Genomic DNA, 236294 nt, shown 5'->3' with positions numbered 1-236294 from the left:
CGGCAAAGGGGTGGCTCCGATTCCCCATCTGGAAATGATAGGCGTTCACCGATGCACCAGGCGCTGGCTCGAGCGGCCTCATTATCTCCCCACACATGGAAGCCGCGCCACTAACTCACAGGGGCTGCCGTGCCCTGCTCCCAGCCAGCCTGGGGGCTGGGCCGTCCCCCCATATCTGGGCACTTGTTATCCCTGCTGGGTTTGGGGTGTCTGGCCTTCTCCCCCTGCTGGGCACGTGCCACACAGGTGAGGGGTCCCCTATGGGTCCTGTTCTGCCCCCTCCAGACCCCCATCCCCACGTGGATCTCGGGGACGGCCTTCCAGGGGTCCCAGCCTCTATCTACCATCCGTGCTTCACACTAGGGCCCTGGATCTCTCCCTGATGCAGCTCCCAAGCCTGCACGTTGACCTAGCGTGGCACCCTGCCCTGGCCTGGCCCCGCGGCCAGCTGCCTCCCTGGACACTTCTCTTCCCACTGCCCCTGTCCTGCCCCCTCTTGGCCACCACAGCCTCCAGCTGTGCTGTCACACCCCAGCTGGTGTCCTCTCTGGGCCTCGGTGGGACTCTCTGTCCTGTGGTCTCCTTCCTTGTGTCTCCTTGGAGCGCCCAGGAGACCCTAGGACCCACGGGGTGTCTTCAGAAACCATTTGAGAGGGAAACAGGGAGTCAGGGCAAGGTGGGGGCTGAGCGGGGCCCTGGGACCTGGTGCACAGGAGGCGTGTGCAGGGTGGGGCGGGGGTGACAGTCTGCATTTCCCCAGGCGCGAGGCCAGGGCATCACACAGCCTGACTTATTCCCATTGTTCTTGGCAATTTTATTATTACCCCCATTTTAGAGATGGGAAAACTGAGGCCCAAGGTCTCCCAGCTGGTACCTAACAAAGTGGGGGTTCAGTGCAGGCCAGCCTCACCCCAAAGCCCTTGCTTTCCCCTCTACCTGCCCAGGTAGAGGTGCCCACCTGTGCCCGAGGCTGACGGCTGAGGTGTGTTCCTGTCCGAGTCAGCTGTGGCTCAAGAACCAAGTAGCAGGCAGGGGAGCCCGTTAGGAGGAGCACATGTATGGACTGGGACACGAGGGACATTAACCTTGACCCCTTTAGATGGTCCCTCATTCTCACTTGGACCCCAGGCCCAGCTGGGCGGGAGGCGGAGGATGGCGCAGACCCCTGCCCACGCTCTGCCGGCCGGAGAGCTGGTGGCTCAGCCGAGCGGCCTCTGCGCCCTGGTGGGTGTGTCCCATGTTGTGTGTCTCAGTAGCCCCGGGAACTGGCGCCCTGCCGCTGCCCCAGGTGGGCTTCCTGAGACAGATAACTGACAAGCAAATGGGCTGTGAACGGGGCTGGAGCCTCCAGGCGCCTGGTCCTGGAAGCTTCTGGAATCTTCTGCGCATCTGGCCCTGGTCAAGGGGCTTTGCGTCTGGCATGGGAATGCTCTGGCCTGGCTCTGCTCCCGACATCCCCCCACCCTGCAGCCCCTCTGGAATGTTTACAGCTGTGCTGGGAGGGCTGGTGGGGGCAGCGCGAACAGCTGGGTCAGGGCCCTGAGCAGGAGAGGGAGACCCCAGCCCAACAGAGAGGGCGGTGCCGCGTGCTCTGACTCACGCCCCGCAGTCTCTGTCAGGCAGCGGGTGTCTCCTGAAGGGGACACGGGCTCTGCTCCCCTCAGACCCCTTGAGCGCCCATGCGCAGGCGTCCTGAGTGTTCCACCCGCTGAGCCTGCGGGGCGTGGGCTCCCCACTCAGAGACAATGGGGTGTCGGGGTTTCCAGACCAGGGCAGGGTCCTGCAGGGCGCTGCCTGCCCCGGGAAGCCTGAGACAGATGGGGGGGGGGGCGGGGGGTGGAGGCTACGCGCATTCTTCTTTCAAAAAAGATTCGCATCCAACTTCCAGGAAACCCTCATCTCAGGGGCCCCTGGGTACATGTCACCGAGTTTTAAGGATGCGCGTGCAGCTGGGACGCCTGTCACCATGGCCTCCCCGGGTTCTCCTGAGCTCCGTGAGGAAAGCCGCGGCTCATGCCCTTTTGCATCTGGAGGCCTGGACTCCACGCGGTGTCGGCTCGGCTTCGCTCGTGGTGGGGAGGAGCCGAGGCAGCTGGCGTCCAGCTGGGGGAGCGGGAGGGACGCAGTGGACATGACGGTGCGTCCACGGAAGCAGCTCACAGATGAGCGCAGGGCAGCGGGAGCCCCTCCAGCAGAGCGGAGTGAGCAGGAGCCAGGCCGCCAGCCAGCACCCCGCTGTGCGCGAGACTGGGGTACACAGCGCGCTCCCGGCTGCACGTTCATGCACATGTTCAAGGGCACAGGCTAGAGAGGCTGCCATGGGGGAGGGAGAGGAGGGGGCGGGACGGGGGATGAGAAGGAACAACATGGTCCCAGGGAGGCGGTTTGAAGGCAGTAGAGAGAGAGCCCTGGCCTGGAAAATCCCGCCTGCCTCCTGTGTGCACCCCGGGCAGCAGCACACATTTAAGAGAAACAGAAAAAGAAGGAGGAGGAAGAGAGAGAAAGGAGGAAGCGGTGGGGGAGGGAGGATGAGGAGAGGGTGCGGAGGGACAAGGCGTGTTTGCCTAAGAGCTGCGCAGGGCCCTTCAGGCAGCTGTCTGTGCGAGAAGAGCCCACGCGGGGAGCAGCCCAGCGCCCTTTCCCGGTTCAACTTGACAGTTGCCGGGGACACTACTCGGCAATCAAAAGGGCAGCGTAGAAACTGGCCCAGGCTGCGGTCCCGGGGAGGACAGGGCCCCCGGCTGGTGTGGCAGGAACTAACTGGGCCTGAAGACCCGACTCCTGCTCTGACTTGAGGGCTATTTTTTAAGAATATATTTTTATTGATTTCAGAGAGGAAGGAAGCGAGAGAGAAACATCAATGATGAGAGAGACTCATAGATCAGCTGCCTCCTGCACGCCCTCTACTGGGGATCGAGCCCACAACCCGGGCCTGTGGGATCGTCCTGACCGGAAATCGAACTGTGACCTCCTGGTTCATAGGTCAACGCGGAACCACTGAGCCACGCTGGCCGGGCTTGAGAATTATTTCTACTTGTGCATCTGCCTGTGTACGAACCACAGGGAAGAGCTCAAATACCCCCGCTTATGGGGTCTTGGAGCGAGTCTTCACCGCTCAGGGCGCCGTGTTCCTTTCTGTGACATGGGGACACGGAGCTCCTCCCGCGGGCAGTGGCGTCCGTGAGGCCACAAGCTTGTGGTCTTGCCCATGCAGTCCTGGGCCTGGCGCTGAGATCGGGTGCCCTCCCTTAGGGTCCAGGCCACGGGCGTTCATTTCTGCAGCACAGCCGGCACTGCCTCGCGGTGAGGCCCCTCTCTGGGCCTCCGTTTCCTGTCATGTACAATGAGGGGTTGGGCCCTAGCCAGTTTGGCTCAGTGGATAGAGCATCAGCCTGCGGACCACAGGGTCCCAGGTTCGATTCCTGGTCAGGGCACATGCCCGGGTTTTGGGCTCCATCCCCACCCAGTAGGGGGTGTGCAGGAGGCAGCAATCAATGATTCTCTCTCATCATTGAAGTTTCTATCTCTCTCTCTCCCTCTCCCTTCCTCTCTGAAATCAATAAAAATATATTTTAAAACATAAATAAATAAAAGGAGGGGTTGGAAACTTCTGCCCCCGACTTATCCTACCACCTCAGCTCCTTCCTCGGGACGAGGGAGGAGGGACAGCCCCCTTGCCCGCTGGCCCTCAGCCCCTGGCGGGATGGCACCGAGTCCATTTGCCTTGAAGGCCCCGGGGCATGCTGGGCTCTGCGTGGGCGGCCTGGCCAGGGTGGGGGCCTGGTCCCGCTGTCCCGGCCTGGGCGCCTCCCTCGGGCACAATGCGTCCTGTCTTCTCTGCAGATCTGGGTTAGATAAACCGTCTGCTCTTTCCTTTCCCCTTATTTTCTAGGAGTTTCAGCCAATCCCGCCCCAGAGAAAGCTGCCAGGTCAGGGGGACCTGGTCTCTTTCAACAAATTGAGCACAATGTGATGTTCCCCAGGACAAACAGCCCAGGCTGGTTCCAGCACAGCTCACCTCGGCCCACATGCGGGGCAGATGCTCAGCGCTGGGCGCGTGGGGCTGGAGGGGAGGGAGGGGGGATGTCCCTGTGAGACCACGGATGTTCGCTGGTGCTCCGCACAGGCCACTCGACATTCCAGTTCTCCCTCTGTCAATGGCAACGACTAAGAACAGCGCGGGAAGGGCTCCTGTGAGGGTTAGAAGAGAACGTTTAGAAAGAGTCTGGACAAATGTCAGGCGCATGGAGCAATACTGGCTATTAAATATACATATGTCAGCGAGGAAGGGAGAGGGAGAGAGAGAAACATCAACGATGAGAGAGAATCACTGATCGGCTGCCTCCTGCACGCCCCACACTGGGGATGGAGCCCACAACCAGGGCATGTGCCCTTGACCAGGAATCAAACCATGACCTCCTGGTTCATAGGTCGACACTCAACCACTGAGCCACGCCGGCTGGGCAATGTTGGCTATTTTAATACCAATTTATGTGTGTATGTGTGTGCATGGGAGTGTATATATACGTATATAAATACATAATTTGTCTTTCTTTAAAAATAATATTTGCTTAGCAAAGAAGCGTTGTAAAGAGGGAATTCAAAAGCTGTAGAAAGATGTGCTCCCGGCGATAAGCACTGTCACTGTTTTGAGTGACTTCAGGCACTTTTTAGACACTGTTACGTGCATATTTAGAAGCCGAGGTCATGCTGCTTTACCCATGTGTTCTTGACGTTTTAGATGACACAGTCTGTGCCTGCAGTTCTGGGAGGGCCTGGTTGGAAATGGCTGCCTGCTGCCCCCGGTGGGGACCCCCTGAGACTCATGAGAGCAACCCCCCATCCTTGGGCACTGCGCTTGTTTGAGCTCTCCCCACTCTAGAAGTTCAGGCTCGGGACTGAACCCAGGAAAACTGCATTACCCATGATGCCCTCCTATGGGGCCAGGCTTCCACAGCTGTCCATCACCTCTGCCACCCGTGGCTCCGCCTCCATCTCCCTCCAGGGGCCGCCTGCCTGCAGCCACTGGGGAGCCACACATGCCCACTCCTCCCCCATGTGCCTGCCCTGCCTGGATGGAGGGGAGGAGGGGGGAGTTAGGGACAAGGCGAGCGAGGGAAGGTGCCAAGTAAACATGGGCGAAAAGAATGCTATTTGCTGAGAATTTTTTTTTTTTTTTTTTTTTTTTTTTGTCTTTCAGGGTTTGGCCCAGAGCTTCAAAGCCCGGGTTCAGAAGTTTCTCTGTTTTTGTTTGCCCGAGTAGGAGAGGCCCAGTGTCCTGTTTCCGAACCCATTTACTCAGCATCTCAGAAAACGCCGCGAGGGGCCGGGAAGGGCTCAAGGTCCAGGCAGGATGTGTGCTGGACGGAGCCCCTCCCTGCCCTGCAGAGCCTGTCCTGAAACGACTCTCCCCAGTCCAGGTGCTGGAGGAGGTCAAAGCATCCAGCCTCCCCAGGAGCCGCCTCTTCCAGGGCCCCCTCCCAGCTGCCAGAGTGATGGGCCTCACACAGAAACCTGACCACTGCCTGCCCTTTCTTAGGGTCCACACAGTTTTCTTTTTGTCCTCAAAGTCTGACCGAATTCCTGGAGCGTTGGGCCTACTCTGAATGCCTTGTCTCCTGACCCCGGGACACCCCTAACTTCTGGAGCCCTCCCTCCCATCTCTCCTGTCCGTCTTTTCCTCCAGACCTGGCTCATCCTGTCCTCTTGGCCCAGAAGACACATCCCTGATCTTATCTTCTTTCATGAGCCCCTTTACCTGGCTGCCCCCCAAATACTAATCGGGGTGGGCAGTGGGTCAGGTGGTCTGGTTCCAATCCTGGTTTGGCCACTGTTTATCTGTGTGGTATGTGGCCAGTGACTCAACCTCTCTGGGCCTCACTTTTCATAAATTAAAATGAGGCCAATCATTACATCTACCTCAGGGGGTTGCCATGAAGGTTAAGGGAGCTATTACCTGTGAGTTGCTCAGAACAGTGCCCGGGCACCTGGCAAGCGTTCAGTGAGCGTGAGAATATTCCTGGCCTCGGGCAGCCCCTCCGTTGGGAGATCATGAATGGTTGGAGATTCTTTGATAATCTTCTAGTAGAAGGTAGAGTCTATTTCGCTGCCCCTGGAATCTGGACTGGCCTGTCTCTATTTTGACCAAAAGAGTGCAGAAGGCATCACTGTTTGGGGTCTTACCGTTACAAGGATGGGAAGTCTCCTCCTGCAACCGACTGGGAAGGCCCGGAGACCAGGTGGAGAGGCAGCGGTGCCCGCCCAAGCCCAGCCTCCAGCCGCCCGGCAGAGGCACCATCTCGAAGCGGCCGTCCTGGAAGCGGGTGCTCCAGCCCCAGCTGTTCCACCAGCTGCCGTGTGGATCGGAGATGAACCACTCTGCTGAGCCCTTCTCGGGTTCCTGAGCCATGGAATTGTGAGAAAATGAAAATGGTTGTTCCAAGACACTGAATTTGGGGAGGTTTGTTATACAAGAGACACCTGAAGTGCCTCCTCCAGGAAGCTTCTTGGGTTTTCCAAGTCTCGGATTTCTGTTCCCACAAATGGTCACCTCCTGCCACCTTTGCGTTTTTGTTCCCTATTCTGCAACTTGTCCTGGGATGGACTCCCACTTGGGACTCAGCTCTTTCCTTCACACACACACACACACACACACACACACACACGCACGACCTCTGTGTTGGTAAAACTTACCATCAGGCTTGAAGGGTTTGGCAGGAAGTTCACTCACAGTGATACAAACAACTTAAAATGCAATGGAATTCTTCTCCTCTCTCCTCTCACCCGGTCGCCAGCCTCTCTGCCATGTGGCTTGGCCTCTCTCTTCTCCCCTCCCCTCGATTCTAAATTCATCTTTGTTCCCAACACTTCTTGAGCCCTTGTCTCTTATTCATGTGTGCCCTCAAGGTTCCAATATCAACTCAAGCTGCTGACCAGAGTCACTTCCTAAACACACACGTGTGGTGGGCGGTCACCTTCCCGGAGACCCTTCTCCGACCATCAGATCGAACATGGCCCGCCCCCTCCTCTCGGCCCCTTTACCTGCCTTTTGTAACCCACCTAATACTACACACACTGCCCATGTTTATTATTGTCTCTCTCCCCATCAGACTACGCTTGAGAAGTCCAGGGACTCTGTAATCTTTACTATTAAATCCACAAAGACCAAAGAGTGTAGCCACATCGCAGGGGCTCAATGGATATATTTTTTGCACATGTGAGTACATACACGCATTGAAGCAACTATGGTGCCAAATATGAGAACCTTTCAAAAACTTATTCTGCTACATAATGAATGATCGGGGCCTAACTGTTGCTATAACTTGGATGTCCACAGGCCGGGTCTGAAAGATCAATCAGAATGGACACGATCAGGCCAAGATGAGAACTCCAGCAGTACCCTCCCGCCAACCCCTTTCCCACCACTGCCCCAGCTCCACGATGGCGAGATTGATGGCGAGGTTACCTTCCTCCGCCTCCCGCCGCCTTCCTCCTTCAGGGCCTACCCAGGGCCAGGCCCGAGTTGGCTGATAACGGTCTCCTGGCTTTTGCATCTTGAAGAGAGACCATGACCTTAGGCCACTGCACGGAGCTGGAAGAGGGAAGCCCATGGATGATTCATCTTTCCTTCTGGTTCCCGCAGTTTCATGAATGATGATGTCATTAACAGAGCTGAGCAAGACTGGATGATCAGCCTTAGAGGCAAAAAAGCCTTGAGAGCTTATTTGGGATGCAATAGGTGAGAAGCTCATGAGACGGCCTGAGTGGACACATGGAGTGGGCTTGGCGAGGCCGGGGGAGGTGTCTGTCCTGGAGACAAACTTAAATATGAGGCGAGCAGACGGGGCATGGTTTTCTGCAGCCTCTCTGCCCGAGAAAGAAGCTCATCCCACCTTCCTCCCTGGCAGGACCCCCACCTGCCCTGACATCAGAGCTGCCCCCGTTTCTACCTCTACCTCGAGGGTCCTCCTCCGGCACCCTTCATCCGGTCCTGAGGCCTCCCAAAATAAAGTCCCGCAGGCTCGGCCTGCTCACTTCCATTCTACACATCTGTGGCCGACACTAACGGAAGCTGTAGCGTATGGAAAAGAAGGCAAAATGTGTCCGGCTGGTGTGGCTCAGCGGTTGAGCATCAACCTATGAACCAGGAGGTCACAGTTCGATTCCCGGTCAGGGCACATGCCCGGGTTGTGGGCTCGATCCCTAGTGTGGAACATGCAGGAGGCAGCTGATCAACGATTCTCTCTCATCATTGATGTTTCTCTCTCTCTCTCTCTCTCTCTCTCTCTGAAATCAATAAAAACATGTTTTTTTAAAAAAACCTTAATAAAAAAATGTGGTTGTAAAATCCTGAGAACCCTTCCAGAACTTTAAGACCAAAGTCCTATTGTCTCAGGGCGGGTGGAGTGGAGGGAGGGAGAGGAGGAAGTGGTTCTCAGGGCCTGGCACGGGGACCTTAGAGAGGACACCGGTCCAAGTTGGCTTTGCACCCTGTGGGCCAGCCAGGGACTGGGGCCAGCAACATCCCCTGTGGCCACAGATGCCGGTGGGACCAAGAGCCGTGGAGGAAATCCTTTATTTAAAAAATACCCAAGTATCTTGGCATTTTGTTTGGAAATAACGGAGTTGGCTTTTGAACTTTTTAAGGGTCTCTTCTTCGCTTCACTGTGAGCTTGCACACTCCAATGCTATTTTATTTATCTTTTTAAAAATATAGGACTAACAGGCATATAAATCCCATGCCTGCAAGTGTACCCCGGGTCCAAATAAACTTCCACAGAGGTCCCCGTCCTTCACCCCGGGTCCTAGCCAAGCCCCCAGTGCTGGTTCTCCTCATTCCCTCTGCGACAGGCCAGGGAGAAGGCTGCTCTGCCATTGGGAGTGGCAGCGTGGGGAAGGGCAGGGCTCACCAGATTCAAATCCATGTAGAGATAAGTGCAGAGGACGCGTGAGGAGGTCAGACAAGGGAAGGAATGAACACCCCATCTTTCAAAGGCTCCCCAGGAGCTCCTGAGCCCCCAGCCACCCTGTGGGATGGAGACAGGCTACCCCCTTCCCCGTCCCGGACACAGAGGGGTTGAATGACTTGACTTTGTCACATACGAGGTAGAATGAAAACTGATGGTTTCCCTCACCAAATCTAGAGCTGATTCAACTCCAGTGTCCACCCACCCCTTTCTCTGGAGTTGGGAGCCCTGGGGCTGGGTGGCCGGGGTGTTAGTAGGTGAGCCTCCTTCCTGCCGCCGATCTGACCTCCGGGGGCTCAGGTGGGCGGGAGAGGGAGGGGAGACTTGTGTACAGGGAGAGACTTTGAAATCCCCAGGACGAAAATAGCCTCATTTTCCCACCTCCACTCCCACCCCCGTCCAGGGAGAGGGGCGGCCAGGTCTCAGACACGCTGAGTGACTAGAGGCAAAAGCCAAGTTCGCTGGTTGCCGATATTTACATGAGATTGTTCTCATGTTTTCCTTTCCTGTTCTCCGCGCATGAGCTGGCCCCCCCTGGCGTGGACAGCCACCCACGTGAGCACAAGGATGCGTGCCCAGACACACGTGTCTCCCACATGCAGCTCCGTGTGTGTGGGAAGCCATGCCACACACCACAGACCACGGAGGCAGCGGTGCCCTGGGAAAGGGCCTGATCTCCCAGACCCATGCCTTTGTCCTTCCGACAAGGGACCTGCTGCAGCCGGGGGTCCCCCAGAGGCAGCCCCGAGTGGAGAGTTCCAGGGCAGGGATCTATTTGGGGGGTGGCTTGGGAAATGCCACTAAGAGATGGACACGGGAGGCAGGGACATTATCGACCCACGGCGGTGACCCCATTCTGCTGGAAGCTGGGGGCGAATGGGCAGGACACGTCCCCCCCGAGGGGGCAGGACGTGGGAGTACGTGCCGCTCTGCTCCCTTTCCGTCGGGGCTGAGGGCCAGCGTAGGAAGAGGAACTCAGACTTTCTCATGAGCTTGTCTGCCGGGAGGTGGAGGACACAGTCAGGCCGAGGGACTTGCCGTGACGGCACCACAAAGGACTCCCTCCCAGCTCTGCTCCTTCCTTAGCTGATGCCGCAGATAATTCCTTCCCCTCCCTGAGCCTCGGTTTCCCTCACCTGTGAAATGGGAGAATACTCTGTCCCACAAGACTGGAGTGGAGATGAACTACGGACAAACCCAGGACCGTCAGCGCCAACTCTTGCTAAGTTGACTCTTGAAAGAGATTCCTTTTTCGTCTTGCCACCTCAACTTTCTTCCTCCCTTTCCTCCTCTGCTTGGAGGCCCAGGGCCCATTCGCAGGCCGGGACACACCCGGGACACACATGGCGCCAGAAGGCTCTGCGTATCATCTGAAGCAACACGTGGGGCTTCCACATCCTTGTGTCTGCTCTGCCTCCTTCAAACAGACCTGGGACCTGCCCCTCCTCACCTGCCTGCCGTCCGCTGGCCCCGCCCCCTTACCTCGGGCTGGGATCCTGGCAATCGCTTCCCAGCTCTTCTCCCCTGTGGTCCTGTTCCCTTCAGTCTTCTCTTCCCCCCAAAGCCAGAGGGGTCCTCTCCTGACGTTGGTCAGATCACCTCCTCCCCGTCTTCTCACGCCGCCCCTCTCATCTAAAGGGAAAGCCGCAGTGTCCATTGGCTCACGTGAGTGACAGGGCCCCTGAACCCAAATCTCAAATCTCACCTCCTCCCTCTCCCTCTCCCATTTACTCCTCCACAGCGACTCTGATCCCCTCCTATTCCTCCAGCTGTCCAAGCATCCTCTGACCGCAGGGACTTCGCACGTGCTGTTCCCTCTGCCTGGATGCTCCTCCCAGAGACCCACTCGCTCGCTCCTCACCACCGTCAACACTTTGCTCAAATATCACCACCCAGCGAGGTCTCCCTGACACACCCCATTTCCAGTTGCAATGCCCTCCCCTCTCACCTCCTCTCCCTTCCCCATCTTGTTATTCTTCGTAGCACGTACAACCATCTCCTGTGCTGCAAACGTTTGTGTTTATTTTATTTTCGACTCTTTTCAACCCCACCAGGTCATTTCTTTTTGCCTGTTCTAGTCATTGACGAGTTCGAGAGCAACGCCGGGCAAGAGCCAGCGCTGCACCATTTGTAGAATGGATGGGTGAATGAGTGAATGAGTGAAGGAGTGAATGGGGTGGTGTGATTAAGATCCTGACTTTAGGAGTCAGATGCATCGGTTCCGTCCTATTTCCCCAACGTGTTACCTGCTACCTCATACTCATTACGTTACCGTCTCAAGCTCGCTCTCCTGAGCTGTGAAACGGAAGACCAGGTAGCATCTCCCTCCCGCGCTGTTGTGAGGGCGGTGACATCAGGGCTAGTAGCCACGCGGACAGCGCCAGGCGTGTAACCTGCCCTCAAGGAAAAGGAGATGCTTAAAAAGTTCCTCTTTCATCTTGTTCTTTGTGGCTTCACGCATATTTTAGCAGAACAGTCAAAGGGCTCATGACATAGGAGTATGTGTAAGGAGACAGTAAAACAGGAGGCACTGTCTATGCCAGTGAAGGCGAACGTATGACACGTGTGTCAGAGGTGACACGCGAACTCATTTTTTTGGTTGATTTTTCTTTGTTAAATGGCATTTAAATATATAAAATAAATATCAAAAATATAAGTCTTTGTTTTACTATGGTTGCAAATGTCAAAAAATTTCTATATGTGACACGGCACCAGAGTTAAGTTAGGGTTTTTCAAAATGCTGACACGCCGAGCTCAGAAGGTTCGCCATCACTGGTCTATGCCAAGAATGAGCAGATTCTGTACATCCAACATCCCCACACGCAGAGGCAAAGGCCAGGAGGAGACACGGCAAAGGAAATGCGACGGCGATTTCTGGAACATGTGGCAGGATAACGGAGTAACTGTTCGATTTTCATTTATATAATTTTCACATTTCAAAAGCGTCCATAACACACGTGGATATTTCCCCACGGCGTTTACAACTGAAAGTCAGTGAACGCTTCACCAGAGAGAAGAGGGGCCTTGCAACTCTGGGTCCTCGGCCCCGTCGAGGGCGTTTCTGGAGCACGATTGAGTTCTCGTGTGCCGGGAGCTCACACTCGTATTTACAAACCCGCACCCGTCTGCTCCGAAGCCTGCCTTCCCACCAGGCACCACGGAGCAGCTTCTTCTTCTCCAGAAACTTCCATGGGTCACAGAGCAGGGCAGCCAGCAAGGACACCAGCATGCGCTCCAAACCAGATACACCATCACTCGCTGCTTATCAGGTTTCAGCAGAAAGAACAGGGCTGCGGCCAGGGAGCCGGGCGGGGCCAGGCCTACGGGGCCCTGGGCTCTGAGATCCCCATGTGCACAGACCACAGCCTGGAGCCAGCATGTACCGCCGGTGGGTGGCGCTGGGGACACTGGGGGACATGCCCATTCCATGCCCATCAATGCCGTGGCTCTGGGGCAGGTCCCGCAGGCAGTGCTGGCTGGTGGGACAGCAGGGAAGCGGTAGCAGGGCAGTCCGGCCACCAGGACCTGTGGGCGTGGAGGACACTCCAGGACCCCAGGGCGAGGAGGGGAGATCTTTGAACACAGGACAGAAGGCAGAGTGAGCTGTGTTCTGGGCCGAGGACCGGCAGGAGGAGGGGCTGGGGCGATGGGTGTGATCAAGCTTTCTGTGGCCCCTCTGAGCTGTGGGGACGGAACACGGGTCCGAGGAGGCACAGCCTGCTGCGGGGGCAGAGCTGACCGGGTGTGAGACTCGGTCGCCCCTGGCAGCCTGCGGGCTTTCGGAATGAGTCAGGGGCTGGCGGCCCACAGTGATGTTTTCCACCCTGGCCATGTGGGCTGGTTCTGAGCGGCAGAGGAAACCGCTTGGCCCCAGGCAGCCTGAGAAATCTCAGATCATATACAAATTTCTCCCCGTCCCAACCCACCTGGACTCCAGCCCCAGCATCGTCAGCACTGCACACTGCCTCCAGCCAGCACATGTGTCCACACGTGCACACACACACACACACATCCTCCAACCACAGCACGTTGTATCCACACATGTGCATACACACACACAACACACACACATAGATACACACACAGACACAGACACACACCTTCAACCCCAACGTATGAATACACTCCCCACCCCACACACATGAAGAGCTAGGGTCACCGCTCACTCACACTGTGCTTGTGTAAAAGGAAGAAGTCACACAACCCGTGATCAGGGGGCCCCCGGACCTGGCACCTGCGTGGTCAGTAGAGGGGCCCCCCTTGCTGACCCCCCAAGCTCATTGCCTGCGTGAGGAGACAAAGTTCTCCGCCAGCGAGTGCTGGGTTGAGGAGGGGAACGCCTTGGAGGAATTCTGCATCTGGGAAGCCTGGACACTGGGTTAAGGAGGAACAACGTGACTCCCACAAACACAGCCAGTCAGAGCGGCAGGCCCTGCGGTCGTGGGAAGAGAACCCCAATGAGTGAGTCAGGCCCAGGAAGTCGTCCCACACGGCAGCCCGGGCCCAGTTCCCGTTGGGCTCAGCATCCACCTCCCGTCTGTCCCGAGCATGAGCCTACGGGGCCTGCCAGAGGGACCCCTTTTCCTGAGTCACATCAGTGCCCCATGCGGACAAGCAAAGGCCCTGAGGTCTCTGCCTGGAGCAGAGCATGTCCTGGCGCCATGGCGGCCACTCAGAGGTCCGCCGACTCCACTTCCGGAGAAGCGGCTCCATTTCCCCACCTTCTTCTGAAACACGGAGTGACGGTGGGTCAGAGGGCGTCCATGGGATCAGAAAGTGGGTGTCGGATGACGACTCCCAGGAGACACGGGGGATCCGCTTTGTGATGTTGGACAAGTCACTCGCCCTCTCTGAGCCTGAGTCTTCCCATCTGTAAAATGGGTAGTAACCTGTGCTCTGGCTTATGCAGCCGAGTTAGACACATCCACACCCTGTGAACACTCATGACAAGGCAGCATTTGTTCCAAGGAGGCCAGAGGTGGAGACCTGGTGGCTCCATGGGCCACCGACAGACCCTGGGCCAAGCCGCTTGCTGGGGCCACGTTACATCATCCCAGGGTCCCCGCCAGCCCTGCAGGAGGCCCTGATAGCAGGCGGCCCAGCCACTGCTGGGGTCCCGTCCTCTCTCCGAGCCTCAGTTTCCATCTAGAAAATGGCAGAGGGGACAGGCTGATCCCAGATGTCCTTCACGCTCTGACATTCCACAGGACGACGGTTCTGCATAATCCCAGGTCTTGGGGGGGCGGGGGCGCTGTCCGTGCTCCCCAGGGAAGTGTTCGGCAAAGTAGAAACTAAAGTTGCACCCCCTTCTCATTGAACTTGTGACAATCTAACTCTATGCGTGAGGCAAGTGGTAAGAATACGGCAGGGTGAAAATACAGACACTTTAAAAATCATATGCCTATAAATGCAAGCCATCTACTTCTCTTGTGTGACTAAGCAAAGTAACAGAGATGTGCTCCGACATCAGAGGAAAACTGACCGCTAGACTTCACAGGGGGCGCACTGTACGGCTCTGGGATGCTATTGGGGATCCCAAGGGCGAACTGGACTGTCTGTGACCTTTACTCAGGTTATCAGAGTAACCTCCCTCCAACGACGCAAGATTCAGGGCTACAGTAATACGAGAGCAATACTAGTGCTGGCACTGGGGTCAGTACTAGAGCAATAATGCTAGTGCTAGTGCTAGACTCAGTGCTAGAGTGAAAATGCTAGTGCCAGTACTAGAGTAACGAGTAATACGTGTGTTAGTACTAGTAGCAGATTCAGTACTAGAGCCATAATGCTAGTGCCAGTACTAGGGTAACGAGTAATACGTGTGTTAGTACTAGTAGCAGATTCAGTACTAGAGCCATAATGCTAGTGCCAGTACTGGTAACAGCTTCTGTATTAGTGTAATACACTGTCGCTAAAAATGACTCAGAAGAGTAATTAATGACACAGTAAGTGGACACATTGGATTGAGAGGTTTTTCAAAAGGTCAGCTACACACAGCATGCAGCCTGTGGGCGCTTCTGCTTAAACGCCGACGTAACTCTGTGCTTGGGAACATGTTCTAAACCCATAGGAAAGGGCAGACTCCAAGTGCTGCCCGGGCCTGTGGGTATAGGGTGTGGGGTACTTCCTGCCTCTGCTTTTTGCTGGTCTGCTCTCGGTCACGATGGCCACGCCTCTGTAATCTCAGACGCAGCCGGGAAGAGCTCCCGTGGGCGGTTCCAGAAGCACAGTGAGCGAGGCTGCAGCCCACAGTGGCCCGGCTCACTCGCTAACTGCTAACAAATGTTAGAGCTATTTGGGGCCTGTGGCGTCACCGGCGAGCCAGCTGCGGCTGTGGGTATGATGTCATCTGCTGTCTGGCTGGCGGCTCTGTGGCCAGGCAAGTCACCGGGGAGGAGGCGTCCTTGGAGACTCCCTTGTCCCCTGCACGGAGCTGTCCCGCCTGGACCGGGTCCCCAGCGATGTGCCAGGGGAGCTGAGAAGCCAGGGCTGCACAGGGCAGCTGCTGGGCCCGGAGGCGTCGGGGATGGACTGGCCTGAGGCCTATGCTCTCCTGGGGCTGGAAAGCCCAGGCCCTCCATTCCTGCCCAGCCCGCTGACCTCCTGCCCCTGGACCACGAAGGGCCCATAGCAGAACTGTATTGACTGGACTCAGCAGGAGATAGATGGTCAAGGTCGGCTCTGACTGTTCTCCAGCGCCCCCTGCAGGTGGACCCTCACATTGCCCCAAGATGGGCCCTGGGCCAGCAGTAGCCCCTGTGACCCCTGCGTGATGAACATCAGCCCATCTTCAAGGAGCTGCTTGACAGTCCCCTCGTCCTCCGGTTACACAGGGGCTGCCTCGCACGGATGCTCGGGGCTCCAGCCCTAGTGTCAGAGCTCTAGGTCCCGGTCCCCCTTCCAGGCGGTGGCCTCGGCAGGATTCCTCCCTCCTCTGCATTCCGGGGCTGCAAAGCTGCTACTTTTGTGGCATGGGAACCACAACTAAGGATTTTCACCCCTGAAATGACATGAGGACGGTCTGGCTCGGCCGCTGTCGGGGTGTCATTTACTGCGCGACACAGTCCTCCCCTTCGTGTCTCACTGCAGCGGCTCCTCTGGACACTGCTGACCACACTAGCAACGCACATAACCCCCGACTTCACTTCCTCCGCAGGAACAGGCGGGTCCGAGTAATCCTTAAATCGGGGCAGAGACCTCATGTTAACACTGGGAACGAGCTCGCAGCGGCACCTCCAGCCGGCTGCCCTCTGCACACACCCGGGGACCCTTAAGGAAGAGGCCCCTGAACGCGGGCAACTCTCCGTTCCTCCCGGGCCCGGCTGACTGATGGAGCCTGGCAGGTCTCAGTCTAAACCACCAGGAGCCCACACCGTTGACCAGATTCAGCCCCGTGAGCAGGAAGTGGGGTGAGAAAGGAGGACGGGGGCTGCGACCTTCGTGGCGTGGGAAACCACAACTGAAGATTTGCACCTGAGGTCGGGGCATGTCTAAGTTCAAGGTGAAAGGAGCAGCGAGCTCTCTCCCCAGTAAACTTTCCTCCACCTGCTCCCTGTCCCCCGCTGCCCGCCCCTGCACCCCATCTGTGGATATCAACCAGGGGTGAGGGGATGGCATCAGTGGGAAGGATCTTGGAACATCAGTGCAACATGGGGCTCCTGGAATTGGGGTGGGGGTGGCAATCCTGACTTTTGTTGGGAACATTACTGAATTCTTATTGCATGGGATTCCTAATAAAATCCCCCCAGGAGTCTCCCAGTTAAAAGGTCTTGGTCTTCATTTACCCTGCCTGGCACCTGGGGCCTTGATAGCCGCACAGTAGGAGATTTTAAAGGGCAGCGTGACGTTTAAGGAGGTGAGGTAGGTGGGAGCCACTGGCAGGGTGCCTGGCTCTCAGCGGACACCCCCAAAATGTTGGTCAGGGTTGCACTTCCAATGCACTTGGTGAATGTGTATATTAGCCAAGAGCTGGGTGGTTCTGACATCTCCACAACTCGGAGGCTCTGTGAATTGGCTTTCTAGTGCTGGCAGAACAAATGGGCTTATAATAACATCAATGTATTCTCTCAGAGTTCCTATACATCAGAAGTCTGACACGGGTCGTCACATCAGGCTGAAATCAAGGTGCCATCACGGCTGCTTTTCTAACTGGGGCTCTAAGAGAGAATTCACTTCCAAGCTCCTCCAGGCTGTAGGCGGAACCTAGTTCCTTGTGGTTGTAGGACTGAGGTGCCCATTTCCTGGCTGGTTGCTGGTGGGGGGCCAACCGCAGGTCCTAGCGGCCGCTGTCCTTGTCCTCACATCTCGGAGGGAGCAATAGCACACGGAGTCTTCTCACCCTTGGATCTCCACGCCCTCCCCTCCTGCCACATCTCTTTCTGCCTCCAGCAGGAGGAAGTGCCCTGCTTTCAGGGACCATGTGACCACCGTGGGCTCCAACTCGAGGATCCAGAAGCCTTCCTGGACCAAGCCCTCTGGCCTTGATCACACCTGCAAAGTCCGTTTTGTCAGGTAACATCCTCTTCCTGGGGTCCGGGTATCAGGGCCGGGACACCTTTGCAGGGTCACTGTTCAGTTCTGCACTCTCTGCAGTGGGTTCTGTCCCACTGGGGGAACTCCAGCTCAGGGAGACTGAGCTGGGAGAACAGAGCTGTCCTTTCCTTCAAAAAGCGTTCGCTGAGCACTCGCCGTGTGCTGGGGGCTCGCCAAGTACTTGGCATGTAAACTAGAAATGCTGACCTCACTGTCAGGAAAGAGGGGAGGAGGAGACACCGACTATGGAACCTACCATGTATCAGGGGCACTTCATGCATTTTCTCTCATGTCCAAGGGCAACCCATTGTGCAGATGAGCAAACTGAGGCTGTATAACATGCCCAAGGTCACTCAACTTACACTCCTCAGTCAAGATTCACCCCCTCTTTCCTCTCTGGTCTGGGTCACTCAGGATACCCCCAGTCCATGGAGGGCAACACCACACCTTTTGGGACCACGTCCTGGACCCTCCCCCTCAGGGGTCGCTTCCCTCTTCCCCCAGAAGGGGAGGCTGTCTGCGTCTGTGACCTTCCGGAGGGACTTGGGGTTTCCTGAGGCAGCTGGAGGGGGTAGCTGAGTGGCCTGCGGTCCCTGGTCTGGTTGCCCGAGTTCTCTGCAGAACCCAGGGGAGACCGTGGCGACCAGTGGGCCGGCCCCGAGTCTCCTCCGGGGGAATTTACATGTCGCTGGTTGCCCAGGTGTCTCCTTCCTCTTTTCGATGACCCGGTGACCTCACAGACCTTCCCTCAAAGAGATGAGCTGCGGGCTTCAGACCACAGCCTAACGGAGAACCGGGAACAAGGGAGGTGCTGGCAGGCTGCTGAGCAAAGTGAGCAGGGCCGTGGCAAAAGCGCAGACAAATCCAAATAGAAACGCACCCGTCCTAAGGGACGGTCCCTCCAGTTACACGTAGCGAATAGCGTTCTCAGCGACGACACTTGCCTCTGGAAGGGGCTGTGTCCCCGATGCTCTCATGGAGGAGGGAAGTATATTCATTCATTTACTCCTCACAGCCCTCGGCAGCGTAGGGGGCTCAGAGCCAGAGGGAACGCCAGCCGGCCAGGTGCAGAGTCCGGGGTCAAAGGCAGATGCGCTCTCCACCGACTCAGCCAAGCTCCTCCCACCGGGGTCCCCGGAGCCGCAGTGCCCGAGAGCCAGGGACCTCCCATGTCCCTACGACACTCGTGCAGTTGGCTTTCTTCCCTGTCCCACAGGTAAACACGCGGGGCTTCAGCAAGGCCCAAGGGCCTGGAGAAGGCCACGGTCAGGAGCACATGCCCGTCCGTGAAAAGGTGGGAACGGGAAATAGGAGGGATCCGAAGGCCAGGCCACGTGGTCTCTGCCCTGGACCAGCTCTCAGGAAAGTATGGCCCAAGAGACAACACCCAGGACATCTGAGCTGGAGGACACTGGCCCAGCATCGCCATGATGAGGCTGAGAACACAGAGAAGTGCACACCGGGGTCCCCCGCCAGCCCCTGTCACGGGGCTGTGGTCAGAACCCCGGCCACGTCCCCTCGCTGGTGTTCCCTCCTGCATCCTGAGATGCCCTGAAGGCCTATCCCTGTCCAGATGGGACAGGCTGACTCAATGTGTGTGGGGACAGCCGGGAAGACTCATACACTCCCCTCCCCTCCGCCCCCTCCGCCCCCTCCGCCACGGGCAGGAAGGCCAAGTTCACCCAGCAGCAGGGCAAGGGTCGCCGAAAAGTCAGGAGGTGAAAGGGCAGCACATGGTCAGCGTGGCCTCGGCATCAGTGGGGCAGAGACCGAGGCGTTGAGTGAAGATCTTCACGCTGAGCTGCCACTGGTGAGTCACTTCCTCCTGAGCTGGGAGCCACTGGGGGCAGGAGGAGGTGGCAGTAACGCAAGCTGCAAGGTCCTGCTCCTGCCGGGTCCCCGAACACACAGCAGGGTGTCCGGGGCTCAGGGGCGCCTCGGTCCCCACTGGTCCTGCATTAAGAGGGCAGCGCCCCCCCCTAACCCCCCCAGGCCATCAGGCAGCGGTCCCCAGGCAGGTCTGCATGTGTGAAAGTCACCGGAGAAGCTTGTGGGAAACACAGGTTTCCGTTCCCCAGATTTTGAGAATAAATGGTCTAAGGTAGGGTGCCCAAATCTATATTTTCAAAGGAACAAGACCTGTCCTTAAGGAATGGCCCCCTGGGGCCCCCTGCCTGCCATCACCCCTTCTGCAGAAGCCACTTCCTCCAACCGTCTGCTTCTTCACTCGGCGGCCCGTGCCTGCGTGTCTGAGTCTTGCCTCTGTGTGACTGAGCAACTCTACACCTTGATTTCCGGTTCACCTGGTCCCACAGCCTCTCCGCACACCCCAAGGCTGGGCAAGGGCATCGTTCTTGTTTCTTCTGTGGGTTACTGTCAACATTCTAAAGACGGTATTTTTCTTATCCCATCCTCCCCCTAAGCTTGCTGCTTAAACAGCGAGTGTGTGTGCACACCCTTACACCCTCTTCTTCCCTTCTTTTCTTCGGACGTCCATGCTCTCAGATCTCCTTGGTGCTGCAACCTCGCCTACGCCTTCCGTGGGCGCTCCGTGGGGTGACCCCAACCCCTGCACACCAGTTAACTCGTTCCCCGAATCAGACCTTGTCATGTCGCTCCCAGGCCGAGCAGGCACTGGGATTCCGCCCCGTACGCTCCTGGTCCGTGAGACAACCCCGGGTCTTCAGATCAGTCTCTCTTATTACAGCTCATTGGTTGCTTAAAACCGTGATCTATTTCAGATTATAATATTATAGTGGGGCTTCCTGCTTCATCTAGCATTTAGAGTGGCCTTCTCCTCCTCCTTCTCTCTCTCTCTCTCTCTCTCCCTCACCCTCTTTCCTGCTCTTCTCCCTCCCTCCCTCTCTCCCTCCCTTCTTTCCTCCTTCCATTCTTCTCCTCTCTCTTTCCTCTCCCTCTTTTTCCTTTGGACTCTGTGCTTATAACTTCAGGAAATGTATATATTTCTATCTCACCCTAGTGAGTCTCCCCACCTTAAAGGAAGCAAAATATATGCTTTTTCAAGTGAGATGGGACGGGAGCAGGACTTCTGACTCAGCAGCTGCCTGACTGAATGACCCGAGCAACCCCCTGTGCCCCGCCCCCACCCCCGCATCCGGGCGGCACAGGTTTCAGGAGCCAGAAGAGAAAGTAGGCTCCTGACCCCCCATGAGTAGATGCCACCTGTCGGTCTGACTGAGAGGGTGGGGCCACCATGGAAGAGCTGGGAGGATGTTCTGGGTGGAAAAGGAGCAAACAGGCCGTCTAAGGAGAAGCCACCTCCCGCCCTCAGCAGACAGAAGAGCAGGAGCCCAGGGGGCATCGGGGTGACCGCAGACACCAGTCCACGCGTCCGCACCCATGTGGCCTAGAGAAGGACAACCCGGCCAGACCTGCCAGCGCGGTCTCAGGCGCCATTGCTCCCTGTGCTCCTGACCGTGGCCTTTGCCAGGCCCTCGGGCCTTGATGAAGCCCCGCGTGTTTACCTGTGGGACAGGGAAGAAAACCACCTGCACGAGTGTCGTAGGGACACGGGAGGTCCCGGGCTCGCGGGCACTGCGGCCCCGGGGGCCCCGGTGGGAGGAGCTTGGCTGAGAGTCGGTGGAGGGCGCATCTGCCTTTGACCCCAGACTCTGCACTTGGCTGGCTGGCATTCCTTCTGGCTCTGAGCCTCCTACCAGCCTCGTTGGCTTCCTACCTCCTTCCTAGCACCTTCACGAGAGAATCCTTTCTAACACGTAGGTAGGACTCTGGGGCCTGCCCTCCATGGGTCCCCAGATCCTGTGTCACTTCTGTTCGCCTGCCCCCCTCTCCCGAGAGAGGGCAGGGCTCTCACCTCCCCAGCCCCCAGCACAGAGCCTGGCGCACAGAGGATGCTGTGCAACCATTTGATGGGAGGAAACAGCAGCCTGGGATTCAGAACTCAGTTAGACACATAAGATGAGAAGATGAATCCACAGCTCGGCATCTCCCAAGGGCAGTCCTGAAGGAACACTTCAGAGTCACCGCTGTTTCACTGCATGTTGACACTTTATTGAAAGCCAGGGGCGATTCCAGAGAACAAGGAGCCCAGGTGGCAGCCTGGGGACAGGGGGAAGGGTGAGGGAGGGGGGTGGCAGGGTGGGTGGAAGTCTCGGGATTGGTCACTTGCTGTAGCTCTTGGAGCCTGGATCTGGGAGGTCTTCTCTCAGGCCAGAGCCAGCCGGCTGCTCCTCCTCTTCACTCCCTGCTGACAGCCCATCCTTGGCTTCATCTGAAACATGAGGGCAAGGCTGGTTCGATCCTGACCCGACTTCTCCCTCCCTCACTCTTTTTGACCGGAAGAGACCCGGGCTCTGAGGGACATTCCTTCCCCAGGAATGCCCTGCAGGGGGCACTTTCAGATCGCCTGGCAGGAGGGACATGCGATGGGCAGGGCAGGACTCGGGGTCATCACCAGAGAGCCTCTGGGTCTTAGAAGGTAAAAGTGGGATTGAGAGTCTAGAACATGTCGGACGAGGTCACTTCCCTGCTGAACGCTCCACTCTCATTGGACTCCCCATGAAGACCTCCTGTCATTCTGCAAAGCTCAGCCCAGCACCACCTGCCCCTGGGAGGCCCCCTGGCTTCCTGTAGCTCCCAGCATGCACCAGGAAGCTGAAGGACTTCCCCTGGGTCACGTTACTCCCAGAAGCTTTTTAGGGCATCACATTTATCTCGATATTCCTAGCGCCCTTATGACGGATCCTTTTATCGTCTCCGTAACATCTCTTCAACAGGAAGTTCTGTTCAACAGGAAATTCTCTTCTATAGGAAGTTCTCTTGAACAGGAAGTTCTCTTCAACAGGAAGTCCATTGCAACAGAAAGAGGAAGAATGCCTGCCTCTCCCCGGGCCAGAACTCACTCTCTAAGATGTTTGACCAGCCTTCCAAGGGCAGCGAGGCTGAGGGTCCAGGTCCTACCTCCTCTCCCCATTCAACTGTCCCACAGCTCCCCCCCCCCCCCGCCCAGTGTTCTCTCTCTCACTTCCCTCTCCTGTCCCCACGGAACAGGAGGCCTTTGGCAGAGAGGAACCCCCCTCCCCAACCTGTGAGCTCTTAGAGGAGAGAGAGGTGTTGATGGCCTCCCAGTGCCCGTTGGCTCCCGGAGGCTCAAATAGGCCTAATGCACAATGTGCGCACAGTAGGTGCTGTGTATCCACCCTTGCCCGCCCTCCCCTGGCCCTCCAGCTCCACGCTTCCTACCTGCAGGCGCCTTCAGGGACCGGATGTACTTGGACCAGAAGGAGCAGTCGGCCTTTTTCAGGCCCCGTCGATTGGGGAGCTGGGCACTGAACTCCTTGTAGTTCTCCCCGTTGGTGCCAGGGACGAAGTCAGGCCAGGGGACTGCGAATTCAGGCCCTTTCCGTGAGAACTCGTGTGGGTAGTTGGGATTCCTGGGGAAGGAGAAGCAGGACACACGCATGAGGGAGACTCGTCTTTCCTTTCATCCCTTGGATCACTTCCGCTCGCAACTGGTCTCCGAGGACCCACCCACTCACTCATCCTTAGGTGTCTGAGTGGCCTTAATGGCTGCACCCCAAATGCTTACAGGTGGGAAGGCCCCGACTCCACCCAGGCCATTTCTAGGGGAGGGAGATGTGAGCTCAGGACCCAGCAACAGCAGCACAGCCCTTCTGGGGGTCTGGACGCTCAGGAGGCCGCGTGCCCCTCTTTGTGCTGTATCCTTTTATTGGGACCCCCTCGCTAGTCTCTGGGATGCCTTTGTGGGTCTAGGGTCTGGTGGGAGGGGGCCTAGAGCCGGCACATCGGTCTGCCACCTGCAGGTCCATCACGCGCATGGCCCCTGGGTTTGGAGGGGCGGGGTGCACAACAACGGCCCCCGGCCCACTCACCCGGATCGGATGAAGTTGGAGAAGTACTGCATGACTTTCAGCGCCGTGCGTTTCTCCTCCGGAGTGAACTGCCCCCCGTAGGCAGGGTGGAAGGGCAGCCCAAAGGCATACTGGGCGTCGGCCAGCAGTTCCAGGCTGAGGGAGCACGGGGAGGCAGAGAAGCAGGAGTTAAAGGAACAGTTCACTGCTGGAGAAATCCAAGGAGCCCCAACCAGAATCCCTCCCCCATGAAGACAGTGCTCTTGTTATGTTGAGGCTGCCTACGCGGTGCTGAGTACAGCTGATGGACCTTCTGTCCATGGCCCCCCTGGGACAGATCTGTGGCACAGCCATTGGCTACGACCTGAAGGCCATTCTTAGTGCCCAGCGCCCACCATCCACGGTCCCCTTCCTCTGTCCTCAAAGCCACCAACAGTGAGTCACGTCCTCCGCACGCCCCTCTGTCCGGCTTCTCCCTCTGCCACCCCTTCTCCTCTAAAGGACCTGTGTCATTGGGTTGGGCACCTGGACTGTGGGAAACACACAGCCATGCAGCCTGAGGGACGCTGTGCGCTCAGTTTCTGGATGTGAATATAGTTCAGCGGACGGTGGCAAACAGGAGGTCAGGACGAGCCGGTCCGCCAGCCACCCTTGCTGACTGCTTTCTGGGCTGAATGGGTGCTGGGGTAAGAGAGGGAGAAGTTGGCCATGCTGGCATGGGGCTCGTGGTCCAACAGGAAATGCAAAGATGTCAACACAAAAAAATAAAATGCTTGAACTAATGATAGACAGACAGACAGACGTTGAAGGATAGAAATGTTTACAAAGTGCTGACGGTGGAGGAGAAAGTGGTGCCGCTTGTTCTGGGCCAGGACATGGAGGGCAGCTTGTGCCACGTCAGAGAGGAAACCACGTTGGCATGGGCCTTGGGAGAGGACTGGGTGAGCCCGAGGGGGAGAGGGAGGGTGTTTGGGGCCGAGACTCAGCGCGTGTGATGGCGTGGAATGGGCTCTGTGCTTTCTGTGGAGGAGGGGACAGGGGGTGGGACTGGGTGGGGGCGTGGCAGCTGCTGTGACGGGGAACCACGTCCCCGACCCTCTGGGCCTCGTGAATTGTACCGAGAAGTGCTTCACGCTACTGAGTGAGGCTGGGATTTTCCCGGTCCAGGGCAACCCAAAGCGTCAGAACCACAGGGCTACTTGTGGGCTCTGGGCCTGCAGTTCTTCAGGCCCTGGCTCTGTGGAAGGTGTGAGAACTGAGGCCAGAGGCGCCGAGAGCCATGTCTAAGGGGGAGGGGACGCCGGCCGTTTCTAAGCGGCCATTGCAAGCTGCCTTTCCGTGAGGACCGGCCCCGGGCGGTGGCTGCGTGAAGGTCCAAGGTGGCAGGTCCCAGGGCCGCTGAGCTGTCCAGCAGAGAGAGACAGGGGCTGGCTTTTCACCTGACGCCCCCACCTCACCTCTCGGCCATCCCACCACCCTAGATCGCACTGGCGGGGGCTTGCGGGGATGCCCAGCCCCCACTCCAGCAATTCCAGGGCCACGGCCACACTTCAGAGCTGACACAGTCAGTCAGCAGCTCCAGTCCCTTCACTTCCCACACGTGGGACCCTCCTTCACGGACATGGGGCTCATTAGGCAGCACAGTGATGAGACGGCGTCACAGGAGGAAGGCCCCTGACCTTGGCCGACAAGGACCTGAGCTGGGACGGGGGCTGAGCCAGGCCCCAGCGGTGAGGAGAGAGAGTGGGTGAGATCTTCCTTGCATCAGGGAGGTGGCTCCTGTAAGGATGATGGGTTCAAGAGGTTCATGCTGTGGAGGCCCCGCGCTCGGCCCATCTGGTTGGACTGAATTGAGAGCCTGTTGCTCGGAGATTTCTTTCCCTGTTGTTCTGTCCGTGGGAGGAAGTTTGTTGACCTCATCCCCATAAACTATGCTCCCCCTTATCTCTCGCTGGCATCGCTGGATGGCTTCCCCCGGAGGGAACTGGGGAGCAGGAGGAATGAAAACCTGCGCTTCCCACGCTGTTATTTCGAGGGCTGAGGCTTTGCCAGGTCGCTCGCACACAGAGGCTGCGAGTGTGCCTCTCTGGACGCATGTAACTCACACAAGTTCACATTCTGCCCACGGAAGGATGGACAACGGCTTCTGTTCCACAAAAGGATTCATCACCCAATTCTTTAAACAGTGAGCTCCCAGCCCCAGCCAGTTTGGCTCAGTGGATAGAGCGTCAGTCCTCAGACCGAAGGGTCCTGGGTTCGAGTCCACTCAAGGGCATGTATCTTGGAGGTTCCATCTGAGGCCATGGTCAGGGCAAGTGCGGGAGGCAACCAATCTGTGTCTCTCTCTCACATCGATGTTTCTCTGTGTCTCTCCCCCTCCCTTCCACTCACTAAAAATCAAACGAAAAAATATCCTTGGGTGAGGATTAACAACAAAAAATTTTTTTTAAATGAACACCCCAATTCACTTAAAATAACACAATGCCACCCCCGGCACCAAGGGACACACGCGCAGCACTCCCATCGCTCCCTGCGGCCCAGCACAGCCGGTGGCTGACGTCTGGCTGCGCGTGGACGCTCCCGGTGGACTCGCTGGGCCCACCGCGCCTTTCAGTCCCGGCACAAAGCTCAGCAGCTGCTGTCAGAGGGGCTGGGCTCTCCTGGCCCGAAGCACCAACTCGCCCCAGGGAGTTCCGTGTGTACCCAGAGCCCCGTGCTTGCCTCTGACCTGCTTATGCCCGTTGTGTGTTGTGGTCATCACAGAGCTCAATCCCGTAGCCGGCGGAGGCCCCACTTCCAAGAAAGCCCAGCGGCAGTCGTAGAGCCAGCCCCGGGTTTACAACTTCGTGAGCAATTCAAAGGGAGAGCTCCACGCAGCATCGCCGCCTGGCCTTTCACCCTGCGCTGAAACCATGCCGACGGACGCGTGTACAGGCGTAGAATTAAAATGAAATGGGGGCGGCATAGACCTATCTCAGCCACAGACCAGGAGTCCCCATTTTAATTGGATTTTCCAATTAACTAACTGATCATTGCAGGGGAAAACAGGGTTTCTAGTCTGTGTTCTATTTTTTTTTTAAAGTTGGCTTTTAGAGAGCTGTGTTTTGAGTGTGAAAGAAAAGACCAGTGGGCATTCTGAAAACCATGTCTTCTTAAAAAATCTCCAATGCCTTCCCACCATACTCAGATGAAATACTACCTTTTGGCCTGCCACTGTTTACCAACTCCTATGTGAACTGCAAAACCCTGTCTTTTCCCCCCTGAATCTCCAACCACTTTCCTTCTCTTCAGTACGCCCCAGCTCCTGGCCTCCTTCGCCATCCTCAAACATGCCACACCTTTTCCCTTTCCCCTTCCCAGGGCAGTTATCCGAATTTACGCTGCTTTTTTCTGTGTGTGTGTGTGTTGTCTGTTCTTTGCACCCTGTCCCTGGACACTCATCAACCCCACCCCCTGACTACAGTGCTAGTTCCAAGAGGCTTCTGGACTGCTCCATCGCTAGGATCTAGAAGAGGGCCTGGGGCATAGAACACAGAAGGTAACTATTCGACGAATCAGGATCGGAGAGAATGCACACCACAAGCTGTTCTACAGCACGAAACCCGAGTGGTCAGTTTCAGAAAGCGACTCACTTCCGTCTTCACTGGGAAGTAATCCCGTTAATCACAGGACGGAGCCAGAGCAGTGGCCCCAAGTCAAGAATCCAGCCACTAATCCAGCCACCAATTCCAACGAACTCGCCAAGACAGTCAGCTAGAAAGATAATATTTGGAATGTGAAATGTTAAAGCCCCCGGAATGCACAGAGCTGTCTAGAAGGTGGTGTACCGAATGTCTTCAGTCTAGAATTTACGGCTTTGTTTTCCAGGGTTGAGACAACTTATAAAGATGGAACATTGCTGTGTCTTTAGTCATTTTAAGTTTTTTTTTCTCTTCTTCTCAGAACCTTATTTTTCCTAAAGAGAAAATAACCAATAACGAACAGCTACGATGTGCCAGGTGTTTAATGCCCATTGACTTGAAACTTCCCACTGGGAAGCAGGTGTGACTGTACCCATTTCATGGGTAAGGAAGTTGAGGTACAGGAACCTGCTCAAATGAAGAGAACTCCTCAGCGGAAAAGATGGAATTGACCTCAAAAAAAGGTGTTCTTCCACTGTATTGAGCCATTTCTCCCAAACTGAAAGAGTGGTTCCCCATCCTGTATGGAGCCTGGGTAGATTTTTAATCCCAAGAGCCCTACCCATTCAAAAGAGTCAGGTCCTTCCTCACAGAGTTTGTCCCTCAATTTCAGGGACAAAAATCCCATCTATAATGCAGGTGAGCCGTCCCCGAGCCACGCTGGTCTGTGAGAAGACGGTGGGGATTTACCGGGCTTTGTTCACTGGCGATGCCAGGAGAGCTAATGTACGCTCACGGAACAGAGGCACGAGACAGATGGCCGAACATGTAAGGCGCACACATCTATTTTAAGTCTGTAGGTCCGAGCCAGGAACAAATGAGAGGGCCGACGGCTCCAGGGCAGCGAGAGAGAAACGTGCCAACAAATCAGTTTCTGTGATTCATTCATTGATTCAGCGTCTACTACAGAGATGGCAGCCACCAGACGGTGGTGGGGTGAGAAGACGCAGGCGCGAGTGCTATCAGGCATGCGCCCTGGTGGACAAGAATTAACGGGACACGTAGCACTTACAGTTCACCGGGCCCGTCGGCTACACGCATTCATCACCACGGGAACCCTCTGAAGCAGGTGCTCCCACGCCTACCCCCATTTTTCAGATGAAGAAACTGAGTCACCGAGGAGGTTGAGTGACTTGCCTAGGTCACCGAGCTAATAAGACTCAGAGAGGGTTTCTAGCCATGGTGATCGGCCCAGAGGCGCTGCTCTAATCAGGACACTTTGCGCCTCTGTCCGCGACCACCATCTCTGCCTCTTGCCCCCCAAAATGATAGGAAGTGAGAGGTGGACGGCACCTTAAAGGTGACCAAGCGCGCTGCCTTTTACGCGTCTCTAAACGGCATGACCTTGACGTTTCCTCCAGGCTCAGTGTGAGACAGCGAGCCAGGGGCCGGGAGCTCGGACCCTCCACCTCGCTCTCCTCCTCCTGGGCCCTGGGTGCAGGGTCCCGCAGAGCCCAGTGAAGGGTCACTGCACGTGGCCTCTCCCACCCGTCCACTCCCATTTTGCAGATGGCAACACTGAGCCCCAAGGAGCCTTTGAACTAGAATAGACCGGACTCGCACCCCACCTGTCAAATGAGGTGGTTGCCTCACCTGCTGTTTTCAGAGCCATAGACATGTGGGATGAAGGCCTCCTCCCCATCAACAGCTAACACTGCAATTCCAAGGCCTTTCCTGTATCTTTTCTTTGACTTGCCCTTCCTACATTACCGTGAACTAAAGGGGCTGCTGCTCTCATACCCATTTTTCAGATGATGAAACTGAGGCTCACAGAGGTGAAGGGATGAGTCCCCCGTCATTGAGTCAGGACTTGTCGCTCAGTCCCGCCCTCTTTTCTCTGCCGTCAGACCCCCTCCATTTGCCAACACCCGCTGTGGCCACGCAGCCCCCTTACCTGCCGTGGCCGTAGCTCTGGGGAACGTGGTACAGGAACACGTTTCCGCGGGCCCTCCTCGCCCAGTGGCGGGCCATGTCGATCACGGGGCAGGTGATGAAGTAGTCCCTGGAGGAAGGAGGACAGAGGAGGGCCTGGTGACAACTGTGCCGGGCCCAGGCTTCTCCCAGGCACCGTCCCTCGGCCACCAAGCTCCTCGCACAGGCCTGCGGAGAGCACATGGGCCACTTCGCTTTACGGCCGCCGTGATCACACGCTGGTGTCCACGGGGAAGCGTCTTAGGATCAGGAGACTTGTAGACAAACATCTTCTCAGAACATCAGTATCACTTACCGATTTGGAGCAAAACAATTTACAATAAAACAATTACACACAGCAGCCGACGGAGCACAACAGGAAAGCACTGAAAAGCACTGCGCGTTTTAAAGGACAGAGCTCAGCGTGCTTCATGCCCAGGATTCCGTGGACCCGAGGCTCTCGCCATGATACTCCTCCCCCAGGGACATTTGGCAGCGTTTGGGGACTTTTTTGGTGGTCACAGCTGGAGGCGGAAAGGTTTCTACTGGCATCTAGTAGGTCAAGGCCAGGAATGCTGCTAAAGTAAACATCCTCCGATACAGAGGACAGCCCTCCCCAGAAAGAACGTTCTAGTCCAAATGTCAGCGGTGAGGAGGGGGACATGGTTCACACCGGCTCCCCTTTGGGGTGACGGGAATGCATTTCAGAAGCCCGCGCTGGCCACAGCGGGCCCTGCGTGGGGCAGTGCAGGGCTGGGAGCTGGGGAGGGGCTGGCCTGGCTAGAACCGGGCCACCACAGCAGCTGACCTGGGGCCTCCAGGGTTTGAATCCCACCCAGCCCTGCCTGCATGTCTGACTCTCCATCGCCTCAGCTGAGAAATGGGCCCAGGGGCCCACCCTGCAGAGATGCTGTAACAACAGTCTGACACCCATGAGAGTCCCTCGGTGAGGAGGTAACCTCCCCCGCAGCCGGTGTCTGGGCAGCTCCGGTGTTTTCAGGGAAGGGTTTGAGGGAGGGGCCTGGAGTGAGGTTCTGGAAGGGCAGGTGAAGGCCGTGTGCTTCATCCCACGGTCCCCCTGGAAGAGTGGTGGGCGGGACAGAGATGAGAGCCGCGCTGTGGGGAGGCACTGCCAACGAGACCGGAGGCGGGGAGGCCCACGGAGGCCAGTGCCTGAGTCTGGCTGGGAGAGAAGGAAGGTACGAACTAAGGGAAGACCGGAGTCCTCTCTGCTGAGCTGGGCCCGACTCTTTCATTCGCCCCTGGCGGGCAGGCACCCCGGCTGGGGACTGACCGCATGGCGCGAAGGACAGTGCAGCACCGGGTCCCGAACCTCAGTCTCTCTCACGTCCTGGGCATCCCCTGGCGCCAGGGGCCGCAGCGGCAGAAACCATGTGCTCCGGTCTTACCGGGTGGCGTTCTCCAGGGCCCGGGAGAAGGAGGCGTAGTCGTCGGCAGAGTGCTCCAGGGAGTAGTACCACGTGGCGGCGGCCAGCACGCCCGGGTCCGCGTCCTCGCCACCCAGCGAGTTCTGCAGCGCCCGGTAGAAGGCTGTTTTGCTACTGGTCCGGCCTTGACTTTCCTCAAATTGCTGAGAGAGAGAGGGAGAGAGAGAGAGAGAGAGAGAGAGAGAGAGAGAGAGAGAGAGCGCAAAATTCATTCCCTGGTCAGATTCTGCAGGTATTGCTCAGAACCTTGCTCTAGAATTCTCTCTCTGGGAAGCAGGGGGATGTGGCGTCCAGCCCACAGGTGCTGGCTCAGACTGCGGGGTGTGGATCCCAGCTCCGCTCCTTCCAGCTGTGTGATCGCGAGCATCGGGCTGCCCTCCGTGCCTCCTCCCGCACCCGCGATGGGCAGGCGGGGGCCCTCGTGCAGGGGGGTGTGAGGACCACAGGTCAGTGCCGTGGGGCCATCGCTCGGTGCCTGGCCCGCAGGGAGTGAGACTCCATCTCGAGCTGACACAGGCGCACCCCATGCCTCTCCCTCCCGGGGCTGCCCGTGTCGCCTGGGGCCGTGGGAGAGCTAACGCCGGGCTCACCCAAGGCCTCAGTCAGGCGGCAGGACGGCTCCTGTGCTTTCACAGGGACACGGCGGCCCGGCCTCGGAAAACAGGCTCCCCGTGCCCGTGGGCCGCTGTTCCGGTGGGTGGAGACGGAAAATAAGCAAATAACTGCAGCTCAGCAGGGGACAGGCGCAGTGATGAGAAACTGCAGCGTGAGAGCCACAGGGCAGGGCCATTTTACATAGGACGGTCGGGGGAGACAGGTGGCTCTCGGGGGACATGTGTCCACATGGCAATACCCTTCCTCTCCTCCCTTCCTCCCCCCTCCCTCCTTCCCCCCTCTCTCCTGCTCCCTCTCCGTCTCCTTTTGCCCCTCCTCTTTATTTCTGCCTCCTTTCTCGTCCCTCCGGTCTGCACTGGGGGAGCTTGGGGAGAACCACCCCCGCCCCCGGCCCTGCCCTCATTTCTGAAGAGGAGGCGGCAGAACGTCAGGGCATAGCTGTGAGTGTGCGGCCCAGGCCCCTTGGCCCCGTCTGGTCCTGGGATGTGTGTTTACATATTTCCAGGCTTCTGTGTCAACAGCGGAATGCCCTTATCAGGACACGGTGGCATGTGTCAGCTGTGTCTGTGGACATCTCCAAGCGGGCCGGGCTGCGGTTAGAACGGGAGGAGGGGGTGTGATCAGGCTGCAAGCCCCCGGCCCACACTCTCAGCGCATCCTGGTGAGCTGCGGAACACTCACTGCTCCTCCAACTAATGTCTACGGAGTGCGGACGGGTGGTGGGGGACAGCACGGGCTAAGTTCTCTGCCCTTGGGGGCTTTGAGTGGAGCTGGGGATGGACCACGCCCGACACATCTTTGCAGCAGAGAATGTTTGGCGGCGAGAAGGACTCACTAGCCCGTCAGGTGTGGATGGTGCGGGAGGGGATGGCTGGGCGCTGGCGTGGCTTAGGGAGAGGCCAGGAGGAGGGTCCCCCGTGGTTGGCAGCTGCAGGGACAGAGTGTCCCCCAGCACCGGTGGGCGTCTGCGTCCGGGAGGCGATGGCGCAGGGGAGAGAGTGTGGCTCTGGAAGCGCAGGGCCCACCTCCTCGCTCTCGCTGGCCCCGCAGCCCCCTCTGCTCAGCGTCCCTGCCCGTCACTCGGAGGAAATGGCCCTCAGCCAGGCCACGCAGGACCGCACCATCAGGTCCAGCAGCTGATCGCTGTCCTCATCACCCTCCGCTCTCAGTGACATCCGGCGCTTGACCGCGGCTTCCTTTCGGAAGCTTTTCTCCTTGTTTTGGTGACATCGAATTTTCCTGGCTTCCCTCCAGCCCTGTGCCCACAGGCGTTCTCTCCTGGACTCCCAACCCATATGCCCAACGGCCAAGCCAACGTACGCCCCAAATCTGGTTATTTCTCACTGATACCTTGTCTCTCACCCCTGTTTAACATATGCACTCGCTCCTGGGACCTCACGGCGGTGTAATCTGGCATCTATTTCCTTTGTCACTCCTCCAGCGTCAGTTTTCCACAGAGCTGCCAGAATGCTCTTATTTAAAAAGATAAATCAATATAATCACTTCCTGGCTTGCAACATTTCAACATCAAGTAGAATAAAATCACTTTTCTGATGGCCAATGATACGCATCGAACATGTCTCTCAGACACGTCCGACTTCCTCTCCCACCACTGCCTTCATTGTCCTGGGTTTCTAACCCTTGGCCTCCTCTGTCCCCCAAGCAATCCCTGCCCCAGGGCCTTTGCACTGACTCTTCACACAGCTGGCCCCATAGCTGCCCCTCCTCATCATGCAGGCCTCAGAGCACAGTCACCGCCCTGGCTTCCCTGACAAAGGGCTTTCCTCCCTTGCATCACTTCCTCGCCCGTGACTGGTTCATTTTCTTCAGAGCACTTTTCCGAGACCTGACACCCTCCGTGTATTTGCTTACACGGCACTCTTCTCTCCCTGGGACACAAACTCCACAAGTCAGGAGCTTTATCTGCTGGGTGACGACCTTCCCCCAGAGCCCCTGCATGAATGTACACGGGATGCTTGCATGAATTAATGTGTGGCTGACTCCTGTCCCTACTACTTGCTGTGGGTGTTGAGGGACAGGCCCCCTTCTCCATTAGGCACAGTGGGCCCGTGCCTGAGACCCCCCACAACGTTAGGGGCCCATGAAAATATTTTCATTTCTTTTAAAATCAGAACTAAATGAATGAATAAGGACTAGAGTAAAGAATCCAGCCTGTGTTTTCCATAAAAAAGAAGGATCTCTTACCCTTTGGGGCAGCATGGAGGGACCTGGAGAGTATGATGCTAAGCAAAATAAGCCAGAGAAAGACAAGTGTCACAGGGTCTCACTCAGATGTGGAATCTAATGAACAAAATAAACTGATGAACAAAATAGATCCAGAGACATAGAAGCATGGAACAGACTGTGGGATCTCAGAGGGAAGGCGGGGGTGGGGGTGTGAGTGGAGCGTGATTGACTGGGGAACTTATATGCATATACGCATAAGCCATGGACACAGACAATAGGGCGGTGAAGGCCTGGGGAGGGGCTGGTGCGGGGAGGAGGGGGTCAATGGGGGAAAAAAACCAAAGGGGACATCTGTGATACTTTTGACTAAAGATAAATGTTAAAAAAGAACCCATCCTGGCTCACATTCATCTTTTCCCAGTGCCCCCAATGGAAAACATGGCTGAGTAAATAGTAGACATAATCACTGCCCTCATTAAGGCAGCGAATAATAAATACAAGTATGTATTTGGGGGAGAAGCCAATCCCACTGATCCGCAAGGCCATAGGGCTCATTAGGGGAGGGGGCGTGTGGAGGGTCATCTCTGAGGGCCTGGCCGCAGGCTTGTGGTGGGTGTGCTCGCAGAGCCAGAGCCAGGGGCCGGGAAGGGTCGCCCAAGCCCTGGGCACTGTCTCCTGGGCCTGGCGCCCTCTCAGGCTGCGTGGGGATGGGCGGGGCTGGCCGCACTGTGCCCACGTGAAGGATTAGGAACTGCAGTTCTGGCTAGCAGTTTGCCCAAATCCTCTGGCTGAAGGCAGGAACTTAGACCCATTTTCTGACTTAGGGTCCTGGGCTGGGTCAGACTCTGGCCCCGCCCCCGCCCCACACCCTGATGGACGGATTCCGCACATCAGCGCCTCTTTTCAGGACACCTGTGTGCTCCCTGGGCTCCTGCCTGGTCGGCTGCTAGGAGCTGTCACAGAGTCTGGATTCTGCCCTGCTGGGGCCCGTGCCAGCATCGCACGCTGCCAGGTGCCACTCCCCCCACCCCCCACCCCCACCCCCAGGTCTCCTCTCCATCTGCTCCTGGCCCAGCCAAGCTCTGGGTGAGGCAGCCGTTTCGGATTTTTCCTGCCTTCCTTGAAGATGCTGTGCTTGGAGGGGGAGGCGGCACATCGCGTCTTGGAACAAATGTGCTTCTGCTCATGCAAATGAATGGCCGGGCAGCATAGGCAGACTGTCGGTGTCACCGTCAGGGAGGGGGAGAGAGAAGGGGGGAGATAAATCCCACCGGGCGACTGATGAAGACTTCCAACAGGGAGCTGCCACTTCAGGAAACACGCTCACGCGCCCAGGACGGAGCCTCCGGGAGTCTCGGCGGCCCTGACGCTCACGGTATGTGCTTCACGGGGGGGAGGGGGGGTGCGTCATAAGGCTCCTTGGGTGGGTCACCGCCGGGAGGGATGGCAGGTGAGTGTGGGTCCTGAGGGACTTGATGGACGCCCCCCTCACCCGCCCTCTTTGGTCTTTGGAGTTTGGTGGGTCCCTGCTGAGGTGACAGGTGGGTCCCGGGGCTGCACTTGGGGTGGGGGCTCCTGTCCCTCCTGGGACTTCCCCCTGGAATCTGGACCACGTGTGTGTGTGTGGGTTGGGCTCTGATGGTATTGATGCGGGGCTGGCATGAGGAGGAAGCGTGCCCGTGTGTGTGTGGGGTGTGTGTGTGTGTGTGTGTGTGTGTGCATGTGGGGGTGTGTCTGCCACAATTGGGAAATCGGTCTCTGGTCAGGGGAGGTCACTCAGTGATCGGACGCTCTGTGCATGCCTCTTGCTTTCTCTGGATAATTCTCTGGATCTGGGACAATAGTTTTGAACACTAATCATAATAGCACAGTTACAGGATTAAGTGAGCCTGGCCACTGTGGCTCAGCTGGTTGGGCATCGGCCCAGGCACCAGAGGTTGCCGGTTTGATTCCCGGTCAGGGCACATGCCCGGGTTGCAGGCTCAAATCCCAGTAGGGGGCGTGCATGAGGCAGCCAACTGATGTTTCTCACTCATCGATGTTTCTATCTCTCTCTCCCTCTCCCTTCTTCTCTCTCTCTAAAAGAACACAAAAATAATAAAGACCTATTTTAAGTGCAAAAAACTAATATTTATTGAGCACATCCTATTTGCCAGACGCTAGTGCATATCTGAATCCTCTCAATATTGAGGGTATCCACTAGTCATCTCCTCATTTTACAGATCGGGAAACTGAGGCTCGGGCTCTAAGGCAGTGGTTCTCAACCTGTGGGTCGCGACCCCTTTGGTGGTTGAACGACCCTTTCACAGGGGTCGCCTAAGACCGTCGGAAAACACATGTATAATTACATATTATTTTTGTGATTAATTACTATGCTTTAATTATGTTCAATTTGTAACAATGAAATTGGCGGTCACCACAATAGGAGGAACTGCATCAAAGGGTCTCGGCATTAGGAAGGTTGAGAACCGCTGCTCTAAGGGAACGCAAATGCTCCTGATTCCAATCCGAGGACACTCTCCCCCCTCTGCTGACAGGCAGCGTGGGGACAAGGGCCTGGGGGATTCCTCATCACCGTCCCTCGGGCTGGCAGGGCCCTGCGGGCGCAGTGACCCTCTCCCACCACCGTCCTCACCGTCCTGCAGTCGGTCTCACCGCTCCAGACAGTGTGTAAGGAACTATACCGCAGTGACTCCTCCCCCCCTGTTCTGTCTCTCCCCTGACTGGGAGCTCCTTGAGGGCAGATGGCATTTGTATTAATACCCGGGGCCCGGCACGGAGTAAGTGGCCTCGCTGAGTGTTGGGTGATAGGCAAACGGGCCTGGGAGCTGGAAGACAGACTTGACGCCTGTTCCAGGCCGATATGTGACTCTCCGCGGTGCCGACGGCGTGGCTGTGTCTCTCCACGCGATCAACTTTCCACATAATTCACGTGAAGTTACACTCCCGTCTTCACACACAAGGGCCGAGCGGCTGTTTTTAAAATGCGAATGCCGCCTTCATTTCACATTGCTCTACGTTCTCGTTTTTATTGATTTCAGAGAGGAAGGGAGAGGGAGAGAGAGAGAAACATCAATGATGCGAGAGAATCATGGATCAGCCGCCTCCTGCACGCCTCACACCGGGGATCCAGCCCACAAGCAGGGCATGTGCCCTTGATCAGAATGGAACCTGGGACCCTTCACTCTGCAGGCCGACGCTCTATCCACTGAGCCACACAGCTAGGGCTGCGTTCTCAGTCCTTGCTCCCATTGGACACCGCGTCGCAGGCCTTCCTCGGGCCTGTGAGCGGGAGGGAGCTCCTCCTCTCTCCGTCCCCATTAACCTCTCCTGGCTCCTGGCACCTTCGTTTATCCAGCCGTCGCTCTGCTAATGGACACTTGAGCTGCTTCCAATGTTTCGCTGCAATAACTCCCGTGATAGGTGCCCTGTGTGTCTCCCGTCCACGCGGTGCTCCTTCGCTGAAGGCCGACGTCCGGGTGAGACAGCACCCGAGGGAACAGGACAGCGCAAGGGAACGCGAGATCCCGTTTGCTGAAGGATTTTGTGGTTGTTGCTCCTTCCAGTTCTGCTGCCTTATATTCCACAGAGCCAGGCAGACGTGTGTGTCCTCGCTGTGTGCCAGGCACCGGGGTCACCCTCCCAGGGGTGACAGCCCAAGGGCCTGTCCAGAGCAGTGACGAGGAGGGTGGGGTGGGCCGGAGGGTGGGCTTGGTGTCTTGCAGGATGACCCGCATCCTAGTGCGGGGAGCTGAGTCCTGGCCGGGGCAGGAAGTGTGTTCAGGCCGATAAATGAGCTCACAGCTTTCCCCTCTCCGCTGTGTCCACACCGAGCCGCACGAAACCACATTGCCAGGAGCCAGGCACTCACTCTCCTGGCTTTAAAAATACTGGCTTGGAAGGCTGCCTTTGGGGGTTCCCTGCCAGGACTGGGGAACAGCACCCCTTTGTCATCCAGCTGCCTCTCCTCTCCCACTCTCTGCGGGCCAAGCATCCTTCATGGCACAGGGTGTCCGCAGGCTGGGACCTGGAGCTCTGGAGCCCCTGATTGGCCAGTGCTCACCGTTTCCCACGGGGATCCATTCCTGGAGCCATTTGTGGCTGTGGCTGTGGCTGTGGCTGTGGCTGCGTGTGTGCTGCTCACGGTTCTGTGCGTGTCTTGTTTCTGAACCCCAACCCTGTGACCACCCCCCACACTCCTTAGAGAGCCTTTACGCAGAGTAGTCAGCGATTGTTTTGTAAATGAGTGAGTAGGTCAATGATTCTCTATTTTTTTTTGGTTAATCCTCACCCAAGGATATTTTTCCCATTGATTTTTTAGACAGAGTGGGGGGTGGGGGGGAAAAGAGACACATCGATGTGAGAGAGGCACATGGATTGGTTGCCTCCTGCATGCGCCCCGACTCGAGCCTGCAACTGAGATCCATGCCCTTAGTTAGAATCGAACCCAGACCCTTCAGTCCGTGGGCCAACACTCTATCCACTGAGCCAAACTGGCCAGGGTCGGTCAGTGACTCTTGACCAAGGTCAGACCCTGAGGACCAGAGCCAGGGTCACACCCCACAGGGCCCTCTGAGGCCCCCCTCCCCACCCCGCCTACCTTCACGGCCTTCGCCCGGCGGATGAGCCCGTCGTCCTGCGAACTCCCAAGGAGCAGGTCGACCGTGGCCCGCGGCGCCCTCTGCAGCGCTCTGGCCGGAGCCTCTCGCAGGAACTGGCCGTCGAGCACCGGGCCCCAGTAGTGGAAGGGGCCGCTCACGGCCAGGAGCTGGTGGGTGCAGAGGAATGGCGCTGTTTAGACGGAGTTCATTCATTTTAAAGGACACGGGGCTGAAACAACTAGCAGCGCCGCTTTGCTAAACCATCATGGACGTGGCGCTGGCAGCCCATCTGCGGCTTTACCGGGAAATCAGAGTAAAAAGACCAGGGGCCAGTGGCAGGGGCTAGAAGGTGGGTCAGGCTCTGAGCAATGACTCGTCCAGGGGAGCTTCCAGAGGCCCCCTCCGAGGTGACCACACCCCAGGGGGACCGGGTAAGCCTGCGCCCAGGTGTGAGCCGGGCGGAGGAGACAGGGATCGAGGTTGGCCTGGGGTGGGAAGGAGGTCACAGGGAAACGGGTCAGCCTCGGCCACTCTCCAGTGCAGCGGTCGCCAGCCTTTCAGACCTCACGGACCACTAGTGGCCCGAGGACCACCGGCTGGAGACTGCTGATCCAGTGAGCTCCCATCGGGGACCTGAGGCCCCGCCCCAGGGCGGTTGCCAGTCCAGGCGGATTTCCGAAGGGACCAGGCCACCAGCTCAGATGACAGCAGTGGTCCCTGCTGGCGTCCCCTTCACTCACATCAGGGCCAGCAAGAGACGGGGGCCGGGTCCTTGCAGGCAGGAGAAGGGAGCACCCAGCTGTCTGTCTCAGGCACAGGGGCAGGGGCCAGCTCTGTGGCAGCAGCACCATGACCCTCAGCACGGTCCCCGCCCAGGCGAGACCCTCACACAAATCACCTCATCCTCGTTTCCTACCCTTCAAGGCCCACCCGCTACCCCCACTTCGCACACAGGCTCCCAGGCACCCGGAGCTGCTGCCCTCAGCACCCACGCGTGGCTCACCGCACCCTCGTGCGCAGTGCTGGGGGCGGGGAGCGCGTGGCCTCGGGCCGGCCAGGCCTCCTTCCCAAGCCCGGGTTTCCATTTGTAAACATTCGGACAATGTCCCTTCCCACGCGTGCCCACCTTGGTCTGGGCATCGTTGAGGGCGTCGGCGGGCTTCTGGCGGAGGCAGGATGTCATTTCCTGGATGGGTGAGGCGGGGCAGCCGACCTCCTGTGCCAAGGCAGCTGCCTGCTGCTGTGCCCGCTCCGGGCTGATGAGGGCGGCGGGGGAGAGCGCGGAGCCACCCTGGGGAGAGAGCAGACACGGGGCTGAGAGTCTCCATCCCTCCCTCCTCCTGCTCAGCCCGCGACCTCAGGCCACAGTGGGAGGCCAGGACCCTGCCCGGAGGTGCCACAGGCTTTTGGGAGGTCAGGACAGATCAATTGCCATCTACATGCTGTGTGGTCGTGCACAGATGTCTCCCTCCGCCTCAGTTTCCTCATTTGTGAGGTGAGCATGCTGGACCAGGTGGCCCTCCGTCTTCGCTATGAACTAAGGCTGCATGTGGAGGCAAAGCGCTGATGGTGGCTGAACAGGGACCAAGATCCGAGCTGGGGAGGGGAGTCTGCAAAAGTGGCTCCGTGTCCCACCACCACCTCCTGGGGCTCTCTGACGAGCAAGCCCTCCGGCTCAGTGAAGGTGGACTTGGGTGTAAACTAGATGCCCACCGAGGAGACTGGGGGACGCAGTCAGTGTGAAAGAACCGGCCAATCACGGCAAATCTCCTGTAAGCCTCCAGGTGCTGGAGCGCCTCCTCTCTGAGAACGGAGGGTGGGAGCCGGGCTCCAGGAGGAAATCAAGGCACAGAGAGGCGGGCGACTTGCTCAGGGTCACAGGGCAGAGGCAGGACCTGAACAGGTGGCCGGCTCCAAGGCCAAGCCTTGCACGCACACCTGGTGGGTTCTGGATGCGAGGGGGTGGCACTGTGCTCACTGTTATGTCTACTTCTCTGTCAGGTCCAAGGGGGACCTTGTGGCCAGAGTCAGAGGCGAGGCCAGGCCATCGGACCCCAAGCCGAGGGAGCAGGACACATGGGGGTGGACCCTGACGTGGCCGCACCGGGTCCCAGAGCTCTGAGCTGCTCAGACCCGGGCAGGCAGCCTGGTCTACAGACTCCAGACGGGCTGGGCCCTCACATAGTGTCCTGTCCTCAATCCATTCCGATAAGCGGAGGCTCCTGCCGCCGTGAGGTGTGCACAGGCTGCCCATGCTGGGGCCTGCAGTGGGGCTCTGAGCCCAGCATCTGTGAGCGAGGGAGATCACGGGTTCATGGTGGGGACCTGCGAGCAGCAATGGACATAAATGCCCAGCCAGCCCCGGGCCGGGAGGTCAGCAGTGGTGCCCACAAACGGTGGCAGGATGATTGCCCCTGGGTTCAGCTTTCCAACGAGCAGGGGCCGGCTTTTCTGAGCATCACTGCGTGTGCTCTGACTCAAGAGAACACACACACACACACACAAACAGTGTGCGCACACATATGCACACACATGCTCATATATGCACACACACACATACGCACACACACGTGTGTGGTCATGTGCTTAAAGTACTCCAGGTCAAAGCCCCACATTCTAAATTGTGAGCTGACCAGGCAGTCCGCGGCTGGGCTGTGGTGGGGCGCCGAGCAGGCGGGCTTTGAGGCTGTGGACTGGGGATGGGCCTTGTGGTGTTTTCTACACTGTCCCAGCTATAAAAAGCCAGAGTTCCTGATGTGTGAGGAAGTGGTTAGAGGCGGGGGCTCGCGGATACTGCACGGCGGCTCAGAGAACTTTCCTCGCCAAGTGTTTTGTTTTCATTGATCTTTCTGCACAAAACTTCTCTCTTCATGGAAAATCGGTGGTTAAAGAGCCAACAGCGGGCTCAGCCCCCACTTGAAAGCACTTGGTGGAGACAGGGAGCTGGGGGAGGGGTGCTGGGCAGAGTCCCGCCAAGAGCAGGGGCCTGGGGGCAGAAGGACCGGGTTCCAGCCCCGGCCCCGTTCCCCATGGACTAGGGGACCCTGGGCAGGGGTGTGCGGCTGACATCCGGGGGCCTCATCTCCTTATCTGGATGGGAGTGATAACCATGCCTCACAGCTGCCCTGAGGGGCAGGGCGGGCGGGGCGTCCTCAGCCCGGGGGTGGTTGGGGAAGAGTTGGTGCCCTTCAGGCTCACGGGACTCTGTGGGTTCTGAGGAGCAGGTCCTGTCACCCTGCCCAGTCACGCCAGCAGCCTGGCCCTGGGCCGGTACTTTATCTAAATCTGACCTAGCTATTCAGTGGCAATGAGTTTCCGTTCGTTTTGTGTGTTTTCTGAACTTTAAAAATAGTGCAGGGCGAGACCACAATTGCTGAGCACTGCTTTTTCTCCCGGAGCCTCAGCACATGCGTGGGGCCTTGACCTCAGTGAGCCACTGGCTGGGGTGACCTCGGTGAGGCCCCTGTCCGAGCACACACAGACACACACAGACACACACACGCAGTCACAGTCACACAGTCACAGACACACAAAGACACATATATGCAGTCACAGTCACACAGACACTCACACACACAGTCACAAACAGAAGCACATACACAGATGCACACCCAGAAACACAGACACACACACTCAGACACACACAGTCACAGACAGACACACTCACACAGATACACACTCAGGAACACACAATTACAGACAGGAACACACCAGTCACAGGAACACACACACACTCAGACACACTCAGACACACATACTCACAAACAGACACACTCACACAGATACATACTCAGAAACATACAATTATAGACAGGAACACACACACACACACACACACTCAGACACACACACTCACAGACAGACACACTCACACACACACACACACACACACACACTCAGATTTTCTTGAAATGGACACCTCAGAGTTTGCCAGGGGGAGCCACTCACAGGCCTTCCATGCAGAAGTCACTGACCCCAACCCGGACGGGGCAGTTTCTGCGACAAATGTCCAGGCGGGGCCCGGGCCCTTCCTTACCAGTGAGTCTGCAGGCCCAGTGCTGAAACGGGTGTGAACCTGTCTCTTTCCTAACAGCCCCTGGTGAGTGCCACCCGGCTGACACCTGTGAATGTGCTGCTTCCAGTGCCAGCGTGCAATCTGGTGTTTTGGCTGCGAGGGATGGGGCGCAGGCAGGAGCGCCTGCCGGTTGTGGCGGGTGACAGACGGGGGTGCAGACCCCAACTCCGGCTCCTAGCTGTTTGATTTGGGCTCTTCCTTCATCTGTCAGGAGCGTGACAATGCTGACAGCTTCCGCCAAGGCCATTGTCATGAAGAAAGGAGAGGATTCTCATGGCACATGGGGCGCATTCAGAGTGCAAGGGTTCAGAGTGGTAGCCCTTGTTCCTCATGTTCGGATGCTTTAGGCAGCACCGCGATGCACATCTTCACAGGCAAATCTGTCCACATATTCATGCTAATTTCCTGATAGGCCACAGAATCACTGGGTCACAAGGGATACTTTTTCCCTGAGACATAAAAATGTATTGCGTGATCTTTTCCCATAACGTTTTCATGGTTTCCCATGAAAGATATGCATGAAGGAATCTTTCTTGAAGGAACATAGGTTTGTATTATGTAGGTGGCATTTTAAGCTCTGCTTCTGGGCCTCTGCAGTGACCTGTTTGAAAAGGGTCTCATGGAGATATAACTCACGTATCATACAGTTCACTCACTCAAACCACACGCCGATGGGCCGATGGCTTTCAGTTCTAGGCACAGAGCCCTGTCGCCATCACCACGATCTAATTTTAGAACATTTTCATCATCCGCAAAGCAGCCACGTGCCCATTAGCAGTCACTCCCAGCCCCAGGCCATCACTAATCTGTTTCCTGTCTCTGCAGAGTTGCCTTTTCTGAAATTTCATGTAAATGGAGCCACCAATCAGAGGCCTCCTGGGCCTGGCTCCCTCCACTTCACCCAGTGACCGCGCACGTAGGCACTCCATTCCCTTCATAATTAAATACCATCCCATGGCTCCCATATATAATATTTTATCTACTCAGCTGCTGGGCGTCGCTGGTTTCCCCTTTTTGGTGATTATAAATAATGCTCGATGAACAGCCTGGTCCATTGTGTGTGTGTGTGTGGGGGGGGGGTGTATGTTTTCATTTCTCCTGGTTGTATACCTAGGAGTGGAATCGCTGTCTGACCATTTGAGAAGCTGCCAAAATGTTTTCTAAAGCAGTGACACCCTGTTATGAACCCTTAGGCAGTGCCTGCATGTTCCAAGCTCTCCACGCCCCACCAACACGATATCACCCTGTGCATCGCTGTCACAGCCCCCGGGGGTGGGGGGGGGGGGGGCGGCGGGAGCGGAACCTCGCTGTGCGCTGTGCGTGTGATGTGCATCTTCCTAACGGCGGATGGTGGTGCGCACCTTTCCTGGTGCGTACGGGCCCTCTGGCCATCTGCTCTGGGGAATCGTCTGTTCAGGTCCTTAGCCCAACGCTAAGTTGGGCTGTTTGTCTTTCTGTGATTGAGTGGTGAGTGTTCTTTATATGCTCTGGATGCACGTCCCTTCACAGTGGTGTGATCTGTGAACACTGGCTCCCAGTCCATGGGTTGTCTTTTCACTTTCCTGACGGTATCTTTAGTGGCACAATATGATACCGTGAAGTATGGCGCGGCTGGCAGGGTGTGTGGTGAGCAAGAGCCTGGGTTTCAGAATCAGACCAGCCCGGGTGGGACGTCTGAGTCCACAAACATCTCTTACCCCCTCTGTGGGCCTCCGTGTTCTCCACCCGCAGAGTAAAGGGAGGGAACCGGCCCTTCTCGAAGATGCCAGCAAATCGGCCCCTCCGGGGTGCCCCTGCCCCATCTCTTTAGCATTTAACGTTAACAACAAGCAAAGAGAGAGAGACGGGGTGAGGGACTGCTCAACCTCAGGGCCTGGAGTCCAGCTGCATCCTAAATACACGTTTTTAAACCCTTTCCTTTCCCCTCGCTCCAGCCACCTCAGGAAGCGTGCACCTCAGTGTGGTTTTCTTTACAGACTTACATCTCCCCCTCCTTCCCCCACTATCTCCACCTGGAAAGAGAAAGCAGGTGCCAGCAGGTCGAGGGGCCCGCTGTGACCTCACCCTCTGCACAGTGACCCCATCTGTGCTCAGGGAGCCTCTGACCAGGGGCTCCTTTGTGAAAGAGTGACAGCCTCAGAGAGGCTCCGTGCCTGCCCCGTCACCCAGCCCAGCCTCCCCGAGCCGGAGGGACGGGTGGCCATGGCCCTCTGCACTCACCCTCCCTCCCGCGGACACTCTGGCCAGCATGGCTCTCCACGTGGCTTGGCCACACACTGGCCCCCTTAGCTGCGGGCATGCACTGCAGGGACCCGTCCAGGGCACCCTCAGGCACGGATGGAAGAAAGGAGAGGAGCTGGCCCCGGCTCGGCCCCTTCTGAATGGAGCCCGCTCCCCTGTCGTGTTCCCTACAGGGCCTTGCAGCCCCGACCAAATGCCTGTTCCCAGCTGTCACCGACGCTGCCACCCGTCGCCTCCGTCACCCTGGCTGTCAGAAACCATTGATGGGCTTGGCCCCCGAAAAGCGCTGCCTTCCCAGGTGGAGGGACCGCCCTTCACAAGTGACGCTGAGTGACAGCCCGGGCGACGGCCGCCCCATTTCGCAGGGAATTTAAATGCAGGCCCCTGAGCTGTTCCCTCTGTTGCCAACGAGCAGTTCACACACACCCTGGGTATACGCTGCCTTTTAGAAACAAGCCCATGATCATGACCTGTACGTGCCCAGATGTCTCCTTCTGGGTACTTATTCCTGTAGCTTCACTAACGACCCAACGAACGGGCGGGCCAGAGGCCACCATGGACATCTCGCCGGGGCCCCTGAGGACACACTGTCTCTTCCCCCAGCAGATCGGAGCCCTCGGCTCTGGCCTGGCCTGGTGTCTGTGTCCTCGGGCCTGAGCCTCCCCCTTCCCCCAACACACACACACTCACTTGGCTTCCTGTGTTCAGATGGGCTCAGCATTTTCCTCTGTGGTGGCCACTTCTTTCTGAGCTGCAGCTGGTGCAGGTCGAGCCCCACCCCCCTGTAAGGAGGACGTCCCGACAGCCCTGGGCCCACAATCCAAGCAGACCCTCTCCCCAGGGCCTCTGTACGGACACTCCCGGGGGACCCCCGTGGAGGGGCCGGTGTCCCCAGAACTAAACAGACGCATGCTGAGTCCCTGCCCGCCTCGGCTCCCGGAACCCATTCACATCATTCTAACACTACGCCCTTCAGATGTGCCAGCTGACCACAGTGTGAATGGTTACACTTGTAGGAAGAATGGCCAGGACTCGGGCTTTGGGGTTAGATACAGCGTATCCTGCGCTGACAACTGGGCAAATGGCTTTGCTTTCGGGGCCTTGGTGTCCCCATCTGTAAAGTGGGTATATAATGCTGTCTCAGGCTGTGGCATCAAGAGCCTGGGCCTCAGGGCCCTATGGCCTGGGGCCAAGTCCAGCACCCGCTCTTACCCGAGGTGTGTCCTTAGGAAAGCGACTACAGTTCCCCGTGCCTCAGTCTCCTCCGTGTACAATGAGGGGAGAAGAACATGCCCTGAGATGAATTGATGAGATCACGTGGACAGGGCTACACCGGCTAGCTGTCCAACCAGCAGGAGCAATCACTAACATCATAACCGGCCTGTCACAGAGTCCTTGCAAAAACTAGATGAAATAACAGGCTTGAGAAATATACCCTGCAAAGCACTACACAGAGGTCGGTTATTATTGTTCATAATGTTATTGCGACTCAAACTAAACTGAAAAACAGGGACGCATTCTCCCATCTAAGGATCAGGTTGGGGGTGAAATTTTGTTTTGGCCAAGAATTTTCAAAGCAGCTGAGGAGCTGGCCTGTCCTCTCCCGTCCCTCCCCCGAGGCCCGTGCGCTTGGTGTAACTAGCTGTGGTTCTGCGGGTCAAGAAATAAACCCTGGCTGACAATGCCAAGCCCCTCCCGGCATTGTCATTAAGACTGATGTTGAGCGTGGTCTTCTTTATTTTTATTATTTCCTAAAATATTATTTTTTTCTTGATTTCTGAGAGGAAGGGAGAGGGAGAGAGAAATAGAAACACCAATGATGAGAGAGAATCATTGCTCGACTGCCTCCTGCATGCCCCACACTGGGGACTGAGACCGAAACCCTGGCATGTGCCCTGATCGGGAGTCGAACCATGACCTCCTGGTTCCTGGGGCAATGCTCAACCACTGAGCCACGCCAGCGGGGCGAGCGTGGTCTTCTTTAAATAACGACAACAGATTCATGTCAGAAGTGAGGAGGCCTGTCCCCCAGAAGTATTTGGGTGCCAACGGGGAGCTGCTCTGCACCACGCCACGCATTCGATCGCAGCCCTCACCTCCCTTCGTGCTGCTGCAGCCCAGGCAGCAGTGCCGGGTGGGTTTCATCGCTACTGCTTTTGTGAGATGAGGATACCAGGGCTGGGCAGTTTCCAGGCCTGGCTGCGGTCACGGGGGAAGCTCAGTGCTCAGCACAGAGGCCTTATCTCTCTCTGGCCGGCCGCTGTGTTGCTCTCCCGGAGACATCCGAGCCTGCGCTGCTGGGGGCCGCTGGGGAGCAGGGATAATCCAGCGCCTCCTTGACCCCCTCTGCCTGCCAGGTGGGCGGGGAGCCTCAGGGCAGGGAGGGCCTTAAAGCAGTTTGTCATCTACAGGCTTTTTTGTTCTTCCTTTTTATTTTATTCTATTTATTATTTATTCTTATATATTTTTATTGATTTCAGAGAGGAAAGGAGAGGGAGAGAGAGAGAGAAACATCAATGATGAGAGAGAATCACTGATTGGCTCCCTCCTGCACACCCCACACTGGGGATCAAGCCTGCAACCCTGGCATGTGCCCTTGATCTTTCAGTCCACAGGCCGCTGCTCTGTCCACGGAGCCAAACAAGCCAGGGCCTGTTTCTGTTTTACACCTGCTCTCTCTGCGTCTCCCTTCCATTCACCCTTCCTGCCTGGTGAGTCTGTGACGGCCGCTCTGGCCCCTGGAAGGCACTAGCGCTCCTGTCATTCATCGAGGAAATAAGCAGCCCCTGTTCCCGGAGCTTCAGTTTCTGGAACTCAGAGCATAGAGGTGGGGAAGGAGGTGTCAGGAGAGCCCCGTCGTGGGGCGTGGCGCCACCCAGAGCTCTGGCACGGAGTTTCCTGGGTCATGGGCACTGGCTCTTGTCCTGGTTCTCAAGCAGAGTTCATGAGGCTCTCGGTGCCCTTCCCAGAGATTGTGCGTGTGCCTCAGGAAAGATGAGACGGGTGTTTCTGACTCCCTCTGGACATCCTTTAGAAGCACTGCCTGTCTCCTCCCCCATGGTCTCCCCAAGGGGTGCCCGTGGCAATCCATCAGGGCCCAGGGAGAAAATGCTAGAACATTTACTTGTGAGTGTGGAGCAGTCTCATCCTTTACAAACATTTTGACAGCCCGGCCGGCCTGGCTCAGTGGTTGAGCATCGGCCTCTGAACCAGGAGGTCACGGTTCCATTCCCAGTCAGGGCCCATGCCCGGGCTGTGGGCTTGATCTCCAGTGTGGGCTGTGCAGGAGGCAGCTGAGCAATGACTCTCTCTCATCTTTGATGTTTCTATCTCTCTCTCCCTCTCCCTTCCACTCTGAAATCAATAAAAATATGTTTTAAAAAACATTTTTACATTTAGAATGTCCATATTAGTAGAACAATCTGTGCATGAATTAGTGACAATGGGCATATGCAAAGCTTGTTACTGTCGGGTACAGGACCAAGCAGCTGGGGTGTTACCTCAGCAGCAGGAGGAGGCCCCTTTCCCCGTGGGCTGGAGAGAAGAGAGCTGAGCTGGGATGTCACCACGGACCCCCAGTGTCTTCTCTGCTGCTGGGAACCAAAGGGACCAGCAAACTCCATGCCTCTGGGCCAGTGGCAGGCCGCTCTGGCAAAAGGCTAGGCAGCAGCCCTCCCCGCCTCCCCACCAGTGCCACAGGCTACTAGGCAACTGCAGAACCTTGCCTGTGGGCAGAGGGCAAGCCTGGGAGCTTGGCCCCACCTTTTGCGGGGTTAAGGTGCGTGGGGCCACCACCAGACCCTGGCTCGGTGCCGTGAGAGGACCAGAGCCCGAGGGGACCCCGGCAGGACCCTCACTCCTGGTTCTGGCAGATACTAAATGAGGGGAAGGCCGTTCTGGTCCGTGGAACAGCAAAGAGAACCCAGAGGTAAACCCAGCAGCACCTGCCCAGGCACTAGGAGGAAGTGGAAGGTCACTGGGAAGGCCGGGCTGGGCAGCAAGGACCCGCTGAGGAATCTAGGCAAACGCCAAGGACGCGGGGCAGCCAGGACCGAGACGGGGCTGGCCTGAGGAGTCAGTTCACCAGCCTGTCCCGGTGCGTTTGAGAGGAGCAAGGAGGCCACAAGGGGCAAGATAAGAGATGATTGTGGATCACTTCCAAGTCCAGACAAGATGCAACAGAAGTCACCCCAACAAACAAAACACACACACGCACACACAACGAGAAGGCGCAAACTGAACGTCCTGGCCAGCACTGCCAAGCGTCTAGCCTGGACTTGGACTCTGCTCAAGTTCAAGGTTGAGCTGGACATCATCCCTCCCTCACGCTGTGGGGCCACGGCAACCTTGAGAGCCGTTTCCTTTGGCTCCCTCCTCACTGGACACCCCCACAACGCTGCCCTGACTCACAGGTCACCCTGGCCCTGTCCATGGAGCTCTGATGGCAGGACACGTCTCCCAGTCACCCTTGTCCTCCCAGAGCGTGGCCTCCTGCTGGCCTGAGGCATCCCTTTTCCGAATACAAGATTCATTTAAATAAAAGAATGTCGAGTCAGATGTAGGGAAGAAGAGTTTGTCCATGCGTGCATGGAGAAGAAGCTAGGAAGCACGTTGCCAAGTTGCAAAGCTGCAATGGGCCCTGCTCAGCGACCTCCCCCAGCTCCGGGAGGTCCGCTACCCCTCCAGCACTCTCAGGAAGCTGAGCAGCCGGGTGGCCTCCCCGGTGGAGGCAGCGGGTGGGTTGAGCAAGAGGACAGCTCTAGTGCATCAACAAGTTTGTGCAACTCCCCCGGCCGTAATGGACAGTGGAAACGAAGCTTCTACTTCTCCTCCTGAGAACACTCGGGGCCGAGAGGCCTCTCACAGATACACACGAAGGCCCCGGAGACATAAACATGTAGGTTCCGCTCCAGCTGGAGACCTCGGCTCAGCCACACGGACCCCCTTCCCCAGCTTCCGACGTGGTTCCCAAAATACGAATGAACTCCCGTGTCTGGAGAAGCAGTGGGGTCTGATGGCTCCCCGGGGAGGTTCATGGTCAGCCGTTCACCTTCCCCAGGGAAAAGGCAATAGTCACAAAGTGTGGGCTCTTGTTTAGAAGGCAGACCCCTCGCCTTCATTCATTCACTCACTCAGTCATTCACTCGTTCGGTGGCTAATTATGGATCACCTCTTTGGGGCAAGGCTCGGTGCTAGGCTCAGGGGTCATGCGTGAGACGTGTCCCTGTCCCCCCAAGTTTATGCTCCACTTTGAAAGGAAAGTGGGTGGCATCCGTATCCAGTGGACCCCCGCTCTGTGCCTTGCACCATGCTAGCGGGTCTATACACCTTGTCCTGTGGACCCTCCAGATCTGAGAAGGAAAAGGAATAGCAACACCATGCAGACGCACAGAGAGATGCAGAAAGCTTTGCAAGATCACACAGCTTCCAAATGTCTCAACCCCCCTCTTGTTCCAGACTCCAATGCGCATGTCCTGCTCCTGTGGGGCAGGGGAAACTCCCAGGGGGAGCAACTCCCTTTGGCTGGGGATTTCTGGGAGGACAGGGGGACAAGGTGAACTCTAGGTGGGGCACTTCACCAGCAGGGGCTGGGCAGGGGCGAGGTAAAGGGTGCAGAGGTGGGGAGGCTGTCTGCATGCAGGGGGACACGGACATTCCTGTGGTGAGCGGGGCTGGAGGCTTTGAGTGGGGACGTCGTCACGGGAGGAGGGTGAGAGCAAACGGTGATGAGCATCGAATGCCGGGAAAGGGAGGGAGCGGGTTCTGTGGGGAACAGGAGGCTGTGGCAGGTGCTGGAGGAGGATGGCCACAGGACCTGAGTCGGGGAACCGGGGCTGGAATGGGGTGAGGGAAGCCGTGGGGAGGCCCCCTCGCAGGCCCACCCGAGTGTGATGGTGCGCTCACCTCCGGAGGTTCCTGGGCTAGACCTGGGGGTGTCACTCATCAGCTGGGTGACCTAGAGCAAGCAGTTCCACCCTGGGAGCCAGGGTCTCTTCCTGTGAAGTCCAGACACACAGAGTAACTGGGGAGAATCCGTGGGGACCGTAGGCAGCAGCCAAGCATCTTTCCCGGCTCCCCGAATACTAGTTCCCCTTCCTCTTTTCCTCCTTCTTGGGTACCCCAAGCATCTCCGGCCCTGAACCTCTGCACTTGGCATTCGCTTTACCTGATCCTTCTTCCTCTTGGTTTGCTCACTGGTGTCACGTGGGCGCCTTACAAAGCTCTCTTCCCAGGTGAGGCCCGCCTGTCCCCACTCGGCGCAGCCTCTGCACCCGTACGTGCTGGTGTCTCTAACTCGGCACCTGGAGCCGCGCCTCGCACACAGCAGGCGCTCCACGGGTTCCGTGGGATAAACAGTGAGTGAATGAATGAGTCAGTGCGTGTCCAGCTGGGGAAGGGACACACCCTAGGCTCTCGGGGAACTTGTAGGCTAAACGGGATCTCGAAGGTCCCATGGGCTGAGCCCTCTCTGGATTTAAGAATGCCATCAGCGGATTATGGCCCAAGGGCGGTGCCTGGCACGTCAGCCACGCTCACTGCGCCTCCCACTCGCTTCTCTCCACGGAGAGGACTTCACTGGTCCCTGAGGCTACCTTTCCAGCGTCTAGCCATCCCCACAATTACGCTGAAAGCAGGACAGGTACCTTAGGCAGGAGTGGGCATCTGCGAGTACTGGACCCAGCTGCAAACTGTGGGGCTTGCACACGGCACCTGGGCCACGTGATGCCGAGTCCCCTTACCTCCTGGACCCTGGACCCTGAGCCCCTGGGACCTGCGGCCGGAGAAACAGGCTCCCTCGGTGTGGGTTAGGAGACCTGCCCAAGCCCCCGCTGCGGGTGTAACATCAGCTCCCGACCGCGTAAGTGTGCAAAGTTAGTTGTCTACGTGGGGGAATATTGCATTTCAGTAAAGCCGGGACTTCACTGATCAATCTTGACCCCTTCGGGTGTCCTGCTGATCTGCCCGTGGCCATTAGCCCCGGCCCTCCTAGGTAATGAGCTGACACCCCCCTCCCAACACCCCTGCCCCGCCCTGGAAATCCGGTGCTTTCTGCACCCAGGGTCCTGCGAGTCCCCTTGAGTCTGAGCGCAGCCTCCTGACTGGTCGCCGGGCCAGGGCTGACCCCATCCTGACCCTTGAGGGCCTTGCTGGGGGCATCTCTGGCCAAGTTTGGCTCCAACCTCCACACCAGCCCCTCCCTGGGCCCCAGCGCAGGGACATTTCTAGGGGCATTTTCTCGAACTCCCTGGTTCCTGTCAGTTCCCCAGGGCTGAGGGGACACGCTGAAACCTCCAGGCCAGGGCACATGGGCAGCAACACCCCAGGTCACCCCGTTACCCAACAGCGACGGGCAGAGCGGATATTGCAGCCCTGGCCCCCGGGCTCCAAATTCAGAGCTTCTCCCTCTGCAGCTCCGCCTGTCGAACCCCGTCCTTCACTGCACGTCCCTCTGTGGCCCCTGGCCACCTGCCGTCACCTCTGCCATCAGACTCAGGCTTCCTTAGGGCCCACGTGTCTGCCCCCCAGGCCCCCGAAGCCGGCAGTTCTTCCTGCAGGAGCCTCTCAGGTGCAGGCTTGTCCGAGGCAGCTCTGCTTCCTCCCGCAGGGCTCAGCGAGTGCCTCTCCGTAGACAGCCCGTCCCCGGCCGCTGACCGCTGTGGGAAGGAGCGCCTGTGAGCCCGCTGTCTTTTCTTAAATACGTCTATGTTTATTGATGTCAGAGAGGAAGGAGAGGGAGAGAGAGAAACATCCATGATGAGAGAGAACCAGGGACCGGCTGCCTCCTGCACGCCCCACACTGGGGATCGAGCCCACAACCTGGGCATGTGCCCTGACCAGGAATCCAACCGTGACCTCCTGTTTCATAGGTCAATGCTCAAGCGCTGAGCCACCCCTGCAGGAGGGCCCCTCTGTCTTATTAACCATTTCCTGTCCTTCCAGCTGTCACCATCGCCGATAGCTGCCGCATTCCCATCTTTATCCCACGGCTCCCCCCAAAAAAGTAAGCTCCATCCAAGAGAGGCTCTTGCTGTGCACAGCTGCATTCATTGAACAAATGAAGTTTCATTGAACGAATGTTAAATAAAGGTATAAATTTAGTCTAACTCATAGCAGATTCTGGGCAAATGTTTTTGTGTTGTTGTTTTTTTTCAAGTTGCCACAAAGGTCATGCTTTCTGACTATCAGCTCACACCTCCTTTCTGCCTCTGTGTGAATTTTGGGGGAAAACTCCACTTACGCATCTCTCTGCCAGTCCGCTTCCCCTTCTCGGCGAGTGGCCCGCTCCGTCCGTCTTTTGCAACGTTGCCTCTGTACCTTCCCAGGGCCGCCCTGCGCATGTTTCTCAAGTTGTCTGAGGAAGCATCTCTCTAGTACCGAGTGCCTTCTAAATTTAGAAGCGGCCCGCTGTTTTCGATTCACCGTCGACAACTACACCGAGTGAGGTTTCTAAATGACTCTCCCTGGGCGGCCGAGGCGGCCCTGTGGGGCTGGGGCTGCGTGTCACCCGCCAGAGACACCGGCCGGGTTCCGTGCCAGGCCCAGCTGTGTGACTCTGGGCAAGTCACTCTGCTGTCACCTCTGTGAAGCAGCCCCCACATGGTCCCCCGGCGTTCCAGCCCAGGCAGACATTCCCAGGCGGTCCTGCCGGGAGTCAACATCCCGGCAGCTTCCACCTCTGCCACCCACAATCCCTGAGGCCCCAGGTGCCTGGGGTCTCCTGCTTGAGACTCGCCTGTGATGAGTGGGGAGCTACACATTGTTCCTTTTAGAATATGTTCTTACTGATTTTAGAGAGAAAGGCAGGGAAAGGGAGGGAGAAATGTCGATGTGAGAGAGAAACATCAGTCGGTTGCCTCCTGCACGCCCCCGACTGGGGATCCAGCCTGCAACCCAGGACTGTGTCCCGACTGACCGGGAAGCCAACCGGCGGCCTTTCGGGGCGGTGCAGGGGACGATGCTCGACCAGCTGAGCCGCGCTGCCCAGGGCTATCTATGATCACTTTTTAAAAAATTTAAACCCATCGAAACGTTGAAATGCTACAATGCACACAGGCTCTTCACCGAGATTCCTCCAAGAGTACCATTTTGCCACATTTACTGTCTTTCTCTCTTTCTCTTTATTTATTTTTCTCTTTCTTCCTGGACTATTGAAAATTATAGACACCGGCCACCTGGCCTCCTGACACCTCAGCAGGTGTCTGCTAAGAGCCAGCACACTCGCTCACATCCCCACGGCGGCACATCACCCCAGGTGAAGCAGCGTTGACACGGCATCATCGAACCTATGGTTTCTATATTTGAGTGCCACCCACCGACCCATCACAGTCTTTCTGTCTTTCTAGTCCTCTTCCCTTGACCCAGGATCTAGTCAAGCAACACACAGGCAACATGACCTTGTAGGTGTTCGTGGTCAATGTTCACCTACACCCCGTGTTTCCTGACCTTCCCGGTCTCTCGGGGGCAGCACGCCAGGGGGGCTGCCGGCAGCAGCTCTCGGCAGAGGGCCTTCGATGCCTCTATTTTAAGCCTCTGCCCATGAGGACCTGCCCTCCACAGGCTCTGCGCTGGGGCTGGCTTGGCAGCGGCAGGAGGAAGCCGCGATAATTGGGAAACTCAGAAAAGAGAAGCTGCCGCCGCGTGGACCCAGCCAGCTCCAGGGGCCGTGAGCGCAGCCCGGAGCCTCCCCCGCCTTTTAATTAGAGACAAAATGCCTCTGCGAGCCTGAGCGAGGCCTGGCCGCGCGGAGCTGAGCTGCCCATGCTCCCCAGTGCTTTGCACCCGCGTGCACCAGGCCGCTGGCCTCGCATCCTCAGAGAGGAGCCTGCTCGGCGCGCGCTGAAAACAGGAACCTGCCCCTCCGCGGGGCCCGCGCCTCCTCGTTCTCGCAGAGGAAGTGTGTGGCATGTTTAGCAACTGCTGCTCTTCTCGATAGCATGGGCTTGTCTACACCCCGCGGAGGCCCGGCCGCCCGCTCACTCTGCGGGAGCAGCAGCGGCTGACGGAGAGGCCGTGACGGGGACCCTCGCCAGCTACTCCCCGGGGCCACCATGTCCAGCCTTTGAAGGTATCTTGGGGGACGTGGTGGGGGCTGGGTAGGGGGAGGCGTCAGGACCCTTTAGACGTGCAGCTGGCAGGGGGGTGAGATCTTGGAGACGGAGAATCGCTCTGTGGGAACAGGCAGGGCAGTGTCTCCAGGGAGGCCCACCGTCCAGCACGGCGCCCGGAACATCGAGGCTCTCGGGCAGGGTCTGGTGCATAGTTACAGGCGAGATTGGGCCGAGGGCGTGGGCCCGGCACCATCCTCCAGAGGAGAGAGTGCCGCTCAGAACCGCCTGGCACGGGCAGGCCTCCTCCTGCGGACCGCCAGCCTTGCTCCCGGCCTCCCAGCAGCGTGACCCCGGGCAAGTCACTGCAACCACACCAAGCCTTTATTTTCCCCTCCTTAAAGCGAATATCCTGGGGCCAGGTCCCCCGGGCGCTGGGGAGGTGGCATGAGCCGGCATATGCAAAGCGCCCGGCCAGTGTAGACACAGAGTAGGGGCTCGGTAAACGCGGCCAGGGAAGAGCGGTGACGTCTGGGGGTGCACGGAGCCCCGAGAGGCTGAGCGATCCCTCCGCTGCTTCGGGGAGCCTGGCTGTGAGGATCGTCTTTGGGAAAATGCCAGCAAGGCTTGATGATAACAAGCAATGACAATCAAAGGAGGTGGTGAGTGTGTGGGGCGGGGGTGTGGTGAGAAGAGGCTCGGGAGAGCGAGAGTTCGGGAAGGGATGTGGCACGCTCCACATTCTTTGAGGTTCCTAGGTGTCCAGAAATCCTGGTTGTCAGGGAAACGACCATGGCGTTGGGCTCGAATGTTGTGAATTGGGGTCATGCATGGGAGTGGGAAGGGATGGTGTCTGCCATGCTGAGTGGTGGGGAAGGTGCGTTGACGAAAGGTATTTCCTGCAATCCTCAGAGTAATTCTTCAAGATTACAATTATTATTTGCTTTTGACGAATAAGGAAACGAGACCCAGAGAGGTTAAGTGATTCGTCCAAGTCACACAGCAGAGAGGATCACACTCTCGGGACAGAGGGGTGGGGGTGGGCAGAGCCCCGGGGAGAGCGAGTGTGTGAAGGGGAAAGCGTGTCTTTGGAGCAGTGCGCTCCATCTCAGGAGAAACACACCCCACGTTCTGCAAAAAGAAAGTACCCTTCTGTGGTTCGCTGGGCGATGCTGAGCTGCAGCCTCTCACCTGGGCTGTGGTCCTTTTCAGTTTGGAAAGATGAGCCCAAATCAAAGTTCTGGCAAAATCTCTTGTAACTGGTCTTCTCCAGCTAGGAGGATGCTATTCAGGAACGTGCAATGTGTTCTGAAAAGCAGGCTACTGATAGCCCTAAATCCTGTGTAGGCTCCTGCGTCTTAAACAGATCCAGCACCAGGGCAGTGAGACCGCTTCCTGGAAAGCCTCTAAGTCAGCGACCACCCCACATACTCCCCTCCCCCCCAAGCAACATTCTGGCTCAGCCGCCAGTGAGCTGTGTGACTCTGGGCAGGTCACTTTGCCTCTCTGAGCGTCAGTTTCCTTTTCTTAAAAAGACCAGCCTCCTCATGCGCCTGTAACAAGGTTAAGCCATAGGCAGTATGCAGGAGGTGCTAAATGCTAGACTGGCGGAGTGGCTACTAATAGCATTCTTTACCCTGGCCCTTGAAGGACACCCAGGTACGCGGGTGGTTCTGGGCAGTCGAGGGCAACAGCTGTGTTCACCGCACTGGGCCCAACTACATAACTACACGCCTTCTCTGTGTCTCTAACTGCTTGTGTCTACGTGTTTCTCCACCTGTCACGGGCAACCAGGCAGACGTGGGTAGGTTTGCACGGCAGCAAGCACATCAGTTTCCTAACACAGACAACATCTCCCCCTCTGCGTGTTGAGAGCCGCCAACATCATGTCCAGGGGGAGTGCGCTGCTTAGAGACTTAGAAATTCTTCATTCCAGGAAACCCCAGCCAGCTTCCTGCGTTCATAAACGCTGCTGGGTTTTAATCTTTCACTTGACACGCAGCAAGCATTTGCGTCCGCCAGAGAAGCTGGGGCTGAACATTCTTAGGAATTTCCATTGCATCAGGCCAGACCATTTGGTTCTTGTCAGCAACCTGAGGGCCCTGTTAGTACTTTTATCCATCCATCATCCATCCCTCCACTCATCCATCTGTCCCTTCTACTAAGAAATATGCACTGAGGCTATACCATGTGACTGTCTTCCTCCCTCTCTCCTCCCTAAACGTTCCAAGGCAGTAAGTACACTGAGTCCAAACCACTTCCTCTCAGCTGGGAACCAGCAGGGGCGGGGGGCAGGGCAGAGGCGGGGGGGGGGGGGGGGGGCTGATTTCATGATGGTAACTGGAGCCACAGACAGAAACTGTGAGGCCTCAGAGGCTCAGCGGCTCATTTCTGTCGTCAAGCAGCTTTGCAAAGTCACAGTTCCCTCCCTGGCACCTTCCAGGCAGCTGAGGCCGTGGCCAGAGGAGGACTCAGGGGTGTGGGGGCAGCATCTCGCTGTGGTGGGCACACTGACAGGGTGTGTGCAGGCTGCGTGCCCTTGGCAGGTTGCTCGCCCTCTCTGAGCCTTTTCTTGGTAACATGAGGGCATCCAATTGCTATTTTTCAGTCGGTGCTTTCTGACCTCCCAGGATTGGGCTGACGTATCAAGAGGCAGGTGTGCTGGCTCAGCCCCAACCAGCAGTTGCTTTTCTCTATTTTATGTTTGGAGTTTTGGGGGACCTTTCTTAAGGTTTCCAACCAGCAGGTGTGAAATGGCCCGGATGAGCGAATCCCAAGGCCTCCTCCTCCCAAGGCCTGCTGGGCTCTGAGTCTGGCAGGAGGAGGCGGCGGGGGGCGGGGTGGAGGGGGGGGTCCCTGAGCTGGCTGCCTGCTCTCCATCGTCCTGCGCTGCCCAGCAGCCTCCCTGGCAGGACCGGGAAAGGAGAACAGGGCGGGGCGGCGGCAGGCCTGTGGCTGCACCTGCCCAGAGTGAGCAGGGAGCAATGTGGGTCACGGGGCAGGCGCACCTGCTGAGCGAGGTCAGGATGTGGCGGGGTGCCCCCGGAAATCCTGTAAGATCCCTGGCAGGGGAACTGACAGAGGTGGAGCCCCCATCCCAGCGCCTCCTGTGCCTGGTGCAGAGCCCGACGACAGGCAGCACCGGGCGCGTCAGGGCCACAGGGCGGGTACTGGGTACCATCACGGAGGAGCAGGGAGAGCAGAAGCAACACGTTTGCAGCCCAACTCTTCCCCGTCACAGTGAAGGGCCCTGCGGCCCGAGGAGGGGACGGGGTTTGCTCAACTTGCATGGTGAGGCGGCAGACCACCCCGTCTCCCGAGGACTCGGACTTTGGTGACATTTCACCTCTCCTAGCTCACCAAACTCACCTCCGCTCTGGATGTACTCTGTCATTGAAGACCCCGAGCAATCCCGCAGGGCATGTGTTCACGCCTCACATTTATGGGTTTGGGAAATCGAGGCTCAGGGAAGGCAGTCACTGGCCACAGGACACACAGCCAGTGGGGCCGGGCTGGAATCTGAGCTCAGCCTGGCCCTCTCTCCCCACTTTCGAGGCTCCCTTATTCTTGCTACGTTCTGCTCATGATTGTAAGAGCAATTCATACACGCGGGAGAGAATCTGGAGATCCCGGAAAGATGTGAAGAATAAACCAATAAATCCTCTATAAAATCACTACCCAGAGAAGCCTTGGCGGCATCTTGGAAAGAGCTTCCTTGAGTATTTCCTACATTGATGCACGGGAGCTTTATGGAACTGGGACAGTAGAAGCACAGCTAGTTTCTCTTCCACCCCACCCCACCCCCATAGTATTAAGCGTTCTTTAAAATGATGCTATGGCACAGTCCCCATTATCCCCTGCTGCCTTTTAAAATATATATATTTTTTATTGATTTCAGAGAGGAAGAGAGAGGGAGAGAGAGATAGAAACATCAATGATGAGAGAGAATCATGGATCAGCTGCCTCCTGCACGCCCCACACCGGGCGTGGAGCCCGCAACCCAGGCATGTGTCCTGACCAGGAATCGAACCATGATCTCCTGGTTCACAGGTCGATGCTCAGCGACTGAGCCACGCCGGCCGGCCGGGCTCCCTGCTGCCCTGTGAGGACGCAGGCCACCTAAGACCGGCCACGGCGGCTGAGGTCTGAGCGGCCGTCACTGGCCTCTCTGGGCCCTGCTGCTCCCATGGCCCGATCCCAGCCCCCGGTGTCCAACAGGCCCCTGACCGCCAGCAGGCCCCTGGGGACCTCCGTGCCCTCGTCGCAGTTTCACCCAGAAGTTCACAGTCCCCCGAGTCTGCTCTGAGGACCTTTAGAGACCACTTCTGCTGCCTCCTTAGACTAGGCCCGGGGGCAGGAAGGCAGAGTGGACAGAGTCTCAGGGGGGCTGAGGGCACAGGCGGGCCAGGCAGACCTGGTGGGGACCTAGCCTCCCCTCCCCTTGGTCCCACCACCTGGGACAAGGCACTCCATCATCTGGCCTGTGACATGGAGCTGTGGGCGACCCAGTCTGGCAGCGATAGCATGCTGAGGCCGGAGCCCGGCCGGGAGGAAGGGCCCATCGCCAGACGGCGTGGCTCTGGCTGCCTGGGGGCTGCCGGTCTGTGATGGTGATGGTGAATGGTGATCGGGTTTTCCCACTCATGGCATAGCTCCCACCTTAGAAGCGGGTCCTGGGAATGGGCTCGGAGCTCTCACGCTTCGTGGAAGAAATTCTAAGGCTGACGGGAGGGCTGAGTCCCTGAGCAGATTTCCTTATTCTAGCCGTCAGCAAGGTTTCCCACGGTGCCTGGTTCTACTAGAGTCCAGGCCTGCCTCCCCTGGGCTGGGCTCCTCTGCCCCCCACCCCCTTTACACACATGAAGGGGTTCAGACGCCCTCCCATTCCGACAGCGAGGCCTGGCTCTTAGGAGCACAGAGCGGACGCGGCCCGGGAACGAAGGTCCCGAGAAGCCTGACCCGTGTTTACAAGATAACACCGAGCACAGGATGAAAGGCTCCCCAGCGGCTCCCACAGAAACCCAGCGGGGCAGGCGCGTCCCACATTCCTGCCGGCAACTCCTTGCCACAGTGACCTCTCCCTGCCAGCAGTCCCCACCAGTGGCAGCGGCCACTCCCGGGCCAGAGCTCCTCGTGAGCGTGAGCATTCTTCCTCCCCGAGGGGACAGCTCACGGCTGGGGAAAGGGCGTGGGTCCTGAAGTCAGAGAGGTAGGTGTGCCCCCCGCACCCCTGCTCCGCGGGGTCCCAGCTCTGGGAGCCTGGGCTGCTGAGCTGACCTCCGCCCGGGAAGGGAAGATCACGGAGGAACCTTGGCCTCCCGGATGCTGGGAGGTTAAATGCAATGGCATCTGCTGATTGCCCCCACCCCCCCGAAGGCAGGCACAGAGCAGCACGCACGGCTCTCCCTCCATCCCGAGGAGCAGAAGGACGAGGCTAGCATTCTGTCTAGTGGGAAGGCCTAGAGAGCGAGGGGATCTTTCCTCTTATTCATGATTTTCAAAAAGCCACCGAGTCTTGATTGCTGGTTGAATGAAGGGGCTCTCTCTTTGGAGAGCATCTGCCCCCGCCCCCCCCCCCCCCCCGCCACGCATTGTGTAGAGGAGTAAATGGAGGCCCAAGATCACACGCAGAAGAGAGCAGAGCGTGGTCCAAAGACTAGGGTGCCAAGTCAGAGGCAAGTCCCGGTTCTGGTTCTGGCCCTTGGACGGCACCAAGAGGAGGGAGAGAGAATCAGGAACGGCTGGCGCCGATGCTGATGAACTCATTTCTCTCCTGCCCTCTCCTCACTGTTCCTAGAAGCAATTACGGCTCACACCCTCTCCCACCTCCAGCTCCTGCGTAAAACTGCCTGCCACCGATTAAATCAGATGGTGCAGCCATTTCATTAGGGAGACCCAGCGCTCCCTCTCCCCTCTCGGGGCACTTCTCACTCTCCTACAATAAACGCCTCTTTCGGCTGCGTTAACTCCTTCCTGGATGATGGGAAGCTGGTGAGCAGACCGCGACGGGGCTGGGGAAGCCCACGGGTGGGTTTTCTGGACCCGTGTGTGCCGCGGTGGGCATGGAGCCCAGCCCGACCGGCCTGCATGCCCGCCGGCCCAAGGAGACAGGGAGAGGGCGAGAGTCACAGTAGAAGAACCTGGGCGCCGGGGGCCCGCGGCACCCTTCTCACCGCGAGACGCTGGGTATGTTTCTTTGCTTGGAGGGTGCCCAGTTTTCCCATCTGAAAAATGTGAGTTTCAAATCTTTTTAAAAATTTCCTGTACTGGATTCCATGAATCCTCCCCCGCCCGCCCCCCAAAAAAACAGCCCAGGAATGTTTGAGAATGAACGAGCTTATGGGGGTGGGGGGTGCAGTTAGAATTCAGTGACGCAGGTGACCAAGACTTTTCCTGAGCCGCTTGCTGGAGGCGGGATGTGAAGGGAGGGATGGGCTGGATGTGACTCGGAGGAGGACATGGAGCGGGAGGGAAGGGAAGACAGGTGAGGGACGGGCCCTGGGAAGCCTGGGGTGACGGGCAGTGGGAGAGGGTTAAAGGCACAATCCCTGTCTTAGCTGGTCCTGGACCCCGTGTTCGACTGCAGGACACGGCGGGACATTGTCAGGAAAGTGGGTGACAGTGCCGTGCTCTGTGAGGTGGGGATATGAGAGAGTGAAGGGGAGGCCCACACAGGGTTCAGGGTCATCTCTGCATGACTGCCCTGAAGGCACCTTCCCCCCACCCTCAGCAGCCGGTCCTGGAAGCTCCTCCCCTCCTCCCCAAGCTGGTCCTGGGAGCTCCCCCTATCCCCCCCTCCCCCAGCCGGTCCTGGGAGCTCCCTCCAGCAGCCCAATGGCCTTGGCAATGATGGGTGGGAGGCTGGGGGCCTGGGCTGACTGCTCGGCTCCGGGAAGGCACGGGGAACATACGAGGGATCCCACCTCTCCTTCCTCCCCACACAATGAGGAAGTGGTGCAGGCCTCCCTGGCCCTCTGAAGGCCTTGCTCTGAGCGTAGAGAGTGTTCTAGAACCTGCAGGTGTCCTGTGCAGAGAAGGGATTTAAGGCCGGGTGGGGCTGGGTTGGCTGACTTGTGGGCCCTTTCGGACTCCTGAGGCCTTGACCCTGAACTGCGGACAAGGAACAGGATGCAGCACAGGTCGTGGCTGGGCTGCACAGGCGGGGAGCCGCCCCAGTGATTCTCCGCTTTGTCCCCAGGAGACAGGCGAGCTCCGGGGCGGGGTCTCTGCGCTTTGGGCAGCGGGAGGACAGTGTTACTCCGCAGTCATCTCAGTCCCTTCCTAACGCCCGCGGAGGAGGGCCCACAGTGTGAACCTCCTACACCATTAGGACAATCGGGAAAGGCACTCGAAACGGCAGTAACTGGCCTGCATTTCCTGCCGGGCCACGTTCTCCAGTGTTTCACCTGCTTTATCTGCTCATTTTGCAGCACAACCCAAGGTCATTTTACTATTATTCCCCCATCAGGCAGGAAGAGGCCATCAACATGCCCAAGGTCGCCTAGCTTACATGTTCTGAGCCAGAACCCGAACCGTACGGAACAAACCGGAGACTTAGCACGTGGGGTCTAAATCCCAGACCCATGGATCCATGCTGTGTGATCTTAGACAAGTCCCTTACCCTCTCTGAGATTCAGCTTCCTTCACTGAACAATGGGGTTAGGGTGCAGGGACTTTACAAGAAGAAGAAGAAGGAGAAGAAGGAGAAGGAGGAGGAGAAGAAGAAGAAGAAGAAGAAGAAGAAGAAGAAGAAGAAGAGGAGGAGGAGGAGGAGGAGGAGGAGGAGGAGGAGGAGGAGGAGGAGGAGGAAGAAGAAGAAGAAGAAATACAGTGAGATATTTACCGTGAAATCTATGCAATGGAATATTACTCAACCATAAAAAAGAATGAAATATTGCCTTTGCCACAATATGGGTGGACCTAGAGGGTATTATGCTAAGTGAGATAAGTCAGACAGAGAAAGGCAAATAGTGGATGATTTCCCTGATAGGCGGGATCTAAAGAACAAAATGAACAAACAAAACTAAAATGAACTCTTACACACAGAGAACAAACTGATGGCTGCCAGATTTGGGGGGGGGGCTGAAAGGGGGAGGGGATCAACAAATCGCCAGGTATGAAAACATTCCCCTGGGGGTGGGGGGGGGGGGGAGTACCGCGTGGGGAACAGAGTCTATCTTAGTGCAACGACTGTATATGTTACCAGGGCGATCGCTGCGTAAGTGTTATACATGTGTAACCACTATGCTGTGCCCCTGAAACTGACATAACAGTGTATGTCAACTGTAACTGAAAAGTAATTTTTTCAAGAGTCCACGTGTGAAGTTTTCCCTGTTTTCCGTTTGCTGGAGCATGGGACCCCGGTGCCCGGGGTCCAGGGCCAGGGCTCAGGAGAGGAGAGGCCCTGAGGCCACGTGACACCCTCAGCCTCTCACACAAACACGCTGCTGCCACCCGGGGTGCCGGGGAGTGGAAACTTTCGCCACCAACAGCATTTGTAGCAACTTCCCTCTCTGTGGTTTTTCTCTGTCATTCCCTTGATAAAAGAACTCGCGCTGCGTACGCGTAACCAACATTCACGGATCTCGTCGCCACGTAAAAACAGCCACCTTTCAAGAAGCGAGCTGCCTGGCGCGGGAGGCGCGATGTACCCTAAACTGGGTCACTCTCCCCCCGGCGGGCTGGGCGCGTGGCTGACGCTCCGTGTGTCTCTCCTGTGCCGCAGGCTCCGCGCGTCCTCCGCAGCCCGGGCAGCGAGGGAGATGGGGAACAGCATGCGATCCGCCCCAGCACCACCCGAGCCCGAGAGGCCTCTGCCCTGCTCAGACGGTAAGTCCGGCTTCCTGGGTGCGATGCTGAACTCTCTCCCGGGGATGCCTGGGGCGAGGACGGGGTGATGGGAGGGTGCAGGTCGTGGTCGAAACAGGGCACTGGGTCCCTCGGAGTCCCTCACCCCGTCTCTCTCGCTTTGCTTGTTGTTAACGTTAAATGCTAAAGAGATGGGGGGGCACCCCGGAGGGGGCCGATTTGCTGGCATCTTCGAGAAGCGCCGGTTCCCTCCCTTTACTCTGCGGGTGGAGAACACGGAGGCCCACAGAGGGGGTAAGAGATGTTTGTGGACTCAGACGTCCCACCCGGGCTGGTCTGATCTGACCGAGGCCCTTGCTCACCACACACCCTGCCAGCCGCGCTGTGCTCCGTGGGCATCATATCATCAGGGGCACGTGCGTGATCCGTAGTATCGCGCTCTGCCGGGGCTTTCTGGGGTGTGACTTTATGGAGTCAGTGCTGGCTCTGGGGATCTTCCTGAGAGTAAAGGGGTTCTCCTGTCCCATCGGTAGGATCACCGGAGTCAGGCGCTCTCGGGGAGGGGACCGTGTCACAGGCGAACCAGGGATGACAGAAGCCAGCTTTTCCCAGCCCTGCCTGGTGGGGTTGGGCTCCCAGCGCCACGGCTGAGACTAAGGCCAGAGCCCCTGGGCTCACGGTGCCGGGGCCTCCGGCCGCCTGGCTTTGTTCCCCGGGCAGGGCCTGGGGGCACACTGTGTGCGTCCTCTGTAGTTGAGGAGGGGATGGTCAGGAGGCCAGGCGACCCATCATCGACCCCAGGGTCGGTCACTGGAGACTCGGGACACTTCCACCTCCCATTTTCCATCTAAGCACTCAGACCTGGCCTCCCTCTGCCCACAGGGCGGCCACACCTGGTTCCCCGTGCCCGCCTGCATCACGGCGCTGGGCAAAGGCCACAGGCACAGGCGCCCACTGGAGTGTCTGCCAAGCCGCAGCCCAACGTGAGCGTGGACAGAGCCAGGTCCCTGCCCTGCCTCAGCCTCCTGCTCATCCCATGACTTCCGTGGCCCCTTCAAAAGGCAGCCTCCTCACTTCTCCCACGGAGGAGGCACCCACGTTCTACACGGCCCCCTGGCTCCCCAGGCATCCCTGCCCATGGAGACCCTGCTCCCCACTCAGTCAGATGCAGGCCGTTCTGGGGGCCCTCCTTTCTAGCCAGGTGATTGTCCCCCCTGACCGAAGAGGGGAAATGCAACGTCCCTGGGACAAAGCTGGGACCACGTGACAGGGCGGAGCAGAGTGTGTGCACCCGCCGAGCAGCGGGCCTCCCTCCCATGCGGAGCTCAGGGCCAGGCAGGCTGCGGCGTCCACTGCTGCTGGGAAAGCCAGGTTCCTCCTCCTGACTTCTCCAAACAGCGCCGGTCGCGCTTCCTCCCAGGTCACGGCCACTTCCAGAGAACAGCCACTGTCATGCAGGGGCCCCGGCCAGCCCAGGAGGCACCCCTGCCCCATCCATCTGTGGTGTCACCTCGCACCCTGGGGCCAAGGGGCCGCATGCTTGAGCAAACCCCATGAAAACAGGGCCCTCCCAAGACGGGCTCATTTGCCTTCATTTCTGAAATGCAAATCGCCATGAAATCAGTTTCTCTTTTTCCACCGTGTGGGTGGGTGGTCTCCTCCAGAAAGGAGGCGCAGGGGTCTCCCCAGCCTGCCACCCCTGGGTAGAGAATTCCCCAGGTCTTGCCCAGTTTGTAACCCAGGCAACCACATCAAGGGCTGGCGGGTGGCTTTTCCACCCCCCACCCCTGAAAAGTCCCCCAGCGAGCGCCCCGGCTTGATTTCCTCTTTTCTCTGATACCTCCGAGGACGAGGGAGAGGAAGGGGTGCGTGAGGCTGCATTCATTAGTGTTCACCCAGATGAAGCCAAGGGCGCGGGCTTTCATGGAACACGCACCTACTCACACTCAGGCTGACTCATTCGGGGAGTCTCGGGGCCGGAGGGGGCGCGGGGGGCTGCTTCAGCGCCCACACGTCGGGGCTGCCCTGCTGTGAGCCCGAGGGGTGGAGAGTTAAGCACTGAAGACCCCACAGGAGGCCGACCCGTGGGCTTGCAGACAAAGGCGTTTGCTGAGCTTTCAGGCGCTCATGCTCCCCCGAAGCCAGGCTGGCTTTGCCCCTCTGCTTTCTCCTGCCCGAAGCTTCGCAGGCCATTCCCAATTCCCCTGGTTCCCAGAGAGAAAGCCACAGGGTCACAGAGGCAGCAGAACTGATGGAAGTCAGGCCGGTCTTGGAGGCTGATGACCTCGCTGAACTTCTGGCATTGTCTCCCCCACCCCCGACCCCCCACCCCAGGAGCAGCGTGACCTGAGGGGTCCCTCTGCCTCCCACAGGTGGGATCAGCTTTCAGAGATCAGAACCCTCCCCCCCAGCACAGTGCCCAGAGCCTCCTGATGCGTGTGTGTGTGTGGGGGCGGGGGGGGGGGGGGGTCGCTGCTTATAAACTCTGCTTGGGGTTACTGGTTGCACGAGGCTGTGTGGAATGGCCATCCCCCCAAAACTTTTCAAGTGGTAGAACCGGGGAGTCGACGACTTGTTTTCAAATCATGCCACATAGCTCCTCTCCTCCACGATGGTGCCCCTGTTTCCGACCCGGCTCTGGGCCCCGCACAGGCGGTGCAGACTTGACCAAGGCCCAGGCCACGCGGTGCCGAGGGGATAGTGCACGTTGCCACCTTCAGGGAGGACTCAGTCAGGTCGCGGAGGTCTTCTGCCCACCTCATTGCCCTGATCTGAAGGGAGCTCTCACAGACCCCTTCGTGCGAGCGAGGATGGAAACAATGCTAAGCAGCGCATTTACATAGCACCCAGGCCCTGCCCTGGTGGAAAAAGGGGTGGGTGGGGCTCTCGGGGGGAGAGGGGGCAGGAAGTCTCAAGCCCAGCCTGGCACCTCTCAGCGAGGGTCTCCCGCCCACCTGCCGCCCGTCCCTGGGAAGTCATCAAACGCAGCTCCTGGCCCCCCTCCGCCCTCCCCCCCCCAAGACCTGCTCATCAGAAGCCAATGATGGTGGGCGGGAGCAACGCATTTAACTGCTTACAAGCCCCTACCGGCCCCCATCACCCCCGGCATCTTGCACTCAGACCTTGCAGAGCACCGAGCTGGCTTGCAGTCCTGCCTGTACCCAAACACGAGACCAGACGTGAGCTACCTCAGTGGGTCTCGATGGGGTTCCCTGTCCTCATTTGTAAGAGGGAATAATTAGTTAGTTGTGCTTACATTGCCCAACACGATTCCGCATGCTTTACACATATCAAGGCTTCGTTCCCGAGACGGCCTAGCACATAACCAGCATTATCACCTCCGCGTGGAGGAAACCGAAACACAAGGAGGTTCAGCGACAGGCCTGAGGCCATGCAGCTCAGCAGGGGACAGCGGGTGGCTGAGTCCCTCCCTCACCCCAACATCACAGGCCCCAAGAGGACCAGGACTGGCCCGCACGGAGGGGGTGGGTGCTCTCTAGAGTGGGGAAGAGCATGGTCACAGACATGCAAGTGCCCGTGGGAGGGGTGCCCCAGGCAGGAACCTGCATCAGACCTTGGTCAGGATCCACTGCTGGCCCAGAAGACGGGCTGAGGTGGGGCACGAGCACACCCCCTTTGTGGTACCACCCGTGGCTGCCACAGAACAAGATCTAGTCCAGTGATGGCGAACCTATGACACGCGTGTCAGAGGTGACACGCGGACTCATTTTTCTTTGTTAAATGGCATTTAAATATATGAAATAAATATCAAAAATATAAATCTTTGTTTTACTATGGTTGCAAATACCAAAAAATTTCTATATGTGACGCGGCACCAGAGTTAAGTTAGGGTTTTTCAAAATGCTGACATGCCGAGCTCAAAAGGCTCGCCATCACTGATAGTCCATTAGACCCAGGAGTCTGTGTTGCTCAGAATGGGACTAGAGGTTTTCTAGGTGAGTTGACATGAAGAAACAGGGAGTAGCGGGGCAGGTGGTGCTGGGCTGTGACCGAGCTGCGGGAGGAGGCGGAGTGGTTCCCTGCTGGTAGTTACCTGGTTCCAGGCCGGGCACTGAGGCTGTGTGTTCTTCGGGGAGTCTCTCCATGTCGCAGTGGCATCTAAGAGCCGTAAGGGCTCCTCCGTGCCCATGTGCCCCATCGGACAGATAGAGACACCGAGGCCACGGGGATCCACGGGCACCACCTGTGCTCTGTGGTGACCACCGGGACTGGGTGGACCTTCTGTCAGGCCAGTGTGCCCAGCCCTGTCTGATTGGCTAGTTGTATGTATATGTGTTTCCTGTAAAAGATACGAAGAGTAAGGCCAGCTGTGACCCCTCCGGGGGCCATGAGCTTGGGCGTGCCTCAGGATGTATAAGCAGCCCTGGCTGGTGTGGCTCACTGGATAGAGCGTCGGCCTGCAGACTGAAGGGTCCCAGGTTCAATTCCAGTCAAGGGCGCATGCCCTTGTAGGGGGTTCCATTCCCAGTAGGGGACATGCAGGAGGCAGCCGATCCATGATTCTCTCTCGTCATGGATGTTTCTATCTCTCTGCCCCTCTCCCTTCCTCCCTGAAATCAATCTAAATCTATTTTGTAAAGAAAGGATGTCTCAGCAGAAACCGAAACCGCTGGGTTTAGCATCTTGCCCACCAACCACACCGAGCCGCGGTGCCGCCTCAGGAGCCTCATTTTAATAACTTGTCCCAACCTGTTGAGGACCAAGTGATCCCTCGGGGAACCTGGTAATTACCTGCCAAGGAGAGCCAGTGGCCTGCCAGGGCCGTGACCTTAGAAACCGTCCCAATCTCCCCTGGCCGTGTTGCTCCACAACCCCCACCCCCGCTTGGTCCCTCCCGCTTAACATCAGAATACATGTTCCGTATGGAGCGTTCCATGTGATGGGCGCCTGGGTCCCCTCCATGATTATAAAGGAGATCTACTGAAAGGTTTTCAGCATTAAAAACAAAAGTAACGCTACTTTAAGGGAGGATAAGGCAATAAGAAGGAGGCCCTGTCCTCTCTGACCAAGTCATCTCTGTGGCCGCCGAGTCCTGCCTGGGTTTCCTTCCTTCTCTGGATTCATTTCCTATTTTTACACGTTTGCACATGTTGTCCAACCCAACTCGTTTCTGAGCTGGGCTCTCCGCACACATTTGTTCTTTCGAATTTCATCCTCTGTCCTCACCAAGTGGAGTTTGCTTTGGGCAGATTAGAGTATTTTCACATTTACACAGCCCAGTGGCTTTTGAAAACGTGGGATGCTCCTGCCTGGTGGGGGTTTGGGGTCATTGAATGGGAACCCTGTCCTATCGCTGGTATCACATAAAAGTGATCCCGGCTGCCCCGGACTGAGCCGGCTCCCGGGTCCCCCCCCAGTCCGAGAGGCAGTGTTGGTACCTGCCCGCTTTGCCCACAAAGAGATGAGTTAAACCTCTTCCCGGTCTCCGCTCTGAGGGTGGAGGCAAGCCTGAAGGCGGGTCTGGCTGGTTCCCAAGCCCATTTGCGCTTCTGAAAACCCTCCCTGGTTCCTCTCTGCAGGCCCGGCGCAGATTCCGCCACATAATTTGTTTCCTTATCCTACGTCTGCAATGTTCCCTCTGCCTTCCTCAGCACCCCCTTCTCTAGGACACTCCTTAATCTCGTTTAATTTGAACGCTGGGCTCTCCATATAGTCGGGGGGTGGGGGTGGGAGCAGTACCTGACAATACACTTGAACTTCAGGAGCAAAGTTAAATGTCCTAGTTGCACTTATTTCACTGCAGAGCCAGAGCTCAGGGGTGACGTTGGCGGGATCCTGGCATAGGATTGCGTTCGGAACGACCATCCTTTCCTCAGAACTAACCTAACTCCAGCACCTTCTCCAGCGCTGTCCTCGGTTTTTCCGACGCTGGTGATAAGGCGCCAGGGGTGGGCCGAGCTCCTGCAAAGGGCCAGGTGAAGGCCAATGCCTTTAGGCAAAGGGCCAGGGAAAGGTTTCCCGGCCGAGGTTTAGCGGGTGCGGAAATTCCACAGGAAGCTCACCTGGGCTCTTGCGCAATTGAAACTCCCACCTCTGAGCCCGCTTTTCCGGCCTTGAAGCCGATGTTTCTATGACGGGGTTTTGCTTTTGTTTTGGTTTCCACTCGGTTTTGCTTCAAGGCGAGGAAGGAGGGTGGCTCTGTCTCCCAGTCTTAATCAGGACTCAGAGGTCAGAGCCGGGGCCTCGGGGCCGACACAGGCTCTGTCACCCTCCATCACGGCCACAGATAACCGATGCCGCGTCCCCTTGTCAGGAGCCCTGACTCCTTTCGGTGACTCCGGCCGCTGTGACTCACTTTTGGTTCCCTTCTACCACCAGGAGGGGCTTACTCTCTGCAGCTCAGTGTCCTCGAGTAACAGTCCATTTCAAGGAGCTGTTTCCGCATGATGACGTGCTTCTGACTCATTTCTCAGTTGATACACAAGTCAAACCCTCCTTCGTCTTTCATACCCATCCCAGTACCTACGCTGTCCAGGGACTTGGTTGGTCCGGGACTTGTGATTTGGATGCTGTAGGACATATGAGCCATCAGGGCAGCATCTGCAGTCCCAGCGCGGGGGTGTCTGGGTCCGAGAGAGGGGCCTGTTTGGGCCAGCCAGGCTGCCATGCCCGGTGCTAGATCCTCCAGGGTCACCTTACTTGTGTATTCTCTAGAACTGAGCTCCATCAGAGCAGCAAGACTTGGTTTTCTGGGTACCACCATGCTTGGCCACGAAGTCACTCAGTGAATCACTGCTGACCAATGTGTTACCCCGAATTCTGAGTTCTAATGGCCCGCCAGTAGATGGAGGGATAAATGCCACAGCAAACAATTACTGTATTTGCTGATTTGTCAGGCACCACAATATTACCCTGCACCTACAATTAAGACAAATGGCTACAGCCAGTGTGGCTCAGTGGTTGAGCATCGACCTATGATCCAGGAGGTCACAGTTTGATTCCTGGTCAGGGCACGTGCCCGGTTGCCAGCTTGATCCCCAGCAGGGGGCGTGCAGGAGGCAGACAATCAATGATTCTCTCTCATCATTGATGTTTCTATCTCCCTCTCCACTTCCCTTCCTTCCTGAAATCAACAAAAAATATATATTGTTAAGAAATGGCTAAGGCTGTGAAACAAGGATTGTGCTTACTGACAAAAAGCAAATCCCTATCGTATCGCCTCATCTCTCATCCACAGTAAGCTGTCCTCATGTGAGCCAGAACACGTGCTTTCCTTCTCAAATGCCGTCAGAATGACTCTCCACGTACATTGGATGAGAAGGACTTACTTTTTCTCTCCCCCTCCCCCACAGTCTCTATCAGATAGATCCCTATCACAGTGCCTCAGTTTCTCCAAAGAGGAGGTGCTTTATTGAGTTTCAGAATTCGTGTTTCCCGGTTCTGGTGGGTCCTCAGAACTCAAGTAGCGGAACCTCCAACATCACCACGAAAATATCAATGCAGGACCCCCAAGGCCCGGAGAGGGCCCCCGAGGCAATGACAGTAAGACGGGGTGATGTGAGAGCCCTTTTCCTTTACAAGGTGCCGCCACGTGCTCTCATCTGATCTCCTAAGGACCCCGAGGGAGGAAGCATTAGCCATGTTCAAGGTGGGGAAACCGAGTCTAGCAGGCATGCTGGGACTTGCTCGAGATTCCATGAAGCTGTAGACACAGGGGCAGACCCTGAAGGCGGGCCTTATGACCTCAGATGAGAACAGCCGGGCCCAGGCAGGCTTGAGAATGGGGGTGGGCCCTGTCTGACCCTCAGGGTTCCCTCAAGCACCTACGCCACCTCCTGAAGAGAGGAGCGCCAACTAGGTAAATTGCTATTTCAAAATGAGTGAGGTGTCTCCAGCTGAAAAGTCCCCAGGAGGGACTCGTCCTGGCACCCGCGCCTCCCGGGGCCTTGATCTAGCTCCTTGTAAACAAACAAACAAACAAACAAACAAACAAACAAAAAACCCTTTTCCTGTTTCCCAGGACTGGACAGCGACTTCCTGGCTGTGCTGACCGATTACCCATCTCCTGACATCAGCCCCCCAATATTCCGCCGAGGGGAGAAGCTGCGTGTGATTTCTGAGTGAGTTGGCTTTCAAACCTTTACAACAGCCCCCCAAAAAGGATGAACTCGATTGGGGGGCCGTGGTTAGGCTCCAGCTGTAGCTGTGCAATTCCCTGCGGGCCCTGATCCCCTAGTGAAGTGAGCCATTGGCCCACACAGAAGACCTTCATGCTTCACCCCCTTCATGTTGCCGGTGCTCTCAAACCTCCAGTGGCTCCCCATTGCCTCCTGGAGAACAATGTAAACTCCTCAGTGGCTTCTGAGGTCTTTTATTGTATTAGTCTCAGCTCCCCCAACACGGCGCATATGATCACATATGCAAGTGCAGGCCCAGGAAGGAGGCCCCAGGGGCTGGGGAAACTTCTGATGACACGCCCAGTATTGCCTTCTATCCTGTTGTCTCTGCCTGGTTTGAAATAGTCTCCAGAACAGGGATGGGGAACCCTTTTTCTGCTAAGGGCCATTTGGATATTTATAACATCATTTGGGGGCCATACAAATTTGTCAACTTAAGAAACTAGCCTGCTGTATTTGGTCAAACATTTCATTAACTCACCCCTCATGCCTCGGCAGGGCCCGACCACATGATTTCTCAGGCCTCATACGGCCCGTGGGCCGGACGTTCCCCATCCCTGCTATAACAGAAATAGGGGCTCTACTCCCCTATTATTTCAGTCCCGTGGCCACAGAGAGAGGAAGTGTCCTGGTTCTACCCTGGGGCATAAGTCAGGCACGCCCTTACTTGCAAACAGCCTCCAATTGTGGAACCTCCGTGGGAAGATTTCCTAATTAGCTTGGCGTGTGGGGGTGGGGGGACGTACTGAAAAACTAAATTTTCACATGGAGACATTTGGGTCAACGGCCAGTGAAGGATCTTAAAGAACACGGTCGCCACGTGCCCGGGGTTAAATCCGACGTCTCTGTTCATTCATGCGTTTGTTTGGACAATTAGCTTTGACCCTTCCCTCCCTGCTCTTGTTCCTGCAGCGAAGGGGGCTGGTGGAAAGCCATTTCCCTCAGCACCGGGCGTGAGAACTACATCCCCGGGATCTGTGTGGCCAGAGTTTACCATGGGTGAGTGCACGTCGCAGGTAGCGTCCATCCAGCACCATGTTCATGCTAGTGACCTGGAGCGAGCATGGGGAAGGGAGGCACTAGGCTTGGGAAGGCAAGGCCCCTTCTGCTCTCAACCCGGTTCCTAGAGACGGCCCACCGTGGGCTAGCCCCTGTAAGCGGGATGTGACCACGGCTGAATGGAGCTCCCAAGCTCGTCGATGCAAGATCCTTAAAACACTGAACAGCAGGCGAGGCAGTGCCATACGCCGGTTATGAAACCGGATGTCCCAGAAGAACAATTTGAGCTGTGGCCCTAGCTGACATGGAGTGTCTTGGGCGGGTGAATCACTCTGACCCTCAGTACCCTCGTCAGTGAAAGAGAGAGAATACGCCTGTCTTGCGGGGGTGGATGTGAGGATTCGATGTCAAGGGCTTAACATGGTCTGCGGCCCATACTTAGTATTCACACATGGCTGTTGTGATTGGCTTCTCGTCTTCATTTTTATAAGAGGAAGCTCGTGTCAGGACTTGAAGAGTGGATGTTTGTCACATACACTGAGGCAGTGAACATGCTATACGTTGTGCAGAACTGAGGTGAACTATTTGTCCGGGTCTGGCATAAACATAATATATTTTTTAAATATATTTTTGTTGATCTCAGAGAGGAAGGGAGAGGGAGAGAGAGAGAGAAACATCAATAATGAGAATCATTGATTAGCTGCCTCCTGCACGCCCCATACTGGGGAACGAGCCCACAACCCAGGCATGTGCCCTTGACCGGAATTGAACCCGGGATCCTTCAGTTGGCAGGCCGACGCTCTATCCACGGAGCCAAACGGGCTAGGGTTGACATAATCATGATCTTAACAACAAGAGCCCCCTGGAGCCCCAGACATAAACAAATGGCATCGCCGCTCCTTATTTGTAAATAAGTGGCTCCTGAGGACACAGCAGCCAGCTGCTAGCACCGCGTCTCCTTCCGGCCGAGCAGCCCGGCTGCCCTGGGACGAGGAAGGCCCATGCCTGGGGACCCGGCCGCTTTGCTCACAGAACGCCTTCCAGAGACGACCCCGCAGTGCCCTCGCCCAGGGGAGGGGCGCGCTCCACCATTACAACTGCTTTTTTTTATTAAGTGAACGAAGCAAGAACCACATGTAAACCCATAGAGCAATGACACTTGTGCTTAAAATCGGCCGACAAAGAGGAGACGGAGAGGAAATGTGAGGAAAGCGAGGGGGGCTTGTTCAGGTGGCGAGAGAATGCACTCTGTCGTTCTTGCTGCCTGGTGCCCGTTCATTCATTCACAGATACACACAAAACTCGACAACCTGGGCGCAGAAACGAAACCCAAAAGCAAAACCCAAAAACGAAACCCGAGAAGACAGAGTCCCTGCCCTCCCGGGGGGTGAGGGAGGGGCCGGCAGATAGATTCTAAGGGAGACAGACATTAAAGGAACTACCTACCAAACAAGTACCTTACCGAGTTTTAGAAAGCTCATGTCTTACATACTACAGTGTGGACACGGCCCAGGTGGCATCTGAGAAACGGGATAAGAAAGATGTTTTAGCCCGGCCAGTGTGGCTCAGTGGTTGAGCACCAACCTATGAACCAGGAGGTCATGGTTCCATTCCCAGTCAGGGCACATGCCCGGGTTGTGGGCTCGAGCCCCAGTGTGGGGTGTGCAGGAGGCAGCCGATCCATGATTCTCTCTCATCATTGATGTTTCTGTCTCTCTCTCCCTCTCCCTTCCTCTCTGAAATCAATACAAAAAAATTTTTTTTTTAAAAAGAAAGATTTTTTATGCATCTCTGTCCTCATGACCCAATGGCATACCTGGCATGTGGTAGGTACTAAGGAATTTTATTTGAAAAATTAAAAGTATGAAGGAAGGAAGGAAGGAAGGAAGGAAGGAAGGAAGGAAGGAAGGAAGGGAGGAAGAAAGGAAGGAATGAAAAGTCAATCACCCTCGTCTTTCTAATCCCAGCAGTTCTATGTGAACTGGCCCTCGATCTTAACTGCTGAGCCTGCCTGGCTCTGGGAGGGTGCGGGCACTCACGCTGTCATCCCCCACAGCTGGCTGTTCGAAGGGCTGGGCAGAGACAAGGCCGAGGAGCTGCTGCAGCTGCCCGACACGAAGATCGGCTCCTTCATGATCCGGGAGAGCGAGACGAAGAAAGGTGAGCAGCCCCCGACTCACCTTCCCACACTTGGGTCAGGCAAGTAGGTCTGGCTCCTGGCTCACTCATTCATGACCCAGCTCACGAACACGCCAATCAGTCCGAGATGGTGAGCTCCCTGCAGCCCACGCACCGTGGTGAGGCCAGCATAGAAGTCAGGGGCCGAGACACAGGCAGTGGGGGCCTGGCCCCATACCAGGCCCTGGCAACGCCGGCGGGACAATTTCCCATCAACTGAGAGGAAAGGCTGACTCCCGGTGTCGGCAGCACGTGGGCAGAGAGAGCGTGGGCTTTGGGCTGGGCCTGGCCTGTGCTCTCAAGCTCTGAGGCTGGGGCGGGTCACTTCCTTCTCTGAGCTCAGTTTTCTCAGCTGTGAAATGGGAAGAAGCCTCTCCTTGTGAGGTGGCGGAGTGGCTCCAATGTAATGTTTGTGGTGGTCTCACTACACAGGAGACCCCAGGACTAGCTCCCTCTGTGCCCAGCAATGCAATCAGAAATCTGCAAGAAGCAGGACCCACAGATACACACTGCACATACCCTGATCTGATTTGTATAATTTCCTTCCATCCCACGCACTAAGCAATTCAGGGGGAACGACACCGCAGGGCTCTGCGGGGTTCTGAGCAGGGGTCCCCAGTTCTAGTTCCGGCTCTATGGGTGATGAAGGAGCCATGCCCCCTCTCGAAGCCCAGGACCCCTTATCCATCACATGGGATCAGCCGGAGGAACATGCTTCTCACGGTGTCAGGGATGTAATGTACACACTTAAGCAAGCAGACGCCAGACCCCAACCCCTTGGGCCTTCCCAGATAAGAAAGGATGATAATAAGCATTTAAACACAGAAGATACTGGCGGGTTCCCAGCCTGCTCCTGGCACACCTGCTGTCTAAGAGGAGAACACACAGTCTCTGCGAGTATTTTTTGAGAGCAAGATCAAAGCCAAGGAGAGGGGTGTCCCAGTGTCCCCGAGGCAGGGGACCCAGACCCGAGCTCCTGCTGGTGTGGGCGGGCGGGAGAGCCCGGAGGTGCCCACGCTGCTCTAAAAATAAAGAGATCGCCAGGCAGACCTGCAGCTGGCCGGGCATGCCAAGTTCTCACACATTGACACCTGCCCCCTGGACCGGCTCGCCGTGCCTCAGGCCCCGCTGACATTACCGAAAGGCACAGGCTGGGTCGAGTCAGAGGGCGGGCCTGGACCGAGCGAGGGACGCCCCTCCGAAGGCTAATCTCGGGCCTGCTCGGGACCAGGGTCCCGGTCGCCGTTCCAAGCTGCGTACCTCCGGCCGTGTCACGCAGGGGCTCTGAGCCTCAGCTTCCCCAGGCCTTTCTGAGACTGATGGAGATGTTGTTGGGAGATAGCTGAGCCCAGCCCAGCCCATGCCGCCAAGACTTGGAAAAATCTAGTGGCCCCCCTCTCTCTGCCCCATGACACTTTCACCCCTGGGCCCCCAGAACCCAGCACAGGAAGGACTCCGACACGTGGCCCGGGTCTAGTTCTCTATCTTCCCACGTGGGCAAATCAAGGCTGGGAGCGAGGCCAAGGCTCTGCTCGTCCTAACCGTGCGGTGCTGTCACCCTAATGCTGCTCGAGGGGAAAGAGCACAGTTCCTGTGCTTCTTAGGGAGACCCAGAAAAATGTCTTCGCTACCCCTCTCCCCAAGTTTCTGAGAACACCACGCCCAAGTCAGAGGGAGCTGGGATGGGAACACAGGGGCACAACCCTGAGGCCTCTCACATGTGAGGCGCTGGAGGGCACGCGGGCCGAACCCAAGGATGCCCCGGGTCCCAGCCCGTGGCTGCAACCCGACTCAAACCCCTCACGCAGCCCAAGGACCCCGAACGGGATGTGGAAGCTCCCCTCCTGGGAACGTCACGAAGCAGAGACAGGCCTCTCTGAAATCAATAAAAAAGCGTTTTTTAAAGAAAGAGTGAGCCGCGTCCACGCAGGTGGGGTTCCCGTGGCTGCTGCTCCCCACACGAGAGTGTGTGTCTGGATGTCATGGTGGGACAGGCTGAGAAAAGCCCTCGGCCTTAGCTGGGGTGGGCTCGAGCCGGTTGCCCTGGGCTGGGGCCCCCGGGATGCCACTGACTGTCCTCTGTGCCTGCAGGCTTCTACTCGCTCTCGGTGCGGCACCGGCAGGTCAAGCACTACCGCATCTTCCGCCTGCCCAACAACTGGTACTACATCTCACCGCGGCTCACCTTCCAGTGCCTGGAGGACCTGGTCAACCACTACTCCGGTAAGAGCCGCCCGCAGGCCCCGGCCCTGACCCCTCCTTGCCTACTGCCCTTCAGGGCCCCGTCTAGGGCAGCGGTTCTCAACCTGTGGGTCGCGACCCCTTTGGCGGTCGAATGACCCTTTCACGGGGGTCGCCTAAGACCATCCTGCATATCAGATATTTACATGACGATTCATCACAGTAGCAACATTACAGTTATGAAGTAGCAACGAAAATAATTTTATGGTTGGGTCACAACATGAGGAACTGTATTTAAAGGGCCAGAAGGTTGAGAACCACTGGTCTAGGGGACCCGAGGGTCGCTTTGCTCTCTGCCATCCCGCCTTCTCCACGCGCCCTTTCCCTGTTCACGCGGCCTGTAAGGCTGGGGCTGAAACACGGTGCCTGCCAATGCCGCCGAGTGAGTAAAACTTAGCGAATCTCCAGTTCGCCATCCCTGCCTGTAAATGAAAGAGGTCAGTGCCCCGAGTTCACAGCCACGGACGGCTCGCACTTCCTCAAGCCGACCGCACAGCTGCAGGCCTCGGGCTTTGCTCTGTAATGCCACCCATTTCCCCTTTTCTGCATGCAGGCTCCTCCTGGGCTTCCAGCCAATAAGACCCCTTCTTTTTTTTATGCTTAAAAAAAAAATGATTTCAGAGAGAGGAAGAGAGAGGGAGAGACAGACAGAAACATCAGTGATGAGAAAGAACCACCCATCGGCTGCCTCCTACACGCCCCCACACTGGGGATCGAGCCCACAACCCGGGCCTGTGCCCTGACCAGGAATCCAACCGTGACCTCCTGGTTCATGGGTCAATGCTCAACCACTGAGCCATACTGGTCAGGATCCCCTCCTTGACGAAGTGTCAGTAGACTCTGCTCCGACAGACTCCGACAGACTCTGCCCGGTCTCCCCAGAACCCGACTCGCTCTGCCTGTTGGCCGAGTTCACCGTGTTCCGGTCTGCTTCCCCAGGAGCTCTTCGAGACCAGGGCTTGTGCGTCATTCATTCCCATGGCCTCCCTGGACCCAGGAGGGGGTCGGAATGACCCACGCTGACCAGGACGGGGTCATCCGCCGAGGTGGTGGGAATAGAGCGCGGTTTTGATGAGGGTGATGGGACAGGAAAGCTGAGTGAGACTGACAGGCCTGGAGGACGGGTCAGGAGTTGGAACTTTACGGAAAAGGGAGGAAGAGTGAAAAGGTGGCTTCGTTTTTAAGCGTTGGTGTGGAACTGATGCTCGTAGCCCAGACCTTCCGGGCACCTGGGGCTGGTGGTGCGACTCTGGGCTGCTTTTCTTCTCTGTGTATTGAAGATGCTGAGTGTTCCCACCCAGGAGGGTGCCGTGAGATGCCTGGGGCTGGTGCGCACAGTGTGCGGGGAGAGCCTCCTAGCGCATAGCTGCGGCTCTCCCCGCTCCTCGGCCAGGGCCGCCCCTTCCGCCTCCTCCCTGGGCACCAGGGGGAGGAAGAGAGGTGCCTTTCACTTTGCTAGTGTCCTCCCCTTCCTGGTTCAGAAGGCCTGACCTGGAAGGACCTGTAGGTGTGGGGTCTTGAAGGGCATTTCAAGGAGAAAGCGACCACGGGGCCTGGGTCCCCGCACCTGGCCCGTGAGACACACAGTCCTGAAGGAGGTATGGACGCACGAGAGACACAGGCCCAAGCTCGGGTGCTCGAGGGCTCTGTGAGGCCTTGGACAAAACCCTCAGCCTCTGCGGGACCCGGGTCCCTGCTCACAGAAGGTGGATGCGACCCGCCCACGGGGGTATTGATCACTCAACACCATCGAACCCTGAGGCGACGCGGCGTCCCAGCCTGCCGTGCGGCGAGTGCAAAATAAAAGATAACGCAATTATTTCTGTGACACCCGAGAACCTAGCAGCTCGGCTAAAAATGAAAGAGGAAGGGAGTCCTGGAAATGGTGCACTTCTACCGATTATGAGTAAACATCGGTTGTGGTATTGGCTCTTAATAACAATCATACCAGAGGTGCACAGACCAGAAGTTTTGCATAGACAGAGGCAAACATGAGAGGATGCCGCCCCAGCAGGATGTGCACCGCCAGGCTCACCCGGGACCATGCACCTCCAGGCTCACCCAGGACCGTGCACCGCCAGGCTCACCCAGGACTGTACACCGCCAGGCTCACCCAGGACTGTGCACCGCCAGGCTCACCCAGGACTGCACACCGCCAGGCTCACCCAGGACTGTACACCGCCAGGCTCACCCAGGACCATGAACCGCCAGGCTCACCCAGGACCACGCACCGCCAGGCTCACCCAGGATTGCACACCGCCAGGCTCACCCAGGACTGTACACCGCCAGGCTCACCCAGGACCACGCACCACCAGGCTCACCCAGGACTGCACACCGCCAGGCTCACCCAGGACCATGCATCGTCAGGCTCACCCAGGACCACGCACCACCAGGCTCACCCAGGACTGCACACCACCAGGCTCATCCAGGACTGCATACCGCCAGGCTCACCCAGGACTGTACACCGCCAGGCTCACCCAGGACCGTGCACCACCAGGCTCACCCAGGACTGTACACCGCCAGGCTCACCCAGGACTGTACACCGCCAGGCTCACCCAGGACTGTACACCGCCAGGCTCACCCAGGACTGTACACCACCAGGCTCACCCAGGACTGTACACCGCCAGGCTCACCCAGGACCGTACACCGCCAGGCTCACCCAGGACCGTGCACCACCAGGCTCACCCAGGACCATGAACCGCCAGGCTCACCCAGGACCATGAACCGCCAGGCTCACCCAGGACCATGAACCGCCAGGCTCACCCAGGACCATGAACCGCCAGGCTCACCCAGGACCGTGCACCGCCAGGCTCACCCAGGACCGTGCACCGCCAGGCTCACCCAGGACCATGAACCGCCAGGCTCACCCAGGACCGTGAACCGCCAGGCTCACCCAGGACTGCACACCGCCAGGCTCACCCAGGACCACGCACCACCAGGCTCACCCAGGACTGCACACCGCCAGGCTCACCCAGGACCATGAACCGCCAGGCTCACCCAGGACTGCACACCGCCAGGCTCACCCAGGACTGTACACCGCCAGGCTCACCCAGGACCGTGCACCGCCAGGCTCACCCAGGACCATGAACCGCCAGGCTCACCCAGGACTGCACACCGCCAGGCTCACCCAGGACTGTACACCGCCAGGCTCACCCAGGACCACGCACCACCAGGCTCACCCAGGATTGCACACCGCCAGGCTCACCCAGGACCGTGCACCACCAGGCTCACCCAGGACTGCACACCGCCAGGCTCACCCAGGACCGTGCACCGCCAGGCTCACCCAGGACCATGAACCGCCAGGCTCACCCAGAACCGTGCACCGCCAGGCTCACCCAGGACTGTGCACCGCCAGGCTCACCCGGGACCGTGCACTGCCAGGCTCACCAGGGACCTTGCACCGGCACAGAGCAGGACCTTCCCCACCACCTCCTGGGCCTGCACCAGGAGACGGACCGCAGTCTGCTTCGCCCCTGTAGTAACTGAAATGAGACTGAAACCCTGAAATGCTCCCGGCTCCTGGGGACCCCAAGGTTGAAGCAACGTGGCCAGTTTCTCCGCCCGCCAGGCCAGCTTCTCCTCGGGACAGCGTTAGCGTGGTTTTGCCAGGAGGGGTCTGCACAGACGTCTCTGTTGCACAGGTTGCTTGTACTTATTTCCCTGAGGCCCTCAGGCAATTTCCTACCATCTCGAAGCCTCAGTTTCTTCATCTATAAAATGGGGATTTAGCGCCTCTTATAGGATTGTTGCGAGGACCCGGAAATCACCAATGTGAAAAGTCTGGCACCTGAAGTATTCCATGCGCAGTGGTGACTGAGAGAGCAGAGAGCGTAGGACACAAACGAGGTCTAAATTAGGGCCAGAGAGACAAGCGGTGGGGACAGGGGCCCCTTGAGTGTCAAGGTGGAGCTGAGAGGTCTGAGAGCCTGAGGGAGCATTCTAGAGATTTCCACAGACGGGAGGAGGAGAGGAGTGTGTCCAGACCCCAGAGGCAGGAAGGACTTCCCTCTCCTCCACGTCAGGGGCAAGGAGCTGCTCCTAGAACAAGTGCCTGGCTCAGAGCCCATGCCACAGGCTGGGTCACATCTCTGTGACCTTGAGCAAGTGACTTGGCCCAGGTCCCTCAGTCTCCGCGTTCCGAAAACGGGCCCAACAGTGCTGGCGGCTCAAGGGCGTGGCCTCGCTCAGGACTGGGCTCACGGCACCTGCTTTTCTCGTTGCCAAACTTGCCTCCTCACCCTACCTGTTAAGCTCTCGAAGGAAAGACAGATTGTCGCCAAGTCCCCGCCTGGGCTGGGTACCGCCGCCGATTTCTTGTCTGATTTGGTCCCTCACCCCTAGGCACCCCCTCCAGCCCATGACAGGTCATTATTTCAGACCCACATGCAATTAAGCTCCCTCTACCTCAGGGCCCAATCTCGTGTTTCTCGGCGTGGGACAGCGTGGTGGGCATTCAAGTTCAAGGTGAAAGGCAGACTGAGCGCTGGGATGGGCGTCCTCGGCCGCCACCCTCTGAGAGCCTGGGTTTGCTCCTCAGTACAGTTTCCTTTAGTTCTTGGGCAAGGACCCCCCAGGGCTCCACAGATAAGACGGGAGGCAGAGACACCCATGGGTGACGTGGCTCCGCCCGGCCCTTCCAGGGGCCAGAAGCACCTGGCACCCTCGGCCCCGCCATTGCCCCTGTGACATGACCGGCCCGGGTCCTCAACCTGAAGACGCCCCGATTTCCTCCAGCTCTCAGAAGGTCTGAGCGCAGCCAGGCCCCACCTCTGTCGCCAGGACGGGGGCTGGGAGGAGGCCTCCGAGGAGGCGCTGTGTCTGAAGGTCCCGGAGGAGGAGGGCTGGGAGCTCAAACAGCTTACACCAGCCGAGGGGACGGATGGGTTGACTCCGCTTTCATTCTCCTTGTGCATGAGTGTGTAGGGTGAGGGGGAGAGGGGTTCCCCCACCCCCTTTCCTTTGTTCACTTTCTCTCTTTTGCTTTGAATCTATGTATTTCTCCTTTTTATATGCCTTTTATCTTTTTTGAGAACCCTTCCCTGTCTTCTCTCATTGTTTCTTTTGTCTTCCTTTCTCCCTACCCGTGTATCCCACCACCATGCTGCCTTGAATGCTGCTCTGTGAGCTCTGGGGAAGTCAGGGCTGCCCACAGCTCCCTGCCCCCTGCACATGGGCCCTCCTGAGGGGTGAGGGGGCTGTGCCGATGGTTGCTCGGCCCCACGCCTGCGCTGGCTGCAGCATCTCCGTCACTGACCCCCCTGTCTGCTCCGTCCTCAGAGGTGGCCGACGGCCTGTGCTGCGTGCTGACCACACCCTGCCTCACCCAGAGCACCGCTGCCCCGGCCGTGAGGGCCTCCGACTCGCCCGTCACCCTGCGCCAGAAGACCCTGGACTGGAGGAAGATGTCCAGGTGAGGGTCAGGGTGTCTGTCTGTGTGTGAGAGCCCCCGTCCAGTGTGTGAGCCTGGCACATGAACACCGTGGCCAGCTACAGCCGGCCCTGCGGGAACCTGACGGTGGGCACACAGAGCGGGCACACGCCATGGAAACCCCGCTGCCCCCCAGGAGGCAGACCCAGCCTCGGGCCTCACGCAGTGGGGGCCACGACCCTAGCGACTCCCTGGCAGGGCCCCAGCCCCCCCAGTTCTGCAAACATTTCCTGAGCCCCATTCAGTGTGAGCAGAACATTTTCTAGCAGAAAGATACCACCTTCCTTTTCCTAATTGTCAGGATCCCAGAGAGGATCACACAAAGAACTCTTGTATCATTTAATATTCTTTTAAACTCCCTCAGGAAGTTTAAACACACCAGCAAAATCCTAAAGTGGCATAGTTTGTTTGTTTAAGGGAAAAGCATTTCGCACTGATCTGCTTTGAGTGTCTGCTATTGTATTTTAGGGGTATGTGTAGTTGGCGATTGATTGGTGGGTTGCCTTATTAACTAAATACTGATCCAGACATCCCACTGGGGGAAAAAAATCAGAAGTCAGAGTTGACTGGGAGATAAATAAAACTGCTCTTTCTTGTAAATATCATAAGAATACTCATTAAAATTTACAGTTTACAGAGACATATTAGCCATTGAAGGAAATGGTGGTTCAGAGAGGTTAGGTGACTTATCTAAGGCCACACAGCCACCAATATAGGAAGCAGAATCAGAATGATAAGCTAGAGAAATGCTAACAGGGCCTTTTCCCTTCCTCTTATTCTCTTGTCCTCATCCCTCTCTTTTCCCCTCCCTCTGTCCCCTTTGCTCGCACACACAGGCTGCAGGAGGACCCCGAGGGCGCCGGGAACCCCCTGGGCGTGGACGAGTCCCTCTTCAGCTATGGCCTCCGGGAGAGCATCGCCTCCTACCTGTCCCTGGCGGGCGACAGCGGCGCGCCCCTGGACCGCAAGAAGAAGAGCGTCTCCCTGCTGTACAGCGGGAGCAAGAGGAAGAGCGCCTTCTTCTCGTCGTCGCCGCCCTACTTCGAGGACTAGCCCAGGGCGGACGGGCAGCCGCACGGGGTGCCCAGCGGGAACAGGCTCTGGACCGTCACCTGGGGCCCAGCCGAGAGGCTCAGTCGCCTGGTCCCCGGGAACCTTGAGTCTTCCAGACGCCACGAGAAGCTGCCTGAGCTCACGCACCCACCTCCTCTGTCCACAACGTGACGCAGGGACCCTCCCTGGCGTCGGGCCAGTCCTGGACGTCACTGGACGTCGACTCGCGACACGATGGCGCCCTGCTTCGGAAGAGCCTGCTTGTATGTTGGGTGCTCATCGTGTTTGCGGGAAAGACAGCCACTCTCTCCCAGGAAAGGGCGCAGGGCCCACCCCCAACAGCCTGCCCTCTGAGCTCAGAGAGAACGTCTAAGGAGACCGGCCAACAGCCGTGTCCTGGGCACAGGTCCGGGTGTGCACACTGGTCCCCTGCTCGGCACCTTCTCAGCCGCGGACAGAGGCCTCGGTACACACGCACCTCTTCTCGCTAAGCAGCTCAGGGACCCTGATCGCTCACCGTCCTAATTAGCCCGGAAGCTCTCTCTGCCCCTCGGGTCCCAAAGCCGCATGTGCCGCGGTCACACGGCCTCCCCACCTCTGCAGGGGGCGAGGCCCAGGGGAGAGGGAGGCTGCGGGGAGCGGGGCGTGGTGCGGGACGGACTGCATGAGCTCCCACCACATCCCCTCTGCAGCTTCGCAGCGCAGATCTTGAGGCACACCCAGTCTCCCCACATTAACGCACCCAGACTCCCTCCTGACTGGGAAGAGGTTCCATGTCCTCTCCTATGAAAGGCGTCCGGAAAAAAAAAAAAAAAAAAAAAAAAAGGACAGCTGAGCCCCAGGCCCCAGCAGAGGTCCACGGTGTGGACAGAGAGAAAGTGTGTAAACGAAGGTCATGACGGTGGGTGTAAAGGCAGACATCAGCTCCTGCGTGGGACAGGGGTCAGGTGGGCTGACCCAGAGCCCAGGTCTCAGCTGGACCTTCAGAGAGAGGGCATGGCTGGACGGAGGAGGTCAGAATGGCCGGACGTTGATAAGTTCTAGAGCATTCATTTATCCGGTATTTTATTCTACGAAGGGTCTGGCACGCACACGAATAAAAGTGCTGAGCTCCGGGAACGAGGGGGTGAGAGGGGCTCAGTTCTGTCTCCATCACTGAAAGGGACTAGAGAGCCATAGCCAAGGCCTCTCGAGGAGAAGCCTGGGCCCCAGCCGCCCATGGCCCCTGCCCCTGCCCCTGCCCCTGCCCCTGCCCCTGCCCCTGCCCCTGCCAGGAGGGGCTGCCGGGAGCCAGGCCTCCTTTCCCTGCTGGGCAGGGGTCAGGGGAGGGGCAGTGCCTGTACCAGGGTATTTCTCGCTGCCCGATAGGAGCATCTGTCTGTCCGCCACGCGCATTCCGCACGTCTGAGGTCACTGTGCTCGCCGCACGTGTCGACGCGTTTACAAGCTTTTCTGTATCAGCAGAGCCCAGGCTGTTTATACCCAAAGACATCTGGGGTTTCCCCTGCCCCCAAAAGGCTTCAAAGGGGCCGGCCGAGCCTGGGAAGTGACTGCAGCCGGTGCACGCTGCCGCCGACATAAGGCAGGGCCGCCACCCGCCAGATGTCTGCACGGGGTCTCATGTGTTCTTTTCCGTTGTGACTCACATGGTTGGAGCGTGTGGGGAGGACGCGAGGGATTTCTAAGTGGGAAGCATTACATTTTGCTAAATCATGTATTTATTCCTGATTAAAATAAACCTAATGCGTATTTAACCCCCTGGATGGAGGGAGAATTTCCTGGGCGAGCTTGGGGAGCAGGAGTGGGGGCAGTTCGTTCAGAAGCTGCCCTGGGTCCCAAATTCTCAACTCAACGTGCAACTGAACAGAGACGGAGATAAGAAACACCCAGCGAGGCCTCGCTGGCCGGCCGCTCAGCGTCTGGAGGGCGGCCTCAAGCACACACGATTGTGTGACTTGATGGTGTCCCCTCACACTTGAGGGTGGACATGAAGGGTGAGGACAGAAAAACGTCCTGGCCATCGTTACGAAAACCCTGTCTCACCTGGACAACCCCCTCCCCTCCCCCATATTACTTGTGATACTTCTGCCGTTTGTTCTCCCACGAATTTCCTTCTACAGATACTTTTGGGCATCTACCAAATTCCAGACACTGCTCGGGGCTGGGGCTGTGGCAGGAAAAGCAGAGGCTCTGGTGTCATATACACAGACCTCCCTCTGCAGAAAGCACCCGGCCTGGGAGGGTCAGGGTCAGACACGGGAGGAAGGCAGCAAGCATCTGAGGCAGGACAGAGGCCTCCGCACGGCTCCACGGGAGAGTTCCCACCACGGCGGGTCTTCCTGTCTGAGGAGCGGGGAGAGCTGTGAGCCCTGTTGTGGCCGAGCCCTGGGGGGTGGGGGTGACCCTCCAGATGGAGGAGCAGGCCTGCTGATCACAAGCAGTGATGTGAAGACCTAGAGGGAGCCTGGCATTTAAAATATATATATATTTTTATTGATTTCAGAGAGGAAAGGAGAAGGAGAGAGAGGGAGAAACATCAATGATGAGAGCAAATCATGGATCGGCGGCCTCCTGCACGCCCCACACTGAGATCGAGCCCACAACCCGGGCATGTGCCCTGACCGGGAATCGAACCGTGACCTCCTGGTTCATAGGTCGATGCTCAACCACTGAGCCACGCCGGCCGGGCAAGCCTGGCATTTTCTAGGAACAGGGAAACCAGGGAGGCCAGAGCAGGGGCTCAGGTGGGACTGGAGAGGCAACGAGACAGGAAACTTTTGCTCGAGGCCAAGTCGTGAGGTCTGGCGTTCACGCTGAGGACCGCGGAATCGGGGCGGTGGAAACATCGCCTGGGTCCCGAGCATCACAGCCCAGAGGGCAGGGCCTCCTCGGTCTTCCCTGAGAGCCGGCCAGGTGTCAGTCACCGAATGCAGGTGGGCAACATGCCACCCCTCTTCCTCCGACCCGGCCCGGCTGAGGAAATACCCCAGGCCTGCTTCTGTCCGCAGTTGCCTCCGCTGGGCATCGAACGGGGGAAACTGAGGTTTCTCGAGTGCTACAGTGTGCAGGGCATCTGCAAACCTACTGATGCCAACGTCCCGAGCCCCGGGAGGCAGGATTAGCCACGCCCAGTCTATCTCTGAGGAACACGGGGTACAGGGCTCACCCAAGGCCAGGAGCTACTGCGCTCGTCCCACCCTAAACCTGGCCTCTTTGTCTTACACATTGAGTCCCAAGTCCCTGCAGCAGCAGCCTCATCAAATGGGAAACACAGGCTTGGGCTGTCGGTTCGAATCCCCACTCCAGCTCCTTCTTTGCTGCGTGTTCTTTAGCAGGTCACTAAACATCTCTGAGCCAGGGATGTCTGATCTCTAAATGGCTATTGAAAAAACACACCCCTTGTGAATCCATGTGAGGAGTCTCTGAAATAATACTCTGAGAGTTCTTGATGGCCCCAAAGACACCAAATGAATGACTCTGCTAGTAGTTCTCACAGGAGTCTGTCTCGCCTGCTGGGGCAACAGTTCTGGCCCCGAGATTTGCAGAAAGATGAGATTTTAATCAGGAATGTGTCGCCAGCTTGCCTTCGTTCCCCAAGCATCTGCCAGTAACGAACGCATTGAAGAACTGCTAACGGAGAGAAGTATTTCGGTCCCCTGGACCCCGCACAGCCTCACACCCCAAGGCTGCTGGGAGGAGCTGTAAAAGCCGCTCCCAACGACGGAAACAGATGGCGGGTTTATTTTTACACGCGCTCCCATTTGTGAGAACAGATTCCCTTCAGAAATTCCCCAAACACCCAAACTCTCCAGAATTTTCAAGAAGAAGTCTGCCTTCTGCGCCTACGAGAAGGTGTTGGGTGTCTTCTGGGTCCCACTGAGTGTCTGGTTTCTGAGGGGGCCCTGGGGAAATACCTTCAGGACCAATTCAGAGTCAGGAGGTCTCTTTTCAGCCCCAGGGATGGAGAGATGTTTGGGCTCAGACCCCCCCGCCCCCCCCCCCCCCACACACACACACACACAGGGACACAACCCCTACGGAGGGACAGACTGAAGAAAACCCGCACCAAAGGAGAAGAAACACAAGGGACGGGGGAGGAGGAAAACGGGCCATCCCATGGGTCCCCCTTCACCCACTCATCCCTGCCCAGATGCTGATTATGCAGCAGGTACTGTAAGACCAGTTTTGCTGGATGCTTGCCCGCCCGTGGAGAGCCGGGCCCCTCTGGTGGGAATCCTGATCCATGCTGTGGGGAAGCGCGGGCAGCACAGCAATGGGAAGGGGTCTGACTCGGAGCTGCCGAGTCCGGGAGGGTCCCTGAGGATGAACAGGGCAGCCGGGAGCAGGAGGGCAGGACCGAGTCTCACACAGGACAGGGCCTGCAGGGGCAGGATGGGCCGTGGAGTCTGTCCTGAACATGCAGGCGAGGGATGAATTGGCGGTGGCACAGCTTCTTGTGGGACTGCCGGCACAGTCCCACGCAGTCCCTCTCAGTCTCTTGCAATCCCACGCAGTCCCACACAATCCCACACAGTCCCTCAGAGCCCCTCGCAGCCCCTCAGAGTCCCTCACTGTCCCACGCAGTCCCCAGACTTCCTCTCTCCTGAGAAGCATTCTTCCCCACACCCTTCTTCTCCTGCTCTTGGCTGGGGCTCCTCTCTGAACCGCCCAAAGACCCTCTTAAATGTCTGCTTTAATTATCTGCCCTTGCCCCACAGCAACCTCCAAGCTTCCTGAGAACCAGGGCATGGATTATTCAGCACGGAGTCTCCAGCACCTGGCACCCCACCTGCCAACGGCTGGACACACAGTACAATTAGAAGCTAATCAATGACAGAATAGTGTCAGGCCTCATGGTCAATCAGGTTATTACTTCCATCATGATTATTGTCATCATCATCAATATATCATAATCATCATTGTAGCATCACATTATCATCGTCATTACTATTATCATCATTACTATCACCATCATCACCACCATCATCATCATCATCATCACCATCATCAATATATCATAATCATAATTGTAGCATCACATTATCATCATCATTACTATCACCATCATCACCACCATCATCATTGTCCTCACCATCATCACTACCATCACCACCATTGTCATCATCATCACCATCATCAATATCATCATCACCACCATCATCATTATCATCATCACCATCATCATCAATATAGCATAATCATCATTGTAGCATCACATTATCATCATCATTACTATCATCATCACCACCATCATCATCATTATCACCATCATCATCATTCCCTAGCAGGTGCTCAGACCGCCTAGCAGAATCATGAGTGCTGAGTTCTATTCTTTGCCTTCATTCCACAACCGTTGGTCAGGCCTTTGGAGTTCCGTGCCCGCCTGTGGCTGCTGACCCAGCTCCTGCCACTCCTTGAATAGCCATGTGGACAAGCCCCTGGGTCCCCTACTGTCCTCACACCCCAGGTAAGGGAGCATCACTGAGGCGGAAGGGCTTAGAGTCACGCATCACCCAACACTGTCCCACAGTGAAATGCCACCAGGATGGAATCTCAGGGTGGAGGAGGGACGGGACGAGGGCTGCTGAAGAAACCAGGCAGCTTCCGGGGAGATTCGAAATTCAAACCCAGACAGGATCAGGGAAGCCGCATTGGAAAGCAGACGAGAGTTCTGTTGGTTTGATTTCTCTCCTGTTTGGGGGGTGCTTCCAGGTGTCGTCGGCATAGAGTTGGCTAAACTGTACCCCCATCATCACATGCCTCCACCAGAGGCCTTCTCATCCCACATCTCAGCCCTGTGGTGTCTGTGGACAAGGGAGGGAATGCAGAGCTCAGACCAGTAAACCCTAGCAAGGCATTCGCAGGAGTAGAACACGCCGTCGGAACTATGAGCACCTGAGATGTGAGTGGCCAGCCGTCGGGGGGCCCTCAGCACCGGCTCCCGTGTGCATGAGAGACAGCCCTGAGCAGGACACACACTCAGAACACGGATACAGGGACCAAGCAATGGAAGCAGAGGGCCTCAGAGCCAGAGAGGACCCCTCACCTGACTGCACCTGCAGCCAGGTGGACAACGAGCGGCCACTCACCATCAGCACGGCTCTCCGGAAGAGTCTGGAGCCACCAGCCCCAGCGGTGAGAAGGTGGATGCTGGCCACGTCGGCTCCGCCGCGGTCGGCTGCCATGGTCACCCGCCGAGGGTCCCCGCCAAACGCTGCGATGTGGGTCTGCACCCAGGTCAGAGCCGCCGCCTGGTCCAGCAGCCCCCAGTTGCCACTCACCGCACCGGCCCCTTCAGGGAGAGGAGAGCCTTTTACCTTTTGTGATTTTGCAGCTGGAACTTAATTACCCTGGTGCCGTCCAGGCCAGGCACCTGGTGCCTCTGAGGGACCTGACTTCTGTCCCCACAGGTCGGGACTTGGTCACTGTGAGGCCGATGGGAAGAGCATGGGCTCCGGCCTCAGAGCCATCCGGCGCCTCTGGGCTCAGGAATCAGCAGTGCCCACCAATGCCAGCAACTCACCAGCGCTCAGGAAGCCGAAGATGCCCACTCGGTAGCCAGCAGTGACCACGATGAGGTGGCCAGTAGCAGCCAGGAAGGAACCGTCCAGGGCGAGGCTCCCGTCGTCAGCCCCGGCCTCCATGTTGTGGAAGAACAGCAGTACGGACGCGTTGGGGGCCTGTGGGATGGGAGAGATGCGGGGCTAGAGGTTGGCCCATTTCCCCACCAGGCTCCTTTCCCATGAAGGTACCAGATTCTGAGCCTGCACAAACTCTCCCCATCAACTCTGCCCTGTAGGCCCACGCAGCCCCATGTTATGGGTAGAAATGTGTTCCCCAGAACTCACATGCTGAAGCCCTAACCCCTAGACCTCAGAAGGTGACTATTTGTAGATGGGTTCTGTAAAGAGGTAATCAGCCAGCCTGGCCGGTGTGGCTCAGTGGTTGAGCATCAACCTATGAACCAGGAGGTCACAGTTTGATTCCTGGTCACAGTCAGGGCACATGCCCGGGTTGTGGGCTTGGTCCACAGTGCAAGGCTGATCAATGAATCTCATCACTGATGTTTCTATCTTTCTCTCTCCCTCTCTTTTCCTCTCTGAAATCAATAAAAAGAGGTAATTAGCCAGTGCACCCTCATCCAATATGACTGGTGTCCTTACAAAAAGAGGACATTAGGACACACACATCCACCAAGAGAAGACCACGTGGACACACAGAGGGGAGATGACCGTCTACATGCCAAGGAGAGCTGCCTCGGAGGGAACACACCCTGCCCACACCTTGATCTTGGACTCCCGGCCTTTACAATCATAAGAAAGTAAATTTCTGTTGTTTAAGCCTCCACATTTGTGGTACTTTTATCAGAGCAACCCAAGCAAACTAATAAACCCCATTTCACAGATTAGAAAACTGAGGGTCACAAAAAATGAAGACACTTTGCCCACAGTGCAAAGTGAGCACGTGGCCCCAATGGCAGCTGGTGGCGGACTTGGAGCCATGCAGTCACCTAATACCCCAGTTCTGGCCACTAGTTTACTCCTGGAGAATGTTCTGGGTCCGTGGTGAGCCCTTTCCATGTGGCCATGCTAACTGGAACCCCCCATCTTGGTGATGCAGAGCTTAACTCAGACAGCCAGGCACTGTGTGGCCAGGATTTTATTCATTCAGTCCTCACCCAGCTCTGTGAGGTGGCATGTCATTATTATTCCCATTTTACAGATGAGGCAGTAGAGGTTTAGAGGTGTTAGGTGGCTTGTCTAAGGTCACACAGCAGCTACAAGGCAGCAGAACTGGGCTTTGCACTTAAACTGATCCTTTTATATGAGCCTACAATGCTCCATCCGGGGGGTCTGACACCCCACCCCAGGCCAGGGGATAGGCCAGGCTCCGGGGAGCCCATGCCATCCAGGTCTTGCCTCCCTGTGCTGTGATTCCCCACTCCCTGTGCCATGGGCTCCGACACGCAGATGGCCTCCTCACCGCCAGCAAGCCCTGACAGGACCTGCCTACGAGGGTGCTGTGCTGAGTGCCCCACCCACGAGACCTTTTGTGTGTTTGGTGGCCTTGTTACAGAGTTCACTCAGACCAGCCGGCTGCCATCACACCTCCAAAGTGCAGCTGGCTCCCATGGCTAGTGGGCTAGGGGACCAGGAAGTGGCGACATGGTCACATGTGCCAGGAGATGAGTCAATACGGGTCACCAGGAACTCATGTTTCCCGAAGTTCCTCAGTTCCTTTTTCTCTCGTGTGCTCTGACCTTTGCTCCAAAACAGGAAGCTCCAAGACTGAACCTCAGGTTCAGAGCCTCCACTCAGGCGAACGCGGGCTTCAAACCGGGGCATAACCAGAGTCAGGGCCAGAGCCGCGCTCCCCCTCCAGCGCGGCCTGAGACCCGCGTTTCCACGGACGGCTCCGAAGAGATGGCCGAGGGGTCTCTCCAGAGGTCCTCCCAAGGAGAGGGGTCATTTTCTCGTGGGCACACTAACTTGAGTGTGGGTTCCCCTTCCCCATCCTGTGCCCCCACAACCCTTCATCGCTGGCCCTGCTCCACCTGTGCGGCTCACACCCTCCCTCCTGCACGGCCTGCTGGGAGGGCACCACCTGGCCACCACCTCACACCCCGTCACTTGCCGCTTCCTGCTGTGCTGTACTTTGCTTCCATATTTATTTGTCGTTCAGTTGTTTAATATTTCGTTGCTTATTTATTTCTGCCCCTTCCCGCTAAAGTATAACCCCCTCCCCAAGCAGCTGCTGGGTCTTGTGCACAGCTGTGTCTCCCCCAGGAGAGTCCCCGCCCGTCACGGGCCCCGTGTGAACAGTTCCAGGGCACGGCGCACTGTCCCGTGTGCTCGGGGCGAGAGGATGTGGCGAGGAGCAGGCGCAGCCGTGTAGGAGCTGGGAGGACCCTGAGCTTGCTCTCAGCCGTTCAGGCCCAGCGAGGACGGCGCTCGCTGGGGGCATAACCCGAGTGGAGATAAGGGGACGGTGCTGGAAGCTGTGGGGACTAGGGGTTGCCAATGGGCAGCTTTCAGGGCAAACCCAGCAACGGCTCAGACTCACCACGTTCTGAGGGACAAACACGTTGAGATACAAGCAGTCCTCGCTGACCCCGGGCGGTGTGGGCGTCCTGACCCCTGGCTGCCAGCAGCGGGCCCTGCGGATACAGACGGTCTGACTTCCAGGAGAATCAACCGCGGGGACTTGCCCATGTCCCTTCCAGCCCAACACCAGTGGCCAGAGCCCTCTGCCCGCCAGCCTGCCAGCTCTGCAGCATTTCGGCAGCAATCAGGTGACCGGACCACTGCATGGAGCCGAGCACAGTGGCCCTCTATCCCCAAATGGACTTCATAGGAGCAAGGCCATGTTCAGTGGCTGATGTTGGGGAGGGGTTACCTGTTAGAGCACGTAACACCACCTTATCTACACACCCCAGCCCCACGCACCACTCAGGCCCACATGCACCTCCTGCCCTCAGTCTGACGCGGATGGATTAGAAGATGAGTGCATTGCGCTCAACCCTCACCTCGGCTTGGTGGCAGCCCAGGACCCAGTCCAGTTGGAGGGCTCCGGTGCCTGGAAGCGGCCCTCCGCCAGGGGAGGGGCAGCATAGGGCACTCCCAGGAACTGGTCCACTTGCTTCCACGAAGTGCCCACCTGGATGGCCTGGGACCTGCCCAGCAGCTGGCCATGGGGGGTGATGGTCACAGAAGGTGCAGATGTCCCAAAGCCGAGCAGAGGGGTGTCTGTGAGGGTGGGGAGTGGGGAGGAGGGGGAGAGAGCAGTGGGTGCTCTATTCACGGGAATATTCTGATGTGCTTGAGAAGCAAACACTGCTTTTTGCGCTTTAAAAATGTCGGTAACTCCTTCAGACCCCACGAGCTTACACGTAGGGAGGTCTGTGCTCAGGTGAGTAAGAGAAATAAGAGCAAAGACAGCTGGTCTTTCCCAGGCGCTCAGCAGGCAGAGCACAGCTCTAACCCTTCTCTCCAGGGGTCATCTCAGTGGCTCCTCCCAAGAGGCTAACGTGCCCACAGCCCCTTACTCGGCTCCCCGGGCCAGGCGTGCACTGCAATTCAAACTGTCTGGCCTTTTTAAAGAACCGAAGGACGCAGTCAAGCAATGGGCAGTCTCCCTAGGGAGTCTGGAGCAGAGCCCGTCCTCAAACACAAGTATTTCTGCGGTAAAAAGCACGGATGGCTCCTACTAAGAGCGATGAATAAAGAATGTCATTTCTTCAGTCACAACATCCAGCTCAGATTTTGCCACCAAATGAGTTTGCTGCAAACTTACAAAAAAATGTGCGTTCTAACTTGTAGAACTTTCAGATTTCAGAACTGCAGCCAAGGACCCGGGGCCATGTGTGCATTTCAGTGGTGAGGGAACAGGTGTAGGACCCCGGGGTGGGTGGCTGCCTGGGCTTCAAGCTGATGTGGGCTTCAAGGCCTTTCTGAACCCCAACTCTGACCACACTCCATTCACACAGGGCCAAGGGCCAGGTCAGGGCTCCTCTCAGCCCAGCAAGGCCCCCCTCCCACTGTGCATGCCTGAACCCCACCTGGTCTATTAGGTCAAGGCCGTGCCGCCTGCCAGCAGAGCTCTGCGCTCCAAGCCCCTCCATCCCTCCTTGTAATGCTAATCACCAGACACTGGTCAGCCTCTCCGGAGCCCTATCTCATCTCCACTCACTGGTCTTCCATTCACTCATTGATTCAATAAACTGCCAAATGCCATTTCCAGGGACTTGAGACAGGCCTTCCGTGTCTGATTCCCCACAGGGCTTAGGGCCGGGCACAAAACAAAGGACAGACACCGGTGAGGAGATCCTTTCTCTGTGTGAGTGTGAGTGTGTGTGTGTGTGTGAGTGTGTGTGTGTGTGTGTGTGTGTGTACAGATTATTGTTTCCGTCAGGTGTGTTTGCTTTGCTCAGCTTCACTGTGGGCTGATGGAGAGAGAAAGCTTTGCTCTTTCCCCTGCAGCTCCTTCTATTTGTAATTCAGATGTGATGGTTGCTAGGAGCCCGGGCAGGAGACAGAAAGGTCTGTCTATTCCTCAAAAGCTGGCTAAAGGCAGTGGTTCCCCAGAAAGGGGTTTTGCCTCCCAGGGGACATGTGACATCTGGCTACTGGCGTCCAGTAGATGAAGGCTAAGGATCTGCTGAACATCTTACTACAGATGAGCTGAGCCCCCACAACAAAGGGTTACCCAGGGCCCAGGTGTCAGGGTGCTGGGGCTGAGAAACCCTGGGATGCTGTGTGCTCATGACTCCAGGCACTGATGGTAGCATGGAGGTCAGCAAGGTGAGGAGGAACCATGGGTGGGCTGGGGCTCAAGCAGACCTGGGTTTCATGTTACAGACCAGCTACTTTGGAAAACGCCATAATTTTTGGGACCCTCAACTTCCCACCTGATAAACAGAAAGAATAGCAGTCCCGACACCACAAAGGTGTTAGGAATTAGTGACACCAGCGTGTAATGGCCCAAGCCCAGGGCCCGGCAAATGGCAGCTCAACACATGCATGAGTGAATGAATGAATGAATGAATGAGAGATGGGGGAGGAGGAACGGGAGGAAGGAGGGAAACCGACTGAGACCTCCTCAGCTGCGAAGACACTGGAGTGAGAGCTGGTACTCAGGATGGAAGGAAATTGTTGCTGCTTTTAATCTGGCTGCCATGGCAAGTCCTGATTGATCTCACCCCACCACGCCTTCTCCCAGCATTTCCTGTCTCCCTTGTCAATCACAGGGCCTTGGGCACGCATGCAAGGCTGTGGGCACTAAAGTGGCAGAACCTCTGAGGCCAGTTCCTTCCCTCTGCAGGAAACAGCCACATTTCACAAACGTGGCATCATCCGAAGGGGGAGCAAAGACAAGAAATACCAAGGCGAAGAATTTCCAGGGAATGCGAGGCGGCTTTCCCACGGGCAGTGGAATTCCACCCTCCCTCTCAGAGGCTGCCCGAGAGCCCAGGCTGGACGAGGGCCAACGTGGGGGAGATATTGGATGTGCTACTGACTTCTGAACCCTTTTGCAGAAACGGTGGATTCCTTCCAGCACATCCACGTATGTAGGCCATGCAGCATTCCTTCACTACTGGGGTGAAGAAAATTACTGCAGCTCTACAGGTGCCTCAGGTACACACTGACCATGCCTGTCAGATGCGTGTGGGCATCCTCTCCCGCCGGAGGGAGAATTTCACCTGGAACTGGAGCCCCGTGCAATGTCAGTGGTGCTGGGGTGAACAGGGACAGAACCTGATTGAATTTACAGAGCCCAGACTCGGAGTCAAGGCATTTCTCAGCGGGACTGCGACGCAGATTAGCTACAGTGTGGGCACGATGTACTATTGAAATCCAACCTGACTAAATCATAGAAATGTCCAGACAGAGGGAAGACTGGAGATTGAGGGCCTGGGACCTCAGTGTTCCCGGGCCTGGGGGGCACTCCCCTTGGCTGAAGGCTGAGGTGGAGGAGGGGGGGAGGAGAATCATCACTGGGTCAAGACAGTCCTGAAGAGCCATCCATGTTCTAGGATGGGGTGGGGCCAAATCCAACCACTACCGGTTTTATAAATAAAGCTTTATTGGCACACAGCCACGCCAATGGAATTCCCGATGGTATTGTCTGTGGCTGCTTTCCTGCTACAGTGGCAGAGCTGAGTAATTGTAAGAGAGACAATAAATACGGTGGCTGAAGCCCCGCCACGTGGCTCAGTGGTTGAGCATCCACCTGTCAACCAGGAAGTCCCTGTTCGATTTCTGATCAGGGCACAGGCCCAGGTGGTGGGCTCAACCCCCAGTGCAGGTGTGCAGGAGGCAGCAGGTCAATGACTCTTTCTTTCATCATTGATGTTTCTCTCTCTCCCTACCCATCTCCTTCCTCTCTGAAATCAATAAAAATATATTACAAAAAATACTGTGGCTGTAGAGCCTACAATATGTATTATCTGGCCGTTAGCAGAAGTGGGTTGGCCTCGGCCCTTGAAGATAAGACGGCAGACATAGCCAACATTCCTAAAAAGCTATTCATTTCATCCAAGAAGCATGTCTAATTGGGTAGGTGCGTCCCCTGGATGCCCAGCCCCGTGTGTCCTATTACACAGCTCTTCCCAACTTCACTTAGTGACGGATTTGTTTACCTGTTGCTATCCCCCTGCCTGCTTCACCCCAGCACCTAGCAGTGTCTGACACATAACGGCACTGTGTTGATTGTTTTTAAACTGAACTGAGCCGGGAGCGGCTGCCCTTTCTCAGGTGACTGTGAGGCGGTCCGTAGGCGACGTGGTTTTCGGGAGAGGACTGCATCTAGAGGCTGGAGACCCGGCTCCGCGTCCTCTTCTGCCGTCCTTCTCTGTGTGACATCAGAGGAGTGACTTAATGTGTCTGGGCCAGAGTCTCCTGATCTCTAAGGTGGGATGAAACCCTTATCTCACCACCTGCCAGGATTGGTGTGAGGATCCAGTGAGATGGGGCCAGTGAGAGGCCTTCCTGAACTACAAAGCAGTAACACAAGGCGGCCCATCTGACTATTTTACTAAGAAACTCAAAGGCCAATGGCTTCTGTAGCTCAAAGGGATGAATAAGCAAGGATGGTGCAGAGAAGACCTATGTTAGAAGGGGGTTCCACCTTCCTCAGTCCATCCCGGGTGAGAGCCACCTAGCCCAGGACAACTTTTTCATAAGAGTCTCAAAGTCACTGCCCGCAAGTGACCATGTGCTTGGACAGTCCACCTCAGCCATACCAGGCTCCCAGGAACGGCCCCATAGGCACAGGCCTGGACTTACTCAGCTTCCGGTAGATGTGGGTGGGCTCTTCCCGCAGCAGAAGCTGGCAGTGCTGGGCCTGCAGGCTGTGTGTGCAGATCTGGGTATCAGGATAGAACACACACCTCAGAGCACCAGGGCGGGTCTGCAGAGTGGTGACCTGGCAGGCTTGGTGACGGGAACACTCTGAGGAGTAGAGGGACAAGGGTGAGGCTTGGGCCTCAGGGATGCCACGCAATCATGTATTCATGCATTCGTCCATCCCTGCATCCGTGCAACCATTCATCCATGCATCCGTCCATTCTGTATCCATTTAACTATGCCTCCATCCTTCCTGTTTCCATCCAGCTCTGGATCCATCTACCCATGCATCTATCCATATATACATTCATTCATCCATCCATCCTGCATCAATGCAGCAATCCATCCATCCATGCATAAATGCATTCATCCATCCAAAACACATCCATTCATTCATCCATCCATCCATCCCACATCGATGCAGCCACCCACCCAAGCATAAATGCATTCATCCATCCAAAACACATCCATTCATCCATCTATCCATGCAAAAATGCATTCATCCATTCATCTACCCATAAATACATCCATCCATCCATCCATTAATCTATCCATACATCATTGTACCCATATATCCATTAACCCATCTGTCCATGCATTTCGTCCACCCATCCATCCACCCACATATGCAATCCATCCATCACTCATTGCCACCGCTCGCTCACTCATTTGAGTAATTACTATACATCCTCAGCACTGCTGCAGGGGGTGGGAACGAAATGCTGGTGTGGGGGAACTCAACTCTCCCATCCATCTACCTTCCTCACAACAGTCAGCTTTTGGGTTATTTATTCACAAACGTGCTCTTGTCATTCACTTGGCTAAGATATTCCATGGCTCTCCACTGGCCTCAGGATTAAATTTTACCAAATAAGGTTCTCTATACCCCAGCCTTTGCCTCCTTCTTCAGCCCCGCCTGCCTCCCCCTCCCCAACACCCCCGCCATGTTCCACTAGGGGTTCTGTCACCTCCCAGGTGTGCCGCTTCCTATAGCAGACACTTCCCATTATGCCGGGCATTTCAGTCCTAAGGACGGCTCTGAAGAGAGGGCTGTGTTGTTCGCTTGGGCAGCTGTGCGCGGCCTAAGGCCTATTTATACCAGGTCTCCGGGCCGAGGCGCCCCCCGGAGTTCTGCAGTGAGCAACCTGCACCTCTGCGCATGTAGCCCTGTCTGTAAGATGTGCACATCTGCCAACCTTGTGGGCAGAGGAGGCTCATGGACTTTCAGAACTGGAGGAGTGTGAGCATTACCCAATCGCAGGCTCTTAAAGGAGCTAGTCTCTACAGAACACGCCTATCGAGTGGTCACCTTGCTTATACCTCTGATGGCAGGGGCAGAAATACAATGGTGGGGGCCAGCTAGAACTGTAAGAAATGTTACTCCTGCTCCGTTCACCGTGGCTGTTTTCTTCTGATTACAGAAGGCACATCCTAACCTGGCTGGGAGTTACACACACAGGACCTGGGCGCTCACCCGGAAGTTCGGCCCAGCCTCCCCATCGGGAGCTGCCTGTGATCACAGACAGATTAACAACCTTGTTGCAGAAACCAGAGCTCCAGCCCTTTGCGGACCCCCAGGCCTCTGTTTACCTGTTAACTGCCCATTTGGCACGCCCTTTGACTACTTCCCCGTGTAACCTTTGTCCTTCTACGCAATATAAGCAGCTGGCTTAGGGGGGCGCAGAGCAGATTTCTATGGATGACCCGCTGCTCTCCCACGCTGCCGGCAGGACTGGAATAAACGCTCATGTATGATGCAACCCTGTCTCTGCTAAATTGGCTCAAGTAGTGACAGGCGGCCCGGACCCACTGATGGCCCGGTTACACCTCTCCATGAGGTGCGCATGTGGACAGCTTGTCTGTCAGAAAGGCCTTTACATTGCACTGAAAACTGTCTCTTGACATTTGAGGTTTAAGCATAGTCTTAGTTTTGCCCCATGAGCTTGGCTAGAATAAGTATATCTCCTCCTCAGCATGGTGGCCCCGCTCTCCTCAGGATAGCTGTCACAGCTTCCGCTCGCCTCCTCCGCCCAGACTAGCCCCTAGGTCATCCCTCTGGTCCTCCTCCGACCTGGCTCAATGCCACTCACATTCTGTGTGGCATATCTCACGGCGACCTTGACCGTGGCTGACCGCAGAGGAATGAGCACCCTGCAGAGGGGAGCCCACCCAGGTCTTCCCTCCCGGTCAGTCCCTCTCTGCCAGGCACCCCGTGGTATCCTGGGGTCTCCTATATGTTTCTGAGGTCAGAACCTTCAGCAGCACTTGTGTGAAGCCCTGTCCCAAACAACCCCACTATTGGGGGGTGGGGGGGACTCCCCTTACCCAGCAAACAGAGGTCTCGGGCAGCAGAGAAGTCGCCGGCGGCAGCCGTGCTAATGTGGGCGACATCGAAGCTCCTGATGGACGGGTCCACCACTGCTGCGGAGAGGCCCAGGGCCTGCCACGCGTCCAGAGCCCCTAGGAGAGAAAGCAGGGGTGTCGGCCACAGTGTCACCTGGGCATGAAGAGAGCAGAGTGCCACCTGGCGTCCCCAAAGGGCAGCCCCGGCCCCCCTTCTCGGTCTTTGTTGTGGTGTGATCCCTTCCTTTACCCACCTTCCATTCTACAACCACTTACTAGAAGTTGTTCTAACATATTTTTATTGATGTCCAAGAGGAAGGGAGAGGGAGCGAGAGAGAGAAACATCAATGATGAGAGAGAATCATGGACCGGCTGCCTCCTGCACGCCCCACACTGGAGATCGAGCACACAACCTGGACATGTGCCCCAACAGGGAATCGAACCATGACCTCCTGGTTCATAGGTCAACACTCAGCCACTGAGCCACGCTGGCCGGGCTCACTTATTGAAAGTTTTTATGGGCCAAGTTCTGTGCTCAGGCCTAGGAATGCAAAGGTAAAAAACAACAGCAACAACACATACACACACAAACAAGACAAACAGAAGCATGGCTGTTCCTTTAAAGCAGGTCACAGCAAAATGGGGGAGGAGTCGAGAAGACAAAACCAGCACCATCGTGCTGTGTTAGAATGCAGTAATTAGCATGACGCCAGGTAACAATGATAACCACAGCCCATGTGGCGCTGTGGGGAGGTCTACACCGACACGGTACCCCTCAACCCTCCCTCAGCCTTCAGAGGGAGGGAGGGAGAGAAGACCGTCCGCCCATAGTGGACACCCCTGGGTGCTGCCCAAGACGCCTTTGCGGGGGTACCTAGGCTCTCGTTTCCCCAACTGTTGTGAAGTTGGTGGCTAGGGCTCCCAGCTGACCCTCCCCAGGAAGTGCCTTTGGTCTGAGAAGCTGCCTCCCCTCCCAGGATCAGCCTGTGTCCAAAACCAGTCCCTGTGGGAACACAAGGCCCAGCCCCCTTGCCTCCGGGTGGGTCAGCTCCGAGGGCCAGGCCAGCCGGGCGGCAGGGCTCACTTGGGGCGTCTTCAGCACCAGGGGCTGGTCTCTGTGGACTTGGCTCTGGCCGCCCTGCGAGAGGCACTGGGCTTTTCAAGCATCCTTCGCCCGTTGCTATTTTCACGGTCAGGACATGTGGCATTTCTGCAACATGACCAGACTGAGCTGCATATTTTTAGGTGATGCGTGCACTGCAATTTCAGAGGACAGTGATGATGGGGCTCAAGGACCCAGCGTGCCAATTATGGTCTTAAAACAGAGGCCTTGGCCACACTCCGCGTTCAGATTGATGTCTGGGGAAAGCGCGGTAACTGAGGGGTGAATTTCATCTCCCAAGTGGGAGCCAGCTCAGCGGGCGCCATCCCAGGGCCTGGAGCCAGTCTCTGCCACACCCTCCCCCACCCCCAGCCTCCCACCGGCAGGAACCCCCGGGGATGAGTGATTGCTGTCACCTGGAATCCAACATCTGGGGTCCGGGCATCTCAGTAGCATTTCACAAGCTTACTGTTTGCCAAGAGCCCAGCAACACCATTGCACATGGCACCCTCTCTCACCCCTGCTGCGGGCACGGCCACTGTGCACAGCTTACACATGAGGAAACCGACCCGGGGCCACTCTGAGGACCTGGCTGATACGTGGCAATGCCAGGGCTTGTGCCCAACTTCTCTGGGTTTAAAAACCAGGCTTTACAATGCGAGGTCTTCTCTCTGGTGAATGAGGTAGTGACAGCTTTGGGGCTCACCCCAAGGGTGCGCCTGCTCAAAAGCAGGATCTGTGGTTTGTTCATCAGCTTTAGACATATTTTATAAATTGCGATGCCAACATCACTTATTTATTTTTTTTCCGTCTCCTCTTGAATTGGAAATGCCGTATTTCTTATACACTAAGTACTTCTATGGACATGACTTCTGTTTGGTGGCGTTACTATTTTTCATTCATTTTGTTATTTCTGCTTCTGTTCACACACACTGCTTACACTGTAGTCACTTTATAATATAATGACTTCGAAGAACAAGTCTTCCCATATTCTTTTTCTTTTTTTACTTATTAAAAATATGTTTTTATTGATTTCAGAGAGAGGAAGGGAGAGAGAGAAACATTGATCGGCTGCCTCCTGCATGCCCCCTACTGGGAATGGAGTCCACAACCTGGGCATGTGCCCTGACCGAGAATCGAACCCTGACCTTCTGGTTCCTGGGTCAACGCTCAACCACTGAGCCACACCAGCCCTGGGCCCACATTCTTTTTCTTTTCAAAATATTTCTTGGTTATTTTTGGCTATTTATTTATCAGATGACATTCAAACCCACTTTTGTCGAGTTTCAAGAATGCTCCTTTGGGACATGAATTGGAAGCATTAATATGAGAAAGAATGTAAAAATCTGTGTGTTTAATTTCGATGTCATTAAAAATGGAATGGGATTTTTTTCATTACATTTCTAACAGTTATCGCTGACCTGAAGGAAGCCTTATTGCTGTGTATTTCTTGTCTAACAAGACCCTGAACGCAGTCCAGTGTAGCTCACACAATAGCCACTCGGGCTCTTCTCTCTGTGGCTACTTTGAAAATAGGCTCAAACTAGGTCCCAGATTCAGCGAGGACATGCCGTCCAGGCCCTGTGGCTGGTCACTGGCCCTGAGCCTGTCAGAAAGGAGACGTGCTTAGTTAAGCAGCAGGTTCCCTGAGTGCATCCCAGCTCCTCCACTGAACAGCTCTGTGACTTGGGGCAAAACACTCTTCCTCTCTGGGCCTCAGTTTCCTCATCTGTAAAATGGGATGTCACCAGATGCCCTCTCTAGGCTGGTGATCAGGGATAAATGAGTTGCTGTGCGGGGGTGGGAGAACTTCCTGAATACAGCCCCTCGCGTAGTCTCTGGGCCAAGCAGCTGGGTTCCTGCTGCATTTGAATCACTATCTTTTCCAAACTGTGGAGGTCTGAGCCTGACTTACGTACCAGGGTGGACGTCCTCAAAGCGGTACAGGAGCCCATACCATTGCAGTGACATCAACACTTTCTTCCTGACTTCTGCCTGAATTCTGCTTCTCCTCACCCACCAGGCCTTGTCCCTGGGCACCCTTACCTCCCCCCGCCCCTCGTTGGTCACTCCGCCTCCTCAGCCCCTCTGGGAACCGCCCTTTCTTCTCCATCCAGATCCGGCCTCATCAATTTCACTGCCCTTCCTGACACTCCAGTTCCCAAGACCCAGACGGGCTGCCCCACTGCCAGCCTTGCCCTGTCTCACACCATCGTCTTACTGCTGATCGCCTCCCCACCTGATCACACCAATCACTGCTCACCAATCACTCACTCCTCAGGGGACAAGCAAAGCCTGTATAGTCTCTAGCTTCAGCACCCCTCCCACTTACAGGGTGGGCCTGGGTGCACCCCAAACATGTCATATAATCATAAGACGTGGAAAGAGGTATCACTTTACTATGAAATTTGAGTTAGTTATATTGACTCACATCAACCCTCCTCACAGCACGGACATGAGCCACAGGGAGGAAAGGTCACAGGAGAGTTCCCAAGGTCACAGAGGCACTCCCCAAGAACACAGGGTACCATCGAGGTCACAGAGCTGTTCCCCAAGGTCACACAGGCAGTGAGGCAGCATTTGCACTCAGGGCAGCCTCATGGCATTACGTCCCTCTGTGCACCACGGAGTTGCCAAGGGTGACGGGCAGAGGGGAGGGAGGGCTCTGGGGCAGCGTGGCCGGCAGCCTCAGGACGGCAGGCCTCTGGGTGATGTCGAGTACTTCATTCCCTTCCAGGAAGCATGGTGTCCCTTTTAATGTAGGCTACGCTTCTGTGTGTTTTTTAAATCACCAGATGAGAATACATTGGAAAGTTCTACTAATATATGGAAAAGCATGTTTAATTTCCTTTCCTTTCTTCTTTCCTTCCTGCGCCGCACCCCCCCACCCCCCGCCCCCGCCTTCCTGCCATCCTTTCCAGACATCAGTTCAAGGAGAAATGTCTCAGGGCTCACTTAGAGTAATTGCACCATTAAAAACAGCTTTAAAAACTTGAAAACGCACATGCTAATGCCCCAGGGACAGGTCTGCCGCCTGCTGGCGCGGTAAACTGAGGCACGCTCCGGCTCCAGCCCTCGCTTTTCTCATTTGAAACATGGGGAGAAAGTGTTCTCCAGTGTTTTTGAATCAGATCAAAGTGCAGAAATGTTAAACTAGTAGCAAACGCCAACCTTCTCTCCAACACTCTAATCCCAGGCCCATTTTTAAAGGAAAATGGGATTTTCTTAAGCATCACCAAGAATAAAGGTAACAAGGAGTGCACCCTGCAAGGCTTCCCAATGCAGTCAGCATTCTTACTGCTCTTGCGGCCGAGCCAGGAAGAGTCCCTCTTGGTGCTGAATATGGAAAAAGCTTGAGGAAATATTGGAGGTGGTTGCCATGCCCCGCTGGCTGGCTGGGGTGAGATATCAAAGTCAGAAGCCTTTCAAGCAGGAAACGCATCATGGGCACAGCACAGCTCTGTGACCTTGAGCCCACAAGCTGTGACCTTGAGCCCACATGCACTCACTCGCTGCTGGGAAGGTCCCGGCCTGTACGGGGCAGGACCCACACTCAGGCATCCTGACTTCTCAACAGACACCATCTTTCAAGTGAGAAGCACGTCACTCTGGGCTATTTTCCTCCTGGTAACACTCAAATAAAAACCAGATGTCCCTTTAATAACAGAAAGAAGAAGGAAAAAAAGACATCTGTTATTTTGCGATCATTTGAAAGATGATGAGAACCGGACCGGGTCTGCCTGCTGATTTGGCGTTTCTTCGGAGAGAAGTTCCTTCGCTCCTGCACCTCTGATGGCATTCAGAACACTAGGAAGGTACCTAGTGGGGCGTTTGCCTCTGTTCCACCTCGAATTCCATGTGGACACCTTGCCTGGGTCCCTCCTGAGCTGGCCCTCTCCCCTCCTGTGGGAGGGAAGGTGACTGCTTCCTTAGCAAATCAAATTTCTTTCCTCCCAGGAGGTCAGGGAATTCAGCAGAAATCAATACATGAGGACTGTCCAACGAATCATTTAAAAAACCCAACAACTTTGTGTAGCACTAGCCACTTGCAACATAGTATTTCCATTTTTTAAAAAAAATTTATGTCAATCCTCACCCAGGGATATTTTTTCCATTGATTTTTAGAGAAAGTGGAAGGGAGCAGGGAAGGGGAGAGAGACACATTGATCGGTTGCCTCTCGCATGAGCCCTGGCCAAGGCTGGGATTGAACCTGCAACCCAGGCAGGTGCTCTTGACCAGGAATCTAACCCACAACCCTTCAGTGCAAGGGTCAGTGCTCTAACCACTGAGATACGCTGGCCAGGGCCATAGTGTTACCATTTTTAATCAACAGTTAAAATTAGTAAAATCCATAAAAATAAAGGAAATCTGCCTCGGCTGATGGATTGCCTTCAGGGATGGTTTCATTCATCTCCAGCTGCACAGACTGACTGGAAAGGCCCTAGGCAGGTAACCTGCCTGAATTACCTCCCGCAATGCTCGCCCCATGGTTTGACTGCCCTCTCTCAGCTCTGAGATCCCCCTGGTTTACCCACTTGTTAAAATGTCAACACTCTTGGGGGGAAATGTCCTACTTAAAAACAAAACAAAAGTGAGGCCCTACATTGGCATATTTTGTTATTCGATCTTTCTCCCTTAAATTTGACTGAGAAAATCCTTGATGTGCGAGGTACAAGAACCAGCTGCCTGGGGAGGAAGTTTTCAAGGGAAATCCTGTTTTCTCCACCCCTGCGATCTCACCAGGGGCTAAGACGCAATCATCAGCCAACAGTCCTCGGATGCCTCCGGGCACACTGCACAGTCCCCCGGGTGTAGTGGTGCCACTGCTGCACGGCACTCAGGGGGCGACCTGTGCAAGCGACCCTGAGAGCCGGGGTGCCGACCTGATCCAGCTACCCCAACAGTGCCACCCTCGCCAGGCCTCCGGGGTGGCCATTTGTACACAAACTGTCTATGTCAAGCTTGACAACGACCTCTTTGAAACAGACACCATCATCTCCATTGCACAGGGGAGGCAACTGGGACTCAGGAAGATCCCTTAAACGGTCGAGGTTACGTACCTAACAAGAGGCGAAGGAAGGGTTCCCACAGCCAACGGGGTTTGCAACACTCCACCGCCACCGCTCATCAACCTATTTATTCCTCTCCTGCTTCACTCTTTCAACAAACACTCATGCACATTATTAGCTTTCAATGCTAACCTAAAGTAAATATGAATATGTTTTTTAAAAACAATTATAAATGTAATATTGAGCACCTACTGTATACCAGACACTTTGCTATGTGTTAGGATTAAGCTGTGAATTACAAAACATCTGCCCTTGGGAACATCGAGTCTAGCAGACAAGCAAGCAAGAGAAATTCATTCATTCATTCATTCATTCATTCAATCACTCATATTTCCCAAGTACTGACCAGGTACCAGTCACATTTCTAGGTGCTAAAATACAGCAGTGAGCCCAGCTGGTGTGGCTCAGTGGTTGAGCGTCTACCCAGGAGCCAAGAGGTCGCCAGTTCAATTCCTGTCAGGGCACATGCCTGGGTTGTGGGCTCCATCCCCAGTAGGGAGCCATGCAGGGGGCAGCCAATTGATGACTTCCTCTCTCATCAATGTTTCTCTCTCTCTCTCCCTTCCTCTCTTTCTAAAAATATATTAAATAATAATAAATAAATAAATAAATAAATAAATAAATAAAACAGAGGAGTGAGCATGACAGAGAAAGACCCTGCCTGTGCGGCTCACGTTCTAGAGGAGGAACAGACAAATGGGTGAGAAGTAATGGAGGGAGAAACTCTCACAGCCATAAGCTGTGACAGTAAAGTGGGTGAAGAAGGAGAGAGCGTCGAGGGCGCTGCTCTGCTCGGGTGGTGGGAGGCCTGTCCGGGGAGGGGACACTAGCTCAGAGCAGGGAGGAGCGAGCCCTGAGGAGATGTATTAGGAGGAAGCTCCGGGGGGGCGGGCGTCCTGCCCGCTCCGTTCACTGCCACAGCCCCGTGTGCCTGGCACCGAGTAAGTGCTCACTAAACACTTGCTGAATGAATGGAGGGGATGACAGCCTCAGCAGAGAAGCCGGAGCTGCATTCCAAACCCGGCACCTCCGCAGCTGGCGGAGACTCCCTCCCGCGTCCCCGGGGAGTGTGAGCCTCCAGCTGGGCGCCAGCCTCTCGCGTTTCCCATCCCCCGTGCTCCTGGGATCTGCCTTGCTGTCACCCCAGCCCGTCTGCCAGCTGTGCCTCTCTCCTCCTCAGCCTGGGTCTCAGGGAAGCAGAGAGAGGTCTGGGAGCGGCCACCGTGGGGGGTGACAGCGCACCTGGGCTGGCACAGGGCAGCCGCACAGTTCAGTCACCCCATCCCACCCTCCCAGGTGCCCCAGGTGACATAGAGCGTCCCTGCCATGCAAACGGCGGTGCCCCTCCGGGCCCCTCTTAAAATATGGAAAGCATTTAGCGCAGTGACTGACATAGTCACGCAGCACACGGGAATTTTTTATTTTTTTAAATCCTCACTCAAGGATATTTTTCCATTGATTTTTTTTAATAGAGAGAGAGAGAGTAGAAGAGAGAGGGAAAGACAGAGAGAAACATCTATATGAGAGAAGCACATGGATTGTTTGCCTCCTGCACATGCCCTGACCAGGGCCCAGGGAGGAGCTTGCAACCAAGGTACACACCCTTGGCCTAATCGAATCTGGGACCCTTTGGTCCTCAGGCCAATGCTCTATCCACTGAGCCAAATCGGCTAGGGCAAGTGGTCGGCAAACTGCGGCTTGGCAAACCTCGGCTCGCGAGCCACATGTGGCTCTTTGGCCCCTTGACTATGGCTCTTCCACAAAATACCAACTTCTGCACATGGGCCACGAAGTTTCAACTGCATTGTATGTGCGTTCCCACACGTGGTATTTTGTGGAAGAGCCACAGTCCAGGGGCCAAAGAGCCGCATGTGGCTTGCGAGCCGCGGTTTGCCGACCACAGGGCTAGGGCACTGAGGACTTTTTTAAGTGTGTAATTTTATAGCTCTGCCACTATAAATTTAGGAGAGACCCTTTCTCTGGAAAAACATGGGTTTGGCCTTGGAATTATTGCTGACTTTTCTTCAACACTCACTCTTTCCCAGGTTCTGTGCTGAACGCTGTGTTTTATTTACGCCTCAACACCAGCCTACGGACTGACAGTTCTTCATTTCCACCGTCCTCCCCTCTTACAGAAGCAAAGGGAGGCACTGAGGCCCAGAAGCTGGCCCGGAGCACTTGGGGGCTGAGTGATGGACCGGGTTGGAAGTCAGTGCACTGACTTGGAAGCTCACCACGGGACCAGGAGGCCCCTGCTTCCCTCGATTAGACGGTGCGCAAGCTCCCTGCCAGCTCTGACACATTTTAGGATCACACGACTCCGTCTCTGGCTTTAATGGAAAACATTTGCTGGAAAGATCAACTGAATTCCATCTACCTACGGGCGCCGCGAACCTAAAGGATGGAGGCAACGCACACAAAGAGGGCTCTGCCTGCCTTCGTGGCCCTGGAGGCCATCGGGCAGCCGCCTCCACTCCTGTCCACCCAGTTCAGGCTTTGTTGCTGTCACTGGGCTCCAGGCTGAGGTTGTGGGCGGCACTGGAAAGCCAACCAGGACAGACTTTCAAAGGCCTCTTTCTTAGCATTCCCTGTGCCCTCTAGGCCACAGCCTCAGGCACAGCTCTCTCTGCTGGTAGCAACCTGTGCTGCACCTGCCTCTCAAGGGCACTCAAGGTCAAGGGCTGGAGCATTTTGAAGTTCCTTGAGTGAAATGAACTTAGAATACAGAATGCATTTTTTTCTTTCTTTTCTTTCTTTCTTTCTTTTTTTTTCTTCTTTTTTTTTTTTTTTTTTTTTTTTGTTAATCCTTACTCGAGGATATTTTCCCATTGATTTTTTAGAGAGAGTGGAAGGGAGGAGGAGAGACAGAGAGAAAGAAACATCGATGTGAGAGAGACACCAATTGGTGGCCTCCCACACATGCCTCGACCAGGGTCAGGGATTGAGCCAGAAACCAAGGTCCGTGCCCTTGACCAGAATCGAACCCAGGACCCTTCAGTGTGTGGGTGGTTGCTCTATCCACTGAGCAACACCACCAGGGCAGAACAAATTTCTAAAGACTAGTTTTCTGTGTTTTCCTCTGGCTTGCGATCCAACTGTTCGATTTGCTCCGTCGGGCCTCTGAGACGGAGCGTGAAAAGCACAGGGGAGGTGTCCCGGGGATAAGCCCTTGGAAGACCCCCTGCCTGGGCGGGAGGGAGACGGAGGCAGTGCCCACCCCCAGGCGGCTCAGTGCCCGCGAGGCAGCCCACGACACCCAGAGCGCCCTCTCGAGGGGTGGCTGTGGGTCTTTTAAACCTCAATGCATGTTTTTCTCATCAGAAAAAATAAAAATTTTACTATTTTGAATCTTTTAAAAAAATGTGCAATTTTCCCTGAAAAGAGTAAAAGGATACTCTATACACAGATGCCATCACTGACCTCATTTTCTCAAAATCCAGCTTGTCCATCCACCAGGGCATCCCCTTCTCAGCCCCAGGGAAGAGCTTTCGAATAGTTGTAAAGCTCACTGGGCAGCTGCTTACAGCCCTTGGAGGACGTGTGGTACCCCACACACGTGATCGTCAGGCCCAGCCCCCATCCAGCCTCCCTCCTGCCCCGTGGTCCTGAGCCACTGTCTCCTCCTGCATGTGCCACACCAATGCATGCCCTGGGCTTCCATTCATGCCCCCCCTCTGCCCAGAACACCCCCCTGTCCCCTCGTGGCCATCTGGCAAATGCACGCTAGTCCGGATGTCGCAGCGTGGCATGATGTGGCCGTGGTCCCTCCCTGCCTGCCGTGGTGAATCCAGGGGGGCCTCCCTCTACCCCACGACAGCCTGCGAGTCGCTCATGGCGGTGTAAGTGGCTCAGCTCCCTGAATCCTACCTTCCTGTGCCTCTCTCCTGACCTGTGGGCTCCTATCTTTGCCGTCAAAGCCTCCAACCCCAGCGCAGCGCGTCTCCTGGGATATAAGTGAGGATTTAGGAGCTTATCCCAGTGTGGCTGGTGTGTGCACATTCACTGACCTGGACTCAATCGAAGTGAAAGATGACCTCTTCGGCCTTAATACTTTTCCATTCTCGCCCGCCCGGGAGCTTGCTGTCACTCTCCTGCTCACTCACCCACCCCAAGAGATCTCGCCGAGCTCAAGTTCCAAACGCAGGGCTTTTCTGCTGCACATCTTCTGCCTCGTCCCGCTACAGCCCTGTGTCTGCCACCAAACTCCCAACCCCGATGTCATGCCCCAGGGCCCGCACAGACAAGCCACTGTCCCCTGAAACGTGTCCACTGGACAAACTCCTGCCGCCGGCAACCCAGCCGAGGGGCTGGGAGCCTCCTCTGGAGCAACCCAGGTAAGTGCTCGGAGTCATTTCTGGCGTGTGGTGTGTACCCAGGTGGGTGGTCCCTCCCCCTCCACGCCATCCCCCCGGCCATCAGAGCCTCAGGCCCCGTTCACGCTAGACCTGGAAGGAGCGGCTGATACACTGGCTCCTACAAGAAACAGGCCCAGAGACTAGGCCTCCAGACAAGGCCAGGACTGGACTGTCCACCTCGCTCACCCTTTCCAGAAGCTCAAACCAAGGAGTCTTAGTAACTCGGAGGGGCCAGAACGACACATGGGTTCAAAGCCCAGCGTGGCCATGCAGCCTGGCCGAGCCTCCGTTTCCTTATCTGAGAAGCGGTTCTTACTACCATCAAACTGTCTTATGGGCGGGAACTGATTTTTGAAATGGTTGGTATGCAACAAATATTTCCTCTGCTCCCTGAATAGAAACTGTATAGGGATGAGCATCCTACATATGCATAGTGCACACACACACACACACACACACTCATGCCCATATCCTAAGGCATAATTATGCCCTCCCTCTGATTCGAATCAAAGGCACACACTCAGATGCCCAGTTCCAAGTTGGAAATGAAGCACAGATGGGACGCCAGCTCCATCTCTCTCCTGCCTGCAGATCACACTTGTCAGAGGCGCCTTTTAAAAGACTGTGCCCGCCCGTTCTGCCTCGGAAACAGCTACTCAGAGCCACAGATTGTGGGTGTGAAGGGAGACGGGCTACACTCCATCTTCCCTTTTTCTTTTCTTGGTAACTCACATCTCAGCAATACAAATGTTTAGCAAAATCCAGGGTAGAGGCTCGTACAGTCACTCCCAGATATTCACGCTGTGATGGATTCGTGCCTAACAGTTTGCATCCGGCAATTAGATATTGAAGCCCTCTTCACCTCTAATTTTAATAAGTAATATTTTTAAGTGATTCCAAGAATGTGGGGGGGGGGGGGGTCCGGGGGCGGGGGGGGGGAGGGGAGAAACACTAGGAAGAACTACCTGGAACTACTTTGGCAATATAAATCTAGACTCGAAAAAATCTAAAGTTTTCAAACACAATCATTTCACGTTGGAGGAAATGATCTGGTTGTTGGCAAAAGCTCCCTGTACGGAGGTTTTCGTTGTAGTATTCTCATAACGAGCCATAACAACCAAATGTCCAAAACAGGGGGGAGCCGGTGAACGGCAGGGGGTCCACCTGGTGGGGTAACAGGACAGCTGTCACTGATAACGCCGTCCTGTCCTCACCCGCTTTTCATTACCAGGTTGGGAGCATCATGACAGTAGGACACAGATGGATGGATGAATGAATGAATGAATATACTCGTGCACGCGTGATTTACAGAGATAGACAGGGTGGGCAAAAGTAGGTTTCCAGTGGTGAGTATGCAAAACACAGTTTATTCTTGTATTATTATTTATTAATTATTCTACCATTTTCCATATAAACAACTGTAAACCTACTTTGGCCCCACCCTGTATAACAATCTGGAAATGTACACATAATGCAATATTAGGTGAAAACAAAAAAAGTCACACTGTGGAGAGTCCCAACGCCTTCCGACCACACAGAAAGCCTGGGAGCCTGGAGACACACTGACGCGGAGTCACCTCCTCACCGAGACCGCCCTGCGCCCTGTCTGCGCGGTTCCAGCCTCCCCTGAGCCATAGTATTAAGTGAGGACCCGTCTCCTGACGTTTCTGTGAGGAGCAACTGTTTAGCACGGTGCTGAGGACAACATGCAGTTTTCATTAGAGGTTGAAAGATTCCGAAAAAATAGTACGTTATTGCTTTTCATTAAACGCTGCACATACCTCTTCTCTCCCTCCACAAACCCCTAAAAATGGAGTAATGAATGGAAAATCTAAACCCACAAAGCTAACAAAGGGAGACCATGGAAATGAGCAAACAACAGCGAAGGGGTTTCAACACATGTTGAGATGAAGAAAAGGAGAGAAGGCGTGCTGACGGATACGGCAGCGAGGAGCAACTAACTCTCCAGGTACTGAGGGGGGTGGGGTATGGACATGACCGTGTCCTCCACAGACCCCCTTGGATTTCCTCCACGGACCCCCTGGGCAGCCCAGGAGGCAGCGGGGCCTTGGAAGGCAGGGGTGGCATCTGGGGGTGACAGAGGACGGCCAGCTCAGGCCCCACCCAGGTGGTTGGTGATACCAGGAGTTTGTATTACACCCTGAGGCTCCCAGGAAACCTCATTCACATGGCAGTCACGGTCAAATACACTTGTTTCAGCCCCAAGTCTCGATATGACTAGGCTTTGAGAATGAAGGAGGCAAATCAGAAAAAGGTGACAAAAAAGAGCCCTGAGGCCTCGTTTATCAAGGCCTGGACTCAGCAGCTACTTCCCAAACCGAAACATCACGGCACAACAAGAGTCGCTTGTCGTTTAGAAATGTAGAGGCCAGAGTGAGAGAAAACAGCTAAACACGGTGAAGGTGGTGGCCTCCCTCGGGCAGTGCCAATGGCAAGTGGGTAGAGGTGAGACGGGGAACACATTGACTTAAAATAAACAACCACCTGGGGTCTCTTAGATTATTTCCAATGTCCGTGTCTTACCTTGATAAAACTCAAACTCAATTCTGACCACCGTCTGGCTGGGACGTGTGTTTGGTCTTGAGTATGTCCTCCCTTCCCTGAGCCCACCCCTGCCATCCCTGGCTGGGCAGCAGTGATGCCCACCTCCCAGTGCCTCAGGAACCGGAAGCCACACTGTGCTCAGACCCTGGCATTCTCTATGAAATGTGCAGGAAAGTCCTAGCTGGTGTGGCTCAGTGGATAGAGCGTCAGCCTGCAGATTGAAGGGTCCCGGGTTCAATCCCGGTCAAGGGCACATGCCCGGGTTGTGGGCTCGATCCCCAATGGGGGGCATGCAGGAGGCAGCTGATCCATGATTCTCTCTTCTCATTGATGTTTCTATCTCTCCCCCCCCCCCTTCCTCTCTGAAATCAATAAAAAATACATTTAAAAAAATTTTCTAAATAAAATGTGCAGGGAAAACAATGACCTCCAAAGTTAGCAATTTCCACGGAGAGGAGGAACCTGACATCATGGGACCATTTATATTTTCGGCCACAGACTTGACCGTAAGTGGCCGCCTCCTACGGGAGCTATATTCTGCCTCTCCGCCAGGCGGTAATGACAGGCGTCTAGAGCCCCTCAGACGTCAGGTCACAGGGCAGGAATGAACTCTCGGGGGCTCCCAGAGCCTCTCATTTCCTGACCATGGGACACAGGGAAGGGACCTGCAGGAGGCCCACGCTGGCCCGCCCCCTCCCACCGCACCCCGTCCAGAGCAGTCCCTCCCCCCGCTTCCTGCCGCCTTGGACCCAGGTGGCCTCAGTCTGGGCTGCTCCTGGGCTCCGGGCCGGTGCCCGCCTTAGATGCCACAGTGCCACCCAGCGTGCTGATGGCTGTGAGCCCGAACTCCTCTGCACGAATGCGGAGCTAGCTGAGTTCTCTCGCTTTTTGGCTACAAGTGCCACCACGGTTGGCATCGCCCCAGGACTCCACAGGCCTAGCCTTTCGTTAATGAGGCGAAACGAGCCTCAGAGAACAGGGCTTGAGTCCCCTCTGTTCCAGTTAGCTGTGGTATTTGGACCAAGTCATGTCATCTCTGTGAGTCAGTTTTCTCATCTGTGAAATGGGCGGGCCTCTGTCCTGCCTCTGCACGTGTGTGATGGTTAGGAGCTGGAATGGATGGGTGTGAGAGGGTCTGGCGAGCGGCAGGCTATGGACAAAAGGAAGCAGGAAGAGGAGGAAGAGGAGGGGGCCCGACATCAGAGACATTGACAAGGAGCTCACCTTTCTCCGGGAGGGAAGGCAGAGCCACCGAAGGGCAGAAGCCGGGAGCACCATTTTGAGCGACTGCAAAGGAGAAGAAGGCAGCTGTTAGCTCTTCCTCCCCTCGGGGTCCCTGAGCTCCGAGGGCATTACTGGAGGGACAATTGGGTGGCAGCAAAATTGGGCTTGGCAGGCAGAGAGCATGTGCGACTCCCAGCACCACCTGCATCAGTCAGGAGGGCTCGGGGAGGCCGAAGGGACCACCACCTCTCAGGGGCAGGAGACACCAGAGGGTCGCCTCTCCCGTGCGCCCTGTGCCCCTGCAGCGGCGCCTGAGATCCCAGGACAGGCCGACCCTGCTGCCCTGGGACACACTTTGAGGACCGCTGACTGAGGCTCCGCCACCCATATTCTGTGCGCTCTTCAGACAACACTCAGATGCTGCCAACCGGCCGCCGTGCCCGGCCGCTACACCCGCTGGCCAGCTGGCACCCTGCTCGTCCGTGTAGATGTCTGTCCCCCTGGGAGAAAGCGGCTCAGAGCAAAGACCCTGAGCATCGGCACCGTCTTCAGAGAGCAATCTGACCCTCTGAAGGGCGCTGAAATGACACATGGAGAATTTATATGCATGTGTGCATCACCCGCGGACACAGACAAGAGTGGAGTGAAGGCCTGGAGAGGGGGTGGGAGCGGAATCAGGAGGGGGGGGTAATGGAGGAGGGAACGGAGACATCTGTCATACTCTCAACAATAAAGATAAATTTAAAGAAATAGAAATGTCCTGCCTCGGACCTGGTAACTGTGCTCTTGAAAATTGACTTGCAATTCAAAGTACGCTTGGTTTGCAAATGAACATCCAGGCCACATGGATGAAATGCTGGAAACGACATAACCCATGAGGACACCATGAGGCTCCCATCAGCAGGAACTGGTCTCCTAGCTCTGCTGCTGCTGTTACTCTTTCTGCCCACCATCCGCGTTTCACAAGAGGGTGCTGGCCACCCTCCAGGGGGGTGGTGGGTGGGGGAGGTGAGGGCTCCTTCACTGCACAGGAACAGCTGGGCTGTGAGGGTTCTCAGCTTCCCTGGGACCCTGCAACCCTGAAACCGTCAACACCCTCTGTCCCTGGGAGGACTGGCACTGCCCTCGGGACCCTCCTACTGTGCCCCTCACTGTGGGGCCCTCCTACTGTGCCCCTCACTGTGGGGCCCCCCTACTGTGCCCCTCACTGTGGGACCCTCCTACTGTGCCCCTCACTGTGGGACCCTCCTACTGTGCCCCTCACTGTGGGACCCTCCTACTGTGCCCCTCACTGTGGGACCCTCCTACTGTGCCCCTCACTGTGGGACCCTCCTACTGTGCCCCTCACTGTGGGACCCCCCTACTGTGCCCCTCACTGTGGGGCCCCCCTACTGTGCCCCTCACTGTGGGACCCCCCTACTGTGCCCCTCACTGTGGGGCCCCCCTACTGTGCCCCTCACTGTGGGACCCTCCTACTGTGCCCCTCACTGTGGGACCCCCCTACTGTGCCCCTCACTGTGGGACCCCCCTACTGTGCCCCTCACTGTGTAACCCTGAGCCATCCGTTTGGCTAACTCACATTTGTTAAACAAATGACTGCTAACCTTTCTGCTTCTTCCCAACTCTGCCTTCCAGGACATCATGTTGGTACTTGAAACTGGCCACGGTGAGAGTATTTACACCACGGCAAATGGCAACGGCTGGAAACCAGGGCTTCCCTCCATCTTCTCTGCTTGTAAAATATTTGCCAGCACAGCACTGAATGGGGGGCGAGGCGGGGGGGTAACAACAGGTGCTACCTCGTGGGGTTGTTTGGGGCTAAATAAGATGCTTTCTGCAAAATGTTTGCCTAGGGCAGTGATGGCGAACCTTTTGAGCTCGGCGTGTCAGCATTTTGAAAAACCCTAACTTAACTCTGGTGCCATGTCACATATAGAAATTTTTTGATCTTTGCAACCATAGTAAAACAAAGACTTATATTTTTGATATTTATTTTCTATATTTAAATGCCATTTAACAAAGAAAAATCAACCAAAAAAATGAGTTCACGTGTCACCTCTGACACGCGTGTCATAGGTTCGCCATCACTGGCTAGTGCCTGGAGCCAACGCTGTGCTTGGTGAGTGCTTTGCTGGGATGTGAATGATCGTGAAGAACAGCTTGTACAGGAACTACCTCCATGCGGCAGCTCCTACGTGGGGCGCACAGACCTCGCTAGAAGAGCCGGTCACGCCCTCTCCGGGTGATGCTCCCACATCTGGAATTGCTTCAGGGCCCACCCGCATTTGCTCGGCAGAAGGAGAGACACTGTGGAGCTCCCACTGTTTTTCTAGAAGCCACATCTGACTTTGTAACCAACCAATGACCCTGCCCCACTCGCAGGCCTCACACAGCTGGAGAGGGTGGTCGGCCCCGGTTTCTTCAAAGAGCAGAGGGTACCCAGGCCGCAGGGCCCGTCCCCTTCCAGGAACTCCGAGTCTCTGGGGCACTGTTTGACCACAGAGCTGCCTCATGCCCCTGCCCTCCCACCTAGATGTTAAGAATACTTCCTCTCTGGGTCCCACTGCCAGGAAGGGGCTGCAAGCAGCCTCATTTGCATTCACAGTGGCTCATCTGGGCTCTGGGTTCTCAGCTAAGCCATGTGGAACTTCTGTGCACTGTGTCAGCAAAGCCAGAAAGCACAGCCCGCAGGCGCTGGCCCCTCCCGGAGCTCCCTGCTGCAGGCGTGGGCCTCCCTCCTGGAGTCTGCCCGGCTCAGCGTCCACCTCTGTCCTGTGGACACAGCTCAGGGACCGAGGTTGTATAGCCTTTGCCCATGAGGAGCTCTCTGAGGCCCAGAACATTGCTGAACAAATGAAACCACGGCTTAAACACCTTTGTACCCAGCTGGTCCCTGAGCAATATAAGGACGGAAAAGGACACTTCCCAGCACGTGGTGGGATGCGGAGATGGGAAGGGGTGTGGGAGGAGAGATGTGGGGTTACATTTTCCTAATTGACATGAGGAGAAAGCCAAGGGAACCTGGTGGAGGGCACACCTGTTGTCTTCCTCTGTCCAGTAACAGCGCCTTAACTGTCCTCTGAGGAACCTCCTCCCTGCCAGTGCATACAGCCTCCCTGGCCTGTCACTCAGGCTGCCCCGCCCCCGTGGGCGGGCTCACAGCCCAAGATGGGACAAACTCTCCCTTGAATCTAAAGCTTGAGTGCAGCCACCAAAGCCTCTGGAGGAGAATAAGGATGACAGTGACACACAGGAGGCTGCTCATTCATTCCTCCTCAACACACACATGCTGCTGAGACTGAGTGGGTCACCCTTCCTCTGAGTCTATGAACAGCCTCCCCCAAATATTCCTTTTCTGCGTAATTTAAATAGAATCTGCTTCTGTTGTTTGCGCACAATGAATCCTGACTAATCTACTTCCAGGCCCGAGGACATCATCCTAATATACGGTTGGAAACCAGTCAACTGAAGATGCTCACGTAGCAGTTCGGAGCCAATTACTCACCAGGCTTCTGGTACCATCCGAAGGGATAGGTGCGGACCTCGGTGTCCTGAGAGCCACAGTCCAAAATGCGCCAGGTTCCTCCACTTTCCTCACTGCAGGTCTGAAGTCCCAAGCTGTTCAGAGTTAGGCATGTCACCTCTCCTCCTGGAGCAAAAAATAACCAGGACCAGGAATGCTATGAATTTCCCTCTTAGGACTGCTATGGCTGTGTTCTCATTTTCATTTCTTTCAAGGTATCTTTGGATTTCTTGAAACCTATATAATTGTATGACCAATGTCATCCCAATAAATTCAATTAAAAAAGAGAAAAATAATAAAGTTTAAAATAATAATAACCAGGACCAGGAAAATAATCAAGACAGAAGTTTCTAAACTAAAAGAGGGGAATTCTGCAAACTCATCCTTTAGTAGATATTTGGGGTTCACAGCTATAGTCTAGGTGTGACCTTAGCCACTGATGAAAAACCTGGTACCTTACTGTCTCTGGTCCCAGAGCACAGGAATAAAGGCAGCTAACGCTCATGGGGCACCCATCATGTGCCCAGGGCTGTGCTGGGGATGTCTGCACCATATCACCTGGCCCTCCCACAGCCCTGTGAAGAGAGAGCATTTGTATCCCATTTACAGGGGAGGGAACTGAGGCTCAGAGATTAAGTGATTTTTCCAGGGTCACACCACTAGCAAGTACTCAAGTTGTTTTTGTTTTTTTTTTAAATATATTTTATTGATTTTTTACAGAGAGGAAGGGAGAGAGATAGAGAGTTAGAAACATCGATGAGAGAGAACCATCGATCAGCTGCCTCCTGCACATCTCCTACCGGGAATGTGCCCGCAACCCAGGTACATGCCCTTGACCGGAATCGAACCTGGGACCTTTCAATCTGCAGGCCGACGCTCTATCCACTGAGCCAAACCAGTTTCGGCAAGTACTCAAGTTTTAAACACAGATCATATGACTGGATCCAAAGTTCGCCCCACAAAGCTGCCAGACCTGAGTCTTGGAAGATGAGAAGATGCTTAGTGAGTGTCCGGCCGGGTAGACGTGCCAAGTGAAGCTGACCAGGTGCTAGGCCAGGAGCCACGTCCCAGCTGTCCCCTTCATGAGCTGCCGCCCCTCTGCAAGCCCCACCTCCCATCTGGGGACAGGCTCGCTCCTCCCTCCCACCACGAGGAGATGCTGAGGATTCGATAAGATCGTAGATGTGATGCGTGTCCCAGGCTGCAGAGGCCTGTGCGCAGGTGAGGGGGCGTTATCACTATTACCTGTTAACTGGGAAATGTTTAGAAAGCCGAAGCCGGAGCAACACGGGTCCACGTCGCACAGTCGTTCACACTCGAAGAACCTGGTGTAAGAAGAGAAAGAGCAGGCCCGAAGGATGTCACGGGTGGTCCGGGGCCTACTGGGGACAGTGCGTTCCTGCTTCTGGGGGCCTGCTTTCCTTATGACTTCCTAAATTGGGGTGCTCTGGCCAATATGCATGAATGGATTCCTAACTTTGAGGTATTTTCTGAAAACACTCTACTCTTTTCTCAGGAATACTGGATTGCCATCCTGCATTCACCCACTCATTCATTCAGTGGACATAAATTCTGTGCTTATAATGTGCCAGGCTCTAAGCCAAGCTAGCCCAGAATCCTCAAACCCTTTCAGCGTTGGGTTCTAGGAAAGGGAAGAGATGGTAGGGAAGGTGTCTCCAGAAATGGGGGATGGGGGATGGGGGATGGGATGGGGGAAATGGGGGATGGGAGGAGGGCTTACAGTTGGAGTGACCCAATCAGGTGCCTGTTGAAGTGGCAAAGAGCAGTGCCCCTCCCCTTACCCACTCTACCACAGGCTAATCTCCCTCCAGGACACACCTCTGTTGGCTGAGCCAGGACCTACTCTGCTTGATTACTCAGTGTGGCTCCTGGACCCCACCCTCCAGTGCTACCAGAAGAACTTAGTGGCTCCAAACCACTGCTCTGGGCTCAGTTTGGAGTTCCCTCTGCCCGACCATCTGTCCCAATTCAGGTCGCTCATTCCTGATTCCTGAGCGCTCCCTCTACCCAAGTTCCTTTCCAGTGCGGGGACCCTGCCTCATTCGTGGCACTCTCCTTCCCTGCCCAGAAGCCATGACTCCGAGTCGCATCCTGGTGAGAGAAGCTTCCATCTCTTGGGCAACTTCTCTGATGCTGGCGGTCTCTCTGTCCTGATATTCCCTCTCCAGAGCCCTGCCCACCGGCCCACCGGCCCACCCACCATTTCTCCAGCCTGGATCATGTGTTTTCCCACCAACACACCCTCCTCAAGTCCCTCAGCCCTTCCCTACACCAGGGGCAGGCTGATCCCGGGTTCCCGCCCTCCTTCTCTGCCCCCTCCCATCAGCACGGGTAGTGTGCTCAGCCCCATCTCCAGACAGACTACATCCTATCACCTTTTTAAAATATATATATATTTTATTGATTTTTTACAGAGAGGAAGGGAGAGGGATAGAGAGTTAGAAACATCGATGAGAGAGAAGCATCGATCAGCTGCATCCTGCACACCCCTTACTGGGGATGTGCCCGCAACCAAGGTACATGCCCTTGACTGGAATCGAACCTGGGACCTTTCAGTCTGCAGTCCGATGCTCTATCCACTGAGCCAAACCAGCCAGGTCTATCCTATCACCTTTTTATCTCCATTCTCCAAAGCAGATCTTAAATGCCAGCAACACCGTTTTACAAACTAACAACGCTTCCCAGCTCAACAGTTCACAGGAAAATGCCCTGATTCTAAAGCACAAAAGCACTTAGAGGGGAAGCTTATTCAAAATCCCGATTTTTGAACCCCACCCCCGGAAATGCTGGCTCAGTAGGCCCAGGGAATGTGGGTGGTGAAAAGCCTTCCTGCTGATTCTGATGGGTCAGAACCAGAGGCTGAGCCTAGAGAAGCATCGTCTTCAACAGCCAACTCACAATAACAGCAAAAAGCATTTCTAAAAAAACGAAACAAATAAACCAAAAGTCCATACACGCCTGTGGTCCTGTTAGAAATTCTATTTGCTCTCCAGATTCTGAACAGAGCACAGTGAGGCTTTGTGATCAAGTTAATTACAGCATCTGTGTGATCATTGTCATTCATTGATAAGACCTGGCTCCTGTCCTTTTGCATTTCCTGTTGCATCAGCTGACGGGAGGTCCAGGCTACATTTCGTGTTTGTCATCTACTGTAGCCCTGGTCCTTAGACATGGTGACTTTCTTATTACCTTTATCAACCTCTGCCTTGAGCTTCACGTTTTTATTCTGCGTGAACCTTTAACCTATAGATATCCCCTTCTTTCGGATGCAGATACAGGTGCCTTAGAATAACTATCCCAGCGGGATGGGGCGGGGTGACGTAGCTTACCCGTTGGAGATGGACTTGTCGGACATGGGCACTTTGCTTCTAATGGAAATCCCGGTCAGCGTTTGGAATGGCAGGCGGGTGTAAAAGTTCGTCACTGTCTCTTTCAGAACAACTGCGCGGGGAAGGAAACAATGACATCAGGTAGGGAGAGATCTGCCGGGTCCGCAAAAGTATGAGGATGAAGGTGCACAGAGCAGACTGGCTGCTTCCAGTGGAAAAGGGTGTGACTCCCACCCCGATGGCAATAACACTCTCACAAAGGCCACGAGGCGGGGACAGGGGACATAGCGACGCCATCCTGGAAGCTGCCACACACACAGGCAGAGCACAACACCAAGTGAGTAGACCTCAAAGCATGTAGGACTTTTCTGAGGGAAGAAGCAAGAAGTCACTCCGTCCACCTGCCGGAATCCCAAAGGGTTTGAGGGCGGCACCAGTGGCCGGGGGTGGGCGAAAGCGGGATGGGCATGGAATCTCTTCGGGAAGCAATTAGTCTCCTGCTCCTGCCCGCCTCTGCTCTCTGCCCTCTTCCCAGCACAGGACGGTGGGAGCCTCATTTTCTAAAGAGGACAAAGGAGCGAGGGTCTTGGGTGCCCCAGGGAGAGTGATGGTGGGAGCAGCACCGGAGACCGGAGGAGTCTTTCTGGTCAATGCACGTGGTGAATACCGAGACTTCCTCCCAACCTTATGTGGGATCCAAACCAACAGCACCAGGCTTCATGCCCCGGGCCAGGTACGCTAAGGTTCCTCTATGGGCAGGACCTAAAAATCATGACATGAGGGACCCCCAAAGGGTGGCCCCACCAGATGACCCTCCAGGCGAATCTCAGGTCTACAAGCTCCCCTCTCACTGAGAACTTCCTGATCAACTTTGGGGCCCTTCTCTCACATTGAGTGGAAAACCAAGGCCATCAGCTATCTGAGAAAGGCCTCCAGCAAAGATGAAAGAACAGTCAATAAAAGATAACGTCTTTGGAGAAACCGAGACTGTGCTGAGTAAAAAAAATTTTCCCCCCAAAAATAGTGTCACCTAGTGGGCATGCCTCAGTGCTTGAGTGTTGACCTATGAACCAGGAGGTCATGGTTGAGTCCCAGTCAGGGCGCATGTCTGGGTTGCAGGCTTGATCCCCAGTGGGGAGCGTGCAGGAGGCAGCCGATCAATTATTCTCTCCATTGATGTTTCTATCTCTCCCTTCCCTTTCTCTCTCTGAAATTAGTTTTTTTAAATGTAAAGAAATATTTTTTAAAATAGTGTCATTAGTGCCCTAGAAAGAAAAATCAACTCCTATCTTGCCAGAGCCACTGTGGGTGGGTTTCTGTAACATGCAGACTGGTGGGATTCTAACTGCTCCGTGTATCAGCAGTAGCTTCTCTGAGGCCGGCATTCCAGGGCAGAATTGTTCTCTACAGCCGACTGGGTGCCTTTGTGAATGGCGTCACCTCTCCGTAAGCAGCACGGATAAGTACTTCCGCCCACGGGAAACGCCGTCTCCGCCCATCCCACCGAGCGCTCACCTTTCCTCCGGAACAGGGCGCTCGGCCTGCGAGGCAGGATCAGCCTGCAGCCCGTGGGACGCGGCTCCAGGACATCCTCACACACCTGGGCCTCTGGGTAGAGGGTGCAGGTGAAGTACGAGGGCGCACTGTCTCTTATCTCGGCCAGCTGACAGAACAAGGGCTCCTGGGCACAGCCTGCAGCAAGGGAACAGCGGGCTCAGTGCTTAGGAGGCCTCAGGGACCGTGACCTCGGCAGGATCTTCTGAGAAGACAGGCCTCCGAGGGGGTCTTTCCAGGCAGGCACATGCCCAGGACAGTCAGGGCTGTCCAGTCGGGAAGACCCAAGAAAAACACCGGGTTCTGATAGCTGGGGAGAGGGTCGTGCACAAAACAGGGGGTCCATGTGGCTCCGAATAAAGGCAGAGTCTAATAGGGTGAGGGGTGCGCAGTCCAGGAGGAGAGAGAGTAAAACTCCACCGGATCTACACAGCCCAGCTCGGAGACCGCCAGGACCTTCAGTCCAGAGGCCACTGGACGGTCAAACCTTATGAGCTCCGTGGATGATCTCCCGCTGCTGTTCCCATGTTACACTTTGCCCCTGGTCTACGTGAGCTCTCTGATGGGCATATTTGTGTGTGTTTTTCTCATCCCCAAGGTCAAATACAAGGCCCAGAACATAGGTTATGCCTGTGGGTGATGGATAGATGAAAGGATGGATGGAAGGAAGGGAGGATGGAAAGATGGATGGGTGGATGGATGAATGGATGGAAGGAAGGAAGAATGGATAGATGGATGGATGGATGGATGGGAGGAAGGATGGATGAGTGGATGAATGGATGGATGGATAGATGGATGGATGGATAGATGGATGGATGGATGGATGGGAGGATGGATAGATGGATGAGTGGATGAATGGATGGATGGATAGATGGATGGATGGATGGATGGATGGATGGATGGATGGATGGATAATGGGTTTGGGAGCAGAGTAGAAATTGACTACAGTGTGAGCATCTTGAAGATGGGAGTTATATCCTTTCTTCGCATCAACCACGGTGCTAAGGTTGCAGTGACCTGGGAGTTTGTCGCTGAGTTTGACCTTCTCTGTTTCTCCGGTTGTTAACCTGTGATGCCTGGCCACGGGGTCAGGAGGTGGGAGGATGGGGTCTAAGGATACTTACGGGAAAGGCACCACAGGTTTGCCTGCTGAGGTGAGAACAGGTGTTTGAACAGCCAGTGCTGCCGGCTGGGCAGGGACTGATTCCCACTGACAACGACCTGGGTAAGGTCCACAGGGGAGAAGAGCTGTGATGTCATATCTGGAAGAGAAGGAAGGGATCAACTTCTTTTCCCTTATCTTCTCTCTCTCTCTCTCTCTCTCTCTCTCTCACACACACACACACACACACACACACACACACACACACACATTTTCAGGGTATGTGAGGCCAGAGCAGCTCTGAGGTCCGTAGGACTGGGAGTCTGGTCAGGCGAGAAGGGTTCAGAAGGTCCCAGAAAGCCCTAAAATTATGCGGCTGCAAAGATCTTAGAATCTTGATTGGAAGAAACCTTGGGAGCCTTCTGGTTCAACTTTCCCCCAAGGCGGGACTTTCCCCGGCTATTTCTGGCCGCTGCCCCTGCAGCCGGGGTCCCCCATTTGTGCCGACCACAGCAGCCCGCCCCATCCTTAGGCAGCTGTGGCATCCAAGCTGACTCCGTAACTTTGAGGTGCTGATGCCCCTGCTGTCTTCCGAAGCCCCGGGGAAGTCCCCTCTTTCTCCCACAGGCGGCCGTCATGTGAGGCCAGCTGTCAGCTATGCTCAGCCCAAACCTGGGAATTCCAGCTTCTCCGTCCCCCCATCTCTCCTTGTGTCTTCAGACCTTGCAATCCCCCGCTGAAGGCTCCTCCTGGGCACCCCACTTCCTGAGAACAGAAGCCCAAGCTTTCTCCTTGTCCAGGCTCTACCTGCATCTTGAGCTGCACCTCCGGGTGCCTGAACTCACCCAGGGAAGCATGCAGACACTGGTCCTCGCTCACCACCATGCTGCTGGCTGCACCCGGCCACGGCTGCCCCCGCCTGCATGTAGACCCTGCTTCCTCCCCTACCTGCTCCTCCCCTTGCTTCAGGGACCCACACTGTCCCCTCCTGCTCTGATGCCGGTGGCTCTATAAACAGGTTCTCCAGGGCTGAGGGACCCCATATCCAGACCCAGGAGTGGGGGCCATATCTGCACCTCATGAGGGTCTGACTTTGCATGAAGTAGGTGATGGAGATGAGCCAGGGCACGTTTACAATGTCCCTTAGCCCGCGGCTCTGACCTAAGGGCACTGCATCCCACAGACACCCCCACTTTGCCTTGGGGCTTCCTTACCAGCAACAATCTCTCAAGGGGGATAAAAGGTTTATGGGGGTCTGCCAAGGCCGGAAGTCTAGTGCCGGCAGACGCCCAGGGCCACCTGGCCATCCTCCACTCTGGGACCCCAGCCCTGTGAGGTGCTGCATCTCATGTTAGTGTCTCAGGGCCGGTTTGTATGTCCTCCCCACTGCACCGGGCCTGGCACAGGTAGGAGCACAGACTGGGAAGAAGGAAGGAAAGCAAGACAGGGGGCCCAAAAGCACCGGAAGGCACACCCCAAGTTCCTTCACCCTCGCGCTGTCCTCCAGGCCTCTGCACGAGCTGCTCTCTGACCTGGAACATGGTCTCCCAGGTGGCCCAGAACTGTCTGGCAGACCCTGCCAGGCTGCTCGGAGGTCCTGACTCCTGCAGGCCGCCTAGTGCCCTCCCTCCCCTGCACTCCCACTTCCCCTGTCCCCACCGCAGCCCTGGTCACACTGCCATGCGGTGGCTGGCACATGAGACTCTTGGTCCAGTGATGGCGAACCTATGACATGGGTGTCAGAGGTGACACGCGAACTCATTTTTTTGGTTGATTTTTCTTTGTTAAATGGCATTTAAATATAGAAAATAAATATCAAAAATATAAGTCTTTGTTTTACTATGGTTGCAAATATCAAAAAATTTCTATATGTGACATGGCACCAGAGTTAAGTTAGGGTTTTTCAAAATGCTGACACGCCGAGCTCAAAAGGTTCGCCATCACGGTTTTGTCTGTGCACAGCCCATGTGGCCCAGCACATGCGCTCAGCCAGAGTGAGCGCTATGGAGGTAGGGCTTGTGGCAACGTCAGTGTGAATGATTTTGTGGCACTTGAGAAGGTTCTGTAAAATCCACCATCATACTCGGAGCCAGGGCCATGCCTATGAGCCACAGAGCTATCACGTGACTCCAAGAAGAAGGACCCCTTTCCACACCCACCAGGAGGGGATCTGCTTCCCCTATCCCCCAAGACCTGGGAGGGATTCCAAGTAATAGACAAAGCTCTGCTGGTTCTCCCATCTCAGCTGGGCTAGAAGCTCAGAGGGAGTCCCGGCTGCAGAACGGAGCCACGTGAATGGTCCACTCATCGCTTCCCCTTCCCATCCCCATCTTGTCTCCACAGCCAGACACCCACGTTGATCGAAAGGGTTTGGGGTTGGTACCTGCTTCTGGTGGAGGTGCTGACATTGGTCCCATGTCCCTTCTACAGCCCGTGGACTCGGACCGAGACCCCATGTCAGAATCTAGGAGGAGAAAAGGAATCGTTGTTCTAATGTTGGAGGTGGGAGGAGGCCAACAAGGCGGCCAAGTGAGAGGTCATCATGGTCTGCAGCCCGGTGCCCAACACATGACCTGGGGTAATTCCGGGGAGCAGGTCTGCACTCTTTGGCCTTCAGTGGAATGTCAGCCAACCGCTCAGAAGCAGAACTATGACTGTACTTGCTGTTGAAATTAGTAACATTTATAAACCCTTCCAGGTTGATGAAACCTGTTCATAAATATTGACCTTTACAATCCCTGTGAAGGTAACGAGTAAGATTTCCATTTCACTCGAGGAAACGGAGACTCCGAGCAATGAAATAACTTAGCCCGTGTGGGTGACGAGTGCATCAACGCAGAGTCAAGAAATCAAATGCCCAAGCTGGGACCAGGTCACCTGTGACAGCAGAGTGAGCGCGGGGAGGATGGGGTGCTGGGCAGTTAGGGGCGCTCCTGGTTAGTGTGGGAAATAGCCCAGGGAGACGCCATCTCTTAATTTTCTACCAGCTAATTCCTCCTTTATCGGAACTTCCTGAGAACTGGGAGGCACTGAACTTGGGACCAGTGTCTGGGTCCCACTCCAGGACTCCTGTGGACATTTCACTCAACTGCTCTAAGTCTCGTTTTTCTTGTCTGGAAAAATGAACAAAAATGTCCCCCCTCCCCCCACCTGTGTATTAACCTTATAGGCAAGGCTAAATGAGAGAGGGAGTGTATGACCTCATCATACCATTTTAAAATGAAGAAGATGATGATGATGGGTACTTTTTTTCCTCTTCCTTCCCCCCTCTTCCTCTTCCTCCTCCTTCCTTCTCCTGCTCTTTCCCCATCCATCACCACCACCACCACCACCACCTACATGAATCAGCATTTATCATGAGCTGGGCACGGTTCTGAGCCCTTTACATGTATTGTCTTGCCAATGCCCACACCACTCTACGGGGCAAGTACTATTTCTATTGCTGCATTACCCACGGGGGGTCTGGGCTGGAGGGGATAATTGATGTGTTCAAGGTCACACAGGCGGTAAGTAATGGAAGCAGAATTCATCCCCAGCCACTCCAGGCCCACATTCTGCCTCTTTCACACCATTTCACAAGCACAGGAAGAGGTCGCCAGCTCTCTCTCTCTCTCTCAGGGACTAGAGATCAGGAGGGAGGGATTGTGGGGAGAGGAGGGAAGAGATTCAGGGTCCGGGATCTTCTCTTCATGCCTCTTACCAGCTCCTGTAGCCATGACAGGCAACGGTCCACTTCTTGCCTGCTCCCTCCTGAGACTGGGCGGCCTCATAGGTCAAGGCTGTGCCCCGCCCATCTCTCCCATCCCATAGTCCTCAGATGGATCCCACGTGCCCTCACAGTCCCTGCTCTGAGTAGGCACTCGGCCAACGTTCAGGAAACTCAAAGGAGGCCAGACACACAGGAAGGCGATGCCGAACCTGCAGGTATGTGAGCCTCCTCATTCCCTGCACCCTGCTCTGTGCATCCACCGTGGCAGGAGTCCATGCACCACCCCCGGGGGCCTTATCCCTTCCCCTGCCCTCAGGGAGCGAGGCACCCGTGGCCAAGTCCCCCGGGAGAAACTCCACCCTCCTCCCCATAGTTGGCCTTGCCGTCAGAGCTCCCATCCCAGGAACAAGGGCGCCTGTGGCCAGCGCACTTGGTCTCACGGAAGCCAGTCCTTCCTCCCTCCCTCCTTTCTTGGGTTAAACTCTTGCCCTTTTTCTTTCAGACTTTGGTGTCTTATCTGATGAGAGTTGAAGCCCTTCTAGTCCACACAGAGCACTGGAAAGAACATCTCTGCCGTCTCCCCCGGGAGAGCAGTGTGCCCCGGGAGTGAGGGCCAGGGCCGGGCAGGTTCCCGCCACCAGTGTCCTGCCCACCCTCCAGCGCGGAGCTTACCTTTCCAGAGATAGACCTGCTGGAAACTGGTCAGGGGGCCCTGAGTCCCTTCCAGGGGCTTCAGGCCTGCAAAAGGAAGATGGTTATTTCTATGAGCTGGAGTGGGCTTGCTCTCACGGGGGACCACTGGACCACACTGCCTCGCTTCCCCCACACTGGCCTCTCCCGCCACACAGGTGCACCCCTAAAAGCTTCTTGGAGTCTCTTCCAGCCTTTGGATCCCCAAACCAGAGCTGTCAGGCCCCTGGTCTCCTGTTCAGGGCACACCGCCGCCCCCCCCCCCCCCAATCGAGCCCACACCCCAGGCCTGAACCCTGACTGGGAATCAAACTGGTGACTTCCTGGTTCATGGGTCGATGCTCAACCACTGAGTCACACTGGCCGGGCTACTCATTGCTTAAGCATCCCAGTCTGCAGCACCGTATGGATTTGCACAGCACTAACCAAGCTCCCCTCTCTTTAAGCTCACACTTGACCGGGACTGTCTGGCTCCTTGAATGCACTAGAGCTTCCTGAGGTTGGGAGCTGGGTCTGACTCCTTCTTTTATCCCCCACCGCCACCATCCCTGTGGAGAACTAGTGTTCAGTACACAGATGCCGGCGAGGAGGGACGAATGAGGACAACGAGGCCGTCAATGACACTCAGAGCCACTGAGTAAACGCAGGGCCCAAGTCCATCCACCACCAAATTCGTTTCCTGAATGAAGACCTTCCGTCCATGCCCCACACCTCCCTGGTTTGATGTCACTGATCGTGAGAGGGCACCTAGGACCCACGCAACCATCATCCCATGCCCCCTGCTGAGCAATACTTCAGGTGGACGGCTTTGCCTGTCCAGACATCCTTGCATTCTTTCCACGACGGCTGGGTTAGGACGTCCCTGTCCCACAGACAGGCCTGCCGACTCTGAGTCATCAGCACTGGCTCCGTAGTCGGGGCTGCAGGCTCCCGGATATGTTTAGGGCTTTGGGGTTTGGCATGGAGCCTGGCTCCTGAGGGTTGATGGGGGCTGCGTGGTCCTAATTGCCCTCTGTGGAGGTCACGTGCTGCATCTGGGTGGCTATGGAATCCACAGTCCCGAGCTGGGCAGGACTCCAGGCCAGACTCCCCAGGGGTCAACGTGCACCTTTCCCCGGCTGCCTTCTCCTCCCTGCAGCACTTCCCCAGGTCTCTCTTGTATTTCTTGACCTTCCCAGATCAGCCTTGTCCTGAGTCCACTTAGTGCTAAGCACACGGTGGCACGCCATCCACGACATTGTAAAGAGCCAATGGGGGCGTCCTGTTTGTAGGCACCCATCCGACATCTGCTCCGGGGGCATCTGGTGACAATGATCGGGGACGTTGGTAAGTCTCTCCACCGAGCTCCCAGCGCCCGAGATAATGACAGTCGCTGATGCAAAGCAGACCCTGTGCGGGGAACACCAGCCATCTGCCCGAGGCTCGCCATCGCTCAACCACAGGAAGCCTTTGAAATTCCCAGCGAACCTAGAGTGCTGCTGCCACGGCCTGTCTTTCCCATCGAGCTGCCAGTCGCTGTGGGCAGTAGGGGACTTTGCATCGGCCTGTTTTTCATTCCTTTACACTCCAGGCCTTTGTCAGAAGTGAGACGTATGCCGTCCCAGAGCTTTCTAAGCCATCTTTCTTGGAAATAGGAAGATCAAGGCCGCCAACACCTGATAGTTGAAAACATCCAGACATGCCCCCTGGAAACTGAGGAGATGCAGACCCTGCGAGGGTTCCTACCTGAGGCCCAGGTCAACCCAGGCACAAAGCTTAAACAGAAATGGTGGGTGCACGGGCCCCACAACTCCCTCCTCATGGCTGTTCACACACCTCCCAGCCCATCTCTGCAACTCACACCCAACCCTCCCTCATTGTCCCCTTCTCCCCGCAGCCCTTTAAGTCTTTTCTTTTAAATATGTTTTCATTGATTTTAGAGAGAGGACGGGAGAGGGAGAGAGAGAAACATCAATGATGAGAGAGAATCATCCATCGCCTGTGCCCTACAGGCCTCTCACCAGGGTTTAAGCCCTGCAAACCCAGGCATGTGCCTCAACCGGGAATTGAACCTTGACCTCCTGGTTCATGGGTCAACACTCAACCACTGAGCCTCACCAGATGGGCAGCCCTTTAAATCTTGAAGTAGACTATACTGGTAGCTCCAACCTCCAGTTTGGAACATCATGACTATGCCTCAGGCTGCCTGAGATCCCCATCAAAGGACATCTTCTTAAAGTTCTGACTGCACCCCAAATATGCACACACACCAACTCCAAAACCCCAGACTCCAAAAGCCCTTGGGTAACCAGTCCCCCCCAGGAGGCCAGACAAGGGCACATTCTTCGTTTCTGGGCTCATACCAAGCACATGCTCCGTGTTAAGCAATTCACTGTGGATTTATTGCCCATGAATGTATCCCACGTCTCTCTTCAAACGCTCCTTTCCATCCTGGGCTGCCTCGCGGAATAATCGATACCATATGCCTAGGATCCGTCACATAAATGAGCTGCTGGGTTTTATTCGCCCCCAGAAGAAACTAAGCGTCGTGGAATTCCGCCCAACTCGGGGGTCTTTCCTCCAGGCTTTGGGAAAGGCGCACCCCACGGATATGCTGGGCCGGGTTGTACGCTCGACGGTGTAAAACCAAAAATGAATAAGACACAGTCCAGCTCTTAAAACATCCCAGAAAACAATGGCAGGGTTTTAGAAGGGTTCTCATATCCCCTAATATCATTACCATGTGTCAAACACTCCATACGGCCTTCAAGGGCTAATTCAGATCCCAGCCCTCTGTCTACAAGCCCCGAGGCCTTGGGAAGCCCTCACGTCTGTGCGCCTCAGTTTCTTCAGCTGTAGAATGGGGACAGATGGCATTTTTCCTGCAGGGCTTCACCCCTCCGCAGTCACCCCTTTTGCCCAGACTGTGAGGTTCCGGCCACCAGAGGCCATGTGGGTCTTCCCACGCCTGGACTCCCGTCAGCCATGTGCTCTCAGAGGTGACTGTCAGACCCAAGCCTCAACCTCCGGAGACCCAGCTTGTGTTTCCTGGTCCTCCCGTTCCTGCCGTCTACAGGAGAGGGACGAGGGAGCAGTAGAGCAGGGCCAGGCCCCCCCAACCACAACCAGACCAGCCAACTGCCACGGACCCCGGATGCTGAGTGAGCCTGGCTGAGACCCGCAGAGCCGCCTGCCGAGCCTGCCTCGCTCCGCCAACCAGCAGCCTGAAGAGCTGCATCACTGCTTCTGTGGAAAGCAGCTGCCAGGCCCTGAGGGTATCTATGCAGCATTTCGGGTACAATTCCTTAGCAGAAGCACGAATTCCTCGGGGCGTGGAGAGGGCTCCTACGAGAGTAGCAGCAAACCTTGCTGGGGAGGACACTAGTCCTGAAGGAACGTGGGCAGGAGGCAACTCACCCTGGAACTCCTGGCCGCCCAGGAGCAGTGTCCCCGGGCGGCTGCCCTGGCCGGCTGTCGCCCCGGGACATGTAGCATTCGCCGTGGCTGTGGAAGGGTCCCTCCAGTCTTGGACATGGCAGAGCAGGACGTCGGGGGAGCTCAGCAGGCCACAGATGATGGGACCTGTGGGGTCAGGAGAGGAGAGCGGTTGGTGTGATGGGAAGGGGCCCCTTTAGAGACTGGCCTAGCCTCTGTGCCCGAGAGGCCTCAGGAGAGGCCAGGGGACAATTCTGCAGGCGGACAGGGAGCTGGCACTCAGGAGCCTGGTATTAAATTGGGTTATTCTTCCCTGATGGCCGTGCCATTGTCTTTACTGGCACATTCCAAAGGGCTGGGCAGGAAGAGCCTGCTGAGAGCTTGGAGGACGTCTGCCCGCCTCGCTGTCCCTCTCACCAGTCAAACAACAGACAAGGAATCAAGAGGGGGCAGGTGTGTCTTTCCTTCTGCTCTCGGGCCTCAGGAGAGACCCCGTGCCGCTTGCTTCTCTAGGTGCCAGACTCCCAGGGGCGGGGAACGTCCGGCCCGCGGGCCATAAGAGGCCCGAGATATCATTTGGTCTGGACCTGCCGAGGCATTAAGGGTGAGTTAATTAAATGTTTAGTCCAACCCGGCCGGCACTCAGTGGTTGAGCATCGACCTGTGAACCAGGAGTTTGCGGTTCAATTCCTGGTCAGGGCACAGGCCCGGATTGCGGGCTCCATCCGCAGTGTGGAGCGTGCAGGAGGCAGCCAATCAATGACACTCTCTCTCATCACTGATGTTCCTATCTCTCTCTCCCTCTCCTTTCTTCTCTGAAATCAATAAAAATATATTTTTTTAAATATTTGGCCCAATACAGCGGGCTAATTGTTAAGTTGATAATTTTGTATGGCCCGTGAATGATGTTATAAATATCCAAGTGGCCTTTGTCAGGAAAAAGGTTCCCCACCTCTGGTAGAGTATCAATGAGAACTCCGAGTGTCTGAGAGGTGGGGTCAGAGGTCAGAGGTCACCTTGCTCAGCATATTGCCAGTTTCCATTGCGCTCACGTGAACCAGGGGCCTCGGAGTCCCTCTGAACCCCACCCCCAAGTAGCCTTGCTGAAATGCAGGTCTGGAAGCATCGTGAATTTTCATTAGTAACGATCAGTGGAAATGAAGCCATTGAGGGTTGGAGGTGGGAGGAGGCTGCAGTGTCGCTGGGCTGGAGGGGACCCACCCACAAGTTAAGTGACTTTGCAGACTGCGGGGCAAGGACGGATCGGGTTCTGTTCCTGGCCATCGGCAGGTCCAGCCAACGCTTTACAGTCACAGCCCCACATCTGGCCGCTGGACGAGACTGGGAAGCCATCGGCCTGGGTTTCGTGTCTGTCTCCAAGAGAGCATAGCTTCCCCACAAGTCACAGATCCCAGGTGACACTGGGCGGGAGCAGCAAGCAGGCCGCCGGCCAGAGCACATGGAAAAGGGTTTGTGGGCTCCCTGCTCCTGGAACAAATCCCTCCTCCACATGGGCTCCTCCGGAAAGTGAAGTCAGCCTTTCCAGCTGGAAATCACACGGTCTGGTGAGCAACCGAGTCTGGGGAGCGGTGTCCTCAGAAAAGACACACAGGCCAGAGAAGGCAGGGGGCTTCCCAGCTTGGAATGCAGTGTCTCTAAATATGTGCCCATAAAGACATGCTATATACATGTGTGTGATCATGTGCACATGTGTGCATCTACCTATTTATCTCGTGTCTGTTATCATCTATCATCTATTTGTCTATGTATCTATCAATCTATGTATCAATCTATCATCTATCTATCACCTGTCATGTATCTATTTACCTTTTGCTTATCTAAACACGAACATGAACGCACATCATATAACCACAGAGCATCGCACCTACCAGGAACTTTAGGGTTGCACTTACTCCGAGCCAGATTCCCGCCCTGCCACTGCAGCAAACATTCTCCTTTGAGCCACTACTGGTCGCTGGGAGCTAAACTCAGCATTTCCAGTCCCCTCCCAGGGGTCGAGGATATAAGGCTATCTCATCCTGTCAACGTTTTAATCCACCAAAGACATGCACATGAGAGCTTGGATGCAAAAACAAGAGACAAGCTCACATTTCAGGAGGAGAAAGCCTGAGTAGGGCTGAGAGCTGTACAGACTGATTTTGAGGGAGCACAGGGGTTGGGGTGAGAGGGCAATGAGGAGATTGGCACAACTGGCAAAAAAACAAAACAAAACGAATACAGTCCGATGATGGACAGCAGAGGTGAGGATGGAATTAGCCTCCTTGCCAAATACAGTAAGAAAGCAGCAGCAAGAAGTGGGAGTGACCACGGAGGGCAGGGCGGTTGGCGAGGAATTCAGTACGACCCCCAGGTTCTCGCTCTTCCTGGAGACGGGATGGATGCAGAAGCAGCCGTTTAGGGTGAATGCTATCCCTCCCTGTCGAGGCTGTGGACCCCACGCACTCCCCGTCCTCTGGAGACCGTGGTGGTCGTCAGTATTACCTCCTTGGACCTGCGTGAGGACGAAGCCATCGCAGCACGCGTCCCGGTCACACGCGCGGAGGCAGAAGAGGTGCGCCTCCGTCAGACTGGCCCCCGGGCCCGCGAACACGGCGGGGCTGTACATCCCTGAGAGCGCGTTTTGGAAACCGGTTCGTTCAAAGCTTTTCCGACTTCTCGTGCTGAATTCTTGGCCTGGGGAAAAGGTGGAACATTTTTTTTTACTGTTTAAAACAATGCAGAGTTGACCAGGGTTCACTGGCCGATAGTGGCGGCATGTGGTCTGATCCTCTCTGTGCCATGACAGTTCAGATGTGCCTGTGCAGGGAGGTGGGCCATGGAGCCCACAGACCAGGACAAGAACCATGACGCCTTGCGGGTCTAACGGCGGCGTGTGGAGAGCTGACCTTTGCTTATCATTTTTTGTTTGTTTGTTTGTTATTATTGTTAATCCTCACCTGGGGATATTTTTCCATTGATTCTTAGAGAATGGAAGGGAGGGGAGAGACAGAGAGAGAGACACATTGATTGGTTGTCTCCTGCATGTGCCCCAACCAGGGCTGGGGATAGAGCCTGCAACTGAGGTACGTACTGTTGACCAAAATGGACCCCAGGACCCTTCAGTCTGCGGGCTGATGCTCTATCCACTGAGCCAAGTCGGCTAGGCCTGCTATTATTTCTTAAAATATATTTTTATTATTGATTTCAGAGAGGAAGGGAGAGGGAGAGAAAGAAACATCAATTATGAGGAAGAATCATTGATCTGTTGCCTCCTGCATGCCCCACACTGGGGATCGAGTCCGCAACCAGGGCATGTGCCCTTGATCGAAATGGAACCTGGGACCCTTCAGTCCCCAGGCCAACACTCTATCCACTGAGCCAAACCAGCTAGGGCATCTGGATCAATTTCTTTATCAACCAGCCATTTCGTCTGTGTTGTTTACAGCTGCACCCACAGTGCCTGCCAAGTGGGTATCCTGCTGTGGGTGCTCAGTGAGTCCTCCTGGGACGCCCCAGTGCAGAGGGGACCCCACGATGGTCCCGTCCCAGACAATGGAGCAGGTGTGGGTGGCCTTTAAGAGATGGGGAGATCATGCCCTGAGGTCCCGGGTTCCACTGGATGCTTCCTCTTTCTTGACCTCAACCGTGAATGGGGGGCTTGGGCCACACAGTCTCCAGGGAACCTTTGAGCACCGTCTTCTGATTCTGAAAAACCCCACAGCCTCTCCTCCAGGCTCAAGGCTGCAGACGTAGGTGGGTGTAGACAGAGGGTGGTTCCGAACCACCGTCAGGCTGTCCCTCTTCCAGGTCACACACGCTCAGGCGTGCGAGTGGGTGTGCTTGTCCCCCTCGTCGGTGCCACAGACTGTGCGGAGATGCTCCGAAATGCGTGCTCTCCCTCGGCTGGGACAGTCCCTTCCCCTTTTACAGAAGGTGGAGGTGCAAGGCCCTTCCTGACCAGAGCAGGGCTCTGCAGCCAGGCCCCAGTTACCCGCCTCCCTCCTCTCCCATTACCCCGCCACCCGGCAGGGCTGGCTGTCTGCATTTGCTGCTTAAAAATAAAAATGTCTTAAAAAGTCAAACAAGACAAAAAAAAAAGGAGTCTTCCCTTGATTGCTTTGGCAGCAAGGAAACGCCACAATTTCCCTTGCAATTTCCCCCAAAGTCTAAACTTTTAGGAGAGGAGGAGGAGAAAAAATATAGCCAACACTTAACAAGAAATAGAACTGCATCTTAAAAAACTGTATACAAGGCCACGGAATAGTTTTAAATTGACTTTTTGGGAGGGGCTACTTGTCGTATTTATTTATTTTCTTTTTTGCAAATAACCTCCCCGCTTTGCTATTTTTAAGATGAACAGTGAATATAATTGGGATAAACACTGGACAGAAAGTCCGGTAACCCTGGCGGTGGATCAGAGAAGCCCGAGCTCTCGGGGCGCCAGGCCCCCAGGGAGCCTCATCGAGCAGGACGGAGGCAGCGGTGGGAGAAGGACTGGAGACAGGAGACACCGACGCTGTCCCTGCTGAGGACCGAGGTCAGATGAGGCTCTGGGCCTGGGCGTGGCCCCGTCCCCACATGCTGCAAGCTGTCTGCAGCCCAGGTCTGAAGCTGGGAGCCAGGCCACCTGCCCTGCGTTACGGACCTATGAGTATAGCACGCCTGCCACTCTTCATCCCACCCGTCCCTGCTCAGGTCGCCGTGGCTGTCTTCTGGTCCCCAGCCAATGGGAGGAAGACTTCCCAGGAGGGCAGAGATGAAAGGGGCGAGGTGGAGGGGGTGGTCTGGGGGGAGTGATGGGGGGTGAGTGAAGCTCCGTGGGTGGGAAGGCCCAGGACAGGCAGCTGCAGGAGCCCGCAGCCCAGGTGCCCCCACATCACAGGCAGCCTCGGGGGCTGGGTGGGGCACACAGTCTGGACTCCATGGGTTCTGCCCACAGCCTTTGCATCTGCTCAGTGCTTCAGTTCCCCCCCACGCCCACCCCCGGGGAATGACCCTCCCAGGCCCCGCAGGCCTTTGCTGAGGATCAGACATGAGGGTCTGAATGAAAACGACATGTCTCCCGAGCCTGTTTGGCTTAGTGGGTAGAGTGTCGGTCTGTGGACTGAAGGGTCCTGGGTTCGATTCCGGTCAAGGGCACATAGCTCGGTTGCAGGCTCCTGGCCCTGGTCAGGGGCATGTGGGAGGCAACCAATCAATGTGTCTCTCTCACATTGGTGTTTCTGTCTCTTCCTCTCCCTTCCACTCTCTAAAAATCAATGGAGAAAAAGCCCTCAGGTGAGGGTGAGAATGGAAATGGCATGGCAAGTCCTCAGCAGGTGCCTGTCTGAGATGCTCAGCTATGACACGTCTGCCCGAGAAGCAAAGGAGCGAGGGAGGGAGTAGGGCTCCTGCATGGAGTGTGGGGGCAGTCTGCCCCCCTGCCCCTGAACGCGCCTGCTGGAAAGCAGTCTGGGGCCACCCGTCCGGCCACACTCACCCTTCTTCAGATACACAGCCACAGAACCCTGGTCCCTGGGCGGCACCTTCACCTGGCACCTGAGACTTCCAAAGCCGGTGGCCTTGGCGTTCCCTGCCGCTCCTTGATCCTGGAGATGAAAGAGGCTGCATTATCTCCTGTGACAGCCAGTCCACAGACAGGTATCAGAGCCTAACCACAGCGAGGCACCCACCGGGCTACATTTCCATGTTCTTCGTTCTGTCCTCCCAGTCTATTGGCGCACACAGACAGGTGAGCACTCAGCTGCACCCCCAGTGCCAGCTACAGACACATGTCACTCCAGGGGAGTCCCAGGGGAGAGACAGGTGGTTCTGTTGAGACTGGGGAGCTGGAAAGAGCTAACACTCAGGGGGCCCCCTCCATGTGCCCCCAGCTGTCACTCATGGGCGCACACTCCCATGAGAGCAAGAGGCAGGGACACAGGGCAGGCGATGGCCCACTGCAGGTGACGTGGGAGAACTGCTAACCAATGTCCTCAACCACTGCAAGGTAAAGTGTGGACATCCACAGGATGGACTGGTGTGTGCCATTAAAGGAACAAGGTTGCCTGGCCAGCGAGGCTCAATGGTTCAGCATCAACCTATGAACCAGGAGGTCACGGTTTGATTCCCAGTCAGGGCACATGCCCAAGTTGTGGGCTCGATCCCCGGGGGGGGCGTGCAGGAGGCAGCCGATCAATGATCCTCTCTCATCATTGATGTTTCTAATCTCTCTCCCTCTTTCCCCCTCTTTCTTCCTCTCAGAAATCAATAAAAATAGATTTATTTTTAAAAGAACAAGGTTAATTATTAAAGTACAGGGGAGAAAAATATGTATTATAAAATGTTAGCATGTAAACAAACAAAGATGCTTATAAACACAGAAGCTTTCTGGCCAGGTCCACAGGAGCTGGAGAGGGGAACGCGGTCTGCCTGTGTGAGGAGGCAGGAGCAGTTAGGAGACAGAGAGGGGCTTCCCTGCACACCCATCTGCCCTCGCCCATGGTAACAACGGCATTGCCAACACTCCACCAGCTCTCGCCTACAGAAACAGCCATTTCACGGGTCTAACTAAGATTTAGCTTTCTTCTTTGTAAGCCACAGTCACGCTTTACTTCCACAATGGAAAGGAATGCCAGGGTCCAGGACTCTGAGGGACAGAAGGCTCTGGACAAGGGCCAGGGGCATGCCGTGCCCAGCCTGCCCGGTGAGTAGGCTGGTGGGGAACAGGAGGGGGCTTGGCACCGACATTCTCTTCTGCCTCTTGGGTCAGGACACGATGCTGCTCAGAGGAACGCCCTTTGTGGCAGCTCCATCAGAAGCAGGTCTATGCCGTCTCCATTTCCCAACATCTCATCACTCTGAAGAGACGGAGGAACAAGGGATCGGCCATGGACACTGTCATCCCATCACCTAACCAGCCTGGTATGGATTCCACCAGGTGTGACTGATGGACGGACGGACGAGAGGCCGAGAGGCCACGTGGCGGCCAGGACTCACCTGACCAGAAGCTGTGCAGGCGATGCTGTCACTTGTCCAAGCATAGAAGTCACAGGAGACGTCTGACCCCACCGTGGACACTGTGAGGAAGCTGCAGGCCGGATCCATGGCACAGCCTGCAAGCACCACGGGCCATCAGCGCATGTCCCTCCCAGGTGCTGCTGAAGGCAGACGGACACCCTGCCCCCAGCACACCCAAATACACACACACACACACACACACACACACACACTCACACACTCACACATGCACCTGCAGCATCGGACAACAATGACTGTTCACGGATGCTGGCAGGATTATGAAATTATCCTTATACAGACCCATGCTCAATAAATGGTGGCTGTTATTACCCCTCTCTGGCCTCGCTGTTAAAATAGACAAATGTGGCCAAGCCAGCGTGGCTCAGTGGCTGAGTGTCAACCTATGAACCAGGAGGTCACGGTTCGATTCCCGGGCAGGGCACATGCCCGGGTTATGGGCTTAATGCCCAGTGTGGGGGGTGTGGGAGGCAGCCAATCAATGATGTTCCTCTCTCATCAATGTTTCTATCTCTCTGGCCCTCTCCCTTCCTCTCTGAAATCAAAACAATTATATTTTCAAAATAAATAAAATAAAATAGACGAATGTGTCACCCAATTTGGACACATAGTTCTATAAGGAGCTAGTACCCTTCATTTCTGCCCCGTAACCTTTGGCATCCCATTGTGCGTGGCACATAGTAGATGCCCTATACACTGTTCAGGGAAATGATGAGCTAAACGCACCTTAGGGGGGTCAACGGACTCCAAAGTGTTTGGGCTAAAGTGTATGTTTTCACGTTCGCTTTAGCAGTTCTGTTCGGTTTGTCTTGCGTGATCGGCAGAGCAGGTTTGCACACCATTCTCCAGGTGCCCATGTGCCCACCCCTCACCTGCCAGGCACTGCGCCAGGGGGAACTCAGAGCCAGGAACTTGGGACCTGACTCCAGCGGCAACTTCGGCGTCGAAGACCACCTTCGATTCCGGAACCTTCTCAAATTTCTGCATCACTAAAAGGAAATTCAAAATGTATGAAATCAGACTGTGAAGGGTGGAAGCCAAAAGAGCGCTGGGCCAGCAGTCACCTTCCTCCCCGGCCCAGGGCCACACGCAGGCCCCAAGGAGAGGGCTCCCTCTGAGGTGGCCCCAGCGCGCTGCCTCCCCCGTAACCAACTCAGGTCTCATTTCCCACCGCATTGCCGGGAAGCAAGGAGGAAAGTTAGAGAATGTAGTTTATGTTCGTCCTTACAACTCAGTTTTTCCTCACTGACAGAGGGTCTCTCAGCGGTATTCCCTGCCTTTCCCTTTGAGGCTAATCTTATCATTCCTGGGCTGGACGGTTTCTTTCCGTAGCACAACTTCGCTTCTTCCCGGAGAGAGGCAGATGGTTTTTGAAAGACGATGGGCACATGTGCCCATGGGATCATGTCAGTCTGAAAGCGTGGCACGTGGTTCGGGCCTTCCCGACCGTGTTTATTTAAAGGCGCATCACACCCGCATTTCTAGCTGCCACCACACACCCGGGCTTGGGTCTGCACACCAGGGACCCGATGAGGGAGGAGAAAGCTACGAGCCTTGGAGCTCGGTCCTCACCAAGTGAAAAATCATGCGGTGATGCGCCAGGAGCAAGCCTCACTCTACAACAGTTTCCCAAGAAAACCAGGCCTGCAGTGCAGGCCGTGGACGTGGGGCGGGCGGAGAGCGGGCGAGCACCTGATTGGGAAGTGATGCCACTAGACTCCATGCCCTTTCTTCTTCAAGAGGACAAGAGCCTCAAAAATGAGACTGCGGTTTCCCTTCCAAAGAGAAAGCTCCCCTGAAGGCAAGTGAAGGGGATTGTGGGAAAGGCATGCGGATATCCCAGCGGGGCAGCTCCTGAACACGGAAACCCCCTGCAGATCGGAGGGGACACCTAAGCTCCGAGCTCTGCCTGCTGAACCACGAAGCGACCAGGGGATCAGCCCGGAGGCTCATCCTAAGCCGGGACTCGGCTGAACTTGGCGAAGCTGAGCTGCTCCTGATCGCGGCTGCTGGGGCCACTTACCAAGCTGCCCTTTCTGCCCCCGAGGAACACAGGGCAGAGCAAACAAGAGGCGTTTGGGGATTGTCAAGGGCGGGGAAAAAAAGGACACATATGTAATATCCTTTGTAATATTTTAAGCAATAAAAAAATTAAAAAAAATAAAAAATAAGTGTGTGGAAAGACGCACATTTACAGTGGCAAAAAAAAAAAAAGAGGCGTTTTACAACTTGCATGTTGCGATCTGCGGACACGGAGGCAACGCGGGATGCGGGTCAGATGCAAGCCCTGAGGTGAGGGTCCCCGAGTGGCCGGGAACCCCCAGGGCCCGGGTGTGCAGGATGGCAAGGACCCGCCCCCCTGATCGCTTAAGCCTCCCAGGATCATGGAAAACAATGACTTTCCTTGGATTCGCCATGTAGCCTCAGGGCCACTGCGCACAGCTCCTGGGACTGGGGGGAAGGGGGGGGGGGGGTTGCGGGAGAAGGAATGATTGTTCTGAGCCTTAGAAAATGAGATTTTCGAGCTTGAGTTTTCCCAGGCGTTTTTTGTTATCAGCTGCAGCAACTTTGCTGGAGAGCTGGCTGGCTATGTGTGCAAGCGCGCGTGCCTGCATGTGCTGTGTGTGTGCGTGTGCATATGTGGGCGTGTTTAATATGGAGGCAGAGCAATCAGGTAGAAGCAGACTGTGTAACAGAAAGAATGGGTTTGAGAGTGAGACACACACCAGTTCAATGTGCTGAAGAGACGTCACTGAAATACTCTTTGCCTCACTTTCTTCAACTAAATGCCTGGGGGCACCATGTCAACCCCTTGCCCAACCCCCAGGAAGTTTCCACGTGATGGCCTAGGTCTGTGGCCAGCAAACCGCGGCTCACGAGCCACATTCGGCTCGTTGGCCCCTTCAGTGTGGCTCTTCCACAAAATACCACGTGCGGGCGTGCACGTATAGTGCGATTGAAACTTCGTGGCCCATGCGCAGAAGTCGGTATTTTGTGGAAGAGCTAGTATTTTGTGGAAGAGCCACACTGAAGGGGCCAAAGAGCCGCATGTGGCTCGCAAGCCGCAATTTGCCGAGCCGCAGTTTGCCGACCACTGGCCTAGGTCATACCTGCACGGGAGCTGGCACACAGTGAACGCACGGATGTCCTCCCTCTCCTTGCACAGAAACCTACGTGACTGGTGGCCAAGGCTTTCGCCCAGGTGTGCAAAGGGAAGCCACGGCCTCAAGCAGCAGAAGGGCCTCCCAGAAAGGTGGGGCTCAGGGTGAAGACAGAGGGGGGCAGGATGAAGGGACCTTGCAGGCTGTCTCACCTGCTCCCTGGGTAACAGATGAGGAAATAAGGCAACTAGCATGGAGCCTGCTCATCATCCTGAGAGATTGATTACCTGTGTTAGGCACAGCATCGCTAACACACCCAACTCGCCCACACGGTAGCCTTACCATCGCTAACTCACCCAACTTGCCCAAACGGTAGCCGTACCACCCCCATTTTACAGATGAGAAAACTGTTGAAGGCCAGTTTCAACAGTTTATCTCATGGAGGGCCTGTGCCTGGCCCAGGGGACTGCTCGAGGAATGTTTGCGTCTTTAAAGGATGGTGTGACCTCCACAGTGTCTCAGGAGGCAGGCAGGAGGCCACTCTGGGGACTGAGGATCAGAGACATCGAGCAACTTGCCCTGGGTCACCCAGCAAGGAAATTAGGGAACCAGGCCTGGTCCTCAAGTCTTCTCCACAGCATCCCATGGAGGGAGAAATGCTGACCAGCTTTTTGGAGATGAGCTGCCCACAAAAAAAAAAAAAGGAAACCTCCGCAGATGAATGCTTACAATTCATTTCTCATGCAGTCACAGGCATGTAGGGTGAGGTTTCCTGGTGTCTAAAACTTACTTTCCAATGATTAAAGATAAAAGAGAACAAAAGAAGGTTGGATCTAAGTGCAGAGCATTTGTTCATCTCACCACTGTTCTTTCAGCTTTGACATCGATTAAAAATTCCATCAGTAAACAGTTAGAGACAATGCATGTCTCTCCCTTCTAGAAAGCCCTGGAGAGCTCCCCCTCCCTGGCAACACACTGTTTAAGGGCTGCACATACTCAGACACTGGGAGTCCGTGAGCGGGGCCTCCGTTTCGGACCACAGCAGCCTCTGCCCCTCGTCGTCCACACAGAAGGCCTTCCCACTGTCCCTGTCCCTCTGGCTGGCGTGGTACCGGCCGTCCTGGTCACACTGCAGGCCGGCCTCGTTCCTCTGACAGTCAGTGACGCCTGCAACCGAGAGATGGACACAACGCTGAACGGTCGATGGCGTGCCTCTGGGGTCCCAATCATTGATCAGACAGCCAAGTCACACATCTGAGCCACACACCCTCTAGCTCAAGCATGTCAAACTTCCGGCCGACGGGCTGCATACCTTGTTTAAATAAACGAGGCATGCGGCCACCCGGCCGGCCGTGAGTTTGACATACTTGCCTAGCTCATAACTCCTCAGTGATTCCGCCCTGACCCAAATATGATGTCCAGGCTCTCTGCTGGGCCACTGGACCCCTGAGGTCTGGCCCCACCCCTCTGGTTCTGCACAGGGGCCCTGAGCTTCCTCGATCTCTGCATTCATCGCCGGGCGTGCACACACCACCTTCCGTCGTACCATTTGCTCAAACCAAGGCCTTGCTCTGCGGGTTCTTCTTCTGGTGCTCAGCTCTCCCCAGTCTTCAGTGAGTTCACTCCTCACAGCTCATCAGCTTTCAAGTCAATCCTTACCCCCCGCTTCCAGGGGCAGCCCTCTACTCCCTAATGTCCCTCCTATCAATGCCCATCCTCACAGCATGGAGCACAGTCAATCCTCCCATTGGTCCATGTGAACGAAAGGTTCCTCCCATTGGTCCATGTGAATGAGTGGTTGACCACTGCCTGCCTCCCACTTGGTAGAAGCCCCAAGAGGGCAGAGACCTGACCTGGTTTTGCTCCCTGTTGCATCCCAGCGTCTCCCACACTGTGACATTGTGATTTCTAATTTAAAAATAGGTACATGCCTTCCCTGGCCAATGTTCCTCAGGGGTCAGAGCATCAGCTGGCACACCCAGGGGTCTCAGGTTCGATTCTCGGTCAAGGGCACGTACCTGGGTTCCAGGTTGGATCCCCACCCATGGTCTGTGTGCGTACAGGAGGCAACCAATTGAGGTGTCTCTCTCACATCCATGTTTCTCTCTCTCTCTCTCTCTCTCTCTCTCTCCCCCATCCCTCCCTCCTACCCCTGCTATTTTGGTAGCACCCCCTCATTAACAAGGGCCAGTACATGACACTGACCCCCTTGTAAGAGAGCGTCCCTCCAGAGGTATGACAGCACGGGAGGTCGCCCTCAACCACAGCGAATGCATCAACGGGCTGATATCTAGGTGCACTGTCTGGGCCATGTCGGGGACTCCGCCCTCCTGGTGAAGACTTTCTCCGCCAGAGGAATGTCAGAGCCCCGGCCGAGGAATCCCTCCTGCCTCCTGGAACTCCCACTGCTCTTCTGCTCAAGGAAAATGCCTTGATCAGAGGAGGTGACTTGATCTCTTTCGGTTAATTACTTTCAAAATCTATCACTAGATTTTTTATTTTGATTATTTCAGAGAGAAAAGGAGAGGGAGAGAGAGAGATAGAAACATCAATGATGAGGGAGAATCATTGATCGGCTGCCTCCTGTACACCCCACACTGGGGATAGAGCCCACAACCCAGGCATGTGCCCTGACCAGGAATCGAACCCTGACCTCCTGGGTCATAGGTCGATGCTCCACTGCTGAGCCACGCTGGCTAGGCACACTATTCAGATTTTAAGCAATAATGGTTTGCCTCTCGTTCACACAATTTCAGGCTATGAGTCCTCGCCAGGGGAAACCCAGCGACGCCCACGTGACTGTTAAGTGGATCACATGAAATCACGTGACCTACGGGAAGGCCATGGGTACACAGTGTCCTGACCTACGTACAAGGGAAAGGGCACGACCACACAGTGGCAATGCCTGCAGGTGGAAAGCGTCTTCTGCCTGCCAATCTGATAAGGCCGACAGGAACATCAGAAGTTTCCGAATCAGTACCGAGATCAAAGGCCAGGCTTTGGCTAAAGGACTTCTCTGAGTCTTAACCTTCCGATCGGTAAAAATTCGGCTTATAATGTTGACCTAGAAGGGGAACTGGGAGGATTAAATGAGACAGCACAGGCAAGATGCCTGGCCTAGGTCGTGATGGGGTGTGACCATTCAAAGATGGTGGCCTCTTTGATTATTGCGTTGCATACCCAAGGGTTGTCAAGGGTGGGCAGTTTTGTCCCCATAAGATGCTCCTGGCAATGTCTGGTGACATGTCTGGTTGTCACAATTTGGTGGGGCGGGGGGCATGCTGCTGTCATCTAATGGGTAAGGGCCAGTGAGCTGCGACATAAACCTGCTGCCACACATGGGACAGCCCCCAGCACGAAGAAGTATCAGCCTCAAATGGCCACAGTGCCAAGGCTGAGACACCCGCTGTGTCCCCATTGCCCCGCAGGCTTCTGTGTCGAAGCGAGACCCTTTAGAACTCACAGTGAGTCCGACTGAACGCGCCGGCGGAAATGGTGGTTCTGCCCACAGGACACGGGGTGCAGGTCAAGCTCCCAGCCTGTTCCTGGTAGAATCCAGCGGGACAGGGAACACACTGCTCGTCCTGGGAGTAGCTTCCTTCGGGACACTTCACTGGAAAGAGACAAAGGGACGTGATGGTCAAGGTAAGACACTTGTGTCACAGTTACGACCTCACGGCGCGCGGGGTCTGCATGTGAAATCCCCGAGTCAGTGTGAGACATCACTCACGGAACAAATGTGCATTGAAAACCTGCCCTGTGCTGGGCTCTGAGAGCCCAGGATGAGCTGTGAGGAAGGTAGACAGTGCCTGCTCCCCGGGGGCGACAGACTAGCAGATGAGAGTGTGTCTGACCAGAATCTCAGAGACGGGAAGAAACGAAGCAGGGAGGAGGGGAGGCTAGCAAGCCCAGCCCCTGAGAGGTGACACTTGTGGCTTCAATGATGAGAAGTACCCCAGGCAGAAATCAAGGACAAATTCTAGGCAAGTGCAAACATCCTGAGGCAGTGATGGGTGTGGATTATTAAGGAGTGGAAAGAGAAAAGCCAAACAGCCCTAGCAGGTTTGGCTCAGTGGACAGAGCGTTGGCTTGCGGAATAAAGGGTCCCAGGTTTGATTCCGGTCAAGGGCATGTACCTCAGTTGCAGGCTCCTCCCCGGCCCGGCCCTGGTCAGGCACATGCAGAAGGCAACCAATCGATGTTTCTCTCATATCGATATTTCTCTCTGTCTTTCCCTCTCTCTTCCACTCTCTCTAAAAATCAATGGAATATCCTTGGGTGAGGGGAGAGAGAGAGCAAACAAAGCAAAGGCAGTTACTGAGATCAAGCTTAATGATGAAGGGAAGAGGTGATACTGGAGAACCACCTGAAAGATGAGTTCCAACCATCGATCACCATGGCAACAGTTCCCAACGTTAAAGACAGGCTGGACATGCACAGTGTAGGAGCACAAGCTTTGGGGTTGGCAGACTGGGTCAAGTTCCTCTCCCCACGATACTTGCATGACTTTGGACTTGAGCCCCATTCTCTGCAAACCAAAGCCTTTCCTGCACCCAAGCCTACCAACTTCCTTTGACAAGTAGCAAGTGCGGACGTGCGTGCGGGACGTGCTGGAGTGAAGCCAGCGTTGCCCTAGCAGCTCCCATCTCTGGTACACGCTCACCACCGGCGTTTCTGAGTCAATCAGAAACCCAGACGCCTCCTGGGAACTGAAGGGTGCGCTTTCCGGGCGGCCCCGAGCCAGCCAGGGCCTCGCTCGAGAACGGGGTTTCGGTACTCCTATGAGTCAGCCTGTTGATCATCTCTAGTATTTTAACCCCGGAGCTGGGACTGTTTTTTTCCAGTGGTCTCCAAAGTCATGGCTAAAGGAAAACAAAAACTTCCTACCAGCCCAAGCTGCCCGCCCCAAATCTTAGATTGATGACTGACGGGGTGGGGGATGGGGCCACATGGAGGCCGCAGGAAGGGCAGCGCCACAGCCCTGGGCTGGAGGGCAGGAGCGCTCAGTAGTGGCGCCTCTGGACTGTGCTCGGGGCAAGCACGTGTCCTTCTCTCCATCGCTGACGGCCACAGTCTCATCTGCCCAGAGGAACCCTGTGTCTGTCACGCTGGGAGGTGAGCCAGGCACTACCCAGTGTTTCATGTAAAGAGGGAGAAACAGGCCCGGAGAGGAGGGCTGACTGGCCCAAGGTCACCCAGGGGTCAGAAGCACGGCTTGCCAGTGTGTCGGTCAGAATGAGACCATGCCCGGGGGATCGCCATCCTCCCCTGGCAGGTGGGTCCTCTCCAAGACCCTTGAGTCCGCGGCACCAACGGGGATTCATCCTTCAGGTAACTCCCTGCTCCTCTGACTATACCTTGGCCACCTTTTCATATACTAATAGGTCTATCCACAGTCGGAAAATCACCAGAAAACCCCTATGGCCTCCGCCCCCTCCCCCATGAAATGAGACCAGGTGGCCTCATTGAGTTTGCACGTTTCTCGAGCTTTTGGTCATGCCCACGAGGTCCCACAGTCTCACCACAATGACAACCAGTATCTGTGAGGAGGCAGAATGGGCCTTCACCCTTAGCCGGCTCGCTCAACGCCAGGCCTAGCCCTGCCACTTTCCAACTTAAAATTCGTTCATGGCCTAAGCCCCTCCTGGGCCCTAAGGCCTCGCCCACTCTCTCACTGCCTATCTCCCCAGCCCCGTGTCCCGCGTTCCCCACACACCTCATTCTCCAGCCACATAGGCCGTGCGCACTGTCCCCACTGTCCCCACAAAGCCACCCCCCTTCACACGCCCCCTGCTCTTGCACTACCCCAGCGTCCAAGGGGAAGGGGTGACTTCCATCTTCAGTGTTCTTCCTCTGTCCTGTCATCTGAGCCTCTAGTGTCAGCTGCTACCCAAAGGGTGATGACTCTGCCCAGGCACAGTCGGGGACTGAAAGACTTTTGAATAAAGAAAGATTCACCCAGCCGGCGTGGCTCAGTGGTTGAATGTTGACCTATGAACCAGGAAGTCACGGTTCGATTCCTGGTCGGAGGCACATGCCTGGCCTGTGGGCTCGATCCCCAGTGTGGGGTGTGTAGGAGGCAGCTGATCAATGATTCTCTCTCATCATTGATGTTTATACCTCTTTCTCCCTCTCCCTTCCTCTCTGAAATCAATAAAAATATTTTTTAAAAAGAAAGAAATGAAAGATTCTGCGCTCTGTACGTGCACTCTCCCCGAGCGCGGAGGCCTTTCCGCAGCCTCGCACAGCTCAGTAGCAGCAGTGCAGGGAGTGTGGACCTACCGCACCCCAATGGGTCCTGACTGGCGTCGCTGGGGGCCGAGACTGGGTGGAATCCTTCCAAGCACCCATAGCGGGTCCTGGGTGAGGTGCCCACGCTGTCCCCGTGGAGGAAGCGGAGGGACGTGTCTGCTGGGAACGTCTTGGCATCCAGATGCAGCTGGAACTCGCCACTTCGGATCAGATCCTCGAACCGCCCCGCGAGGCCCTTGCCCAAGGCTTCCTCTGTAAGACACGGGGTGGGGCGGGAGTCACCTAACGGTTCTCGGCCAGGCCCGGGGAGGGTGCAGGGGCAGAACCACCAGACACCCACACCGAGAGGAGGCCCAGGCACTGTCCAGTGTTTCACGGCGAAGCGGGAGAGACAGGCCCAGAGAGGGGGACTGACTGCCCAAGGTCACACAGGGGTCAGAAGCCCAGTGAGCCCTCCAGCCCACGTCTGTGGCGCTGCCCTTCCTGTGGTGTCCATGTGACCCCCCCTCCCTGCCACGCTGGGACTTCAGTCACCGGTCTAAGGTGCACTGTCTGGGTAAGCACCATTTGGCAAGCCACCACCTCTGAGCCTCGGTTTTCCCATCTGCAATGTGGACGCGCCTCTCTCGCAGGTGGTGAGGATTCGGAGAGAGAATGTGCGATGGGGCCACTGCAGCGAAGGCAGAGCCTGCAGGAGGCAATGAGTCTCCCCCGCCCCCCATGCACACCGAAAGGCCCCTCTGGGTGACAGGAGTGCTCCCTGGAGGGAGAGGAGCCCCCATCTGGAGCCGGGCGGACCCCGGCACGCAGGGAGCACTTGCTTCCAACAGGCTGTTCAAAGCCAGCCGCGGCCGGAACCCTCAGTCGTCTCACTGACGCTAGGAATGATCATCCCCACCTTTTCCGGCTCCCAACACAGCCCCATTATCCAGGCTCTTCCAGAGGGAGACAAAGGGGACCCCGAATTCATGATGCTGGGGATCGTTGCCATGAGGATGGCGGAATGGCAGAGATGCCGCCTCCCTTCTGGTTATACCCTGGCCACCTTTTCCAGAAGTTTCCTCTCAAAGGACAGTGGCCATGTCCAGCCAGTCCGGACCCTCAGGCTGTCACACCATCCCCTCTGCTTCTCCTCGCTTTCCAACCCCATGATCCATCCTTATGTCCCTGCCTGTTCTAGAAGCTCAGTGACGGGTCTACATAGTGTGGGTGGCCTGAGATGTCTCACAATTTGGAGAGGACAGAACGCGAATTATAAACCAACAGAGGCTCCATCTCCCACCTTCTCACCCTTTTTCACACCTATATCCCCTCTCTCTGCCCAGAAAGTCCAGCGGAGAATTAGAAAATGCTCACAGAAACACAACCAGGTGATATTATTGAACACCAGTAAGCCATTGATCAGAAATGTATTGGTTTTTACACACTGTTTGATACTTAGCTCCTCCCGGGAGCCGGGCTGATATCTCACTAGAGACCCACAGGAAGGGATGACGGCTCCACCGGCTCCATTTGACAGATGAGGAAACCGAGACTCGGAGACGGCATAGCTCCTCCGAGGCAGCCAGGCAGGGAAACATACCGACGTCACGCAGATCTGGGAGAGAGGCCGGTGGGACGTCCTCGAGCTGCAACTTCCACGTGACATTCACTCCCAAACGCTCCTGGGTCAGACACTCCACCTGCACCGCGGAGTCGTCACAGGCAGGAACGGTAACAGGGGTCCCGACCGTCTGCACCTACGGAGACAGACGCCTTCAGTTCAAGAACACAGAGCAGGGAGCCAGCTTTTCTTTTTTTAAATACATTTTAACTGACTTCAGAGAGGAAGGGAGAGGGAGAGAGAGATAGAAACATCAATGATGAGAGAGAACCATTCCATCGGCTGCCTCCTGCACGCCCCCTACTGAGGACCGAGCCCGCAACCTGGGCCTGTGCCCTGGCCGGGAATCAAACCACGAGGCTCAACCACTGAGCTACGCTGGCTGGGCGGGAGCCAGCTCGTGGAGCCCACAGCAGGCCCAGCCTGGCTTCTCCTCCCAACCTGAGCATCGGTGACTTCGGGGCAGGGTGGGTGGATGGATGGTGAGGGGCATGGTTGGTCCGCGTTCACCACCAGCTCACGTCACACTCTTTCTAAGGGTAACAGCCCAAGAGCTTCCATACCCCCAGGGGATGTTAGTCCATCAAAGCTCGGGTGCCCGGAGGCAACAGGAGCTCAGGCACCTGGGCGCAGTTCTGTGGGGGCAGCCTGGGTTTCAGGACGCCATCGACATGACCTGCCACGCCACAGTCTGGCACCACGCATGCACCCTGAGCCACGTCCCACACAATGCCCGGATGAAGGTGATGGTGGCTATGGGGGGTTGCGCAGAGGTCATTGGTGAGGAACTGCTACGCGCCGGTCATTCATCCAGTGACGAGACGGGTTTGGATTCGCCTCTGCCGCTACCTAACTAGGCCTGACCGACTTACTTTCTCAGTCTGAGCCTCGGTCTGCCCACGGGTAACATTATCGGGTGTCACACTTCAGGTTCACCAGAGACTCTCGGACCCCAGGACCCCGAGCTCCGCCCCCGCCCCGCCGCGGGGGAGGCAGGCACGCACCTGGACCTGGCAGAAGCCGCGGGCTGTGAGCTCGTCCGAGACGAAGGCCTGGAAGGCCAGCAGCAGGCCCGCGTAGTCGGCGCTGCACATCTTGCCCGGCGGGAGCCGGAGCTGGAACTGAGCTCGGGTCTGCAGGGTCTGCCACAGCTGGGGCCCTGCGGGGACGTGTCAGGTCAGCAGACGCAGCCTCTGCAAACATAACCTCCTGCCTGTGGTCTGGAGCACACCGGCACTGCCCTCTACACTGTCCTCCTCGGTCCACACACGTCCAGGCGCGATGGATCCCTCCGAAGCCAGAGCCCCTCCCAGCCAGCGGTCCTGCCCTGGCCTCTCTGCCCCGCTGCCCTGCGTCCTGGGCCCTAGGCAATTCTCTTGGCAAAGGCTGCCCGCTCCCCCCCCACCTCCACCCCCCCCCCCCCCCCCCCCTCACAGCACAGTCTTGCATTCGAACAGGGCAACTCCGTGTGGCTTTGCCGGTGGAGAGCAGACTCCGCAGCACAAAACGCATGCTCTCAGGTGGCTCAGTGCACACCCTGCTCATCTGGACAAGGCAGCCCTACGTCTCACGTCCGAGTCCAAGACCCACCCCTCCCTTCTGCCAAGTCCCTCGCTCCCGGCCCAGCCGGGTCTGGATTTCAGCTGGGGCCCTTTTGTCATAGTCAGGTGGGCGATCCACTTGTGTGTCAACATCACATTTTGAACTTTTTCTGGATAGCATTCTCTATCCCAGGATGCTTTGCAACAAACACTGTCCATTGACACTCAGCCAGCCCCCCAGAGCCTATGGCAGTTCGAGGTTTGGGGTCTCTATCCTAGACACCCCTTCCACAGCCCCAGGTGGACCCCATGCCAGGCCCCAGCGTCCGCCCCTGCCCTGCCTGGCTGAGTACCCACGCCAGCCTTTGCCAAGGCCACTGCGGTCAGAGCCCGGTGCCGTCTCACAGACGGTGCACGTGAAAGTGGGTCCAGTGGGCGGGCAGGACAGCAGCTGTGCCCATATTCAAACAGGGCACAGGCCCATAGCTCTGCCAGGCATAGAGGGACCCGGGGGAGAGGCTGGTGTGGAAGGTCCCACTCAGGGGCCAGACAAGCAGCTGAGAGCTTGTCCCACCATAGTAACTGACACAGCCATGGACCCCCACCTGCTGGACCCAGTCCCACCCCCAACACCTCCCCGCAGGGCCTGAAGTGAGGGCCGCTCTCCCGGGAGCAGACAGCTCCAGAGAAGCCGCAAAGGGGTCTGGGAAGCACAGGGGCTCCTTCGAGAGATGCCCCACAGGCCCGTCTCCTGCTCCGGACCGGATGCCCCCTGGCTCACAGGGAAAGGCCGTGCGGGCAGGGAAAGTGTGAGGGGCAGGGTATGGGGCAGACATCCCCGCAGTCACTCACGCTGGCAGGCCCGGGGCTGGGGCGGCTGCGACAGCCAGCGTCTCCTCTCCAGGCTGCACTCCAGCGGCCACAGGGGGAAGGCGCTCAGGTAGCCCCGGCGACACAGCAGCTGGCACCGCTGGACAGCGGCCCCGCCTGGGCCCGAGGCTGGCTCACACAGGACCACTCCCCCGGCCACGTCCGACGTGTTGAACGGCAGCGGGCACTGCGGGCCTGGGAGCAGGAGAGAGGCGGCTGGGGGCATCTGGCCAGCACTAGGGGGCTGGCACTCCTGCCTCTCTCCCCCTCTTTCCTGCCTGCGCGTGTGTGGGGCTCCTCGGACCCTGGCCTGGGCCTGCCGCCTCCCTCCCTGCCCTCCTCTTGGAGGAGCCCGTCTCTCAGTTGTACCAGGTGCTTGAGCACAGAGGACTCTTGTATCTTCACCTCCAGCTTCTTCCATCTCCAACCCAGCTGCCCACGGGTCCTCCCCACCTCTAAGCAACACGTCATAACTCACTGCTACCAATCAGTGATTCTCTCATCATTGATGTTTCTATCTCTCCTTCTCCCTTCCTCTCTAAAACCAATAACAATATATATATTTTTTTAAAAATCCCAGCCATGATGGCTCAGTGGTTGAGCACGGGCCTATGAACCAGGAAGTCACAGTTGGATTCTGGTCAGGGCATAGGTCTGGGTTGCGGGCTCCATCCCCCGTGTGGGACCTGCGGGAGGCAGCTGATCAATGACTCTCTCAAATCATTGATGTTTCTCTCTCTCTCCTCCTCCTCCCTTCCTCTCTGAACTCAATAAAGATATATTAAAAATAAATAACTGAATAAATAACTCCTGCTGCCCACCCACGCCTGTTCGAGCTTCAGTACCCAGGGCTCAATGCGTGGCACCTCTGCCTCCAGCTGTCCCAGGCGGGCATCCCGGTCGGCCCCACCTCCTCTGCCCTGGCGCCAGCGGAGGCCAAGGCTCAGGCCTCCTCGCCTTCTCTGCATGCCCACTGCCCTCCCCCGTCTTTTCCTTGAACTGCGAGGGAAGCCTCCTCACCAGGTGCCTTGCCCGGGGCCTCGGCCCTAGGTCTCTGCTCACACATCCAGTCTGGTCCCCACCACCGGCCAAGAAGCTGCGGCGAAGCTGGACACCCACGCTCAGCCCCCTGGGTGCCCGCTGACCCAGGCCTCTCTCGGCTCTCACGCACTCCGCCCCTCTGCCTCCAGGCAGGGCCGCCTTTCCCTGGACATGCCCTTCCCTCCGTCTGCTTATCTGCCTAGAATATTCCTTTTTGACCCTCAATGATCAGCCCAGCTCCTCTAGCTTTCCAGCACCTTCCATGGCTCTCCCAGGCCTTCTTAGGTCTCCTGTCCCCAAGCTCTCGGCCCACTGGTGCAGCCCTGTGTGTTATCAATTAGCCAAGAGTCCAATCACCAGCTGCATCGAGCCCCAGGAGGAAAGACCAGATCACAGCGCAATGCCGACCGTGGACTGGGAGACTGAGAGCCAGAGAGCCAGCAAGGAGGTGGAGAGCTGCCAGTCAAGTCTACCTGCCTGTCTGGCCGCCATGATTGAGCTTTCTCCACCACAGTCGGCAGGAGGTCAGCAGGAGGAGCCCTGGGGGGCTCTTGTTATTGAGGAGGCTCCACAAATAAAAGGTAAGCCATTGATCATTCAATTATCTCTAGTCATCTGATAATTCTGATATATATTCCTATGATATATATTTCAATATTCGATGTCCAAACAACGTTCAAAACGAGAAATAAGAATAAGCAAGTCAACACATGCAGGACCCCTGTGGCTCTGGCTGGATGGACTCATCCTCACGGGCAGCTGCCTCCAGCCTCCCCCCAGGATGGAAGACCGGGACCCGGACGCCCGCAGCCCACGAGCTTCTGGTACCAGAGACGCTGCACGCGCTGCCTGACCTCAGCTCCAGGCTGCGCACTGGCAGGGAGGAGACACCCATTTCCAGCTCTCGGGAATCCGTGGCCACCACGTCCTCAGGCCCTCCTGCCCCTCCCCACTGTCCTGGTCCTTTAGACCCCCCCCACCTCCGGGTGAGGGAACAGAGGGGCAGGGCCCCCCCCCCCCCCAGCCAGGGGCCCCGAGGGCACATCTTACTCTCACAGGCCGGCTGGCTCCCAACCACACGGGTCCCGGGCACCTCCTCTCCGCTGCCCAGGACGCACCAGCAGCTTTCCTGGGCCGGGCTGCACTGCACTGAGGACCGGCCTCCGTCCTCGGCCCCGCAGGCCGGGGTGTAGCCTGGGCTGGCTGTCCCGGAGAGGATGCCGCCCTGGGGTGCTTCACAGAGGCCCGGGCCTGACACAGAGACCAGCCGGGTGAGGCTTTCCACAGAGCCCACAGCCCTCGCCACCCACAGGCGCCACCCGCCACCAGGGTCTAAGCTACCCGCCTCCCACTGGGTATTGAGCTAGGGCCTTACACACACACACACACACACATACACACACACTCACACACACATACACACTCACACCACACTTATACACACACTCACACATACACACTCACAGAAACACACACACTCACACACACAGACACACTTAAACACACTCTCATACACTCACACATACACACACTCACACAAACACACACACTCACACACAGACACACACTCTTAAACAAACACTCACTCATATATACTCACACATACACACACACTCACATACAGACACACACACTTAAACACACATACATAGTCACACACTCATACATACACAGACACACACACTTACACTCACACTCACTCTCACACACTCACACACATACTCACTCACACACTCACAAACTCAGGGTGCATGGGGAGGGGTTGGGGGAAAGGGCGAGGGGTGACTACTCACACTGGGCACTGCTGTTCGTGCGGGGCGGGGTGCCCTCCCCTGAGGCCTGGTCCACACACCAGGTGCCAGCCTCCGTCGCCTGCAGCCTGGCAAACTCTCCTGTCTGGGACAAAGCCGAGGTCATGTCAGCCCAGGGAAGATGCTGTTGAGGCCCACAGGTCAGTGAGTGGACGTCAGGAATGTCCCTCCCAAACCACCAGTGCTGGCCTCTCCGCGTGGAGGGAGGTGGCCTGGGCGGCTCCCTGATCCAGACCCGTCCCTCACACCATCTGAACTGACGGTCAGAACCACCCACGAGGCTGGGGCCACAGGAATCCAGTCTCAGGATTTCACTGATCTTCGTGAAGCTGGGAATCAGTGGCCGGTTGTGTTCCTATCAGACCCCCTTTGGGGACAGGGAACCGAGGCCCGGGGCCTTCATTCCTTGCACGTGAGTGGCTGCGATCCTAGCGTGAATCCTTTCTCTAGGAGCTCTTATTCCTAAAATTGGCCGCTGCACCCAACTATTAGATCTAGTATAACCCCCAGGAGCTGGGAGGGCGATGTGACGACATCTTCCATGTGTGTTGAGAAACTAAGAGACAAGGACTTTGCAAAACGACTTTGCCCAGGTGCCTTTAGGAAAAGCATAGACACGTGTAAATGACTTTTAAAGAGTTTTCATGAGTGATATTTCCTTGGGCCCTCAAAACAGCCTAGCACCAGGTAGGATAAAAACGTGGTCCCGTCCTATGATAAAAAACAAAACAAAACTATGGCCTAGAGAAGGTGAGTAAATGGCCCAAGGTCACCCAGCCAGACTCTGCCAGGACTCTAGCGATAATGCAGATCTAGAACTCCCTACAAGTTTTAAACAAAAATAAATGTATTTCCTGGCTGATGTGGCTCAGTAGTTGAGTGTCAACCCAGGAATTAAGGAATCAAGGTTGATTCCCAGTCAGGGCACATGCCCAGGTTGTGGGCTCGATCCCCAGCGGGGAGCATGCAGGAGGCAGCCGATCAATGATTCCCTCTCATCATTGATGTTTCTATCTCTCTGTCTCTCTCCCTCTCTCTCTAAAAATCAATTTTTAAAAACAACATTAAAAACACACATACAAATACACTGAACACTAGCAAAGCCATCCCCGGCCTGCGGAGAAGTCCTCCTCCTCGGCCTCCCCAGCCCGTGGAGCCTCACCTCCAGGCAGGTTGGGATGAAGAGGTCGTCGGGGGAAGGGTCTCCCTGGGACCCGGCCTGTTTCCAGCTGGAGAGCAGCCCGCTGGCTCGCGCTCTCTCACAGGCGGAGGGGCCTGTGGGGAGAGAAAGGCTCTTTACAGGCTGCGTGGGCCCAAGGAGAGCGAGCGAAGAGCCCAGGCCCAGGCCGGCCGGATGTCAGGGCCAGGGTCTGGGGCATGGAGGCCGGCACAGAGAGCTGGAGTCTCGGCCGAGGAGCAGGCTGGGGGTCAGGGACAAAGGCCCAGACGGGAGGCAGCATCATGGAGGTGGAAAGTGGGCAGCTGATTTCCCGGGTCAGAAACTGGGGAGAGGCAGGGCTGCAGAACAGACGGGAGGTGGCTGTTGAAACCATGGAAGGGGGTGAAGCTGCACAGAGAGGGTATGGGGGAGCCCAGGGCCCCGGCCTCTCCCTGCCCCTCTCCATCTGGGAAACTAGGCAGGGCTGAGGCCTGCGAGAGTCTTCCAGACGCGGGCAGGGACTTGGGAAAACGTGGGTTGGCTGCCCTCGGGGGCCGGCCCTCGGAGCTCCCCTGATTGGGGCCCTGAGTGCCCACCTCCAGGGTCGGGCAGAGGGAACCGTGGGCTCCACTTACACTGGGGGGCTTGGGAGGAGCGGGCAGTCAGCGAGGCCGGCACGTACTGTCCCTTCCCGTCCACACACCAGCAATTCCCTAGGAGAGACCACGGCCAGCGCTCAGGAGGCGCACAGGGCTCGCCTGCGGTGTCTCACCAACAACCATCCATATTTACGCTGCTGATGGCGACAGAGGGTCCCCCACCGGTCCCCCTGCCCGACCTCGCTCACCACACGGGCCTTAGCACCCAAACCCCCCCTGGCTCTCTGGCTGGCAGAGTCACCGCTCCCATGTTATGGATGAGTCCACCGGAGGCCAGAGAAAGAGGGTCCAGGAGTCCTGCTCACCTGCCCCCAGGGGGGCTCTTCCCACTAAATGAAAAGGGGGGCGCCCCTCGGCCTCCCACGGGGGCCCATCCCCCTCACCGGTCCCTGCGTGGCACTGCACGGGCTCCCAATTTCCAAACGCGTCACACTGGGGCACGTAGGGGCTGGACCGCAGGCGAGACGCTCCGGAGGCGGCGGCGGGGGAAGAGCGGCGACTCTGATAGAAGTCGAAGGCTGCGGGGGGAGGCGCAAGGGTGAGGCCCTGCCTGGAAACGCCCACAGCATGGGCGCTGCCACGGAGAAGGGCCACACGTCCCTGTTCCGAACAGGCCTTCTTATCCACGGGACAAACACGCCCATCCAAAACGAGACAGGGGCGCCTCCAACAGGGGGAGGCACTCGCCAGACTGTTCTTTACAAATAAAAATGCAATAAAAATGCAGGCCCGACTGGTGTGGTTCAGTGGTTGAGGGTTGACCTATGAACCAAGAGATCACGGTTCAATTCCCGGTCAGGGCACATGCCCAGGTTGCAAGCTCAATCCCCAGTGGAGGCATGCAAGAGGCAGCCAATTAATGACTTTCTCATCATTGATGTTTCTATCTCTCTCTCTCCTTTCCTCTCTGAAATCAATTAAAAAATATTTTTTAAAAATTTAAAAAATAAAAATACAGGCCCTGGCTAGCGTGACTCAGTTGGTTGGGCATCATCTTGTGCACCAAAAGGTCACCAGTTTGATCCCCAGTCAGGGCACAGGCCCGGGTTGCAGGCTCAATCCCCGGAAGGGGGCATGCAGGAAGCAATCGATCGATGTTCTGCTCTCACGTCGATGTTTCTCCCCCTCACTCCCTCTCCCTTCTTCCGTCTCCAAAAATGAATAACAATATTTGAAAACAAAAACACAGGCTGAAGTTTGAAGGAGTCTGCAATGCTCCTGCAATAACGTTCGTGTAACGTCAGTTAGGTCAATGAAGTGTCTTTGGTCATGAGAAGACAGCGGTAACAGATACATTGACTTCACATGTGCGGTGGCCCAGGCACAACCTACATACATGCTTTTGTGGACTGAACCCCCACTCAGCCCTGGAAGAGAGGTCATGGCATCCCACTTCCGTGACCTACAGACGGCCGCCCTGCCCATCGAGCTCAGCCTTCCTGCCCCTGCCTGCTGGCTCCCACAGCACCCCGCCAGGGCCACCGGGCACTGTGCTTGTCCTTGGGTGCAGGTCTGTCTCTCCCAAGGCAGCATGTACCCCCTTTGGTGCAAGGATTCAAGTTTATTTTGTACGTAGAGCAGTGCCTCTCTCATGGTAGGCACTCAAGAAATACTTGGTGAGTGAAAAAGAAGGAAATGCATGTATGGGGGGGGGGGGGGAGGTAAAGAGGGAAGAGAACAGCCACCAGCTGGGGCAAGTGCAGCCCCAGGAGCAGAGACCGGCCTCACATGGAGGGGGGGGGGGGGGACCTTCTCCTGACCCGCCACCTTCGGAGATGGGCCATGGCTTCCCGAGCAGAACCTAACAGTCCTCAGGACACCACCCCCCACGGTCAGAACCCACCGGGAGACCGGGACCCGCTCTGGTGCAGCGGACGGGACCCAGGAGTCTCCTAAGCTTCTGCCTCATTCCTGGCCGGCACCTCATGGCTGTGTGATCATGAGCCACTTGCCAACCTCTCTGAGCCTCAATGTCCCCATCTGTGAAATGGGTCTAATACTTGACAGGGGTTATTTTATATCAAAAGAGCTTCAGCACCCAGCTCATGCCAGGACCTTTCCTCCCATAGCCCCTCACTGAGGACACTGCTCTGCGGCCCTCCTTCCCTCCTTGTCCTGGCCCTCCCAGCCTCACTCCTCAGGACCTGGAGGTCTGCACACACACACACACACACACACACACACACCTGGAGGTCTGCACACACACACACACACAGACAGACACTTGGAGGTCTGCACACACACACACGCACACGCACACACACACACACCTGGAGGTCTGCACACACACATACACACACGCACACACACACACACACACCTGGAGGTCTGCACACACACACACACACACACACACTCGGAGGTCTGTATACACACACACACACACACTCACACACGGAGGTCTGCACACACACACACATGCACACGCACACGCACACGCACACGCACACGCACACACGGAGCTCCCTCCCCTCTGCAGCAGGCCAGCCGCCTCTCCTCACCCAGAGGGATTCAGGGGAATGAGCAGCCCTGCCCCTTCCCGGGGACACTTCCTCTGTCTCAGCACCAGACACGAGAATGAAGTTTCAGAGCCTGCGCTGCGAGGAGGGGATCCCCCTCAGCCCGACTTCGGGAGAAAATGGCATCATTGCCATTCAAGGAACAGATCCCTGTGGCACCAACAGCTTCCGTGCCCCTGCCTCCTCTTCCCTCCCTGCCCAGACTGGTCCCAGCTCCGGGTGAAATCCCACTCCTCCACTCTTTCGTTAGGTCAGATCCCGAGCCACGCACAAAACTCGAAAGGACTGGTTTCTTGCCCAAAGCAGAAGTCCTCGCACCTCCACCTCTGAGGAACAGAGAAAGGAAGTGCAGGGCTTGGGGGCGGGAGAGGAGAGAAGAGGAAGGAGGAGGGGTAGAAGCAGGAAGGTTGGTGAACCAGCACTAACGGGGCTCCTGCCATCTGCCAGGCAGGGTGCCAGGCCAGGGATCGAAGGAAGAATAAGAGGAGACCGGTGCCTGGTCCTCGAAGGAGAGGGCAGGGGCGGGGGAGCAGGAAACAGACGGACCGTGGGAGGTTCTCGCCTCCTGTGGGGTTGGGAGAACGGAGGCAGCAGCAGCCCAGGCTGGGCAGGCAGGAGTGGGTGCACTCTGTCTCCCTCAGGGGCTCGGATGGTGTCGGGGTGACCACTTTGTGTGTGTGACCCAAGCCCAGAAAACCCCAGACGGGGTGTCAGCTGAGTAATATGACCAGAGATGGGGGCTTAGGAGAGGCTTGGAGACGGGAACCTTTTGTCCCGCTGAAGATGGCCTGGGGTCAGTGAGAGAGCGGGGAGGGGCAGGGGGCCCCGCCGAGCCGGCTGCAGGGGGTGGAGGGCGAGCAGGGGCTCTGGGATGAGACAGGGCTGGCTGGGGACCGGCTGGCGGGGCAAGAGGCTCAGGGCCGGACCCGCTGCTGCACATCCAGGCTCTGCTAGTTATTCATGGGGGACCTGGGCCTGTGGCTTAACCTCGGTTTCCGCATTTGAGAACTTCGCAGATGGTGGTTGTAGCGTCATTCTCACAGAACCGCTGGGGGGTCAGATGCAAGATTTAGCTGTCCACCGAGCACAGCACGTGCCTGGCCAGGCCAGAGGGGGTGTCGGGGAACCCTGAGCTGTTGCCAGGAGCGAGAGCACTGTGGATGCTCTGAGCTTCTCTCTGTCACAGGCAGGTCACAGGCATGGCTTTGGAGTCACTGGCAGGGTCCGAAGGGCTCACAGGGGAAGGAGCCGATACCGGTAATGTTTTGGTGATGAGGGTGCCTCTCCTTCCTCCGTGGGGTGCTCCTAGATTCTTAGAAATGGAGGGGACTTTGGAGCCGGCTAGGAGGGCAGAGTGAGTATTGGGGCTGGAGCCCCTCACCTTTAGCAAGAGCGCTTGGCTTCACGGGGCCTGCGGGTGGTGCTGGAGGGTGTGGGAGCATCTTGGAGAGTATGCACATCCGGCTTGGAAGGGCACCTCACAACCACCGCCTCTGCTTTCCCAGGAACCCACGGGCCTGGGGAAACCGAGGCCGCAAAGCCCACTCCAGCTCCTGCTCCCCCAAGAGATGGAACAAGAAACCAGAGTACGCCACTCACTGGACTGCGCTGCCAGGCGAAGGGCGTCCTCGCTGCCGCGCAGAAACTGCTGAGAGAAGGCCTCCTGGGGTGGGGAGCCGGGGGGCAGGCCGAGCTCCTCGTTGCTCAGCCGGATTCCCGAGGCCGCCAGCAAACTCTCCCCCAGAGGGAACCAGGAGCTGTTGGAAGCCAAGACCACCTCCTCCGAGTCCGCGATGAACTGCAGAGCACGCAGCTGCGCGTCCGCGCAGGAGCCGGGACCTGGGGAATGAAGACACTGCAGGTGGGTGCGCCCCACCTACGGCTCCCTTGACCCCTCTGCAGTGTGCACACACATGCACACATGTGCACACACACGTGCACGCACACACATGGATGCCTCAGCTATTTCCTTCCCACCAGCTCCTTCCACAACCTGGAATGTTCTTTCCATTTTGTCTCCACAATCTCATTCGCTCAGCATTGATGGGGGACCTACTATGGAAGGAGGTTAATCATCACTAGTGTCTGCTCCCCTCCAGGCTATGGACTAGGCACAGGCACTCAGACCAGCTCATTTAATCTATGCCACAGCCGACAGTGACGTGTTGACTTCAAGGGTTGGCCTTTTTCTAGAACTTGACATGTGAATGCCCAGGCATGGCAGCTCTCATCCACATCTCTGTTACCAAACCTTCTACAAGCCTAGCTTTGGCCGACATCCAATATTTGGCTTTTCACACTCCCCAGAAAGGTCTGGGCGATGCTGAGCATTGCCTCAGTGACTGGAGAGACTGGATTGGACTCGAACGGCTAGAAAGCCACCTGTACCAGCAGCAAGGCTGGCTGGAGATTCTGCTTAGACAATAGCAGCGATGAAACTGCCTGGGCGTTGCCTCCAGCTGCTGCTGGTAGGTCCATCGGGCGAAAGGCCTTTGGGTTTGACACTGACTCCGCCTCGTTCTGCTTGTGCCTCACACATGGCAAGCAGCTCTCGCCCAAGGACCTGTCGTCAGCCTGGACCTACAGACCTCAGTCAGCATCTCTCCTATTGGTCCTCTCATTCCCTCCCTCAAGCCATTAAAAGCGCTGGAAGGCAGAAGCACTTGCTGAGGTCCCGAGCACCCAGCAGTGTCCTTGCAAGTAACAAGTCCATCATAAGAGGAGTTGGTTGGCCCTAGCCTGTTTGGCTCAGTGGGTAGAGCGTTGGCCTGAGGACTAAAGGGTCCTGGGTTTGATTCCAGTCCAGGGCACATGCCTGGGTCGCAGGCTTGATCCCCAGTGTGGGGCTTGCAGGAGGCAGCCAGTCAATGATTCTTTCTCATCATTGATGTTTCTGTCATTCTCTCCCTCTCCCTTCCTCTCTCTAAAATCAATTAAAAATAGCCGAGACTGGTTTGGCTCAGCGGATAGAGCGTCGGCCTGCGGACTGAAAGGTCCCAGGTTCGATTCCGGTCAAGGGCATGTACCTGGGTTGCGGGCACATCCCCAGTAGGCGATGTGCAGGAGGCAGCTGATCGATGTTTCTTTCTCATCGATGTTTCTAACTCTCTATCTCTCTCCCTTCCTCTCTGTGAAAAATCAATAAAATATATTTAAAAAATAAAAATAAAAAAATAAAATCAATTAAAAATATATATTTTTTAAAAAGTAAAAATTCAGTTCCTCCCAGGGTTGGACTCACATGCGGGGACCTCGCCTGGCTCGGTCCGGGTGCCCTCCCGTTCTTGGCCGGCTTCGTCCACACACCAGCAGGTCCGCAGGTCCAAGTGCGCCAACGGGGCGCTGAAGTCCAAGTAGGGCCCTGGGTACCGGCGGAGCTGGCCGCGTAGGATCTGCCAGAAGAGGTAGGGCTCCAGGAGGACATTGCCCCCGGGCCGGGTCCGGTTCCCGTCCAGCACGGCCGGTGGGACCTCTCGGAGAGAGGAGTACCTGGCCAGCCCGGGGAAGACGCCCTGCTGGCCGGCCTCGAACAGACTTTGCAGGAAGCCACGGAAGCTGCCGGAGGCTGCGTCTCTGTAGCTCAGGACCTTCGTGAGCAGTTCGGCCGCCGTCAGCTCCCGGCCACCGTTGTCCTGGGCCCTCCACCGTTCGTACCACTCGAAGGCCTGCTCGGGGGGCCCGTCACACTGCACGGGACTCCACCGCCCACGGGCGCTGCACTGCGGGATGTAGACGCTGGAGAGAGCGGGCGGCAGGCTGGAGTTGGAGACCAGGGTCCGCATGGTCCCGAGGAAGGCGCGCTCGGCCCGCAGCTGACAGGGTGTGGGGCCTGGGGAGGAAAAGGAGCACAGTGTCAGGCGAAGGAGCTTGGTCAGCACAGGAGACCCAGGTAGAGTTCTTAAGTGTCCAAACTCCGTCTGAGCCCTTACACGGCCACAGGTCCCACCACCCGTGGACAGAGAGCACCCCCATCACTGCTCAGGGACTGTGGAGACCAGCTGTTGTCAACACTGGAGACAGCTATGGGGCAATTCCTTAAGGCCAAGTAAGTCTCCCTATTCACCTAATTGGCTAATGTTATCAAGAGTCTTCTGGCCCGGCCGGCGGGGCTCAGTGGTTGGGCATCGATCTTATGAACCAGGAGGTCACGGTTCGATTTCCGGTCAGGGCACATGCCTGGGTTATGGGCTTGATCCCCAGTGTGGGGTGTGCAGGAGGCAGCTATCAATGATTCTCTCTCAACATTGATGTTCCTATCTCTCTCTCTTTCTCCCAAATCAGTAAAAATATATATTTAAACAACAACAAACAAAGTTTTCTGGACAATTTTTAAATTAACCAGAAAATTTGGCCTCTAATAGAGTGTGAGGCTTCACTATAACTGCATTCTTTTTTCTGCAATGCACTGTGTCAGGGCCCCCAGAGAGAAGCGGAGTTTGTAGATGGAACACCCGACGGACTTACACTGCTGGGGTCGCCCAGGTGCACTTTGAGTTCCAGGAATGGCCTGACCCTCCTCGTCCACACAGTAGCATTCGGAGTCGAAGCACTGAACGGGTAAGAAGTGCCCCTGGCGGGTACAGGAAGGCACGGGCAGACTGGAGCCTGCGGGCTGGCTCCCCGTGAGGCTTAGCCTCCGAGCCCTTTGCTTCTCACACTCTGTGGGGCACCGTGGCCGTCCACCTCTCACCCTGGAGCTGGGCAGTTCTTTGCCCTGGGAGTCCACACACCAGCACTCTCCGGCAAAGCACTGGACATCCTCGTAGCTTCCTTCTGCCGTGCATGACGGGACAAAAAGGCCACCGGGTGTCGGCTCACAGCCCTGGGAGTTGAGCACCATTCCCATCACGTCACCCAAATCCCTGGCTATGTCTTCCGGCACGGACACCGCGTGCTGCAGGAACTGAAGGAATTCCGGAAGGTCCAGGAGAGAAGCGAGGGATTTCAGGGAGTTTTGGTTCTCTTGCACGTTGACCTTGAAGCCAAAGCTGCCCACAATTGTCTTATTCATAGCCCTGCCTTCCTTTGTGGCTCCAGGCGTTTTCACAGCAGCATTCGAATCCAGTCCCGCAGAGAGGAGTTTGTCTTGATTGACAAGTCCTCCTCCGCCCTGGAAGCCTGGGAGGCCGAGTCGCTGGAAGAACTGACTGAAGTTAAAGCTGCCTCTTGTGCCAAGGGCTCCTGACAAGTTAAACTGGCCAACGTTGGCCAGAAATCTCCCCCCAAAGAGGTTCTGCTGGAGGCGCTTTGGGTTGGCGGTAAACTGAAGGGCAAGACGAGCCAACTCTCGGGAGGGGAAAAGCCCTCGGATGGCTTCTGGGAGGAGACTCCCTGCGGCGGGAAACGGTGGGTTCTGCCCCTCCATGAGGGAGCGGAGGATCCCCGAGTCCACAAAGAGCTCCTTGATGGCGGGCGGGCAGGGCGGGGCCCCTCCGGCTCCTCTCCGGGAGGTCAGGAAGGAGCCCCGGAGGCTGAGGTCGCCCGAGGGCCCGAAGCGGAGTCTGGACAGGGCCCGCCGCCTCTCGGAGGAGCAGGACCCGGCGCCAGCTGCACGGGGCGAGCAGAGGAAATGTGGTTAGCATCACCAGCCCCTGAGCAGCCCCTCAGAGCTCCCCGCTAGCACAATGTCAGAACATTCAGCCCAGGACACCTACACCTTTTCCCCTCCGTCCTTTTATTTTTAGCTTTCGCTCCGAGCCGCGTCCAGGGAGGCCCCTTTGGGGAATGAGTTTTCCAGCGGACACGCCTTCCTCTCCTGGCCCTCCCAGGCGGGTGACCCCCCACTGAGGGAAGTCTCTAGACATCGGCCCACTTTCCGAAAACCCGCCGCACACGTGCACCAGCATCCTGGGCTGGAACATCTCCCTCCTCTCTCGCCCCTCATTCACGTCCACCTGGAGCCTTGGAACTTGATCTCTGGGGAGAGAGGGTGTTGGCGGGCCGAGGCCTCACTGGGACGGGGCCGGAAGGGAGCTTCCTGGGCACCGTTAGTGAGAGCGCAGCCCTGCCAACCCCTTGGTCTCCGCCTTCCAGCCTCCAGGACTGAGAGAGAGTAAGTGTCTGTTGTTTAAGCCGCCCAGGGCGTGGTCATTGGGGGCAGCAGCCCTAGGCGGCAGGTACACCAACCAAGTCCTATTTTTAATGCAGCCGGTTTCTGGCACACTCCCCCTGGAACCCCGCATGGACTGAGTGCTTCATTATCCGCTCTTCGTGTGGCTGCCCAGTTCTTCTTTGTGGGTAGCCTCATCTCAGCTGGCTAGTGTATAGTCTCTTTGAGAATAAAAAGCCTATTTAAGTGCTGTCAGTATTTCCTACAATAAACATTTTTCTACGCTGCCGTATGTACTATTATGCTATGTCATGGGAGAGATGATCGGTCCTATAATGTAATAGAACGATGCACGCTTGGTAAACCCACTTCGCACACCTTCTTCTAGGTTTCTTGACCTTCCTTTGAAATTACTCATTAAATAGTGATCAACTCAGTCAACACCGTGCGTGGCCGGGTCATTCTATCTGAATATCCTAGGATGGCCGCAATCATGTTTAGAAGAGTTAGTTTAAATTAGAATTCCAGTGTCTCGGTTACGTCCTGGAGCCGCTGGTCTGGAGAAACAAAGTAGTAGGACCTGAGGAGACCCCAACAGGACACCCTCGATGGGAGACCCACCGCAAGGCAGCGCCGCGTCCTGCCGCCGAGTCCCCGGGACCTCCTTGCCCTGGGCGTCCGCACACCAGCACGGGCCTCCCCTCTGGCACTGCACCGCCTGGAAGTCCCCGTTTCGGTGGCAGCTCGGGATGTAGGCGTGACCGAAGTCGGTCGCTGTGAACCGCTCCACTTCACACTTCGTGGGGCCTGGAGGAAATCCATGGGGGGGAGAGAAGACAGGCAACAGCCCCTGGTGGGCGCGCAGCACGCATTCTGCTTGCTGGTGGCATTCACGCCCCCCACACTCTGCAGGAACAACCATGTGACCACAGCCACGGAGACCACAGCCACGGGGACCATAGCCACGGAGACCACAGCCACGGAGACCACAGCCCCGGGGACCATAGCCAGGGAGACTGCAGCCACTTTCAGAGCTTCCCTCCCGGCAGCAGCGTGGGCATCTGTTGCCAGCTGGTTACTCACATCGGAACCTGCCGGAAAGCACGAGCTGAAGGGCGAGGAAGCGCCTCTGCAGGATCCGGTACAGGGTGGTGTCCGTGAAGGTGGGCGCAAGGGCCAGGCCGGCGAAAACGGTGTCGTAAATGTCATCGAGCAGCAGCTCCAGACCTGAGCAGAGACAGTGTCAAGGTGCAGCTTCCTTCCCAAAGGGGGTCCTGATCTTGCCATGTGCATGGGTAGGAAGAGGACCAGAGCTGCCCTGGCCAGTCACTCAGTGGTTAGAGAGTCGCCTGCAGACCAAAGGGTCGCAAGTTCAATTCCCGGTCAAGGGCGCATACCTTGAGTTACAGGCCCGATCCTCGGCCTGCCCGGTCAGGCCCATGCGGGAGGCAACCAATGGATGGGTGTTTCTTTCTCCCCCTCATCTGCCTCCCTTCCACTCTCTCTAAAATTCGGGTGAGGATTTAAAAAAAAAAGAGGACCAGGCCAGAGCCTTCACTGGCATCAAGTGGGCGTCAGACCTGAACCAGCCCTTACTGGTTCCTAAGCCAGGGCTGTGGGTACCACTGTGCAGGCTGCTCACACCCAAGGAGCTTGATGCAAGAGAGGAGACGGGAGCCCATCTGCTCCTCCACTGGCCCCGTGCAGACCTGCCTCTGCCAGGAGGGGGCACCTCTCCCATGCCCACAAAGGGGCCCTGCGGGCCAGAGCAGCTGTGCTCAGAGCACCATGCTGGAAGGTTTGCTAGCCTCGCCCCTCGGACACACGGCAGCCTGGCCGGGGCGCAGGCCGCACGGCTCCCTCCGCTCTGCCGGGAATGAGGTGGCGGCTCTCGGGCCTGTCGATGCCACCCTCCGCTGGGATTGCCTGAGGCGCGCTCACCTGTCTCAGCCAGTTCCCGCCCTTGACTGTCCGCGCAGTGACAGTACCCGGACACCTCGGGGAACCTTCTCCGGAAGGCGCTGAACGTCACGAAAGCATCTGGAAACCTGAAGGGGCAGGACATGGACGGTCACCGTTTCTTAAAAGGCAGCACATGGCGAACAGATGCAGGAAAAGGCACCTCTGATCATTCATCTCGTGCCATGGGCTCTGGGCTTCCTGAGGGAGTGTGTGTCTTTCCTAAATCGGTGTTACCGGCCTGAGCTGTGCCTAGCTGTCCTCTACCCCCTGGCCGTCTTCCTCACTCGTGGCACTCGACCGATTTACACCCGAGCCCATGTCTCGCAGCATCGGGCGGAACATAGGTAACGCACGTGGCCTGAATGCGTCCCCTCCTAGAACGGAACTCTAGAGGCGCAAGGCCCAGCTGCCATGCACACATGTGGCACAGGGCGATGACCTCATCTGGGAGATCAAACAGCCTCGGGCCGTCACGGTCTGTCGAGAGCTTGTCAGGGAGCCAGATCCCCCCCCCCCCCCCCCCCCCCCCCCGCAGGAAGTTCCTGAGCGGGCCATTTCCCAGGCACAGCTTGCAAAAACACAAAATCAATGACATCAATGACATCACTCACGAGGGCGAGCCGGCCCTTCCCGAAGGCTGAGGAAAAGCGTATGTAACTCACGTCTGACCTGGCGACTGCTACAGGGCTCACTGGCTGCGTTCCCACCGGGACGTCATCTGAGACTCCGGTGATGCAAAGCCACAGGCAGGCGTCCTTCCCATGGTCAGTGACTTAGCAACCGGAGGGCTTGCTGCTGCTCTAGGCAATGCTGAGGGGTTCGTCTTACATCCCAGGGAACGGGTCCCCGAGGCCCGAGCCTGATGTGCTGCCACCTCTGTCTGGGAATCTATCCCCAAACCGCCAGCACCCAGAGTCTGCGGCTGTGGCATCAGCCTAGCAATCTACGGAAGTCACATCCGTGCCCCGGGATAGGAAAATGAAGAGTAGATCAGAGTAAACCCCCTCAATGGATGAAAAGGGTAGAGTGCCTAACGGCCTGTACATACACCCGGTGGGATGGGCATGTAAATGAACGAGGCCTGGGAGGCGATGTATTGTGCAGAAACTGCTCGCAGCCTGAACATTAATTTGAATGGATATGAATATGCAAAAAAAGCCTAGGAAAGTGCTACAGAAGTATGGGTTTTTTCCATGTTGTTGGTCTATGATTGTGTGTACGTTATAGACATCATAGACATAAGTTATAGACAAAAGACTGCTACAGTTGGTGAGTTATGCTTAATAGAAACTGAACGCTCACTTTGCCCAGCTGGAGGTGTATAATAAAAGCCCATTCTTTGGAACCTGGGATGATTCCATTCTCAAAGGGCGTTTCGTAGCATAAGCATGACTTCCGTTCATTCAGCCACTGCTCTGTAAAAAGTGATCCGCAAAATGTCATGTACATCAACTTGCTCATACTCGAGGATATTGGGATTCAGAGTAAAGAAGGATCGGTTCAAGGTCACCCAGCCACGACCAGGGGCCAGGGACCCTCGTCCACTGCCAAGGCCCATTCGACAACGGCAGCGCGGAGGATGGAGAGCTGCCACTGCGACAGGACAGGGTCCTGAGGGCGCCCTGCCTGCTCTGCATTCGTGTCCGAATGTAAGTGCAAGCTCTGAATCTTCCCTGAGTTCCTTCTCCTGAAATCCAATTGGCAACCGGATGTCAGAAGCGGATGTCAGAAGCGGTACCACCATCTGTGAATGTGGGACTCCTCCCCCAGCACAATCGTCGTCACTATTGGCTGCTTCTACCAGTGTCATTGGCAGGGTCTTTGAACCATCTTCATCCCACCCAGGGCCCGAGGGCCTCGGCCACGCGTTCAACTCCCTCTCACTGATCCCCCACCCTTCTCTGCCACCCCAAGAAAAGCCAAACTCACCTTACACTCTCCCTCTCCCTCGCCCTCCCTCTCTCTTCCTCCACCAAGTCCCGTGGATTTCACGGAGTAAACACTCCTCCAAACGCACTCCGTCTCTCCACCCTCCCCTCCCTCAGCTACTCTAGCCCAAGTCATCCCCTCTCTCCTGGTCCAGTCCCCGAGCCCCCAAACTCCCAGAGTCGCCTCCCAGCACCCACTCTGCTTTGCCCCAATCCCAGTCCATTCTTTTCTAAGTCCAACTACAATGGTTATTAAGATATTCCCACCCCCCACCCCAGGCTCAAAATCCGTGGTGCAATAGTGGGGAGGAGGATATTTATAGGACAGAAAGCACCCCCTGCTTATCTGAATTGAGGTATAACTGGCCATCTGTGCTTTTTTATCTGGCAACCCTGGGTGCTAAGTCTAGACTTTCCACGTGGCCTCCGTGGCTCCTGCCACTGTGCCCTGGGGAGTCGCTGGGCCCAGGGCTGCTTATCAGCAAATTCCTGAATATGGCTGGGCTTCCAGTAACCAACTACCTGACCCTTCCCATGACCTTCCTAAATCAAACGCACTCTGAGACGACATGCTTGCTTACAAAAAAGAAAGGATCCCATTTCAGGAGTACGTTTTGTTTGTCTTAAACAATGGATGCTTAGTCCTGAACTTTTGCATTTAACTCGACTGCCCTCTTGTGGAAGGAGCTGTGAATTGCGCCTCAGAGTGGCACCAGCAAAGTTCTCTGATGCAGGAAGTGTAAACCTACATTGTAGGCCTACTGTGTGCAAGGCTCTATGCCACGCCCTGTAGGGGAAATAGATGAATCGAGGTTGTGTGGGAGCATAAAAGAAGCCAGACTGACCGTGCTTCTTAGAGGGGGTTCCTTAACCTCTGGTGTTTCAATTCCTCATGTGTACGCTAGAGACCATGAATATCCATCCGATTTTCCTTGTAAGGATTAAAGTGGGCTGAAGGATGTCAATTCCCTGTATGAGGCAAGCACCCACTTGAACTTGAACTGAGCACGCACTGGTTTGCATCAATGAGCACCACTAAATCAGACTCTTTGGAGATTCTTATGTGCGCACAGGCAGGCCACTCCCTGGGCCTGCGTGGGGGTGGGGGAGCCTAATCTACATTTGCTGAAGTTGGATTGTACACTATTAATTCCCTAGAAATGCATCATATTTATAGTTTTCACAGTGGTTTCATAGACGAGGTTTCATCAGGTCTTCACCACACCCTAAGAAGCAGGGAGCTGTCCCCATTTTACAGATGGGGAGACTGAGGCTCAGAGAGGGTAAGGGACTAGATCACTTTGCCAAACACTGTCAGAGTCCGAATGAGAGTCACAAGGACAAATGCTACGGGGCCAGGCAGGTATTGCAGACGGACGGGGCAGGCAGCGCGAACACCAGGAGCACCGGAGGGTGCGTGCTCCGTCCAAAAGCAGCATTTCCGGGCCCGTTTCCTGGTGCCGCGGGAGAACGCACACAGCCCCCCACCTTGTTCCTCAGAATCAGGAACTCGGAATTTCGCACGTCAGGTTGAACAAGTGAAACTGCTGGTGTTCAGCTATTTTTACCTACACGAACAGAAACTTGAGGGTTCAACTTAAAACTCCCCAGTTCTTCAATTACCCTGCAGCTCCCACAAGCCCAGCCTATGGGGCAGCTCCCACCACAGCACAGCCCGAGGCCCCCCCCCTCACACAGGGAAAGAAACGGGGTGTTTGGAGGACAGCCACATAGAGGCTCGCTCCTCTAAGAGAATTCCCACCAGTATTCTCAGCCTAATATGCTCAGTTATTTTTACTCTAGTCCCCCCTGATCCCTGGGGGCTACATCCCAAGATCCCCAGGGGATGCCTAAAACCACAGAGTGGCAAACCCTATCTCTATAGACTGCTTTTGCCTACACAGACACACCTGTGATAAAGTTTAAATGCTGAAGCAGGCACAGTAAGAGAGGCACAGAAAGCAGCGAGTAATGAAGTAGGACAACTGTGGTCAAGGCCCTGTGGGCGTCTATCTGGGCTGCGCTCGCCTTCTCCTTCAAGGGAGCCCTTGCCGGCCTCTCCATGGCGGGCCTGGACCGCCAGCATCACTGCTCTTGCGCTTTGGGACCGTTAATAAATAAAATCGGGGTGACTTGCCACCAGCCACCAGGACACCACGACAGGGTATTGATCTGATAGCCAACATGGCTCCTAAGTGCCCACGGGCAGAGCAGCGACGGCGACGCTGGACGCAGGGCTGAGTCACGTCCGAGTGGACTGCGAGACTTCCTCACGTGACCCAGAGCGCCGTGCAATTTGCAACATGTGAATTGTTGACTTCTGGAATTCCGCATTTCATATTTTTTGGACTGTGGTGGACCTAGAGTTATTGTTTTGTTTTGTGTTAATCCTCCCCTGAGGATATTTTTCCATTGATTTTTAGAGAGAATGGAAGAGACGGGGAGAGACACACAGAGAGAAACATCCATGTGAGAGAGACACATTGATTGGTTGCCTCCCCATGGAGCCTGCCACCGAGGTATGTGCCCTTGCCCAGAATCGAACCCAGGACCCTTCAGTCCATGGGCCCACGTTCTACCCACTGATCCAAACTGGCCAGGGCGGACCTCGAGTAACTGAAACCTCAGAAAGCAAAGCTGCAGATAAGGAGGGTCAGCGGCATTCAGAAAGGCCCAACTCTCCCCACCTCCTCCCACCCCCTTCCCCCTGCCTGGGGGCCTTCACAAGAATGGGCAGGTGATCTGATGACTGGCGGAGATCCATCCTGCGTCTCCCTTTTGAGGTTTGCTATTTACATCTTTAAACTGACTTGTAAGCACATGCACACACAATTCACAGAAAAGCATAGACATGATCATGCCCGTGCTTTTCATGGCACCGGCTTCCGTTCCTGCTGATCCCCTCTCCACAGGGGCCTGGCCCTCCGTGCCTGTGTCCCCACCCAGCTCGCGCCCATTCACATCACTCCCTGTGCCGCCTGGTGCTCCAGACACGGGATAACCATCCGTGCAGATGTGCACGTGAAAGGACCCGTTTGCTGGTGTGTTTTCTAAAAACTAAATCAGCCTGGTCAGCGACTCAGTGGTGGAGCATGGACCTATGAACCAGGACATCACAGATCGGTTCCAGGTCAGGGCGCACGACCCGGTTGCGGGCTCCACCTCCAGTAGGAGGCGTGCAGGAGGCAGCCGGTCAATGATTCTCTCCCTTCATTGATGTTTCTATTTCTCTCTCTCTCTCTCTCCCTTCATCTCTGAAATTAATAAAAAATAAATAAAATAAATGAATAAAAACTAAGTCCTACCCTGCTATCCGTACCCTATGCCTTGTAGCGGGCACATGCTACACTACAGAACCCTCAACCCTTGAGCTGGCGCAGTTCCGATGCATTCTGCTCAACGCCGCATAAACATTTACAGTGGGGACCGCGGGGGGCTCAGTCACTTTGTTCCCAGGTTTCTGCTATGATGAAAAAGGATGCAGGAGACATCCTAGTACCTGTGTCCTCACCTTCTGGTGTTTTTACTCCCGCGGGCTGGCTGGGCCCGAGGGTTCATGCATTTGAATTGGCATAGTGGCTGCCAGCGTGCTTTGTTCACAATGCGGCCGCCCTCCAGATGTCCTTCCGCAGCGTAGGAACCCCGGCCTGCCTCTCCGATTCCCACCAGGCCGAGTGCATGACACCTCGCAGCACCCAGCCCCCAGGTGAGCGACGGGCACGCTCCAAGGCTGGCTCTCCTTACCTGTTGTAACCGTGGACCAGGTCGAAGACCATCATGTCCGTGGTGTTGACAAACTTGCACTGCACGGGCAGAAACCCGCCGTCCGGAGAACACTGGGGGGGCGACTTGTCCCCCACTCCGTGCAGAAGGCGGCGGTTCCTGATCTCACAGCTCCTGGGACCTAGACGTTTCCAAGGAGAAACGCTCACGTCTCGTGTATGAACAGGTGCGTGTGCTTCTGCCGTCCACAGGCCCAGAGTCACACACCCACATGACAGCTGAGACCCAGACAGGGACCCAGGTCACCGAGATCCTGCGATGCTCCTGAGCATCAGCCGGCGAGTACTGATCCCCCACCACCACGTGGAAAAGTTAGACCAGTGGTTCTCAACCTTCTGGCCCTTTAAATACAGTTCCTCATGTTGTGACCCAACCATAAAATTATTTTCGTTGCTACTTCATAACTGTCATGTTGCTACTGTTATGAATCATAATGTAAATATCTGATATGCAGGATGGTCTTAGGCGACCCCTGTGAAAGGGTCGTTCGACCGCCAAAGGGGCCGCGACCCACAGGTTGAGAACCACTGCATTAGAATCAGCAGGGCCCAGCTGGCGGGCTCCACGGTTGAGCATCAACCTAGAAACCAAGAGGTGGCTGGTTCCACCCCGAGTCAGGGCACGTGCCCAGGTTGCGGCTCGATCCCCAATGGGGGATGTGCAGGAGGCAGCCGATGATGTTGCTCTCTCATCGTTGTTTCTGTCTCTCTAACCCTCTCCCTTCTTCTCCCTATACAAATCAATAAAAACATATTTTAACAAAATAAAAAATATAAGCGTGGAACAGACTCGAACCTCAGAGGGAAGGTGGCGGAGGTGTTTGGGTGGGAAGTGATCAACCAAAAACCGTGGATGCTTACATGCAGAGCCCACGGACACAGACAATAGGGTGGCGAAGGCCTGGGGTGGGGGCAGGGCAGGCTAGAAAGGGTCAATAGGGGTGGAGGGAGAGGAGGCATATGTAATACTTTCAACAATAAAGATTTTAGAAGATAATAATAATAAATCAAGGTCATTAGACATTTTATAAAAATAAGAAGTCATAAGATCTTCCCTAAACGCTTTCATCTCTGCACCGAGGGCCGGGCCCTCTGCCCTTGTCCCGTGGGGAGAGCACACCCCCGCCCCTCACCGGGGAGGTTGGGGACTTACATCTCGTGGGCCTGCCCCGCTGGCGGGTCCCGTACACCTCCATGCCCTCCGTGTCCACACACCAGCACTGCTCCCGCCGCACGTCACACTGCACCGGCGCGTACTCCCCTGAATCCTGGCACTGAGGGAGGTAGGAGGCGGCCGTGCCGTTGAGGTAGCCGCTCAGCAAGACCTGCTGCCGGTGCAGCTGGCAGAAGGACAGGCCTGTGGGCGAGGGGCAGCGTCAGGTCTCAGCCCAGGACTTCCCGGCCTCCCTAGAGGTTGCACAGGCCGTGGATGCTCAGCGCGCTGGGGGCAGGCTCAGGACCAGCGTGTCCACCTCTATCCCGGGATTCCTTCCAGCATCCTGCGGCCAAGGCCGGGAAGGGCAGGCTGCCCCCTGCCCGTCAGTCTCTTCCCCTCTCTGTGCCTCCCCCTCCTCATCGATAGACTTATCAGAAAGTCCATCTGCCTTCCTCAGCGAGAGGAGGAGGAGTGACAGAACGATGACTGCCCCTACCGAACATCCCTGTGCGCCAGAGGTTGTACACGTGTGTTAACCCTCACACACCCGTGAGGCTGATCCTATGTTCCCGGTACAGATGAGGAGCCGCAGCACCGTGGGGCGTGGGGCGTGGGGCCTGGCCAGTGTCATCCAGGGAGTGTCAGGAGCCAGCCTGCTCCCCAGCCTGCGGGCCGGCCCCGAAAGGCCAGCGCCCAAGTCCCAGCTCTCCTCCCCGACAGGATCGCTGGTCCTAGACTCCATCTCACCATTTAAAGATGACCTCAAAAAACTGTTTAATTAAATTTAAAGGAAAAAAAGCCCTAGCTGTTTTGGCTCAGTGGATAAAGCATCAGCCCACGAGATGAAGGGTTGTGGGTTCAATTCCGGTCAAGGGCACGTACCTGGGTCGCAGGCTCCATCCCCAGCCCTGACCAGGGTGTGTGCAGGAGGCAACCCATCGATGTGTCTCTCTCATATCGATGTTTCTCTCTGTCTCTCCCCCTTCCTTCTACTCTCTCTTTAAATCAACGGAAAAATATCCTTGGATGAGGACTAACTAACCAACTAACTAAATGTGACCAGCTTAAGCTGATCTTTGTTTTAGGCTTAACTAAGTCATGCCCCAAACAGGGACTGTTGTTTTGAGTTCTCATCATAGTCGCTATTTTAACAGGGAAGTTGTTCCCTGAGCCTCAAACCTCAGAAACACTCAGTGAGACACGTTTGGGCTGCCCAAGCTGCTCTCTGGGTCACAGCCTGGAATGTCTGCTCACAGCGGGACTCAGCCCCAGGCCCAGGCCCAGACCCTGGCCCAGAGGGGAGGGACTCCGAACCTACTTGCTCACCAAGTGCCTTGATGGTCCCACATGATTGCACAGGAGCCCTGCGGGACACGGGCCTGGCGTGCAGGACTGTCGGCCTCACGCAAGGAGAACCAGCAGCCCAGAGGGACACTGGCCTGGGCACGTGCCACACCCAGAGCTCTTTCCAAGGTGTGTGTGGCCCTCACCAGGTCCCCCCTTCCCATGGGACACCCCGTCACCTCCTTGCACACTTACATGCCACGGGCCGCCCGGGCTGCCTGCTGCCAGCCACCTCCCTGCCGTCGGCGCCCACACACCAGCAGGAGCGGCCGTCACTCCGGCACTGGACGGTCCTGAGGCGGGGAGACACCAGCGTGGGCACATGAGGGCTCCCTGCCCTCGGCCTCCCATCTCCCCAGCTGTGATGCGTGTGATGAGGGAGAGGGAGTGGGGGTGAGTAGGGAGCGGGGTTGGGGGGTGATGGGAAGGCAAGTTCTCCTCTCCTGGCTCGCTCACCCCTGCAGCTTCATCACTCATGCTCTAGCCCCAGGGGGAGGGGGAGGTGGTGGGGGCAGAGGGAGCTCTTACTGGAAGCTGCCATCCTCAGCGCACTGGGGCACGTGGTCGGCTCGCTCCTGGAAGGCCCTGGCCCTCTGCAGCTCGCAGGGACGGAGCGGCTGGGCGTCCACCTGGTACTCTGCGGAGAGAGGCTCGTCAGCGCGTGGCCTGGACTCCGGAACCAGGACGGGTCCCGTAGGCCGGGGTCTTATTTCTGGCATCATCACCAACCATGAGGTCCCAACCCACAATTTTTCAACTGATCACACTTTTCCACGTATGACAGGAGCTCATTTAATTCTCAACAAAAACCTGGGAGGGGCAGAGGGGGTGAAATCTCCATCCTGTCCATGTGACACTAAGACCGGGAGGGGAAAGGGACCTGCTCAGGGCCACACAGCTGCCGAGAGACGGGTTCAGGGCAAACCATGGACTGCACCCCGCCCCCCCGCCCCAAGCCGTGGTCAGGTTTGGCGGAACACCAGCGAGGGGGTGCCATTGAATTATCAAGGCCTCCCTGCAGACAGAGCACCCCGGGCACAGAGTAGAAATAGGAATTAATGGATGAGTCTCGCGTGTCTTATTTGCACTGAGACACATGAAACATGCGAGGGCTCACTCGGAAATCGCATCAGGAGGCAAGTGCCACCTCTTCCTTTCCAGCGAGGAAACGGAAGCCTAGATGCACCCAGAGCCACACAGGAAGTGGCGGAGCCGCGCCCAGGACGCAGGTGCATGCCCCCTATGGGTAGGTTTCACACTAGCTGCTGACTGCCCCACGCCTGATGACCTGGGCCTCGAGACAGCTAAGAAATAAAACACTGTCCATGTCGAAAGCTTGCTAACAGCGGCCCGGCCGGCGTGGCTCAGGGGTTGAGCATCAGCCTATGAACCAGGAGGTCACGGTTCCATTCCAGGTCAGGGCACATGCTCAGGTTGCGAGCTCGATCCGCTGTGTAGGGTGTGCAGGAGGCAGCCATCCATGATTCTCTCTCACCATTGATGTTTCTATCTCTGTCTCCCTCTCCCTTCCTCTCTGAAATCATAAAAATATATTTTTAAAAAATCCGCTAACAGCATGGGGTGCGGGGAGTTAGAATTAAATTAGGAAGATGGCGTTTCCCATCTCCTGTGCACCAATCACGAGCTAAGTGACCTTGGACAGTTGAGACCTCCTCTCAGAACCTCTGTCTCTTCATCTAGAAAGAGCAAATAAGAGACCTGGGAACACTGCAGGGATTAAATGAGACCAAGGATGTGCAAAGGCCCTGGTCAGAGCCTGGCTGGCTGAGGGGCTCTGGCCTCCTCCTGCTGCTCCATGGCCTCGGGTGGGGAACTCACCAAAGATGTTGGCTGACACCAGGCAGGCGGAGGCCAGCAGGTCGAAGATCCACAGGGCCAGCGCCATCCTGGGCCCTTCAGGGGGTGAAGGGGTAGAGGCTCTGCCCCGGGGCTCTGGCCAGGGAGCCTTTATGGAGCTGCTGTGCCCACTGCCCCCGCCCACGGGCGCTCAGGAGAGCAGCGCCGCCCTGTCTCCTCTGCTGCGCACAAGGGCTCCTCCACCCGCGTCTGCTTCCCGAGGGCACTCGTGTGGCCAGTCAGGGGTGAGAGTCTTGCTGAGGACATGGGGGTGCAGAAGAGGGTTGGGTGGCTTCCAAATTCATCTTTACACAGAAAAGACGAAGCTCGGGGCTTTGTGGGCAACAGGCTCAGACCCACAGGGAGAAAGCAATCCCCCTTCCTTGCATCCATCCCTCCTTCCCTCTACCAGTATTTGTTTAGAGCCCATCAGTAGCAGACAGGAGCCAGGCAGTGAGGGGATGGCAGAGAACAAAACAGGCACAATCAGTAGCATAGGATGGCCCGGCCGGCGTGGCTCAGTGGTTGAGCGTTTACCTATGAACCAGGAGGCCATGGTCCAATTCCTGGTCACAGGCAGAGCATATGCCCAGGTTGTGGGCTCGATCCCCAGTATGGGGCGTGCAGGAGGCAGCCGATCAATGACTCTCTCTCACCATTGACGTTTCTATCTCTCTCTCCCTCTCCCTGCCTCTCTGAAATCAATAAAAATATGGGTTGTTTTTTTTTAAAGCACAGTATTTGTATATAACTACTCAGTGTTGGTTACTATCTCATTTTTGTGTTTGTGATACAAACCACGGGAAGTAAAATTCAACAGTTTTTTAACTGACAGTGTGTGTGGGCTTAAAAACAGGTAGAAGCCCTGCTCTGCACAACCTTCCTGAAGAATCACGTCAGCCCACAGCTCCAACATCTCCGGCTCCAGCCCCAGCCCCAGCCCCAGCCCCAGCCCCAGCTCCAGCCCCAGGCCCAGCCCCAACCCCAGCTCCAGCACCAGCTCTAGCACCAGCTCCAGCCCCAGCTCCAGCCCCAGCTCCAGCCCCAGAACCAGCACCAGCACCAGCCCCAGCTCCAGCACCAGCTCCAGCTGGTCACGATGAGTGAGGTCTGTCAAGCTTCCGGCCCACGCCACCTGGATGCTCCACAGACATTTCACATCCCACCTGTCCCACATGCCCCTCTTCGACATGCTGCTGCTATCCAGTAGCAAACCTGAGCGCGTCCTGAACCTCCGCCCTTCCCCTCATCAGCCTCTGATCCTACAGCGAGCCCGCACTCCATCCCTCGGGCACGGACCCTCCCCTACACCCTCGCTGCCCCTGCCTCCTCGGCCCCCCAGCCTGACCAGCTGACCAGCACAGCCTCCCCCTGGCCTCCCCACGCCCGCCCTGGCCCTGGCCAGGCTGCTTCTCAGCTGTAGGGGTGGAGGATGGAGACACACGTCTTGGGTGTCAGAAGCACTGGCGGGGCTTGGCGACCACTCCGCCTGGGGAGTGGGCATACTGAAGAATGAGGCATGGACTTAGATCAGCGGTTCTCAACCTGTGGGTCGCGACCCCTTTGGGGGTCGAACGACCCTTTCACAGCGGTCGCCTAAGACCATCAGAAAACACATATAAAATTACATATTGTTTTGTGATTAATCACTATGCTTTAATTATGTTCAATTTGTCACAATGAAAATACATCCTGCATATCAGATATTTACATGACGATTCATAACAGTAGCAACATTACAGTTATGAAGTAGCAACGAAAATAATTTTATGGTTGGGTCACAACATGAGGAACTGTATGAAAGGGTCGCGGCGTTAGGAAGGTTGAGAACCACTGACTTAGATGGCTGGAGAGGCTGTAAAGACGGCGCACGAGGAAGCGCCCCCCCAGCAGCCCCTGCCGCCCCTATATGGGCAAGTTACCCCCGGGCTGTGGGAGCAGCGCTGTCCTCACTGTCAGGACGGAGCATCACAGCCTGATGGGGCAGCCACCCAGGGCGCACGCACAGAGCGGGCCCCCAGCCTGTGCCCAGTCATCCTCGCTGGCCCGGCCCCGGGAAGAGACAGTGGCGTCAGTGCCTCCTGCCCGGGCCAGGCGCTCCGCTCCACCGGGTTTGATGCCTTGGGGACCCTGGAATTCACATCCTGGGGGGATGCGTGCTGTGGGGTCAGGGAACTGGGGGCAGTGAGCTGATGCCACTGCAGACCCCCCTGGAGAGGGCGAGGCCCAGGTGGCTGTGAAGGTGAGCGCTGAGGGGGCTGGGGGGCCGGAGCTGCCGGCAGACTGGGCACAAGGGCACCAGGAGAGGTGCTTCTCTCCACCCAAGCAGCCGAGCGTGAGCCGGAGCCACGCCAGCACGGCCTCCGCACCCGAGACCTCGCTCATCGTGACTCAGCTCCTTGTCCCCAGTGCCCGCCGCTGGGCAGGCTCCCCACCGGCCCTGCCACCTCCCCTCTCCTTGGCCACAAACACAACCACTTAACCTCCTCTCCCACCCGCTTCCTTCTCCAAGACTGGGAGCTGTGCCTAAGGGGCGCCTCCTGGAGATTGGGGTGCGGGGAGGGCGAGGGGGGGCTGGAGAGCCAGTGGGACACAGGGGAGGAGATGCTTTGAGACATCAGATGTCACTGTCTCTGACCCCATCGGCCATCACCCACCCGAGACCCGCCGAGCCTCCTGCCCTCGCAGCCCAGCCAGGCCCTGCGAGACGTGTCTCCCCAAGTCCCACCCGGGAACTCACGGCCACAAACCCTCCTTGTCCGGGTTGTGGGCGATCATGGCCGTCCTGGTGCTGGACTCCGCTTCCAGAAGGTGGACACGCACTCCCCTCCGCCTGCCGAGCACGGCCGGACCCCGGACACTGCAGACAAAGAGACTGAGACTGAGCAGTGGAGACGAGCGGAACCACGTGGCAGTAAGTGCCCTGGACTTCATTTTGCCTCGTGTGTCTCAGACCGGGCACTGGAGAAACAGCAATCTAGAAAATTCCAAAAAGCTTAGGCCCCGAGCCCTGCGCCAGGGTGGCGACCGGCTGCGTGAGGAGAGGAGCCGACTGTCACATGGCTGGGCCGCCCCTCTCGCTGTGGGGTCCTGGAGGCCCAGTGGGGAGCCTGGACGTCCACCCCTCCTGGTGGTGACAATAAGGTGCCTCTCTCCCTTCCCAGCGGGTGGTGTCTGAAGGGGCCTGGGGACAGGCAGGACGGTCACCACCTCCCAGCAGTCACTGAAGGTCACATGGGAGCCTAAACCCCAACCCAACCAGAGGGAACCAGGGCCTGTCCCCTGCAGGTGTCAGCAGAGGTGGGGCTAGAACCTGGATTCCTACCCCCGCCCCGCCACCCCCCGCAGCAATGAGGGGGTGCCCTTCCTGCTGCTGTCAGTTCTACTGAAACGGAGGGTTTAAATGAGAACCAGGATTTCTTAGCACAACACCCACCGTCCAGGCTTTGACGAAAATCACTCATCAGACCAAGGAGCAGGAGATGTCACCTTGAAGCACCAGCTAAGTCAAGACCGCGGGTGACACGCACAGTACACAGCACAGAGCGGGCCCGCGGTCAGTGGCCAGTTAATCCTCTAGCCTGGAAGTGGCTGTTTTCGTTTTGTTGGTTTTTCTTCCAGGATCAACTGGATTTATCTTTTTAATATATTTTTATTGCTGATAGTATGACAGATATCTCCCGTTTTCCCTCCCCTTGCCCCCCTCCTCCCAGCCCTTACCCACCCCCCAGGCTTCACCATCCTATTGCCCGTGGCCATGGGCTATGCCTGTATGTAAGTTCTTTGGTTTGTCTCTTCTCATCCCCCAACCCCACATCGAGGTGTCGGTCTGTCCCATGCCTCCCTGCTTCCGGTCTTATTTTGTTGGTCAGTTCATTGTGTTCACTAGATTCCACAGGCAAGTGAGAGCGCGGGCTACTTGTCTTTCTCAGACTGGCTCGTTCCACTCGGCATCATATTGGAAGGGGCCGTTTTGATGAATGAGAATGAACAGAGTTAACATGCCAGTAGTGATACTTCCGCGACACGGTTTTTATGAAGAACGGTGGACACAGTGGGACTGGGAAGCAGAAAGGCATCGACCCGTTTTGAGGGCCCGGCACACCCAGTGATGAAACGGAGATGGGGGAAGAGAGAGTTTCAAGCAGGCGCTGGGGTGACTGTCGGCAGGAGATCCGGGGGCTGCGGGGAACGGGCCGCGTGTGGACCATGCGGAAGAGGAGCATCCGAGAGGAAGCGTGTGCAAGTGAGTGTGCGAAGGGGACTTGGCCTGAGAGGACAAGAACCGAGAGCCTTGGGGGAAGAGGGCACCGCCCGGTGTGAAGAAAGGAGCTCAGCAGGACCACACACGTGTGAGGAGGCACAAGCTCCAGCTCTCAGCCTCACACTGAGGACGGCCGCTCCCCGCCGAGGCTCATTCCATCCTGGCTGGGTCGCAGTGACACGTTTCCTGGCCAATATTTAAATAGATGTGCTTGTGCTGTTTACAAGACTGAACACCAGTTCATCTGGAACTTCTCACAAGGGACTTACACCCTCCTAACCAAGGAACGCTCAGCCACTACTTGCTGAAAGGCTTCCATCAATCCTTGATACACTCTGCATCGAATGGGTATGTATACAGAAGTGATTTGACATATTGACTTCAAAAAGTCTAAATTTAAAAATTCAGACTTCCAATTCACTTACACAGAAGCAGAGCGAAATTTCAGCCACCTAATTATCTATCAATGGAACTTCCAGTTTGCTGGCTGCTGACAAACCAAGTGGTCTCATTTGAAGACACCGTAAGAACAAGACACATTAACACAGCCAGGCACTGAGAGGGTGTGTTAGGCACACAAGGGTTTCTCTGGGTGAGACAAGAATCCAGGCGCCACCCCAGGCACTCATAGGCTCAGGAGGCTTTGCGCTATTGCTGAGAAAAAGGAGATATAAATTCAGTGTCCAGGATGTACCCATAAAAGGGAAAAGATGAGAGCTATTGTTTTTAAGCACAAATGAAAGGTACAGTATCAATCTTGAAATACATTCACAAATTTACTCCACACATGGAATACAGGCACATTATTTTTACTTTAATATGCAAGTTTAAGCAACTCTCCACAGTGTCACCTCTACGGAAGCTGCCACCTCAGTGGGTCTGATGAAGCTACTGTCGCAGGGACACCCAGGACTATGTTGTCTGCTGGACTTGGCGCTTGTGTCAGGCTCAGAACCTCAAGGGCAAGACAGTGCTAACGACTGTGCCGCACGTTCTTCTCATCGTCTTCACATCAAAATACAAGGCCGCAAAGAGGCGAGCGGGAGCCGCCAGGTATGTGGAATCGTTTTAATAAAGTGTTTTACATACAGTACCTTACATATAGAACAGTGTGTTTGCAAATTTAAATAACATCTGAATGTACAGTGGCATGAATTCTTATCAAAGATAAATTCAAGTTTCCTGTCTCTCAGTTCTGAATGCACGTATACAGACCGCGAGAACTGATCCACAGAACGAGGCATAAAATATTCAAGTGTCATGTCATCAAACAGCCTCCTCTGAACAGCCTTTCCCCCCCTTTTTAAAAGAGTTTCAAAACCTGTACATACATTTTTAAATTTTAAAAACAGTCTGTTAAAAGGTAACATTTCATGTTAACCACCAATTCTTATAGTCTATGGTAATAAAACTAGATATGTGTAGATATAAATATGTGTGGGCTATGTACATATGTACGCCGAGGGTTTGCTTCAAACAAGCGTCCACGCGGCCGCATCCCTGCGCGAGCAAGTGCAGGCGCACAGAGCACTGCGGGCGGGACCGGGCTCGGAGCCCAGCAAGAGCTGACACAGCAACTTAGTTGCCTTTGGTTTCCAAAACGGGTCCATCTGTGATCAAAGTGAAAAGTTCTGAGTGCGCATGTATTTTTTAAAAATAAAATTCATCTTCAGAAACGCAGCTTTTCCAGTATTCCACTACCAGCAGTCGGGAGCCCCTGCCAGGCCGTCCGGTCGCTCCCTGCCTCGTCCCGCTGAGGGTATTCCCGTTGCTTTTCTGAAGGAAACACTGGGCAGTTGGGATGAGTCGGTGCGAAGCCTGCACACTGCAATCGCCTGTCCGTGTCACAGACAGGGCAGTGGCATGCACGCTTCCGAAGGCCTGATGGCACCTGTAAGACTTGGGGGACAGCCCCCATGACACCTAAAATCCTCCTTGCAGCCACATCATCCGCATTTGGCACACTGACCCTTCTGCAACCCATTTTGTTTTCAATGAGCTTCGTGCCCGCAATAAACTCCAGTTCCCTGGTGTTTGCTTTCAGAAGTCCATTGGAGTGAGGTGCGGATTCTACACCTGTTCTCCCGTCAGTTTTCCGATCAAGGACATTCCTCACCTAAGAAACAGCTCATGATCCTTAAAAGCAGAAACACTCTGTTTCCAGGCAGCTGGTCAACTGCAGAGAAGACAGCTCTCACGGCAACTTACAGAACTTGGGTTTCCTCTACATTTTTTTTTTTTTTTTTTTGGCCAAATGCTGGTTTATAAACAAGGATCTTCCTACTACAAACTATATATCTCTTTCTACGGTGTCTTGAGTTTTATGTAATCAACTACTCAAAAACCCTGCCCATTCAATTCCCTCAGTAGAGTCCATTCCACTTCCACTGATCTTGGCAATATCATCGCAGCTTGCTCATAAATTGATTTTCACATTAGCATCCTTGATAAAGTTGTTCTCTATTTCCCTTTTCAAGGTGCCAGGCTATGATGTCACAAATCAGGAAGTGACCAAACAGCCCTGCACTGTTACTATCCACCCAGCAGCCACACGGGCAGTGAACACCACCCCACTGGTGAGCGCCCCGCCCTCTCCCCCAGACTTGGCGGTCACAGGGAGCGCAGCGTCATACGGAGCACAGCGTCATACGGAGCACAGCGTGGCTATCTGCTGCACCTTGCCCATGTCCATCAGCAGCTGCTTGAGGTGGCGCTTAAGTTGGGGCAATCTTGTGAGAGGGTCAGGCGGCTCTAGCTCCCCTGTGAAATCCAGCCAGCTTTCCAGAACTGAAAGAGAACCAACACATGTGAATGCAATTAGAAGAACAGCCAAAACTGGTATCATGAGAAGGCTGCAAACGTGATGGAGACAGTTCACTTCCCTTTTTGAGGAAGGCCAATATGCACAGCCACTTAGCAGCCTTTATATCTTATCCCACTAGGGCTCAAGTCTCTCTTGGTAAGCTTAAACTACTGCGATTTTAGGTAATTTTTCTCTTTATATATGTTTAAATTAACTATTTTTTATAAAAATATATTTTTGATTTCAGAAAGAAAGGGAGAGGGAGAGGGAGAGAGAGGTAGAAACATCAATGATGGGAGAGAATCACTGATTGGCTGCTTCCTGCACATCCCCATCTGGGGAGGAGCCTGCAACTCAAGCATGTGCCCTTGACCAGAATCGAACCCGGGACCCTTCAGCCCCCAGGCAGATGCTCTATCCACTGAGCAAAACCGGCTAGGGCAAATTACCTCCATTTTGAATGTCTCTTTTTACTCTTTCATGGAATATAGAGAAAAAAGAAAATGTGACACTCTCCCTTATTATTATTAATAAAAATTGTAGAATGCAAATTCACTGCATTCTGCCTAGACGCTTAGTATGTTTATGTATTTTTAAAAAGTAATGATGCCCTAGCCGACTTGGCTCAGTGGATAGAGCATCGACCTGTGGACTGAAGGGTCATGGGTTCGATTCCGGTCAAGGGCATATGCCTGAGTTGTGGGCTCGATCCCCAGTAGGGGGCATTCAGGAGGCAGCCAATCAATGATTCTCTCTCCTCATTGGTGTTTCTATCTCTCCCTCTCCCTCTCCCTTCCTCCCTGAAATCAACAAAAATATATTAAAAAAAAAAAAAAAAAGTAATGACAACATAGAATTGAAAAGGGCACAGAAATTGCCACCTTCTTTCCTTTGTTAAAAACGAACTTCTGATTAGAGTAGCTGAGTTTCCCTTAAAATGAAGTAGAGACAGTTTAAGCCTAAATGAATAGTTACTGTGAGCAGGCACAGGGCAATATTTCATAAATATCCACCTGAAAAAAACAGAACACAAACCCTAAGATTATGCAGTCACATTGTCCCAAGCTTGGAGACTGCCCGTGCCAGCTGTGTAAGCACATGGAGAGGGAGCGAGGGAGCGAGGGAGCCCCTCAGCATGGCCAGCACCTGCAGTCTCCACCCCACAATTTAAAAAGCTTTAAAACAGCCCTAGCTCTCAGTGATTAGAGCATCAGCCCGAGGGCTGAAGGGTCCTGGGTTCGAATCCAGTCAAAGGGCATGTACCTCAGTGGCGGGCTCTCTCTCACATCAATGTTTCTCTCTCTCTCTCTCTCTCTCTCTGTCTCTCCCTCTCCCTTCTACTCTCTCTAAAAAAATCAATAGAAGAATATTCTCAAATGAGGATTAACAACAACAAAAAAGCCTAAAACAACGTCTTCATAATTACACACTGTAGTAACTGCATTTTAGTTCTTCCTTAAATTACCATCAACTTCTTTTTCTATGAGATCCATCCTGCTGGTGACTTCATTCTGCACGTTCTCGATGTGCGTAAGGAGGTTGAGCTGCCACTGCAGATGTGCGTCTCCTGGGTCTTCAGAGCCCTTTTTATCATTATAAACAAATACCATATTCTTTTCAGCTGGATTCTTCACCAAACACCATTGGAAAAAAACAAAGAGTTGGATGTAATGTACCATCATAAAGAAAAAGATACATTAAAAACCTCATCACCCACAAAGATCAGAGAAATCCAATCAAACTCCTAGACTATTCTTAAGGAATTCTAGCCCATAATCAAATGACAGCTGATGGTCCATAAGAGCAGACATTTCTGCTCCATCTCCCCACAATGCCTAGCAGCACAGTGTTACACAGGATCAAAGGTACTGACTAAAACTCGATAAACAAATGAACTCACTAATGACAGTCTATAATTAGAATGTCCAGCTAATTCAGACTGACCCCTCCCTCAATTCATCTTAACTGATGACACACACAGATGGCAGGCAAAAAGCAATGATGGGAAAATCAAGAAAGTTGGCAAAGACCAGTATAAAGTCTAATTAACTGCAGGTGGGACTGGACTGATGCAGTGAAATCAATGAGGCAAGGGAAAGAGAAAACTCTTAAAAACTTAAGTGCAAACTGCTTGGTGCACACACACCAAATCTGAACTCAGAAATAACCCATTTCACAAATGGGATATTAATTTGACAACATAATTTAGCACAAGTTTTATGAAATGCAAGCTTCCCAAATTCAGTCAAATATGTATTTATGGTGATTACTTGATAAAGGGAGCCAGACAATGAAGCACTAACTTGAAAGTGGCACTGCGAATTGAAACTCGATTTTGTAAAGATGAAGGCACATCCCTGACAAACCCCGGGAACAGAAGGTTTATAGATGTTCACTGGACACAGAGCTCTAGGAATTCAACTTACCGCATAATGGAGCTGATATGTCTATACAAATATGCTAACATTTTTAAAAAGAGGATTAAAGTGCCACCTTTTATCTTACACATAAAAAAGACAAATTCTATTAAAATATATACACACCCATGTGCACGTTCATATTCTCACACAGACATTTCCATTTGGAATAAAATGTGGTTCATGTTTTTGTAGGTATCTAGGTGTGCTTATAAAACTGAAACTTTTGTTAGGGCAAAAGTTTACTGAAATAGTACAATTCTGAATTCGGGGATAATTAAGTGTCCAAAGGGCCCGTGTTTTCTTGCAGAGAAAGCAAAACTTGTCTTTTCCCTCCGGAGGCACTGCAACCTCGGAACTGTAAGCAAGCTCTGGGACTCAGGTGGGCATTTTCTTTCCCTTTGCTGACCTGGCACATGCTCCATCACAGACACGGGGACTAGCCCTACCTGTGCAGGCGCCCCAACTGCTCTCCCCGGGCACTGCGCACGGCGTCTCTCCCTCAGGTACAGTTCCTGTTCTTCCTCACAACTGCTGACGTCATCCTCCTCGGAGCTCCCGGGGTCCGCGAGAGCTCTGCAGTCCGGGCCGGAGCTCGGCGGCTTCTGGTAGCTGTGCTCGCTGGTTATGTAGGTTCCTTCCACTTTTGGGGGTGCCCGGGGTGGCTCCTTGTGGTTCTGCACGTGGTGTTTCTTTTCTTCAGGAGTAACTGTGTCTTGCACTATTACTTTTTTCTCTGCCCCTGCAACGACTTGATCTTGGTCTTTCCGCTTCCCAGAACAGGCCCAGAGATGAAGGTCAGGATGGTGTTTATTCCTTAAAACAAAGTGGAGAAATAGCAATTAAAAAAAAAAAATCTAGCAACAAGCACAATGCGTAAGTTTCACCATCAGAATGACACAGCTAGCCTGGTGATGCTGCCTTCTGTGTGCGGAGTGCCTGCCTCAGGCCGCCTGACTCCCGGCTCACCAACTAGGGAACCGGGTTAGGAGGAGGTCAGGACTCAAGACAAAAGCAACAATATTCTGTAGGTTGATCTGCTCCAGTATTTCACCCAAAATTTGAATTCTCACAATTTGATAGAAATAGTACTCAGGGGGAAAAGCAACAATGAATTTAATTCTGTTGATATATGGACTTCTTTTTCTACTGGATTTTCACTATACTATCTTTGCATTGTATGATATGAAAAACTTTTATGTGAGCATATTTTTAAATCTTTATTCCATCAAAAAGTGATACTTGCCCAGGATGAAATCTCTGACTACGACGGTGGACAGAGTGAAGCCCCTGCCACACACCCCCATGTACCCAAGGTGCGGTCCCCCAGGCTTTTCCTGCACACACAGAATTCTTTCAAAACAGCCCAGCGTGCACCTTCTCTTCTTACACACACAGAGCTCTCACCATCTGCCTTCCTCGGATGTCACATGCCTGGCCATCCTGCAAGTCAGTACCTACAGATTTCCTTATTTTCAGCCTAGCGGCTAAGCAGTACCACTGTACATGGTCTAATCACCCAGCCAACTTCCCACCGACAGGCGTGTTTATCTTTACACACAGGTGGGAATGTGTCAGACAGATAACGTTCTAGCTATGGACCTGCTGAGTACAATATGCACATCTTTACTTTGATAGGTACTGTCCACGTAACCACATCCAAGATGTTATTAATCTCTCCTCTTTTTAAGTTACAATTTATTCAGTAACGATTCTGCCTTCTGCTGGTCTGAACCTTCAAAAGGCCACGCGGTGTGGTCTGCATTAGGCTTTCCACTAAACGGGACCAGCCCAGTCAGCGACTCACTTGAGGATGCCAATCTTCAGCTGCAGGCCGTGCAGGACCTCCGTGACGCCGTAGACGTCAGCAAGCAGGTGGTGTGTGGACACGATCTTTTTGGCATTAAGGTGAGAATAATTCTCCTTCACGAATGACAGCCCGCACATCCTCCCATTGTTCAGCCAGTCCTTGTCGTGGCGGTACTTGGCGCTCCACCTCTGCCCTGTAGAGGGAGCGGGCATTCGTCACCAAGGGTCCCACGCCTCAGGTGTCTGTTCAGCTGCCACCCTAACATCCTCAGTGAGCAGGGCGAGCTCCAGAGTGAAGACACACTGCAAAGGGCACGGGGCTCTGAGGGCGGGCCCAGGAGGACTCCCTGCCCGCCGAGGACAGGCTCCATTAGGAGTGGTGGCCGCAGAGGGCCCAGCGGAGGGACCCTGGCGTGCACTGCTTTCCACTTTGCATCATCTGCCATCTGCCCTCTGAAAAGGCTGAGGGCCAGACAGAAATGAGACCGGGACACCTGCTGCTCACTCACCTGTGGTGACCTGGATACGAAGGACTAGGGACCCCTCCCCACGGCTGAGACCTGCAGAACCCTACGTAATCCTGTACTCTTGATGTCCACAGGAACTATACCCCACTATTAGCTGTGTGTCTGTGTCCCCACTGCACTATAAGGAAGAGGAGGTGTCATTAGAATCAGTCAGCTGACCTCTCCCCGGTGCCTCACAGACAGAAGGCATGTGTAAATGCCGCTGAATGAATGGACACATGTCTGCATTCATGTCCGCCTGCTTCTTCACTTACTGCATTTTTTAAATAGACATAAAAGCAATTCGTTAGCCTCCTATTTAAGCATGTAGTGCGCTCTGCCTCGGAAACGGAGAGCACAGGCAGAGCAGAAGTGCCCCTCTGAGAGCCGAGGGGGGAAGCCTCTGTGGACAGCACCCTGAGCGGTTCCAGGGGAGCAGGTCTGCATCTCGGTCCTGCCACATCTAGTCTGTCCTTGTGCCCAAGGATTCCACCTTCTGTGCCCAAGCTGCCTTGTCATGAAATAAAGGAACCACATGTGATCATCTGAGATCCCATCTGCTCTGAAAGTGGTTGGGTGTACAGCTCCACGAGGAACGTGACAAAACGAAGGCAGAAGAGTAAGTTCAGGACAGCCTCCATTCGAGAGCCAGGCGTAGCCTGCTCAGAAGCAGCGCCCAGAAGCACAGGAAGGGGCATGTTCTGCTCCAGGAAAAAGCTGAACCGCCCTTCCAGCAAGGCAGTACCATGTGGATGAACTTATGGAAATGTCTTTGCCTCAGTCATTCATATAAAAACTACTTGGAAATCTTATATGGAAGCAGAGTCTCAGTGGCAAGGAAGGAGCGGCGTCCTGTGCAGCTGTCTCCCTGTGGATTCATCACAGACCTGTGGATGTGGGGAGTGTGGGGCGTCGTGGGTGGGTGTCTTACCGGGAGGGTCGCGGCAGACGTAGCAGGTGTACTGCTCCGGGATGCTCTCCTCCAGCAGCCCCAGGCACACGCTGTGCTGCCAGCACAGACACTCGTCGCACTGCGGGACAGAGGAGCCATCATGCGGGCCCGCCACCCACAGGGGCCCTCCCGTACCCCTCCTCCACACAGCAAAGCCAGTGAGCGCTGAAGACGAATCTCATTTTGGAAACAGTCAACTATTTCGGGAACTTCCTCTGGTTGCACCCATTAAAATGTGCTCTGATAAATTACTTGATTCATTAAAAAGTCATAAACCTATTTCTCTCATCTATTTTCCACTGATTTTTAGGTAATTACATGTTTTAAACTCTTAAAAATAGCTTATTAAAGTGCAGAAAAAAATTTTTAAAGGCAAGTTTATAGCAATGCCTGTAACAAAAATCTCTTAAAGTACCAACTATAAATCTGTAGTTTTCTTATGTGAGAAAACTACTGAAAATGGGGAGAAGAAAGGAGATTACTATTTTTATTCCTGAACTAACATCTCCAAATCTCCCATGTCATCACAAAACGTGTGCGATGCCTTCCTTTTCTCTGAAAGATGCTCTGCCCGCAGGGAGAGGCCGTCTGTCCTCCCATCTTGAGGGCCAGTGGGATTTTGTTCCCACGGCTGCCAGGTGGAGGGAGACACACAGTGTAAATCACAACAGGGATGCAGACCAGCAAGAGAAGGGCTAGGTCCACCGTCAGTGTGGATGCTCACCCATCTGAATGGCTCCTGAAATGAACTGCAGCTTGAGGGCCGCGCACTAAACACCCTGGCAAAGGGGGAGAGTCTGTCTAAGAAAGTCTCTTCTCTGGTGAAGAGAGTCCCAGTCACTACTGCTGCACGTGCACATCACGCTGCGTTAGACACCTCGCCTCCCGCAGCACAGCGAGGAGAGAGAACGCAGAAGTGCGGTGCACTGCGGAGCCCTGAAATCACTCACTCTTCCCGCGGGGAAGGCAGCGCACCTGGATCATGAAGCCGTTCTCCTCGTCCATTTCACAAATGCATCGCACGATTTCATTAAGAGCATCGTCTTCATCCTGAGATTCCTCAAAGTTGGTGGAGTCGAAGTCCTGATTGTACTCATCCCCACTCAGAAGCAAGCTCTCTGTGGAAGAGTCATCGAGGAACTCCACGTCGGTCAAGTCTAGACACACAGAAAGGGATCTCAGCACAGGCCATTTCCGGGGACGGGATCACGCTCCTACATACTGAGCGAGCGAGGGCAAACAGATGCTTTTGCTCGTACACTGATGTGTTTCTCTCTCTTTTCCTTCCTCTCTCTAAAATTCTTTTACAAAAGAATTCAAAGTCCATTTTTAAGACTAAGATAAACATTTGGAGAAAAAGCATGATCTTTGGAGTTAAGATCAATCTTGGTTGGAGTTTTAATTCTAACACCAACTAACCCATAAAGCTGCTTGATTCATAAGCCTCTGCCTGTCTATCTATGCAACGTGGATCAGAATAGCTACTTTATAAGCTGGTAGTGAAGAGTATGAAAATAGATGTAAAAACACCTGCAGAAAAGCAGAATATGATAGAAACTAATAGTTTCTTCCTACCATCTGACCTACTACTAAGTATAAAGTCAATTTTACTTTATAAGCAATAAAAAGTAGCACGAACTTCCAATGTTGACATTTCCATTTAGTTTATAGAATAACTTTTCAAACTGTGCTCAGACAGGCCCTCAATAAAGCATGTTCTACCCTCAGATCTACATTTAAGAACCTGAGACTTGTTTAAGCATTAGTTCACATACTTTCACCGCTGAGATCCACTGACAGAATCGCCCTGGGGTACTGATACGTGGTGTTCTTCTCCGTAAACATGCTGCGCAGAGCCAGGGAGGGCCCCGAAGACCGAGTCAGCGGGGAGCAGCACCTTTCCAGAAACTCTAGGGAGCTGTCTTCATAGTCTGAATAGTCTGCAATACAAGACACACAAAGGAACAGTACAGTGCCCGGTAATCAAGAAGAGGTGCTATAAAAGTAATGAGGTCAGGTTTCAGACACATAATGATCACACCACCACTTCCTCTTCCCACCCACGCCTCGCTAGATGATTCTGCATCTCATCACCTGGGTTTGGCAGGCTACCCAAGAGACTATCACTGGTTTTCTCACTGTTTTCTGAAAGCTGAATCAAGGCACTATGAGATTCTAGATCAGTGATGGCGAACCTTTTGAGCTCGGCGTGTCAGCATTTTGAAAAACGCTAACTTAACTCTGGTGCCGTGTCACATATAGAAATTTTTTGATATTTGCAAAAATAGTAAAACAAAGATTTATATTTTTGATATTTATTTTATATATTTAAATGCCATTTAACAAAGAAAAATCAACCAAAAGAATGAGTTCGCGTGTCACCTCTGACATGCGTGTCATAGGTTCGCCATCACTGCTCTAGATTGAGAATAACTCCTTCAGTCCGCTCAAGGGTGCCTGTCAGGTTACCTAGTCCGCCATAAGGTGGGAATGGAAGTCTCCAACTGCTGCAAAGATTAATTTACAAACCGCTTAATTTATAAACCTAGCTCCTATTTTCAAAATTATCAAGACAAAGGAAAGCCACAGGAACTTCTCAGTTCTCATCCACATAGGGATCTTGTCCTACCTCCATTTTGGTAAAAGAAGAGAGAAAAGTTGAAAAAAAAAAAAGGCAATCGCCATTTTAATATACTTACCATGCTGCTTAGATTTCTTTTTCTTTTTCTTCTTCTTCTTCTGTTTTGGCTTGTAGTGATCTTTGTCTCTCTTCTCTCTCCTTTCTTTATCCTTTTCTTTTCTCTTACCTACATGACAAGAGAGAGTGAGTCAGGAATCAGCCTGGTCCTGAGCGGTTCCTTTGTGGTTAACCTAAAAGCAGCATTTACGTTTGAATCAGCTATTCCAGTCACCTGCCCAGAGTGATGGGTTCAATTAAACTGTTCCTGTCCTGAGTCTGGAGCTCCTGATGAGCTTATTGGGCTATAAGAGGGGGTCTTCATTAGCAGTGCTGAGAATCCCAACTCCTGACACCTTGAAGTTAACACAGACAGCAGTTAACATCTTTAAACGAGGAAATAACTCAGCTTCCTGACGTGGGGAGAACTAAGCTCCGCAACCTCAGGCCGCCTGGGAGACTCAGCTTCTCCGTGGGTGGCTCAATAAGAATATATTAGAAGATTAAAGAAAACTTGATGAGCTCTTTACTTTGGAAAAATAAGAGAGATTAAACCAACCCATAAATAATTCCTTCAGTCTTCAATACCTCCCCAGTGTGTACAAGAATGAAAACTAAACACACAAAAAAATGTATTTCATTAAACTTACTTTTCCTAAAATTTCCTTTTACCCAATCGTGTACTTTAAAGAAAATAAATGGAAGTTAAAGCAGTATCCTAGAATATTTTATATAAAATTAATCCATCACAGATATTCAACTATTGTTCCAACTCAGAAAGGGTTAGTTAGTCTGCGATTTATCACCCAGGTTTAATCAACTCCCAGTGACCACAACCCAGTAGCTAAACTGTAGAGTATTTAAGACTGTCATCATTATTCCAAAACTTTTAGGCATTATAGCACAGCTGCTAGAAAAGACAGCACAAAACTTAGTAACTTTTTTATACGGTAGTTTAAAGAAGATAGCCTGGGAAAAATGACTATTTCATTTCAAAGTATCAACAATATTCAATGGCAGCTTATTTTTAAATAGCCACAGCTTTAAAGATGTTTAAATACACAGTTCTGAGAAAGCCTTCAAGTCCATTGACAAAAATACACACAATACTGTAAGATATGCATGAAAGAAATCCTGCACCTGGAGATGAACAACACCAGTAAAGGCTCAGACATCGCTCACGCCTTAAGGAGCACTACCAGGTAAAGAGCCAGGGACAGACCAAGTCCTCCCACTGCCAAGCCATTTAGTCTTTTGCGTAAAGATTTTACTTTCTGTTCATACCAAATGCTGTGGAGCTTTTTTCTTCCAATTTCACTTTTTTTTCTGTTTTCGATATTCCTGCAGGTTTAGGGGGAAAATACGTAGGTTTAGTCAGAGAGGGTTAAAAGTATAAAACAGTGTTTTAAATTACAACTGATCACCAAGAACTCTACCTAAGACTCTTTTCCCCTGAAGGTCTCCATGATTTCAGTGCCTGAACTAGTAACAAAAACACAGGACTTCTTACTTTGAAGAACTGGTAAGTTAAGGGTGATTTTTGCTCCTCAGACTACCAGACTAAACTCCTGGTTCCACTGTTAGCTTCTGGCCTGGAGCAATTCATCCAGTCTCTGCACTTCAGCTCCTTACCTGCCTAACAGGAACCAGAGTATCTACTCTGTGTTGTTGCCAGGACTATGTGTCAAGTGAGTAATATGCTTAGAACACCCCCTCCTCTGCGGTGGGGTAATCACTGGAGCCTACATCATTTCTAGAATAACTATGGGTCTAAATATGAAGAAATAGGATAAGCTAACTGCACGAGGCAATCAGTGGAAATCCACTGCCGCCCAGCCTTGGGCAATTCAGACGCTGAAATGCGCCTGTGGCAGGTCCATGTGGCATCTCTGCTTCCGTGGCAGTTCTGACGTAAGTACTAGTCAGCTCATCCAGGGAAACAGTAAACTTTTATTAAAGCATACTGGTTTTCAACAAACTGTATAAAACTTTCAACTAATATTTAAACGCCATTGTCTACAAACCTGTCTTTGAATGCCATCATAAATGTGGTGTTACATAATGATAAAAGCCGAAGTGAAATTATTTTACAAATTGTTTTTGGTCTTCATCTAAATGTAAATACAAAGGCTTATTGACACATAAAAATATTCAACCTTAATGACATTTCAGTTTTACTACCTAATTGTTCAAAATACATTTAAACCAATAGTGCACCCCAGTAATTGTAGCAGACACAGACACATTTACTCAAGCTTCTAACTCACAGTCAACCATTCCCAGTGCTTACATGTGTCTGGATTAATCTAAGAAAAGTACAACAGTACATTTAAAATACAATTTCAGTTCAGTAAATCATGCTTTAACATCATTACTTACAAGTACTTCTATTTTTGAATAATTTTAATACAGTATCAAAAAAGCTAGCATTTAATCATCTTCAACTATCTATAATAATAAAAGCATAATATGCTAATTAGACCAGATGTCCTTCCGGACAACCTTCCAGACGAAGTCAGGGCTGTGAGGGAAGCCCGGGTCCCAGGTGCCAGAGGGAAGCCAGGGCCGGCAGCCAGGGGAAGGAAGGCCTACTCTTGCATGAATTTCATGCATCGGTGGGCCTCTAATTTTATATAATTTAATTTAACACAATAAAAATATAAAAATACCACTCAACTTGAATTAAGTTAATAAAGCTCTAATAAGTTAAGTTTCATATTAAGTAAGAATATTGACGATCTCCATGACAAAAAATAAAACGGTCATTAAAGCTAAGAGAAATACAATTAAATTTCCTTATTACCAAAACTGTTGAACAAATGCATCACTTCCTTTCACTAATTACTGTTCACTGACTAATAATAACACCACCATGAAAATTCTACAACTTTGATGCAGTCTTCTTAAAGTTGACAAGGCATGCGCAGTGCAAACCACAAGAGCTGTGCTTTCTAAGCCCCCTGGTCGCAGACACCTGCAGAAGCAGCCCTGGATCACGCCAGTGCCTGCGGCCCCTGGTTCTCCGAAGCATCGCCTCTGGGGTGAAAGGTGGAACAGGGATGGCATCCCCTGGGCTGGTTCAAAGAGAAGGAACTACTGAGAGGGCTGCCTTTATGGGCTGCAATGTGCAGGATCCCTCAGGTACTTGGAAAACAGAACGGTTATGAACCGCTGCTCAGAACACAGGTCAGGACAGCAAGCAAATCATTGAGGTTTTCATGCAAGTCACACGGCTCACAGGGTTTTTAATCAAAAGGTGTCCAATTAGAATGTGACCTGAATTCCATTACTTCCATCAAAAAATAAAAAATGAAAGGGGTAACAGAAATAAATTAGAATTCCTCCTACCCTGCATTCAAACACTGTCTTCAAACCTCTAATAAATGGACTTTCAGTCATTAGCATTTAAAACAATGCATAGCCTTGATTTAAACAACTAAATCACCAGCCATCACCCATACGCAAAAGCCCCTCACTTTTCAACAAATTTACAAATTCATTGTATTACAAACCTACACTCCTCTCTCCCTTTCACTTTTCTAGAAAACTGTCCTACTACTGACTTTCTCAAACAGTTACAAAATAAATGAATAAATAAAACAGAAAGACACTCATAGATATAGAGAACTGATTATTGCCAGTGGACGGGGGTTAGGAGGGGGTTAAAAAGGTGAAGGGATTAGAAGTTCCAATTGGCAATTACAAAACAGTCATGGGAATGTAAAGTACAACATAGGGGGTATATAGTCAATGATATTGTAATATCTATGCATGGTGCCAGGTAAGTACTAGACTTACAGTGGGTATCGCTTCATAAGTGATATAAATGTCTAATCACTATTCTGTACACCTGAAACTAATATAAAATTGAATGTCAACTGTAATTGAAAAATTTTAAGAAAATTAAAATTAGAAAGAAAAAGAAAGCGAGAGAGGCAGGGAGAAGTAGATTAAAGTGACATAGTAAGAAATATGTCCAGGGCATATGATAGCATATGATGGCACAAAAGAACTTTAAACAGAGAGAGAGACCCTATCTCCCACAGACATTACATAGAAGTGTTTTTTAACAGAATTACATATGCCATGTTTACAGCCTATAAATGCAAGCCTAGCTGCTCATAAAATGAATTGTTACCTGAGGCTGTCGGGGCTCCTCTTCCATCAGGTACTGCTTTGGAAGAAGGATTTGTGTGCATCTGCGTATCTTCCTTGTCTGCCCTGGCACACTCATTATGGTAAGAGGGATCTGGAGCTAGCGGTGCTGTGACTTCCAAACCACGACTTAAGTCAAGAGGGAGACAGGGTCCCAGCTTCTCAAGTGACAAATGTGCAACATCAGGCACTACACAAAATACAGAATGTGATAGAATATTAACACCGATAAACTGGCTCAGTTCACATCCACGTGGATTTAAATGTTACATGAGCTAAACAGTGCCTGGCACAAAGAAGCACTCGGTAACTATTTGTAGAATACACGAAGTTCTTAAAAGTCCAAAAGATGTAAGAAGGAAGAAGCAGAAACTTCTTCACATTTTAAGTCTTTGTCTCTTAGTACTTTATCCTCCTTTACGTGTGGCTCTGTAGGAAATCAATATACATTACCCTCTGGTACTGAGGTCGCCTGCTGACTCTGAGCACTGATGGAGAAGACTTTGCCATCAGTGGCTGGAGAGGGAGGAGACACCTTTTCTACCGAATCATCAGGCACGGGCAAGGTGGCCAAGCGCTGCGATCTTCTCCTCCGCTCGCTATGCTTGGAAGGTCTAGGGGGGCTCACAGACTGTGGAGAACCTAGAAAAAAATCTTCAATGTTCACGAAGCAGACACATGCCGGGTTCATCTTATAATATTTGAGATAAGTGGGAAAAGGCATTATATACTGCCCTCTGATGTTGTAAGGTATCCACAAGGAACGGCATGTTCCGAAGGCAATCAAAGGCAAAAAGTGTGCCCTCACAAAGAGTTCACCACAATTTCTAAAAGCAAAGCCTACTAGCATCAAAAGAAGGGAGCAGGGAACATAAATTTCAGGTAGCGTCCCCACAGGACAGACTACAGTTAATTCTCTAATTGTAGATTGTCGTGTTAGTTGCCATTTTTCCTTTGGGAAAATCGTCTCTGGTAAGCCAAAGATTAAAAAATATATATCCCTTCTGCTACATTACAAATCTAGAAACTCCATGGGGGACAAGAGGCGGGGGCACGGGTGACAAATATCTGACATGCATCGTAGTTAGTGCTTTACTTTACTTGCCAAAGTAAAAAAAAAAAAAAAAAAAAATGTAAATAATTTCATCCCACCCTCATTACCCTAAATGGATTTTTATAAGCATATATTTGGGCCTGATTCATTAAAAAAAAATTGAACAGAGCTTTAATACCTCTTATGGGCAAATAATCAAGATTTTAAAAGAAAATGACCCTACTCTTGCCCTCCTGTGTTTTGTTTTTAATAACTTGATGAGTCATATGAGCAAGCATCGTCTAGCTATGTAACACAAGTCTGAAACTTCCTTTTTGTAACCGTTAGTTTTCTTCCTTTGATATGGCATGTAAACGCGTGGTTATTTCCAACAGGCAGGATGACATAAGGCCAGTACAGTCACATTAATTTTTGAGGAAAGGAGTGGTCTAAAGAGGTTGATGCTTTGCGTGTTTAAAAGTAATTTTACAAAAATTGAAATAAAAAAGGTGATCATAAAATTCAATTGCTGCCACATTGTGGTTATAATACCAAAATACAAAACAATTTCAAAATAAAATACTTAATATCATGTGACATTGTTGCAACTACTAACATTATTTCATGCTAAATGCCATAATGAGGAAACATTTGAGTTTTTCTGTTCCCATCCTTTCTACCCATTTATTAAAAAGAACAAAATCAAAACAAAAAAGTGTAAAAAATGGATAAATGTGGCTTAGTAGAAAATATGGCAAAATATGAATGGAAAATATGAATGGAAGAGGAGATTAATGTATTTGATTTAAAAAAGTCTTCTCAATGCCAACATTTTCAATTATTGCAGAAGATACGATGCAGAGGAATCCAAAAGGAAGCATGTAATGCTCATTTACTAATCAGGGAACTAATTTATTGGAAATAGTCTTTTACCAAGTGACTTCCCAGGTTAACTGGTTTTCATATTTTTCTAACTTATAATACCAAACTCATATGAGCAAGAGTCAGCAAAAATGTCTTATATACAGCCAAACCCATGTTGAAAGGCTATTTTTAAAAAGGCTAAATTAACTCTTGAACGATTAGTGGTATTAGAACAGTAAAACCTTTAAAAATAAGATCAAAAACTATTCTTCTTTCATTAGTAATAACTGAAATTTGCACTCTAACTACTAGAATAAGAATGAACAAAATGAACTGCATACGGGGACCCTGAAGGTGGGGACAACTACATCTATCCATAAGAACAGTCTTAGGACTTCAGGAAAAAGACTGGCCACAGGTCTTCTATGTTTTGTTTTTTGTAATGAATCAGGCCTCTCGTTGTGCTTGGATTAGTTGAAGAGGATCAAGCTAGAGTGGAATTTGCGGTATTACAGGGTAAGGTTTCTCAACCAGCAGTAGTCTCTGAACAATACATCCGTCAGAAAGGTCTACAGTTTGTGCCCCTGAAATAGTTGCAAGCTTCCCTATCATAGCCACTTAAGTCTGAATGTTTAAAAAGCAACCTCATAGAAATACAATATATCTACAATTAAACTGTTTTCCAGGTATCTTATAGGATAAGGAACTATTTCTTAAAAATCTGTGCTCACTAGTTTTATTTATCACTGAAGAAGAGAGCTGAGATACAAGCGTCAGATCCTCGACTTGTGTTAACTCTGGGGGAAGTGGTGATTTAGGGGGCTTTAGACACCCAGAAGGATCTCCAGATTCATGTTTGCATTTCTTGCTGCGAGCCTTCCCTGAAGACAAGGTTGAGGATAACAGTGCAGGTTTCTGAGTGTTGGCAGAACTGATAATGTCAGCTTCATTTTTTTTCTGACTTTGAGGTTTAGGTGAAATCGCCTGAATAAATAATAAAAAATTGATATTTTTATTTTGGTTTCTTCATTTTTGTTCTTGCACTCTATTTTGACTGTTAAGCAACTTTAGTATCCAAAAACATTGTTAAGCAACATATAACATTTCTATTACAAATGAAAAACCAAAAAGAACCCCACAAATTATTAACTAAAAGTTGAATAGGTTGTCTTTAAAGGGATGCTGTCAACTTTGTCTAAATTTGGCTTTAAAAAATGTATTATTCGTAATCTCAGAATATAAAAATGTGATCTTACTGGACAAATATTTTCAGTATTAAACTGAAATATACATCTTTTGAAGCCATAATTCCCAATGACATTAATAATAATTAAGTAAATAAACAGCATTTTCATGTCTTAGAGCATTAAAGAAATTCATTTAAACCTTTGACTTTCAGGTGTTTTCTTATCATTTCCTTTATTAAGTTGAATGTAGAAGTCTAAGTGGACAGTTTCCCTTTAAAGAAAGATCTCAACAGGAAAACAATGATCAAATTAACGGAACATTATCTTTAACTCATTTTAGTGCTGAAAGCTAGAGTTTCATAAGCATAATGCATCATGAAATCAAAGCCACCAGCAGTACAGAGTTAAAAGACTAAAAACAATACAAAACAAGCCAACAACAACAAAAAAAACCAAGGAGTAAAACCAAGTGTAAGTTAAAAACATTGGATTTAAAAACAAAATACGTCGCATTCTTAGATGAGAGTTTTTACCTTCTTCCTGCCAACTGATACTTTTAAAAAAGAATTGGAACTTTGTCAGTTCTTTATTTGGCAATACAATGTCCTACCTGTGTAAAAATGTATGTGAATGTGTCCATTGATAACAGAAAATAGCCACATTGGATGGATTTGTAATCTATGGTGTTAGAATGCTGTACTGTATTTCATTTTGATATTCTTCTGAGAATGTAAGATACACTTTTTAAATATCTACACTCAAATAGGCCTCTATAAAAAATCAAGTTGCTAGCACTCTGAACAAAATACTTGTCCCTCAGAAACTTTCAACTTCCATGTCTTTTGTGAGGGATGACCATCGGACCTGTGTCTGCAGTTTTCCAGAATATGAAAGATCATTTCTGGGAACCAAACAGCGTTCTGTTCCCATTAAAATACAAGGCACTCACATTTTGGTGGAAAAAGTGTATATTTGGCATTAAGTAGGACAGCTTTGAATGCTCTAGATGGCATGGTGGACAAACCACATAAAAGGGCTGGTGTCAAGTGTCCCATTTACTTGTCATCATTTCTACTCTTGAATTTACTCGTTACACATGTGTGTAAGTGCACATTAATCATTTGCAAAGGTACTCCATAAATGGAAAGGGTTCCTAAGTTTATCACAAAAGGTGTTGCCAGAAAAGTAATTAGAGCCATTACTTGTAAATAAACAATTTTATTGTTCATCTTCACATATGTGAGAGACATCACTACAGCATCCATTACTCTCGAGTTACAAAGTTATAAAACAAGATTTTAAAACTTAAATTAGTATCTTGATAAGGTGCTTAACTTCTAAACAAGGACAAATTAACATTTTAAAAACTTACTTAATTATGCATCTAATGCAGGTTTTATCCAAAAGTAAATATAACATAACAATTCCCTAATACAATTAAATAATCTATAATTAATAATCTGAGAATTGGGGTTCAAGATCACAGAGTTTGAACGTTTTTAATGTAAATAAAATAAACCCATTATTAGCATAAATTTTGGCTGTAGGCCTGTTATAAGTTTATGTCATTGTGATACTATTTTACTCATTAGAAAAACAGAGGTTAGTGACAATCAACGCCTCTCCTTTAGCCTGCTGTTGATACCAATTAAGACGTAACTGAGAATTTTATAACTCGGCTTTTTTACTTTGAAGCAGGGCAAACAGCATAAAAAGAATTTGGTTCCAAACATTTTCACATTGAAATCAACCTAAATGACAAATAAAAAATGAGGGAATAGTATTACGTTCCTTAAAAACCTTAAACAATGTACAATGTTCTCATTAATGATTATTGGTCTCTTTGTTACAAAACTGGCAAGGACTCTCGAAATTTTTTAAGTTATGCAACCAGAAACAGCCGAGTCACTCCATTTTTCTTTCTCTTTTTACTCAATTTCAAAATGTTGGTTTCTGTTCTTCCCTTTGAAATGGGCGCTGCCCTCTACACTAACCTCCACGTAAAGTGATTTTCACATTCACTTCAGCAGGACTGTGCATAATGAAAGATTGACATTGTAATGAATTTTCCAGAAACATTTTATTACCCAAGTCCCTGATTTATTGCATTCTGAGAATACTATAAACAGTGGTGAAAATACAAAATAATGTTATATTTGGGATGTTGAATATAGTAATACACAGTAAAAAAAAAAGTCACTTAAAATTTAGTTGATATACTGACAATAACGGCAAAGACTTAACCGTTTGATGATCACAGAAAATCAGAAGATGTAATTTGCTGACATATCAATCAATTTAAAAAACTGTTCATTTAATACAACATTAATGGAGGCACCAAAACAATGCATTGTTATCAAATCAGGCCTAAAATAACCCTGAAAAACTCAATACAATATCAATTAAATTTGGATTCTTTTTCTGAACGATAAGAGCAAAAGATACTCATTTTAAAGTCTTCTTTATTAGGCTACTAATAAAGAAAATTAAAGTAATACAAAAAGGATATATTAAAACTACATTAAGGCTCAGATATTAAACCAGGAGAACCAAGGAGATCCAGTTATGGCTATTACTGTGTTCTGATAGTTTGACAGTGCCCAAGAAGTTAAGCCCTTGGAGGATGTACAAGCATGCACAGTTCATTATGTACAGGGATTGTGGGAATCTGAAGGCAGCCAAGGCAAAAATCTAGCAACCGCAACCTTCGCTTTTAAATTCCTCTATTAGGTGGTTTAAAGACAGACCCATAATAGTTTTTTAAAATTCTTTTTTTTGTAATTATTAAAATATACATCCTAGCAAAAAATGTATGGCTCATTGATCAATTCGTAAAACACATAGTCAGTCTAACAACACCAATCGTTACAATATAAAAGAAACTTCTTACAAAAGAAGCTTTATTAGATGTCCGAAACCCTGTTTTAACTCACAAATGGAAAGTATTTGTGTAAGGGTCTTTTTGTAAGCTGGTCAAAGGGATCCAGCTGGAAGCTTATACCCTGGGAGGCCTGTCTCCAGGCCTTCAAATGTTGGAGACAAAGGCTTTAATGTCAGTCTATAGAAAATAAACGTGAAGTCTGTAGTTTGTACGCCTCAGAGAAGGCAGAGTTAAAAATATAGCAATTAATTAGCTTCCTATTCCCATATCTGACCAAAAGGGCAATTTCAATTACGTGGATATTATAGCTCCGTGATCATTCCAGTTGGGAACCTTGAAAAAAATCAAATGCTACCGTTTCATACCTGCTCCAGCATTGGAGCCGTTTCACTGTAGTCTTCCTTTTTTTCAGCACCATCCACCCCAACAGCTTTGGATGCCAACAAACCTTGAGAAAAATTGTACAGAAATTGCTTATTAGAAAAAATGTTGACTTTCACCCTAATTAACTTCACAAAATTTTAGCAGTTGTGAAATCCCCTATACTTTTCAATATATAGGAAGTATTCACAAAAGTTTACCTGTCAAAAATACAAACATCCTTAATAATGACTCAAAGGAATGAATCAGAATTTGAAAGTTGGTTACATAATTAGTTTTAGATATTATTCCTAAAGATACCCTTAAAGCACTACACACATACATTTATTCTGTAAAAAATGTCTTCCTCTGATATATGAACTTAGCTAATATTACAGTCCCACTCTACAAATGATGAAATAATTTGGGAATTCCAGTTTTCTCCAATGCATACCACTAAATCTCAATTTTGGAAGTCAGGATATTTTAACTGGAGTTAATATAATTAACTTTAAAAGACAGTGAAACTCTGCTTTTAACTTATAAATTAAAGGCATTCACTTGACAAGTACCTTCAAGGAAGCCAAGTTTATGAAAAGCGTGTATTTGTTTTTGCCTATGGCCACTAGATACACAAAAGGTCACCAAAAATCATTTTTGTGTCACTTCAATGTTGGCCACACAAAACCTTTGCTTCAAAGGATGTGCAAAAATCAAAAACCTAATAGTAAACTTACTACAATTATACCACATATTACTGAAACTGTCTACAGCACACTTAATAGGAGGAAAAAGACGCCCCCAAATGTCACATAACTTCCAGTCAGCCAGAAGGCAACATTTCTTGACTTTTCCAGATAACTATGTCAAAATATTAAGTAATCTAAGAATTCAAATATTAAAATTGTATTCTTAAAGTAATACTGCAGCCAAGTGTTAAACTAGGCAAAAAGCACCTTTTTTTATTGGAAAGTTGAATATCTAGCACTCGGAATTGTACTTTAAAACAGAAAAGGCGAAATATAAAATTATGCTGTGGCTACATCAATGATTGGTGTTAAAACTGGTATTTGATCCAGTATGATATAACAAACCATACAGCGTTTGCTCAAGTCTCACACAATATCAAGTGTAGATTTAAATGGGAGAAAACATAATATATATAAATAATTTAATAAAAATAGTCTATAGACCATAAATTCAATCCTAATTATATTAATGTAACTTCTGAACATATTTTTAGGCGACTGAAAAAGATGTAGCATGATGTAGTTAACATTTAAAACCACATTCACTAGGGGTTTCTTCTCTAACTAGTATTTTTGAGAATCAATAATACTAAAAATAGAAATATTTAGAGACATGAGTTCTTATATTACTTATTCTAGGGGCTGGTCAAACAGGATAGATATCTGCTACTCAATTTCTTAAATATATCTTACCTTTTGCTTCCTTTCATACCAGTGGTGGGAATACCTTTTTAAATCTTATCAATAGATGGACTAGATCACAAACTACAAAATTAAAAATAAGGTACTACATGTTTAGAAAAACAAAATAATTCAGTCCCACTCTGTGAATTTAAGTTGCAATATTATAAACCCAATTAATGAAAAGTAATTCCCACTTAATGGTTTGTGAAGGAAAAATAAAGCTTTGTAATGATCTTACAGAAAGCAATGGGGCACTTCATTAAAAAAAAACCTAAGATTAGATTAGAAAATATAATACTTGTTATCTAGTGAATTCAAGTCTCAAATATGATCAATAAAAAGTTTTTCATATTTATATCATGCCATCTTACAAAAGAGTTACAACTATAAACAATAAAGGGGACAAAAAATAAAATCTGTGCTTGAGGAGAGGACTCTGGCTACTGCTGCCAGAGATGAAGTCCACAATCCGTTACTTGGACCTAATGTTCTGGGGAGAAATGCAATCTCCTCAGGAAATGAGAATTGGAAGGACACGGATACAAATAAAATTAATTCTAGTTCTTTGCAGATGTGTATTATCAACATATTACTAATAGGGCCTCCCCCAGAAGAATGTATCTAGAGAATATCTTAACAAAATGAATGCTTAAGAAATTATTTAAATATCAAGTAGGAGCAGAATATCACATACTCATGAGAACTACATTATGCTACATTGTAACTCACAGTTACAATTTCTCAGGTCTCTGCACTTCATCTATAAAGCACATAGTTGGTCTCTTGCTGCCACCAGGAATGAGCTGCAGAGACCAGAGCACCCTGCAATAGCGAAGGGAAGGGAGAGAGCAGAGTGCTCTCTAAATGTGTGGTCCACACTTCAACCAGGATTCCTAAACCAAATATTCTTCCCGGTAGTAAGAATCAAATATTGCTGATATTATTATCAATAACATAGTACTGGCCAATTCAAACTTCTGGGTTTTTTAAATTCTTTTTAAGATTCCTTAAGTTGCACAAACAAATCTAAGCTGGCTGAACTTCTAGGCACTCCTAGAACTATTAGAAACAGACACACCAACTGCTGATGTTTCTTCTACTCTACTGACAACCTGTATTTTAAAATCTATTCAAATTTGCTGGCAGTTTGCTTGAAATTTTGTCCGAAAGTCCGGATTCCTGATTCTTTCTGTAAAACTGTCTATTCCAGATCAGTATACATGAAGTCTGTAAGTATCCATATGGCACGTTACATAATGAAAAGCCAAACTCTTGAAGAACATCTATCTACTGTGCAACCATCATTTCAAGGTTCTACTTATTTGGAAACTTATGAAAAAAGCCATCCTATACCATTCCCTACATAGAAATCAGGTTTAGAATCTCTGGAGGGTGTGTATATGGGAAAGAATAGGAGTGAATAAATAAATACATGAATTAAATGTATCCAGTGGCTGGTCCACTCAGTTCTAGCTTGAACTATTTTAAAAACAGTGGGGAAATCATCAGAACAGGCTGAGACGCTGCTATAGTCGCAGTCCTATTCTGCTTAGGAGCAAAGGGAAAAGTATAAGTAAGCTTGATAAATATAAATACACCATAATTCCATCACAGAAATTGCCATTGTCCAATTAGTTCTCATCTGTTTTCATGGTCTACAAACGAAACTTACTGTACAGAGGCAAGCTTGAGTTTTACTCTTCAAAGACAACCGTATAATGTCTATTGTCTGTTTGCATGATATAGCTGTACCGTGAATCAGAAATAGATGCAGAGAGATGAACTATTAAAAAGAATCATCATACATTTCAATCCTCTGAATAAAGGGTTCATTCTAAAACCTTATGCTTTTCTACCGCTGCCAAACTATCACGTGTTCATCTGAGACTCTCGGGCAGTGAAGACAAATCCCTCCACAGAGGGCACAAGGGGCTATTACACTCCAGTATTAGAATTCCTTGAGGCACATGGCGAATTGTTCCTCCCACTCCCCACTGTCTTTTCAAGGTCATGCAGAAGTAATGCATCATTGTGGAAGGAGCTGGTTTTGTTTGATTTTTTCTTTAAGTGTTGAGCTTGAACTTCTCAGTAAGGCACAGGTATGAGCACGCTGACTGAAAATCAAGTCAGGTCATCAGACTGTAGGAAAACTCGGCACTGGGAGGCTGGCGGCTGCATCAGCTCGGTGTCACTGCATCATCCTAGATCTTGGCTCCTCCGGCAGCGCTGCTCCCATCTCGGGGACCCATGGGTTGGAAGTATTATTCTACTTCGGCCCCAGTGCACAGCACTAGAGTCCGTTATTATAACACAAAACTAAAGTCTCAAGTTGCCATCATAACCATCACCTGGATAACATTTTATTCTGGCTTTCTCCAAAGTTAATAGTTTCTAAAGAAAAGGTGGAATGAATGAGCTTATTTTTAAATATTTCCTGTCCTGGGACCAAGTATACCCTTTATCAGAGAAAGGCACAAAAATCATATTCACAATGAGAAGCCTAAGGAAGTCTCACCTGTTGAAGTCAATGGTATCACTTCTATGTGCACTGTAACAAACAGTGGTTCTAAAACCCTCGGCTCCAGAGCCACCGAGGGCACCCACTCTTCAGAGCATGGAGAGGTGTTACATTATTCCTGAATCTGACAAGGAAACCCAGCTTCTTCAAATTATTTAAAAGAATATCAACAAATAAAGGTTAAAGAGCTTTATTAATCAAAGGCTCTAAAACCATTCTGTCCTTAAAATAAGAACATAAGACTGAATAAAGTATTTTAACTGCCTTTTAACAAATACTCACAAAAGTTACATATGTTTACAACCTCTTTTAAAGACTACAGTCATTGGGCTGAATGGGCCTCAGAAGGGATGGGGCCTAGCATGACTGGCCCCAATTCTAGGACTTAAATCCCTCCTTCTATGAACACTAACCAGGCCAGGTTTCCAGTATTTTTCATCACTCTAACACTCCGCTTCCTAAATTACAACAATGCATGGAGAAATAGGACCAGATTCTAGAGACCAACCGGAAGATAAGGATAGAAACTTTAAAAACGTATAGATACTTTTACATTGGGAATTAACAGCTTCAGTGTTCATCTTTCCAACCACATACGGTACCATGTTTAATGAGACTGATGGAGTAAGAATGTAAAATATTTAGAACCTCAGAGAGTATGTCACCACAGGCTGACAAAAGCAGACAATTCAATTCTTATGGAACTGCTCCTACCATCAAGGTGATGTGAAGGCTGGGATTCGGTAACTTTGATCCTATGGACCCTCACAACACCCCTGTGAGGTAGGTAGAAGACAGGTGATCGCTTCACATTACACAACACAAAAAGCTGCCAGTTTTGAAAAAAGCTGACCTTGAAGAACCAGAGAGGAGCTGTCTTTCTAATTAACCAGTTATGTTACCCCAAAAGATACTCGGCTTTATTACAAACAAACCGCTCTAAGATCAAGCCTGCCAACCCCCCAAAAGAATCATTGTAGTTTACCAGTGATCTTGTTAAGCCGAGCTCTCTTTGCCTGAAACGAGTTGCCTTGATTATTTTTCCTCTTGTTTGACAATGTGCTCTCTGGCTGTGGAAAGACCATCTTTGGAACGTTCTCTACATGAAGTCCTACTTTTAACAGAACACATATATAAGGGTTTATATAGCATCCAAAGTTAAAACACACCATTTTTTAAAAATAAATAGCAAAAATGCTCTGGACTGAATTTTAATCTAGTGCTTAACATAAAACTTAAAAAAAAAACAACAACACACAAATCTCTCCAGACTGACATAGAAATAAAAACTACTAAGCAGTTATTCTTCAGGAAAGAAAAGCAGGAAGAGAATGACTTGCTGCATTTTCCATATTATATATTATATATTGAGATAGTTGCAGAAGTATTTAAAAGATTTTTTAGAAACATAAAACAAATAAAAACCCAAACACCCACTACCAATAAGTTACAAATCAAAATCTCAACTCAATTTCTATTCAAGAATATTGAGGGCATCCATTATCAAGTACCCATGTTAGACCACTAATTTTCAAATCTGTAAAATGCTAAAAGTTAACCACCATACTGTGCTGGGGGAAAAGCCTAATAATTTAACTATATGTTCAAATTACAGGTAGCCAAGGGGTTTGATTTGTTCATTATTCACTAGGTGACTAAGGACTAAACGTAAGAACATGTTTTATACCAAATGTATCACTAGACGTGGGCAGATCTTCCTTCTTCTCAACTTCTGGAGTGGCTACAGAAGCTGGAGTTTCTTCCTTCTTTGAAGGAACTTTAAACCATTTCCGCTCATCTTTCTCTTTCTCTTTATTGCTGTTAGCACTCGTTCGAGGTTTGTTCCCTGTTTTATTCTTGGCTGCGGCTGCAGCAGCTGCTTTGACTAAAGCTATCCAATCCTCCAAAGGAAAAACACAAAACATGTGAAGCATTAAACATTAATCAAAATTTAATTACACTAATGAGTAAAAATATCTATTACATTTTCAAAGCTACCTTCACATGCACACAAATTTAAAAATCTACTTAACTATATTTATAAGGTACATCAACATGGTAGATTACAGAATAATTTAATGGTTTAGTTGGGTTTATAACTTTATATAAAATAGAAAAATATTCAATAACAAAAAAATGTTCCTTTGGTATATTTTCTCAGGAATAAAATCTAAAATAACAAGAAACCTATGACAAATATGGACTACTACATGACATTTTGCCTTAGTACTTCAGGGTTTAAATGCGAAATTACAATTCTTTTCTGTAATATAACAGACCATAAAAGAAATGAGAAAAATGCGTAAGTGGCAATTCTGCAAAGATTAAAATAAACGTATTTCACTGAGTAGTGTTCCTTATTAAGATGAATGTTCCACTCAAAGTATGGTCAATTTCATAGCAATCAAGGTGTGATTTTATTAATGTTTAAAGCTTTCAAAGTTCAGACACCAACTTATTACAGCAGCTTTATATTACTAGTGAATTTTTTTAAAAGAGCTACTTGACTTGACCAAAGTAAAGTCCACGCGCTCAGGCTCCCGATTCATTTCTTTTCCTCTACAACTTCCTGGGCCTGTGTTAGCTGCCATCTTCTGAGATGCGAATATTTATTTTTCTTGTATTTGTTGTTTGTTGCTAAATAATTTTGTTCTTTTATTTTTAACTAAAAATGCTTATAATGGGAAATATGGAAAGATGTAAAGAAGTGGTACTAATATTTAAATTTTCACAATCAAAAATTATTTTTTTTTTTAAAAGTACTTTTTGTAATATCTCTAGAGAGTTAACCCTTCCTCTGAGGACTGCTAAGTTGTCAACGAAACCAATTCAGATTTAACCCAAATGGGTAATTAAATTCTTAGTCCAAGCAACCAAAAACAATTTCACAGCGTCAAATGCATTTAACTGGAATTATAAAAAATAGGTCATTAGCAATACAAGTTGATGGCTGCTCAGTCTTGAAAATACATGGTGAGGGCAATAAGCCATTAAAGACAAACAAACAAAATCGAGGTCCCTATCTCCCGCCTGACTGAGCTGAACTGAGAACAGCACGGGACTGTACCTAGCATCTTCATTCACCAATATCTTACTGGCTACCCCCCCACACATGCTGGGAAGCATGCTAAGTACTCAGCAGCTGCTGCCTGAAAGCCCCAGGAACACATGGGCCCTGGAGTGACCACATCCTTTCCTACCTGGAAAACACTAGCAGGCATTTAGCTTTCCCAGTATTTAAACTATGTCCCCAGCACATATCTCATTAGAAAGCAAATTAGGACAAAATTGTGAAATAGAGGTTTATGCTTCTAGTTAAAAAAACAGATGTACCAGAACTGCCCAACCCATTTTACCTAGGACCACCCTTGTTTGGGGTCCCGTCCATAAGAAATTGACGGGCAAATAAAATGAACCAGCAGACAGTGTGACAGCAGAGACAGTAGAGGAATAAACAAACAACCCTGGGAGGACAAAAAGGAAAAGGTTAATTCTGACTGAAGAGGAAGGCTACTGGAAGGCAACAGGGAAAGTGATGCTGGTTGAACCCTGAAGTGGACTTTGCTGGGAATGGGGCGGCGGAAAAGAAAACGGGCACCCCAAGCAGAAGGGAAGCCACTGCACACACACGGCACAGCACAGAGCGCACAGGAGGCGAAAGAGGGGTCTACGGGCCAGACTGAGCTGCGATGCTAAGCTGAGCCTTGGGAGTGACAGTGAAATAGCAGAGAAAGGAAGCGCCACCCAGGAGGGAAGGAGGCTGAAAGAGAGCCACAGCGGAAGCAGAAACCAGAGTCAGTGCGACCAGACAAGCAGAGAAAGTGCTATCCCAGCAGAGAGCACGTGTTTGCAGACTTACTAAGGGCAGGTCATTTAATTTGGGGCTCCACACTGTGGGGAAAATTTTAAGTTGTTCAAGAAATGCTGAAAAATGCCAGGATACAATCCATCCCCAGTGGTTTTCCATCTCCAGTAAAGAGAAAAACTAGGAGAAATCGAAATTCAAAGTTGTTCCTTTTAAAACTGAAAGCAGAGCTGAAAAGGGGTTCCTGATCCTATGACGTGTGAATCATGGGGTCACTGCGGTTCTGTGATGAAGGAATTCTCTCATTATTCTGCTCCTCTGGTTTTAAATGGGAAAGGTTCACTATCAGAAATAACTGGAGTGATCTTTCCATGATCAGCACTAACGATGTGTTTGAAGTTCCCCGCAGACACCGTGAAGGAGAGGCGCGAGGCCGCTGGGGCCAGCACGACCGAAAGCAGGCCTGAGCTCAGAGGCACGGCACATGATGGCTGAGTGAGTTTAAGTGAGTCACTAAGTTCTCTAAGTTCGGAACTCCTCAGCTGTGAGACAGAACCATCAGCCATATCTACGTCAAAGAATCTGCCACCAAATACCCAATAAAGTAATGTATGAAAAGTAGGTTTAAAAAATAGTAAGAAGACTGTAAGAGCCAACCAATCCTCAACACTAGTGAGTTACATGTAAATTCTTTATCAATACCCACTGAAGAAGAAAATATTGTACGAGAGAAAAACCTAGAGAAAGCTTAGGGATGGGCATTTACATAGTGCATTTGTGTGCTAGTTTAGTAAAAGAAACTGTATTGAATGTCTTCCTAAGGAATTCTCAAAGTATTCAACGTGTGAAGAGAATACGCAAGGTTGGATTCTCTCAGCATTGCCCAAACATCTGATTTAGCAAATTCCCTTGATGAAAACAAGTCAAAAACTCGTTGGGAAAATGACTCTCCTAAAACAAGATAATTTTATTAAAAACAATTCTACAACTATTTTCATGTGCTTATTATTTAAAATTATGAAGAAAAATTAAAGAAAATATACTGCTACCAATATTTTCTTTCAGAACTTTGTATTTTGGCATTTATTTTAATATTAACTTGCATCATGATGTGACTAAAACACTTACTTCAACTAAATATCCAGTACATTCAATAAGTTAATTTTTACAACTTGCAATTTTGTTGCAAACCAAATTGGTTCAATGTTTCAATTTGGGGGAAAATAAAGTTTTAGGGCTAGGCCCATCTCACAAAGTTTTAAATAACCAGAATAGAAAAAAAGAGTAGTTTAAAAAAAAAAAAAGAGTGCAAGAGAATTTTAATTAAGCGTGTATATATTGAGTACGTTCACATTTACTCCATGTTTCTATGCAGTAACCAAGAAATCACACCACTGAGTGCTTAGAAGAACATTTTATTTATACATACAAGTAGAAAGACACAAAGCAATTTACTGATCAAAGCATTTCCATTTTAAATTGCATTTCATATTAATTGAAGAAAAAAATCTGCTAGCTGATCATTTCAAAAGAAAATTTTGAAAACCAGGTGATTAACACAATCTCACTTCTAAGAAGATATCACAAATATTTTTAACGTGTTGGTCTATGTTTGCAGATGACCACATGTACACCCGAGGGGAGCTGACCAGGTGATTTCAATGCATTTCAGGACATTTTTCACTCATGGCATGGAACAAATATGTAGCATAAAAGGTACTTCCATATTAGACATTGTCACAGCCTACTTTCAATTTCTTAAAAATTAATTGTAGGTCCAGGTGCTGAAAATCCCAAATAACAGCAGAACTTAAAAGAAAATACTTTAAACTTCTACTGGCACCTTTTCTTCCCAGTATTTCAGGAAACAGTCAACCAATGGACTCCTGGTTTTAATTCTCCTTCAGAGGCTTACCGCGCATCCTAGCTGTGAGCAGGGCCAAGCCATGTAACACACTGCTCACAGCATGACTCAGAGAGCCCTGCCCGAAACAGCCTACAGAATGTCAGGTAAGCGCCTTTTAACAAGACTAATGACTATGATTCATAGAAGGAAAGAAGAAGATACGAAACTCAATATAAAATTGTATATGAAAATTTAACTTTCTAAATGATACTATATACCAGGAAAAAAATGAAGTTAAAAAAAGGCACTTACCTCACTTCCCATAGACTGGTTACACGATCCAGCTGGGTCGATAGGACAACACCAGCTTAGTGGATGCTGGGATTTCACCTGGAACAGAAACTAGTCACCTATAACTTTAGCAGGTCTAAAGCCAAAGGAGCAAAAATCAAGTGTATAATTTACATTCTAACTTCTTTTTCTTGCTGCTATTTGGGGCTATCAGCACATAATCCTACAATTAGTTCACTTTAAATAGATATGTGTATATTTTGATCAGTCACCATTCCAGAAGACATCCCTTTGGGAACGCTGAACACTCTTACCTGCCCCTTAGCATCCTCGGGCATGGCTTTAATGTGCATCCTTTTTAAACAACGAATTACTCCATCATAAAACTGAACTGTGAATGTCCCTGCAATAGGAGCAAGTCAGTCATTAGAAAACATAATTCCATCTTACAGCAACACATGAAATCTAACAAGTAATGCCTGATAGAAACAAGTATCTGTGCTCGTCATGACTGCAAACATACTATCAAGTTCAGAACTCTGTCAAGTTTATTACGCTTTTCTCTTCCCCTCTAATAACACCTCTGCTTTCCCTTTGAAAAGTACACAAATTGAATCCTGATAAGTTAGTTGCATGTAATTCTCATTTTTACTGAAGGACTGTCAAATTTACTTTGTAATAAATATATGTTTAAAGAACGTTAGATGTGTTATACTTGGACTAAAATAAAATCATTATTTACAAAAATGTAAAATATTTCTATAAACATTGCTCTCTTTCAAAGTCTCTTTCCAATGAACAGACAAAAAGATGTGATATGTGAAAAAGCCATTTTCTCAGGAAATAATCATTTCTTTGGCAACAATGAACTAGCAAGTAAGAATTTTAAGCTAGAAAATACTCTACAGATCCCTGACATAAAAGTCCTCCAGTTCAGATGAACCCTGTAGCCTCCGAGGGACCAAATGCTCATCCCGTGTCAGCTTCGCAACAGCACTGCCATAACCCCAAGCCCCAGGCCTCTCCCACTACCGCAACCTCTTCTAAGGACTCCAGGTTCTGTCTGCATGTCTATTACAATGCACACTGACTTCTTGTAACAGACTACATGCTTACAAGCCAATAAAAGTCAGTACTATTAGAAAACATAGAAATTCCAGTAGTTTTCTATCATTTCCTGTACAAGTGAGAGATGAGTGCCACTTTTAAGTAAACAGTTGGCCTTTATAAAAGAAATATAAACAATAAGTGTGATCATTGGTATTACTGGCTTTGAAGCTGGCACAAAGCCAATGACATATATGTGCAAAGATTTTTTTAAAATGTAATTTGAATTTCATATCCTCCTATAATTAGCATAATGCACAATATTGCAGATATAAAGATCTAAACCCAAGTTATGAAAAAAAGCTGCTCAGTTAATAGCAAGGAGATAAAGACGGAAAATTCTGAGCATGCCACACCGCACGTTCAGCTCACACTACTCCTCCTGCAATTGTCCTCTTCCGTCTTCAACATGGCATTCCCGTTCCGGATGAGAGCAGGCTCCTTCCCTGCGTTACTCGCACCGTCCCCTCTGCTGTATGCCTCCCCCTTTCCTAACTCCAGCCCACTCTTCACGTATTAGCCCCTCAAATCCTACCCTCCTAGGAAAATATCCTTGACGCTGTCTACACTGATGTGTCTCCTCTTTGAGACACATTACAAACACTTAGGAAGTTCACATCTGTTTAGATCTGTGAAGCCTTTACAGTGAATAGAGGGCTTCCTTTTGCCTTTTTTTCCTTTTTCCTTTTTTGGGGGGTGAAGGAGCAGGCTCATCCAACACGTGGGGCTACAGAAATCACAAAATAAGTTCATCTAGGGGAGATTTTCTTTTTCTTTTTTTTTAAAGATTTTTCTACAATTTGTTTTTAATTACAAAAGTACTATTTAAAACATCAAATAATACAAAAATGTGAAAGGAGAAAGTTAAAGTTTCATCTTCTCAGGGTTAGTAATGACTTAATAATTTGGTATGTACCCTTAAAGATCTTTTTCAAAGCATGTATGTGTGTATACACATGAGTATATAGGTTTTTGGGTTTTTACATGTGTTCTACAATTCTCTCTCTTTTTTAAATATATTTTATTGATTTTTTACAGAGAGGAAGGGAGAGGGATAGAGAGTTAGAAACATCGATGAGAGAGAAACACCGATCAGCTGCCTCCTGCACACCTCCTACTGGGGATATGCCCGCAACCAAGGTACATGCCCTTGACCGGAATCGAACCTGGGACCTTTCAGTCCACAAGCCAACGCTCTATCCACTGAGCCAAACTGGTCAGGGCTACAATTCTCTTTTTAATGTCATTTCTAAACCATAGTTCATTTAGGATCTCCTGTTGTAGATATTCTGGTCCTAAATTTGCCAATGTGACTTTCTTCAAAGAAGATAAGTCAGGTTTATCTTAAGTTTGAATTGCTCAGCCCATCCCTTGCTCCCAATAGCTCTGGGCTTCCCAAGAGAAGGGCAGCTCCGAGCCCTGGGCAGCTCCCACTGGCTGTTCAGAGAGATCCCACCTAGTCATCATTTTTCATTCCCTTGCTTTTACTTTTGTTTTTAAATTTAAATTTTATTATTGACACTATTGTAGATGTCTCCCATTTCCCCTCTTTGCCCATTCTACCCAGCCCCTGCCCCCCCCCCCCATTTGGCCCACCCCACACTGCTGTCTGTCCATGGGCTATGCATATATGTTCTTTGGCTAACCCTTTCACCTTCTTTTATCCAGTATTCTCCTCCCCTTTGACATCTGTCCATCTGTCCCATGTATCCATCCCTCTGGTTCTATATTGTTCATCACTTTATTTTGTTCATTAGATGCCACATATTAGAGAGATCATATGTCTTTCTCTGACTGGCTTATTTCTCTTAGCAAAATAATCTTACCCATGCTGTCACAAAGGGAAGAGTTCCTTCTTTTTTACAGTTGTGTAGTACTCCATTGTATAAATGCACCACAGCTATTTTATCCACTCATTTACTGATAGGCACTTGGGCTGTTTCCAGATCCTGGCTATTATAAATAACGCTGCTATGAACTCAGGAGTGCACATATTCTTTCTGATTGGTGTTTTGGATTCTTAGGATATATACCCAGAAGTGGGATCACTGGGTCAAAAGGCAGCAATGATTTTTTAAAATATATTTTTATTGATTTCAGAGAGGAAGGGAGAGGGGGAGAGATAGAAACATCAATGATGAGAGAGAATCATTGACTGGCTGTCTCCTGCACACCCGACACTGGAGATCGAGCCTGCAACCCAGGCCTGTGCCCTGACCGGGAATGGAACCGTGACCTCCTGGTTCGTAGGTCGATGCTCAACCACCGAACCACACCAGCCGGGTGGCAGCAATGATTTAAAAAAATAAATTATATCTGCCAATGCTTTTCTAAGGTCTCACTTAAACTGCTCCTAAAATAGCAGAAACTGCAATCTGTATCATCACTCTTCCACTAATGTGAGCTTAACTTTCTATAGCACATGCCCACGGACAAGGAGTATGTTGTAGGTGTGTGTATGCATGCACTTGGATATGCATATTCCCAGGGTGCTTTAAGCATGGAAGGAAGATCCCAAGGCTCACCACACTCAAAGAAACCGCTCTTAGTTAAATAAGCATAGTCTAAGTTTACTACGTTTTGTCTTGTTTTGGGTGGACACCATTATCCGACAGGACTGATTCACTACTTCTCCCTTTCCGTCCACAAATTGTTACTGACTGCGTCCTCCACACTGGGCTCTGTACTTGACCCCTGAGGAGCCCACGTGTGTAAGACATGGGAACATGAGCCCAGCAACAGAGCTCTCCAGAAGCCTAAGTATACAGGGCAATAAAGGCCCCACTAGAGAAGGAGAAGGAACCCACAAAACTGCAATGTCCCCTCAACTCTTCCTGTGGTAAGGCGACTAGAGGTAATGAAATCAGAGCATGTTTGTTACTTTAACTCATTAAGACAATAAATTGGAATAAGACCTTTGTAAAGTTATAATCATAAATTCTAGCTGGATGACTATGACTTACTTTTTCACACCTAACATTAATATTTCTTTTTACCTATTCTTTCTCGTTTGTTGTTAGTTTAAAACCTCAACTTAAATCTCTTCCATCATTCCCATCACCTCCAAATAAAATTCAATTTACTTCTATTTTTTTAGTTCTAATTCTTTAGCAAGATTACAAGACACAGATACCTATCCTTGCTTCTCTCTCCAGCCTCTTCCCCTGATACCCTCTCCCCGTAAAGGAACCCTCCACTCCAGTCACGTCAGAGGCTGCGGTTCCCAACAGCGCATGCACCATTTCTTCCGCCAGAAAGGCCTTTCGTTCCCTCGATAACTAGCTTCCTTGCTTGCCTTTCAAATCCAGTTGAAAGGAAGTGTCCCCTCACTCAGATTAAATGCCCTTCTTGCAAAGAAGCTGTCACACAATGTGTGTTTCTTTAGTAAAAATAATGAGTGGTCAAGTTTAAGAAATAATTGTAACAGAAAAACTACTGTACTACCGACTTGAAAGATCTACTTACAAGTATTTCACAACTGTTTTAAAGGCTATTTTTAAATAAGAAATTTAAAAAATAATATAAGTATATTTCCAATAATGATTTAAATATTCTCATTCCTTTTCAAATTAATCACCCTATGAGGTCTGTTTTTTAAATTCATTATCTTTATAACAAACTTACTGGGTCTTATGACACACTACCACACCTGATTTCTGGGTTATTTTCAACATTTCTGATCAGCTCAGTAACTTTTGCTCAGTAACTTTTGCTCAGTATCAATATTAGATACTACAAAAGGCTATTAGGAAAATTAACCCTCAATTATCTATAAAAAATTAAGAAAAATGGTACAAGGGAAAGAAGGAATAAAGGAAAGCCTCAAACTGAAGAAGTTCCATACTCTTTCCTCAGCAAATATTGCAGAGTATTTCAGTTCCAAGTTGAACTGATCTGAATTTCCCTCTAACTCTTCATCACTCTCTGGTTGAGATGAGCATCTAAAATTAGCTTAGACAACAAATGGAAAACAGAGAAACTGAAATAAAAAGCATACAACTTAAGCCTATGAACTGAAAACTGAAAAAATTTTACCAACTATATTTACCTCTACTAATTTAAACAGTTTATTTAGGCATTAATTAAAGTTAGCAGCATAGTTAAAATGTTACTGTTAATCCCATCTTAAATCTCAGATCACTTCGGATACATACCTTCTTTGTTAATTGCTTCGATCTTGGCAGGGTAATAGCGACAGTCTGTCCACCGAGCCAGAACTTCTTCTCCGGCTTTAAAATCCTAGATTAAACAACGTTTCAGATCAATACCGTGTATAATAAATAAGTGTTTCCTCAATAAAAACAAGCTTCTGCAAACTTTAACAGAATCCCTTTTACATAGATGACTACACATCTAGCAAATAAAGAGCTTGCTACTTACAAAGAAATCCTCCTCATCCTTCAGGCCTTCCTTTCTCAGCGAGGGCCTCTCCAGGGGCCGCAGTCTATTGCTATCCCAGTAAATCCACTCGTCATAGCGATGACTCCAGCGCTCAAAATGGACCAGCATCTTGCCCTCCTCATAGTCGATTTTTTCAATTCGTGATGGATACCTCAAAAATAAAGAGAAAATTCTTACCTTTGTTTACACACAGTATTAAAAAGTATGAACTACCACTTACTGTTAAAACCTCAAACAAAACAACATGTGTCCATATTTTTAAACTATTGAACCAACAGTTTCCTTTCTTATTTTTGTCTTTTTAAAAAAATGATTGTTCTCAATACCTAATGAAATAAACACTGTGATAAATTCCCAGTGGAGCCTTAAACATATTCCTACTTTTGACACAATAATTCCAATTTTAGAACTATAATATACAAAACATTTATCATAACAAATGTAAAATCATCTAAAAGTATGGTTAGAAAAACTGAAGACTATCTATAGCTATCCAAACAATGGTATAGCCACTGGTTGGAATATTACAGGATTTAAATGGGATGTTTACAAAGAATTTTTCTATACATTCCAATATTTTCCAATAAGAATCAATGATGGTGGAGAAAGCTCAGTTAAATCTTAAATTTAAAAATATAAAAATGACATCCCATTGTTCTGCTTCACATGTGATGATTCTCCTACAATTAATTTCAAAGCAGAAATTAGTTAACTTGATACTTTTAAAAAGGAAAAGTGCTTCATCATTCCTAAGGTACTCTATTAAATGTTCATAGATGACTCAATTATTTTTTAAAAAGACCATTAAATAAACTTAAGAACTCAAAAATAGCACATGGTAGATGATTCAGCCATAATAGTTTGTCTTATTTTTGCTAGTTTGTTATAAATCTGAAATTTTCTCTTCCCTCTGGAGAATTAGCTTTAAATATAAGGCATGAGAGAAATTCAGAAATTGACTACTCCCTGCTTACAGACCACTCATGCGAGTCAAAGCTTCTATACACTTTGTGGGCTGACTCATTCTCTGTAGAGCCTGTTCCCCCACTTGGTTTAATACTGGACTGCTTGGAGTTTCCGCAGACACTGCTCTGTCAAACATTCATGCTTGTGCCCATTGTTTTCTCTGCCTCACCCTAAGCAGCCCTTCCACTTCCTCTGTACACTCATCATTCCACACTTGGGTGAACGTGTAAGCACTTGCATGAAGACTTCCCCGACTCTCTCCCCGGTGCTCATAGCACCCATCTCATCACAAAAAGTCATACTTTTTAATACTGTGTGTAACTTTTAGGTTCCTAAAGCGCGCGCTGTGCAGCATTTGCTGCCCTTGCGACACTAACATGTGACACACAAAAAGGATCCTGTGGTCAAACAAGCTAAGAAAATATTGGATGTTAAAAAGTTAAACTGCTTTCTAATTGTAAGACTTCTTGATCCCGTTAACAGATGGAGACAAAGCATTCACTATTACCCACGGAATAATTACTAACATGTCTTGGGTTGGAAGAGTGTTAGGGAACATGATGTAAGAAGCCGATCTGGCCTGTGAGCTTCGGGAATAACTGAGGCACACCCACCTAGTATTCCACAGCACCCAGGACGGGGACAGACACAGCCAGCCACTCAGGAAATGCAGGGCATGCGCAGGAAAAGACAGTGCATATTTCTTCAGAACTAAGAAGGCCGCTGACCCCATTACAACCTGAAGTTGGCTCGTACTCTGGGTCTTTTGGGGAGTGGGTTGGGTGAGGAAATACTTTGTTAGAGAAAGGAGTAAGAATGGACACAGCAATGTGCCCATTTAGAAACGGTTCTCTACTGCTAATCGCTGGCAGTGCTGCTCTGATTTGTTTGTTTTTGCTGCTCTGGTTTTTGAAAATATAAAAACTGTCAATAGCATGAAGGGAAGCCAGGAATTTCATTTCTTTTTCAACACTCACTAACCACTTAACTTCTATAGAGAGATTTTCTATCAGTTATAAAAACTGATAAATTTCTCCCCAAACATAAAAGCCTCTAATTTCACATATTATCACATCTTTTAAATTTTGAGTAAAAAGTGAAGGGCTTGTTCTGAGGTTCCTTCACATTCTAAATGTACCCAACCCATATACTTGCAACATTTCTCAAAGTGAGAAGAGTAACAGAAACAGAGGCAGGCGTTATCTTTATTGTCACAATATGATTCAATTCAGTGAAATCGGAATCTGAGTTCAAATCATTTAAACCTGGACTGCGTTTTTAAGTAACTTATAGTTTTCCGAAAATACTTCAAGTTCTGTTGGCTGAGAGGATGCTAGATGCAGCCACCAGACTAAAACTTACATCCGGGGAACCTCTTCAGGATAATTAACACATTATACTCTTTAGAAAGTAAACATCTAGAGTTATGTAAACTTTGGATGAAGGCCAAGAATTAAGTAACACAAATACCCAAGATATTCTACTTTAATTTTTACAATGTCTACTAATCTAACTTTGAATCTTAAACAGGTGTCATAAATAATACTATTAGCAAGAAGTTCCAAATTTCTGTTCGTTCATTCAACATACCCTCGGGGATCTATTAAGATTAAGGCACTTGTGAGGCACTGCTGGCAGGAAAAAGAAACATCAACTCCTACCTTCCAGGAGCTTAGCTCAGAGTCAGGTGAGGAGACAGAGAGGAGAATCAGAATCTGTACTGAGAATCGATTTGTGTCCAGCTCTATGTTCTTTCCACAGTGAGTGTCAACTGTTCTTTATATGCCTTAACTCACTGGATCCTGGCACCCACCCCCAGTATAGATAACACAGTCCCCATCTAACAAGTGAAGATGAAGAATGCCTAAGAATACCTGCGGTAGAGTATTCAAAACTAACTGGCACAAAAGCCTATAGAAGAAATGGGATAAGGCCTGTATCAAAGTGGTTATATTATACCTGGTCAATTGGCAAGTATATACAAAAATTGTATATAAGATGTTATTATTAATAGTTCAGAAGAAACGGGAAAGTTCACTAAAGGTCCTTGGGAGACACCATTTATGTTGCTCTTGGTGGGGGATTTATACTTAATGAATATTGTGCAAACAAAGGGCAAGGGTATACACAGAGCATACCCCAATTATTCACTCTGTTCATTTACTTAAAACCATGATGTGGCCCTAGCTGGTTTGGCTCAGTGGATAGAGTGTCGGCCTGCGGACTCAAGGGTCCCAGGTTGGATTCCAGTCAAGGGCACATGCCCAGGTTGCGGGTTCGATCCCCAGTAGGGGGCATGCAGGAGGCAGCCGATCAATGATTCTCTCTCATCACTGATGTTTCTATCTCTCTCTCCCTCTTCCTTCCTCTCTAAAATCAATAAAAATATATTTTTTAAAAAAAAACAACACGATGTGGCTCAAGTTTGACAACAGGCCAAGACAATGAGGATTCAGAGACAAGTCCAGACCTCAAGGATCTCACGATCAGAGATTGAATGGGCACTTCATAAAGCCAGTTCCTTGTGGCTAGACTATATGGTAAGCAGTAAGATAATTATAGAGAATTGTGGGACTCAGATTGGACTGGTTAACTAGGTTCAAGCTAAAGCGATCTGAAATAGCAAATAAAATGATCCTTTATTCTACAAACAGGAAATTTCATAAAGTTTGTACTTCATTTGGTTATCAATTACACCCTAGAAAAAAAAGTCCTAACATCAAGATCATTGCTACATGTTAAAAAATGCAAAAAATGGCCATTTAACATATTATTTTACACAGTGAAATGACTTCCCTGTTCTAGCATATGGCCATAGTAATAATAATGCTTTGATACACAAAGTGAACGAAAAATACTATCTAACAAACGTATGCACAAATGCCACTCATCTTGAATTACAGCATTATTTTGATGCACCCTTTATGTTTTACAATAATTTAAGTGTGAATGGAACATAAGATTTTTCGCACTGAATTTGGACGAGGTGGTGGTAATGTTTCTACTTTGCCATTTTTTAAAGGCTGGATCATGGAAAGCTGCTCAGGATAGCGATGAGGCAGAGTCCCAGACATTTATGAAAGGTCTGAGAAGCGAACGACAGGTTTCAGAGTTAATTATTTGTACGCCATAAGCATCTGTAGACACAAGCGGCAGATCTTTTTTCATTAAATTCAAAATATCGTGGCAGTTAACTGGTTAAGACAATTAGCAATAGGAAGAAAACACCATGGTTGGCATCTCTCAAGTGTTCAGAAGAAAGAGATGGAGAGAAGGCAACTTCACCAGAAGTATGAGTCCTCAAAGCCAAAATTCTACATGGGGCTCTCTTAACCCTTATCATGTTTCTGCAAAATACCACAAAATTCCTATCTACTCTATTTTAATACCACTTTGAAATCCATGTATTACTTAAATAATATTTACTTGTGCAGAAAATGAGGAACTGTCTCCACTGCTCTGGGTCCACCTCACTCTCATGTCATTTGCACTTGAATCCTAGAGAACAGCTGACTCTCAGCCAACTTTACAAGAAAAATGACCCACCCTAAAATTGGTTTTTCTCGTTTATTAGACTTAATGGAAAGGGACAGCACTCAGAAATACCCAGAAGACTTTATAAAGGTTCTTGCTGAATTTAATAAAGTTTCACACATACAACTGTACTACTGTAATCTCTTAATTGACTTCTTGGATCACTAGGTCAGTCTTCTGAAGAGCAAGAAACCAACACGGAAATGAGCATCACAGATGAATTCCTATACTGCCTCACACAGTGAACTGTTTCACACGGCAGGTCCTGACTCACCCAATAGACAAAACGTTGTGTGTGTGGTATAGACGTGTATGATGGATGATTCTTTTGAGGTGGGATTCCCAATTTGAATCAGATTTTCGAAGGGGTTTATGATCAAAAAGGAAAATAGTTCTGGAAGGCAAAATCATCTATTAACACTCTAACTACGATGTGCCATTATCTTTGGAAGGAAGAAATAAATGATGGGCATGCAACTATGCCAGAACCATAGTCTAATAGATTTTTTTAAATCCCTTTATAGTCAATGTAGTTACAGTGAAACAAACTTTATTTGAATTTAGGGAACTCATTCTGATTTATCATCTAGTTTGTTACATCCAAATTTTTACCTCTATTGGTAGAGAAAGTCAACCATAATGAAATGACTCAGGAAATCCTTGATATACTTATGACCTTCCTGCAGTTAAGCAAAAGAAAAGAGTTGTTAACTACTCACTGATAGGTTACAATCCACTGAGAAAGGCCAGACAATATTGAATATCCATCAGAATTCATTTGGAGATTTAGCTAATCATTTAACTAAATGCCATATTAATTTTTAAAAAGGCAAAGTATTTTTCAAAATTACCCCCAATAAATTATTCAAATTATGTTTTTAATAAGTCATTTTGTTTATTTTAAGATAGTAAAATTTCTAATTTGTATAACTTTAAAAATTGACACTTTCTTTTTCATTCCATTTACTCAGAAAACACTGTCTCTAATTCACTATGTACCAGACACTAAAAAGTAGGAATAAAGCTACAAATACAAATAAGGCATTATTCCAATCAACCAAATTCAGGAGGGAAGGAAGAGAAAAAGAGAGTCAAACAAGTTAATGCAGACACAATATAATGCAATGCCTAGCACAATAAAGATCTATTACAATAGCACAGAGAGTACAGAAATTAGACTTTCTCCTAGAGCAGTGATGGCGAACCTATGACACGTGTGTCATAGGTGACACGCGAACTCATTTTTTTGGTTGATTTTTCTTTGTTAAATGGCATTTAAATATATAAAATAAATATCAAAAATATAAGTCTTTGTTTTACTATGGTTGCAAATATCAAAAAATTTCTATATGTGACACGGCACCAGAGTTAAGTTAGGGTTTTTCAAAATGCTGACACGCCGAGCTCAAAAGGTTCGCCATCACTGTCCTAGAGAAAGTAGTTCTTCGATTTTCAAAGAATGAAGTAACTTGAAATCTGACAAACGTAATTTAAATGTTAGCAGAATCTTAAAGGAGTTAGGATTAACATTTCAAAACAGTTTTGTGTAGAGGAACTTCGTAATAAAAAAACTAACATGGTGTCATACAAAAGACTAAAACATATTAGAAAAACTAGAAACAGAGAGATAAGAACTTCCTTACATATGACTGTTATGAGGATTATTTGCCAAATAATAAAAATTAATGTAGAATATAATCCAAAACAAACAATATCCTTATAACTTAGTAACCTTCTAAAAATGTTAGCTTCCTAGGAGCACTTTAAATTTACATTATCCTCTGTAATTTTCAAAAGTGTTTTCTCACTCATTAATTATAAATAAAATAACATTGTCACCTAATATTGTTATATTTTTGAATGAACTGCCTTTAGATAGCGCACGTTGTTTACACCTTAAAACAACACACTGAAAACAAAAATGTTTTAATTCAAACTCTGTATTCCAAAATGAAGTAGAAATACAAATGAATCTAGACTTCCAAAAGCATTCAGATGATAACATATCGAAATCATATCTTCTCCAACACTGAATAGCAAGTCTCATCACATTATCCCTCAGTTCCTCTTCTCAGAGCCAATCATCCCCTAGGACACCCATCCAGGACAACCTTGCCAGAGGCCCGCTTCCTGCCTGTCACAGCCTCTGCAGCAGATAACGGGTAAGAGCAGAGCTGGCTGTGTCTTTTCCTTTAGAAGCTGTGGCAGCCACCTTTCAAATTAAGGTTTCATTTCAGATCACTGGATTTAAACTTCTATTCCCCTCTACCTCAGCAGCTGAACCTCCTGCCTTGTCTGCATTCATTCATACCACCAGTTCTAACCAATCAAAAGACCTACACCAGAGTCTTTATACTCATTACCATCTCCCACTACAAAAAATTCCTTTCCTACTCGACCAAAAAACGCCACCAGTATTTTACTCAGCATTTATGTACGTCATATAATTTGTTCAGACTAACGTGACCAAACTCCTCATTATCTAGTTTTGTCATAAAACTCGAAACTCCAGCAAGGTGCAGTCCAACCAGTGTTATTTAATATTTAGCACTTAAAATCCTATGTTACTGCTATAGCACCAGATGGTATATGCCTACTGATTAAAGCCTTAAGAATTTACACTGACTCCTCTCCCACTAGATTCTACTTTCTTAGAATAACTAATGCTCATGCTATTACCATTATTAAAGCTAACATGTATTAAGTGCCTACCGCGTGGCAGAAACCATGACGAGCTCTCAATATGCACTACCTTGGTTAATCCTCAAAGGACCCTGAGTTGGGTAATGCCATTTCCCAGTTATGAAAAGGAGGTCACAGAGGACCTGAAAGGTAAAGAAACTAGCTCCTGAACTGAGGTCTGTCTGTCTGTCTGTCTGTCCTGAAAGACTGCTTTCCATTGGATATGTAATCTGCATCTCGCAACTGAGACTCTTCAGCTCCTGTCACCTTTACTGCAATGTTTCAATAGGGGCTTTTACCAACAGCTACTGAAAACAGGTAACAACATCAAACTACATTACGTTTATTTTTTTCTTGAAAATGTAATCTTCCGCTTTTGATACAAATAAAATTCCTAAAATTGTTTTGTTAGCCCAAAGAGTATAAAAAACAAATGTTATTATATTGTACAAAATAAATATGCAAACGTAGCTTACTTTTATGATGTTTGAAAATTGTCATAATATAAAGTTAAAAATTAAGATAGGAAATCTAGGATGATGTTACAAAACTAAGAAAAACACTTAGTGACTTTAAAAATGTTAAATTTGCCAACCTAGCATGGCAAATTATGCTCAGTTTTCAAGCAATAAGTCACAATTCATTTGCCATAATTTTCTCCAATGGTGATCAGATTTCACATCCCCAGAACTTTGGGGTTCATTCTTTACCAACCCACCAATTTGCAATAAACTTTGCTGGGCAACTTTTGTGAATGACAGGGGCCAGGGCTTTATATGTGTGATTTCATGTAAATACCTTATACTTGAGTACCTTACCATATCAATTTCTAATTTAATTTTTTTAAAAAACTGTATGTGCTGACTAATGACCTGTGAGAGGTAGCGGTCAATAGTTCTTCAAATATAAAGTCATATAAAAATACTAAAAAGCCGGGACTCATGAAGAATAGCAAAACTAAGCTGCCTTTTCAATATCATGTTAATGTTTTAAATTATACTACTGACATTTAAAATGTAAAACTAGTATTTTTCTCCCACAGTTAAAATAAATCATTTAACAACAAAATTAAATACCCTTAAACATCTACAGATAACAGTCTGTCTACTCGGTAAAACTAGACTTGCAAACCTTTTTAGTAAAGCTACCATGATAGATAAGTTATTTCCCAACTAATGGCTTTAATCAACTCCCCACCACAGAATAAAGCATTACATACTGCAATGTGACAAGTGTAAACCTCCAAATACATAATAATATTCAGGAGGAATGATGTGATAGGGAGTTGGATACCTGTTGATATGTGATGGTTGAGCTTCAACCAAATGTCAGATAAGCAAATAAAACTGTCTTATATCTTGACCCAATCTGTGCCATTACATGAACACGCTTATACACACACACAAGCACAGCACAATAAGCCTGAGGTTTTCTAGACTTTACACTGTTACGCAGTTATGAGGAAATCGTTGGCTTGAAGATTGGATTCTAAGGTAAGCTTGGGAGGAAGACTTCCAGACCTGAAAGTAACCTGCCTTGCAGAAGTGCTATAATTCCAGGGAATGAGAGTGACATGGGCATCCTGGATCCTTGGGGCCCTTCTACACACCAGAAACATGCACATCACTAGCGCAAGTCAGGAACTAAGATGGCCTGTGAACACTGAGCCCATCTGCTCCTGGAGCCGAGGCTCAAAGCTCCAGGGCATCTATATGAGAAGCACAGAGGTGTGGTAAGAGATCACTAGACTTGAAGCAAAAGAACCTGCAAGACTTGGATCTGTTGGCCATATCACCTGGAATAAAACAGTAACATCTCAGAACCTCAGACCTGTCAAGGGCCTAAACCACAACCATCCAGCCAGGTGAGACTGCAGATTGTAGAAAGAGGAGCAAGAACACTGAAGCAAAGTATATGCAGGTCAATATATCCGATTCTATTGAAAAACAGCAAAAACATATTTCTGGATCGTATCATTTTGCAATGTACTTACATTTTATTTCCTCTAACATAAAGAATTAAAAGCAGACTATAAATCCTGATATTTCCATTGCTATTCAGATCAAAAACTTGATCTTCAGGTTCATAATTCTGTATAGTTTAGAACAGTGGTTCTCATATGTGCTCCCCAGACCAGCAACATCAGCATAACCTGGAAACTTGTCCGAAATGCAAATAATTGGGCTCCCTCAGACCTACTCAATCAGAAGCTGTGGGTGTCAAGCCCTGGGGCCCTGCAATCTTTGCGTAACAAGCCCTCCAGGTGATTCTGATGGAGACTAAAGTCTAAGAATCACTGCTAGACTTCACCAGAATCACTTCAAAACTTTAGTGTCAATGAACCTTATAAGAGAAGCAATTTGTTAATAAATTGGTACCACATAGAAAGTTAGTGAGCTGAAGTGTCCTATTGGACAAATATTCTTTTTTAAACCAATAGTTATGACTCCAAGTAATTTCAAAATTAAACAATTAATGGAAAAACATTTGAAAGAGTGACAGAGCTGGTTGGATAAAGAGTAAGCACCTGCCCAATGCCACTAGACTCCAAATAGTTCAAACCTCTAAATCTCTGTTCCAAAATATATTCACCTTTCTCCACTTTTTGCAACTCATTTTCTCTTCTAGTGACCAGCAATTTTGAACAAACTATATATGACTCCTACCCCTTGTCTAGCTTACTTCTGCCTCAAATCTGTTACATAACCATGTAAGCTATAGAAACCTGCCATCACTTCATCACTGAACAGGTGGAAAGCAGACTTTAAAACTGTAAGTTTCTAATTCAAGGGAACCGGAAGGTCATCTACTAAGTCATGCCCTCATTTTAAGGACATTAAAGCCGAAAGTACTCTCCAAAGTCACACAGTTCATGGCAGAACAGCATTTAGAAGCCACATTTCTGACTTCCAGTTAAATTAACTTGTATTTCTAATCTTGCTGTTAACCTTTTTTGTAGGGAGAAGAAAGGAGAACTTTATCTTTAAAAGTTTATGGGGCTTTCTTTTGTGGAAATTTTAAAATTGAAGAACACAAGTGCTTGTGCACTGGTATAGACCTGCTTGATGACTAAAACTGAAAGTTCCCTTAGATCTTAAGTTTCAAAATGTGTGACTTTATAAATGTAAACCACCTCAGAATTTAAGAAGAAATCTTGTTCATTTCAATTTGAAGTTCTCTGCAGCAAGGGTCCTTAATCTGGAATCCATTGATAAGTTTTCTAGGAGCACCATAATATACAATTATTTTCGCGTATAAATGTGACTCTACAGTTTTGAGTCTACAGCTGAAATTAGGTTCTCTAAGGTAGCTAGTGGCTCAAAATAAGAATCAACACTTTTCAAGTGCACAGAGATTTAGGAAAACCCAATTTACAAAAAGACAAAATTTTATTCATATTAACAAAAGGATCTCTATTTAAAAAGTATTCACCTAAGGTTTCTACAAGTTTCAAACTTACCTCATATAATTAAAACATGACTTCAAGTTTTAAACTTGGTTCACATACTACTTTCAAGAGCCTTCTTATCCAAATACAGACTGTACAATTTGTCTCTACAATGTTTCCTTTTGAATAGCTAAATCCAATTAGGAAAAAGCAACCCTTTCCATTCAGAAAACAGTACTCTAATTTAAATTAGAAGGTATTTGAACTTGATACAATCTAAATTTCCTCAACTTTCCCACTCTATTAAAATTCTGTTCATGAACATTTTAAAAACTCACATTTGCAACTGTTCCATACAGTTCAAAAAAACTCCAAATGTATGGAAACAGTATTTGCCAATTCAAATTTATACTGTTCTATCAAACTCTGATACTTGGAGACATCTCCACATTTTTTAATCTTTCATTTTCCTTTTCTTTAGATCTAGAATAGAATTAAATAAAAATGTACCCAAAAAAGTCAGAAGAGCATAACTCATCTGAATGTTTTAAATTGACTCCATGTCTCATTTCTTTCGGGAGTAACGCCAGAGCATACTACTTGACTTGTTCCATAATTAAGTCACTTGCCATAGAGTAACTATTTTCATTTCAATCAAAAGACAAAGTTAAATCAGTAGTCAAACCAGTAGAATTTAAACACTCTTCAGAATGATTACGTACTTTAATATTTGCAAGGATGTTTTGTAAACCATAAAACTCTGCAGAAACTAAGATCTTACCATCACCTCAAAAACATGGAGTATAAGCCCTAACTGGTTTGGCTCAGTGTATGAGAGCATTGGACTGCAGACTGGAAGGTCCCGGGTTCGATCCCCAGGAGGGGGTGTGCAGGAGGCAGCTGATCAATGATCCTCTCTCATCATTGATGTTTCTATCTCTCGCACCCTCTCCCTTCCTCTCTGAAATCAGTATAAATATATTTAAAACAAAAAACACATGGAGTATAGTTTGTTGCAATGAAATACTTTTCCCTTTACATTTCAGGCCATTCTCATGTCAAAACGAAGCTACACTGAAAAACATCCCCAAAGAATTATTTTTCAACTCTCCCTCTGTCCGTGCTTTATAATTATGTATTATTTTATAGAATTTGAAGCAAATTTAAACACATTATTTTATCTGATCCCTAAAATAATCCCGAGTAAATGCCAGTAATACTGCTTCATTTTACTGATAGGTCAACCAAGTTCAAGGGCTTACCCATATTTACAGGATCATAAATATGACAGTTTGAATTTGAACCTGCCTCTTTTGTCCTTAGAATCCACTTAAAATGTCTCCAATATAACTCCAACTCTGAACTTTCCTTTCCCCAAACATAATTCTGTAACAACAACCTGTGTCCATGTTCATTCTTGTGATGCTGTATTAATGAAATTATAAAACTGTCAAAGTTTGGATGTTCAGAGGTAGTGATGGAGGTAAGGTAGAAAATGCTGATGGCATTAGCTGTAAACATTAGCATATTATAAGTCTTTTAAAGGATTATTAAGAAAGAAATGAAATGTTTTAAGTAAAACTACAAAATTTTTAAAAATTAAAGCAACCCACACTACTAAGTAGGAGTTAGGGTTAGTCAGTACCAAAGAAATCCAAGTGTGGAAAACCACACACTGGCCCTGAAGAAGACTGGCTTCTCACAGTGCCTCCTCAGGACCTGCATTCATTAGCATCAGTAACGAATCAGACCACCGATGAGTTCTCTGAGGTGGCTCTAAGGTTACTTTGAAAACAACAAGTAATAAATCATTACTTAAACATGTAGAGTGTATTTTTCAAGGATGAAGTATCGTTATGAACTTTAAAGAATGTGGAATACGGTTTCCTCAAGCAGTAATTATGCACTTTTCCTAAGAAAAATACATTGAGTCTTTCTATTAAACCAAAATGGGAACTTAACCTCCAGTTTATTTGTCCATTAAATTTAGAGGGTATCCTTTTATTTATAGGGCACACAATAAAATTGTTTTCCTTTTTTGTACAGGAAAAAACTTTTACACATAGGACAAATTCACATTTTGGGTGCTCAACTATCACAACTTTCCCTCTGCATTTCTCTTTAAAAGGTAATGTGTCAACATGTGATGTTACTTCCTTAACAATAGATATTCAGTAATACTTATCATAAATGTCTCAAGTGCAAAGACAGTAGTATTTTCATTCCTGCTCCTCCCTCCCTGTCCAATGACTATAAGAGACTTTCCAATTGAATGAATGACAGTGGAAGACTAAGCATTCAATATGGATGCAACAGGAGAGAATATGAAAGAAAGTAGGTAAGGAGGGGTGGGAGAGAGAAGGGAATTATTTCAGTATATTTTCAGTATATTTTCAGGGATTAACTATTCTTCACAAGAATATCAAAGTTTTTCAACACTCAACCCTTCCACTCTTTTACCTGATATTAAAGCAAAAATTTGTAAAATTTACATGAAATACAGAATGGGACAATATGAATAAAGTTTATCTCATTTGGAAATAAAATCAGTTGGGTTTCACTGAACTTTTGTGCCTCATAGAAAACTCAGTAAATCTTAGCAATTAATTACTGTCCTATGATAAAGCACTGTAATACTATATCATAGGGTCACCCAAGCCTAACAAGTTCTTGAGACGACTGATATTAATAAACAAAGTCACAACAGGAAAATTATTTTTTCAATTACCTAGAATATGCATATACAATACTCTTAATTATTTTTAAATTAAGGCATCAACTGTGCAGCAGTATGCTAAAATGTTCATATAAATAAGCTCATAAAAATCAAGCTGATGACAAGTTTTAATAATTATCACATGTAATTATTTTGGCTAAAGTTTACTTACTTTAAAGAGGCCATTATTATTTGGGTCATTAAAATTAAATCTAAACTTAATTAATGAGTACATATGCATTTCTACGTAAGCACTTAGAAATTTCATGGTGAGATGCATAAGACAATGAAAATATTTAAGCTACAATTTTCATTTGTTCTCTGAAATTCCAAATACTCTAAAAGTACACTCAGGCTTGACTTTTAAAGTGATTCTTTTTTACAACCTTTTTACTTTAACTATTGAATTATCAATTTAACAACTGTTAAATAAAAAAAAAAGTTCACCACTTAAAGTGAATGTCTTACTAATATCAAAGTTAATTATGCTAATATCCCTGAAAGTCACTGAGAAAACTAATAAACTGTGTGTTTCTCCAAAACTGTTAGTTCGATTACAAACTGGTCAGTTTGGAAGCCTAAGAAAATATATTACTATGAATTAACTAGTAATTTAAAAAGTCAGTAACTTAAAAAAAGAATTTAACACCAAAGAAGTAAGAAGTAACATTTCTCATACTCTTGTATCACAGATTCAGAAGTGTGCCTTCCTAGTAAAAAGCTTCTTTTGCTGGCGACAGCCCATGGCTAACTAAGCTGGCATGCTTGGCTGCAGGTCTAACGCAGTGGTTCTCAATCAGGAGCGTGTGTGGAGATGATTTTGATGACCAGGCGGGATGCTACTGCCTGCTTCCCAGGTGCTGCCCAAGCCCCTACTGAGAACTACTATGTACACCCGCCACCCCATGAGAGTAACAATTGTGTCCCCTACAAAGGAGTAACCACTGAGGTGTAGCTGGAAGGCATGGGGCCATATAGCTGTGCCTTCCCACCTCAAACTGCAGTTTCAAACGGTCCCAAAGCAGAGGCCACGGCAGCATTCATTAGGCTGGGGGTCAGGGACATGTGGAGAGTTCTAACGCCAGATGCTAAGAGACGAAAGTCTCAGGCTGGTCTAGAGTCAAATATCACAACACAAAATTTTCTCCACCTGCCATTGCCAACGCAGGAAGCTGACTGAATACAAATCAATCAAAAGCACATCTACGATGCCCACTGTGTTCTGAAGGGAGTTGTAGTGAGAGAAAATGTCAACAAGTCTGGTAGACAGTCCTGGAGCTGCTAAACAGCTAGATCCTCATCAGAACCACAGGATTCCAGAGGGGCAGAGGCAGCACCACCCCAGGAGAGGAACCCCTCCAAGGCCTCTCCCAGGGTAGGGGCTGAGAATGGCACAGAGAGACACCGTCCCAGAGAGCAGGAGAGGCCAGCTAAGTGGAATAAGGAGAGAGGACCCTCCTTACTCCTACTGCGGTCCCTTCTCTCCTTTCCAGGTGGCGGTTTTATCTCATGTAACTGATTTTCCCCACACCATTATGAGGGGTATGTTGAGGTGTTTGAATGCACCACTTCTCACAGATGGCCAGAGGAAGGGGGAAGAAAGGTGGTTTGGCTTTTAGGTGGGCTAGTGAACAATGACTATGCTAACCATCAACAAATACTGGCATTGGAAAGTGTTATCCCAAACCTGGGAAGCTGGTTATCTGGATTAATCCCCTCCTCCCACCACAATACAGCTCCAGTTAACTACACAGGGTAGTGACACTCCCTTTATCTCTCATGTCCTCCATACTCATCTGCAGTTCCCAAACACCTAGAATGCTCTGACTAAAATGATCTGACTAGCAACAGCGTTTAGATGCTAAACCTGCAAAGTCTGAAGAGCAGGCAAACTAAAAACCAGTGTGTACACATATTCAAAATGTGACTACGTTAGTGTTCCTGCCACGGTGAGAACAGCGATGAACCCACATATGCAAGACTACAGACACGTGCTTCAGGTCAAGAGCTCCGATTTTCCATACCATTTCTGTAAGTAGTCCAGTGCCTCCAACCGAGCCCCAATCTCAAAAGTGATTCCAGGACGATTTGGGGGCTTTTTACTCATCTTGAGATACTATTCTTCAGTATTCGCTTTTCACTACCTCAAGAAAGGAAAAAAAGTTAGATTCTGATGCATAAAATGCATAAGGAATTAAACAAAAATTTAAAAACATTACAGTAACTGCCAAATTTTTTTAAGAAATTTGAATGATGATTATCAATATCTCTAGGTAGAGTACTGTGCAACTTACAGGCAATCTTAAAAATGGATTAAGAAAAAAGACATTACACCTAAAACCTATTTGTTCATGTTGACCAATGTCACCTCAATCAATTTAATACACACTAAAAATAAAAATTTTAAAAAGGACATTAACAAGATAACTACTTAAAAAGAATAGATGGGCATTAAAACTAACTAATGGCTACCATGCTTTAAATTGTAGCTTGGAAAATATCCAGGAAAACTCTCCAGAGTAATGACTGAAAATGTTTTCCTGGCTTTGAAAAATCAAGACAGTTGAGTGTCCTGGAACATGACTAATGAGATTCTTGAGCACAAGTTAACCACATTTTCCAGCAAGTGTTTACTGAGTGCCTTGTAACACGAAAGGCTTTTGATAAGACCCTGGGGGCACACAAAGATGGAAGACGCCGTGAACACGCTCCTCCGCCGTGAAAACGGGCCATTCCCCCGGTGATTAGGGCATCTCATTCCCTGTGATCCTCCACCTTGGTAGCCAATGATTCAATAATTTTAAGTTAACATATAAAGTTGCAAAGGAAGTTTTTTTCCTTATTCTTCGCTGAATTCAACGAGCCACAATGATAGGGAATTGTTTCTAACTCTGAGAATTCATTTCTACAATATTTCAATATAGGCAGGGCCTCTGTCAACTTCAATATTGACAATAAGTGGTTGTAACGTTCAAACAAACACCACAAAGGAGTATCCATCTCTCTCTCCTCTCTAGATCGCTGGCAGGTGCTCTTCTCCTCCGGCCCCGATGGCCATGCGGCACTGAGGCAGCCTCTTTTCCGCTAAGGACCTGGTGCCTGAGGAAGGTCAGCGCATTTTAAGGCAGCCTTACCAAACGATAACAGGTAATCAGGAATGCAAAGGGATCCCGAAAGCCTTTCTGGATATTCAGAATGACTAATATGACAGTGCTCCCTCCCAGTTTAAAAAGGAAAACACACAAATATGTAATCATTTTAATAGTTTGGTCACAATTCAAAAGGGACAACCCTTAACAATGAACACAGACTCACAGAGACAGAGAACAGACTGACAGCTGTCAAAGGGAAAGGGGGTTGGTGAGCTGGGTGAAAATGGTGAAGGGAATAAGCAAAAAAAAAAAAAAAAAAAAAAAAAAATCCAACAAACTTAAAAACAGACAACAGTATTGTGATTACCAGAGGGAAAGGGGGGTGAGGGAAGGTAGAAGAGGGTTTAGGGGGGACAAATGGTGGTAGAAGACTAGACTTGGGGTGGTGATGTGTAATAGAATTGTACACCTGAAACCTATGCAATTTTATTAACCAAATATCACCCCAATAAATTCAATAAAAATTAAATTTAAAAAAATGAATAAAACCAACTGTCCTTTACTTTTTGAAAAAAAAAAATCTGATATATAAGGGGGAAAACCAACACCAATACTTGCCATTTAAATAGATAAAATCAAGCTTAAATACTCATGGCTGGGGGGGGGCGGGGGGGGGGGGGGGGGAGGTAGTAATATCCTCCTGCCACGGCAGCAGCAAAGATTAGTGCATTCATGTTCACAGGAAACGCGGCCAGGAGTTTATTTGGTGTAAAAGGAACAAAAATAAAAGTATCTTAATAGAGGTCTCGTCAGTTTGCAACCTATAAGGCAGCTCCCCAAATGCCGGTGCAAAAATCGAATCAACCTTTTCTGCTGTTGGGCACAGGCAGAGCTTGCTTGGGGGCTCATTAACATCCTCTAGGCTCCAACTCAAAACCCCTGAGAAGTAACAGAGTCGAGACGTGTAATTCCCCGGGATACTTCCGCGCGAGTGACCGGAAAGGCCAGATGGCCTTCTCCTCGGGTGGACCGGGGAGGATGAGGAGGGGTTTGAATGAAGGAAAAAGTCGGACAAAGTCTAACGGGTCTATGGGGCGGGAGGACTTGGAGCAAAGAGAGAAAGCGGGGCGGGGAGGAGGGGAAAGAGGAAGAAAAGAGTGGCAAAAAGTGAGGACGGTTTAGCTGCGGGAGATGACCACTGGGCGGGGAGGGAAAATGAGCAAGAAGATGCAACACCTGCAAAGTGCGGCGAGGGTGAGAGAATGGCCGCGGGGCCACGAAAAAAAAAAAGAAAGAAAGAAAGGTGGGGAGCGATGCGGGGCGGGAGGAGGGTGGCAGGAGACGGACAGGAAAGGCTCCGACGGAGCAGGCGGGACGGAGCCGCCTCCAGGTTTGACAGCCGCCCGGCCCTCGGCGGGGGGGCGGGGGGGGAGGAAGGAGGGGGTGAGGGAGCGGCGGCGCCCAGACAATAGGGGCGGCGAGTGACGGGGAGGACGCGGGAGGGAGCGGGCCGGAGGGACACCCGCGTGGGGAGTCCCGGGCGGCCAGGCGGGGCCCCTCCTGCCCAGCTGCCGCCGCCGCCGCCTCTTACCGACTCGGCCTCCTGTCCGCACAGCAGCCGGGCCGTCCGGGGCCGAGCCGGGCACGAGCAGGGCGGCCAGCCCGGGCCTCCGCCACCGCCTCCGCCTCCGCCCAGGCGGCGCCGGGGAGCGAGCAGGAGCGAAGCGAACTGGAGCCTCGGAGACGGGTCGCGCCGAGGTCGCGCGGGAGGAAGCCGGTCCGAGCCCTCACGCCCGCTCGCTGTCCGCTGCCATCGCCGCCGCCGCTGCCGCCGCCGCCGCCGGCCAGCCCAGACGCGACGCCGGTCCCGGCGACGTCAGCCGCCCGCGACGCCCCGGAAGGGGCCTGGGCGCGTCACGTGGCTCGCGAGGGTTGGGCCCGAGCCGAGCCGCTGATTGGAGGGCCTCCTTGGGGGGGCGGGGCTTCGCGGCAGTTGGCTGGCGGCGGGTGGGCGGGGCCCTGGTGAGCGGAGGGAGGAACGCGAGCTGGGGGAGCCCATTGGCGGTTGGCAAGAGTTTGACCTTTGAGCGATCAGCAGGGAGCCTGTTGAATGTT

At 52.5% G+C, this 236294-nt stretch overlaps 3 protein-coding genes across 12 annotated transcripts; 1 reads left to right on the top strand and 2 right to left on the bottom strand.

Annotated features, from left to right (window-relative positions):
• Positions 1 to 21521: 21521 nt before the first annotated feature.
• TG (thyroglobulin) lies at positions 21522 to 176541 on the bottom strand. The gene is made up of 48 exons (XM_070392365.1): positions 176475 to 176541; positions 175164 to 175272; positions 174831 to 174928; positions 173289 to 173492; positions 172098 to 172257; positions 166405 to 166511; positions 165547 to 165690; positions 165085 to 165270; positions 162879 to 163961; positions 161656 to 162243; positions 160014 to 160253; positions 156279 to 156413; positions 155872 to 155949; positions 155240 to 155352; positions 154060 to 154162; positions 153317 to 153517; positions 151208 to 151420; positions 149819 to 149973; positions 148794 to 148950; positions 147242 to 147463; positions 144423 to 144572; positions 141956 to 142126; positions 138731 to 138847; positions 137820 to 137935; positions 136321 to 136429; positions 133344 to 133535; positions 130824 to 130988; positions 127410 to 127475; positions 125412 to 125492; positions 123051 to 123188; positions 121888 to 122064; positions 120373 to 120484; positions 118268 to 118347; positions 117005 to 117148; positions 113500 to 113562; positions 99166 to 99300; positions 96781 to 96945; positions 92523 to 92742; positions 92060 to 92153; positions 89520 to 89676; positions 89086 to 89288; positions 38916 to 39080; positions 37789 to 37956; positions 30348 to 30529; positions 28922 to 29029; positions 23369 to 23503; positions 22719 to 22909; positions 21522 to 21747 (listed from the first exon to the last, which is right to left on the bottom strand). Exons 1-48 carry the CDS (start codon positions 176539 to 176541, stop codon positions 21638 to 21640), a joined length of 8277 nt encoding a protein of 2758 aa, XP_070248466.1. The 3' UTR covers positions 21522 to 21637.
• SLA (Src like adaptor) lies at positions 34549 to 84759 on the top strand. Of its 4 annotated transcripts, none has more exons than XM_070392369.1 (8): positions 34549 to 34563; positions 62877 to 62980; positions 70941 to 71040; positions 72010 to 72096; positions 74153 to 74256; positions 76366 to 76497; positions 81793 to 81925; positions 82780 to 84759. In XM_070392369.1, the coding sequence occupies exons 2-8, from the start codon at positions 62914 to 62916 to the stop codon at positions 82994 to 82996; spliced, it is 840 nt and encodes a 279-aa protein (XP_070248470.1). In that variant the 5' UTR covers positions 34549 to 34563; positions 62877 to 62913; the 3' UTR covers positions 82997 to 84759. The 4 variants fall into 4 exon arrangements, with proteins under 4 accessions (XP_070248470.1, XP_070248469.1, XP_070248468.1 ...); XM_070392368.1 differs by lacking the exon at positions 34549 to 34563 and adding an exon at positions 53741 to 54171; XM_070392367.1 differs by lacking the exon at positions 34549 to 34563 and adding an exon at positions 54650 to 54813.
• A 5008-nt stretch (positions 176542 to 181549) lies between the features above and the next one.
• On the bottom strand, positions 181550 to 235989 carry PHF20L1 (PHD finger protein 20 like 1). 7 transcript variants are annotated; one of them, XM_070392357.1, is made up of 21 exons: positions 235771 to 235989; positions 233112 to 233231; positions 217781 to 217952; positions 217555 to 217639; positions 212608 to 212696; positions 212315 to 212404; positions 208039 to 208252; positions 207337 to 207465; positions 202406 to 202488; positions 198704 to 198956; positions 196529 to 196717; positions 196059 to 196265; positions 193205 to 193261; positions 191943 to 192050; positions 191019 to 191183; positions 190219 to 190400; positions 189223 to 189322; positions 187784 to 187979; positions 186426 to 186792; positions 185025 to 185187; positions 181550 to 183543 (listed from the first exon to the last, which is right to left on the bottom strand). In XM_070392357.1, exons 2-21 carry the CDS (start codon positions 233192 to 233194, stop codon positions 183401 to 183403), a joined length of 3075 nt encoding a protein of 1024 aa, XP_070248458.1. In that variant the 5' UTR covers positions 233195 to 233231; positions 235771 to 235989; the 3' UTR covers positions 181550 to 183400. The 7 variants fall into 7 exon arrangements, with proteins under 7 accessions (XP_070248458.1, XP_070248460.1, XP_070248461.1 ...); XM_070392359.1 differs by having other exon boundaries at positions 207337 to 207462; XM_070392360.1 differs by having other exon boundaries at positions 212315 to 212392.
• Positions 235990 to 236294: the final 305 nt, after the last annotated feature.

This window comes from Myotis yumanensis, unplaced genomic scaffold (assembly GCF_028538775.1).
Source record: "Myotis yumanensis isolate MYYU_CA2020_CCGP unplaced genomic scaffold, mMyoYum1.0.hap1 SCAF_15, whole genome shotgun sequence".
In the NCBI taxonomy this organism is placed as follows: domain Eukaryota; kingdom Metazoa; phylum Chordata; class Mammalia; order Chiroptera; family Vespertilionidae; genus Myotis; species Myotis yumanensis.
This window is presented reverse-complemented; position numbering and strand designations above follow the sequence as displayed.

Excerpts from the sequence above, each read along its gene's own strand:
- TG (XM_070392365.1), bottom strand. The coding sequence starts at position 176,541 with ATGGCGCTGGCCCTGTGGATCTTCGACCTGCTGGCCTCCGCCTGCCTG. Across the intron at positions 166,512-172,097 it reads CTGGTCCACGGTTACAACAG|GTTTCCAGATGCTTTCGTGA; the intron begins GTAAGGAGAGCC and ends CTGCCCCTTCAG. Across the intron at positions 92,743-96,780 it reads CCACATCTACCGGAAGCTGA|ACACCCCTCTGCTCGGCTTT; the intron begins GTAAGTCCAGGC and ends CCACCCTCACAG.
- SLA (XM_070392366.1), top strand. The coding sequence starts at position 62,797 with ATGTACCCTAAACTGGGTCACTCTCCCCCCGGCGGGCTGGGCGCGTGG. Across the intron at positions 71,041-72,009 it reads AAGCTGCGTGTGATTTCTGA|CGAAGGGGGCTGGTGGAAAG; the intron begins GTGAGTTGGCTT and ends TTGTTCCTGCAG. Across the intron at positions 72,097-74,152 it reads GTGGCCAGAGTTTACCATGG|CTGGCTGTTCGAAGGGCTGG; the intron begins GTGAGTGCACGT and ends CATCCCCCACAG.
- PHF20L1 (XM_070392357.1), bottom strand. The coding sequence starts at position 233,194 with ATGAGTAAAAAGCCCCCAAATCGTCCTGGAATCACTTTTGAGATTGGG. Across the intron at positions 212,405-212,607 it reads CCGAGGATGCTAAGGGGCAG|TTTCTGTTCCAGGTGAAATC; the intron begins GTAAGAGTGTTC and ends ATAGGTGACTAG. Across the intron at positions 196,718-198,703 it reads TTCAGTGATAAATAAAACTA|GTTCTCCACAGTCTGTGAGC; the intron begins GTGAGCACAGAT and ends ATTTTTTTCTAG.